At 41.7% G+C, this 288,358-nt stretch overlaps 4 protein-coding genes and 2 pseudogenes across 11 annotated transcripts; 5 read left to right on the top strand and 1 right to left on the bottom strand.

The window, feature by feature from the left end:
• The first annotated feature begins 8,543 nt into the window (after positions 1 to 8,543).
• Dnah12 (dynein, axonemal, heavy chain 12) lies at positions 8,544 to 163,276 on the top strand. 3 transcript variants are annotated; one of them, XR_015639291.1, is made up of 75 exons: positions 8,544 to 8,666; positions 9,080 to 9,156; positions 9,271 to 9,473; positions 12,782 to 12,863; positions 13,148 to 13,174; positions 13,998 to 14,187; positions 15,382 to 15,454; positions 16,170 to 16,328; positions 16,563 to 16,758; positions 18,536 to 18,724; positions 19,572 to 19,728; positions 20,886 to 20,977; positions 25,444 to 25,622; positions 26,605 to 26,740; positions 36,842 to 36,967; positions 37,960 to 38,094; positions 38,402 to 38,595; positions 38,929 to 39,172; positions 48,024 to 48,209; positions 49,931 to 50,131; positions 57,748 to 57,942; positions 59,521 to 59,642; positions 59,743 to 60,025; positions 63,261 to 63,380; positions 63,859 to 64,015; positions 64,384 to 64,556; positions 65,815 to 65,967; positions 66,207 to 66,446; positions 66,892 to 67,137; positions 67,410 to 67,529; positions 70,368 to 70,477; positions 72,870 to 73,053; positions 73,188 to 73,328; positions 76,943 to 77,026; positions 77,581 to 77,769; positions 81,807 to 81,926; positions 85,368 to 85,556; positions 87,985 to 88,136; positions 89,139 to 89,277; positions 89,903 to 90,069; positions 98,753 to 99,008; positions 100,568 to 100,867; positions 101,655 to 101,833; positions 102,286 to 102,478; positions 105,209 to 105,370; positions 108,965 to 109,159; positions 111,029 to 111,162; positions 112,016 to 112,178; positions 113,447 to 113,527; positions 115,294 to 115,474; positions 116,230 to 116,361; positions 119,078 to 119,167; positions 120,222 to 120,362; positions 123,909 to 124,150; positions 125,184 to 125,331; positions 125,641 to 125,786; positions 126,860 to 127,074; positions 127,950 to 128,142; positions 129,688 to 129,880; positions 132,445 to 132,617; positions 134,049 to 134,189; positions 138,054 to 138,212; positions 140,886 to 141,030; positions 144,162 to 144,312; positions 144,672 to 144,925; positions 145,129 to 145,269; positions 147,343 to 147,480; positions 148,858 to 149,091; positions 150,096 to 150,284; positions 152,259 to 152,362; positions 156,747 to 156,951; positions 158,474 to 158,611; positions 159,393 to 159,484; positions 160,729 to 160,796; positions 163,013 to 163,276. XR_015639291.1 is itself a non-coding variant. In XM_087587488.1 (75 exons), exons 3-75 carry the CDS (start codon positions 9,304 to 9,306, stop codon positions 163,201 to 163,203), a joined length of 11,883 nt encoding a protein of 3,960 aa, XP_087443614.1. In that variant the 5' UTR covers positions 8,544 to 8,666; positions 9,080 to 9,156; positions 9,271 to 9,303; the 3' UTR covers positions 163,204 to 163,276.
• Positions 92,693 to 95,744, top strand: Ppp1r26-ps1 (protein phosphatase 1, regulatory subunit 26, pseudogene 1; annotated as a pseudogene).
• Positions 163,277 to 166,246: 2,970 nt separating the features above from the next.
• Positions 166,247 to 195,576, top strand: Asb14 (ankyrin repeat and SOCS box-containing 14). Of its 5 annotated transcripts, XM_087589087.1 has the most exons (11): positions 166,252 to 166,304; positions 170,238 to 170,307; positions 172,084 to 172,280; positions 175,092 to 175,145; positions 175,471 to 175,604; positions 175,693 to 175,851; positions 178,234 to 178,479; positions 181,914 to 182,085; positions 182,443 to 182,986; positions 184,669 to 184,822; positions 185,481 to 186,454. In XM_087589087.1, exons 3-11 carry the CDS (start codon positions 172,138 to 172,140, stop codon positions 185,657 to 185,659), a joined length of 1,785 nt encoding a protein of 594 aa, XP_087445213.1. In that variant the 5' UTR covers positions 166,252 to 166,304; positions 170,238 to 170,307; positions 172,084 to 172,137; the 3' UTR covers positions 185,660 to 186,454.
• On the bottom strand, positions 189,139 to 237,353 carry Appl1 (adaptor protein, phosphotyrosine interacting with PH domain and leucine zipper 1). 2 transcript variants are annotated; one of them, XR_015639299.1, is made up of 22 exons: positions 237,183 to 237,353; positions 231,841 to 231,939; positions 226,667 to 226,726; positions 225,517 to 225,588; positions 223,441 to 223,528; positions 221,915 to 221,956; positions 220,947 to 221,005; positions 217,474 to 217,620; positions 216,012 to 216,094; positions 215,140 to 215,298; positions 213,750 to 213,942; positions 212,212 to 212,254; positions 210,749 to 210,805; positions 208,993 to 209,084; positions 207,945 to 208,127; positions 205,573 to 205,625; positions 197,593 to 197,767; positions 197,468 to 197,504; positions 196,758 to 196,904; positions 195,029 to 195,079; positions 194,360 to 194,449; positions 189,139 to 192,898 (listed from the first exon to the last, which is right to left on the bottom strand). XR_015639299.1 is itself a non-coding variant. In NM_001399084.1 (22 exons), exons 1-22 carry the CDS (start codon positions 237,234 to 237,236, stop codon positions 192,755 to 192,757), a joined length of 2,124 nt encoding a protein of 707 aa, NP_001386013.1. In that variant the 5' UTR covers positions 237,237 to 237,303; the 3' UTR covers positions 189,139 to 192,754. The 2 variants fall into 2 exon arrangements, 1 of the variants encoding a protein (NP_001386013.1); NM_001399084.1 differs by having other exon boundaries at positions 213,754 to 213,942; positions 237,183 to 237,303.
• On the top strand, positions 195,519 to 195,837 carry LOC148000352 (host cell factor C1 regulator 1 pseudogene; annotated as a pseudogene).
• A 24,923-nt stretch (positions 237,354 to 262,276) lies between the features above and the next one.
• Hesx1 (HESX homeobox 1) lies at positions 262,277 to 264,390 on the top strand. The gene is made up of 4 exons (NM_001109106.1): positions 262,277 to 262,791; positions 263,408 to 263,607; positions 263,877 to 263,978; positions 264,060 to 264,390. The coding sequence occupies exons 1-4, from the start codon at positions 262,635 to 262,637 to the stop codon at positions 264,156 to 264,158; spliced, it is 558 nt and encodes a 185-aa protein (NP_001102576.1). The 5' UTR covers positions 262,277 to 262,634; the 3' UTR covers positions 264,159 to 264,390.
• Positions 264,391 to 288,358: the final 23,968 nt, after the last annotated feature.

Raw genomic sequence — 288,358 nt, forward strand, 5'->3', positions numbered from 1 at the left:
GTTTTGTTTTCTGAGACAGGATTTCTCTAGGTAATCTTGGCTGTCCTGGAACTAGCTCTGTCAGAGATCTGCTTACCTCTGCAGTACTGTTCAGTGTTTTATCATAGCAATAAAAGGCAAACTAGGACAATGTCCAATGTCAGAGAAGCAAATCAGCTCTGTCTTGCTCTGTTCTTCAGTCTTGTTTTTCATTCATATCCTCCCTTTTTTCTGTCTACTAGGCTTTCCCAAAGACTAGAGGTTGGCTTGCTTCATGAGGTTTGTGTCTATGCCTCCTGAGAGATATAACTGTTTTAATCTGATTACATTTCTTTGCCTCTCATTTTTTTCATTCTACTGTTAGGCAAAAATGTCTCACCTTCCTTCCCTTGTCACTTCTATTTGTGTTCCCCTAATTATTCTCAATCTCTTAGTGCATCCCACTCACACCCACAATAATATATTACTGCACACACCCTTCTATCAGTTTCCCTTCTTACAGTGACTGGCAACTAAGACATGACTATTTTTCTGTACCGTCACTGTTTTCATACCATTCCTATTCCTTGAGAATGGTTATTTTGCAGACAGTATTCTCTACGGGGACGTACTGGTGATCAGCCTGGTCCCATGAACAAACATGCATCAGAGGAAAATGACATCAACTCTACTACCTACTCATTCTTGAATATTGCAGATATTTCCAATTAAAGAATAAGAAGGTTTTTAAAAAGTTCAACCTGGGGCTGGAGAGATGGCTCAGAGGTTAAGAGCACTGACTGTTCTTCCAGAGGTTCTGAGTTCAATTCCCAGCAACCACGTGGTGGCTTACAACCATCTTAATAGGATCCAATGCCCTTTTCTGGTGTGTCTAAAGACAGCAACAGTGTACTCATACATAAAATAAATAAGTAAATCTTTAAAAAAAAATTCAGCCTGGGCTAGCAAGATGCCTCAATGGGTAAAGGCACCTGTTTCCACAATTGAAGTGTGGAGCCGAATACGTAGGACCTGCGTGGTTAAAGGAGAGAACCAGTTCCTACAGGTTGTCCTCTGACCTACACACACACACACACACACACACACACACACACACACAGAGAGAGAGAGAGAGAGAGAGAGAGAGAGAGAGGGAGAGAGAGAGGGAGAGAGAGAGAGAGAGGGAGGGAGAGAGAGAGAGAGAGAGAGAGAGAGAGGCATAAGCTAAATAAGAAAATGTAAAATAAAAAAGTAACACCAGATATTCAGTTCCCATGAAAATAAAACCGAGAGGCAGCATGACTGCTCCACAAGTTACTAATCCTTAAATACTAGCTTCTAATTGCAATAAGTTTGATGAAATCGTAAAGAGCACAAAAGAATGATCCCAAGTATGCTCACAGAAATTAAAAAGGATGCACATTCGTGAAATGTGTTCCAAGACAACACACAGCTGGGTGAAATAAGGAAATCAATACATGATATAAAAATTGAACAAAGAGTTGAAAATACTGAAGCAAAATCAAACTGAAATACTGGAAACAAAAGCCCCAATACCTCAAGTGTCACCAACAGAAAGGATCATGGGAAGGAAATGTCAGAGCTTGGAGACAAGGAGAGGAATTGGAACATTCATACACTGACAAAGTATGAACATTTGAGATCTGTAAGACACTATGAAAAAACAAACAAATGAATTATGGGAATGAAAGAAGAATTTTATGCTAAAACAATAAAAAACATTTCAGTAAAAGCAGATTTCCCAAATCAAGGGAAGGATGCTCACCCATGTGCATAAGGCCTTTAGAACAGTTATGACCAGCAAAGAATCTCCCTCCATCATCTAGTTAAAATCCTAAATATAAACAAACTATTGAAAGCTATTAGAAAAACATGTAATTACAAATAAGAAAAAAAAATTTACAGAAATGTACAATGTACAAACTGAAGCCAAAGCTACATAGTGGTGAGACCTTGTCTGGAAGGAAACAGACATTTACAAAAATCTAAACTTCATATGGAAATACAAAGGGCCTACAACAGAAAAACTGATTTTCTTCATCAAAGAGCAAAGAAGTCTTTCATAAAAGAGCAAAGAAGACCAAAACTATGTGGTTCTAAGACTGTAATTGTTTTACTAAATCATAGTGATCGAGACAATGTTACATCACCCATAGTCAGGCATTCAAATCAAAGGAATACAACCGAGAGTCCAGAAACAAAACCCTACAGTTACATTATATCAAATGAGGGATTTTTGTTTTATTTTGAGATAGGATCTCGCCATATTGTACAAGCTGGCCTTGACCTCATAAATTCCAATTTCAGCCTTCTGAGTACCTGAAACCATAGACCTGTGTGCACTACCATCTCTGGATACTCGAGTGATTTTTTTAGAAATAAAGATGCCAATGCACATCAATGTCAAAAAGACAGTCTTTTTCAGCAAGTGATACTGGGGTGTTTGTATTTTCTTTTTTAAAAATAAGATTTATTTTACTTTATACATATGTTTTGCCTGCATGCATGTGTATATGCCATGTTTGTGCCTGGTGCCCAAGAAGTCTAAGAAGAGTCATTAGACTCCACGGAACTGTAGCTAAGGCTGGTTGTGAGCCACTATGTGGGTGCTGGGAATCCAATCTGTGTCTTCTGCAACAGCAACAAGTGGTCTAAACTGCTGTGCCATCCAGCCCTTGCATTTGCATATTCTTATGCAAAACATTAACTTGTAACCATGTAAAGATATAATGGAGTAAAACACAAAATTAGAAGAAAACAGAAACTCTTCATAGGAGTATCTACTTTTCATAAATGACCTCAAAATACACATTGGCTTTGTTGAGGTTAGACATGATTGCTCTTCAAGGACACCATTAAGGATAAGACAAAATACAGAGCAGGAATGATTATGTATATATTTGCAAAATATCTAATGTAAGGTTTGCATTTAGAATATACAAGGAACTCTTAAAACTCAGTGTTAAGAAGATAAATAGTGTGTGTGTGTGTGTGTGTGTGTGTGTGTGTGTGTGTGTGTGTGTGTGTGTGTGTATCTAGTTATCTCCTAGTCTGGTGAGATAGCTCAGCTGACAAAAAAGCTATGAAATCTTAACCTGAGTTTAATCCCTGGAACCCATGTAAAGGTAGAAGGAAAATATGATTCCTGAAGTTGTCCTTTGGCTCCAAAGGTTTGCTATGACATGTCACCCTCACCCCAGTCAGACACATGTATAATAATGATTAATTTACTTAAAGTTTTTCTTATGATATATTTTTATTCATGTTTTTTCTTCTCCTCCCCAACTCCCCACCCACCCAACTTCATGTTCTCTCTCTCTCCAAAATAAAAATTAATTAAAAAACTTAGTGAGACAAAAATATCAAAACGGAACAAAAAAACTCATGAAATTTGTTGGCCAGCTCCATGAGGCCTGCTCGGGAGTATAGTTGATATACCCAGTGATAATCAACTGAAAAAACTCGTTTTCCCTTTTCCAGTATGTATCAATTGCAAAGACCTTCTTCAGTAGAGGTGAGACTTTGTCCAGTTCTTCCTTTCAGTGCTAGGATTTTGTCTGGTTTAAACCTGCACAGAGCTTGTGCATGTGAGTTCAATCAGTACTGTTATGACAAATAGACACTATTTCCTTGGTACCATCTACTGCCTCTGACTCTTACAATCTTTCCGTCCCTTCTGAGTAGATCTCTGTAGTGGTTTGAATAGGAGCAGCCTCCATAGGCTCAAATAAAGTTGGATGCCTGATCATTAGAGAGTGGGGCTACCCGAAAGAGATGAGGAGGTGTCTTTTTCTTTTTTATATTACATCTCGACTGCAGTTTTTCTTCCCTATTCTCCTCCCAGCCCCTTTGCTCTCCTCCAGATCCACTCCTCTCTTTCCCTTCAGAATGAGCAGGCCTCCAGGGATGCCAACCAAACATGGCATAATTAGGTACGTACCTTTCTATCAAGGCATCCCTTGACAAGGCAGCCCAGTAGGAGGAAGAGTGTCCCACAAGCAAGCAAAAGAGTCAGAGACAGCTCCCGCGCCCACTGTTAGGAGTCCCATAAGAACACCGACCTACACAACCATAACATAAATGCAGAGAACCTAGGTCAGACCCATGCAGGCTCTCCAAGTCTCTGTCCAGTCTCTGTGAGCCCCTATGAGCCCTAGTTAGTTATTCTGTGGTCCATTTTCTCATGCTATCCTTGACTTGTTTGGCCCCTGCAATACTTCCTAGTGTTCTGCAGGCTTCCCAGAGCTCCACCTAATGTCTGACTGTGGGTCTCTGCATCTGCTTCTCAGATACTACCTCTTTATCAGATATATAATTGGTAAAGATTTTTTTTCTCCTTCTGTAGGATGCCATTTTGTACAAATCTGTCTTTGCTGTACAGAAGTCTTTTAGCTTCATGAAGATTCATTTATTAATTGTTGGTCTTAGCACCTATGTGAGTGGTATCCTTTCTTGCGCCAATGAGTTCAAACCCATCCCCTACTGTCTCTTATATCAGATCCAGGATATCTAATCTTATGTTGAGGCCCTAGATTGATTTGGAGTTGAGTTTTGTGTAAGTTTATAGATATGGATCTATTTCCTTTTTGTAAAAAATCTTTATTTTATGTATATGAGTACACTGTAGCTGTCTTCAGACACACCAGGTCCCATTACAGATGGTTGTGAGCCACCATGTGGTTTCTGGGAATTAAACTCAGGACATCTGGAAGAACAGTCAGTGCTCTTAACCGCTGAGCCATCTCTCCAGCCCCATCTATTTTCATTCTTCCATATTCAACTATCCAGTTTGAACAGCACCATTTGTTAAGGATGCTGTCTTTTCTGAAATATGTATTCTTGGCTTCTTTGTAAAAAAAACATAGATGTGTGGACTTATGCCTGGGCATTCAATTTGATTCCATTGATTAATGTATGTGCTTTTTATATTAATACCATGCTGTTCTACTATGGCTCTGTAATATAACGTGAAACCTGGCATGGTGATACCTATAGTAATTCTTTTATTATTCAGAATTTTGTTTTTGTTTTCTGTTTTTAGCAATCCTGAGTTTCTTGTGTGTCCATATGGAGTTGAAGATGGTATTTTAAAATTTCTTTTCAATTTCTGTAAAGAATTGTGCAGGAATTTTGATGAGTATTGTATTGATTTGTAGGTTGCTTTTGGTAAGATGGCCATTTTCACAAAACTAATGCTACCGATCCACAGCATCATTCTATGGCTTGGTCTCTCTTCTTCTTCTTCTTCTTCTTCTTCTTCTTCTTCTTCTTCTTCTTCTTCTTCTTCTTCTTCTTCTTCTTCTTCTTCTTCTTCTTCTTCTTCTTCTCCTCCTCCTCTTCCTCCTCCTCCTCCTCCTCCTCCTCCTCCTCCTTCTTCTTCTTCTTCCTTCTTCTTCCTTCTTCTTTCTCCTTCTTTCTCCTTCTTTCTTCTTCTTCTGTTTCCTGCTTCAATGTCCTAAAGGTTTTTGGTTTTTGTTTTATTTGATTTGGTTCATTTTTTTTTCAAGACATGGTTTCTCTGTTAAGCCATAACTGTCCTGAAACCCACTCTGTAGACCAGGTTGCCCTCAAATTCAGAGATCTGCCTGCCTCCCTGCCTCCCTGCCTCCCTGCCTCCCTGCCTCCCTGCCTCCCTGCCTCCCTGCCTCCCTGCCTCCCTGCCTCCCTGCTTTCCTGCCTCCCTGCCTCCCTGCCTCCCTGCCTCCCTGCCTCTCTGCCTCTCTGCCTCTCTGCCTCTCCACCTCTCTGCCTCTCCATACTGGGATAAAGACATACACCACCACGATTGGCTCCTATTGTTTTTATTAAACAAGTCTTTCACTTGCTTGATTAGAGTTTTTCTGAAGTTTGTTAGTTTGTTTGTTTGAGGCTATTATGAAAAGTATTGTTTCCTTAATTTCTTTCTTGGTATGTCTGTCATTTGTATATAGGAAGGCTATGATTTTTGTGTATTAATTTGCTATCCTGTTTCATTGATGAAAGTGTTTATTAGCTATAGAAGTTTCCTGGTATAGTCTTTATGGTCTTTTATATATAAAATCCTGTCACCTGCAAATGAAAACATTTTGACTTCTTTCTTTCCTGTCCCTGTCCCCTTGATCTCCCTCAGTTGTCTTCTTTCTCTAAGACTTCAAGTGGTATATTGAATAGGGGTGGAAAGGATGGGCATTCTTGTCTTGTTTTTTAAATTTTAATAAAATTGCTTTGCATTTCTCTTCATTTAGGATGATGTTGATGATGGCTTGCTTTAAATTGCCCTTATATGTTGAGGTATGTCCCTTGTATTTCTCGTCTGCCCACCATGAAGAGATGTTGGATTTTGTCAAAGGCCTTTTCTGCATGAAATGAGACAGTCATGTGACTTTTATCCTTCAGTTTGTTTATGTGGTGGTTTGTGTTCATTGATTTATGGATGTTGAACTATATCTGCATTTCTAGGATGAAGCCAACTTGACCATGGTGTATAATCTTTTTAACGTTATGGTGGTTTGAATGAGAATGGCTCCTATAGGCTAATAGATGTGAATCCTTGGTCACCAGAATGGCACTATTTGAAAAGATTAGGGAGTATGGCCTAGTTGGAGGTCACTGGCAGTAGGCTTTGAGGTTCCAAAAAGTACTTCCCAAGCTCAGATTCTCTTTCTTCCTGCCGCCTGTGGATCTGGATGTAGAGGTGTCAACTACTGCCTGCCCCTCTGCCCTCTGACAGAGCTAAACCTGTGAAATTGGTAAATGCTTTCCTTGATAAGAGTCACTGTGGTCATGGTCATGCTTCTTCATAGACAAATATTTTACTGAAACGTTTTACATCTATGTTCATAAGGAATATTGGTCTGTAATTCTCTTTTTGGGGGTGTCCTTGTGTGGTTTTGGATTAGGGTAATAGTGGCATTGACTCCATCACACACATCAAATAATTTTTTTCAGTTAAATGACCAAATTTGTTAACTGGCAAAGGGTTTGAATAGGTATTTAATAAAAAAAAACTTTTAAAAAGAGACTACTGATGGAGACAGGTTGTCCAAGGATGTTCTTCACAGATTAACGTCGGTTAATGATGATTTGATTTATATCTATAAAATCTCTTCACTGGATCACTAAATTAATTCGTGTTTGCCTTCCCTTTTGTCCTTGTGTTTTAGCCTAGTGAAAGTAGCATGAAAAGCCCTATCACATAAACATGCAAGTATTTTGTTTTATGCACACAGATACTTGGTTTAACATGCTACAGCGTTCTATAACGTTCATTCTCTTACTGAAGTCACACATATGGAGCACTTACTGTGTGCCGGACACGGGAGTACATGATGCTTCATCATTAAACAATATCTGAGATGGCGACTAGCACACAGAAGATACTCACATGTTGCTTAAAAAATCAATAAATTTACCATCTGGAAACTGAAAAAAAAATCAGCTTTAGAGGAGATATCTGCACTGGGCCTGAGAAGCACGCTCTGAACTAAATTGTGGTCTGCTATGCCTCCTTTCCTCCAAGGCTGGGGCAAGAAGGGTGTTTTTGAGAACAAACCCTGTTGCTTTGCTGTTCTGCCAGGGAGAGAAGAAAATTTAGCACTATAATCTCCAAAACCTTCAGTACCAAGCAGTTCCTCAGAGTGGACAACCTTGCAAATAGGAAAAATGAGCTAATCCTGACAAAATCACTGATGCAGATATACTCAGGGGAAAATCTGTAGGGACTTGGTGGGAGAAATAAGGCCCGGGAAGAAGGAAAGTGTTTAAACACTATTCCCCACTCTTGGCCTGGCCTTTGAAAATACCAACTTAAGATTGATAGTTCCAGCTATCCCTAGAACACCAGAGGAATGGATGTAGCGTGTGGCAAGACAAGGTGTTAAATGTGGCAGGTCATGTCTGATGAAACAAGCCAGACATGGATCTCATGGGTTCTCCTGGCAGGGGTTTTATTTGAACGCAAACACAGTGATAAAGTAGAAAAGACAATAGCTGAGTGGAGCAAAGGAGCCAGTGTGGGGAGAGCACAGGAGAGAGTGAGTACAGGAGTGACAGAAGGCTCAGAGTGAAACCATTAGGTATGCAAACAGACACAAAATATTCCACAATATTTTATTCGTCCCTCATAATCTTCTTGGACTATACATTGGTGTTTCAGGTTACAACATTCCTTCCTTAAACATAGATGCAAAGTTTGCATACCTTAACCTGTTTGATTTTTGGTAAGGACTTCCTGAAAGTGTCGTATAAACAAACAGCAAATATAAGAACAAGATAAATTGTATTGAGGCTTGGTTACAGTAGTTTCATAAAGTCACTTTGGGGACACTTGAAGACTATTCTTCATTGACAATGAATATTTATATAAATCTATATATTCTCCAATGGATCCAATTTTCTACTCATGCCTTTTCCTGTAATTTGAAAATCTTGATTTCCTGGACTCCTTTCAAGGTAAGGCAGTTAGTTAAACAGCAACAACAGCAACAAAAACCAACTTGGCCTCAATTCGCTTGAGTTAAAAACAGTGTAACTGTTTATCTTGAGTCTGTCTTAGTTCAGCAACGGCCTCTCCTAGCAACCTTCATCCAGCCCTTCTGGTAGGTCATACAGTTTCCATGGTGACTATGTTGTTTCTACTGGATTGCTGTAGCCCTTCAGGAGAGAAACTCTTGTCTGTCTCTGAGTGGCAAACGAGAAGAATCAGATAGGTACCAGTTCTCTGCATTTCTCTTCCTTTCCCTCTAAGATCTATGACTTGGGTGTCTGCAGAAAATCTCCAAACCCCGGGGGCATTTGGGGCAAGTGTAGTTGAAACCATAGTTACAGTGTTGAGTGTTTATGCTTGCCATTTGCTTTGCATTAACTATGACTATTTTTTTGTCAATTATCACTTTCTAGGATGTTAGACAGTCTGATTCAATAATGTTTTAAAAAATATTAATGATATTAAATACCAGCTTGGGGGAGGGGCAATTTTGTTGTATTTTTTTTTGTGGTTTGCGTCCAGGGGAAAACAACAAACCCAGGAGTTTAGAGTTGAAAGGCTGTTTAAAGCATGTCTAATTCAGTTCCTTAATTTCAGATTTTAAAAGCTAAATAATTTGGCTTCATTTCTTCATAGCAAGTGGCTAGCAGAGCTGTGTTTAGAATTCCTGCCCACTCCTCTCAACTGCCATTCTTTAACCACTACCGCACTTGGTAAGTAAATCTGAACAGCTGGGGTTTTAGTTACCGTACCGGTGTGTAACATACACCGGATATATTCAGGCTTAATTTCATACAATAATGGCTTTATAAACTTTCTCTTTGCAGAGTATAGAGTATTTAGATCCTTAGGAGACCAAGATGTCAGATCCTAACAAAACTGCCATTACAGCAGAAAAGGAAGCTTTGAACTTGAAGTTGCCCCCTATTGTTCATCCCCCCAAAAACATAGGTGTTGACACACCAAAACAAAGTGAGTTGCTAAATTACCGAAGATCTAAGGAACAGCAGAAGAAAATCAATCAATTAGTGTAAGTAGCATATTAGTAAGTAATTATTGCTTTGGCTTAATGATTAGTGTTCTAGACTCAAAACTTTAGAAGACGATAGAGGTGGTCCATGGGTAAAATAAGGATTAAAATTAAAATTAATTAGAAAAGCAATTGAGAATTAATCATAATGATAACCAGTTTTGTAGAGTGCCTGCTTATTCAGATAATGTTCCTATTACTTTATCAGTATTTCTCACAGCACCTTGATGAAATAAATACTATTATTAAACTATTTTTATATTTTTTTTATTTTAAAACCATTACATGTGTGTGTGTGCATGCGTGTGCGCGTGGCACCTGAGTTTATGTGTGTGTAGTATGTATATACAAGAGCCCAGGGAAGTCAGAAAAGGAACTAGAGTTGTGAGCTGCCATGTGGGTGCTGGAAGTCAGACTTAGGTCCGGAGCCATTTATCCAGCCTCAACCTATATTTTTTAAATGAGTGAATTAAGGAGCAGAGAAGTAGTTTTCTCACGCCCCTGAGGTTTAGACCCAAGTGGCCTGTTTCTGAAGTTCAAGTATCTTGTTATTGTGTCTACTATTATACTAGCAACTGTACTGATATTTGAAAACAAATCAGGAATTTCCCTTCTTGGTCAAACTCTCTTATAAGAGGTTTTACAAGTGAGTTAAGTTTTACTGTTACATTGTTGACGGTCATATTGTCAATTAAGCTTTGAAAGTTACGTTTTATAGTTAACAGGTCTAGAATCATATAACTTCTTGGATTTATATAATTATTATCCTATCATTCACTTACTCATATTTAAAGCTAAATTTATGAGGAATTTTAACTTATATTACTATATATGTTGATAGAGGTCCCATGTCCTCTTCATTCTTTTAAAAACTCTTTAATGTGTGTGTGTAGCTGTGTGTGTGTAGATGTGTGTGTGTGTGTGTGTGTATCTGCAAATGTACCTGTAAGTAGCTCAGGAGCCACTAACGGTTCCAAAGATACTGTATATTCCTCTGTTTAAAGATATGCTTTGTAATTAAGATTTAGTTTATGGATTACCATGTCTAGAAAGTGTTTGAATCCCTTCCACACATTGCTTTAATCCTTTCTACAAATTTATATCATTTCGTGTGGTGATACTAATTCCCTGATTACATTGTGTGCCTGTCACTAGGAAGAGCATAGAAAACAATAGTAAAAGACTGTGTTTTTAACAAGTTTGCTTGCCAACAGGATAAGACAGTAAACACATAAAAAACAAGTTATAGGAACTCCTTCTATCAGTGGTTCTCAACCCATGGGTCATGACCCCTTTGAGGATTGACTGACCCTTTCTCAGGGATCACCTAAGACCACCGGAAGACACAGATATTTAGATTACCACTCATAACAATAGCAAAATTACAGCTATGAAGTAGCTACAAGAATAATTTTGTGGTTAGGGGTCACCACTACATGAAATACTGTATTAAATCACTGCAGCATTAGGAAGGTTAGGGACCAGTGCTTTAGAGGATGAGTGCTTTTTAATTTTTTTTTTTGAGGCAGGATTTCTTTGTGTAGTCCTAGCTGTTCTGGTACTCACTGTATAGACCAGGCTGGCTTCAAACTCAGAGATTTGCCTGCCTCTGCCTCCCTAGTGCTGGGATTAAAGATGCACCACCTCTGCCTGGGAAGATGATGATGACCTTTGAAGAAACAAGATATAGAAAGCATGGTGTGGGGTACATGCCTGTAATCTCAATACTGAGAAAGCTAGGGCAGGAGGATTGTGAGTTCAGGCTAGCCTGGGTTGAAAATAGTGGGATCCTGTGTGAATAAGAAATAAATGATAAGATAACATAATAGAGCATTCTCCCAGAATCATGGCAGGAACAGCTGGTGGAGACAATATTTAATAAATAGATAACAAAGGAATGAGAAGAAACCTTCCACTTAAACAAACAGGAGAAAGTCAATCCAGGGACACGGATAGCAACCACCAAAGTCAGGAAACAGGAGCTGACAACTGTCAGTGTCAGGAAGGTACGGTAAGCCTGGGGAAGACTGTAGAAGGTGAAGAGGAAATGGAAGCAGGGCTTTATAGGCCATGATAAAGAACTCAAGATGTATTTTAGAGCAGTGGATGCCTTTAAAATATTCCAAATAAGCCAGGTACGGTGGTGCATACGTTAATCCTAGCACCTAAGGGGCAGAGGCAGGTGGATCTCTGTAACTTCAAGACCAATAGGTGTACACACCAAGTTCCAGATCAGCCAGGAACATAGTGAGAAGAGGGAAGGGGGCGGAGAAGGGGGAGGGGGAGGGGAGGAAGTGAGTGAATGAGTAAGAAAGGAAGGAGGAAGGGCAGCCAAATATTGTAAACAGAAACACGACAGGAAATTATTAGAGATATTTTAATAAGCAGCAAAAGGGGAAGGTGGTATTGCTTGCATGGATGACAAGACAGTTTTTGTTTTGTTTTGTTTTATGTTGTTTTCAAGACAAGAGTCTTTCAGATCTATACCACTTTGATTTGCTGCTTGATAAAATATACTGCCTCAAAGTTCCCAAAAGTTCCCAACCATAGGACCATATTAACAACGATGAAAGTAGAACTTCCATGTATTTCTTTCCAAAAAAAAAAAAAAAAAAAGGACTGGAGTTAAACGTGATTTATTTACCTACCACAACTTCAGTCATGCCACCAGCATTTGCGATGGCCTCTTGAGTATCTCTGGCGCTCTTCATGTGACTGTGGCTCACGTGACCCCAGTCTGTTTTCCTTGTCTCCTCAGTCTCGATGGCATGTCAGCTGAGAGAAGCTTTGTGACGTCTTCAAGAGATATTAATACAGGGCATAAGGAAAGCTTTCTCTGATTTGTTGACATTTGAACAGAGGATGGCTTAGTCTATCTCAGGGTTCATTTGTAAGCTATCTCTAAGTTATGAGTGAAAAGGTTTTCTTTTTCAGTATTACTTCTTTATGGTATTCTTAAATAATGTAAAATTTAAGATATCATTGGTAATAGCCGCTAGGATTTATTTCTCATAAAAAGTTGAGTCAGTGGCAGTCATAATGACTCATACCTGTAATCTCAACACCCTGGCAAGCTGAGACAGTAGGAGTGCCATGAATTGCAGACCTGCCTCAACTACACAGTGAGTTCAAGTGTGAAAATAAGTAAGTAAGTAAGTAAGTAAGTAAGTAAATAAATAAATAAATAAGGTAAAGTTCTCTTGAAGATTTCTCTGTTTAGTATTAATAGATGTCTAAAATGTTCGACTTATAGTATTTTAGTGATTAATGCTCATTTTATCATAAAAATTTCTAATTGTAAATTTCAGAATTTCTGCAGCTAAAAAAAGTCTAGATAAAACCCTGGATAAAAGAATCCCCCCGTTACCGGAGCCAGACTTCCCTCCAACGGTGAGTTCTCACCTGAAAGCCCTGTACAGTTTTATGCCTTATGGGAATCTCAATAGCAGTCTTTGTTTGGTTTGTTTTAGAGACAGGATTTCTCTGTGTAGACCAGACTGGCCTTGAACTCAGAGATTCTCTTGCCTCTGCCTCCCAAATGCTGGGATTAAAGGCATGTGCCATTACCACCCAGCTTTGAACTCACTTTTAAAAGAATGGGTATATTTAAGATTTTATTTGATTAAAATGTTTTAAACGTCCTCATTGTTTGCTTTTGTTTTTTGTTTTGACAGATGACCAGTGAAATTAAAAAAAAAGGAGTGAGTTGAATTTTTTTTTGTCTTGAAAATGTTCAAAATAATTACCACAAAGTATTCTTCTAAGACTACCTACCAAGTCTCCTCCTAGGGAAGATGTCTAAACAGATATATATTTCTCTATCCAAAGGAGCAAGCATGTTGCAGACAACAAATGAAATTTTAAAGAGTTGTATTTGTGATGCTATCCCTTATTTGAAGATAATGTGTATAAATATTTTAGTTCTTATTCCAATTCCAAACTATTGAAAAAATATTCAAAATAGCAGTTATAAAAGAAATGCATCTGCCTCATAGAATTGGTATAATAATTATCCTACTGTTGCTATAATGTTTATTTGCACCTAGCAAGTACTTACTGAGAGTTACTATGTATTAGCTATGTGCCAGGTGCTATGCACTGTGTCTTAGAGATACTGCATGAGTAACAGCACAGGCTGGGAAATGATTGGCAGACACAAGACAACATGTAAGAGTTATTTACTAGTAAAGGATCCAGGAGTAGGAAACTGTGAAGCAGTTTGCAGATGGGCTATACATTTTCTAAGTCCATTAAGATTTGAGTGGGGTAGAGGCTTGAAGACATAACCTCCTTGTGAACTGAGAATATTATGGAAGAACCTTTTTTTAGTAGTCAAGATTTTTTGTTTATTTTATCTAATTAAAAAACATTACATTTATTATTTACTGTGTGTATGTGTGTGAGAGAGACTTTTTGAATATTTTTTATTCTGAAAGAATGTTGTTTTAGAAAACAGAATTTAGGTGCTAGACTGAAATGCTAAGTCACTCTGACCATTTGGCTTGTTCTTTTAATGTTTGCAAGTTAAACTACATATTCATGAAGCAGTGTGTAGAGAGTAGCCCTATAGTACCGATTCAGCCACAGTGGCTGGACCACATGTTAATGCTGATACCTGAGCACCTAAAGGAAGGGAAAAAAAGAGAAGAACTGCTCGGAAGTCTCATAAATGAGGTGTCAATGGACTTTGAAAAAAGCATGAAGAGATATTTGGGTAAGTAACATTTGGCACACACCAAGCTTCTTTTACCGCTGCCCATGCGCACATCTGTAATACCAGCCCTTGAGAGCTAAAGTTGGGGGAAAAGAGTTGAAGGTCATCCTCAGCTGGACAGTGGGTTTGAGACCAGCCTGGGCTACATGAGATCTTGTCTCAGAAAAGCAAAATAACTCTGGCAGTGGAGGCACACACCTTTAACCCCAGAATTTGGAAAGCAGAAGCAGGCAGATTCTGAGTTCAAGGCTAGCCTTATCTACCCAGTGAGTTCCAGGACAGCCAAAGCTACACAGAGAAACCCTGTTTAGAAAATACTAAAAGCAAAACAAACAGAAACCAAATACAACAAAATAGTAGAAGTAAGTTGAATATTGAACAATACATATTTTAAATGCATGTGTTTCTTCAATATAATTTCTACCTACATTTTATTTTTGACATTACAATCTAAAGACTTTGTAATTTAAGGGTACCTTTTGTATTTATCAGCTAATATTTATTGCTATTTGATTTTTCACTTTGTCCCTATGGTTTGAGATATCCTATTTTTATAATTGTCAGAAAACATTAATGTATTTTAATCTTTGTAATTTTTATTGGAATGTTGTTGTTGCTTGTGAGACAGAGTATCACTTCTCAGCCATAATAATGCTTCAAAATAATGTATGCATTAAATTAGTTAAACTAAATTAAATATTTTAAGGTGAACCAGTTAACATCATCTATGTGCTGAAAATGCTTAAAAGTACTGTTAAGTATTTGTAAACAGTGTGTTTTTTTTTATCTTCATAATATTGTATAATAGTGCTCCAGTGTTTTCCTCCTAGCCAGCTGAAATTCTCTAACCTTTTACTAACATTTCTGCAACCCCCATCCCCCCCAATCCCTGGTAGCTATCTTAGAATGAATTTCTTAAATGGCCATGCCAATGATCTTTGAACAGATAGAATGAAAAGGACTGAGACCTAAGGAGTGTCTCTGTATTGGAAGCCACCTTCAAAGGAAGGCCAAAATAATGCTAAAAGCTTGCTTTTGTGCAAGAAAGGGAGTTTTCCCTCATATGTATTTTAATGTACAACAAACTCTACCTTACAATATCAAGTTAGAGACTTAGATTACAAAAACTAACTTAATTAGAGAATAGATCTTACAAGGATTTTCAGGACATATTAACACTTATGCGTATTTTAGTACAGAGTGTTCTTGTGAAACCTCCAGTTAAATGGCTTGAAGATGAATGGGGCCCTTTGCCTGAATCTCCTGAGTGAGTAAACTATTTTTAAAAATGGTATAACGTCTAGCTTTGGATACAATTTAAAAATCAACTGATCTTACATTCAAGTCTACAATCGTGAATTAAGGAAGATTAAGTAGATTAAGGAAGGCCAAGGAAATGGCTCAGTAGGTCAAGGATATTTAAAAAAAAAATCTCCAAAGACATTCTCCACATTCATCACCTAGTTCTGCTTACAGTAGTAGGAGGAGCTATGTGAAAAATACTTCAATGTAACCTAATATACATTGTGAGGTACCTTACACCTGTAATCCTATAGCTCAGATATGGAGGCAGGAGAATCAGGAGTTCAAAGCCAACCTCGGCTATGCAGGGACTTACATGAAACTTGATCTAATAATAATAATAAAGCAAGAAGCAAATCTAACTTACCTTTGAGTAATCTTTGATGTATGCTGGACAGATTTTTCCATAAACCTAAAATGTTCTTACTTTTGTATTTTGAGTAGCCGATCTAAAGCAAAGTAAAAGTTAAGCCATGAGTCTGTGTCAGCCACAAATTATCTCTCTCCTCTGAAGATAATGCGCAGTTTCAAAATTCAATCATGCTTGAAAGATTATGACACTTCCTTTCCCGACCATAATTGCTTATTCCAAGCCCCCAGTTTTTCCCTGTAACATTAATTTCACAACTCATGTGGTATGTTATTTCAATCATGTCTGATGTGGTGCTTTGCCTTTCCAGAGGACTAGATTATTCCAATCCTTGGCATTCTAACTTTGTGCAGGCAAGAAGTCAAATATTAGCTAATTTGCACATTGTTCATCCAACTATGAAACTATTACTGGAGCTTGGTTATACAACATTTTCTGACATAATTCTGCTGGACTTAACAGGAATTCGGTAAATTTTATATATATACACACACACATATATATATATATATATATTAGTTAAAGCTTAAAAGCTGAATGACTTTTTGTTTGGCATATTTTATTATACAATTTTAAAACTGTTTATACACCTCTAGGCCTTTCTTTATATTTGAGAACTTTAAAATTATATGTCATCTGATTCAACAACTGTATCGAGAGCAGTTTGTAATTTGTCTGAATTATTTTCTTTCGTTCACCGTAGAGATAGAGGCCCAATTGACTGCGAAGCACTGAGAAATGATCTGTCAATTCAAGCGAGAAAGGCAGAAGAGAGGATAATGAACACGTGGTATCCAAAGGTCATAAATCTCTTTACTAAGAAGGAGGCGCTAGAAGGCATCAAGCCTGAAAAAGTGGACTCCTTTTATAACTGTGTTTCAATACTTATGTCAAATCAGGTATATACGTGTTATACATGTATCTTGAATACTTAAAATTCGATGCTTTAAATAAAATCAATTTAAGCAGAGCGCTAAGCAGTTTTCTAAAAGTAGATTAAGGAAGGCCAAGGGAACGGCTCAGTAGGTCAAACAGCTGGGCACACAGCCACCCAGGGTCCATTCCATCTGCCTTCCTACTCAAGACGATGAGGAGACAGGAGAACTGCTCAGAAGCTTACACAGTCCGTGCCCCAACAGAATCGAGAGAGGCTCTGCCTCAGCAAGGTGAAGGACAAGATCTGACTCCCAAAAAAGTTGACTTCTGACCCGAGTACCATGGCACATACATATACCATGTCAAGTACACGACTATCTTCATATACATATCACACACAAATTGTTTGTTTGTTTGTTTAATGTGTATTGGTGTTTGCCTGCATGTGTGTAGGTTTTGGATCCTGGAGTTACAGGCAGCCGTGAGCTGCCATGTGGGTGCTGGGAATTGAACCTGGGTCCTCTGGAAGAGCAGGCAGTCTCTAGTTTTACAGCAATATGTTAACAAAAAGACTAGCCTAGTAAATACATTTTTGATTAAATTCTAAGAATTAATTCTTCACTGAACTCTCATGAAAGGGTTATTTCAAATTGTTTCTGGTCATCTTTAGTTAATAAGCATAAAAAGAACATTAATCTTGTACAGTTGCTTTATGGACCCCTTACATATCTAATACTTTAGACATACAACTCTAAAAAATTAGTTTTGAATGAAAACATTCCTTTCAGTGAAGAGCTCTAAAAGTTCACGTGTTCTTCTTGCTTCTGCCTTGCTTCTTCAATAGGGCACAGTACTTAATTGGCAGATCTGTCCAACACAGTAACGAGTAGTCATAGTTTCCTTTCCCCTGCCTCACTCTCCTGGGGACCATGGTTACTGGGTAAGAAAAGATGAAGCACACTTGGAAGGTTGTTCAGATCCATGCAAGTCCTCTGGGCTAACTATCCAACAATTGATTCTAAGTAACAATGCACTTTTCATACTTAGAAGCATTGTGCACATTTCTAAGTTTCCATGGCTCTGCCATGGATGTAGAAGGGTAGTGTGCTAGAAATCCAACTCTCCAGAAGGAAAAGTATCCCAGTCCTTCTGTTTACTGATTTCTGCCGTATAAACATTTTCATCATGTGGAATTTAAGTTTCTCAAAGTTTAGCAACACCTCGAAGTTGTGATTATTTGATAGTTGGCCCTTCTGACAGTAGGAGCTGTCTTTAGTATCAGGCCATTGCCCACTCTTGCCTTCATATGGAAGCCTTTCTAATCACCAGGCTTCTCCATACTGTTTGGTCTTTTGAAATGTTTTATGTGCCAGGGACAAACTTACTAATAAATGTGGAAATTCTACACAGCCAATTTTAGAGTGCTGATATTCTACTACAAAACTTTGGTTTGCAAATATTGTTCTATTTGCTGTTTATTTATTTTTATGTTTACTTTGATGTGGTTTGTCTTTTTAAAAGACAAGGTTTCTCTGAGTAGCTCTGGCTGTCCTGGAACTCGGTCTGTAGACCAGGCTGGCCTCCACACAAAGATCCATCTGCTTTTGCCTCCAGAGTGCTGGGATAGGCACGTGCTACCACTGCCTGACTTTTATTTACTGTTTAGACATTTATAAGAATGGTTATGACTCCAGGAGTAACAAAGTTTATAGAGTTCATGTAATTATACACAATAATTCACTTTAGATAAAGATTGAATTTAAACTTTCTGAAATAATGGTAACTTTTGATATCATGTAGCTAAAAGATCTCTTATGGAGAACTGTAGAAGAATTTGTAAGACTCTTTGATTCAAGATATATACTCAGGCTTCCAATATTCAAGATGGAATTGACATTTGATGACGATAAAATGGAATTTTATCCCACCTTTCAAGATTTGGAAGACGTTGTCTTGGGTTTGATAGAACGGATATCTGAAACTTTGCAGGTATCACTTCTGTCCTAACCCCTGTGTCCTTATGTTGCTATGTCAGTATTTGAATTGAATGTCACTGTACTCTGTATAAAGGTAAAATACCATGGCACTTTATTCCCCTCCCAGCTATTTTAATTTATAAATTTTTTTTCTTCAAAAACATGTTAATTGGAGATGTTTTTCTTCTTTTGACCTTTTCCTATTGCTCTGAACTAACACCTTTGCATGTGTCTTGGTACTAAATTGTGAACGGTTTAAAAGAAATCTAAGGCATGATGGCATATGCTCTTAATCTCAACACTTGGGTAGATTACTTGCAGAGGTAGGCAGATCTATGAAATTGAGACCAGTTTGGTCTACAAAGAGAATTCCCAGACAAACAGGGATACATAGAGAAACTCTGTCTCAAAAACAAATAAAAACAAAGCAATATCTGAGTCATATTTCTCCTTTCTAATGCTTTTTAAGTATTACCACACCTCGATACAGTTAATAAATACTTGTAAAATGATAGAAAACTAACTAAACCTAAGGTGTTTTTTTTTTTTTTTTTTTTTTTTTTTTTTGCGGTTGTTCTTTTGTTTGTGAGTTTTTACATTTTGAAACATGATGTCACTTTGTAGCCTAGACTGGCCTGGAGCTGTATGTGCTCCTATTTTAGCCTCTATAGACAATCTGCTGGAATTCAGACATGTATGAAGCTCAGCTCCAATTTAAGTTTTTATATTGTATTATAAGTTCTTAAATTATTATTTTCATTCAGTGGCTTTTTTCTTGGACCACAGAAATTTAAAGAAAATGTTATTGATCAGTTCAGTTAGATATTTATTACATTCATTTTTGGTTTTGTTTCTGTTAGACTGTCCAAACAGTGCCTTCTTGGCTGTCAGGAACTACAGCGCCTGTCAATCTTGATACAGAACTTCCAGAACATGTGATGTACTGGGCTCTCAGTACACTGAGGATAGCAGTACATCAGAACTTAGAAGGTGTAAGAGCACATTATAAAACATACGGTACATATGAACTATATTTTTTATCATTCTACGCTTTAGCTAGAATTTGGTCAGCTATCTGGGTTTCTGCTGCTGTTTTGAAAGAGCCAGAGATAGGCAGTAGCATGGATCAGACCTGAGAAACTTGAGTTTTATCATCTGGGCTGCAGGGTGACTACCAATGGAAGTAAGGTGATAGAGTTAAGAGTTAGGGACAAGAAGAGTTGTTGGAGTTATAAATTAGCTAAAGCAGGGTGACCCAAGTTAGTTTCTGAAAACAGTTTGAAAAGCCTGACGTTCAGTTTTACTGCACAAGTATATCTGATATCGGAATGGATAGTTGTCCTTTGACAGGCTCTTGACTAAAGTCTGCTATCTAACGTAATCTATTCCTCCAAATTATTTTCAAAGCTTCAAGGTTCGTACTACAGGGCTGGAGAGATGGCTGTTAAAGGGTAGGCTCACAACCAAAAATATAAGTATTGTACTACATTTAACAATTAAGATGTGTCTAGGCAGGGACTGGAGAGATAATTCAGCGGTTAAGAGCACTGGCTGCTCTTCCAGAGATCCTGATCAATTCCCAGCAATCACATGGTAACTCACAACCATCTGTAATGAGATCTGGTGCCCTCTTCTGGTGTGTCTGAAGACAGCAACAGTGTGCTCATACATAAATAAATACAATTTTTTAAAAAATGTGTCTAGGCAGACAGTTCTATTCTCTCTTTGCAATATACTGAATAAAATTGTCTTTTTAGCTTCAAAATGTATTTCACTTGGTTTGCCTCTTAAATCTTTAAAATTTTTTTATTAACTTTAAAAAAAAGATGTATTTATTTTATGAATGTCCACTGTAGCTGTCTTCAGACACACCAGAAGAGGGCATTGGACCCCATTACAGATGGTTGTGAGCCACCATGTGGTTGCTGGGTATTGAATTCACGACCTCTGGAAGAGCAGTCGGTGCTCTTAACCACTGAGCCATCTCTCCAGGCCTTTTATTAACTTTTTTAGGTTATCATACAAAGCAATGGCTATTAAATCTTTTTAACTTATTTCTTTAAATGTAGTAATCTACATATGTTCACAGTTGAGTAGGCTACTCTTTGATAATACAAAATGCATTTACTATATTAAAATGTTATTCATATTTTAATTGGAATATTAATTTTCAGTTACAAACTACAACTGGCTCCTTGATGGGACAGCAACAAAGATGATAGAGAGATTTCAGTCAGAAAACCATACTTTTGATGAATACACAGAAGTAAGTGGTAATTCTTTTTTTCATATTTGCTCATATTTTTAATTATAATTACAGCATTTGCCTCCTGCCCTTTCCTTTCTCCAGCCCCCCATCACATATCCCTCATTCCCTTTCAAATTCATGGCTGTCTTTTCTTTGTTAGTGTTAAATATATATGTATATTGATATATTTAGGCATATATGTAATATATAGGCATATATATATGTGTATATAACATATATTATATATGTAATATATATATCTAAATATATAAATACAATACTCTGACTCCATTTAATGTTGTTTGCTTGTATATAATTTTAGGACTGATAAATTGGTATTGGATAACCAATTAGGGGGTTTATCCTCTGGGAAGATTAATCCCCTTCTCTCAGCAGTCCTCAGTTGCCTGTTATTTCTTGACTGTGGGGCTCTGCTCTCCCTTGAGATTTTCCCTTTTCACATAAGCATATCTATTGGTGTTGTTCTTTTGTAGGCCTTGTTGTTGCAATTTCCTGGGTGTACCTTCCCTGTCACTTAGGAGACATAATCTCACAGCAGAGTTCCTGGTCCTCTGGCTCTACAATCTCTTCCACCTCTCTTTCACATCTGAGCCTCAGATGCAGTGTTTGTGTTATAAATGTATCCACCGAGGCTAGGCATCTCACAATTGTTCTCTGCACTTCAACCAATTAAGACCATTACAGACAACTGGTTTTTTAAAAATGCATTTTAATTAAAATATAATTACCTTATTCTCCCCTTCTCTTTCCTCCTTCTAGCCCCCTCGACATCCCCAAACCCCTTCCCCCACTCCACTGATTTCTTTTTGTTGTTTGTAGTATATGGTTCCGGGACTGAGCATGTTATCTTGGATAGCCAATAGGGGCTCAGTTCTAGTTTTCCCTCTCTCAGTAGAGCGTAAGAGCCACAATGCCATACAACATGCCTTGAGACTGTCTCTCCTAGAAGTCACCACAGAAGCAAGACCCAGCCAATCACAATGTGAATAGACATGCTAACTTGGATAGGATAGTTCTCAGAAGGATAATTCTGTTTATTTTTAATGAATACTTTTGGAATTTTATTTAATTAGGATATTTCTGCTCTAGGTATAAATGCTTCAAATAATGTAAATAGAATTTCTTTCTTTTTTTTTTTCTTTTCTTTTCTTTTCTTTTTTTTTTTTTAGGAGCTGGGGACCGAACCCAGGGCCTTGCGCTTGCTAGGCAAGCGCTCTACCACTGAGCTAAATCCCCAACCCGTAAATAGAATTTCTTATCCAAAGCATCATTTTATTAAGTTGATTTACCTCATAACTATTTTATTGTTAATTCAGTCATATATTAAGTTAATAAAATTTTATTAAAACATTTTAAGATAGGATGGATTTATCTATTATTTATAGAGAGAGTATGTGTGCATGTGGAAGTCAGAGAGTAGTTGGTAATAAACTTCAGGCTAATCTGAAACTCAGTGTGTGACCCAGGCTGGCCCGTGCTATATGCCTGACCCTCTTGTCCCTACTTCTCAAATGCAAGAAGCACAGGGACACAGTACCATGCCCAGCTGAGCTCTGATCTAAGCAGATGTTTATCTGGAGATAGAAGAGAACAGAGAAGAAACGAATGATGTTTGATTAAAAAGAGAGGCCATCAATTTGAAATGGAACAAGAAAGGATTTGTGGAAGGATTGGAGGGATGAAAGAAAAAAGGGGAAATGGTGTAATTAAAATTTCAAAAACTAAAGGAATTTTTTAGGAGACTGAAAGTTTCTTATATGTTAACAAATCAAAATTTAATATAATTAGTAATAGAAAGCAAGAGAAGCTACAGAAACCATATGTCTGTCTGATACAGTCTATGGAGGTCATTCTTTTTACCAAATTTCTTAAATTGTTTTAGTGAGTTCTTAATTTCTAAGGTCTCCAATTTTTTTTGTAATATTTATCTCTTACCTGAATTTCTAATCCACACTGATGATTTTCTCACCATTTGAATTGAGTTCTTTAGTTATTCATCAGTTTATTTGACAGTACTTTTTATTTGGGAATTTTAAAAAAAAGTTACCTGTTCTTAAGTCTTTCTCTTGCCTATAGTTTTCCCCTTCCCACCCCAAACAAAAATAATAAATGGAAAAAGGGACAGGGAAGTAACATGGGGCAATGTATGAGAAAGTCATGTAGGGGAGCACAATACTACAGATATAGAAGAGAACACGTTTAAGTCGACCTCGCATTCCTTTCTTGCCGACTGTAGAAGATAGGCATTGCCACACTTCGCCCGGCCTTGTCAAGTCCGCTCATGCAGACGCGGAGCTGACCGCAGGGTCTTGCTCTTCATCCTGATACTCTGTGTCGCGCTTACTAATGTGCATCTACCGAGCCACTTCTTTGTACCTGGGCGACTGTAAGATGTTGGCAAACAGGTAGTAAGTTCAAGAGCTGCCTGGGCTACAGACGGGTGCGGCTAAGAGAGACCCTGCCTCAAAAGAGAAAGTAGAAAGGTGGCTGATGGTAGACTGCCTGCTGGGCAACAAGCAACAACAGAAAAAAAGAAAACAGAGAGGGAAGGAAAAAGGAATATTCTTTTTACATTTGTGTGTGTGTGTGTGTGTGCGTGTGTGTGCGCGCGCGCGTGTGTGTGTGTGTGTGTGTGTGTGTGTGTGTGTGTGTGTGTGTTACTGTAGCATTTCTGTGGAAGTTAGTTCTATCTCTACCATGTGGTTTCTAGGGATCAATCTCAGGTCATCAGGTTTGGTGACAAGTGCCCACTGAGCCATCTCACTGACTTAGAAGAAAAAAGAAAATCTGAGTTTCCTTATTTATGTATTTGTTGTTCCACTTGTTATTTAAAAGTAAGTTATTTAATTTCCATGTATTTGTATAGTTTCCATAGTATTCTTTATAGATTTCTAGTTTTGTTGCATATTCTATATGATTCCAAGTTTTCAAAGTTGGTTGGGCTTTGCTGTGTGGTCTGTTCGTATGATTCATGCTATCACTATGAGAAGAAAGGGAAGGCATATGATCACACCGTTATACCCAGCCTTACATGCTAGGGATCACAGTCAGGTCCTCATGCTGGACAAGAAGCACTTTGACTGTTGAGTTGTCTCTCCAGCCTATCAGTCACTCTATTTTTAGATCATAGAATCTAACACATTAATTAATTAATGATTAATTACTGATCAATGAGGTCTTATGATAGCTGTATGGTAACTGGTTTTCTAGTTCTGTTGTGTTCTCTATGCCCCTCTCTGACAGTAAAGTGGTATTCTCATTTCAGATTCTGTGTTCCACAGGCTTTTTTAATGAGTTTCACTTTTCCTTCTATTTCCTTTATTTTCTTGAATACGTTCATGAACGTATGTATGTATAGTAGAGCACAGGGATATTGTCTGTATCATATAAGGGCTTTTCATCCCCTGCCCCAGCATCTTTGTGTTACATAAACCTAGAGTTGTTTAATTTTGTCTCATGACAACTTTACATGAACTACACTAAAGTGATGGTTTGTTTTATGGTCCCCCCCCCTTGTTAAATTAATCAGTGCTCACTATTCTCTGTTAACATTGGCACTATTTACTTTTGGGCTATTATTTTTCCAGCTAACAAAAAGCAGCAGGTATTCAAGACAATCGTTAAATCAGTTAATGCCCCCTGATCAATTAGACAATGAAAAGGTTAAATTCAATTCATCACATATTGCAAACTGTAGGAGAATAGGATAACTTTGAGATAAAAATGAAGGAAAATCTTTCCCAAATGAACAAAAGGAGCAGGCTGTTTGGCTGTGGGTGGAATAGGGATGACAAGGAGGGAAGGTGAGGGAGCATTGAGGTGGGCTGCGACTTTAAGTCAAAGACTGCTGAGAGTTTGCAAGCCTGTTTCTCTTGCACAAAAATGTAACATGTGTTGTCAATGTTTTATACTCCTTTGTTTCATTTTTGAAATTCATCCCAGTGTTTAAGTATTAGGAAGTTGATATAAATTCCAAGATCTCAGATCTTTGGCAATGCCTACTTTAGCACAAAACAAAATGTTTCTTATATTTCTTTTCCTAAAAATTAAATTAGAACTATCAGAGAGGTATTCAATAATGGCAAAACAAATATATGCAGCTATAAACATTGTTGTATAAGTTTGTTTCCAAACAGAAATGAGGTGACTCAGCATATTTTTTAATTGAGGAAACATTGCAAAATATGCAGATTTTAGGCTATAGCACACTTGGTATTTACTAGTAGATTGACTTTCACAAAAAACCAAGAATGTTTGGGCACTGGCTGTGAAGTTCATATGCCCAGAATCTTCAGGCCTTGGGTTTAGTCTTGGCACCAAGAGAAAAAAGTTTGTGTATCAAAAGGAATAGGAGTCATTTAGCAAGAATAATATATTACATGATTAAGTATTTCTTTATAATATAGTTCTATAAAATCACTAATTATAAAATTCTAACTTTTTTCTAAACACTTTTTTTAAAGTTTATAGAAAGATTTTTCAGTCTTGCTTCAGAAATAATGCTTTTGCCTCAGTGGGCTCATTATCCTATGGTTCGTTTGGACTGTGAAGACTTGAAGACAGGCTTGACAAATAAAGCAAAAGCCTTTGCAAACATTTTATTAAATGACATCGCTTCAAAACATAGAAAAGAAAATGAATCGTAAGTAAAAAAATTAATTACTGTATTCAGAATAACAGGGCCAAAGAAACATTTCACCAAAATTACTCTTGTTCAAAAACAAAAGATTAAACATATATGTGTATGTTTTCCAACCTACCTGGAGAGGTATTCATACTTCTCTACACAGTATCATAGAGTTTAGAATATTTAAACAAGAATTTGATCTTCTTATTTGCTACACTGTTTCATTTCACAGGGCCATGAACTATGCTACACTCATTCATTCATACATTCATTCTTGTATCACATATTTCAGCAGGATGGATTAATAGCTTCATTTTATAAATACAGAAACTGGATCTTGAAGGTTGGTCTAAACTCATGACTCGTAATGAACACCATGCTGTGATAAACACCATGGCCAAGAACAACTTTGGGGAGAAAAGGGTTTATATGGCTTACACACCCAGATCATAGTCCATCATTGAGAGAAGTCAGGACTCAAACTCAAGGCGACGCAGAAAAAGGCTACCTAAGAGGTCGACTTGTTCCCCTTGACCTGCTCAGGACTATTGGCCCAGCGGTGGCTCGATCCACAGTGGTCTGGGCTCTCCCACATCAATCAACTGCCCCAGGGCAGTGTGATGGAAGCGAGTCCTTTACTGAGGTCTCTCTCATTAGACCGCAGCTTGTGTCAAGTTGGCAAAACTCCACAACACTCTTGCAGTAGCTGAAGCAGGGTTATATTAGGACTGTTAGACTTACGTCTGCTACACTGCTTACCTTAGTCTTGGAGAGTTTAAAAGATCACTAGACTTTCATTTGAAAATATTAGCTTGATTTTTATTGATATGACCTATGGTGACCTCAGACAAGCTAAGCTCAAATATTATACGATGTCTTAATGAGCCAGCCAGTTGATTTCAGCATAGAGATTTCCTGTTTTGTAACAACATCACATATTTATTAAATATGCTACAGATTACTTACCATATTATAGTAAGTCAGAATGTTCTGTCAGTATTTGCAGTGAATTTGAAACAATTAAAGAGCATGCTCTACGAGTTCCTGAGACAACAGAAGAAATGATGGAACTAATTGCTTTCATAGAAAAAGCTCGAACCACAGGAATTCAGAACTTGGCTCAAAGGATCCAGGTAAAACAAACAAACAAACAAACAAACAAACAAACAAACCAAAAATGAAAACTGAGAAATGATCATGAGGTGAATTATGAGCACTGTCATCCCAGGTCAAAAAGCAGAACAACTCAGAAGACTTTCGTGAGTTCTTCTGGTCATGTCATTGCTCTTTCTTCTCTTCCCCTGTAGACTTCTATGTGATTTTCTCTGAAATGATGTGTTTGATGTTCTGTCTTTTCACCAATTATGTGCATATTCTTAAACAGAGTTAAGAAAACGTTTTTGACTATCTCCATCTAAAAGTAGTCTTAAAAAGTTGAACAAGACTGGGCTGGAGAGATGGCTCAGTGGTTAAGAGCACTGACTGCTCTTCCAGAGGTCCTGAGTTCAAATCCCAGCAACCACACAGAGGCTCACAACCATCTGTAATGAGATCTGATGCCCTCTTCTGGTGTGTCTGAAGACAGCTACAGTGTACTTATATAATAAATAAGTAGATTTAAAAAAGATTCTATATACATTTAAAATATTTAACTTTCATCCTGTTTGTATTTTTTTTAACTTATTCACTTTATACCCTACTCACTGCCCCCTCCTGGTCACCCTCTCCCACAGTCCTTTCCCCCACCCTAACCCTCCCCCTCCTCCCTCCCCTTCTTTTCTGAGAGGGTGGGGACCCACTCTGGGTGTCCCCCCACTTTAGGATGTTTTAAAACTGAGTAATTCCTACCCAGGGAAAGAAGAGAAGGAACACTACAGATGCCCGTCATCACAGCCCATCCTGTCAGTGTGTGAACACTGTCCTCATTTTGATTACCACTTTCTTACTCTTCTTTTTTTTTTTAATTTTTTTTTTATTAACTTGAGTATTTCTTATATACATTTCAAGTGTTATTCCCTTTCCCGGTTTCCGGGCAAACATCCCCCTCCCCCCTCCCTTTCCTTATGGGTGTTCCCCTCCCCACCCTCCCCCCATTGCTGCCCTCCCCCCATAGTCTAGTTCACTGGGGGTTCAGTCTTAGCAGGACCCAGGGCTTCCCCTTCCACTGGTGCTCTTACTAGGATATTCATTTCTACCTATGGGGTCAGAGTCCAGGGTCAGTCCATGTATAGTCTTTAGGTAGTGGCTTAGTCCCTGGAAGCTCTGGTTGCTTGACATTGTTGTACTTTTGGGGTCTCGAGCCCCTTCAAGCTCTTCCGGTTCTTTCTCTGATTCCTTCAATGGGGGCCTATTCTCAGTTCAGTGGTTTGCTGCTGGCATTCGCCTCTGTATTTGCTGTATTCTGGCTGTGTCTCTCAGGAGCGATCTACATCCGGTTCCTGTAGGCCTGCACTTCTTTGCTTCGTCCATCTTCTCTAATTGGGTGGCTGTATATGTATGGGTCATATGTGGGGCAGGCTCTGAATGGGTGTTCCTTCAGTCTCTGTTTTAATCTTTGCCTCTCCCTTCCCTGCCAAGGGTATTCTTTTTCCTCATTTAAAGAAGGAGTGAAGCATTCACATTTTGATCATCCGTCTTGAGTTTCGTTTGTTCTAGGGATCTAGGGTAATTCAAGCATTTGGGCTAATAGCCACTTATCAATGAGTGCATACCATGTATGTCTTTCTGTGAATGGGTTAGCTCACTCAGGATGATATTTTCCAGTTCCAACCATTTGCCTACGAATTTCATAAACTCGTTGTTTTTGATAGCTGAGTAATATTCCATTGTGTAGATGTACTACATTTTCTGAATCCATTCCTCTGTTGAAGGGCATCTGGGTTCTTTCCAGTTTCTGGCTATTATAAATAAGGCTGCGATGAACATAGTGGAGCACGTGTCTCTTTTGTATGTTGAGGAATCTTTTGGGTATATGCCCAAGAGAGGTATAGCTGGATCCTCAGGCAGTTCAATGTCCAATTTTCTGAGGAACCTCCAGACTGATTTCCAGAATGGTTGTACCAGTCTGCAATCCCACCAACAATGGAGGAGTGTTCCTCTTTCTCCACATCCTCGCCAGCATCTGCTGTCACCTGAGTTTTTGATCTTAGCCATTCTCACTGGTGTGAGGTGAAATCTCAGGGTTGTTTTGATTTGCATTTCCCTTATGACTAAAGATGTTGAACATTTCTTTAGGTGTTTCTCAGCCATTCGGCATTCCTCAGCTGTGAATTCTTTGTTTAGCTCTGAACCCCATTTTTTAATAGGGTTATTTGTTTCCCTGCGGTCTAGCTTCTTGAGTTCTTTGTATATTTTGGATATAAGGCCTCTATCTGTTGTAGGATTGGTAAAGATCTTTTCCCAATCTGTTGGTTGCCGTTTTGTCCTAACCACAGTGTCCTTTGCCTTACAGAAGCTTTGCAGTTTTATGAGATCCCATTTGTCGATTCTTGATCTTAGAGCGTAAGCCATTGGTGTTTTGTTCAGGAAATTTTTTCCAGTGCCCATGTGTTCCAGATGCTTCCCTAGTTTTTCTTCTATTAGTTTGAGTGTGTCTGGTTTGATGTGGAGGTCCTTGATCCACTTGGACTTACGCTTTGTACAGGGTGATAAGGATGGATCGATCTGCATTCTTCTACATGTTGCCCTCCAGTTGAACCAGCAACATTTGCTGAAAATGCTATCTTTTTTCCATTGGATGGTTTTGGCTCCTTTGTCAAAAATCAAGTGACCATAGGTGTGTGCGTTCATTTCTGGGTCTTCAATTCTATTCCATTGGTCTATCTGTCTGTCTCTGTACCAATACCATGCAGTTTTTATCACTATTGCTCTGTAATACTGCTTGATTTCAGGGATAGTGATTCCCCCTGACGTCCTTTTATTGTTGAGGATAGCTTTAGCTATCCTGGGTTTTTTGTTATTCCAGATGAATTTGCAAATTGTTCTGTCTAACTCTTTGAAGAATTGGATTGGTATTTTGATGGGGATTGCATTGAATCTGTAGATTGCTTTTGGTAAAATGGCCATTTTTACTATATTAATCCTGCCAATCCACGAGCATGGGAGATCTTTCCATCTTCTGAGGTCTTCTTCAATTTCTTTCCTCAGTGTCTTGAAGTTCTTATTGTACAGATCTTTTACTTGCTTGGTTAAAGTCACACCGAGGTACTTTATATTATTTGGGTCTATTATGAAGGGTGTCGTTTCCCTAATTTCTTTCTCGGCTTGTTTCTCTTTTGTATAGAGGAAGGCAACTGATTTATTTGAGTTAATTTTATACCCAGCCACTTTGCTGAAGTTGTTTATCAGCTTTAGTAGTTCTCTGGTGGAACTTTTGGGATCACTTAAATATACTATCATGTCATCTGCAAATAGTGATATTTTGACCTCTTCCTTTCCGATCTGTATCCCCTTGATCTCCTTTTGTTGTCTGATTGCTCTGGCTAGAACTTCAAGAACTATATTGAATAAGTAGGGAGAGAGTGGGCAGCCTTGTCTAGTCCCGGATTTTAGTGGGATTGCTTCAAGTTTCTCTCCATTTAGTTTAATGTTAGCAACTGGTTTGCTGTATATGGCTTTTACTATGTTTAGGTATGGGCCTTGAATTCCTATTCTTTCCAGGACTTTTATCATGAAGGGGTGTTGAATTTTGTCAAATGCTTTCTCAGCATCTAATGAAATGATCATGTGGTTCTGTTCTTTCAGTTTGTTTATATAATGGATCACGTTGATGGTTTTCCGTATATTAAACCATCCCTGCATGCCTGGGATGAAGCCTACTTGATCATGGTGGATGATTGTTTTGATGTGCTCTTGAATTCGGTTTGCCAGAATTTTATTGAGTATTTTTGCGTCGATATTCATAACGGAAATTGGTCTGAAGTTCTCTTTCTTTGTTGTGTCTTTGTGTGGTTTAGGTATAAGAGTAATTGTGGCTTCGTAGAAGGAATTCGGTAGTGCTCCATCTGTTTCAATTTTGTGGAATAGTTTGGATAATATTGGTATGAGGTCTTCTATGAAGGTTTGATAGAATTCTGCACTAAACCCGTCTGGACCTGGGCTCTTTTTGGTTGGGAGACCTTTAATGACTGCTTCTATTTCCTTAGGAGTTATGGGGTTGTTTAACTGGTTTATCTGTTCCTGATTTAACTTCGATACCTGGTATCTGTCTAGGAAATTGTCCATTTCCTGAAGATTTTCAAGTTTTGTTGAATATAGGTTTTTATAGTAAGATCTGATGATTTTTTGAATTTCCTCTGAATCTGTAGTTATGTCTCCCTTTTCATTTCTGATTTTGTTAATTTGGACGCACTCTCTGTGTCCTCTCGTTAGTCTGGCTAAGGGTTTATCTATCTTGTTGATTTTCTCAAAGAACCAACTTTTGGTTCTGTTGATTCTTTCTATGGTCCTTTTTGTTTCTACTTGGTTGATTTCAGCTCTGAGTTTGATTATTTCCTGCCTTCTACTCCTCCTGGGTGTATTTGCTTCTTTTTGTTCTAGAGCTTTTAGGTGTGCTGTCAAGCTGCTGACATATGCTCTTTCCTGTTTCTTTCTGCAGGCACTCAGCGCTATGAGTTTTCCTCTTAGCACAGCTTTCATTGTGTCCCATAAGTTTGGGTATGTTGTACCTTCATTTTCATTAAATTCTAAAAAGTTTTTAATTTCTTTCTTTATTTCTTCCTTGACCAGGTTATCATTGAGTAGAGCATTGTTCAATTTCCACGTATATGTGGGCATTCTTCCCTTATTGTTATTGAAGACCAGTTTTAGGCCGTGGTGGTCCGATAGCACGCATGAGATTATTTCTATCTTTCTGTACCTGTTGAGGCCCGTTTTTTGACCAATTATATGGTCAATTTTGGAGAAAGTGCCATGAGGAGCTGAGAAGAAGGTATATCCTTTTGCTTTAGGATAAAATGTTCTATAAATATCTGTTAAGTCCATTTGGCTCATGACTTCTCTTAGTCTGTCGACATCACTGTTTAATTTCTGTTTCCATGATCTGTCCATTGATGAGAGTGGGGTGTTGAAATCTCCCACTATTATTGTGTGAGGTGCAATGTGTGTTTTGAGCTTTAGTAAGGTTTCTTTTACGTATGTAGGTGCCCTTGTATTTGGGGCATAGATATTTAGGATTGAGAGTTCATCTTGGTGGATTTTTCCTTTGATGAATATGAAGTGTCCTTCCTTATCTTTTTTGATGACTTTTAGTTGGAAATTGATTTTATTTGATATTAGAATGGCTACTCCAGCTTGCTTCTTCTGACCATTTCCTTGGAAAGTTGTTTTCCAGCCTTTCACTCTGAGGTAGTGTCTGTCTTTGTCTCTGAGGTGTGTTTCCTGTAGGCAGCAGAATGCAGGGTCCTCGTTGCGTATCCAGTTTGTTAATCTATGTCTTTTTATTGGGGAGTTGAGGCCATTGATGTTGAGAGATATTAAGGAATAGTGATTATTGCTTCCTGTTATATTCATATTTGGATGTGAGGTTATGTTTGTGTGCTTTCATTCTCTTTGTTTTGTTGCCAAGACGATTAGTTTCTTGCTTCTTCTAGGGTATAGCTTGCCTCCTTATGTTGGGCTTTACCATTTATTATCCTTTGTAGTGCTGGATTTGTAGAAAGATATTGTGTAAATTTGGTTTTGTCATGGAATATCTTGGTTTCTCCATCAATGTTAATTGAGAGTTTTGCAGGATACAGTAACCTGGGCTGGTATTTGTGTTCTCTTAGGGTCTGTATGACATCAGTCCAGGATCTTCTGGCCTTCATAGTTTCTGGCGAGAAGTCTGGTGTGATTCTGATAGGTCTGCCTTTATATGTTACTTGACCTTTTTCCCTTACTGCTTTTAATATTCTTTCTTTATTTTGTTCGTTTGGTGTTTTGACTATTATGTGACGGGAGGTGTTTCTTTTCTGGTCCAATCTATTTGGAGTTCTGTAGGCTTCTTGTATGCCTATGGGTATCTCTTTTTTTAGGTTAGGGAAGTTTTCTTCTATGATTTTGTTGAAGATATATACTGGTCCTTTGAGCTGGGAGTCTTCACTCTCTTCTATACCTATTATCCTTAGGTTTGATCTTCTCATTGAGTCCTGGATTTCCTGTATGTTTTGGACCAGTAGCTTTTTCCGCTTTACATTATCCTTGACAGTTGAGTCAATGATCTCTATGGAATCTTCTGCTCCTGAGATTCTCTCTTCCATCTCTTGTATTCTGTTGGTGAAGCTTGTATCTACAGCTCCTTGTCTCTTCTTTTGGTTTTCTATATCCAGGGCTGTTTCCCTGTGTTCTTTCTTGATTGCTTCTATTTCCATCCTCAATTCCTTCAACTGTTTGATTGTGTTTTCCTGGAATTCTTTCAGGGATTTTTGTGTCTCCTCTCTATGGGCTTCTGCTTGTTTATTTATGTTTTCCTGGAATTCTTTCAGGCATTTTTGCGATTCCTCTCTGTAGGCTTCTACTTGTTCTCTAAGGGAGTTCTTCACGTCTTTCTTGAAGTCCTCCAGCATCATGATCAAAAATGATTTTGAAACTAGATCTTGCTTTTCTGGTGTGTTTGGATATTCCATGTTTGTTTTGATGGGAGAATTGGGCTCCGATGGTGACATGTAGTCTTGGTTTCTGTTGCTTGGGTTCCTGCGCTTGCCTCTCGCCATCAGATTATCTCTAGTGTTACTTTGTTCTGCTATTTCTGACAGTGGCTAGACTGTCCTATAAGCCTGTGTGTCAGGAGTGCTGTAGACCTGTTTTCCTCTCTTTCGGTCAGTTATGGGGACAGAGTGTTCTGCTTTCGGGCGTGTAGTTTTTCCTCTCTACAGGTCTTCAGCTGTTCCTGTGGGCCTGTGTCTTGAGTTCACCAGGCAGCTTTCTTGCAGCAGAAAATTTGGTCTTACCTGTGGTCCCGAGGCTCAGGTTTGCTCGTGGGGTGCTGCCCACGGGCTCTCTGCAGCGGCAGCAACCAGGAAGACCTGTGCCGCCCCTTCCGGGAGCTTCAGTGCACCAGGGTTCCAGATGGTCTTTGGCTTTTTCCTCTGGCGTCCGAGATGTGTGTGCAGGGAGCAGTCTCTTCTGGTTTCCCAGGCTTGTCTGCCTCTCTGAAGGTTTAGCTCTCCCTCCCACGGGATTTGGGTGCAGAGAACTGTTTATCCGGTCTGTTTCTTTCAGGTTCCGGCGGTGTCTCAGGCAGGGGTCCTGCCGCTCCTGGGCCCTCCCCCACGGGAGCCCAGAGGCCTTATACAGTTTCCTCTTGGGCCAGGGATGTGGGCAGGGGTGAGCAGTGTTGGTGGTCTCTTCCGCTCTGCAGCCTCAGGAGTGCCCACCTGACCAGGCGGTTGGGTCTCTCTCTCACCGGGTCTGGGAGCAGAGAGCTGCTGCGGGCCGGGTTTCTTACTCTTCTTTATAGCTTTGCCAACTAAGTGTGTATTTCTACTTCATGCAGTTTGCCTGGCTTTGATATCTATTAAAGGGCAGTCATTTTTTTTGTATGCCTTTGCCCATTACCAGTGTTAATATCAGTGAATGTCACCCCTTTCATCTTAATCTCCTTGAAACCTAGTCCTTTTCTGATATTACATCAGCGTGCAATAATTTAGCTTCTAAATCGACTGCACAAGCACAAGGACCTGAGCTTGATCCCCAACATCCACCTAAAAAGCTGGGCCTGGTGTTGCATGCTTGTGATGTGGGCAGGGGAGGAGCCTGAGCTTGCTGGGAAAGCTCACCCATTTCATCACTGAGCCCTGAGCCAGGGAGAGGCTCTCTGAAAAAACAAGGTGGGCAGGTGGGCACTCTAGAGGTAGAGGCAGGAGGATCTGTGTGAATTCACTGCCAGCCTTGTGTACATGGCGATTTCCCAGGACAGCCAGAGCTGTTGTGTCCATATTGCAAAAAACCCCAAAGGGACCACCAGGAACCACAACTCTGATGCAAGCCCATGAGAGTCTTTCTTCAAGCTTGCGAGCCTGGGCCAGGAACCTTCCTGATGATGGAACAGGATAGGAGAGCATCCCCAAGGTCTAGGGGAAGGGGGTTTATAAAGGGAAAAACCTCAAGCTGGGGTTTCCAAACCTTGGCGTTATATGGGAGGTTAAAGGAATGTTGGTCTTTCAGCTAATTGGTTTACAGTACCTGGTTAAACCACAAGGAGGGAGCCTACATCAGAAAGAGCCCCTTGACCTGGGAAAGACATAGGTTTCCTTAGCCCCCTCTGTTGTTATCAGCCAGCTGCAGCTGCTGTGTCTATTTTGCCACTGCCAGGGACATTTCATGATTTTTCTCAGACCTTAAAGGTTGGGGCCAGGCCACCCTAAGGGCAAGTTAACTTAGAATGGAGTCTTAAGAACAAAATGGAGTTTATTTTGCTACCTCAGTCCTTTCAGAGCTACACAGACAGAGCTTTGGTTGTTTCACAAAACCAAAGTCAATTAATAAATAATATAGACAGCTCCTAAGGAGTGATACCAGAGATTGACCTCTGGCCTCCACAGCACATGGACACACACACGTATGTATATCTGCAAACACAAAGGCATTTTTAAATTTTAATATTCTGGATGTTTGATTATTATTTGTTGTCATTAATGAGCATGCAGCAGAAAACATTTCTCTACATTGATCCTGGAGACTGCATTTGTGCATTTCTCTCAGTGTGTGGAGGAGACTGGAGAGGAGAGAGGGAGGAGTAAGAGACTGGAGAGGGAGAGGGAGGAGGAGGAGGAGGAGGAGACTGGAGAGTCTTGCTAATTGTATAGTGTAACCTAGGCATGCCTTGAACTTAACCATCTTCCTTTCTGAACACCCTAGTATACCACCAGACCCAACTTTTTAAAAATTACATTAAAACGAATGGGTTAATGAATCCATGTGCGAGTGTGCACATGGTAGGACCTGTGTGTGGAGGTCAGAGAACAGCCCAAGGGAGTCGGTCAGTTCTTACCCTTTGTGTGGTTCCTAGGGAGGTTGTCGTGCTTTTCCTACTAGACTATCTTACCATCCCCAACTTTTTAAGTGTTACAGCACTGTAGCACAGCATATGATTCAATGAGACCTATAGGGACCACGAGGAACCACAACTCCGATGCAAGCCCATGAGAGTCTTTCTTCAAGCCTAACATATCCTGCCTCTCCAGTTAGATCTATCTGCAGTACTGAGTGTTTCCCTTTGCCCTTCACACCACAGTGCTTTCTGGGCTACCGTCATTAAGTTAGACAGTCAAACAGATGATAAGGCTACTGGAGATGTCTGTCGTTATGCTAAATCGTCAAAAAGATAAGATTATGGAGATGCAGGATTTAAGACAAATGATGATAAAAGTGACATCAAAGATTAAAAAACAAATCAGAACAAGGATAGTTCAAGACATTTTAAAATAAAAAGTTTCGAAGGTTGCCAAACATTTGATTTCCCTTTAAAATCATGTACAAGGACGTCAGAGAGTTACCTTGATATCACGTCAACAGTGAGTGAGAAATAACTCTGCAGGTGGAAGTGTGTTTGTGGGGGAGGTGCATGTGGGTTTTGTGTGTGGAGGGCAGAAGTCAGCACTGGGCGTCTTCCTTCTCTCTCTCCAGCTCGATTGTTCGTTTGGTTAGGGTTTCTCTCACTGAATCTGGGGCTGGCTCACTCACTCAGTCTTTCTGGTGGGAAGTCCCTCAGATCGGCCTGCCTCCGCCTTCGACATGCTGGCATCACAGGCACACGCCACTCCACCTGATTACTGTTTAGCGTGGGGGGGGGGGCGAACCCAGGTCTTGTGCAGCAGGGTATTGCACGCTGAGCCATCTTTGTTTTGTGTTTTGTTTTTGAGACAGGGTTTCTCTGTGTATCCCTAGCTGTCCTGGAACTCACTTGGTAGACTAGACTGGCTTCGAACTTACAGAGATCTACCTGCCTCTGCCTCTACTTCCTGAGTGCTGGGATTAAAGGCGTGCTCCACCATGCCCTGCTAAAAAGGTCTAGCCCAGGCTGGCCTCAACCTCGTGGTCCTCCTGCCTCTGCCTCCTTCAGCAAATCCTGTGGGCGTGTGCCACTAGCACATTTAAAGTGCTTTAAAACTTACATTAAGTTGTAGGTGTGTGACTTGAAGCCAAATAAACATATGAAATAAACTGTTGAAATAGCCATGTGAGTTGGACAGTGGATAAAATACTAAATGTGAAAGAATATTAGAAATTGTTGGCTCTATTGTCTTCTTTTGTAGGAATCTAAACGCCAAATGGGTTACTTTTTAGATACTTTTCTATTGTCTCAAGAAGATTTAAATTTAAATGCAAGTGTCCTCTTGTGGCCTAGTAAAATTAACCCCGTCTTTGATGAGAATGATGAAGTAAGTCTATTTTAAGTGTAAAATTCGTGCTCTGGCATTTTTAGTATCATTCCCCTACTCCCTCCTTCTACTCTCTCTCTCTCTCTCTCTCTCTCTCTCTCTCTCTCTCTCTCCCCCCCTCCCGCCTCCCACTCTCCCCCTTCCCCCTCCCCCCTCCCCCCTCACTTCTGCTGTGGGGCCTGGGTATTGAACATTGAACTCAGGCTGTCAGACTTAGCCTCAGTCACCTTTACTGGCTGAGCCATCACACACTCTTTCCACATTCTGGCATTTTAAGTACCGTGAGGACGTTTCATTTTCATACCAACTTGCCACTGATTTTTAAGAACTTCATGTCAGAAGTCGATTCACTTATTCAAGTTCACAGAGATTGGAAGTAGAAGACTTAGGATTTTAGACCAGATTGAATGTAATTTAAAATCCCCAAAAGTAATCAGTGGCTTTATCCTGAATAAAATGGACAAAGTAGAGACCAAGTAGAACAATAACAAAGAGCACGGGACAAGCCTGCTTTTTCTTGTGTGACCCTGTAACTTTGGTGTCCCTCTCGACTTCCACAAAGCCCTTTTTCTTTGAAGAGAAAATAATAGCAACGTAGAAAGGGCACTTAACAGCTCTTGATATATGGCATGTGTATACTCAAAAAATGTTGACTTTTAATATTATACCAAATGATTACTATATATTATATAGTTGTGTTTTGAAAACTCTTGGAAAGTTTGTCACTGTGATTTTCTCTTTGCATTTTTTTTTTTTGGTTCTTTTTTTCGGAGCTGGGGACCGAACCCAGGGCCTTGAGCTTCCTAGGTAAGCGCTCTACCACTGAGCTAAATCCCCAGCCCCTTCTCTTTGCATTTTTATGTCAGTCATGGACAGACAATGATTCTGTCTCCATTTTTCTCTAAATTACTATAAAATGTTCGTGTTTTCCTTTGAAAATTCCTTTCTTTTTACTACATTATTTAACATCATTAAATTATCTTTTTAAAAAGCTCATTGAGAATTCTAAACGTACGAAAGAAAATGAACTAATAGCCAAGAGAGAGAAACTGATTTTGGAAATAGAAAAAGAGTCGCGCCGCATGGAGGAGTTCACAGAGTTTGCAGAACTGGACCGCATGCAACAGGTCAGACACATGTAGGGCTGGGACTGTGGCTGGCTATAGCTTAGTTAATATAGGCAGATTAACACTGGCTTCAAAATATAGAGCAAGCATGAATTTACCACGTCAAAAAAGGTTTACTCGGTACTTAAGCCTGATACTGTGTGACTTATTATCATCTAGCGTGAGTAATGGTATCTTACTCCTCATCATAGTGATGTTAATACTTAAAGTCATTGTATAAATAAAAGAACATACCTGATGAAGTATTATTCAATCTTGTTATAATATCATCTGGATATTTCTAGAATGAACATTTGTTTGCTTTTAGTATGTGGCAGATGTAAGACATCTACAGAAACGTATTCAGGATTCGGAAGAAGCTGTCCAGTTTATTAATAAAGAAGAGGAACTTTTCAAATGGGAATTGACAAAGTATCCTGAACTGGAAAAATTAAAAGTCACCATTGAACCCTACCAGAAGTTTTTCAATTTTGTTCTGAAGTGGCAGCGAACAGAAAAACGGTAATTTTTTGGTAACACAGTAAAAACAGTAAGCAAATGATATAAACAGTGTTCTTAATCGGTTTGCATTCTATGTAGCTGGTTCACAAAATTAGATGTAGGGTGAAGTTTGTATTTACCTGGATAGTGTTATTGCCTCCTTGTAATTGATGTTTCTACACAGGCCTTGTCACCGAATGATGCTGTTAAATCTATTTTTTACCATCAGCTCTAGTTGTGTGCCTCAGTTGTCTCTCTTACAGAAAAAAAAAAGAGGAATCTATGCAAAAGTTTCTTAATACTTCTGCACACTTAAAAAAATGTGAGTTTTAAATGACTCTCCTTTAAATTCAGGTGGATGGATGGAGGGTTTCTGGACCTTAACGGAGAAAGCATGGAAGCTGATATAGATGAGTTTTCCCGAGAAGTTTTTAAGACACTGAAGTTCTTCCAAACTAAGCAAAAGAAAGAATTACAAGAAAAAAGAAAGGCAGCAAGAAAGCGATCTTTGATGGAAGAGAAACCCGAAGAAGAACCAAAGGAGAGTCCTACAATTACAATGTGTGCTACAGTAATGGAGCAGATAAAGGTCTTTAAGGTATACGTGTGCTCAAATGGCACTTAAATATTACACATCTCTTCTCAGCAGTAAGTTGTATAGTATATAAAATATAAAATCCATCCTCTGATCTTAGGCTTTGTATATGTCATTAGTCCAGCTCCATGTAAAAAGGGTTTAATTAATAAATAGCCAGTCTTCTCCTCCGAGTGCCTGATGCAAGATGAGCTAGTCCTACCTCGTCATTCGTGGGGCTGTGGTGATTGGTTCAGGGATAAGCATGCAGCCCATACTGGGCTAATAGTATTCCTCCTTGGCATTTTTAAACTGCCTCTGTAAAAGGAGTCTCTCTCCCTCCCCCTCCCTCTCCTTCTCCCCCCTCTCTCCCCCTCTCCCTGTCCATCTCCTTTTCCCTCTCCCTCTCCCTCCCCGCTTCCTCCTCACTGTTATGGGGTCACTGCAACCCCAAGCCAGAATGCTCTAGAGCTTTTAAGCATGCAAATCACAAAAAGCCACAAACATCTTTGCCAAGTTACAGTTACATTTTCCACCTAGGAACATTGCTTTGTGGCACACTTATCTGTTCTCACTGGTTGGTGTGCTCAACTGAGGCAGGAGACTTGCCCAGCATCCATGTGTCAACTTGCCAACCTTGGGAACTTAAACTTTTCTTGACCCCTATTCAAAAATGGAAGATTTATTCAAATTGGTTCCAATTTGGTTCCTGCTTATATTTACAGGATTTTAAGGGTAAGCTGTGAGTTTCCTGTAGCTCTAAGATGGCAGTTTTGAGAGGATAACATTGATACCTAGAGAAAAAGGGGAACTATGGAGGTTGATAGGGTGGCACATGCCTTTCCTCCTAATACCTAGAGGCTGAGGTAGAGGGATTACAAGTTCCAGGCTAGCTGGGCCATCTAGTAAGATCTCAAAAAACCCAAAACAAAAGAAAGATGGACATTGAGATCTACATCATCAGTGCAGTTTGAAAATATTTTTTGCCTCAGTTTTGGGTCAAATTCCCACCTTTATTCTAGGCAGAAATATTCATGTGTATGCACATGTACATGCACATGTGTTTACTATGCGTTCGTGTATGGAGAAGCATGTTTATGTACAGCTATCCATCCTCGCACGTGTGTGTGGAGCCCAGAGAACAACTATAGCTGCCATTGCTCAGGTTCATCTTCCTGTGCATGCACATGCATGCCTACGTGTGCGTAGACGTCAGAGAACTGCACACAGTGAGTTTTCTCCTTCCTCCATGCAGGTCTTGGAACTGAACCCATGTCTTCCATTTTATCATGTAGCCCAACCTGGCTGGGAACTCATGTAACTCAGGCCGCCCTCAACTTCATGATCCTCCTACTTCTACCTCCAGCACTAGAACTGCAGGCACAGACCACCACACTAGCGTCACTTCCTTCTTTTATAAAGTGGGCTGTGCACCAGTGGTTCTACTGGAGATGACACGTGTGTAGCTAGCATGTCCAGGCTACAGGTCTGTGAAGTTCTGCCCTATCCACGTCATACTCTTCCAATGATTGAAGGAGTTGCCTCATTAAAAAAGTAGTAAACTACTTAAGGATTACTTTCAATCTTTGATACAGTTTATGGTCCAAAAATTAATATCTGCAAACTCTCCTCTCGTAGCTCTCGTCTCTGTTACTCAGATGGTCAGTGTTGGCACTTTCCACAATATTTTCAGACTTCTATTACAAATACAACTGTGAATATATTGTCTTACTTTCCGTAACATGTAGCATGTGTTAATGTGACCCCCTTATTTTGCTTAATTTACCCTGAATATCATGTTGTTAAAACTTACTATAAGACTGTTGATAACATCTATTTTTTTATGTAACATCTGCTTCTCCTCTGGGTTTTCTGTGCTTTACCTGTTCCCACAGTCCCTCCAGGACTGTGGAGTGAGCATAGAAGTATTCTCACAGGTCACATGAGAGAACAAAGGAGCTTGGTGCTTGCTGGGTAACACACTTTACACTTGCCATGATCATCTTTGGTGGCTTTGACCACTCTAGTGAGTATGAAGTGGAATCTCATGGTTTTGACTTGAATCTACCTGAAGGCTGAATATTTTCTCACAAGCTCATTGGCCATTTTCATGCCTTCCTTGGAGAAATGCCTTTTTAGATCTTTCTCCCTTTTTACTGAGACTAGCTCATTCTCTATGCCCCTGCTTAGCTTGTTCACTGTGTAGCACGGACTGGTCTCAAAATGGCAGTGCTGTGATTACAGGTATAAGCTCTTACTCCTACTCCTGGCTCCTGGCCCATGTTCTTCCTTTTCCCACCCCTTCATATCTTCTCCTTTAAAAAAAAAATCCAACTGGTGATGGCTGCTGGAATGTTATCTGATCTTGTTCACTCAATATTGAGCAGGCCTCGAACAGGCACCACATAGCTATGGCAATTCACGACAGTTACGTCATGTCTGGAAGACAGTATTTCACAGACTTCTTTTCACCCCTGGCTCTTATATTCTTAACACTTGCCTTTCTACGACATTACCGGAGCCCAAGCAGGCATGTGATATAGAGGTCTCATTTAGCTCTAGGTACTCAATAGGGACTTACTCTTAGCACTCTGGGAGTCTCTGCACGAACTGCTGCCCACCAAAGATAGAAGCTTCTTCGCCTAGATGAGAGCAGTACTAATCTACGAGTCTATGCATAGCTATTTAGAAGGCAGTCTGACCTGCATATTTAATGGAACGACAGTAGTGTGTTCCCCCACAAAGGCCCATGACCTCCTGAGCCATGGGCTTGTCACTACATTTACAGTACCAGGCATTGGTTGGTTCCCTTCTGTGAAGCATGCCTTCGATCCAGTCAGAAAGTAGTTGATTATCCCAATAACCTTCATGTCGCCATTGCACCTTAAGCACATCTTGCCTGGTAGGTCTGTATTGTAGCATGCAGGGTCCAGCACTAGGTGACCCCACCAATTTCTTCTCTTCCTCAGCAGCCTGCATAGTACTTTCCATCACTATGGAAGCTAGCCAGCATGGAGGAAATTTTCTGATCAGTTTCAACTTGATTATGTATCCTACAACCAAAATGCTTTGTGTCTTCAGCAGTAAGGTCTTATCGTGACACTGAAAATCGGCCTTCCACAATCTGCGAGGAATCATGTTGAAGTTATGGTGAGGGCTGCATTGAACTTGTAGATTGCTTTTGGCAGGATTGCCATTTTTACTGTATTATTCCCATCAGACAATGAGCACGGGAGATCGTTCCATTTCTAGATACCTCTTTCAATTTCTTTTTTGCATTTGTGTGAAATGTTCTGTAAATATCTGTTAGGTCCCCCCCTTTTTTTAACAACATCAGTTAGCTCTAGCAATTTCTCTGTTTAGATTTTGTCTGGGTAATCTCCTACTATCAGTGTGTGCAGGCCAACATGTGATTTAAACTGTAGAAGTGTTTCTTTAACAAACTTGGGTGCCCCTGTGTTTGAGGCATGGATGTTAAGAATTGAAATGTCGTCTTGGTAGATTTTTCCTCTGATGAGTTTGTAGGGTTCTTCCCTATTTCTTTGATTAGTTTTGGTTTTGGAGTCTATTTTGTTAGATATTAAAGTGGCTGTACCAGCTTGCTTCTTGGGTCCATTAGCTTTGAATATCTCTTTCTTACCCTTTTCCCTGAGGTAATGTCTATCTTTGATGTTGAAGTGTGTTTCTTGGATGCAGCATCAGAATGGATCCTGTTTTGCATTCATTCTGTTAGTCTGTACTCTCCTAGGGTTGGAGTTTTTCTCTTAGAAAAACTTCTGTATGGCTGCATCTGTAGGGAGATATTGTTCAAATTAGGCTATAGACTATCTCATTTTCTCCATCTATGGTGACTGAGAGTTTTGCAGGGTGTTTTGATCTAGCACCTTAGAGTTGCAGCATAGTTCATTGACTGGTGCTGAGAGGTATCAGCGAGCAGTGTTTGTTGATTCCTGTTGTTTTGTGTTTGTGTGTTTATGTGTATGTATATGTGTTTCCCTTCTTTTTTTTTTTTTTTTTTTGGTTCTTTTTTTCGGAGCTGGGGACCGAACCCAGGGCCTTGCGCTTCCTAGGTAAGCGCTCTACCACTGAGCTAAATCCCCAGCCCCGTGTTTCCCTTCTTTTGTGATATATTTGTGTGTGTGTGTGTGTGTGTGTGTGTGTGTGTGTGTGTGTGTGTGTGTGTGTTTGGGTGTGTTTTACCTCTTAGGTTGAAATTTTTCTTTTGCTGCCTCTTGTAGGGCTGGATTTATATATTTTTTTTCCTTCGGAGCTGGGGACCGAACCCAGGGCCTTGTGCTTCCTAGGCAAGCGCTCTACCACTGAGCTAAATCCCCAACCCAGGGCTGGATTTATAAATAGATATTGCTTAAAGTTTGTTTTATCATGGAGTTTTATTGTCTTCATCTACTGTGGCTGAACGTCTTGCTGGGTGGAGTAGTCTGGGCTGGCATTTGTAGCCTCTTAGAGGCTGAAGGACATCTGTCCAGCCCCTTCTGGCTTTTAGTCTTCATTGAGAAGACCTAATTCTAATGGGTCTACCACATCTGTATTTTCTTGTTCTCTTAATGTAGCTCTTCTCCATTCTGTCTACTTGCTATTTGGTTATTATGTGCCGAGGAGCAGGGCCTTTTTGATCTAGCAGTTTTGGTGCTCTGTATGCTTCTTGTACCTTGAGAGGCATCTCCTTCTTTAAGTTAGAACATTTTTTTTGTCTATGATTTTGTTGAAAATATTTTCTGTGCCTTTCACTGGTTTTCTTCTCTTTCCTCCATTTCTGTCATTCTTAGATTATGGTCTTTTCATAGTGTCCAGATTTTGTGGATGTTTTGTGACAGAATTTTTTTAAGTGACTTTGTTTTCTTTGACAAAGGTATCTATTTCTTCTATCATGTCTTCAATGCTTAGGATTCATTTTTCATCTCTCATGTTGTGTTGGTGAGGCTTGTCTTTAAGGGTCCTGTTTGAAATCCTAAATATCTTTCATGTCCAGATTTCCCTCAGTTTTTTTTTTTTTTTTTTTTTTGGAGCTGAGGACCAAACCTAGGGCCTTGTGCTAGGCAAGCGCTCTACCACTGAGCTAAATCCTCAACCCCACTTTTGGTTTTCTTTATCGATTCCATTTCCACTTTCAGGTCTTGAACTGTTTTGTTTATTTTCTTTTACCGTTTGTGTTTCATAGATTTCTTTAAGAGATTTATTCAGAATATTCTATCATAAAGGCTAATTTAAGTTCTCTATCTTCTGCTTCAATTATATTGCAATAATTGAAGCATACTGTGGTAAGGTTGCTGGGCTTTCCTGAAGACATATCGTCCTTGCTGTTATTGTGTTTTTATGCTTACATCTAGGCATCTGCACCTGGGAGAACTGTAATTCAAGGTGCTGATATCTGGTCTTGTCTTTGGTGGGTGAGTGTTTTGTTCCTTGGTTTCTTTTGCCCTCTCTATTTCTTAAGAAAGTGGGGTAGCTGTGTGTTGTCTGGTAGGAAAGTCACCTGGGATCCTAATAGGTTTGGGCACTGGGGATTGTGTGTAAAATGTGTTCCTAGGTTTTGGGAGCTAACACTTAGGAACGGTAAGCAGGCTAGGAGATCAGGGTCTGAGGATGTCCACAACAGAGAGGAAAGTAGGGTGTTCCACCAGGATCTCTTAAATTTCCTGGGAGTGGTGACAGAGAATGAGGAGGGGCCACAATAGGTAGTTTGCTACAAAGCTGGGATTGAGACGGGAGGCTTGGCTCTGGAGGAGAGGATGGAGAGCGAAGATCCATAGCTGGACCTGCTTTGCTGGCTCCCTTGCTTGGCTGGTTATTCGGATAACCAGCATTTTCCCAATCAGCTTGTGGATTTCTGCTAGAAAGGCAACTGGGGTTTGAGTGGGGATTATGGTAGTCTGAATAAGAATAGCCCCCATAGGTTCATATAGTAAAACAGTTGGTCCCCAGTTAGTGGAGCCCTTTGGGAAGGTTTAGGAGATACGGCCTTGTTGGAGGAGGTATGCCATGGGGGTAGGTTTTCAGGTTTCAGAACACTCCTGGGACTCCCCAAGCTCGCTCTCTGCTCCTGGTTGTGAATCAAGATGGGAACTCTTAGCTGTTCCTTCACTCTGCTGCCTCAGACTCTTAATTCTCTGAAACTGCACCTGAATTAAGTGTTTTTTTTTCACAGTAATAGGAAAGTAACTAACACAGATTAAATTTATAGACCAATTTGTGTAGTACTATCATTTAAGACCATTTATTCTTTTATGACTAGTTTTATTAATATTTGAGAATTTAGTTGTTCTGATTAGATTTGTTCACTGACATGTGTTTAGGAAGAAGGAAATGTCAGTTGAGGAGCCTCCATCAGACTGGCATGTAGGCATGATTGTGGGGGCATTACCTTGACAGATAATTGGTATAGGAGGGTCCTGACCACTGTAGGGGGCACCAACCTTGTAAGTAAGCCAACCTGTAGGTAAGCCTAGGCTGCAAAAGAAAGTAGCTGAGCAGGTCAAGAAGAACAAGCCAGCAAGCAGCATTTTCCCACGAGCTCTGCTTCAGTTCCCGCCTCTAGGCTCACGTCTTGGCTTCCCTCAATGATGGTCTATATCCTGTAAGCCAAACAAACTCTTTCCTCCCCGATATTTTTGGTCATTGGTTTATCATAAAGCAGAGAACGTATTAGAACATTCATACCTTGTATTTTGATTACATTCACCCCCAGATCCTTCCAGATCCATTCTTTCCCCTTCCATACCCATCCAACTTTGTGCCCTCATAGTGTGCAATTCGTGCTGCCCATATACTTTTGGGTGTGTGCCCATCCGATACAGCAAGATTGACCTACCAGGGGCTGTGACTTTAAAGAAAATTCTCTCTCTCTCTCTCTCTCTCTCTCTCTCTCCAATCATTTATAAACAATAGCTCCTAATCTAGAAATGAGGCTTCATGGTCACCATCTCATCCACGGGTGGGATTTTGTCTGACTTGGTCTTGCATGGATCTTGTGCATGCTATCACAGCTACTATGAGTTCATACATGCAACTACCTTCTTGTTATGTCCAGAAAACTGTGTTTCCTTACAGTCAACCACTATCTCTGGTTCTTGCGATCTTTCTACCTGCTCTTCTGTTATGACCTTGGAGCTTTGGGAAGATAGGGTGTGACAGTGATACCACATTTAGGGGTGATTACTCCAGTCTTCACCCTCTGCACCTTGTCCAGTTGTAGTCTCTGTGTTAATTATCATCTACGGCAAAAAGAAGCTTCTCTGATGAGGTTTGAGAGCGCCATTACTCTATGGATGTAAGTAACAGTAAAGCCTTAGGACTCAGTTTAATACTGTGCCCATTTTGCAGAGTAACAATAGTATGTTCTCTCCCCCAGGGCCTATGTCCTCTCTAGCCAGTACAAAGCATGGTTTCCATCTTGTACAGGGGGCATTATGTTCAGTCATAAAGTGGTTGACAACTCCCATAACATTTAAATGTTACTATTGCACAAGAGGGCTTATCTTGCCAGACTGGATTACTTTTGTCCTCTGGTAGCATACATTAGCATCTTCCAGAACTAGAAAAACTAGCCATTAGGTATGATTTATCCAGGCCAGTATCTTCTTGGTTTCTCCATGTTTGGTTACTCAAGTGTGTGATATCTGAATGGTAAATAAGAGCAACAGCAATGGCCTGTTGTGATGGTTTGAATATGCTTTGCCCAGGGAGTGGCATTATTAGGAGGTGTGATTTTGTTGGAGGAAGTGTGTTATTGTGGGTATGGGCTTTAAGACCCTCATCCTAGTTCCCTAGAAGCCAGTCTTCTCTTGGCTGCTTTTGGATGAAGTTGTAGAACTCTCAGTTCTTCTTGCCCCATGCCTGCCTGGATGCTGCTATGCCCCCTCCTTGATGATGATGATGGACTGAGTGAGCCTCTGAACCTGTAAGCCAGCCCAAATTAAATGTTGTCCTTATAAGTGTTGCCTTGGTCATGATGTCTGTTCACAGCAGTAAAACTCAAACTAAGACACCTGCAATATTTTTTTGGGGGGGTGTCTATGGTACTTTACTCCAACAGAGGTAACTCATTTCCTGGCTTTTCATGTTTTTTTTTAAAGATTTATTTATTTATTTGTTTACTTATTTACTTATTATCTGTACGTACACTGTAGCTGTCTTCAGACACACCAGAAGAGGACATCAGATATCATTACAGATGGCTATGAGCTACCATGTGGTTGCTGGGATTTGAACTCAGGAACTTGGTAGAGCAGTCAGTGCTCCTAACCACTGAGCCATCTCTCCAGCCCTGCTTTTCATGTTTTGACCTGTGGTGTTTAGTAGGGTCATTGTCACCCTGATATGGAGTAACTACATCTAATCTCTTTAAATATATCTCTGTATATATTTTAGAAAGCCCACACAGTGGTGTAGGTTTTTAGGTGACTTTCAAAAGGTCTGTAGTACTGATTATCCTTTCCTGATATCCCTCCTCTACTCTGTCCTTAACATGATTTATTCTTCCAGTATGTTAGCACCTTTCCAGTTATTTAGATCTCTATTTCTTTTAAAATTATATTTGTAATGTTTACTATGTAGTCCCCCCACATTTCTTAAATTTGTTATTAAATTCTTTATTTTTGTGATACTAAGTTTCATGGAATTTTTTTTCTTACAATTCTTACTTTGGTAATTTATTGATTTATCTTACATGCCTAACATTGCAGGTGAACTTTGTAATACTTTTGTTCTTTCTTCCTTCCCTCTAAAAATCTAGTTGATGCTTTGATTATGCTCAGGTAATTTGAAGAAATCCAATCTTGCTATTATGAAGGTTTGATTTATAGAACCAATCTGTGTGGAAGTCAAATGACGTTATTGTTTGTGCTTTCATTCCTAGGAATATATCCCTACAGTCTCCATCCTGTGCAACCCAGGAATGAGAGCTCGTCACTGGAAACAGATGTCAGAAATTGTGGGCTATGACTTGACTCCAGATTCTGGAACTACACTGAGAAAAGTTTTGAAATTAAACCTTACACCATATTTAGAAAGTTTTGAAGTTATAAGTGCTGGTGCGAGTAAGGTAAATGTGGAGAAAATGAAACACTTGATGGGTTTGTTCTCTGATAGTCATAGTTTTGTTTTGGTGTGATGTATATAGTACAGGATAGCAATGGGAAGATATAGGAAGTAGATGATGATTGAAGACCACCCTTTTGTGGCATAAACATGTGCTCGCCTCTCTGAAATGCAGACTAGAAACTGTTCCTTTGACATCTTCCTAATTCTGCCACATTCTGATACAGTGGGTGTGTATACAGTGGGCGGTTGATATTAGCATTGGTGTATAGTTATTCCATTTCCATTAAGAATCCTGGGTGGATGGATATGTATGTATTATACTGTGTGTGTGTGTGTGTGTGTGTGTGTGTGTGTGTGTGTGTTCCAACAAAATCAGTATGGCCTTCGAGAAGGTTCTTGAAATAAGCAGAAAACTTCAAGCTACAGGCTATCTGCTAAAGGCCGCTTCAGAGATAGTCCAATGAGTGTTTTATTCAGTTGTCCATTTCAACAGTTTTCATAGCAACCAAAATTAGGATTTTTTCTATTTTTAATTGAAAATAGAAAATTTTCATATAATATATTCTTATTATGGCTTCTCCTCCCACTCCCTCCCTACCTCCCCTCCATTAGAAATCAGACAGGCATCTAAAATATAATAAAATAAAGCGAAACCAAAGAAACCAGAATAGAACAAAACAGAAGGGCTGAAGAAAAGCACAAGAAACATATCAATGCAACAACTGGCTTGTTTACACACACACACACACACACACACACACACACACACACACACACACAGAGGAATCCCATAGAAATGCAAAACTAGGGGCTGGGGATTTGGCTCAGTGGCAGAGCGCTTGCCTAGGAAGCTCAAGGCCCTGGGTTCGGTCCCCAGCTCCGAAAAAAAGAACCCCCCCCCAAAAAAAAGAAATGCAAAACTAGAATCCATAGCATATAATATGCAAAATACCTCTAAGGTTTGCTGGACATCTGATGCTAGGCATGGTGCCTGCCCTTAAGAGCGGTTTACCCAGTGAGAGTCCACCGGAAAAAAACTGACTTCTCCTTCGTGAGCTACCCTTGTGATGCCTTCTGGGTTCCCCTCCCAGCACTGGAACTGCAACAGGTGACATCCCATGCATGGTTTCTGCACGCTAACACATTCTCTGTGAGTTCACATGTGCATTAGTCTTGCTGTGTTTGGAAGGTCTTGATTGATTCCTTTGTCCTCCAACCCCTCTGGCTTGTACGGTATTTCCACTTCCTCTTCCACAGGGTCCCCTGAGAGAGGAGGAATTTGATGGATACATTTCATTTAGGACCGAGTGTTCCACAGTCTCTCACTCTCTGCACATAGTCCAGGTGTAGGTCTTGGAGTTTGTTCTGACCTACTGCAGGAGGGAGCTTCTCTGATGGCAGCTGAGCAAGGCACTGGCCTACGTCATTTTATTGTCATATCCCTTCAGCAGAATAGCAGTGGCTGGTTCTATCCTAGGCCCATGGCCTCACAAAAGAACTTTTAAATCATTAGAAAAGACTCCCTCCTTGATATGATAGGACATATCATATCATAGGGAGATAGACATAGACAGTTATGGTATATGCGCAATGTTTACTGAGTTATCCAGAGGAAGTGAATAACATAAATAAGTTCCTTTTTACATCATCCCATGTCCCCACCCCACCCCACCCCACCCCCATTTTACTCATCCTACTCTTTTTTGCATTTCTCCCTTTCAGGAATTTTCCTTAGAGAGGGCCATGAATGCTATGATAGCAACTTGGGATGATATTTCTTTTCATATAAGTCTATATCGTGATACTGGAGTCTATATCCTTTCTTCAGTGGACGAGATTCAGGCAATTCTTGATGATCAGATTATAAAAACACAGACAATGAGAGGTTCACCTTTTATCAAACCATTTGAAAATGAAATCAAGGTATGTTAACTATGATAGATAGCTCCTAGTCATCTATAAAATCTGAATTCATACATGTTCTCATGTACATATTTTGTATGGCTTTTTAAAGTGTCTATTCAAGTGAACTTTGGTGTTTTATGTGGTCAGATGTAGACATACACATTTGGAGATTACCGTGCAATCGGAGGCTGAGGAGAGGGTGTGGTGGTAAGAGCACTTGCTTGATTCCCAGCATCCACAAGATTTGTTCCCCCCCCCCCCCCCCGGAGCTGAGGCCCAAACCCAGGGCCTTGCGCTTTCTAGGCAAGCGCTCTACCACTGAGCTAAAGCCCCAAACCCCACAAGATTGTTAATAACCATCTGTAACTGCAGTTTTAGAGGATCTGATGCCCTCTTCTGGCCCCAGTGGGTACTGTATGCACATGCTAAATAATAAAAGGCAAAACACCCACATGTATGAAAATTAAAAAATAAACAAGAAAACGGCATGCAATAGATTTGAGACATTAATATTTTTAAGAAGAAAATCACATTATACAAGATTTTTATTCAACGATTATAAATGTAACTTTTATTCTCCTGATGTAACTATTGTCTCTGAGGCTCACTGCCTCAGTCTGCTAACCTAGGCCTAGTCCTGGAAGATTCTAGCCTTCGTACAATCTTATCTAGACCTAGAACGTTTTCAGCCTCTGAGGCTTACTGCCCAATATGCTCACACTTTCTTAGCTCTTTCTGAACTCTGGCTGGCTGGTTCAACTCAGGTATTCTGGCTCAGATTCCTCTTCAAACTGACTGATTCAATCTGGCTTTGCTCTCAGCCTTTGACTGAATTGCTCTGCTTGATCTCAAACTAACTCCATCAATCTGTTCTAATCTTGTGATTCCTTCTGTGTTTACCTGTGTCTAGCTTGTTCTCTCCACAACTTGTCTCTGCAAAACTCTTCTGGTAAAACTGCCCCCTTGCTTGCTCTCTCTGTGCTTCTCTCTCTCTCTCTCTTCTCTCTCTCTCTCTCTCTCTCTCTCTCTCTCTCTCTTTCTCTCTTCTTTTCTTTTCTTTTCTTTTTTTTTTTTTTTTTTGGAGCTGGAGACCGAACCCAGGGCCTTGTGTTTGCTAGGCAAGCACTCTACCACTGAGCTAAATCCCCAACCCCTCTCTCTCTTTTTTAAAAAATTTATTAGATATATTTCTTTATTTACAGTTCAAAAGTTATTCCCCTTCCTGGCTACCTGTCCATAAGCCCCCATTCCTTCCCCTTCCCCTCCCCCTCCCCCATATGGGTATTCTGCCTATACATCCCCCTTATTGCCCCCCCATGTATTCCCCTGCACTGGGGGTCCAACCTTGGTAGGACCAAGGGCTTCCCCTTCCACTGGTGCTCCAACAAGGCTATTCTCTGCTACAAATTCAGTTGGAACCCTGTGTCAGTTCATGTATAGTTTTTTGGTAGTGGTTTAGTCCCTGGAAGCTCTGTTTGGTTGGCATTGTTGTTTTTATGGGGTTGCAAGCTCCTTCAACTCTTTCAATCCTTCCTGTAATTTCCCCCAAGGGGGTCCTATTCTCAGTTCAGTGGTTTGCTGCTAGCATTGACCTCTGTATTGGCCGTGCTCTGGATGTGTCTCTCAGGAGAGATCTATATCCGGCCCCTTTCCTCATGCATTTTCTAGCTTCATCAATCTTATCTAGTTTTGACGGCTGTATATATATGGGCCACATGTGGGTCAGGCTCTGAATGGCCATTCCTTGAGTCACTGCTCTAAACTTTGCTTCCATATCCCCTTCTATGGATATTTTCCCCCTTTTAAGAAGGAGTGGGAGCATCCGCATTTTTGGTCGTCCTTCTTCTTGAGCTTCCTGTGGTCTGTGGATTGCATCTTGGGTAATTTGAGCTTTTTGGCTAATATCCACTTATCAATGAGTGCATACCAGGTGTGCTTTTCTGTGATTGAGTAACCTCACTCAGGATGATATTTTCTAGTTCATTCCATTTGCCTATGAATTTCACGAAGTGATTGTTTTTGATAGCTGAGTAGTATTCCCTTGTGTAGATGTACCACATTTTTTAAAATCCATTCCTCTGTTGAAGGGCATCTGGGTTCTTTCCAGCTTCTGGCTATTATAAATAAGGCTGCTGTGAACATAGTGGAGCACGTGTCTTTGTTATATGTTAGAGCATCTTTTGGGTATATGCCCAGGAGTAGTATAGCTGGGTCCTCAGGTAGTTCAATGTCCAATTTTCTGAGGAACCTCCAGACTGATTTCCAGAGTGGTTGTACCAGTTTGCAATCCCACCAACAATGGAGGAGTGTTCCTCTTTCTCCACATCCTCACCAGCATCTGCTGTCGCCTGAGTTTTTGATCTTAGCCATTCTGACTGGTGTGAGGTGGAATCTCAGGGTTGTTTTGATTTGCATTTCCCTTATGACTAAAGATGTTGAACATTTCTTTAGGTGCTTCTCAGCCATTCGGCATTCCTCAGCTGTGAATTCTTTGTTTAGTTCTGAGCCCCATTTTTTAATAGGGTTATTTGTCTCCCTGCAGTCTAACTTCTTGAGTTCTTTGTATACTTTGGATATAAGGCCTCTATCTGTTGTAGGATTGGTAAAGATCTTTTCCCAATCTGTTGGTTGCTGTTTTGTCCTAACAACAGTGTCCTTTGCCTTACAGAAGCTTTGCAGTTTTGTGAGGTCCCATTTGTCAATTCTTGATCTTAGAACATAAGCCATTGGTGTTTTGTTCAGGAAAATTTCCCCAGTGCCCATGTGTATGAGACTGTTCCCCACTTTTTCTTCTATTAGTTTGAGTGTATCTGGTTTGATGTGGAGGTCCCTGATCCATTTGGACTTAAGCTTTGTACATGGTGATAAGCATGGATCAATTTGCATTCTTCTACATGCTGACCTCCAGTTGAACCGGCACCATTTGTTGAAAATGCTATCTTTCTTCCATTGGATGGTTTAGCTCTTTTGTCCAAAATCAAGTGACCATAGGTGTGTGGGTACGTTTCTGGGTCTTCAATTCTGTTCCACTGATCTATTTGCCTGTCTCTGTACCAATACCATACAGCTTTTTATGACTATTGCTCTATAATATTGCTTGAGTTCAGGGATAGTGATTCCCCCAGAAGTTCTTTTATTGTTGAGTATAGTTTTCGATATCCTGGGGTTTTTTGTTATTCCAAATGAATTTGCAAATTGCTCTTTCTATCTCTATGAAGAATTGAGTTGGAATTTTGATGGAATTGCATTGAATCTGTAGATTGCTTTTGGCAAAGTGGCCATCTTTACTATATTAATCCTGCCAACCCATGAGCATGGAAGGTCTTTCCATCTTCTGAGATCTTCCTCAATTTCTTTCTTCAGAGACTTGAAGTTCTTGTCATACAGACCTTTCACTTGCTTGGTTAAAGTCACACCAAGATATTTTATGTTATTTGGGACTATTGTGAAAGGTCTCATTGCCTTAATTTCTTTCTCAGCCTGTTTATCCTTTGAGTAGAGGAAAGCTACTGATTTATTTGAGTTAATTTTATACACTGACACTTTGCTGAAGTTGTTTATCAGGTTAAGTAGTTCTCTGGTGGAACTTTTGGGGTCGCTTAAGTATACTATCTTATCATCTGCAAATAGTGATATTTTGATTTCTTCCCTTCCAGTTTGTATCCCTTTGACCTTTCGCTGTCTGATTGCTCTGGCTAGGACTTCAAGTACTATATTGAATAAATAGGGAGAGAGTGGGTAGCCTTGTCTACTCCCTGATTTTAGTGGGATTGCTTCAAGTTTCTCTCCATTTAGTTTGATGATAGCTACTGGTTTGCTGTATATTGCTGCTCTCTTTTAAGTAGCCTCCCTTCCCTCTCTGTTTTTGTCAGAGTTGGTCACATCCTATTCTGTCAAATCTTTCTCTCATTTGTCACTTTGTCAGACACTCAATTAAGCATCACTTTTAAATATGGGTGCTTGCTTCTACAAACTAACTTTACCTTCATTATTTGGGATTAAAGGTATGTGCTAAGGCTGAGACACCACAACTAGAAACAGGTTTTTCCAGTAAACAACATAGTCTCAGGGTTCACAGTGTGATCATTTTTTCTTTTCTTTTATTGGGTATTTTCTTTATTTCCATTTCAAATGTTATCCCCTTTCCCCTCTGGAAATCCCCTATCCCATCCCCCCCACCCCAGCTCCTAGTGCTCCCCTCACCCAATAACCCACTCCCTCCTGCCTCCTCACCCTGGCATTCCCCTACTCTGGAGCATCAAGCCTTCACAGTACCAAGGGCCTCTCTTCCTGTTGACGGCCAACAAGGCCATCCTCTGTTGCGTATGCGGCTGGAACCACAGGTCCCTCTGTGTGCTCTTTGGTTGGTGTTTAGTTCCTGGGAGCTGTAGGAGGTCTAGTTGGTTGATGTTGTTGTTCTTCCTATACGGTTGCAAACCCCTTCAGCTCCTTCAATTCTTTCTCTAACTCTTCCATTGGAGACCCTGTTCTCAGTCCAATTGTTGGCTGTGAGCATCCGCCTCTGTATTTGTCAGGCTCTGGCAGGAGACAGCTATATCAGGCTCCTGTCAGCATGCACTTCTTGGCATCAGCAATATTGTCTGGGTTTGGTGTCTGCATGTGGGATGGATCCCCAGGTGGGGCAGTCTCTGGATGGCCTTTCCTTCAGTCCCTGCTCCAAACTTTGTCTCCATATTTCCTCCTCATTCTTTCCCTTCCCTTCCCTTCCCTTCCCTTCCCTTCCCTTCCCTTCCCTTCTTTCTCCTCTCCCTCGTCTCAAACTAGCCATGATTGATCTGCATCAGAGGCTGAGTATTGGAATTATAGCATGAGCCACCACACCTGGCTCTGTTTTCATGTCTCCTCTCACTCCTCTTCTTTCCTCATTCCTTACCTGTCTTCTTCCTGTAATAGGACCTCACACTTGTTAAGTGCACACTGTAGACTGACAAGCAGATTTTTATAGCAAATAGAATTTAAAAACTTAATTCTTAGGAATTTTTAAATATAGCTAATTTCTAATTTTAGAAAGCTCAGATCACATATTACACTGTATCATTGTAGTAAAGTTCTCTGGGTCACTGTTTAATTCTATTTGTGAAGGGGTTGGGGATTTAGCTCAGTGGTAGAGCGCTTGCCTAGCAAGTGCAAGGCCCTGGGTTCGGTCCCCAGCTCCGAAAAAAAAAAGAAAAAAAATTCTATTTGTGAACAACAAGCAGGAGGGTAATAAATGAATTACTGTTCACTTCAGAAAAAAAATAAATGATATCTCTTATTGTTGATATGGGTAACTATGGAAAAATACAAATTATGACAATACCTTCATAGTTTAATGAAGTCCAGTGCTTTTGCCCCTTAGCGAGTACAAAGCCAAAAAGTTCAACCAGGAGATAAAAGATTAAGAAAAAGTTTGAGATTCCACTTCAAACCAATCAGAATGGCTAAGATCAAAAACTCAGGTGACAGCAGATGCTGGCAAGGATATTGAGAAAGAGGAACACTCCTTCAGTGTTGGTGGGATTGCAGACTGGTACAACCACTCTGGAAATCAGTCTGGAGATTCCTCAGAAAATTGGACATAGTACTACCTGAAGACCCAGCTATACTACTCCTGGGCATATTACCCAAAAGATGCTCTAACATATAACAAAGACACGTGCTCCACTATGTTCATAGCAGTCTTCAGAAGCTGGAAAGATCTCAGATGCCTTTCAACAGAGGAATGGATACAGAAAATGTGGTACATTTACACAATGGAGTACTACTCAGCTATCGAAAACAATGACTTCATGAAATTCATAGGCAAATGGAATGAACTAGAAAAATAACATCCTGAGTGAGTGTAATTCTAATACGCTGTCTTTGATAAATGGATATTAGCCCAAATGCTCGAATTACCCTGGATGCACAGAACACATGAAATTCAAGAAGGATGACCAAAATGCGAAGGCTTCACTCCTTCTTTAAAAGGGGAACAAGAATACCCTTAGGAGAGGATAGAGAGGCAAAGTTTAGAACAGAGGCTGAAGGAATGGCCATTCCGAGCCTGCCCCACATGTGGCCCATGCATACACAACCACCAAACTAGATAAGATGGATGAAGCAAAGAAGTGCAGACCCACAGGAACCGGATCTAGATCGCTCCTGAGAGGCACAGCCAGAATACAGCAAATACATAGGCGAATGCCAGCAGCAAACCACTGAACTGAGAATAGGTCCCCCGTTGAAGGAATCAGAGAAAGAACTGGAAGAGCTTGAAGGGGCTCGAGACCCCATATGTACAACAATGCCAAGCAACCAGAGCTTCCAGGGACTAAGCCACTACCCAAAGACTATACATGGACTGATCCTGGGCTCCAACCTCATAGGTAGCAATGAATAGCCTAGTAAGAGCACCAGTGGAAGGGGAAGCCCTTGGTCCTGCCAAGGCTGGACCGCCAGTGAATGGGATTGCTGGGGGGGGGAGGGTGGTAATGGGGCTGATGGGGAGGGGAACAGCCATGTAGAAGGGGAGGGGTAGGGGTTAGGGGGATGTTGGCCTAGAAACCAGGAAAGGGAATAGCATTTGAAATGTAAATAAGAAACACCCAATTTAATAAAGATGGAACAAAAAGAAAAAAACAAAAGAAGTAAATATATGTATATATACTAAAGGCTAACCATTATCATTATATATGAACTGAATATATGAAAGAAAAAAATTAGACAATTAAAAAAAAAGAAAGTAAGGGTTGACACACATGTATGCATGTGTATGTGTGCATGTACATGTGAGTGCACAAGTGTGCATGTGTGTGTGTGATGACATTTATACTGAGGAGGTAAATGTCTCTAATGTGGTCAGGTAGGCAGATTCTTGTCCATGCACAATTAGACATTAGTTTTTAGCTGTTCCTAGCAAAGCTTGTAATCCTAGACTCAGGAACCTGAGGCAGGGAAATCAGCATGTATTCCAATCTAACCTAGGCTACCTAGAGAGTTAGAGGCTAGCCTGGAATGTGTGACAAAGTCTTATCTCAAAACAAACAAAAAGCAAGCAAGCAAACAAACAAACAAGCAAACAAACAAATATCATGCTTTGAAATACATTGAATATTCGAAGGTGGCGGAGAGAAATTCCTCTATACATCATTAAAAAAATTCTACACGACCTGGAAGAGGAGTTGGGTAACCTTGGCTGATTTTACCTCGTTCCTCAGTTTTATTTGAAACAAAGAACCAACCTGACAGGATGTTTGTAGTCAAAAGCTCTCTTCTCCAACTCAAGAACTGTGTCACCCCTGTAAGTTTCCACTAAGTAACTAACAATAATATAATAATATAATATCAGAGCTCTAACTGGGGGCTATATAAACTGAGGAAAAGAGAAACCACTGACTGTTTGATTCCAGTTTTGACTGATGTTTACTATGTTGGTCACCGGTTTAGTGGCTTCATATTTACTAACTCATTTAATCTGTAAGCAGACCTTCATGGTAGGCATTATTATATGTCTGAATAGATAAAAAAGCTAAGCAGGGGTAATTTGCTAAATTTTACTATTAAAACAATAGCGAGTTCTAAATACTTTCCCCCTGTAATTTATAGTTTCTCCCTTTCAACCTGGAATTGAGTACAGTGTGCTTTTTATTAAGGCCTGGGAAGACCGTCTGATTCGAATCCAGGAGACCATTGATGAGTGGTTGAAAGTGCAAGCTCAGTGGCTGTACTTAGAGCCCATCTTCTGTTCTGAGGACATCATGCAGCAGATGCCAGAGGAAGGGCGGCAGTTTCAGACAGTAGACAGACACTGGAAGGATATCATGAAGTTCTGTGCTAAAGATCCAAAGGTGAAGGGTTTGTTTTCTTTCTTATGACAGGTGAACCTTAAAGAAAGCATTTGACTTTCTTCTGATTATTAAAACACAACTCATGCATTGTATACAAATTGGAAAGACCATAAAATGTAAGCTCATAAATGTAAGTTTGAAAGTATCAAAATAATTTTATTTTTCACTTCATAAAAGTACTACTTGCAACACACACACACACACACACACACACACACACAGTGTAACTACTTTAGATGAACAGTTAACTGAATTGACTCCCACTATATTCAACCACCTCAGAAAGTAAACAGATACATAAAACAGTGAGATAAAGCAGAGGACGGAGGATGTGTGATCAGCACAAGTGACTGTGTTTGCTTGCAATTGTTAATCAGGGAATACAATTGAGACCTCGATTGGTCTCGGTTCCTGTGTGCCTTTCCTATTAAGAGTACCTTGTACAGGATTCTAATGTTGAAAACCAGTTTTTTTCCACGCATTTAGCATAAACCACAGCTATGCATCGACTTTTAAAATGCATTCAACTTAAGGAATAAGTTTTTTCAATGCTGAGAGAAAAGCTAAATGCATACTAGATTTATTGAGCGTTAATTAGAGAAATGTATGGATTTCAAGGAAATTTATCTTCCTTTTTTATTTAGGAGCTTGCACATGATGTCTTGTAGATTAGAGGTCAGCAGTCTTCTTCTGTGAATAGCAGTTAACACATTTCGTTAGGCTGTGTAAAGCATGCAGTCTATTTTTCAATCCTTTGTTCACCCATCATATAGTAAAACGCAGCCAGAACTAACAGTTAACGAATGGGTATGTTTCTATCATGACAAAATATTGCTCATAGACACTGGCAATGTTGTTACTTAGGCAGGGCCTCTAGCCCAAGTTGCTTCAAATTCTCTCCGTAGCTGAGATGACCTTGAACTTCTCATCCTCCCACATCTACCTGTGGAAGCCTGGGGTTGCAGCCGTGGGCCAGCACGCTCAGTTTACACATGGTGCTGGCAATAGAATCCTAGGCTTCACTCATGCTAGGCAAGCATGCTGCCCCTGAGCTGCTTCCCTAGTCCTCTTTTAATTTTTTAACCTTCTGAAAGTATAAAAAAACATTCTTGGTTTGAGGACTATACAGAAGCTATCAGACAGCTAGATTTTGTTGGTGAGATGTAGATTGCTAAAGCCTGCTGTCAATCAAGTTTAAAATTCACAGTTATAAAACCTAAAATAATGAATGAATAATCATAAAATATGCACATAACTAATAATAATATGCATAATAACTAATGTTATTGGATTATATGTATGATGTAGTGAATTTTGTAATTTTTATATTATAAAAGAATTTCAAAGCTGGATGTGGTTCCTATAATCCCGGCATTTGGGGGGCTAGAGCAAAAAGAGAATTACAAACCCATGGCCAGCCTGGGCTATAGTGAGACCTGTTTCAAAAAGGAAGGGGAGGGAATATTTCACTACTAATTTTATAAAGCTTCAAAAAAGTTAACATTTTCCATTTCCCATTAGTGTTTATGTCTTCTGTGAAGTACATAGGTATGTCTCATATGACTCTGTGTCTTTTAGGTTCTTGCTGCTACTTCTTTAACAGGCTTGTTGGAAAAACTACAGAATTGCAATGACCTTCTGGATAAAATCATGAAAGGACTGAATGCATACCTTGAGAAGAAGCGACTTTTCTTCCCTCGGTATGGTAGACGGTCAACTGTGCTATCACTGAACATGTCTGCTGCGTGATGAGTTGCCACTAAGGGTTTTTTTTTTTTTTATTCCCATATTCTTTTCTAGCTTTTTCTTTTTATCTAATGATGAAATGCTAGAGATTTTGTCAGAGACCAAAGATCCACTCAGAGTTCAGCCACACTTAAAAAAATGCTTTGAGGGCATCGCTAAGTTGGAGTTCCTGACTAATCTGGATATTAAAGCCATGTACAGCTCTGAGGGTGAACGAGTGGAGCTGATTTCAGTGATTTCCACGTCTGCAGCGAGGGGTGCCGTAGAGAAATGGCTCATTCAAGTAGAAGACCTAATGCTCAGAAGTATCCATGATGTGATTGCTGCATCTAGACTGGTACGCTTCCTAGGATTAAATGGATGATCTGTAGTCTACAGATGCTGCCATTTGTTCATTTGGTGAACATTATTTTCCTCTGTGTTTCTAACATTACAAGTAAGAATTGACGAGACAGTATACTTCATAACACATACAACAGTATGTTATAAAAGGAAAATGTATTAGCAGAGAGAAGTAAAGTATATCTGTTTAGAATGGGGGAGGGCAGGGATAGGCTTACAAAGGAAGTTAGCCCGAGTTTGAGATATGAAAGAAAAGAGAAAATAGCTTAATAAAGAGTAGACATATCGGTATCCCGTGTAAAGGCCCTAAACACAAAAATGGTTTCATGAGAAACCATCAGAAGACTTCTGTGTGCGGAACAGAAGAGTGAGTGTAACGGAGAATGAAGATCGAGGGAGGAAGGAAGGAAGATGCACAGGGGGTCATTTTGTTTACACATGAAGGTCAGGAGTGTTTCTGTCAGGAGAAAGCCATACTCTGGTTTATATTTTTATACCACTTGGACTATGGTATAAAGAACGGATTAGTAGACTATCAGAACAGGAAGACAAATTAGGAGAGCCTAGAAGATAGATGGTGCCGGCTGACACTAAACAAGTGGTGGAGGCATGGAGGGAATTAGACACTATTAGAGAAATCTACTTGTATCCAATTTTAACAGGTCTTAAATCGATTGTACAGTAAAAGGGGGAGGAGGTCTCAAGAATTACTTTAATATTTTTGACAGGAGTGTATAGGGGAGATTTATTCTGAGGGAATGCTGAGAAGTAGGTCTGTGGACGCTTGTGAAAGATCAGAATTTTATTTTATAAATGTCAAAACTGAAATGTACCAGACACATCAGCTCACAGCTACAGTGTCAGCACTGGAGAAGCTGAGGATGGTGTGCAGCTCAGAGTTAGAGGCCAACCTGCTTTCCACAGTTGCATTTCAGGCTACAAAGTAACTCTATCTCACAACAACACAAAGTAACTACAACACAACTACTACAAAGTAACTCTATCTCACAACAACACAAAGTAACTACAACACAACAACTACAAAGTAACTCTATCTCACAACAACACAAACAAACAAAACCACAGGACTGGCTGACCAGGTGATGGGTCTTGCTGGGGCCTGATGGTCTGACTTGTGTTCCTGAAATCCACAGGATGGAAAAGGGGAGCTGATTCCCATGTGTTGCCTATTGATCTTCACACCTGCACTTTGGCATTTATCCCCGCCCCCACCATAGTGAGTCAAACCCTTTCAAAACACAGCAAATAGAATCCTGCAGTGTTACTTACACATTTCTAGTAGGCAGACAGCCATGTGCTTTAATATTTGCTGATCAGACCCTCTCAAACATGGTGTTAAATAAATTATTCAGTCCATTGTTGCTTTTGAGGCTTAACGACTTAAAACTCTAAATGAGATGAACACTCATGAGATGAACATTACGAATTGAAGGAAATATAGCACCTGGATACTTTTATGTACCTCACTTAACGCTAATCAAAATATTCTAATCTTGAAATGCATGCATTACTTCGTTCTGCTTTTAACACCACAAAGGAGCAGTTGTGCCGTGGGAGTAGTTTTGAAAGCCCTTGCTACCTAATTCCAGGAAGTCACCGCAAGAGTGAGGCAGCTTTCTCTTAAAGGGCCCTGTGAAGCGTCTCTTTCAAAATTATCATTATTTTAATTATGTGTAGTATTTATGTGTCTCCGTGTGAGAGTATGTGCACATCAGTGCAAGTGCCCACGGAGGCCAGAGACATCACATCCCTTTGGACCTGGAGACGCTGCCAGGTGCGAACTGCCAGACATGGGTGCTGGGAACTGGACGCTGGTCATTTGGAGGAGTGTTTACACTTCGTAACCTCTCTAGCCCAGGGCTCATTTTCTTGACTGGCTCTTCTGCAGCATCATTGCTTTTTTACAATTGAATCTTATTTCTTCTCCTTTCTCTGTGATTCCAAACAAACTAAAAACATGTAGGAAAGCATCAACATTACCTACGATGGAATGCCTTCATTGGCAGAGAAGTGTACCAGCACACATCTGGCAATCACTACTTTTACTTATCGCTTACATTGCTTTGTTATTTGAATGTAGCTATAAGTATCTCAATAAGAAACATCTCATAAATAATATCTCTATATTATGTTTAATGTATTTTTAATGAATATTTTTCATTAGCATCACCTTGAAAATATATTCTATAAAGTTTTTTAATTTATAATTTGTATTTGCTGTCCCCACTTTGTTATCAAAGCAAGCTACTTTTAAACTATCAAATCTTCCTTCCAAAATACATTTAAAGCTTTGAAACATGAAAGTATTAGGAATAGAAAGAAGCATATTGGGGTTGGGGATTTAGCTCAGTGGTAGAGCGCTTGCCTAGCGAGCACAAGGCCCTGGGTTCGGTCCCCAGCTCCGAAAAAAAAAAAAAGCATATTTCAAATTCAAATGTACAGATTGTTACGGTGCATATCATTTAATAAGTGTAATTGTATATCCTGGTTACATGAGTTTTTGGAAAAGTTATAGATAAGTGACATAAACCTTCTACCTACTAGCCCAGTTTTTTTTTTTAACATACTATGTGGTCTTTGTCTTAGTTGCTATGTTGCTATGATAAAAATAACCTCATCTAAACGACTTAAGGAAGTGTCTATTTTAGCTCACAATTCAAGGTGTAGTCCATTGTGACAAGGGAGTCCAGACAGCAGGAGCCAAGAGCAGCTGCCACACTACAGCCATAGCAAGGAGGAAGAGAGTCATGAGTGCTTGCTAGTGATTAGCTTTCTTTCTGTATACACATCAGAGTCATCTGCCCAGTGAATAGTCCCACCCACAGCTAAGATGGGTTGTAATCAAGTTATACCCCATAGTTACACCAGAGGCCTGTCTCCCTGGTGATTCTAGTTGACAACATTAACCAGCAATTTTCCTTTTTAATTATAATTTGACATCAATATGTATTTTTGATTTGTTTTCAAGCCTTTGTACATTCATAAACTATACTTAAACATAAACCCATCTCATAACTTTCACCCTCTTTATGTATGACTTTTCAAATGGTTTAGTGAAACTTTATATGTTCTTTATAATAGAAATAATTTGTATTGTTCACCAAAAACTGGACAACTAACCCAGCAAAAGAATTTAAAATTTGTTAGATGTTTTCAGCTCCCCTTCCTCTTGTAACCTTTTAAAACAGAAATTTATTTTAATTATTCAGGCTTACCCAGAATCTGCAAGGAAAGACTGGGTCAGAGAGTGGCCTGGCCAGGTTGTTCTTTGTGTGTCTCAGATGTTCTGGACTTCTGAGACACAGGAAGTCATAAGTGGTGGAAACGAGGTAAAGTATCATTTGATTTAAAACAACAGCATTCTTTTTCTCGTTCCATATTTTTTCATTTTCTTGTCAGTAATCTGCAACTTCTATATGTAGCATTAACATTTTTGAAAGCTTGTTATTTTTTACTAGGCTTTCACAAATCCACTCTGTAACTCACTTATATTTTGAAGTAGACTGTGAAGTCAAAGTTATTCCATAAATAAGTATATGCATAAGATATATGTTCTAGGCATAACTGTGCGTGTGTGTGTGTGTATGTGTGTATGTGTGTGTGAGTGTGTGTGTTGTGTGTGTGTATGTGTGTATGTATGTGTGTGTATGTGTGTGTATGTGTGTGTGTTGTGTGTGTATGTATGTGTGTGTATGTGTGTGTTGTGTGTGTGAGTGTGTGTTGTGTGTGTGTGTATGTGTGAGTGTGGTGTGTGTGTGTGTGTGTGTGTGTGTGTGCAATGCCAATTAAACTGCTGCCATTTTGTAGGGGTTAAAGAAGTACTACAAGGAACTCCAGTATCAACTAAATGACATTGTGGAGCTGGTGAGAGGGAAGTTATCTAAGCAGACCAGGATCACTCTGGGGGCTTTGGTTACGATTGATGTCCACGCTAGAGATGTTGTCATGGACATGATTGATATGGGTAGGTGACCATTTCTTTAATATAAAATGTAAAGAATTGATAGTGACTAAGAAACCAAGACATGGGTTTTTTCTTAAGATTTTTTTTGAATACTCTTTGGTTTGCTTTCTTTTTGTTTTTCAAGGCAGGGTTTCTCTGTGTGGTCCTGGTTGTTCTGGAAGTAGCTATGTAGACTAGGCTTGGCTCAGACTCACAGGATAGCCTGTCTCTGATGCCTCTGATTGCTCAGATTAAAGGCAGTCACCACAATTTCTTGGTGAATGATCTTTTCCTTAATTTGAAAACAAATTATTTTAATACTTGCTGTTACAATAAAATATTACTTTTCAAATTATTTTCACTTGATAATTTTATTGCATTCTTTCTAGGTGTCTCACATGATACAGATTTCCAGTGGCTCGCTCAACTTCGTTATTACTGGGAATATGAGAACGCTCGAGTTCGTATTGTCAACTGCAATGTCAAATACGCTTATGAGTATCTTGGTAACTCACCACGACTTGTCATAACTCCTTTAACTGACAGATGTTACAGAACATTGGTATGCACTTATGTTACGTTGTTCACATGTTAAACATTAGTTTTTGGTACAGAAAATTTTCTTCTCCAAATTTAATATATGCTATCATTTGTTTAAAACATTTTTTTACAATTATTTATGTGTGCATGTGTGTGAGAGTGGGGTGCTGCCTGTACCCAGGTCATAGAACAACTTCCAGGAGTCTGTTCTCTCCTACCTTATGGGATCTGGGGAGTAAACTCAGCTTGTTAGGTTTGGTACCAAATGCCTTTACCTGCTTTGTCGTCTCTCCAGCCCCTCTTTTATTAACTTATCTTTAATAGCCAAATGCACTTATCCTTCCCTAACCATTTAGTGTGTGTGTGTGTGTGTGTGTGTGTGTGTGTGTGTGTGTTCTCTAAGGGAAGAAGCGACGGAACTTTTAACAAACCATCCATTGTTCATCTGAAATTTAAGTTTCCCTGTGCATTTTCATTGGCCGCATCTGCCAACCCAACCCAGGAACTGAGGCAGGTGTGAAGAAACAGCAGCTCCCTAAATGCCGAGTAGTTAAAGTGCAAAGGCGAGCTCTCTAGTAGCAGATGACATGAGGATTATTGTGCATGTGATTAGAGAAATGACTCACACACTGCTGAGGTAAAACTCTGACTAACAGGTTGGGGATTTAGCTCAGCGGTAGAGCGCTTGCCTAGCAAGCGCAAGGCCCTGGGTTCGGTCCCCAGCTCTGAAAAAAAGAAAAAAAAAAAAAAAAAAAACTCTGACTAACGAGGAAGGAGAATGCGTACCAACTATAGACAAAGTAGAAAGCCACGGCAGTGGTCAGAGAAACACAGAGCAGTCCTTTGAAGATGCAGAGAGTAGAGAACATACTGTAAAGGGCACAGCCACTGTGCCAGGCACTTACCCTCCTTGTGACTGGCCCTCAGGAGAGGGTCTTCCTTATCTTCTACCCAAACCTCCACATCTCCTTTCTGAAGAAAACTATCCGGAGTTAATTTTACTGCCTCAGAGCTAGTCTCTCTGTTTTTGAAGGGGGAACTAGTACATGTGAAGAATTACACAACAAAGAGATTCTGTTACATTTTACTAGCTGTAGGCCCTTTAAACTTTCTGTTTGTATAGTCATAAAATTCTATGTTAAAAAGATAACAATATAGTAACACCTGGCTTCCCCGAAGCTACAAATACAAATAACTTCATGTGGCCAATAGCTGTCTGGTTTGTTTACTTGTTTTAGCTAATCATGCATTCTTTTCACCCAAACTGTTTTCTTTTCCAGATAGGTGCCTTCTATTTAAACCTTGGAGGTGCTCCAGAAGGGCCAGCGGGCACAGGAAAAACGGAGACCACCAAGGACCTGGCGAAAGCCCTTGCTGTGCAGTGTGTCGTGTTCAACTGCTCCGACGGGCTGGACTATCTAGCGATGGGAAAGGTAATATCACATGTCACAGGCTTCCAGCTAGGTCTGCCGGGCACACTGAGCCAGTCCCCATGCCAATAGTCCTGGATTGTATTTTATGTGGTACTTGAGCTTTGATTTTAGTGGTGAAGATAATGAATATCCTTGGAGCCTTTTCCTCTTGGAGTCTTTTAAGCTTAATTTTAATTTTGAGTTATAAGGTCAAATGTCTTTAAAAAAAAAAATTCACCATCTGCCTCCTGTCTCCTTAGTTTTTTAAAGGCCTGGCTTCTTCAGGCGCCTGGGCTTGCTTTGATGAATTTAACCGCATTGAACTGGAAGTGCTGTCCGTGGTGGCACAGCAGATCCTTTGCATCCAGAGAGCTATTCAGCAGAAACTGGAAGTGTTTGTCTTTGAAGGGACAGAACTTAGGCTCAATCCAAACTGTTTTGTGGCCATCACCATGAATCCTGGCTATGCAGGACGTTCTGAATTGCCAGACAACCTCAAGGTGATGTTTTGGGAGTATAAGTTTGTTTGTTGGTCATTTCCTTCTTCCCTTTCCCATGTGGTATAAGTTAAGCTCCAAGCCCTGGTTTGTTTGGTGATGCAGGGGCTTGGACTCACACACACTAAGCAGCCCTCACAGTCTTGAGACAGTCTCACTAAATGGCCAAGGCTGGCACTGGACTTGTAATCCTCCTGTGTCCGTCTCTAGAGCAGCCATCATTCCACATTTGTGCTTCTGTGCCCAGCTTCCAAAAGTGGTTTTAGACGTCCCAAACTATCGAGTACACAAAAACAAATTTAACTACTGCTGAAAAAAATCCTTCCTAAGTAGATGTTGCATTTAGAGAATAAACTTGACTGTCCACCCCTTTGGATCCTGCTTCTGCTCAGCTTTAAAAATGGCCTCTTTTACATCAGTAATGTATTGCATTTATCATATGCCTCAGGTTCTTTTCAGAACAGTAGCTATGATGGTTCCAAACTACGCCCTCATCGCAGAAATCTCCCTTTACTCCTATGGGTTTCTAAACGCAAAGCCTCTGTCTGTGAAGATAGTGATGACCTACCGGCTGTGCTCCGAGCAGCTGTCCTCGCAGTTCCATTACGACTATGGGATGCGAGCAGTGAAAGCCGTGTTAGTGGCAGCTGGGAACCTAAAATTGAAATACCCCAATGAAAACGAGGACATACTGGTGAGTATTAACCACGTATGTGCACTGTGGCCACCTGGGTGGGAAGCTGACCCTAGTGAGATCACCCAAGAGCTGTGACAAGCAATTGAGAGGTGAGACTGAAATGGTAAGTTGGGTTGTCTAGTGTACTTTATGCTTTGTGTAACGGCCCTTGGCTCTGATAAGCAAGGTTTCTGATTGTGGGGATTCTAGGAGCGATGTAAAATCAACCGACTTTGGCTAAGTGTGTGTAAGTGCAGGCGATTAATTACATTGTCCTCTTGTGATTTTAGCTTCTTCGATCAATTAAAGATGTAAATGAACCAAAGTTTCTCTCACACGACATACCTTTATTTAATGGAATAACTAGTGATTTATTTCCTGGTATTAAGCTTCCTGAAGCTGACTACCAAGTAAGTGAACCCATGAGAATCATTTACTCCGTACAGAAATCCAACTGATAGTGTGATTATTTACCATCTGATATTAAGTTGGGGCCTCAGTCTGTGTGGATGGTTTTGGAGGGGACTTTGCAGTCATTCCTTATTTTTCAAAAACTTCTGGAAGAGTTTGATAAGCATTAATATTAGTTTTTAAAAGATTTAGCAAAACCCCTGTGATTATTATGACCACAGAAGTACACAAAATTTAAATCAAACTTGAAATGGGAAAAATTTTAAAGATACTTAGTATGCTTTTATTTTGAATCTGTTAAGATTTAGTTTGTAGCTTAATACATGGTCCATTTTGTAAGTTTCCATGTATGCCTAAGAATTTGTATTCTATTGCTACTTGGGAAGATTGTTGAGATCTATTAGTTTTACTTGGACTCAAGTGTAATTCAGTTTGTTTCTGAATCCAATTGATGTTTGGCTTGTCTGCTAAATAATGGAAGGAGAATGCTAGCACCCTTTACTATCGGTGTCTCGTAATCCACGCCTGCTGCAAACCTTAGTGTTTGCTGTGTATGACCAGCGGTGGCTGTACTTTTATAACTGCCTTGGCATTTTGTTTTGTTTTGTTTTTGAAAATCTATCCTCTTTGTCATTGTCGAACACTTTGTATGTTTTATTATTTTTTATTATTTTCTAATTTTTAAATATTTTTATAGTTTTCAGCTTATTTTGTCTTTTTGGCCTTTTACTATTTGTAAATATTTATTTACTATTTATAATAAGTGTTTTTATTTTCACAGCTTATCTTTCTCATCCACGTGGTTTCGCTCTGTGAGTGCCCTATAAGATGAAACACACAGCGAATACTTTGGTTTTGTGTTTGTTAATCATTCAGTCCTTTGATGCATTTTTATTGGACCGTGTAATCCATTTGCATTCAAAGCCATTAAAAATTACTTTTTGTATGTGCATGTGTGTGCACATGCGAACATGCATGCCACGGCTCTCACATGGAGATTGGAGAACAGCTTGCAGAAGTCAGTTCTCTTCCTCCAGCATGTGGCTCTCAGGGACTGAACTCAAGTTGTTAGGCTTGGTGGGTGTCAGGTGCCTTATCTGCTGAGTCAGACCCAAATCAATTATTGATATGTAAGGTGTAACTCACGTTATTTTCATTGTTTTCTTTGCAATTTGGTTTTTTTCCCTTGTTTTCTTTGTTGTTTGAAGGCGATAGATATACTTTTCCTGGGATTTGCATAAAACATATTTATAGCTTGCTCTTTAAAGTTGGTAGCAACCTTGCTTGGCAGCTAACATCCACATAGAAGCAGATGGGCACAGTACCATCGCTGTCTTTCCGCGTCTGGGATCCCTCCCTCAGGATGATTAGTTTCTAGTTCTATTTACCTATGAATTTCATGATCTCATTTTTTAAAAATACTCCACTGTGTAAATGTACCCCATTTTCTTTATCCATTCTTCTGTTGAGGGACATCTAAGTTGTTTCTGTTTCTAGCCATTATGAACAGAGCAGCAATAAACATGGTTGAGCAGATGTCTCTGTGATAGAACAAAGTATCCAGGTATATGCCCAAGAGTGGCATAGCTTGATCTTGGTTTCTTTTTCCTTGTGTTGTGTGCGATCCAGCTATATTATAGGTCCTTTCCTTCAACAGAAGGGAGGAGAGGTAGGTTGAGACAGGGTCTCACGGTGTATCCCTGGCTGGTTTGGATCTCACTATGTAGAGCAGACTGGCCTAAAACTCATAGATTTATATCTATGTGCTTTTGTTCATAAGTGCTGGGATTAAAAGTATGAACATTAAAGCGGCCATGCTAGCATGACATAACATGACATATCACATGCCATGACATGATATCACATAACATAGTTGTAGTTGTGTTTGCCCAGTATCTTGTGAGGGTTTTTATTGCTGTGATGAAACATCATGACCAAAATCAACTTGGGGAGGAAAGGATTTGTTTGTTTGTTTGTTTGTTTCAGACACGGTTTCTTTGTGTGGCCCTGGCTATCCTGGAACTCTGTAGACCAGGCTGATCCCAAACTCAGATCTACCTGCCTCTGTCTCTTGAGTTCTGGGATAAAAGGTATGCACCACCACATCCAACTGGAAAGGATTTCTTTAACCTACATTTAATATCAGAATTCACCATCAAAAGAAAGTCATGACCAAAAACTCAAGCAGGACAGGAACCTGAATGCGGGAGCTGATGCAGAGGCCATGCCTGCTGGAGCTGATGCAGAGGCCATGCCTGCTGCTTGCTGGCTTGCTCCCAACAGCTTGTTCAGCCTGCTTTCTTATAGAACCCAGGACCACTAGCCCAGGGGCAATACCACCTACAGTGGGCTGGGCCCTCTCATACCAATCACTAAGTAAGAGCATTCCCTTCAGGCTGGCCTGCAGCCTGGTCGTGTAGCGGCATTTTCTCAATTGAGCTTCCCTCCTCTCAGATGACTAGTTTGGGTTGAGTTGAGTTGACATGAAACCTGCCAAGACATTCAGGAAAGACTAACCCATTTCTGAACTTAAGTCCCATCAGAATGATTTGCAGCAATAGTGCCTGTGGCTTTTTAACTTTTACCGATATTTTAGCTTCTCTGCTTATTCATAGCTGCTATGGTGTGAGGGGTTATCTAGCATATTCTTTTGTTTCTGAACCAAAAACAGAATTTTGGCAAACACCATTAAAAATAATGGTTCTTATTTAAACAAATATCCAACGCGATGATCATTAATATTAAAAGCATTTCAGTTTTATTTATTCTTTTTAATTTGAAAAATTCTTCCTGTATGATAATAACACTTTATAGAAACACATTTTACTTTATTTCAGGAATTTTTGGAATGTGCATATGAAGCCTGCGAAACACAAAATCTTCAGCCTGTTAAATTTTTTCTTGAAAAAATTATTCAGACATATGAAATGATGATTGTTCGACATGGGTAAGAATATTGATTATCTGTCGTAGTTTAGTGTTGTTTTAAACTAAAGAACAAAAAGAAGCGATAAACTTTTTAGGAAGGCTAGGGAGCTGCTTCTCAGGAGCTTACAGCAAAAAACAAAGCAGCAGGAGAGGACATGCACACTTGTACTCCTACTTGTGAGCATCAAGGCAGGGGGTCCTGAATTCCAGGCCAGGATGGCCTGTATATGAAGATCCTGTCTCAGAAACTGAAGCAAACAGAGCTTACATTGTTAGGTAACAATTCTGAAATCCACTTGGGCACCTGATAGTCCCATTTTCAGATATGCTTTTACTGTGAAACTAATGCCGTATAAACTTTAGGACCTTGTCTTTATAGGGAACCATCCAAGCAGCTATAATATGTATATAACTTATTTTGTAAGGTGGATATGTAATTTTGTATTCATAACTATATGAATATTTTTTCTTAAAAGAACTCTTAAAATGTGTAAACTTGATGTTCTTTATAATATCATGGACCTGATTCTGCTTGATTTTTGTTTCCTGGAGGGTCTTTCTAATCAGCTGCTTTCCACAGGACTTGACTTAACATTTGGAAGGTCGTTCTTCCTATTTATGTCTTTTTCCTCAATATGCATATAGTAACAAGAAAGAAAAGTGTTATTTTTAGTGACTGAAGAATGATTCCAGCCATTTCCTGTTTTCTGAAAGTTGGGGGGTCTAATAATCACTGTTTTTGAAAAGTTAAAATAAAAACATTTGTATTATGCAAAATTGGAAACACATACTAAAAGGAGGGAATAGTAAACCAGTCCTTATACATCCCGGGTTGAGCACACATATGCGCTGTTAGCCCAGACTCAGGAGGTAGAAACCAGTCACCATCTTCCAAGAATTATAGTCAGCTTTTATATGTTTTATCCTCCATCTGCCCTAAGTACAGCTATACTTCTCTAAATCCTTGTGGTAACCTTAGCCCTACCGGCTTAGTCGACTCTACACCCCCGGCCAGTTTGCGTGGAGTCTTGTTTCCTCCCGAAATGGCTGTGGCAGCCCTCCTTACCTGCACTTCCCATTTCTACACTTAGGTTACCACAGTCGATCAACCGCGGTCTGAAAACACAAAGGGACAATTTCATGTTTGGAGAGAGAGCACTGTCATAAAATCCTCTCAAAGTATATTATTATAATTATTCCATTTTATGACCAGCTATCGCTAGTCTCTTACTATGTCCGATTTATAAATTAGCCTTCATCATAGTTTTGAATGTGCAAGAAAAGACATAGTAGTACATGCACTTCTATAGTGCTCATGGTTTGGGGTATCTACTGGCCAACTCCCAAAGGATGGGGGACTTCGATCCTGAGACCCATATTAATCCTTCACAGATTTTAATACTGTGATAAAATAGCCCTGTCCTTGATTTGATCCTTTATACCTTCTAGATTTTCACTGTTGGACGTTTTCTTGTTTGCCGGCGTAGATGAGGATCCTACAGGTTCCCTTCCTTCTCCTTCACGCCCACTTGCAGACAGACCTGTCCCTCATGGCCCCTGGGCTCCATCTTTACAGTTTCTTGTTAAAATGCAGATGTCTCTCCAGTGTGCCTAACAGCACTGTATTCACTACCCTTTCCCCTTCCCCAGCTAGATCATGTCTTCCAATTTACCTGAATGATTAGATTTATCAAACATTCTACCACTGCACAAAATGGTCAATCATTTGTCCTTTGGGAACAGTTAATTTGCCCTGGCTTCTAAGCCAATGCGTTATGTCTCAGTTTTCTTCCCTGATGTGCTAAGCGACACTGTTATTTACAATGCCAAGGCTGATCTGTCATTCGTTCTGTATGTCCATTCATAGGTTAGCAGGGCGAACTCTGTTTATCCTAGTCACAAAAAGTAGCCACATCTCAATCCCTCCAGTCCCCTTCTTGCCAGAGGGGAGACAGCTCTGTGGGTTCCCTTCCTGGCAATTATCTACCGTGAATGACCTTGGTTGGAATTAGACACCTGATGTTTCTATAGGAGTGGCAAAGAGGCCTGTGTGGCAGGAGGAGGTCTGGAAATCTATGGCAAAGAGCACTTGTAATCACCATAGCCATCAAAAGCTTTAGAAACAACTCTTCTCATGGCTTTTATTTTAAGAATATAGAGATAATAAAATTTTACTGTCATTTTGAGAGATTCTACTATATGCCATCTTTGAGGGTTATGAATGTGGAAAATTTAGTGTAGACTTGATCAGTTTAGAAGTTAGACATATTTTCATCATATCTGGGGAAACATTTTAGAAATTAAAAAAAAAATATATATGGGGATTACCACAGAGCGATGTTTTCTATGTGGATACAAATAATTTGGTTGGTCATATTTTTACCATCTGCCTGTATAATTCTCTCTCATAGTTTCATGTTGGTAGGAGAGCCTTTTGCTGCTAAGACAGAAGTGCTGCATATTCTGGCTGACACTTTAACTCTTATGAATGAACGCAACTATGGAGACGAAGAAAAGGTCATGTATAGGACTGTAAACCCCAAATCAATTACTATGGGCCAACTTTTTGGGCAGTTTGACCCAGTGTCTCATGAGGTAATCTACAAGCTAACCTTTTCTATAAACAGTGCATCTTAAAGCAAGTAGTTAGAAGTATTTCTATGTTTAAAAGAGGTAAATCCAATTTATTTTGTGAAGGAAGCCTTTCAGCTTTTCCTCTGTCTCCTCAGTGGACGGATGGTATCGTGGCAAACACGTTTAGAGAATTTGCCTTAGCGGAATCACCTGACCGGAAATGGGTTGTGTTCGATGGCCCCATTGATACTCTGTGGATAGAGAGCATGAATACAGTACTGGATGATAACAAAAAGGTAAATCGCTATTACTTAAAGCACAGCTTGTTCACATAAAACTAAGCCATTGTAAGATTAGATATTTAAACTAAAGTGTATAAAAACTGAATATGTTTATTAATTATCTTCTCAGCAAAGATTATGCCATAGTCTTCTGTTTTTCATGGAATACATGCGTGTTATATTAAAGCTACTGTGTTAACAAGGTAATTGTGCTAGTCCCTGTTCTATTGCTGGGAAGGGACAACAGGACCAAGGCAGCTCTTAGAAAAGAATGCATTTGATTGGGGTCTTGCTTACAGTTTCAGAGGGCTGGACCATTATCATTGTGACAGAGAGAGTGGAGGTGGGCAGGCACTGGAGCCATAGCTGAGAACTGCACAGTGATCCTTGAGGGGAGTGGGGAGGAGAGATACACTCTGTGCTTGACGTGGGGTTTTAAATCTCAAAGCCCACATCTAGTGACACACTTCCTCCAACAAGGCCACACTTAACCCTTTTAATCGTTTCAAATAGAGCCTGGTGACACAGTCATTCAAATATATGTAAGTGAGCATTGAAATATATGAGCGTATGGGAGCCATTCTTAATCAAACCACCATAGTAATCTACTAAAAGATTAAGTTGGGCTGGGGAGATTGCTTAGCTGTTAAGAACACTGGCAACTCTTTAGAGGACTGAGGACTCAGGATCAGTGTTCAATTTCCAGCACCCGCCTGATCTGCTGCTCACTCACTGTCACTGTGCACTGGGGTGACAGATGCTCATGTGACCATAAACCTCAGACACATGAAAAAGAGTAATTCAAGTTACTTCAACCCAATAATTTCAGATAGACGTTTATAGAAGTGAGAAGAACATAAAGTCTCATTTCTTTTTTTAAAAAAACATTAAATACTACTTTAGTGTTTATCTGTATAATTCTACCCTGGGACATGAGAGGTATACAAAAGAACTTGACAGTGGAAGTCTTATAATGGTTCTTTTAATTGAGAATAAGTGGACATAAAATTCCAGAACCTGAATGCTATGATTTTAGTGGATTTGAACATTTTCACAGCTGTTACCAAAATAAAGATGCGGAAAATTCTCTGCACCCAAAGGTTTCTCATGTACCTTACAAGTCAGTATATTTTCTAGAAGTCATCACTTAATAAGTAATAACTGGTTTTAGCGCATTTTGAAGTTCATGTTAGTGGACTCATTCTTTAGTTCTCTCCTGTTTTGATCTATGTACATAAGGTGTCTGTGCTGTTTTCTACTTTATTCCTTATTCTCTTTTATGTCTGTATTAGTATCTACTCTGTGATGTCTCCGTTTATTTCCGTACTTAGTTTGTAGCATTAAGGACTGAATCCTTGGGCAGATGTTTGAGCAAGAACTCTACCATTGGGCCATTTCCCCCACCCAAGATTTTTTAAATAAATACATGAAAAGACTATCTTACTAAATAGTGAGTTCATTTAATTAGTACCCAAATGTATGTTTAAACACTTTATCATTGTGGTCATAGTTGTCATTCAGTAGTATTGATCGCAGTGAGAGAGAAAAGTAAACAGACAGGTGTTGATGATTCAGAAAGGAGGCTTAATCCGCAGAATGAAATGTAAGAATTTAAACTCACACAGAAGGCTGCTCTCACATCAGATGCAGGGAGTGTCATCTGATACACAGTTTGGCTACACAGAGTTGGTGGTGACAAATAAAATACAGTCCTTGTACTGACTTGTGTTCATGAAGTGGTGAGCCTCAGTTCTTTTCAGAAGAAACGAAGCCATTTTAATTAGCCATGGTGAAAGCTGGGAAGTAGATCTGCTTAGCGGTGCTTCTCAAGCTGTGGGTTCAACTTGAGGCCCCTTTGGGGTCACTTATCAGAGATCCTGCCTATCAGAAATCTGTATTACATAGCATCATAACAGTAGCAACAAAATAACTTTATGGTTGAGGGCACCACAGCATGAGGTGCTGTGTTAGAGGACTGCAGCATTAGGAAGGCTGAGAGCTTCTGGCTTACTGAGCACAGAAGCATATGTAGGTAGCACTGAGGACCGGGTTAATTTAAAAGGCTAGAATCACTCCATTCTACCAAAGGCTGTCTTTGCTAAATATTCGCTACACACAAGCAGCCTGGGCATAGGTGGAGGAATGGTGTGATCCTGAAAATGCACCCAGACTCTAAAGCTAACGGCATGCGCATAGTAGAAGCACTGCGCGCACAGCAGAACTTACCGAAGGAAGGAAGTAAAAGCAGCTGTGAGAAGACATTCCTCAGCAAGATGAGGCAAGAGGGAGTGAGACCCAGAATCAGGATACATTAGGAGGAATGTATCCCTTCTCTAATAACAGGAAAGAAGGAGTATCTGATGTTAACGGGCAAGAGAACTGGATGGAGCTGTGGGCAGAGCTAAGATGCTTGAATCAAATCGTTCAGAACTACGTAGGGTTTTTTTCCCGCAGAGATAAATTTCCAGATATATGGAATGAATGTCTGGAGCAGAGTAAGTCAAAATAAGTGAAGACAGGATGGTTAGGACCATAAGATGCTATTCCTCTGAAACGCTTACCTCATGAACACTGGCCCAGTCTGAAATTGGGCCAGGAATGGAGTACTTTGGTGAGAAAATCCTCCAGGCCTAGCAGGCGGCAGCAAAAGCAAGGCTTGCCACGGTCGGCGTTTGATAGTGGCAGCGCAGCAGAGTGAGGGTGATGCTGGTGTGACTTCCTAACTCCAGAGCAAGTAGAACAGTGTTCACAGTGTCATCCGATACACATTTAAAAGTATTCTGGATTACTTCTCTCAAGTGGTACTTTCTACAATTCTGGAAACTCTGCACTGTTAAGGTAGACATCATTCAGTCACTTGTGGCTTGTCAACACATTTGCAGAATTGCTTAGTGTAGTTGAAGAACGGAACTTGGGGTAGGGAGATAGCTTCGAAGTAGGGTGCTGGCTGGTATGCATGAATAAGGCCCTTGCTTCATCTTGTGCAGCAAGGAAACAAAGGTGTTGGAAGAATGGAACTGTGTTTAATTTTACATTGGTAAGTTAAATCCGAATAGCCCTGTACAGCTAGCAGCTGTCGTATTATGCAATACAACTCTTTGCCACTCTATTTTATACCTAAAGAGCTGAATCCAGAAACGTTAGCTGCTTCATTGTTGGCATATGACTAAACAGAGTAAACACGAGTCTAGAATGAAGATTATAGGAGCAGAGAGGAAACAAGAGAGAAAGGGGGGTGGTTGAGACTTTGTAGTGAAATTAATTTGTTATAAGAATAGTCGATAATAATAGTCACTAATAGTATTAAATGTAATGATCTCTAAGCCAAGGAACTTGAGATAAGGTAGTTTTAATGATGATGATGATGATGATGATGATGATGATGATGCTGGAAAAGAAAAGAATTTGAGAGATAGGATGTAATTGGTAAATTCAAGTTTTGAACATATTTGATAGAACAGGAAATGTTTTAGATTAAAGAAGTTAAGGAGGCATCATAAACACAGGGCTAGACTAGGATTTTTTCTGGCTTCCATCCATTCATGCCTTTATATCTCAACACATCTTTTATCTGTAAACAAATCAATTCTATCTAAATTTTAAAATATTTGAAAAATATTTGCCTTTAGCTTTGCCTTATGAGCGGAGAAATCATTCAAATGTCCCCTCAAATGAGCCTCATCTTTGAAACAATGGACCTTTCACAGGCTTCGGTAAGTTCGTAATATATATATAATATTCAGTTTATAGTTTGTTTATTCATTTATTGAATCAAAGTATTTTATTTTGTGTCCTAAGACGGACTTAGCACTGGATAGACAGATGACTAGGATGGTGTATGTTTAAGGAGGAGGAGCACATGCTAATGAATAAATGAACACACAGTTACATGTAAGTGCCCTCAGAGCATGGGGCGGGGGCTGAGTATCCATGGGAGCCATGGCAACAGGAAGACATCAGAAGATGTTTTGCTGGACCTAGTTTTGCAGAAGACTCAAGACTTCTTCAGGGAGATTAGTTAGGATTGGTTATTTCAAATCATGATCGGAAGATGTCTAAACACGAATAGGTACAAGATGCCTAGGGACCTGACGAGAAATAGTTTTGTGTACTGGAAACACGTAGCGTGTTTTAGAGTATAAAAACAGGCACGTATAACCGACATCCTGAAAGGATGTGGAAGTATTCGCTATACTGGTCAGGGACCACTCATGGAAAAGCAATCCTTTTTGCAAATGGAAAAAGGAAATGTGTGCTTCTTCTGCAGCCAGCCACCGTGAGTCGCTGCGGCATGATTTATTTGGAGCCTTCACAGTTAGGATGGGAACCAATTGTGGCTTCATGGTTGAACTCACTGAAAGAGCCTCTAAATGAACTAGAACATCAGAATCTGCTGAAAGAACTTTTTAACTGGCTAGTGCAGCCTTCTCTAGAGTTTCGCAGGAAGAAATGCAAGGTAACAGCACAGTAATTCTCTGTCTGACTCTATTTTCTGAAGATTCTGTACTACTCAATTAAATTTACAGTCACAATGCTGGAATGAACAAAGTCAGTTTTTCTTTATCTTTGTTTTTTATGTATTTACTTATTTACTATTTGTTTGTTCATTTACTTTGGCCTTGAACCCACTATGTAACTGAGGAAGAACTTGACCTTCTGATCCTCCTGCCTCCACCTCCCAAACTCCAGGTCATAAGCATCTTCCTTACATACCCAGCCTTCTTTGCTTTTATAATGCTTAAATTACAAATATCTTAAAAGCTAAAATTTAGCTAGAATATTTGTATTAAATCATAGTTTCTAGACCTTTAAAAAATCCCAAATACTTCTATACATTTTTAATTATTTTATTTATTATATTTTTATTTCCAAATGTTGTTCCCTCCTCCCAGAATTTCCATTTCATCTACCTCCCCTTTGCCTCTGGGAGAATACTCCCCTCTGACCCCCTTCACACACACTCCCAGTATCCCCCTTCCCTGGGGCATCAAGCCTCTATAGGATTAGGTGTATCTTCTCCCACTGAGGACAGACAAGGCAGCCCTCCGCTACAGATGTGCCAGGCCACAGACCTGCCCATGTGTGCTCTTTGGTTGGTGGTTTAGTCTCTGGGAGCTCTCAGAGCTCCAGGTTAGTTGTACTGTTGTTCTTCCTATGGGGTTGCCATCCCCTTCAGCTCCTTCAGTCCTTCCCCCAAACTTTTCAGTAGGGATCCCTGACTTCAATCCAGTGGTTGGCTTTTGTAGTAAGATGTGGTAATTTTTTTTTTTATTTTCGTCAGTTTCTGTTATGTCTCCCTTTTCATTTCTGATTTTGTTAACTAGGATTCTGACTCTGTGCCCTTTAGTTTGGCTAAGGGTTTATCTATCTTGTTGGTTTTCTCAAAGAAACAGCTCTTAATTTTATTGATTCTTTGTAGTGTTCTCTTTGTTTCTAATTGGTTGCTTTCAGCCGAGTTTGGTTGTTTCCTACAGTCTACTCCTCCTGGGTGTGTTTGATTCTTTTTGTTCTAGAGGTCTCGGGTGTGCTGTTAAGTTGCTGTTGTAGGATCTCCCCAATGTTTCTATGCAGGCACTCAGTGCTATGAGTTTCCTCTCAGCACTGCTTTCATCGTGTCCCATAAGTTTGGGTATGCTGTGCCTTCATTTTCGTTAAATTCTAGAAAGTCTTTAATTTCTTTATTTCTTGTCTGACCAAGTTATCATTGAGTAGAGAATTGTTCAGCTTCCATAAGTATATTGGCTTTCTATTGCTTTTGTTTTTATTGAAGACCAGCCTTAGTCTGTAGTGATCTGATAGAATGCACAGGATAATTTCAATTTTCTTGTATCTGTTGATACAAGACTGATTATATGGTCAATTTTGGACAGGTACCATGAGGTTCTAAGAAGAAGATATATTCTTTTGTCTTAGGGTGAAATGTTCTGTAGATATTTGTTAAATACATTTGGTTCATAACTTCTGTTAGTTTCTCTACATCTCTGTTTAATTTCTGTTTCCATTATCTATCCATTGATGAGAGTGGGGTGTTGAAATCTCCTACTATTATTGTGTGAGGTTCGATGTGTGTTTTGACCTTTAGTAATGTTTCTTTTCTAAATGTGGGCGCCCCTGCATTTGGGGCATAGATGTTCAGAATTGAGAGTTCCTCTTGGTGGATTTTTTCTTTTATGAGTATGAAGTGTCCTTCCCCATCTCTTTTGATAACTTTTGGTTGAAAGTATTTTATTGGATATTAGAATATGGCTACTCCAGCTGGTTTCTTGGGGACCATTTGCTTGGTATCTTATCTTCTATGGCATCTTCTATGCCTGAGATTCTGTCTTCCACCTCACTTGTGTTCCTGGTTATGGCAGACCTCATGGGAGTCAGGTAGACTGTGGGGTAGGGAGCAGGCATGTGTATTTGGCGTATGTTCTGTTCTGGTGGAGGTATAGACCAGAAGGATGATCCTTCCTATATTTTATAAAATGTTTAGGTGCTAGAGAGATGCTCAGTGGTCAAGAATACACACTGCTCTTATAGAGGACCTACATTCAGTTCCCAGCAGCCATATTGAGTGGCTCACAACTGTTTATAACTCCAGCCCCAGGGGTTCTGATGCTCATCTACACTCAGATACTAGCAACACGTACTATAGCATACATAGATTTTAAAATATCTTAAACACATGTCTTTATACACTCACATGAATGTTTGGTATTTTACAAACTCTCTTTATGCTGTGCTATTTTATTAAGGCTTTCAAAACAAATTACTACAAATGTGGAGTCTTTTTTTTTTTTTTTTTTTTGGTTCTTTTTTTCGGAGCTGGGGACCGAACCCAGGGCCTTGCGCTTCCTAGGCAAGCGCTCTACCACTGAGCTAAATCCCCAACCCCAAATGTGGAGTCTTAAATAACAGAACCTTACTTTGTCGTGGTTCTGGAGATTAGAGACTGGCATCAAGGTGTTGGCAGAGCTGTGCTTCCTTGGAAATACTAAGAAAAAAGTCTTCTGGTGGCTCCAGTTCTGTGGCTCATGGCTACATAACTCCAATCCCTCCTTCCAGCTTCTCATGCCTTCTCTCTATGGCATTTCTCTGTGGCACTTGGGGTCTAGGATTTCCTACCAGTTGGATAGTACATAATGATGTCCTCATCTCCAGATTCTCAACCACATCTTCATAGATCTTTCATCATAAATTCTTGGTATTATAATATAGAAGAGTCTTGAAAGACCAGCATTCCGCAATAGTGAACACACTTAGCCAGATTTAAAATAATATACTGGATACAGAAAGATACTCAATAGCTTCTCATCTTAAAATATGGTTTTAAAAAGAGAAAAGCTATGGAATTTACCAAACTAGACAGTTAAGATTACAAAGATTATTTATGGTGACTTCATAGAGAAAATAAAAGTTCTTAGCAGTATTTCAGTTTTAAATCTCTAATACTATAGAAATAAATAATGCAAAATAACTCCATCTTTGCAGGTAACAGGTGAGGTGATGGATTCTCTTTTCACAGCTGTCAGGATTTCTATACGTGGCCAGTTCTAAAGTGCACGTGGTTTATTTTCTCCCTGGTGATGGTTTTATGTGTCTTTCCATTGTTCTCCAACCATCTCCTCACCTCAGCCTTTCCTGTAGAGTAGCCTCAGTTCTGACCTCATCCCCTGCCTGAATCGTCAGGAGAGCATTGCTCTGGTGCAGTCTACATCTTACAATGAGAGTGAAGACTAAGTGCTCACCCGTCCTGCTTATTCCCTACCTTACAGTCATCCTTTGGAGGTTTCTTTCTAAAATGAACGCACTGCAGCCCACATCTTCACCTGCCTTCACATCCTGCAGGATCTCCTGAGGAGTCTGTATCGACATATCCTGCCTTACACATCCCACCCAACTCTATTTACTTAACCCTTATTTACCTTGAACATTCAGTTCAGCTGCTGCTGCTTCTCTTTTCTCAGGTTCCCTGAAACTAATTTCTGGGCCTATTTCTATCCCAAGTGCTACAGCAACATATCTCTTCTGAGACCGGCTCCTTTATATAATTATCCCACTTAAGCTTTTCCTGTTTTGTCTTAGAGTCATTCCTTTTCAGGGACCGAGTCTCTTATGTCTACTTCTCCCAGCTTGCTCTATGACTAAGTATATGATTAGTCTTTCATCAATAGAATAAATAACTGAATGGATGGCTCTAAGAGGCTTCATTTCTGCTACTCTTAGAACATCATTTATTCTCTCGTATACCATGTTACCATTTGTCAGAGGACTGAGGATACGAATACATCATGTACAACTTTGTTATACACTAAACCAAACTCAAAATCTTTGAGAAATGTTTTTATTGTGCCCACAGTTTATTTTCTGTAAGTTTAGATGTCATTAAAAACATATCAATACTGTATATGTTCTTATTTATTTTTATTAAGTGAAATACTTTTGTTCATTTCTCCTCCAAGTAAGATGGAAAAACTTTAAAAACATTTCATTATTTTCCCTTTGCAGGAATTGATCCCTACAGGTAACATCAATGCGGTTGTGGCACTCACGCGCCTCATTGAAATCCTGCTCTGTACTGTGGTGGAAAATGATCCCAGTAGCAAGCACATCCGTGTCTGGATTATGGTTGGTTTTATATTTCAAGTAGTTTTAAACACAAAATAAAGTATGGTTATAGAAAATAATGTTTGTGTGCAGAAAGACCCAGAGCAGGTTCTGATGATCGCTAAAGAGCAGCTGAGGGCACTAGGTTGGCCCAGCTGGTATTCTGAGTCTAAAGAAAGTAAAGAATGCCAGAGTGGATCAAACTGTGCTATTCTTTACGAAATGCCGTATGGGGGCTGTCCTTGATGAGGTGGCACAGGATTAAACTCACTTGCTTTGGGGTAATTTATTTTTGTCTTAGTGCTAAGCAGAAATATAGGCAGCCTAGAAACTACCCATGAAAGACTGGGGGAAGATATCCAACCAGATAGGTGGATACCAGCAGACCCCATGGAGAATTCTTTAGGACACAGCAGCAGTAGTCTTTGTTAGTTAATGCCTGGAGTTCAAAGAAGACCAAAGACAATGGCAGTACTGCACAGAAGCTACCAAGGAGAGAGAAAAAATTGTTTTGCTTTAGTTCCACATCTTTTAAAAAATTAATTAATTAATTTACATACCAAACTCTGTCCTCCCTCCATCTCCCCCTCCCCCTCTTCTCTGAGACAGTGTGGCCCCCCTGAGTATCCCCCGAACCCGGTGCATCCTCTCCCACTGAGGCCAGACAAGGGAGCCCTGTTGGGGAATGGACACCTCAGTCGGGCTACAGCCTAAGAGAGAGCCCCTGCTCCAGTTGCTGGGAGGCCCACATGGATACTGAGTTGCAAATCAGGCCTCGTTCTATCCCTCGTGTGCTCTCTGGCTGGCGTCTCAGTCCCTGAGGGCTCCCAGGGTCCAGGTCAGCTGACTCTGTTGTCCTCCTGTGGGGTTTCCATCCCTTTCAGGGCTTCAGTTCCTTCGCCCAACTCTTCCATGAGAGCACACAGCCTCCATCCAGTGTTTGGCTGTGGGCGTCGGCGTCTGTCTCAGTCAGCTGCTGGGTAGAGCCTCTCAGAGGACAGCCATGCTAGCTCCTGTCTGCAAGCACAATGGGGTATCAGTAATCGTGTCGGGGTTAGTGCCTGCGCATGGGATGGGTTTCAGGCTGGGACAGTTACTGGTTTACCATTCCCTCAGTCTTGGCTCCATCTTGGTCCCTACATTTCCTTTAGACAGGACACATTTTGAATTGAAAGTTTTGTGGGGGGGGTATCCTTTTCCCTCCACTAGGGGGTCTTCCCTGGCTACAGGAGGTGGCCTCTCCAGGTTCCATGTCCCCACTGTTAGGCGTCTCGGCTGAGGTCATCCACATTGACTCCTGGGAGCCTCCCCCATCCCAGGTCTCTGGGACTTTCCCGAGATCCCTATCCCCCATGCCTGGCCCCTGGCAGCTTCAGATTTCAATTCATTCTCTTGGCCTTCCGGCCCTCGCTCCTGTCTTTCCCCATACCTGTTTCTACACCCCTCCCCTCTCCCACCAGTTCCCTTCCTTCCTCTGCCTCCTATGACTGTTTTGTCCCTCCCCCAAGGGTGATTCAAGCATCTTTGACTGGGTCTTCCTTCTTCTTGAACTACTTTGAGTCTGTGGGGTGTTTCATGGATATCCTGTACTTTATGGCTAATATCCACATATCAGTGAGTCCTTTAGGGTCTGGGTTACCTCACTCGGGATGATATTTTCTAGTTCCATTCATTTGCCTGCAAAATTTATTATGTCCTTGTTTTTAATAGTTGAATAGTATTCATGCGTAAATGAACCACATTTTCTGTATCCACTCTTCGGTTGAGAGATATCTAGGTTGTTTCCAGTTTCTGGCTATTACAAATAAGACTGCTATGAACATGGTGAGTGGAGCACACGTCTTTGTGGTATGGTGGAGCATCTTTTGAGTATATACCTAGGAGCAGTATAGCTGAGTCTTCAGGTAGAACTATTTCAAATTTTCTGAGAAACTGCCAGATACCAGTTTGCAATCCCACCAGCCATGGAAGAGTATTTCTCCTTTCCCCACATCTTTGCCAGCATCTGCTGTTGCTTGAGTTTTTGATCTTAGCCATTATGATTGGTATAAGGTGGAATCTTAGGGTTGTTTTGATTTGCATTTCCCTTATGACTAAGGACATTGAACATCCCTTTAAGTGTTTCTCAGCCATTTGAGATTCCTCTGTTGAGAATTCACTGTTTAATTCTGAACCCCATTTTTTAAATTGGGCCATTTGTTGAGTCTATCTTCTTGAGTTCTTTGTATATCTTGGATATTAGTCCTCTGCCAGATAAAGGGTTGGTGAAGATCCTTTCCCAATCTGCAGGCTGCCCCTTTGTCCTATTGACATTGTCTTTTGCCTTACAGAAGCTTTTCAGTTTCATGAGGTGCCATGTATCAGTTGTTGATCTTAGACCCTGAGCCATTGGTGTTTTGTTCAGGAAGTTGTTTCCTGTAGCGCGCGCACACACACACACACACACACACACACTTATATGCAAAAAGATAACTATAACTAAAATGTAATATGATTTTTTAACTCTAGAACTCTGTCTCAGACATTTCCTGTCCCCGACTTCCAGCCAAATCTAACCTCCTGCTTTCTGCCTGCCTTCTCTCCTTTCACCCTTCACCAATGTGTTATGTCAGGTTGGTTTATCCCTTTTCTCCTTATGTTTGGAGTTGTCTTTTTCAGAATTTTCTTTTCACATTCTTCTACATTATCATTGTTTGCTTTTATATAATTATTCCAGGAATAGTCTGTCTATATATAAATTTCTGTACCTCCAGAAAGTTTTTGTTCTCTTGATAAACCTGAACCCCCAACAATGGTTCAGAATCATTTTATGACTTATGTAGATGAATCCATGAATGAAAATTTGAGGATAATTTTTTAGCCAGATTTTTTTTAACATATACATTGAATACAAGGCAAAAGGGCTATTTTCCAGTCAAAGCAGTCCTCCAGCCACCCTCAAGGCAACTATTGTTAGAGCCTCGCATAGCCCTGTAATGACATTTTACATATATAGTCTTTCCTGTGTGTGTACTTTATATGTGCCAATTTATTATATTTACTAATTTGCACCTTACTTGCTGTGTATCTTGATTTTTCCATGTCAGCATGATAGCTACATCATTTTTTAGAGCTGTATATACATTATAGAGTGTGTGTAGCATACTCTAAGTAACCAGAATGCCTGTTGAAGAAATAGTAGTGTAACAAATATTTTATGCATACGTCATTGTCACTAGTAGAAATTTATTTGAGGATAAATTAAATAAATGTCCCTAGGCCATTTGTGTAGGCATTTAAGTTTTCTAGCACTATTGCCAAAGAAACAGTTCTTTATAAGACTTATCTATACTCAGTTCTATTTTTTTTTTGTCTCTGCATGACCTTGTCAAGTACTTTAAACAGGTCTTAATATATTAAATTTTAGCTGTTTCTCCTAAATGTTCTTTGAAAAGTAATTGCTATAATCTTTTCCACCAACAGGCCACCTTTGTATTCTCTTTGATTTGGTCAGTTGGAGCAAGTTGTGATACAGATGGTCGTCTTGCTTTTGATAATTTCCTACGGTCACTTGTAACAGGAAAAAATGACAAAGCCCCAATGCCAGTCTTCATCAATAAATGGGAATGCCCATTTGATGAAAAGGGCCTGGTCTACGACTACATGTATGAGGTATGACCTAAATATGTATTAAGATGAAATGTGAACCACGAAAGTCTGGGCCGACTTGCACAGCGCCAGCATGCACAGCGCCTGCATGCCCAGCATCTGGGATTTCATCAGAGGGTTAGGACTCTCATGGAGAGACGCTTAGTCCCGTCTCCTTACGTCTCCTTGTAGAACTCGTACTTGTATTTTATGATGCTGTGTGCAATTTTAGAGCACTTTTCCACTCCAAAAGAATTCATCAAAGCCTTCTTTCAAACAGAAAACATTTCACCTGTCATCTTACTCATGCAAATTAAATTTTACAAGCATAAGATTTAAGTAGAACCTCGGTTATAATCCTACCTAAATTAAAGAAATCTGGAGGCAGAACTCAAACCCAGCCAGCAGTGGAGAACTAACTCGTTCACCTGCAAACACAGAATTTTAAGAATTTGATCGGAAAGTTTGTCTTGATTAGTCCTAGTAGAAAGTCAGCGAAATAATCTCTAAACAGCAAATGTTTCAGTAGCACAAGCATGTTTTCTAAAAACTGAAAGTAAATATCAAAATCCAGTTTAAATAGGTAATTGCCACTGAGAAAGAGAAAGTGGAAGTGGAGAACTATTCGTTTTCTTAACGTATATTGTTTTGTTATTCGAGACTGAGTTTCTCTGTGTAGCCCTGGCTATCCTGGAGCTCACTTGGTAGACCAGGCTGGCCTTAAACTCAGAGATCTACCTGCATGCACCACACCTGGTATCATTTTCTTGAATTAATAAAACTTTTAACTCAAAAATACATGTTTCTAAAACTTTAGTATGACTCTAAAAGGTTTTTTTTTTTTTTAATGAGTTACTAGGCGGCCAATGAGAAGCCAATGAGTAAAACCACTTGGCACACAAGCTTGAATATCTGAGTTCTGCCCTGTGTGTCCCACAGAGGAAGTCCAGGATGGATTCCCCAGGACTGTCCTCGGATCTCCACATGCATGTCGTGGCGCCTGATAGAACACCAGAAATAAATCCTTAGCGCCGGCTATAACCCAGGAGCAGGTGCTAGACACCTACTGCTTTGCCAGGAATTAACTCTTATAATTTGATAGGTGACCTGGGAATCGACAGGGGGAAGAGAAGACTTTCAGGAGAGACAAATAACAGTTGAAGCTGTTACTGACATGCAGATAGCAGAAAAAACATGCAGATAGCAGCACATTCAGCCGGTAGTTCAAAAGAACCTCAAGACTTTCCTTGTTAATTTAGTCTGCTGATTATCTTAGCTGAACAGCAGCCTAGATCAAAGAAACAAAATGGCAAACAAACACAGAGTTCTCAAATGATGTTTTATTTTTACTTAGAGTGCTGTTCATTTAAAACTTCAAAAAACATGAAAGATACAAACCAAAATCTAGCAAGTTGTACTTGTTACACTAGGATGACTTTGAAATACTCAGTGTATGCAAAAGACCATATTAAAGGCATTTAGGGATGATTAGGTAGTAAGAGGATATAAATTCAGCCAGCCATTGTGGTGCATGCCTTTTGTCCCAGCACTCAGAAGACAGAGTCAGGTGGATCTCTGAGTTCAAGGCCAGCCTGGTCTACATAGCAGGGCTATCTCAAAACCTACAGGACACAAAATTAGGTTTGTTGAGTTTATGATAAACTGATATTTAAATTCTTTGAATTGTGATAGACTGATATTTATATTCTTTGAATTATCATTAAAATTGTATTAATTGAGTAGTAGATTCATGCTTATCTATTAATCTGCTTTGTGACTTAAGATATTACTTATATTTTATATGGCTTATGATACTTCATTATAAAGGAGGAAAACACTAACGTTTTTAATTTGAGGGTTCATTTACGATATTTTAAAGTTTTTATGTGTACTGGCGTTTTGCCTGACGAATGTGTACGTGCTGTGTGCGTGCCTGGTGTCTGCAGAAGTAAAGGGAGAGCAACAGATACCCTGGAAGTGGAGTTACAGTTGTGAGCCAACGGATGAGCTCTGAAAAATGAATCTGGGTCCTCTGGGAGAACAGCCAGAGGTCTTATCTGCTGAGCCATCTCTCCCTGATTTAGGATTTCTGATAAAACTTAACTTTTCAAAGCCACAGTAAGTCCCTTTTCCAGTGCTAATGATCCAGGAACATCGGCTCTGGTTATGAGTGTATGTCCTCTCCATGTTGTCTCAAGCTGCAGGTTTTTACTGAGCAGCTGCCTGTTGCCCATTTGGATCTATCCCTCTACAAACTACACGTTTTTTCCTTTCCCCATCTTTCAACTAAGTTAACTTTTCCTCGTCAATTGATAAAAACTCATTGTGTGCTATAGATGCCAAGTTTTATCTAAGGCTCAAGCTTTAGATAGCAAATGGTCTAAATGTTGGAAAGATTCTTTCAGATGTAACAAGTGTACAGTTACAGTATTCAAAACATATTCTCTTCTAGTTAAGAAACCGAGGTCGCTGGATCCATTGGAATGACTTAATTAAAAGTTCTGATATAGAAGACAGACGTACCAAGATTCAAGATATTATAGTCCCTACAATGGACACGATTAGATATACTTTCCTAATGGATTTGTGCATTTCCCATGCAAAGTAAGAAACTCTAAACATGAGTTCTAAATGTAACAGTGCCTTTCTAATAAAACGTCAGCCTGTTTTAGAGCAAACTTTGAAGTCATGGTCACCGAGTTTCAGGCAGCTGAGACAGTGTCTGGGAGCTAATTAACATGTTTTAAATGACATCTAGTGTTATTGGAGAACCTAGAATTCAGCTTTTTTTTTTTATTACTCCAAGATTTTAACAGAACGATAGTACATTGCCTCTTAAGTCACCCAAACTCACTTGCAGTGTTATTATTGAAAAGCTTTATACTTTTGGGTAGGACATGGCTCGGTCAGGAAAATCCTTATTTCATAAGCATGTGGAACCAAACTCCATATAAAAAACAGTGAGTTCAGGTTGGTATAAAGCCAGAAGCATGGTGCACACTTGTAATCACAGCCATAGCAAGACGGGAGACAGACAGGCATATGGGCCAGCTAGCTTCTTGTAGCTCCTAGACAAACTTCCAGGGAAGAACCCTGTCTCAAACAAAAGGAGGAAATGCCTAGGATATCACCAAAGATATCTCTGAGCTCCATACATGTTATGCCCGTGCCTACCTGCTCATCAATATACACTTACAGAGAAGGGTGCACAGACAGGAGCGTGCACACATGTGCACACGCACGCGCACACACACACACACATGCACACGCACCCACTCACACACACACACACGTGCACACACACACGCACACGCGCACACACACGCACCCACTCACACCACAAGTTTATATATTTTACATACGGGTTCAGTGCCTCCAGGCTAGGAGGGCAGTGGCCTCAGGCTTGCATGGCGAGTGCTTTTACCTGCTGAGCCATCTCCTTGGCCCTTCTTTTACTGGTCTCTCATGCACTGCTGTAAGCATGGGGAGTATTAGAAAGAAATGACTTGACTACTGTTTAAGGTTTTTAAAATATGTATTTGAGTTTCTTTCCATAAAAATGCTTTTCTACCATTTTGGACTATGTCACTTACTGTTTCCATAAAGGCCGCTGCTCTTTGTGGGTCCCACTGGCACAGGAAAGTCAGTGTACGTGAAGGATAAGCTAATGAATCACTTGGAAAAGGGAAAGTACTTTCCTTTCTATGTTAATTTCTCCGCACGGACCAGTGCCAATCAGGTTCAGGTGAGTATAAAGCCAGAAAATTGGGCTTATAGTTATTATACTTTATCTTATCTGATAAATATTAAAGCATTCAAAGCTCCACGTTAACCACGAAACTTTATAAATCTGTGAATCAAAAGATAACACTTTTATATTAGCACTTAATTAATATTTGTCACTTCCTTCTATACTCTTCTCTATGGCTTTTAGGAGCACTTGCTGCTCACAGGATTGGTCCAGCTCAATTTCTGTTGATTCCAGCCAATAGATTTGCCCTAACTACAAAGTCTTGCAAAGTTACAATACTGTAGAATTTTTTAAGTAAAGACTTTTGGTATTCAGTTTTACAATGGACAAGCAAGCTTTTTAAAAAAATATCTGGAATAATGCACACGCCCAAATCCTAGCACTTGGGAGGCACAACAATTCAAAGTGCAGAGAAGGGTTTCAACAGATGCCATCTAAAATGATGCTGGGTTTACAATTTAGTATCAAGTAAGAGTAACTCATAAGGAACACACACGTAACAATGCTTACTGACTCCATGCTGTGGACACTGTTCCGATATTGTCTTAGACAATGGAAACAACAGCAAGGCTGTCACACTGTCATACGTAACTATGCCTCTGTCTTTTTACATTTTTAGAACATTATTATGGCTAGATTGGACAAAAGGCGCAAGGGAGTATTTGGACCACCTATGGGAAAGAAGTGTGTAGTGTTCATAGATGATATGAATATGCCTTCACTGGAGAAATATGGAGCCCAACCTCCTATTGAGTTATTACGCCAGTTTTTTGACTGTGGACATTGGTAAATAATTTAAAGTTTTAATAAGCCATGCTAAAGTCATAGCTCATTCTGTACTTTAGTTTTTCAAAGCAAAATGATGTTTTCCAAGTTATTTACAGAAAGTGATTATTGGTCAGATTGTATATATAGAAAATGTGGAAGGATTTCTTCTACACTTGTGAAACTGCTTATAGCTGAGTCTCAGCTTCATAATACATCCTGGGAGAGTGCAGAGATTTTTCTCGTGTATCTTTTGCCCTCACAAATGCATTGCTCACCACCCTTCTCTGCAGATGGCAGGCGCCTCCCAGTTCCTAAGCATGAATCGATACTCCATTGTAAGTCGGAGTTCTTAGTATAGAGCTCGCTTTTTGTTTAATATGGTCTATGAATGTAGAAAATGTACGGTGACACTCATTCATAATTTTGATGCCATAATTTGGAGAATTCTCTACAGCTTTATGCTCTGCACTGTTTTCCACTTCCCCTGACACTCATAGGCCCCTGCAGCCAATGATCCTTATAGTGTTTCTACAGTTCAGCCTTCCCATAATATTACTGTGCTAGTGAACGTTTAGTTGCCCGAACAAATACCTGAGACAATCAACTTACAAAAGAAAGAGTTCATGTTGACTCACGAGTTTTACAAGTTTCACCTCACCCTGGCTGGCCTTCTTGTTCTGGGGCTTGTGGCAAGTCCATACATCATGGCAGGGAATTTGTGGAAACTAAATCTGCTTATCTTATAACTGGGAAGCACAACAGAAGAGACTGGGTTTCTGCGATCCTCTCCAAAGCCTGTCTCCAGTGACCTGAATACTTCCCACTGGTCCTCATCTCTCCAGTGTTCTGCTTCTCGGCTGGCTGTCAAGCTTTCCCTTTGTGGGTCTTTGGGGACCATTCCAGATCTAAATTGTAGTCACTACGTCATTGAAATCAGTTAATGTATGGCATTTCTAGACTGGTTTCTTTCACTTTGTAACACACATTTAAATTTCTTCCATGTCTTCTTGGTGTTGAGTTTCTGTCCCTTTGTGTACATGTTCCATACTGTGTTAGCCACTCTCCTGCTGAAGAACACCTTCAGATTGCTTTCAGATTTTGACAACTATTAATTCTAAAACTGCTATCAACAGTTGTATGAAAATTCATGTGGATATATTTCAAACTGCATAGGTAAATACCAACTACAAAAATAACTAGTGTAATTAGTGTCTTTTTCTTCTGTTGCTTTGATAAAATACTCTGCCAAAAGCAACAACAGAGAAGGAGCTAATTTTAGCTCTTCCAGGTCACAATTTACCATGATGGAGAGACACCGGGTGTGATGGTTTGTATATTGTATATTGTATATTCTTGGCCCCAGGGAGTGGCACTATTAAGAGGTGTGGCCTTGTTGGAGTAGAAATGGCCCTGCTGGAGTGGTGTCACTGTGGGTATGGGCTTTAAGACCCTCATCCTAGCTGCCTGGAAGCCAGTATTCTGCTAGCAGCCTTCAGATGAAGATGTAGAATTCTCAGCTTCTCCTGCACCAAGCCTGCCTGGATGCTGCTGTGCTCCCACCTTGATGATAATGAACTGAACCTCTGAACCTGTAAGCCAGCCCCAGTTAAATGCTGTCCTTATAAGAGTTGCCTTGGTCATGGTGTCTCTTCACAGTAGTAAAACCCAAACTAAGACACCAGGACATCAAAACTAATTATTCACAGTCTGTCTTAAGTCAGAAGAGAATGTAGGCATGCTACAGCTCAGCTTGCTATCTCTACCCTTATATAACTCAGGATCCCCAGCCTAGGAAATGGTACCGCTTACAGTGTACAAGTCTTCCAACCACAATACAATTAAGTTACTCTCCCATAGAGATTCTCAAAGGCCCAACTCCTAGGGAATTCTAGATTTTGATTGTTAAGACTAACCTTCACAGCTTGTTGCTCCCACAGTGCGCCTCTGGGCCCCTGAGTCCCCATGGGACTCCACTATGGCTGCGGGCACTGGATTAGAGAGGGCCAAGCACACTTATGTCTGTGCTTCCCCTCCTCCCCGATGCCGAGGTGGGAGGGGGGGATTGGGTTGGTGCTTGGGGCTGGTTGCTGTCATGGGAGAAGGTCACGACCCCCTGGAGGCACCTCACGTATTTGCCTGGCACATGTTGTGCCCTGTGTTCCTCAAGAGACAGTGGGCTCAGGTCTGGCCCAGAATGACAACTCCCAAGATTGACCAGGCAGTTGGACCAACAACCATTAAGACTGTCAGAGAAACCCAGCTCTGGGTCCATCGTTATAAGCTGTGAGCAGACAATTTGGTCTCACCATACAGTCCTACCTATCCAGGAACTCACTATGTATAGACCAGGCTGTCCTAGTGCTTGGATTAAAAGTGTGCACCACCATGTCCAGCCCTCACAGATTTTAAAAGCTGGTGGAAGATGTTTTGAAGTGCAAGTGAAACAGTGAAGACCTCATCCCTGAAGCCTTGCGGAACATCAGCCTGCACCTGAGACTTTCAACCTTGCAGGTGTTCTGCAATCTCTGGGAGGCAGAGGGCATCGAGGAAGCCTCGAAGAATTAAGAGCTATACCCGGCAGCTGGCTAGGAAAAGGCTGACTGATAAACCCTGCCTCTCAGCACCCAGCCTGCCTGCTCGGATGGTCCTCATGAACGCTGCTCCAGTGGTGGAGTTCCAATCCAGATAGGAGGCCTTTGGTCAGCCCAGGAGAGTCTGCTTTCCAGACTGCTTCTCAGAGTCTAAAAGAGAACACCTCCAGGGCTTCAGTGAGTGCAAGGGTACAGCATGCTGCAGAGAGACAAGGCTGCCCTGGGCGTGACCTATGAGCGTGTCACACAGAGAGGCCGACATGCAGAGAAGTCCCAGGACATCAGGCTGGCCCCCAAGCCTGCTGTGTGCAGAGAGCAGCCAGAGTTCCCTGCCTGTGGTCTTGTTGCAAACCGCGGCACCGTGGAGAAAGATGAAGCTGGGAGACATGGTCCCTTAGAGCTGGCTTCTGACAGTGATGACTCGGTGGACCGGGACATTGAGGAGGCTATCCAAGAGTACCTGAAGGCAAAGGGTGGGGCTTCTGAACCTGTGTCCCAGGGGGTCCCCTCTGTCCCAGAGCCTGCCCACAGCAGTGCCCTGCCCATCCCGTGTCCCTCACAGCTCACTCCTGGCTCAGGCAGTGTTCCTGTGGGAGCCAGTGAAGACCAGGGCTCCACCTCCCCAGCTAGCATGAGCAGCGAGGACTCCTTTGAACAGAGCATCCGAGTTGAAATAGAACAGTTTCTTCGTGAGAAAAGACAGCGTGAACTCCCGAAGTGCAGTGGGTCTGTGGATACAAAATCAGACCCAAATGAGAGCCCCGCCAGACTTAGAGGAAACCGAGAAGCCTCAGCCAGGGCAGCTCTGATAGGAACCGGTAAGGAGTTCATCTTCCGAAAACCTCCCGGGCTAACAAAGGTGAGCACACAGTCGAGAAACTCACAGCCTAAGCTCACCAAGGAGCCTGAGACGCCAGTGAGCACAAAGCTGGCCGCCCACAGACCAGAGGCTGCCCAGAGCAGGGGTGGGACGAAGAGAAGCGTGCCTGCCCGGCGCAGCAAGCGCATCAGGAGCTCAGCCCTCAGGAGCTCAGCCCCGGTGCACCAGGCATCGGACTCCAGCAGTGACGATGGCATTGAGGAGGCCATCCATCTGTACCAGCTAGAGAAAACCAGGAAGAAGGCCAGTGGGGACCAACCTCTGAGAGCCCAGCCCAAAGAGGAAAGCCCTGGTAGTACCCAGCCAAGTGCCTTACCTGAAGCCCACAGGAGACCCCCTAGCAAGAAAAAGCTAGCAGTTCCAAAGGTTATGGACACCACCCAGGGGGGCCTCAACCCTGATCCCCTCTCTAAGCTCCTAACAGATTCAAGAGCCTCCATACCTCCTAGACATACAGCTGCCAAGAGTGAAGCTATGCGCCAGGCCTCACACCTAGCACACACATCCATCGAACTGATGTGTACAGAAGCAATCCTGGACATCTCCAAGACCACCCTGTCAGCCCCCATGGAAGGCAGTGACAGGCCACCATCCAGGAACCTACTCTTCTGTCCCCAACCCACGCTTCCCCGCTCTGAAAGTGACAGCAGCAACTCTGACAGTGATGACAGCATTGAGCAGGAGATCCAGAGGTTTTTGGGCCTCAAGGCACAAGTAGGGAGTCCTCAGCCTGCTCAGGGTCCACTGTCCTCACTTGGCCCCATTGACTATCCTGGTGTCCCCAAGGCCCCTCTTGCTAAAACACCAGATCTCCTTCTGGGCTGCAAACAGAAATGGAGAGGTGGGGACAGCACTACAGTGACCAAGAAAATAAAGGAGGGTAGAGAAAGTGCCCAGGACGGTGGCCACATCCGGGGGAAGGTTCAGCCTGGCCATGATGGGTGGGAACCTGTCAGGCAGGGCAAAATCACAGAGACCCAAGGAGGAGAGGCTGAAGTCAAGGACCGGCCTGTTCCTTCCAGGACAGCTGGGCTCAGTGATATACACCTATCACAAGGCCACGGGCCCCTCAGGAAGGTCAGTGAGGAAGAGAGCTCCGAGGATAAGAACAGTTCTCAGGACAGTGACACGGACTCGGACATGGCCATCAAGGACTTGTTAAGATCTAAGCGGAAGTTTAAGAAGAGGTGCCGAGACCCACGGGCTTTGTGTAAGAAGGTCAGTTTTGGCAGCACAGAGACCCGGTGTGGGGAATGGGAGGACCACAGACAGCAGGCCCTACGAAGCTGTCTGCCCAAGTGCAGAGGGGACAACAAAGACAGCCCAGGGGCCGAGGATGCAAGCCCCACCTTTCTGCCAAGGAGGAAAAGTCCAGAACGGGGTCCTCCCTCTAAGGACACAGAAGCCAGTGGCCATCCTCCTTCAGCCTCCAGCCCCACATCCGAGGACAGCTCAGTGGACAGTGATGACAGCATTGAGCTGGAGATCAGGAAGTTTTTGGCAGAAAAGGCCAAGGAGTCTATACAAAACACAGAACCACAAGGGGGCCCTGCCAAGCCGGAGATGGCCTGTAGGAAAGAGCCAACTCTGGGGTTGCAGCGTGGAGTGCGCACACGGAGCCAAAAAGCCAGCGGCACCCCTCAGTTGTCCGAAGGAAGAAGAGGCCCAGAGAGAACTAAGACACCGGCAACCAGCCTCTTGAGCCAGACTGGGAGGGGCACCCTCCGTGCTGAGCAGGCCACTGCCCTGGGCCAATGCAAGAACACCAGCGGGAACGACTCTGCCAAAGCCTCTCCACTAAGCAGGAAAAGTGCTAACGTTCACAAAGACCATGGCCTATAGGGAGCCCAGACTGCAATAGCAGAAAGTGTGTTGGGTCAGGTGCCCAGCTGTGCCAAAACGGGTGCCGAGGTTGGAAATGCGTGCGGGTTTGGGGGAGGGCGCTTTCACCTGAACTGGCTGAGCCCAAAGGCTCAGGGGACCCTGAGACAGCAGGACAGGAGGAATTCTGGCTCTGAGGACAAAGTTCTAGACCTGAGATGTCAGCACAGTGTTGGCAGGGAACAGCAGGACCACGAGACCTTGGGTAGTGATGCCAGTGAATTCAGTGACACTTCCGTGGAGGATGGGGGCAGTGCCACGGTGAGCAGTAAAGGCCTCAGGTTGTAATAGGCATGTCATGGCTCTTGCCATAGCCATGGGAATCAGTGTCCATGTCCTGTCTGATATGTGTGCATGCATACCTCTGTGTGTGTGTGTGTGTGTGTGTGTGTGTGTGTGTGTGTGTGTGTGTGTGTAAGAAGGGAATCCTAAAGCAAGATTGGGTCTCTTCCATGCAGTCCCTCTGTATAAATATGGACACTAACCTCAAATGACATTTTTATTTAATGAATGTGTCCTGGTACATCATTTTCTGTAGGTTTTTTTTGTCAATTATTTTAAAAGTGTTGTAAGAAATACTTTTTGAAAATGTCGTTCAGTCTTGCAGCTACAATTCTGTGCTCTCAGTGCATGTATGGTAGATGAGTAAATACTTGTGAGATCCCTGTGAGAGTCAGAGACAGGGGCTGGCACTGTTAACCATTTCTAGTGCAAATTCAGGCCTGGAGATAGCAGCTATCCACCTTGGAAGTGCTAATGTGGTTGAGGTGTGTTGGGATACCACTGGGACAAGGGGTCCCTGGCCAGACGCTGTCTCTGAATGCTGTAGTCATGGCCTGTAATTAGAAAACACTCCAAAGCACAGCAATTAGCAAATGGCTAACCAACCACCCCTGTCTGTGTGGGAATCTGGCTACTGGCTCTGTAGCTCAGCTGAGCCCAGGTCATCTAGGATCCAGTTGCTGGGGATGCTAATGTCCATATAAACCCCTTCATATGAGAGCTACAGGCTGGCTTTTAATCATGGCTCTAAAAAGTGATTCCACATATTCATTTTGACTGTCCTATTCTTGATGTATGTATGTATGGGTGAGTAGTGAGGCCGTGAGATAGATGGCTTGCTCCCCAAACACCTTAGCCACCTGTGATGGTGAGTCCCAGCCCTGGAAACAGTAAGGACAAACCCCCCCTCCCGCCCCGCTCCTGCTGTATGTGACTCAAAGCCCAGTTGTATGTGACCACTGATAATACCAGCAGTCTGCATGGCTTTCTGCAACCCTGCTCCTACCCAGGAAAGAAGGGCTTGGCCAGTGCTGAGGCCAGGCTGCAGGCATCGGGGGTCCTGGGAGTCAGGCAGAGTGATACCACCTTGGCGCTGAGGTGCCTGTGGCAGCTGGAGGCTGGGGATGTGCTGGATCCCAGATGTGAGGATTACATCTGTGTTGTGATTATCTACCTGTCTTCCCCTGAGTTCTGTAACTCAGTATACCAGATTGCTATGTGTCTACTTTGTGGCTGAATTCTGTTGGAATTGTAACAAGGAAGTAAGTTTTCTACTTTACACACCTGGGTCTGAATTGTAAATCACTTCTTTGCCCAAATGCAGACACATATTTCCACCATCCTCCGTGTCTGCCATGTTGGAGCTTTGATGTGGTACAGCATCTGTGGGCCCATTGTGGTCCTATATGATCTGGATCTGTGCATGATAAAGCCGTGTGCATATTTGATCATGTGTTTCTGAGAGAAACAACTTTGTGTCATCCACGTTCCTACCTTAAATTTTTAGAGTGCTTTTAACCCTCGGGGGAAAAAAAATCTTATTCTTGTATATAGGACCCACCCAGTTTTGGTTTTTGTGTTTCTAATAAATAAACCAAGTACTATCCAAAATAAAAAGACTGGCCTTCATAAATTATTTTGGTAATATTATGTTTAGCTTTAAGATGAGTATGGTAAAACACATCTGTATTCCTAGCAGTTCAGGAGGCTGAAGCTGGAGGCCTACAAAGTAAAACCCAGTGTGTGTGTGTGTGTGTGTGTGTGTGTGTGTGTGTGTGTGTGTGTGTTCTATGCCTTATGTTCTTTACTGACTTTCACAAATAGAAGTCTTTATTTTAATGAAGACCTCTTTTTCAATTATTTCACAATTTCACAATTTGAGTTTTTGTTATCATAACTTAAAAACTTATTGTACCTAAATTTAGATTTTTCTCAAATGTTATTTGTAGCTATTCTTTTGCAGGTTCTTCTTTCTTCCACCCTTCTCCACCCCTCTTCTTTCACCCTTTCAACCCCTAACACTAGCTAGGTGAGAAAAAAGGGCAGAGGGGAAGAGGGGTGATGTCACCATTAGACTACTTCCTGCTGAATGGGAAAGTTTGATCTTCACCACTAGGATATCTAGTTTCTTGTTGTTGTTGTTGTTGTTGTTTCATCTTTGTTCACAACTACTTAAACTGCAGCCAACAGCCCACCAAAATATATATACCTTCAAAAGAGTCCCCAGAATCCCCAGCATCACACAATTGCAGAAACTATCTGCAGCTGGCAAAATCACGCCCCCGCTAGAGCACCAGGCCAATCATAGTCAGCTGCAGGAGACAGTGTGAATCAGCCCCATGCCCCACACCTGGGACTGAAACAAGCATGTTCTTCTATTTCTGTGTTTTTCAAAAAACAAAACAAAACAAAATTCTCGCTAGAGTTATCTTTTAAGATTTTGATGGTTTTGCACTTAATGTTGAGGTCTGTGATCCACTTTGAATTAAATACTGTAGAAGGTGTACAGAGTCAGTGTTTTATTTTCTACATGTGGATGTCCTAGCACTACCTGATGAAAAAACACCATTTTTTGGGCAAGACCTTTGAACCCAACTCCCCACTCCTCAGACCTTCGTATGAAAGCTTCAATATTAAAGATCTTGATGGCCTGTGGAAAATAGTCGACCTAATTTTGTCATTTTGATATCTAATTAGAACTTCTCTGAAGTTTTATTTCTCCGTAATGGAGCCCTCTCTCTCTCTGTAAAACATGAGCTGGCAATATTTCGATTATTATTAATCACTCTGAGGATGTAACCTAGGATGGTAAGATCAGGGCTTTACTATAACCAGTGTGGTGTATCATTCAAACTGAGACAGAGCTGAACAGACCAGGCTCACTTTAGGCAAAGCGGGACCGTCACCCCTAACGATAACCAGCTACAAGTACACCGTGGGAACACTCTGTGAGAGGACGGATGGAGCTGTGGCTTAAATGCTCTCTTCTATGGAACTAAAACTAGATTGAGTGTCTCAGGCTGCCATGTTTCTTTGTCTTCCCTTTCTTTCTCTGTGTGCTCTCTAGGTATGACCTTAAGGACACCACCAAAATCACACTGGTTGATATAGAGCTCATAGCTGCCATGGGGCCTCCAGGCGGCGGAAGGAATGCCGTCACCCCGCGTTTCATCCGACATTTCAACATCTGCACCATCAATTCCTTCAGCGACGAAACTATGGTCCGAATTTTCTCATCAATCATGATGTTCTACCTTAGGACTCATGATTTTTCTCCAGAGTACTTTGTACTCGGACACCAAATAGTTAGTGCGACTATGGAGGTGAGTAAGTAACACACACACACACACACACACACACACACACACACACACACGCTGTTCCCTTAGCCATCTGTGGTTTCCACTCAGAGAGCCTGGCAGCAAGAGCATGGATTTGGAAGCAGAGATTCTAACTGTCGTTGAGCCCTGGCTGCTGTCCCTAGGTGGATCTCCTTTTGGAGGCCCAATTTTTTAATCACTGAAAGGACATATAATTCATGGGTAAGGAATTTGCCCATAGCCAGTGCCTGCCACATCGTAAGCATTTCCTTGGTGGTTAGGTTACACTGTGGTATTTGTTATTGCATTTTCTCTTTCCTATCTATCTTCCTTCTTGCTCTTCATAATTTTAAAGAGAGAGGGGAGAGAGAGAGAGAAAGACCTTAAGCTTTTATACACATTACTTTTCCTCAGACCAACACATTGCCATGAAATATAAGAGCATGCAAGGATGGGAGTAAAGACCCTCACCCCCATGGTAGAGACCTCCTGATGTGCTCAGGTGTATTATCGGCCCTCACTCAGAAGCTAGAACAGCCTCATATCCAGTGACAGAAGGGAAAATGCACCCAAAGGAAATTTAGTGGCAACCTCACCAAACTTGGGAAGCTTGATAGCGAGGGGGTCTGGCTACAAGGAATATCTTTCAAGGACACGCCCACATGGGCCTCCAACTGGGCCACATCTTCTCATTTCTCTAACTTCCTGATGATGCCACTGTGCTGTGCGTCCATCATCAGATCAGAGCTCCCAGTATCTAAGCCTTCTTCTGCCATCCAAGCCTTTAAACATGACCACCATGGGTGGGGACATTTCAGACTCGAACCATGACTGGGTAGAAGAATTATTCTACCACAAGAAAGTGCTTTTATTTGTAAAATGTAATATTTCCGATATTGCTTGGAGTGAGTTGTTGGACCTTGGCCAGGTAGAAAAGATACTTTTTTTTTTTTCTCTCTTGTTGGAGCAGTGGAGAGACCTACCATAAGTAGATGTTGGGACAGGTGATAAATTATAAAACTCATCCAAATGAAAAATAATGTCATTCTTTTTCTCAGGACATATTTTGAAATTAATTAACCTTCTTTAAAAAGAGTATTAACTTTCTTACTTTGCAGCACTCAGGAAAAAATATACTTTGTTTCTATATTACACCAGTTAAGATAGGAGGAAGATGAGGAACCAGCCTGGCTAATGTTATTTGTAATTTAAAAGACATTATTTGGAGTGCTGTGGAATGAGCTACCTGGTTTTAATTTCTAGTGAATTTTAAGGTGCTTGCTAGCTTTCAGGTCATCTGTAGTGGAACAATTATAACAAATGGGGAGTAAAGTAAGATTGAACAGAATCCAAGTTAAGGGGCTATTAAGTTCACCCAACATCGCAGTACCTGGTTTACTGCTATAGAGCAAAATGAACATGTACACCGTGCTACGCTCAGTAGATACGTGGTCCCAAAGTGATAGAATCTAGTAGGATGGGTGAAATATTGTTTATACCACTTCGTCAGGGCTCTAATTATAAGCATTTTATTTTTGAGCTGCGCTTTTCTTCCTTCACAGATATATAAACAATCTATGGGAAATCTTTTGCCCACTCCTGCAAAATCTCACTATACTTTTAACCTGCGTGACTTCTCACGTGTCATCCGGGGCTGCTTACTCATTGATAAAGAGGCCATAGAGAGCAAACACACTATGATCCGCCTGTTTGTGCATGAGGTTCTCCGCGTGTTTTATGATCGTCTTATTAATGATGAAGATCGGAATTGGCTCTTCCTATTAATTAAGAATGTTATAAAAGACCACTTTAAGGAGTCACTTGAAAATGTCTTTAGTCATCTGAGGAGAGGGAACTCCTCCGTAAGTATGCTTAAAAATTAAAAACATGTCAGGTTAGAATAGAATTTCAGCCGCAGTTGTTGTAATTAATGAGCTTATCTTACAAAAACGCACGTGGCTTTTATTGAACATATTCTCTTACTTTTCTTATGAGCACCTGCTTATTTTGAGATTAGTCTGTAGAAGGAGAAAAAAAGTGATACAGAGGACGAAACCCTCTGTGGTAGGTAGTGATGAGATGGTGCTGAGCACATAGCATGGTTCCATTTCTCAGAGACTCTTCTTTTACAAAGAAAGTCAGAAAGATGAGTTTCCAGTCAACAGAAAAGGCGTCTGAGGACACTCAGCAATGGCTGCTCTTTTTTTTTTTTTTTACGGAGCTGGGGACCGAACCCAGGGCCTTGCGCTTCCTAGGTAAGCACTCTACCACTGAGCTAAATCCCCAGCCCCGCAGTGGCTGCTCTTGCAGAGGACCTGAGTTAAGAGTCCTACCACTCTCCTAGCTGCTCACAACCACCTGTAAGTCCAGCTCCAGGGGATCTGACGCCATCTTGTGGCCTCTTCAGGCATAGCACACACATGATAACACTTGTATACATACCAGCAAAGCACTCATAAAATAAAGATAAATCTTTTGATTTCCAGACGATAGCAAAAGCAATAAAACCTTCCTTTTTATTATACAAACCTATCATTTTATTTTCTATCTCAATGTTTAAAAGATTAGATAATAGTCAACTATGACATAAAATAAGTTTTTGTATATTTTCTCTTTAAATTTATTTTTTAATTAACTTCTATTCAACAGATAAATGAAGAAGACTTACGAAACCTCATGTTTGGGGATTATATGAACCCTGATCTAGAAGGAGATGATCGGGTTTATATTGAAATTCTGAATATTCACCAGTTTAATGAAGTTGTTGACCAGTGTTTAGATGAGTATAATCAAACTCACAAAAGAAGAATGAATCTTGTTGTGTTTAGGTACCTCTCTTTTACATTTATGTATGTGCTCAAAACTTTTATTTATAAATTTTCATGAAATATTTAAGACAAAACATACATATTACCATATAAAATATCAGTAATTTATTAGTTTCTTATTTCGGTCTGCCCTCTCCTTAGTTTGTAATACTAAAAAGAAACTCCCATGCTTTTAGACAGAGTATGGAGGTCAGAGGGCATCCTTGAGGTGCCTGTCCACATCTTTCCACTTGTTTACAGCAGGACCTCACTGCCACTGGGTAAGCCAGGCAAGGTGGCCCCATGAGCCTCTGGAGAACCAGATTTAAGCTGTTCGGTTTGCTGCACGGTCTACTCCCTCAGGAAGTTTTGTGTATCTATATACTGAACATGATGTTGTAAAATATGTATAATAAAGTGACAGGTCAATCTTCATGTGTTTGGCTATGGATAATAACCCTTACTCTTGGCAGGTATGTTCTGGAACATTTGTCAAGAATATGCCGCATCCTAAAGCAGTCTGGTGGCAACGCTTTGCTCATTGGGCTTGGAGGAAGCGGCCGGCAGTCTCTGACTAGTCTGGCTACATCTATGGCAAAAATGCAGATTTTCCAACCAGAAATTTCTAAGAGTTACGGCATGAATGAGTGGAGAGAGGATATTAAGGTAAAATTATGAAGATACCTCAGTGAAGAATGAAAATAGTGGATCCCTTGACTAGTAAAGGGGAGCTGCCCTGGGTAGCTATGTCTACTGAGTGCTTATGCTAATACTGACTACTGAGTGCTTATGCTAATACTGTCTAGTGAGTACTTATGCTAATACTGTCTACTGAGTGCTTATGCTAATACTGACTACTGAGTGCTTATGCTAATACTGACTACTGAGTGCTTATGCTAATACTGTCTAGTGAGTACTTGTGCTAATACTGTCTACTGAGTGCTTATGCTAATACTGTCTACTGAGTGCTTGTGCTAATACTGTCTAGTGAGTACTTATGCTAATACTGTCTAGTGAGTACTTGTGCTAATACTGTCTAGTGAGTACTTATGCTAATACTGTCTAGTGAGTACTTATGCTAATACTGTCTACTGAGTGCTTATGCTAATACTGACTACTGAGTGCTTATGCTAATACTGACTACTGAGTGCTTATGCTAATACTGTCTAGTGAGTACTTATGCTAATACTGTCTAGTGAGTACTTGTGCTAATACTGTCTAGTGAGTACTTATGCTAATACTGTCTACTGAGTGCTTATGCTAATACTGACTACTGAGTGCTTATGCTAATACTGACTACTGAGTGCTTATGCTAATACTGACTACTGAGTGCTTATGCTAATATTGACTACTGAGTGCTTATGCTAATACTGTCTACTGAGTGCTTGTGCTAATACTGTCTAGTGAGTACTTATGCTAATATTGACTACTGAGTGCTTATGCTAATACTGTCTACTGAGTGCTTGTGCTAATACTGCCTAGTGAGTACTTATCACAGTGGCCACTCACTCTGTCTTTATCCTCGTCTGAGAAGATATATTTCACCTGGCTATATGCTCTCCATAAGGTCTTGTACAGACAACCACAGCTGCTTTGAGTTCATGAGAGCAACAGCCCTATCTTATCCAAAAAACAGTATCTCACCAGCCATTGCCAACTTCCGGCTCTTGCCGTCTCTCTGCTCCCTTCTCTGTGCTGTGATGGTACCTGAGCCTAGGGAGAGGGGGGAGAAGGTTTCCTGTTTGCAGCCGAGCATTACACAGTCACTGACTCTCTGCAGCTTTACTAGTTGTGAGTCTGTGTTAATGAGCATCCACAACAGTAAGAAAATCCTCTAATGAGGGAAGAGAGCCGGACTAATCTGTGTGGGTAAAGGGTAAGTGTTTATTAGGAAGTTTAATGCTATCTTAGGTAGGGTTTCTATTGCTATGACGGGACACCATGGCCAAAAGCAAGCTGTAGAGGAAAGAGTTTATCTGGCTTACACTTCTATAGCATAGTCCATCATCAAAGGTCAGGACAGGAACTCGAACAGACAGGAACCCAGAGACAGGAGTTGATGAAGAGGCCATGAAGGGCTGCTGCTTATGGGCTTGCTTCTCCTGGTTTGCTCAGTCTGCAGACCAGGACCACCAGCCCAGGGTACTGCCACCTACAATAGACTAAGCCCTCCCACATCAACCACCAATTAAGAAATGCTCTACAGGTTTGCCACAGCGTGATCTTGTGGAGACATTTTCTTCATTGGGGTCCTCTCCTCTCAGATGACTTTGCTTGTGTCAAGTTGGCATAAAACTATCCAGCACAAACACTATATCCACTCAGCAAAAACAATACCTTTAGGTTGTTTTCCCTCAGGAGAAGTCACCTTCCCTAGCAAGGATTCTTGGCCAAGTTTACAGTGCCATGTATGAGATCCCTCGGGTAGATCAGGCCTTGAAATCAATCATAAAACGATTGGTTGTCCCCCTGCCTGCACCCCATAATATTCATTCCTTTGCAGCACTGGGCATTACTGTGAAGGCTATCTAGCAGGGGGAGGGGCGTCCAGTCATTACAAGGGCTGACCGTCAGGTCTGGCAAGTGTTAAAGAGCGTGGCAGCAGCCTGTGCTGCTGTTTTTTCCCCTTCATGCGTGTAGGAAATCGCTGTGAAGCCCATGCCTGACAACTCCAACGGAGGTAACTCATCCCAGTCACTGGGCTTTTTGTTTAATAACCTGAGGCTTCTGGGAAGAACAGTGTGGTGTCACTTAACTTTAACCCTGTATCTAACAATCTCCTGAAAAGTTGTTGAAATTTTAAGAGTCATTTTTAACAGACAGCAAATCAGCTCTATCATACTACTAAGCCCATATTTTTATTTCAGGAATTTTGCTTGCAATTGGCCAAAAACAAACAAACAAACAAAAATAGCTCAACTAACTTAAGAAATAAAGGAAGGTTTTGGTTTACAGGATTTAAACCAAAGCCATTCATTCATACAGTCATTTAACAGGATTCAATTTAAGAGCACAAATTAGAAGTTTTTCTACATTCCCTGGCAGTGTTCTCCATTTGTCTTCCTTCTCCAGCTGGTTCATTTCATGAGGCAACACAGTAGTACTTAGTACTACTCACTGGCCTTTGTAAGCACCCTTCTCTGTACAACAAGGACTGTATTTTAAGTCCATCTCAGTCCTCAAAGTAACAATTTGAATGAGTCCTTCTTGATCCCATGCCTTCTGAACTTGAGGGCACAGGGTAGTTTGGATTGCCCACCAGTGGGAGACATGGAGGTCTTAATCGACAGCCCCAGCAGAATCAAAGCACCCTTCCATCAAAGGGTGAAAAGAAGGGGGAAGCAAACCCAGCCCACGCCCACCGCATTCTTCTCATAACTACATTTTCTCTTTAAGTCCTTGTTGAGAAATGTTGGTGTGAAAGGCCAGAAGACCGTCTTCCTGATCACAGACACTCAGATTAAGGAGGAAGCTTTCCTAGAGGACATCGACAGTGTGCTCAACACTGGTGAAGTTCCTAACATTTTTGCAGCAGACGAGAAGCAAGAAGTGATGGAGGTGAGCGCCCTTGCGGGGTGGGAGGGTCGGGGGGTGGGGTCCCACTCTCCGCACAGGGGTTCCTTCATCATGAAAACCTTGTTCTGCTCTTCAGGATAAATATAACTCACACAACTACGCAACTAAACGTACCTCACATGTCTACAGGATGTTAATTTAATACATCATTTTGGTAAATTTTAAATTCTAGCACACCTGTGAGAAATTGATTTATAGTTATTACCTCCATAAAATAGCAATGGTTTTATGTAGCCAGGCTTTGGCTACTTTGTAGATTCTTCTATCTTCCACCCCCTGACACTAGATAGGGAAGGAAAAAGGATACCATGGAAAGGGAGTGATGTTAATTGTTAGACAACTTCCTACTGGTTAGGAGTGCCGAGTTCCTTGGGGCAAATTTGATCTTCACTGTTAGGATATCTAATTTCTTATTATTTCTTCTTTGCACATGAGTTCTTAACAAACCATGTCTAACAGCAACCACCACCACCACCACCACCACCACCACCATCACCACCACCACCACCACCACCACCACCACCACCACCATCACCACCACCACCATCACCACCACCACCACCACCACCACCACCATCACCACCACCACCACCACCACCACCACCACCACCATCACCACCACCACCACCACCATCACCACCACCACCATCACCACCACCACCACCATCACCACCACCACCATCACCACCACCACCACCACCACCACCACCACCACCACCACCAGCCATCCAACCACCACCAGCCATCCAACCACCACCAGCCATCCAACCACCACCAGCCATCCAACCACCACCACCACCACCACCACCACCACCACCACCACCACCAGCCATCCAACCACCCACCCTGTCTCTCCGGGCCCTAACATTTATGTACCCACTGAAAAGTCCCTAGAATTCCCAGTATCACACAATTGCAGAAACTATCTGGCAAAGTCACGCTCCTGCTAGAGCACCGGGCCAATCACAGTCAGCTGCTGTGGATAATCTGAAGCAGCTCCATGTCCTACACCTGGCACTAAAACCAAAACACATTCTTATATTTCTATATTTTTCAAAGAAACCAGAACTTTAAAATTGTTAGTACAGTTTTATGTGTATGGTGATATCTTGCCAAAAGGAACTTTCTCTGATCAAGGTCGAGAGCAGCCATGACTTAGGAAATGAGCATAAATATTTGGAAGGTAGTTTGACAACAGTTCCACTTAACAAAACAGCCGGCTTCCCCCTAGGGTGTACGGTTTCATGAGCCATGGCTTCTGACCGGGTTTAAGTACCAGGAGTGAATCCCTCCTGAGCAGCAGGCCTCAGATCCAATCAGAGAGTGACTGGTTACCCCCATATCAGCCATGCTGCTCTTAGACCAGCAGGCAGACCTGGCCTTCATATTTTTAAACTTAACACAAGGGACTTGGATTCTATGTATTCTTTCATTACTTTGGGTTTTTTCATTCATTTTATTTTGACGATCTTACCATAGCACATCTTGATAGTTGTGTTTTTGTTATTTCAGTATGTGTACAAAAGAACAGACTTTTCTTATGACATTGTACTTTGCTCATCTCCTTCCTTTTGCACCTTCTCTTCCCTGCCAGAATCTCTCCTTTCTACTTTAAGTTCTACATTTGAGAGAAAATTTTCAGTATTTGGCCTCGTTTCCTTTCCCTCTTACTGTCTTCTTATTCTCCTCCGCCTTTCTGTAGTCTCCTTTCTCCACATTTCTATTGTATATCATATATATCATATCTATTTATTATATATGTATAATATATACATGTATGTAAAATCTTGGTTTTGCTTATGAGAGAAAGCATGCATTCAATATTTGTCTTTCTGAGTTTGCTTTTAATTTCTGGTTTAAAAAGTTGTGTGAAACCCAGAATAAAGGTTATAAGGATGTTTTATGAGTTTAGTTAGTCCCTTACTGGTGGATATTGCAGTAGCTTCTATTTTTTCCTCTTGAATGTTGCATTTAGGCCTGGATATAATCTTGATGAATTTTTCTGATTAACTTTATCTGGTAAATTCTTGACAGATATTTGATTTTAAACTGTAAAATTATAGTGCAGGCAGAGATTTTTGTAAGCATAAATTGTATCAAAACCATCCCTTTGTTATAAAAAATAAATTTTTATCGGATATTTTTTATTTATATTTCAAATGTTATCCCTTTCCCAGTTTCCTGTCCATAAAACCTCTGTCCCATCCTCTTCCCCTTCTTCTATTAAGGCATTTCCCCCATAACCATCTACCCCTTCCCACCTCTGTACTCTGGCATTCCCCTACACTAGGGGGAAGGTTTCCAATATTGGCAGGACCAAGGGCTTCTCCTCCCATTGGTGCCCAACAAGGCCACCCTCTGCTACATATGCAGCTGGAGCCATGGGTCAGCTGATGTATAGTCTTTGGGTGGTGGTTTAGTCCCTGGGAACTCTGGTTGATTGGTATTGTTGTTCTTATGGGGTCGCAAACCCCTTCAGCTCCTTCAGTCCTTTCTCTGACTCCTCCAATGGGGACCCCATTCTCAGTTCAATGGTTGACTGTGTTGTAATACCCCTGAGGTGGTCTTAGCTCAGGTCACAACCCACAGAACACAGCTTGACGAACAGATCAATGCAATGGCGAGAGGTTTATTGATCCAGGTACGTGGGGTTGCTCATCCCAAACTCAAAAAGCATACAACTTTTATACTTTACAGAGGGCAGACCTCAGCAACAGGGCTAGTTGACTTATTCTCATTGGTGGAACACAGGACAAAGGATCTGGTCAGGTATTGGCTGCCCTGCTCAAGGGGCTGTTCTTGGCTTAGTCAGTCAATTTCCTCATCTAGCCCTGCACCTGGCCTTGGAAAATCACTGGGAAAGGGCTAAGTTGGAAAGTCCCTTGTTGGGGGGAGAGGGACTGGGTGGTTGTGCGGGGTCAGGATGAAATTTCGTGGTTATTTTCGGAATTTACCACAGGGAGCGGTATAGAGTTCTTCCGAGAACAGTTATTATTATTTTAGCTGATCTTAGCCTGGTCACTTTGACTCAATACCTTGATCACCAAAACTTTGTCATATCATTAGGCAACCTGACCACCAGATGTTAGTCTCTCAGAAAGGTCACAAGTTTATCATCTCACTGGGCATCCTGACGTCAGATGTATCTCTCAGAAAGGTCACAAGTTTATCATAGGCATCCTGACGTCAGATGTATCTCCCAGAACCTTGTTTTTACGGCTTTGTTTTTCACATCTGTGAAACTTTGCTTCTTAGCTGCTAGCATTCGCCTCTGTATTTGTCATGCTCTGGCAGAACCTCTCAGGAGACAGCTGTATCAGGCTCCTGTCAGCGTGCACTTCTTGGCATCAGCAATATTTTCTGGGTTTGGTGTCTGCATGTGGGATGGATCCCCAAGTGGGGCAGGCTCTGAATGGCCTTTCCATCAGTCTCTGCTCCAAACTTTGTCTCCATATCTCCTCCTATGAATATAAAGATAAAATTTTAATGATAGTTAATACAAAACTGATATATTAATACCTGATAGCTGATAATCTCCTTATAGTAAATCTGTTTATTTTGATTTCTCTTCTGTAGGGTGTCCGTCCAGTAGCTCAGGTGGGCAATAAACATGGTGAACTCAGTCCCTTAGCCCTGTTTGCCTTCTTTGTGAACCGTTGCAAAGATAATCTTCACGTCGTGGTGGCCTTCAGCCCTATAGGAGATGCCTTCCGAAATCGTCTGAGACAATTCCCATCCCTCATCAATTGTTGTACTATTGATTGGTTTCAGGTCTGTTTTATTTTGTTTTGTTTTGTAAGGAGGGAACAGAGTTGTTAATTCTAAGAATTTTATCAAAATTTTGTTTAAGCTTGACTAATATTCAGCAACTGGTTGGCTAATGATTCATTGCTAATTAGTCATTAGCAATGACTAATATTCATTGATCAGTTAGTATAATAATGGACTTGAAGGAGCTATAGTACGTACTTACTAGGAGCTGATAATGTATTTCCCAGGAAGAGTTCATAGTCTAGACTAGAAGACATGAAAGACAATAGGCTGGAAAAGGAAAAGGCATAATATTGATATGCAAAATATATACTAAGGAAGAAAGAGAGTTTATAAAGTAGAGAGATGAATCAGTTGCATAAAAAGATGGATGTGGAACCACCATAGGATAGTATTTGTGTGTGACTCTGTGTGTGTGTGTGTGTCTGTGTGTGTCTGTGTGTGTTTGTGTCTCTGTGTGTGTTTGTGTCTCTGTGTGTGTGTGTGTGTGTCTGTGTGTGTCTGTGTCTGTGTGTGTTGTAGAAGGACTATGAATGGGTTTGGACCCCATGATTATGGAGCCTTGCAGTTGTTAAGATCTTCAGTCCACAAACTGGGGCCTTGGAGAGTCAGTGGTACAGTTCTAGTATGAAGGCCGTGAAGCTCATGACCTTGAAGAGCTCAGGATCTGAGATCTTCTGAATTCCCAATAAAGCCAATGTTCCAGCCTGAGGGCAGTCAGAGAGGGTAAACTGCTCCTCATTTGGAAGAAGGGCAACATTTTTCTTTAGTTCAGGACTTCTGATTAAAAGAGGCCTGCTGACGTGAGGGTGGTGGGTTGTGCCTTTGGGAAGCTGAGGCAGAGGAGTGTAGCCAGAGCTACACAGAGAAACCCTATCCTGAAACCTCCAGAACCCCCAGAAGGAGGATCTTAAAATGTGCACTGCTCTAAAAGGAAAGAATTACAAGCATCTTGTTGAAGATGAGTGAAAGGAACTCTGAGAAACATTCTAAGGAAAGTAAAGAAGCATAAACTGTTTACTTAGATATTTGAATATTGGTGTCAAGTGTCGTTTTAGGCACTCCTCGCTCCCGGGGGTCTCATTCCTTCTGTCAAGGCTGGAACGGAAGCCAGCAACAGATAAATGAGTGAACGAAATGTGCGGTGTTAATTAGTAAGTTCCGAAGATGACTCTCGCAGCAGAGACAGGCTAATAACAGAAAGAAGGTTGTTCTAGAAAGAGCATTCTAGGAAGAACTTTATGATAGTTTGGGACATCAACATAAAGAAAGTGAGAAAGTGAAGCACATCAATGTCTCAGAGAAGATTGTTCTGGTCAGAGAAAACAGCAAGAAAATGGTCCAGGAGCAAGATCACAATTGGCATAGTTCAGGACAAAGCAGGAGAAAGCACCACTGAGGCAGGAAGGATGGGCAAAAAGAACTTTTGGTGGAAAAATACCCAGAAACGCCAGCTTTGTGTGTTATGATAGGGATTGTGAGGCACTGCCAGGGACAGAAATCCAAATTAAAAAGGGGTTCCCTTTTCCTCATATGGGAGAAAGGGCTCGTGGGTACTGAGCAGACAGACAGCATCGTCTACAGCAAACATGCTAAATCGAGATACCTAATGGACAGCCATGCAGAGGGGCGGAGAAGGGGGTAATTATGTCCTTAATATGCAGCCCATCATGAGTCCTCACCGTGCGTGCTTGTTTTCATTTTAATGTATAAAAAATCTAAACATCAGGCCCTCAGTCTGCTTGATTCTGTTTCCTCATAAAAGTTTCAACTTTGTAACCCTAAACTCTTCCCCTATGTGATGTCACAACTTACACGCTTGCACTGAGGCTGCTTCAGCTATAATCCATTTTTCCTTCCTCTTTCCAGCCGTGGCCTGAAGATGCCCTGGAACGTGTAGCTGTGAGTTTCCTAGAAACCGTGGAGCTCACTGAGGTGGAGCGGCACGAGATAGTCCCGATCTGTAAACACTTTCACACTTCCATTATGAATCTTTCAGAAAGGTTAATAATGATGATATTTTAAACTATGCAAATTCCTTGTATTTTAAATGCCTTGTATTTCCCACATAAGCCCAATGTTTTGATGTTATTTCTTTGTCTTCTAATTTTACCGGCTACTTAATTAATTTAAACCCTCAGCTAGCTAACAAGAGAAAGGAAGAATTTATTATGAAGATCCAAGAGTGCCTCACGAAGACCTGGAAAATGAGCAGCAAAGTTAGACTCTGATAAAAACACACAACTGTTTTCTGATCTGCATCGCTGTGTGTGTTGTTCAAACTATCGATCTTTTACCCTTGTACCACAGAGTCATGAACTTGACTTGTTAGGTTGTCCGTATAGAGTCAGTTATCCAGCATACTTGGCTTGGACAGTGGAGACAAGCAGTGTGCTGAGGTCTGCATACTTGGATATCCCTGTATGTCCCTCCACATAGACGACATACTGTAACATGTATGTAACACACCATATAACTCATTTTTGTCCCATCTGCAGTCTCCTTTCCTGAGGCTTGCCTACCTCATACAATAGCTCGAGTGTCTTACAAGGCTAGAGCCTCCTAGCATATGACACATAGAAAAATGAAGACTGTATCTTTGTTTGCTGTAGCTCACCTTTCATAGGCACTCTTGATTTGTGCTTTTTCAACACATCACTATTGTCTGATATTTTTCAGATAAAAACTTTGGATATGGTTGCATGTCGATATCTAGAGTTCCATGAAGTTAAATCCTTAGCATGTTCTACATAACCCTTGAGCTTTATTCCTAATTGCCTATCTTCAGTGCTTGCTGAGTTAACACCATTGTGAAATCCATTGTTAATGCTGTGGTCTACTGCCTGACTCCTTCAGGTTCTTAGAAGAGCTGGGACGACATAACTATGTTACTGCTACTTCTTACCTTGAACTGATTGGCTCATTTCGGCAGCTTTTAACCAAGAAGCGGCAGTCTGTCATGGAAGCAAAACAGCGCTATGTGAACGGACTTGACCAGTTAGCTTTCGCCGAGTCTCAGGTAAAGCCCATGAGCTGTTCAAAATAATAAAATGTTCTGAGCGGGGGTCGGGGAGGGGTGGTGGCTGCACACGCCTCTAATCCTAGCACTCAGGAGGCAGAGGCAGGCAGATCTCAGTGTATTTTAGGCCAGCCTGGTCGACAGAGTGAGTTCTAGGACAGCCAGAACTACACAGAGAGACCCTGTCTCCAAAAACCAAAACCAAAACCAAACAAACAAAAAAGAAAAAATTAAAAAGAAGAAATGTAAGAAATGTAAGAGCAGCGTTGGCTGACGGTGTGTTACGTACACGGCCTGTGTCCCGTATATCACACGCACTGTTTCAGTTACTCTTTTAGCAACTACACGAGGTGTTCATCATCCATGTCCTCACTTTACAGATGAGTAAATGACCAACGAAATGATACTGCTGGGTTGTACCTCCACAGGGAAGGCTCAACAGCCCAACCTCATGTCAGTATTTTATGCAACAAGCATTAGAGACAATCTGTAAGCAAGTCCTCGGTCTGTCATTCATCATTATGTGAATGACATTTTGTTGGCTGGTTTGACAGAGATGTTTTAGAAAGTATGTTTAAGGTAACATAAAGAATTCTGCCGGGGTTGGGGATTTAGCTCAGTGGTAGAGCGCTTGCCTAGGAAGCGCAAGGCCCTGGGTTCGGTCCCCAGCTCCGAAAAAAAGATCCAAAAAAAAAAAAAAAAAAAAGAATTCTGCCATGGTGGGGTTACAGATGCTCCAGAAAAAAAATATAAGGAGGAGAGTCACTAAATTATTTGGATTATAAAATCAACCAACACATTCTTTTTACAGAAACTCTTTAAGGTGGCCCAAACCACAAACTCTCAACTTGTCATTTAAGAGTACAATAAATACATTTTAACAGATGTTAAATATAAAATGGACTTTTTTCTAGCGAGTTCAATGCTATTAATAGTTACTAGTGGTTTTGTTACTATTGTTGTTGTTGTTACTATTGTTGTTGTACACTGTAGAATAATTGGATTGCCTGTGTGTTTCTTCCATGGCCACTACCTTTTCCCAGTGCCTTGTTAAATACCTAAAGATTCAAAGCCTTTTGTGACAACCAAATATGCTCTCATGATACTGTTAACCATGCGAAGAACTGGGAAGATTAAGATTTTTCATGTCCAGAATTTTACGATGCATTTAACTTTCTGATTTCTATATCCACTATTCCAGAAGGTTAAAAGCCTAACGACAAACTGTCTGCGTAGGTTAAAACCCTAACGACAAATTGTCTGTGTAGGTTGGCGAAATGAAACTGGAGCTGGTTGAGTTACAGCCCAAACTGGAGGCAGCGAAAGTTGAAAATGCACGTATGATGCAGGTAGGGTATCAGTGTTTTCTTGATTCATGGGACAATCAAATACTGTAAAACTAGTTTTGAAAGTAACTCTTAACATTTTGTCACTGGAACCTAAATAGTTTATGCTATTCTATCGACTGGGAGTCTCACTGATTCTGCATGTTTGTCCCTTTTAAAGGGTGGCGTGAAACCCATTTCCAAATAAGGTGACTTGTATTTATGTTTCCTCTTGTTTTATTCTAGAACTGGCCTTTTGTTTTAAAACATTTTCTTAGTTCTTTCAGCATTTCACACACTGTATTTTAGTCATCTTTAATCTCCTCCCAGGTCTACTCCCCATTCTATACCCACCCAACTTTGGGCCTTCATTTTTTAACCCGTTGATTCCCATTAGTGTTACATATATACTCCTAAATACTAGAGAATGTTAGATCTGCCAGAGGCTGTGCCATTAGAGAAAGCAATTCCCTCTCTTCCAACAGCGATCACTTTCTAATAGCTCTTCGGCTAGGGATGGTTGTTGTGTGGGCTTCCCCGGGGCCCACTGCATACTGGCCTAGTTGTTGGGTTCACATACTCAGCTCTCCTGTTTCCTTGCAGTCATCTGCTGCCTCTGCCTCTTAAAGCCTCTCTACTCCCTCCTCTATCATGATCCCAAACCCTGTGAGGAGAAGGATGTGACCTAGAAGCTTTCTGGATGAGATTTGAGAGCTACATTAATCTTTGGTTATAACAAGGAATTGTTAGGACTCAGCAGAATAATGGTTCTCGCCTACAACCAACCCATGTGGTTCTTGGTCCACAAAACAGTGTCAAGTATGGGTTGCATCTTGAGATTGAGGCCTTAAATCTTATTAGAAGGTATTTCATTACCCCTATTCCATCTATTCCACCATTGCACCAGTGAGGATTTCTGGCCAGGCAGGTCTCTATGGCAGCCGGCCCAGTTCACAGCTGGGTAAGACTGATAATTACTTTTCTCCTCTGGTACCGTGCATAGCATCAGCACTATGGCAGCTAGCCAGTTGGGGTCAAGCTTCCAAGTTAAAGGCCACCTTGATTTCTCCATGATCTAGGTCTTCTCCAGTGTGTGATGTCTTCAATGACACTGTCTTATCATTTAGTTCTGGAGGGTCACCCAGAGCAATGGTCATGGCCTATTATATTTAGGTGTCTATGGAAACTTACTGGCCAGCAAGTCCTATAGATAGAGGTAACACATTTCTGACACTGGGCTCTTTGTAGTGTCTAGTAGGACATTGTTAAGAATAATTCCACTCAAGTTCCCTATGTATGTAGATATCTGAGGAGGCTTTTGCAGCAAAAATTTTCTTTCTCAGAAAGTCTTCAGTGTTAGTTGTTCTCCCTTGAATCTCTTCCTCTAATCCCATGTAACCCTTCCTGCCACATCACTCCCCTTTCCCATTTACATCACTGCGTTCGGTCTTCCCTCCTTTGAAACCTGTTCCTGCTCTGCCTCCTTATTAATTTTCTGATCCTGTGGTTATTCTGAGACAAACACATCTAAGAGTCAAAGCCACCATCCACAACTAAACGGGAAGATTTGACGTTTGTTTCTCTGGGTCTGGACTGCCACTCAGAATGACTGTGTCCAGCTCTAGTCATTTGCCTTCAAGTTTCATAACAATTTTCTTAACAAACCTTTCTAATATGCACCATCGCACGTTGAATTCCCTAACATTCAAGTAGTCTTTTGTCTCTAGGCATGAAGAAACAATGGGTTACTTGAAATTTTGTTTCCATTTTCCCACATTTCTTTTCTTCAGATAATTGAGATAGAATCTGCACAAGTAGAAGCAAAAAGAAAGATTGTGAAGTTGGATGAAGAAATAGCCAGCGGGAAGGCTGAGGAAGCCCAGGCTCTGAAAAACGAGTGTGAGAGTGACCTGGCGGAGGCCATTCCAGCCTTGGAAGCAGCGCTGTCTGCACTAGACACCCTTAAGGAAAGTGTTGGCTTTGCCCTGGGGTTTCATCAAGAAAAGGAAACAATGTGAAGTCTTTGATTGATCTGACACACTGTATTGTGGTGGTCTATGTCATTTAGTTGTCAAGTTAAATGAAGCTTGCATCTAACAGGTCTTCTTTGATACAATGCTATATTTACACATTTGTTTTTCCTATGTCAGGTATAATTTTCATTCAGAATACTTTAGTGGGATTGGAATGAATGGTCTTTGTGAATCCAAAGACGTTCTGCCCGTGGGCCAGAGGGAAGGAATGGATAGAACTGGAAACAGTCATTCTGAGTGGCGATCCAAACCCAGAAGAACAAACATCATATCTTCTCCCTCAGTTGTGGATGTTAGTTTCAAATCTTTAGATATTGTTATCTCTTAGAATAACCTAGAATGTCAGGAAATTAATAAGGAGATAACATGTAATCTTTGTAAGGACTTAGGAGCCCTCAAACATTTGAGAACTATTAAGCTTGCTCAGTGATCAGTTCTTTGTTGCTAATTCTCTTTTATAACCAAAAAATACTCATTTTTTTTCATTATTTCCCCAAATAACCTTTCTTGTTTTGAGATCACATCTCACCATGTGGCCCAGGCTAGCCACAGCTCATAATCACCCTTTCCATCATCTCCTGTGTGCTGAGACTAATGAATAACCCCACGCCTGGCCCTGACATTACTTTTTTACATTCTCATTATTTAAAGATAAACTATTGTGTAAGGATGTCTTGTTGTCTTTTACTATAGCCAGCCGATATTACAATTGTAAAATCAATGAAGAATCCTCCAGCTGGGGTTAAACTAGTCATGGCTGCTGTCTGCGTCATGAAAGATATAAAGCCAGAAAAGATTTCAGATCCTTCAGGAACTGGAGGCAAGGTAAGGACTGATTCGAACCACATCCACAATGCACAGATCCTGTTTGCAGCGACTGTAATCAAATTAAATACCAACAGCCTATAATCCAGGGAAAAAGTACTTACTGTTCTCCAGGTGGAGGGGACTCAGAGGTAACCGCAGAGCAGGGTCTGCATCTGTTCTAGTAACTATAGTGCCAGCCAGGTATCTTCAGTTCCAGTTGCTTCTGGTTTCCCCTGCTGTGGTGCTGTGTGTTCTGAGGCCTGTGCTCTGTAGCTAAGATTTTTAAGAATGTGTGACATACAACATACTGATGTGGTTTTTGAGAATCGAAGTAAAAGAAAAGAAAGAAACAAACAAACAAATCACCACACAGTGCGTGTCACCACGTCTGGTGATCCCAGCTCTCTAGAGGGGAGGCAAAAGGATCAAGGTCATCATTCAAGGGCAGCCTGTGCAGAACCTGTCTCAGAAAAAGGGGCCGGGGAAGGAGGGTGTTGTGTCTGACCTAATTCTAACACATGAGAGGCTGGGGCAGGAAAGCTGAAGTGAGCTCCAGGCCTGTTTGGGTTCTATGTTGAGTTGAGAGACAGCCTGAGCACAGGGTGAGTCTGTCTGTAAAACAATAACATAAGAGCAAAGGGCTCTGGATCCCAACATCCACGTTCTTAACCCTTGGCCCCAGTGACCACGTGACCTCTAGATGAATTGTCTTCACCTCTGGGTGACTCTATTCAAAAGATCATCAAAGCATCCAGGTCACAAAGCCAGAGGATCTTGGCTAAGGAACATCAAGTTCTTCTGTGGAAAGCCCCACAAACAGCAAACACACAATAAACGTGGCCTGCGTTGCCAATGTAACTCAAGGCATGCGTCCCTCAGAAGGCAGGCGTTCTACACTGAATTCACAGATACTTTCTTTCCACCTGGGCTTGGATTCCTAAATTAATTTTTAAATTATATTTTCCATTAAGATAACATATAAGTAGACATTGTCTAGTCATTCAAATTTGCACAGACACTAAATAAACTTAATAAAACTAAACAAAAAAAACAATCTTTTAAAAAATTAAAGTAATAAAAAATTTTAAATGTTATTTCTTTTTTTTTTTTAAATATTTATTTTATTTATTATATATGAGTACACTCTAGCTGTCTTCAGATACACCAGAAGAGGGCATCAGATCTCTTTACAGATGGTTGTGAGCCACCATGTGGTTGCTGGGAATTGAACTCATGACCTCTGGAAGAGCAGTCGGGTGCTCTTAACCGCTGAGCCATCTCTCCAGCCCTATTTTTTATTCTTCTTTTGTATATTATTGGATCCTGATTACAGTTTCCCCTCCTTTCTCTTCTCATAGTAACCCCCATCACCTCCCCTCTTCCCCAAATTCACTATTCCTCTGTTTCCTTTCAGAAAAGTGCAGGCAAAAGAGTCAGAGACACACTGGCTCCCACTGTTAGGAGTCCCACAAAAACACCAAGCTACACGACCATAACACAGATGCACAGGGCCTAGGTCAGACATACAGGCTGTCTGAGTATTGCTTCATTCTCTGTGAGCTCCTGTGAGCCCTGCTTAGTTGATTCTGTGGGTCATTCTCTTGTGGTGTCCTTGACCTTTCTGGTTCCTACAATCCTTCCTCCCCATTTTTCACAAGATTTCCCAAGCTCTCCCTAATGTTTGACATCCGTTCTTCGACTGGATGAAGCCTCTTTTGATGATGATTATACTAGGCTTTGGTCTACAAGTATAGTAGACTATTGTTAGGAATCACTTTTATTTAGTTGTTTGTTTATCTATTTATTTATTGGTTCAGTCATGTGGTTCTAGTCTAGGTCTCTGGCTGCTATTCAGTCTCTGGGTCCTAGTCATCCAGGTAGTGTCAGGTGTGGCCCGCTCATGAGGCGTGGATTTCAAGTCATACCAGTCATTGGCTGGCCACTCCCACAGAGTCTGGGCCACCTTTACCTTAGCACATCTTGCAAGAAGGGCAAATTATAGGTTGAAGGTTTTTAAAAGACTGAAGTGATAAAATGTATTTTCTTACATGAAACTGTTATCATAATGGCCACAGTAACTGCTTTTTTTAATTGTCAAAAGAAATAATCACCTCTATTTTCACTGATTAAAATTTTAATATGTCTATTCATGTTTAAAATACTTCATATTTTATTTACTTAACATTCTCAAGGAGAGGAGTCTCTTCTCCTCTCCTCTCCCCTCCTCTCCTCTCCTCTCCTCTCCCCTCTCCCCTCTCCCCTCCCCTCCCCTCCTCCTCTCCTCTCTTCTCCCCTCCCCTCTCCTCCCCTCCTCCTCTCCTCTCTTCTCCCCTCCCCTCCCCTCCCCTCCCCTCCCCTCCTCCTCTCCTCTCTTCTCCCCTCCCCTCCCCTCCCCTCTCCTCTCCCCTCTCCCCTCCCCTCCCCTCCCCTCTCCTCTCCTCTCCTCTCCTCTCCTCTCCTCTCCTCTCCTCTCCTCTCCTCGACAGCATTTCACATATCTCCCTGACTGGCCTGGAACACTGTAAGTTACCCAGGCTAACTTTGAACTCACAGAGATCTGTCCACCTCCTCTAGTTAGCATGCTGGAACTACAGGCATGTGTCACCACATCTGGCAGGAAATGAGTCTTTGTTTTCAGAAAGAAGTTAAGATTTTTAAGATATAAACATTTTTTTCTGACTAATGTGCACTTTTAATTCTACAGCTAATACTTTTCCCTAAATTTCATTTGTAGATATTTGATTACTGGGGACCTAGCAAAAAACTCCTGGGAGATATGAATTTTCTCCGAGATTTGAGGGAGTATGACAAGGAGAACATTCCAGTGAGTGATGTGGGATTTTCTTCTCTAAGTGTGATGTTGTCACAATATGGAAGGTCATTTACTAACAGCTATAATGCAAAAATAAAAACTTGCTTTCAGATGAGACTTAATAAATTGCTATTTTGGTGTACTGTTGACTTGAAAAAGTTCTCTAAATATCTTTGTGTAATAGTTTCTTTTCGGGCTGGAGAGATGGCTCAGCCATTAAAGGCTAGGCTCACAACCAAAAATAGTTTCTTTTCTAGGAAATATTATTCATATTTACATAAAATAAGAAGGTATCAGATTTTTCATGTGAATTGCTACTTATTAACATGTAATTGTTTGTATTCTATTTTCAAACAGTCTATCAATCCACGGAGTCTTTTTTAACATTTATGGTTTTTATCAGGGATATTTGTTTCTTCTATAATTATAATTTTGCCTTATTAAATAAATATTTATTTACTTTACATCCTCTCCTCCAAGTCCTTCCCTCCCCCAGCACCCCCCCCCTCCATTCCTCAGCCGTTTCTCTTTGGAAAAGGGCTGGCCTCCCATGGCTATCAACCGAACATGGCAAATCATGTTGCAGTAAGACTAGGCACCGCCTTTCCTATTCAGGCTAGAGGAGGCAGCCCGGCAGGGGGAAGGGGTCGCAAAGGCAGGCAACAGGGTTAGACGCAGCCCCTGCTCCTGCTGGCATGAGTTCCACATGAAGACCAAGCTGCACAACTGTAACATGTGTGCAGAGGGCCTAGGTCTGTCCCGTGCAGACTGTCTAGCTGGTGTTTCTGTCTCTGGGAGCCCCTGTGAGCCCAGGTCAGTTGATTCTGTAGGGTTTCCTGTGGTGTATTTAACATCTCTGCCTCCGACAATGCTTCTTCCCCCTATTCCTTTGGATTTCCCGAGCTGTTTCCATCAGCTGCTGGGGTGAGCACAGGGTTTGAACTCAGATTATCAAGCTTGCTGTCTTTATCCAATAAATCATCTCAACTTCTGCAAATTACATATGACTTTCTTATGATTATATGATGCATGCTATGGTTTTAAAGTCTAAATCTTTGTTATATAGGTGGCTGTTATGCAGAAGATTCGTAGCGAATATTTGACGAACCCTGAATTTGATCCCCCTAAGGTCGCTAAAGCCTCTTCTGCTGCTGAGGGTCTGTGCAAGTGGATCATGGCTATGGAAGTGTATGACAGAGTTGCAAAGGTATTTTTAGGATTAGCGTATCCATTTCTTACTAAAATATTCTCAGAAATAAAACCGTATTCCTTAAATTTCTAAATTTATTTTGTATTAGTTCTTTCAGAATTTCATACAGTGAGACTTGACTGTTTTCACTTCTCCCCAGTCCCTCCCAGATCCACCCCACTTCCCTGCCCACTCATCCAACTTTGTGCCTTGAATTTTAATCCCACCAAGTCTAATCTGGACTTGGTGCCCCTACATTCTTACATGTGGTCTTCTACTGGAGAGTGGTTAGTGAGTCATGGCAACACTCTTAAAGAGAACTGACAGTCTGCCCCCACCCCCAAACCCCAACCCCAACCCCCAACCCCGACTCCCAGTAGCTCCTCAGCTCCTGGGGTTTCCTTTCCACCTCCCCTGTCCTTTCTGGGTATTGCTTGAGTTTGAGTGGGCCTATGCATGCTGCCACAGGGCTGTGAGTGCATAGATGCAGCCGCCCTGCTGTGTCCAGAGGGCACTGTCTGCTTGTACTCGCTCACCCTCTTTGGCTCTTAGAATGTTTCTACTCCCTCTTCTGCCTAGATCCCTGAGCTTTGGGGGCAGGTACAGTCAGTATATATGACTATTTAGGGCAAGAAACTCTGCAGGGTCTTATTCTCTGTACCACGGCCATTCGTGAATCTGCTAATCACCGTCTACTGTGACTAGAAGCTTCCCAGCTGAAGGCTGAGAGATGCAGTACTCCATGAATATGTTAATAAGTCATTAGGAGTCAGTTTAATACTCTGTTCATTTAGCAGACTATAGTAGTAGGTTCTTCCTAATACCTAGGATCTGTCTAGCCACAAGAGAGAGAGAGAGAGAGAGAGAGAGAGAGAGAGAGAGAGAGAGTGTGTGTGTGTGTGTGTGTGTGTGTGTGTGTAAGCTTTTACAGTAGTAAGGTTCCTATATGATTTTTTTTAAGTCTTTAGAGTTAATTATCACTTTTTTTTTTTAGATCCAATTGATAAGATATAATTACCCACCTTAACATACAAAGCCCGGTACCATCCATCCCTTAGGAACATTAATAACAACCTGTAAATACACAGAGCAGAATCTTAACATCACCTGCCATGGCTTCTCACCTTCTCCTCTGTCTCTCTCCTTTCTCCTAATTATCACTTCTTGTATTCCTTCTTCATTAATCCCCTGTAACCTCTCTACATCCCTGCTTTGAAAGCCCTACCCTACCTCACCAATTTCTAGACCCCCGTGGGTATTCCAAATGAATCATACAGGTCTGAAAATTCAAAGCTAACCTCCACAAATGAGGGAAAACAAGTGACCTTTATTTTTCTGTGTCTGGGTTACCTTCCTCAGAATGATTGTGTCCAGCTCCATACATTTACCTGTGAATTAAATAACTTCATTTTTCCTAAAAGCCAAATACTATTCCACTGTGTAAATAACACCACAGTTTCCTCGTCGACTCATCAACTGATGGGCATCTAGGCCGTGTCTATTTCCTTGCTATTGTGAGTGGCACAGCAGTGAGTCTGGTGAGGACCAGGCATCTCCACAGTAAGCTTTGGGGACGTCTAAGCGTGGTGTGGCTGGGCCGTGTGGGAGAGCCATTTTTAGGTTTTTGAAGAACCTTCCCACTGACTTCCTTATCAGATATACCAGATTTCACTGCCATCTTATCTATTCTGACTTGAGTAAGACAAAAAAAATCTCAAAGTAATTTTAATTTACGTTTCCTTGGTGGCTAGGGATGTTGAACATTTTTTTAAATGTTGTTCAGGATTGTTTTTCATCTTTGGAGAATGTCTTTCATTCCGTGCCCTATGTTGTAATTGGAGTGTTTGGTTTCTTGGTGTTTAGGGCTTTCCCTTCTTTGTATAGTCTAGATACTCACCCTCTAGCGGACATATTGCTGGTCAGGATTTTCCCCATTCTGTGGGCTGCTTCTTTGCTCAAGTGATGGTGTCCTTAGCTTTTTAGTTTTAGGAGGTCCCATTTATTAATTCTTGGTGTTAATATCTGTGTGATCAGGGTTTGTCCCAAAAGCCCTTTCCTGCCCCAGTGAGATCATGTGTGTGCTCTCCTCTGTTTTCTACCCAGCTCAGGGCAGCAGATCCTGTGTAACAGTCCTTGGCCCATTTGGAGTTGTGTGGGATGAGAGATACGGACCGAGTGACATTCTTCCACATGTGCTCTCCAATTCGACCAGCATCATTTGTTGAAAATTCTGTCTTTTCTCCCATGTGTATTTTTGGCCTCTTTGTCAAAAACCAAATGACAAGTGTCCCGGCTGTGTTGGGGTGTCACTGTAGGACAACTTTGACAGAGTATTGGTTGAAAGGAGTATAACCAAAACTGCAACCAAAGGGTAGCCTCGTGCTCCAGAATAATCTCAAGAAAAAGCACTCCAGGCAACAGTACTGGGAGGTCGGGCATGAAACGAGAGGGTGGGGAAATCCGGTCAGTTAGCCTGGAAGTTGGAGGCAATGCTCTCCTAAAATAAGGAGGTGTTAAAGTAGCTCTAGCTGACAATTTGGAGATGGTGACACTCTTGGAAGTATGCAGACTAAAACCACTGTTGAAATAGCATCCCGTGGAAGAACTATTCTGCTAACATTCTCAAGTAATTCATCATTTAAACAATTCCCATGCCTCCCTTTTATAAAGACTGGTGACACCTTAAGTAATAGCATCCATTGTCTCTGAAAGTTAGTTTTGATGTACCACCATAAACATTTGCGAATGAAAGAATACGGGGCTGGAGAGATGGCTCAGCGGTTAAGACCACTGACTGCTCTTCCAGAGGTCCTGAGTTCAATTCCCAGCAACCACATGGTGGCTCAGAACCCTCTGTAATGGGATCTGATGCCCCCTTCTGGTGTGTCTGAAGGCAGTGACAGTGTACTCACATACATAAAATGAATGAATAAATCTTTACAAAATAGATAAATGAAAAACAAAAGCAAAAAAACTAAGTGGCTCTAGAATGGGTATGTCATATGTGTTCTATTCCATTGACCAGTGGGTCTGATTGCAGGGCAGTCTCACAGTGCTTTACTACCACAGCTCTGTAAGTATAACCTGAAGTGTGGAATGGTGACTTTTGATGGGGATCGCAGTAAGTCCTTAGATTGCTTTGCTTTGGATAGCCATTTCACAATAGTTATCCTACCAATCCATGAGCACCTGAACTCCCTGACCAGTCAGGACTAGAGAACAAGAGCCTGTCTCAAAAGAACAAGTGAAATAAAACAAAAGGCAGAAACGGAACCACAGGGCTTTACCCCTCCTTTTCAGTTGAACGGCAACCTCTCATTAATTGAAAACACTTTGCTACATATTGTGACATTTTTACTCTACATTAAACTATACTATTCCAGAATAATTTATTTTGTATACCATAGTCGAGAAATCCAAATGATTTGTCTGTTATATGAATTATGTAGGTGTTTTTGCTTAAGATTTGAGTGCTTATCATGTGTAATTTATTGTTAAACCTCATGTCTGACCATAGCATCTTTTACACAGAACACAAAACATCTGTGTATTGTCCCCTAACAGGTGGTTGCTCCAAAGAAAGCTCGCTTAGCGGAGGCCCAGAAGTCCTTGGCAGAGACAATGGAACTTTTGAATCAGAAGAGGGGTGAACTGGCCCAAGTAGAGCATCATTTGGAAAACTTACAGAAGACTTTTCAAGAGAAGACGGAGGAAAAGGCAGCTCTGGAGGATCAGGTGGAGCTGTGCGCTAAGAAGCTAGAACGAGCCACCAAGCTAATTGGAGGGCTAGGCGGAGAAAAGTCAAGGTACAGCCGCTTCTTGAGGGCCGGAGGACAACAGGCTTGAGCATGTGACTGTCCTCACCTGCTTGTCACAGCTGCATCTGGTTTTACAGTGGCTGATTGGGAATCTGAGGCCTTCTGTAAAGCACATGGCTGGGATTCTCCAAAGGAGCAAGACTAGTGTTGAGGATAGAGTTGATAACGTGTTTTCAAAACGGAAAACAAAAGGAGGGAGAAGAGGAGAAAAAGAGAGTGCAGTGTTTACGGTCTTTTATTCAAAGTGCTATTGGCATTCTTGCCCAGTTTTCTACATATTTTTAAACTGGATTGCACAGCCAGCTATCTCATTATTGATCATGTTTATTCCAGGAATTGCATGATGTAGTAGTTTAGTCCAGGTAAGATGATTTTGTAATAATTTCTATTGTCATGGCTTTTTTTTTTTCTGCAGAATCTAAACTTTGTAACTTAATATGTATCAAATAGTCTTGCTGCAAAATAGCATTTCTGGAATAAATTTACAATGTTTCCGGTTCTTATTATCTAGAAGTACTGAAACAAACACTAGCACAAAATCATCCTAGAGAAGATTTTGAAGTAAAAACGCTGGGGTTGTGGTTGTTAGAAAGGCAGAATACTACTGGACAAGCTACTGCCCTAAGACTGAAGTGTAGACATTCATATACCGCAGAGTAGCAGATCTAAAGGGATCTGATCTACTCATTTTACACATAGGCCTAACATGGCATAGCCTCTTCTTATAGGATTTAGACAAGAAGGCCCGTGCACTTTCTTTTTCTATTGTTTTGATTTTATGTATATGACTGTTGGCCCGCATGTATGTCTGTGCACCACTTACATGCCTGGTGCCTGTGGAGACCTAAGGAGGATGCTGGATCCCTGAACTTTACAGAGAGTTGCAAGCCACCACGTGGGTGCTGCAAACTGAACCCCAGTCCTTTAGAAGAGCAGTCGGTGCTCTTAACGATGAAGCCATCCCTCCAGCTGGCCCTTCCCATACAGTCATCTGCTGTTTCACCATTGGTTTGTTACACAGATGGTCTCAAGCTGCAAATGACCTTCAAGCAACATATGAAAACCTAACTGGTGACGTCTTGGTGTCAGCAGGAGTCATAGCTTACCTTGGTGCTTTCACTTCTGGATTTCGACAAGAATGTACGGAAGATTGGAGCAAGCTGTGCAAGGTATGTGGTTTACAGGTAGTAAGATTTGATTTAGAACATTAAAAAAAACATTCAAAGTGTATGTTGGAAAATATGGCAGCGATGAGAACATCAAAAGAAAACACACTGAACAATGGGAAGTCCTTTTGTCTCTCTCTCTGTCCCCAGCCTCCATCCCTCCACTTCTTCTTTGACTTGTAAAATACTCCCAAAGTCTAACATAAAATGCAGTTTTATTTCTGAAATATGTCATGACAATGAAATATGTATTTTAACTTAAGGATTGTTTCAATTAATAAGATGAAAAAAATGGACTTTTATTTCTTACAGGAGAAAAAATTCCCGTGTTCAGAGGAGTTCTCATTGAGTAAAACCTTGGGGGATCCAGTCAAAATTAGAGCTTGGAATATTGCTGGGCTACCAACAGACACGTTCTCCATAGACAATGGTGTGATCGTTAACAATTCTAGGCGGTGGTAAGGAACATAGAGTCTCCTCCTGTTTCATTTGGAACTATTCAAGCATATATAAAAGCTGAAAGACTGACAAGAAATACCAGTGTAATGGCCTCCCCTACATTCTGCAGTTAGTATTGTGTCCGATTTGCTGCTTAATCACCGATCCAGCTACTTCTCTGCTAACCCATCTTTCTTTTCTTTTCTTTCCTTTTCTTTTCTTCCCTTCCCTTCCCTTTCCTTTCCTTTCCTTTCCTTTCCTTTCCTTTTCTTTTCTTTTCTTTTCTTTTCTTTTCTTTTCTTTTCTTTTCTTTTCTTTTCTTTTCCCGGAGCTGGGGACCGAATCCAGGGCCTTGTGCTTGCTAGGCAAGCGCTCTACCACTGAGCTAAATCCCCAACCCCCCAACTCATCTTTCTAAGCATGCTTATGGATGAGGGGCAGACATGCACTTCCCCCTTAGCTGTTTCAGTATGCATATTGTTGACTAAAGATCGACTTTAGTTTATGTATTTTTAAGGTAAAAATGTGAGCTGAGTTTCCTCATTTGGAAGAATAAAATTCTTTTTTATTTTTTAAATTAAATTATTCCTTTGACAGTTTCCTGTGGGTATATAAAGTGTTCTGGTCAGATTCATCCTTTTACCCTCTCGTGGCCTCCTCCCACCACTGCTAGCCCCACCCCCTACTTCCTCCCACCATCCCTAGCCCCACCCCCTACTTCCTCCCATCAAGTTCCCACTGTACTTTCATGTCTTTTGTTTTTGCTCTGTGGAACAATTTTTTTTTAACTTTTTGTTTTAATTTAAAGTTCTAATTTTTGAGACTTGCATGCATGAATACTGTATTTATACAATTTCTATCCTCACTCTCCCCTCACCCCCCAACTCCTCCAGTGGTAACCTCCCTTCATAACATAAATATATATATATATATATATATATATTCATTCCTAGGACCTTTAAAAGATAAATCTTTATGTAAAATACTTTGTATTTGTAACAACTGATGACTGAACATTCACTTAAATTGCATATCTTTTAGAGAAATTGCAGCATTTATGTGTCCCTCTTGGAATTTCCCTGTTAATTTCCAGGCCTTTAATGATCGACCCCCAGGGTCAAGCAAATAAGTGGATCAAAAACTCTGAGAAAGATAATCAGCTCAGTGTTATTAAGTTATCAGACTCAGACTATATGAGAACCTTGGAAAACTGCATTCAGTTGGGAACTCCAGTTCTCCTGGAAAATGTTGGTGAAGATTTGGATCCCTCCTTGGAGCCTTTGTTACTCAGACAAACTTTTAAACAAGGTAGAAACTGAAAGATGGTTGGATTATCTTGAAGTATGAAAGAAAAATAAATTTAATAATGATGATAATAACTTAGAATTGGCATGTCATTGTTATGTATGGGAAGAAATCTGAAGCCAGCTTTCAGAACTGAACCTTAATCCAGCATCCTCAGATAAGGACTTTGCTTGGTCTTCTTTGCCTTATTGACCACTCCCTGAATTTTATTTAGCTCTGTTGAGAGTGTGAGACAGTTGAAGCCAATCTGAAATCCCCTTGTCTTATAATCACTGATCTCAGAAAGTTCACTAATTATGAATAATAACAGGAATGCAGGCCAGAGTTGAATCTAGGTAAACCTTACCCACATGTGTGTTCCTGCTGATGAACATTGATCTCTGTCAAGCTCTGCCACTTTGGTGAGCTTTAATCACATACAAAGTTTGGAAATCTGATAGAAAAAATTCAAAAGCTATCTTCTTTGTTGTTGCTGTTTTAGTTTGGTTTTTCAAGACAGGGTTTCTCTGTGACGTCTTGGCTGTCCTGGAGCTCACTCTGTAGATCAGGCTGGATTGGAACTCAGAGATCTTCCTACTTCCGCCTCCCCCAAGTGCTGGGATTAAAGGTCTGTGCCACCACTGCCAGACTCAAAAAGTACCTTGATTCTAAAGTTCCATGACCACTTGACACAGTGTCCTATGTTTCAACAGAGTGCGTTCTATTGAATGTACTTGCACATTTGCCTCTGCAGAAGTGGTTTTTGTCACAGCGGGTTTTCTATCTCAAATTACTTAAGACTCTTTGCTTATAACTTAGGTAAGGCTTAGAAGTGCACAGGAAGAGAGACTAAGTAACTTTGGTTCACTTGTTATCTATTTTGTTTTTCTGGAATATAGGTGGTATTGACTGCATCAGACTTGGTGAAGTCATTATTGAATATTCTTTTGATTTTAAATTTTATATCACCACAAAACTGAGAAATCCACACTACATGCCAGAACTGGCTACAAAAGTGTCTTTGCTCAATTTCATGATAACTCCGGAAGGGCTGGAAGATCAGCTACTAGGCATTGTTGTTGCCAAGGAGAGGTTTGTATTTTTCAGATGCTTCATGTGGGTTAGAGTATCTGCAGGCCAGTCATACTTTTGTTTGGGGACTATTTTGAAATGACTAAAAATTTTATATCTTGTTATTATACATTAGACAATTATGTAGTCATTAAAAATAGCCATTCAGTAATAACCTTTAAGCCAAGTCTTGTTACTTCGGTCTTTTATTATGGGTAATGAGATTCACAGTACATGCCATAACTTCTGTCAAACTGAGCTAGGAACTTTGTCCACAGTAACACAGGCCCTGGGTAAAATCAGAAGCATATTCAGAGACTTCTATACAGAATGTTAACTTTAGAAACTTCTCAGGAGAGGGTATGAAGATAGGAGATAAAACTACATATGTGCTATAAATAAGGTTGTATTAAAAAATGATGGGTGAATCTGTGTTCAAGATGAAAAAAGAAAGGATTCAGATGAAATATACCTGAATATTATCAGTTATTTTACCTAACATATAAGAGCATAGGTAATTTTTATGGTTTTATTGGTTTGTTTTGTATTTTTCCATTACTAACATACACTGTTTTACAAATGAGAAAAAAATAACAAAACCCAGAAAAGCTACAAGAAAGAAATGCTTCTGGAAGAAAATAATTGATTTGAGTTGAATATTAATATGACTTTATTAAGTGGTCTGTTAAGTGAAATCAAATTAAAAGGTTATAAAAGTAACTTTATTACTTCCAAGATTTAAAAATAAGCCAGACCTATGTTACAGTACTCTCTATAGCAAATGGTGTTACTCTGACGTTTTACCCCATTTTTGCTCACTGATGCTCAACGTCAATTTTGCTTTTCACTTAAAAAGCCAGTCAGACCAGTCTTCCTTCTGGTGGCTGTTACTTTAGAAGAGTAATTGGTGACAAAGCCTGTGAATTGATAAGAAACCTCCTACTTGGAGTCCTTTATTTTCCAATATATAACCAGCAATACCACAAGAATAATCCAACACGTCCTTAGAGTTGCTGTCGCATTTTAAGTATACAAATGAATTTTCTTTGCTTAAGCTTCTCAAATCAATATTTGTATGAGCCTTTTCATTATCTATTGCTGTGATTGAATATGTTGACGAAAAAGAAGTTGTGGGAGAAAGGGTTTATTTTAGCCCACAGTTCCCATTTTTAGTCCTTAGCAGGGAAGTCCCAGCAGCAGGAGCAAGCATGGGAGAACGGGTCACGTGACGCCTGCTATGGGAAGAGAGCAATAGATATATGTGTACCAGCCCTCAGCTCCCTCTCTCCTTGTCACAGTTCAGGGGCCCATCCATAAAGTGGTAGCCAGCCTGGTCTAGATAATCCCTCACTAAGAATCCCTTCCCAGGCAAGTTTAGATTATATCACGTTAACCATTAAAACTCACCATCACAGGCTGTAACTATTTCCACCTTACTGGAGTAAAATTGATTCATTTTCTTTACATCTATATAATAGGTCAAATATTCACAAAATGTCATACATAATATTTAGGTAGAAGTTAGATTAAAGGCCACATATTTACAGTAAATGTATCTTTTTTTAGACCAGAGTTAGAGGAGGAGCGAAATGCTCTCATTCTTCAGTCCGCAGCTAACAAGAAGCAGCTCAAAGACATCGAGACAAGGATTTTAGAAACACTGTCATGTTCTGAAGGGAACATTCTGGAAGATGAAAGTGCGATAAAAGTCTTAGACTCTGCCAAAATGATGTCTAATGAGATCACGAAGAAACAGCAGGTGAAAATAAAGACTCCTAGAAATGTTTGGATCCTAGCATCTGAGTTTGTCTCTAGTCCCTGAGGAAACGCTGCAGTAGGCTTTCAAGAACAGCAAAACCAATGTTAAACTCAGAAGACAATTGTCTTACCTTTGAATTTCTCTACGTCTAGTTCAGTCTATACATTATCTATACACGGAAGAAGCGAAATGACTTGACTGGCTAGAAGGCAGCACAGTCAGGATTGCTTAGTTGACCCTTCATCTAGAAACTGCGCTTTGAAAGTTGTCTTACCCCAGTTAGTGTTTGGATTCTGAGGTGTGTGGAGATTAAGTCCTGAGTGCCTGAGCACCGAGTGGTTCTTGGGACCACTAGGGGATGTTCTGACACCAGCTTGTCATCTGTGTGTTTATTGGAGAAGGTGGGACGGGAGGGAGAGAGAGAGGGGAGAGAGGGAAGAGGAGAGAGGGGAAGGGGGAAGAGAACAGACATAAGTGCCAGATGGTCTACAGCCAATGATACATTCCAAATTCATCCAACAGGCGAGCACTATTTTTATAGCACATCTCTTCCCCACCCCCCTGAACACTTATTTATGAGATGAGACATGAAGCAAAGGCCAGCAGTGCATATGTGGAAGTCAGGGGCCAACTTCTGAGCACTGGCTCCCTCCTTCCACCCTACTGAAGCCAAATCTTTCTTGCTTTCTGCTGCTGCATCCTGACATAAATGTTAAGCTGAGGGGAGCGGGAAGGGTTAGGGGGATGTTGGCCTGGAAACCGGGAAAGGGAATAACAATTGAAATGTAAATAAGAAATACTCAAGTTAATAAAGATAAAAAAATGCATTCATAAGATAAGGCTGTAAGCAAGCCTTTAGGACGTTTTCTTAATTAGTGGTTGATGGGAGATGGCCCAGCCCATTATTGGTTAGTGCAATCCCTTGACTGGTCCAGGATTTTATAAGAAAGCAGACCAAGCAAGCCATGTGCAACAAGCCAGTAAGCAGCATTCTGCTATGGCTTTTGCATTAGTTCCTGTCTCCAGGTTCCTGCTCTGTTTTGAGTTCCTGTTTTGACTTCCTTCAGTGATGAATAGTGATATAGAAGCATAACCCAAATAAACCCTTTCCTGGAAAAAAAAAATGTTAAGCTGACTCTCCTGTCTCTGCCTCCCATTTTGCCATAGACGTTCTAGACTTACAGCTGGCAGCCACCTCAGCTGCCTTTTTGCATGTGCTCTGGAGAGGGAATCTAGGTTGCAAGAAGTGCTTTTACTACTGATCCGTTCACTTTTTTTTTTTCTCTTTCCTTTAAAAATATTTTTTGATGATTTTAATTTTTTAAGTTTTGTTTTTATTTTCGTAAGTGTACGAGTGTTCTGTCTGCATATCTATCTGTCCACTGCATGCATGCCTCGTGTTTTTCTGGGGCAAGAAGTAAGTAGGAGATGCCCTAGAACTGGAGTTAGATGGTTTTGGACTGCTGTCTAGGTGCTGGAAACTGGAATAGGGTCTCTGCAAGAGCAGCCAGTGCTCACAACCACCGAGCCACCCCTCCAGCCCCTATCACTCTATCCTTATATCTAAAGAAACCAAAGCAGAGGCTGCATCCGTCACTCAGCATCTCCAGCTCCACTCCGGGACAAGAATTTTAAGAGATTCAGTTTTGTAATAATGCGTTGGTGAAGATTCTCTCTGTCCGATGTCATCCCCCCCCCCATTTTTGACATTTTTAAAGAACCAAAGAAGACAGTGTCTTAGAGAAATACTCTATAGCAGCCCATACCCGAGAGCGTGTCTAAGATACTCTCCGGTATCTGTCTTCCCAATTCCTGTTCATCAGAGCAGAGGAAACGCTGGTAAACTTCCCATTGTGCCCTCAAAAAAATGATCCTGAGAGAGGAGAAACACCCCTGGTTACTTTCCCTTACTGTGGTGAAACTGCCTCAAACCAACACGGGAAGAGAAGGGTCTATTTGGTTTGCAGGTTGCAGTCCAAGAGCATGGTGCCCTACCCTTCATAGCTTGCTCAGCTTGGTTTCTTATACAACACAGGAGCACTTGCCCACGTGTGGCCTCGCTGAAAAGAAAGAGGCTGGTGGAGGAAGGAAGGAAAGGTGGGCCAAGGTTTAAGTAGGAGTAGTACGGTTTCCACAAAACACTATTAATTCTCAGTTGCTGCTGACTTTGTTTCCTTCTTACAGACAGGGCTGAAGTTCAGAACTTTCAGGTCATTTGCGATTATTTTATCCACAAAGAACAGACCTCTATCCAGGCTAGCTAAAATAACAAAAATTACATTTTTATTTCACCATTTAATGAAGATTCCAAGAGAGGAGTGTAAGATCTGTCTTTCTTCCTTCCCTCTTTCCTACCTCTCAGTTTCCTCGGCCTTCATTTTCCTTTTTTTTTTTCCCCCTAGCTTTTAGCTAGAAACCCCTCTCCTGTAGAATGTACTTGAATTAAGTTCTTATAATTTGTCATTGCGTTAAGGGCTTTTCAAATGTGTGTAAAATTCATTGTAAGAAAAGCTCACAATGGAGACCATCCCTGTTCATTCACCTTGGCTCTTCTCTGCTGCCAGGTTGCAGAAAAAACAGAGCTCAAAATAGCAGAGTCTCGAGAAGGCTACAGACCCATCGCCAAACACTCGTCAGTGTTATTCTTCAGCATTGCAGACCTGGCCAACATCGATCCTATGTACCAGTACTCCCTCACCTGGTTTGTGAACCTGTACATCAACTCCATTCACGACAGGTGAGCAGACCCCCAGCTTCCTCCAGTCTCCCCAGGTTGGATTCTTCACTATCCTTCCCACTAGAAAAAGTAATTATTGTCTCTAGTTAGTGCTCTAGAGTTCCCATGGTAGATCACTGAGGGAAACAAGGAAAAACAGAACAAAGGAAAGACAACTAAAGTTTCCCCTGTAAAAAGTTGTTTCACATACCTAAAATTTATGCATGGAGGGATGGTCTCACTATGTAGTCCTGGATGACCTAGTACTTGCTATTAGCCCAGGCTAGGCTCAGACTTGAGGCAATCTTTCTGTCTCTGTGCCACCATACCTGGCTCTTCTTTCTGTCTTTTAAACACTCCAATGATGCTCAAGACTTCTTTGTGCTGACATTCTGATGTCTTTCTCCAGCTCTAAGGTGTCTAAAAGGCTGTGCCACATTTATAGTCATTCCCTAGAGATTTTCACTTTAATGGGTTAATAAATGTATTAGTCACTCTCCTTGTTGTTAGGACGAAACACCTGGGAAAATCAACCTAAGAAAGGAAGTTTGTGTCGTTTCACTTAGATGGTCCATCGAGGAGAAGGCATGGTGTAAGGGTGTGAGGTGGGTAGTCACATTATGTCCATAGTGGAGGAAGCCAGAGATGGACGCCGGTGCTCAGTTCTTCCTCCTCTAGCCACGGACTGATGCCACCATTTCAGTTAACCTAATCTAAAAACCCTCACAGATATTCTTAAACCATGATTCTGAGTCAATCAAGTTAACCAGCAAGTGTAACTGTCACAATGAGTGTATACACATTTTGACATCACTCAATTTCCATTTTGCCTGATACCAGCCACAAGACTTTAGAAAAGTCAGTTACCCTTTCTGTAATTGCCTCGGTATCCATCTTTATAAAAGCAAAAATTATAATTCTCTGGTAATTCTGAAAATTAAGTGAGATGTTTTCAAAGTGTTGAGAACAATGCCTTGCATTTAGTAACTTCTGTCCTTGGTAAGGAATATTAAAATGTGACTTGAACCCACATGTGTACCATGAGAAATCTCTTTTTGTGTCAGTTCCTGGTAGAGTAATGATGGAGGAAGGTCAGGCTGAGGGATTTAAATGTCATTTACATATTTCATGATGACTTGGAGGAATTAGAACAGTTAGAAATTACTCACATGGGGTTGGGGATTTAGCTCAGTGGTAGAGCGCTTGCCTAGGAAGCGCAAGGCCCTGGGTTCGGTCCCCAGCTCCGAAAAAAAGAACCAAAAAAAAAAAAAAAAAGAAAGAAAAAGAAAGAAATTACTCACATGTGGCAAGTTTTACATTTGTATGTGAGTGATTGCAAATGCTTCTAGTGATGAAAACTTGAATAAAATTAGAACAGTTATAGGTTAATCTAGGTCACTTTACTTTCCCTATTCTTGTTTAATAACATATTTTTCTGATTTGACCTTTTAGCAACAGATCCAAAATTTTGGAAAAACGCCTGCGCTATCTAAATGACCACTTCACATACAACTTATATTGTAACATATGCCGATCTCTGTTCGAGAAAGACAAGCTGCTGTTCTCCTTTTTATTATGTGCTAATCTTCTCCTGTAAGTGACTTGTGTTCCCTTATTAACTTCATTGTTTTTACTTATTCACTTTACATTCTGCACACTGCCCCCCTCCCACACACCCCCTACCACGACCCTTCCCCCATCTCCCCTTCCCCTTCTCCTCTGAGCTGGTCCCCAACCCCAGGTATCTCTCTAACCCTGGCACTTCAAGTCTTTGAGAGGCTAGATGCTTCCTCTCCCACTGAGGCCAGACAAGGCAGCCCAGCTAGAAGAACATATTCCACAGACAGGCAACAGCTTTTGGGATAGCCCCGGCTCCAGTTGTTCAGGACCCACCTGAAGACAAGCTGCACATCTGCTACATATGTGCCGGGAGGCCTAGGTCCAGCCTATGTATGTTCTTTGGTTGATAGTTCAAACTCTGAAAGCCCCAAGGGTCCAGGTTGACTTTGATGGTCTGAAGGGTTTTTTTTTCCTCATCATTCAAAGTTTTTATTACATTTGTGTGTGTGTGTGTGTGTGTGTGTGTGTGTTCTTTCTCTCCTTCTATCACTTGAGACCTAGAGATCTCTCTCAGGTCACTGGGCTAGGCAGCAAGTGTCTTTTTCCACTGAACCATCTTGTTGGTCCATCAACATAACTTTAAAAAGATTCATCTGGGAACCTATTGTTTGCATTGTTTTTTTTTTTTTTTTGTGGTGTTCCATTGTAAGAATACATTAAGGTTTTGGTGGACATTTGAGCTGTTCTCAGTTTGGCACTATTATAAATAACAGCACCACAAACACTGCTGTATGAAGGCCTTGGGGCTCTCATGTACACACTTCTTTTTTGAAGTGAGCTAGAAAGAAACTTGCAAGATGTTCCCATTTATATCCCATTAACAGTGCAAGCTCCTATTGTTGTAGGTCTGCACCAAAAGTGCGTATCACCCAAAATACTCTTTTTAATACTCATCCTAAGTAGATGGCCTTGAACCTTCAACCTTTCTGCTTCAGTCTCCCAAGTGCTGAATTATGGGTATGTGTCATCTATTGTCATTTTCAAAATACATATTAGTATGTGACAAGCATTGTTCCTTGTTGTTTAAGCTTCCATCTCTGTGATGATTAATGATGTCAAGTCATATACATACACACACAACACAACACACACATACACAACACACATATGCACACAGCACACACACATACACATACACACACAACACACACATACACATACACATACACACACAACACAACACACACATACACAACACACATATGCACACAACACACACACATACACATACACACACAACACAGCACACATATACACACAACACAACACACACATACACAACACAACATATGCACACAACACACACACATACACATACACAACACAGCACACATACACACACAGTACACACACATATACAACACAACACACGCATACACACACACAACACATACATATACACATAGCACAACACACACATACACAAACACACACATATACACACACAAACACAACACATACACACACACACATAGGGTTTGGGTTTTTTTTTTTGTTTTTTTGGTTTTTTTGAAATTTATTTGTATCACTTTCCTTTGTTTCTGTTGGGATTTTGTTGTTGTCTAATTGACTTCCATGGTTCTTCATATAATCTAGATCCAAGCCCACTAACCATGTGTCATTATCATTCAGTATCTAGAATGCTTTTCATTCTCTTAATTCTCTTATTAACACGAATTCTTTTTTTTTTGTGCCAATTTAAATAGTTTTATTATTCCATGTTACTTGTTTTGGGTCCCTGTGGAACAATGCTATACCCTCTACTTTGACTTAATCGACCTCTTCAATGGTGGGGCCTGAAGAAGCACCACCAGATGGAGGAGCTCCTCCACCAGGGAAGCCACCAGGCATTCCTCCAGGCTTGCCACCAGCACTCTGGTACAGCTTGGTGATGATAGGGTTGCAGACCTTCTCCAGTTCTTTCTGCTGATGCTCAAATTCTTCCTTCTCCGCAGTCTGGTTCTTATCCAGCCAGCTGATGATTTCATTGCACTTGTCAAGAATCTTCTGTTTGTCTTCATCATTGATCTTGCCTTGAAGTTTCTCATCCTCAACAGTTGCTTTCATGTTGAAAGCATAAGACTCCAGCGAGTTCTTAGAGGAAACCTTATCTCTCTGCTTCTCATCCTCAGCTTTGTACTTCTCAGCTTCTTGGACCATGCGCTCAATATCCTCCTTACTCAAGCGGCCCTTGTCATTGGTGATGGTGATCTTGTTCTCCTTTCCTGTGCTCTTATCTACAGCAGAAACATTGAGGATGCCATTGGCATCAATGTCAAAAGTAACCTCAATCTGAGGAACCCCACGGGGTGCTGGAGGTATGCCTGTGAGCTCAAACTTCCCAAGCAGGTTGTTGTCCTTGGTCATGGCCCTTTCACCTTCATACACCTGGATGAGTACACCTGGCTGGTTGTCAGAGTAGGTGGTGAAAGTCTGGGTCTGCTTGGTGGGAATGGTGGTATTGTGCTTGATGAGGACAGTCATGACTCCACCAGCAGTTTCAATCCCAAGGGAAAGAGGAGTGACATCCAAGAGCAGCAAATCCTGAACATTCTCAGACTTGTCTCCAGATAGAATGGCTGCCTGGACAGCTGCACCATAGGCAACAGCTTCATCGGGGTTAATGCTCTTATTCAGCTCTTTTCCATTGAAGAAGTCTTGCAGAAGTTTCTGGATCTTGGGGATTCTGGTAGAACCACCCACCAGGACAATATCATGGATCTGTGACTTGTCTAGTTTGGCATCACGAAGGGCCTTCTCTACAGGGTCCAGTGTGCCACGGAACAGGTCAGCATTCAACTCCTCAAATCGAGCACGGGTAATGGAGGTGTAGAAGTCAATTCCCTCATAGAGAGATAACACGAATTCTTAATTTTAACATTACCTGGTTTATAGTCTTTGGTTACTGAAGATCTTTGCCGTCAGTCAACTATTATAAAAAAAATCATAATTACCTTTAAACTTCATTATTTTCCCTTTACATTTAGGTCTAAGCCAGGGGCAAAAGATCTGTGGGCAGGACCTATGTAGACGCCATGCTTTACCTTAGTCCACATGGTGCTACCCATTAAAGTCAGGTGTTCCTCTGCCTTTAGATGCTGCTGCTTTCCTCTAGCAAGTTCTACCATCCTTTCCTCGTTCTGCACACTCAGTGTTTGATGATGGTGTGTCATGGGGAATTTCTCCTCTGGTCCTGTCTACTTGGCCTTCTGTATGCTTCTTGTAACCTCCTTGTTAGATTGGGGAGTTTTCCTTTTATGTGTTAATAATGTATTTCTCTGCTTTAACCTGCTTTTCATGTCATTCTTCCTTCCTATTAGTCACAGGCTTGGGTTTTTTCACACTGTCCCATGTTTCCTAGATGTTTTGTGCCTCAATTTCTTTAGATTTGACATTTTCTTTGGCTGAGCTATCCTCCCTCTACCTTGCCTACAAGGCCTGAGATCCTCTCTTCTGTGTCTTGTGCTCTGGTGAGCCATTCCTCTTGGTTTTGACATCCTAAAATTCCCACTTCCAGTTTAATTTCACTTGGGTTGGTATGTAGTCTTGGTTGGATGTTGATTCTGTTCCATGGTTGCTGCTGCCTTCTCTGGGTCCTAGCCAAGCACAGTGTCTACTATGAGGTGTGGGGGTAGGGTGAGGAGGGGCTCCCGCAGGCAGGCTGCTGTAGGACTAAGAGTAGCAGAGGGTCAGAACTAGTGAAAACCTACTGAGTCCCAACCCAGTGTGGCCACTGAGGGCCCCGGCAGAAAGCATTTCTGAGGCTGACACAGGAATGAAGACAGTGTCCCATGTGAACATCAGCAGTTTACAACAGCTTATTGTTTGGGAACACAGGGCCAAGAAAGAGATTGAATACCAGGAACTGATGTTTCTTCTAACTGGAGGAGTAAGTCTTAAGAGTGCTGAAAAGAATCCTGATCCAAACTGGCTACAGGATAAAAGCTGGGAGGAGATCTGTCGAGCAAGTGAACTCCCAGTCTTCCATGGACTCAGGTAAACCGTGTGCATTTGGTGACTTAACTGTCTGTGTCTGGCCAGTACCAAATGAATGGTCCTCTGAGGGGGGAGTGAGGATGGTTACGGGAAAGAAAGGAAGGAAGACTCCAAGACAAGGGTTGGAAATCTGGAGGGCTGCCCAGTCAGTGCTGCTGCAGCCCTGAGTTTAATTCTCTTAGGCTTTACATTGTCTTGAAAAACAAAGCCACACAAAGCTAGCAAACAATTTACTAAAGTGTACCCGAGACATCCCTTCCCATCCCAAAGCCTCTGTTCCTTCCGCAAGGTCAATAGAATCTTCAGCCCCTCGTCCTGAGCCTCAGGCGTGCACCCTCTAGTCGTTCCATGCCTCTGACCTGCCTTGGCTCTGCCTGGCAGGCAGACACTTCTCTTCTCTCTCTCTCTCTCTCTCTCTCTCTCTCTCTCTCTCTCTCTCTCTCTCTCTCTGCTTCAGAGAATCAGCAAAATGGCTCCCAACACTTAGCTTTGAATGGTGACTTAAAAATTTGTATTCTAAAAGTTTTCCGTGATTCTATCTGGTTTACTGGCTATAGTAGAAAGACGGGCTCCTCACATAATGTAACACTTCACACACAAAGCCATGGTCTCCTGCAGCTTTGTCATCCCAATATACCAATGAAAGAGAGAGCTGACCGACCGTGTGGCCACACTGGAAAGAGAAACAAAGGGGTCCAGTAGCTCCCCTCCCAAGTCATTATTCAGAGCACTGATACGGGATCTAGGTCTACAGGGGAAGACTTGGGACAAGATGTGTGTGTAATTAATTAGTCCCAGTGACACTGGGCCGGTGAAGACCCAGTCACCTGGTCAGAAGGAAGGGTTTTTGAGTGTGACAGAGCATCCTAGCCTCAGGTGGGCTTTAACCCAAGAGCTAGGGTAAATAAGCTCACAGACTTCTCCAGAGTCAGTGGTTCCAGGTTCTTGTCTTGTAAACTTGAAAAATGGAATTCCTTAGTCCCAGAAGGGGCCTTAGAAGTTTTAGGAGAGACCATAGTGGGGATCTTAACAGAAAGAAGGCAGGGTTCCTGAACAGCAGGAGCAGACCCCCAGGGAACAGGCTGCTGTTGACTGATAGCCCAGGAGGATTTTATCCGGCTTGTAGAAGAAATGATGGTGAGACAGCGAGAGATTAGCTGGTCAGTCCACTCAGCCTCAATGTCTCCAGATGCCTCACAGTTTCCCAGCAACAGTGTGCACTTAGGAAAAAGAAGATAAGAAACCAAAGCAGGAAGAAAGCCCACCCTACTTTTCCTGGCCTCTAGCCAGAGCAGAGCCAACACTGTTTCCAGCTTCTGACTGTACACAGAAACCAAGGTCCGTGTCCTACACTACCTGACCAATCCCTGTCTCCTGTTGTCACTGCGGGTCCAGGTGTGTCTTCCCAACCATTGCTCCAGTCCTGCAACGTGGTCCAAAGAAATCTTCATGAGGGTTTTTGGGAGACGAACGAGTACGTCAGTTTCGGCGTGCAGCCTGGCCCTCATGGGTAATTGCCTTCATCTGGGAGGCAGGAGTCCACCCTCACACAGAAGGGGACTGCAGGTTTAGAACTATAACTCACCTCTTGGTTTCTAGAGCGGCAACACTTCTCAGACCTGTAATGGTCTCACTGCTGCAGGAAGTTCACACCCAGTTCAGTTAAACCCCGAATGACTGTCTGTTTTCAGTCGCTTTACCCTTTTTTATACATATGTGAGTACACTGTCGCTGTCAGACACACCAGAAGAGGGCATCGGATCCCTCCGCGGATGGCTGTGAGCCACCATGTTGTGGCTGGGAATTTATCTCAGGACCTCTGGAAGGGCAGTCAGTGCTCTTAACCACTGAGCCATCTCTCCAGCTCCCCTTTTATGGTTTTTAATCCCAAGTTAGCAGTAAAGTTCCTCACCATCTGTGAAGGCCAGGACAATAGAGCACGGACATCCAAGTGCTCCAGTGACACCCAGAACACAATGCATTCCAAGTTGATGAAGCAGAGGTGCTGATGTACACGTGTGATGAACATAGAAATCTTTAGGTAACTGTCATCTCCTTGGAGTCTCTTCTTTGAGGAAAGCTGGTCGGGGGTGATGTCTGCCAGTGTGAGGTTAAACTGGTCACTTGCCAGTTCAGATGGACCTGGGATCTGACTCTGGGCCTTTCTAACTCAGCACAGGGGCTAGTCACTGATGACAATGAAAATCAAAAACAAAACCGCTCTGGTTATTTTATTTCTCTGCTCCTCTCTCTCCATTTCTTCAAACCTGATGCTCTTCTTTTGTGGGGATATTATAATGCTTATATCCAGAGAGCAGGAAAAAGTGGCAGTCCTTTTCAGGACTGAACCAATCCTGTGGTGCCTCTGACTTCATTCAGCCGAATCTGTCAGCCCTGGGGCCAGCGACCTGCAGAGGCCATCGGAGACCCAGACCCTAACTCTCAACATCTGTGTTGTCTGATCCAAGGGTTCCGGCTTCTGTTCCCTCATCCTCTCCTCCTCCCCCGGAAGATTGTGTTTGTCTGTTCCTAGATAGTCATTCTCCGCCTCCCTCAAAACAACTCCTGTAGCCTGGTGGTTTTAACATGGGCCCCTGCTGCCTTATTCCTTCCCTTGCTCAATCATCTCAAAATGTTTCTCAGTGGAACACAGCCCTCTTTTATTCCTACTAGGGAGCATTTTTGTAATCACATACGTGAGTGGGAGGATATTTACAACAGTAAAGAGCCGCACAATATGAAACTTCCAGAATCAATGGACAAGACGCTGAACGAGCTGCAGAAAATAATAATTCTTCGCTGTCTAAGGCCTGATAAGGTAGAAAACAGATTTGAAATCCAGACACAATGCAGTTTATGACGTCCCAGTCCTAGACACAGTAGTTCTGTGCTGCGTAATGATACTGTAGTCTATGGTGGGCCTCTTAACCGAAAAATAGTGAAACTGGACTCTTCCTCTGTTACTGGTACTGAAAATCTAGACAGAAATAAGCAAAGGGAAGTGTATTTTTCTTTTTCTTTTCTTTTTTCCTTCTTTCTTTATTTTTTACTGTTTTAGCCAGAGTTGAAAGAATACGGGGTAAAAACTCATGTTTTTGGGTCTTGCTTATAGAAAATGTGATTTCAGCACTAGGGAGTCAGGAGAAACCACTATGTGTTCCAGGCTAGCCTGGGCTACAGAGTGAGACCTTGCTTCAAAAATCCTAAATAAAAAGAGAAATGTTATAAAATTTAAATGCAGAAAGCATATAGAATTAGGATAGAAAAGGAAATATCTTTATATGCTGTACAATGTCTACATAAGCTAAGTGCTAGAGTGTTTGTCTTTTAATGCTGTGCAATGTCTATGTAAGCTAAGTGCTAAGATATTCAAAAGTTGTGTAAACTCATAAAGCTAACAAGTAAACTAAGGGCAATTTCTTCTTGAAGAACAAAAAACTCTGCTGAACTGACCCAGTAAGACTCTTCTGGCCACACCCATTTGTGCTTAGCTGATTGGCTCTCTGGTGGGCACTGGCGTTAGTCCCACATCATAGAACTTACCCCCTAGAACACTCAATACTTGCTTATTTGTTAGGGTCTCTCCTAGCAAGGGAACTAGTGACACTGGGAGCCCACAGCTTGTTCTCCTGGATATCTCCAAGACTTAAAGTGCTGCATGGCAGGTATCATATGGTCAGTCAACTTCTACAAACTGGGTTGAACAAAGTTGAATTAAAACATGTGTCATGTAGGAATTTCCAAAAGCACAGAACCCATAGGGTAGAGAGAAACTGGTTGAATTTAAGGAGGGGATCAAGCTGGCAGCTCAGCAGGGGTCCTGGGAGAACTAAGATACAGGGAGGCACTGACCATGCTGCTTGGATACACGGGGCGTCTGAGAAGATCTCTGTCCCCGTGCCTTTTTGTCCTCTAATCTATCTCATTGGTTGGATGAGACCTACCCATGTTACACTATAGTGGGAAGCTAGCTTTATTTAATCTACAGATTTAAATCTTAATCTTGCTAAATGTCCTAGTAACAAAGAGTGGACTACTATCTGACCAATGCTGGGGTATTATGGCCCTAAAAGAAGTCATTTGCTTGTTTATGCAGCAGCATGAGAAGCAAAATAATAGATCTAAGTATGGTTATAATTTATATTTTATCATAATAACTATTAGTGTAAAATAACCCACTCTAACAAAGACACCGAAATACAACTGCTTAGAGATCAACTTCTCTCTCTACAGCCCAGGACAAATGGAAAGGCCCCTTAATGTACTTGCTTGTATTTAGCTCCCTCCTTTTTTTCTTCCTTCCTTCCTTCCTTCCTATTTATTTTATGCACATGAGCATGTTGCCTGCATGTATGATGTGTTAGTTGCACTGTGTGCATGCCTGGTGTATGATGTGTGACTTACACTGTGTGCATGCCTGCATGTATGATGTGTAACTTACACTGTGTGCATGCCTGCATGTATGATGTGTAATTTGCACTGTGTGCATACCTGGTGTATGATGTGTAACTTGCACTGTGTGCATGCCTGGTGTATGATGTGTAACTTACACTGTGTGCATGCCTGGTGTATGATGTGTAATTTGCACTGTGTGCATGCCTGGTGTATGATGTGTAATTTGCACTGTGTGCATGCCTGCATGTATGATGTGTAATTTGCACTGTGTGCATGCCTGCATGTATGATGTGTAATTTGCACTGTGTGCATGCCTGGTGCCCATGGAGGTCACAAGAGGGCATTGGATGCTTTGGAACTGGAGTTGCAGGTGGTTGTGAGCCACCATGTATGTGCTGGGAACCAAACCCAGGAGACTGCAAAGGTGAAAAGTCCTGTTAACTGCTAAGCCAGTCCTCTGCCTCTACTTGTTCTTATTTGAGACTGTTTGCTCTGGAACCGCAGCAGGTCCCTGCCTCTGGGGCTACCCTGCTAGGCTTACTTTGTTTTCAAGATCATCTAGAAATTCAGGTATTTTTGCTCATCTAGAAAAGCCTCTTTGTCAGCAAGATTGAAGCTTCCTCATGTACACTACATCTGTGAGAAGAAGGCATTGAAGCAAACATCCTTATAAAACTATGGTCCGGCAATAATATATGTAATTTTTACCTGTGGGCTAATGAGATGACTCAGTAATGCAAGGCATTTGCTGCCAAACCCAGTGCTCTTGAGTTGGATTTCTAGGACTCACCCGGTGGAAGGAGAGAGCTAGTTTCCACAAGTTATCCTCCAACCTACACAATACATATACAACAACACATAAATATATAAAATAAAATAAACAATAGTAGTAATTTATACTTGTGTCTTTCTACCTAAAACAGTCATATGTGACATTAGCCAGAAGAAATGCTGAGAAATACATGGGGCACTATTACCTAAAGGACACAAAAATGACTGAGAGTTTTCAGTTTTTGCCATATTAAATGAAAAGATCTTATTTTTTAAGGGTTTTTAAAAAATATTTTACATATGTATGTGAAAGAGAGTGTGTTCTGTGTGTGTGTGTGTGTGTGTGTGTGTGTGTGTGTGTGTGTGTGTGTTTGCCTGTAGAAACCAGAAGAGGGTGCTGGCTCCCCAGGAGCTAGAGTTACAGATGGCTGTGAACTGACAGATGTCGATGCTAGAAAAGAACTCAGGTCCTCTGGAAGACAAGCCAGCACTCTTCACTGTGGGCCATCTCTCCAGTCCTGAGACGTGTCTTCCTATGTTTGAGATTTACTAGTGTTTCTTTCTCTGTAAACAGGTTCTCGCCTTTGTCCACTGTCCTTTAGAATGTCTTCCTCGTCCTGTCAATCTACAGATTATTTCTTTTCACATCAGGGAAATTAGTGCTCTTATGGTACATTGCAAGCCTTTGGCAATTATGCTTGAATTTTAATATTTTGAGTTTTTCAATAAATCTTTGCTATGCAGCAAAACATTCTCAAAAGACCATGTCTTCTCTATTCCCAGATAACCCCAGCTATAACAAATTATGTGACTGACAAACTAGGGAAAAAATTTGTAGAGCCTCCACCATTTGACTTGACAAAGAGTTATTTGGATTCAAATTGCACCATCCCTTTAATTTTTGTGCTGTCTCCTGGAGCAGATCCAATGGCCAGTAAGTATATGTACTATAATTAACACACACGCGCACACACACACACACACACACAAACACACATGCAAGCACTCACACACACAAATACACACACATAAATACACATGCACACACACATACACACACACAGAGTTTAGTCTCTGTGTATGTTTTGCATGCGACTGTATAAATGCACCGTGTGTATGCAGCATATATTCTAGTCTTTGACATAACTAAAATACTTTGTTCAATATACATTGTTACGTGACTGTAAATTCATCAGCAAGTGTGGTGTTCAGGTAAAGGTAGGCAGAAAGTTTCAGGAACTATAAGCCAGAACAGAGGAAGAAGAAGTCGTCATCTATTTTTGCCCTTTGCAGGCCTGCTGAAATTTGCAAATGATAAATCTATGTCTGGAAATAAATTTCAAGCGATTTCACTGGGACAAGGGCAAGGACCAGTAGCAACAAAAATGATTACAGCAGCAATAGAAGAAGGAACTTGGGTTTGTCTACAAAACTGTCATCTTGCTGTCTCCTGGATGCCCACATTGGAAAAAATCTGTGAAGATTTTTCACCTGAAATCTGCAATCCAACCTTTAGGCTTTGGCTCACAAGCTATCCATCTCCAAAAGTATGTTTAATTCCTGTGACGAGGTCCAGTTCCTTTGTTTAGCTGTCTGTTATACTGTATTTCTCAATTAAGTTTTAAACTCTTAACCGTAGAGACTTGCATATATTCCGCAACCTGTACTTATTTTTTAATGCACTGGTGTGTGCATTTTTATGGCTCCAGACGGTTGTCTTGCATAATACTCTCCATTTGTTTTGTCATAGTTCCCAGTAACAATTCTACAGAACGGAGTGAAGATGACCAATGAGCCTCCCACTGGCCTCCGGCTGAATCTCCTTCAATCATATCTCTCTGATCCAATTTCTGATCCTGAGTTTTTCAATGGATGCCCCGGCAAAGAACTGGTAATGTGCAGCCTTCAACACTCTCCAGTTTTGTTCTTATAGTAGTTAAATATGTTGATATAAGGTTTTTATTTAGTATGTTTTCTAAACTGGGTGTGTTTCCTAGTGCAGTAGAAATTGTTTCTACCTGATTCATCATTTTATCCCCAATGGTCTACCTTCTGCTTATGACATAGTCAATACTGAAATAAATAATTTTTGAGTGAATATAGTTTAGTTTATAAACTAAAGGCCAAAAGAGTTTTAAATTACATCAACCACAAAAACCCACTCCTAATGAATCAAAGCAGAAAAGAAACAGCTAACTGAAGAGACAGCCTAGAGAGTGGGAAAAACCTTTGCTAACTACGTAGCTGACAGAATGAATCTAGAACATACAAACAGCTTAAAAACCTCAACAAGAAATTCAACAACTCAGTCAATCAATGATCTAATGGACAAAGGGTGTAATGCGAACATTCAATAAAGATGAAAACATGCACAACCTCACTAGTTATCAGAGACACGTAAGTTAAAACTACATTAGGGGTTCCTCTGACCCAAGTTAGAATGGCAGCCATTTAGAAAACAAACAAAAGGCTGGGGAACAACTGAGTCGCCCACACAGGGTGTCTCACAACCACCCGTACTGCCATGTGCAGGGGATCCAATGGACTCTTCCAGTCTTCATGGGCACTGCACATACAGGGGAGCAGACACGTACATTATACATAAGTCTTTTTTTTTTAAGAAAAATGTTTTTTAAGGAAATAAAAGTAGCTCTACCATACAACACATGTGGATCTTTCTTCAAAGGGCTCCACGTCAACACATCACAGAGACAGCTGCACACATGTTTACTGCAACACTGCTCAATAGATAAGTTGTGGAGCTGCAGTGCACAGACACAGTGGGCTTTTCAGCCATAACGAAGAGTGAGGTTGTGTCACTTGCAGAAAAATGGATAGACAATGTATAAACATACTAAGTAAACTAAGCCAGATCAAAATTTTTCTGTAATTTGGTCTCCTCTATTTTATAAAATAAATTGTGTATGTGTATGACATCAAAGTAGAAGCAAAGATATCTAGGGAAATAAAAGGGAATAAAACAGGCTGGGGAGGATCATGGGAAGCAGAAGTGGGGGGTCTGAGGGAAATATGCTCAGTGGACAATGTACTATTCATGAAGTCCTATTCATACCCCGTAAACATCACGTGCCCTCCTCGGGTCTTGCCTCAGTATGTGTCTTGTCTCGGCACAAGTCTGTCTCAGCTGACATCACTCTGTCCATCAGCCCGAGTCTGTGGAAGCAGCAAGAAACTATACCACACCATAGGAAGTTTTGGTGTGTTTCTCTCTATGGAGTCCCAACAAATGCAGCTCAGCCATGCAGTGTAAGGCGGACCAGTACATGCATGTCACTAGTAGTCACACCTGTGTCCACTTTAACGAAACGTTCCTTCACATGTTTGCCCCAGCAAAACACCATTCAACTGACTTTCCAAAGAACCCTTAGGTTTCTGTTTCAAATGCTTGCAATCTACTGTGTGGGTTCTAAAGAGATGGTGATCATGCCACAGAGCGCTGGTTCAGGAGGCATGTACTTGGCATCCATAATGAATACTGGAAGACAGCGTGAATAGCTCAACTAATGCTTTCACCAAGGCTCTCTGAAAGGAAAGAAGCAACACTGGGAACTGCACATTGGAGTTTAGTCACATTCTCTTCACTAGTCATTCTTTTGCACTTATAGTCTGAAGCACATGCCCACAAATCTACAAGATAATACTGACTGCTGGGATTAAAGACAGCTGTGAATATCAGGTACCATTAACCAACACATTTAGAAAATATTAATTATCTGTATTTTAGTAGCATTTACTATTATAATTTGCTTAGTGTTAGATATTTGAATTAAGCATAAGACGAATGCTTTTATAGAAAGTATGTCTTTAGATACATGCCTTTTTAAAATAGAAGTCTGAAAGGACATCTGACTATAGACCCTGGTAATGAAAAGGTCATCTATTTTTCTAGTTTTACTGATGGAAATCTAATCAGATTTTTCTCTTGTACAATTTTTGCATTAAGGCATGGGAGAAATTGCTTTTTGGAGTTTGCTTTTTTCACGCCCTTGTTCAAGAGAGAAAGAAATTCGGTCCTCTAGGCTGGAATATTCCATATGGATTTAATGAGTCTGACCTACGCATCAGTATCCGGCAGCTGCAGGTAAGATAAGACAGAGCAGCACTTTTGAAGATCACTGCTTAACAGCCCCTGGCCACAGTTAACGGTATTTATGCCGAACATTATAATAAAGATTATTTTACAGAAATTATTAATACTTAGCTGAAGATGTAGCTCAGTAGTAGAATGCTTGCCTAATATACATGAGGCCCCAAGTTTGGTCCCCAGTACTGAGAGGGGGAAAAAAAGAGTTAAAAATAAATTGTTAGTATTTTATCAAATCTTTTAAAAATAACGAATGAGAAACCTTCCTGAACTAAGTCCTGCACTGTGAGAATCCATACAGCTGCTGAAATCCCCACTTTCAAACTGTAATGTAGGCTGAATGGCAGAAACCTGTGTTTGCAAATCGCAATACATGCCGAAAGACCTTGATTTCAACACTGATTTTGAAACTAGCAGTCAATGCAGAGAATATTTTACTTAAAATATTTGCCACCCAACCTGTAAGCAACCAACTAAGAACTGGACGTCTGCCAGGCCGCAGAGAGCGTTTCCCGTGGTCAATCTCCCCAGCACCAACACTGAAGTCCACAGGCATCAGCTAGATCCACCTTCACACCTTTAGGGGTGGAGACTGGGAGAGACTCGTCTAAACCACCCTCATCTGGTCATTCTATCAGGGGCCTCTCTCCAAAGAACCAGAACTCACAGCTGAGTGAGTAACCAACAGGAAAGTGTCTCCATTTCCTGCATATGGTACAAATTTAACATTCTGTTCTCTTGGGGAGACCCAAACAAACATTCATATGTCCTTCCCTAAAGGGAAAACATTTTCACATATTACAAAATTCTTTCCCTCAAAGAATAATCTTCTGTCTTTCTCAGTCCTCTCTCAAATCTCTTCACAATTCTCTTCCCCTGCAAACATGGGAATCTTAAACAAGACTTATTTTAACTGGGCTCAACCATTTATTCTATAATTCAGAGACAGGCAACACTCTCTCAGCCAGTAACATAGCATTGCAGCACGCACACACGCGCGTGCGCACGCGCGCACACACACACACACGTGCACATATGCACATACATTAACATACACCAGGAATGGTGGTCACTCCTGCCATCTCAGCAAATAAATGTCTGAAACAGGTCTATTAGCATGAGTCTGAGGCCAGCCTGGCCTCATAGCATACGAGTAAATAAATAGCAATAGATTTATATATCAGAAAAAATGGGGAATGGAGAAAAAGTATTTCCAAATCAAATACTGAATACCAGACATTCCCTAGCTCCCATAATAATTCTTCACCCCCCCTTTCTGCATAGGTGGGAAAAGAAAAGAAGACTGCCATTTTCACATTGAAATGAAGTGAAAGGATTTAATTTTTTCTTTTCTCACTTCTATCTTTGCTTCAGTTGTTTATAAACGAATATGACACAATCCCATTCGAAGCTATCTCTTACCTGACTGGGGAGTGTAACTATGGAGGGAGAGTGACAGATGACTGGGACCGGCGCCTCCTATTAACCATGCTGGCTGACTTTTACAACTCATTAATCATTGAAAACCCTCACTACAAGTTCTCTCCCAGTGGAAACTACTTTGCGCCTCCCAAAGGCACTTATGATGAGTACATTGAATTCATTAAGGTAAATTGTGTCCAGAAGCTTGGATAAGACAGGTGTGTGTGTGTGTGTGTGTGTGAGAGAGAGAGAGAGAGAGAGAGAGAGAGAGAGAGAGAGAGAGAGAGAGAGAGAGAGAGGAGGGAGGAGGGGAAGAGAAAAAGAGAGGGAAGGAGAAAGAGAAGGGGGAGAGGAGGGAGGAGGAGAGGTAGGGAGATGGAGAGAGATGGAGGGGGAAAGGGGGAAGGGGGAGAGGAGGGGGAGAGATTTAAGTGAATGGTGAGTAGTACCCTGTAATGTACAAGTTTAGGCAAGCAAGATTTTAATGACCTTTCAGACTCATTTTTTGTTCGTATAATTACTGGACATCAGGAAATCTAAAACTTGTGGTACTTGATGCATAGTTGACTCTTAACCCCTTATTGTTTGTATATCTGCCATATGAATTAATGCTTCAGTAGGAAAAGAAAAAAGGACCTGCTTCCCTCTGTCCTTGTGGCATTATCTGGATGAATGGCAGCTTAATGGGAGAAAAAAATCACATAATTTGTATTAATTTAATATTTGATGTATACAGGAGCTTTAGTGAAAGATTGAGAACCTAAAGAAGCAGTTTACTTGGCATTTATAAAGCCATTTAAATACACAGCGACTATAGAGAACTGAATACACAAAGGGGAAACCCTGGCTCCTACAAGGTGCTAAACAATGAGAAAGGGATTTCGACATTTGCAGGGGACGGGCGGGGGGGGGGGGGGGGGGACGATGAATAATGTTACCTCAGTGAAGTCTGCAGACTCTTTCTGTCTCCAGTAAGAAGAAAATCCCTCCTCCTCTTGGCACAGCACAAGGGGAAACTTACACCGTGTTGTTAGGCAGATTAGGGCAGGATGAAGACTCTAAACCCGTTCATATTAAATAACCTTTAGCTCAAAGTGACTGTTCCGCTAAGGCAGTGTTAACACTGCCTTACACAGTGACACACCCTGATCCCACTGAGTATGTGATGCGTGCTTCATGTCTTCCCTTAGAAACTTCCGTTTACTCAGGAACCCGAGATATTTGGATTACATGAAAATGTTGATATCTCCAAAGATCTTCAGCAAACGAAACTCCTTTTTGAGTCCTTGCTCCTCACCCAGGGTGGCGTCAAGCAGACAGGCTCCTCGGGAAGCACTGACCAGATCCTGTTAGAAATTACTGAGGATATCCTCACACAGGTAATGCTTGGCTTAAATGCAGCGCACGTGCTGTGATGGAAATGTGGTCTGTCCTGGGAGTGATTAGCAAGTTCTTTACTTGCCAAACACTAGTTCCAAATCTGCTAGGTGGTGGGAATAATTTCAGTTGTTGTAAGGGCTTTTCTTTTTGAGAACTTAATTTTTTTTTTGAGAAATTAATTTAAAATAGTTTGTAAAATGCCTACTACATAGCCAAGTGCTTAGTAACTACAGTTGTGGATGAACTAATGTACGTACGGTGTATTTCCATTTCTAAATAAAAGATTTTTTAGAAATAGAATGTTCTGAACCTGCTGGTTCAAGGAGCATCCGGTTTTTATCTATATCTCGGGAGGGGAGGTGGAAGGCACAAGGAGGTGATGTCAGTGCTCGGCCAGCATCTACATCCCACGGGACAGCCCAGTGCACTCAGCCTTCTGGGTACTGCAGAGAGGTGCTGTGTTGTCACCTCTACTCTGTCTCAAGTCAATAGAGTGCCTGAGGGAAAGTCCAGCAGATGATAACCCTCACAGCCATCTTTATAGTTCCCTTGTGATGTAAACACTGGATATACGGCCATACATATCTGGCCCCTAGTCCACTTGCCTCCAGACTCCATGGGCTGTACCACCACAGGATTCCCTCAGTAATCCTGGCTATGGTCACTAAAGTAGGAAGGGGCATGGCTCTACTTGCCACCCTGCGGGAAGACAACAGTCAGTCAGAGCCTCCACACTGCTGACTCTGCAATCTGCCTCTGTGGGGAAAGGCTGTTGACTTCACAAGTGCTCTCTCCAATAAGAACCGTTACCCCCGTTGAAGGAATCACAGAAAGGACTGGAAGAGCTTGAAGGGGCTCGAGACCCCATATGAACAACAATGCCAAGCAACCAGAGCTTCCAGGGACTAAGCCACTACCCACAGACTATACATGGACTGACCCTGGGCTCCAACTGCATAGGTAGCAATGAATAGCCTAGTAAGGGTACCAGTGGAAGGGGAAGCCCTTGCTCCTGCCAAGACTGAACCCCCAGTGAACAGGATTGTTGGGGGGAGGGCGGCAATGGGGGGAGGATGGGGAGGGTAACACCCAAAGAGAAGGGGAGAGGGGGGTTAGGGGGATGTTGGCCTGAAAACCGGGAAAGGGAATAACAATTGAAATGTAAATAAGAAATACCCAATTTGGGCTGGAGAGATGGCTCAGTGGTTAAGAGCACCGACTGCTCTTCCAGAGGTCCTGAGTTCAATTCCCAGCAACCACATGGTGGCTCACAACCATCCGTAATGGGATCTGATGTCCCCTTCTGGTGTGTCTGAAGACAGCTACAGTGTACTCATATACAAAATAAATAAATAAATCTTTAAAAAAAAATACCCAATTTAATAAAGATGGAGAAAAAAAAAGAGCCCTAAGAAGGACCCAGCAGGAGATTTATGACTTGTTTGGGGTAAGGGAAGTAGGCTGAGTCAAAGTCTTTAATACCAAGAGTGGCCTATAACTCTGGGACAAGAAAGGCATCTTGACTCTCAGTTCAACCATTCCCAGGCTGGGAAGCTCCCTGGCTGCTTGAGGAGCATGAACTCCAATGTCTCAGGACTTGTCAACATTCCACAAGCCTTGTCATCTTGTCACCTGAGTGTCCATGAACTGAAACCCCTTACTTTCTCCCTGTGCTCTAGAGCATTTTTACACTTACAGGATTGGCTATTGGATAGGAGGGTAAGTTAACCAGTGATAATTGGTTATAAGTAAATATAAAACTGTTATAAAATTGTGAATAAATTTTATCAGTGGGGAACAAGACTTAGTTTTAAAAAAGAAACGGTACAGCCTCTTAGAAATATAATGTCTTCATCTGTAAAGTGGGAATTACAATGCTTACCTATGTGTTAGCTATTATTGACCTTAGAGTGGAATGAAACCTATTGTCTGCTCTGAGAGCAACCCGTGATTTTCAGCATCTGTTCTTTCAGCTCCCAAACGATTTTGACATTGAAGCAGCACTAAGGAGTTATCCTGTGAGGTACGAAGAGAGCATGAATACTGTGTTAGTGCAAGAAATGGAACGCTTCAACAAGTAAGTAAATCCCCAGGAATTCAGAGAGCAACCAACCAAAACTGATAAAATGACAAGCTGGTATTGAATTTAAAAATCTTTTTAAAAGTATTAAAATCCTCCTTTTTTGTCTTTTTTGTTTCTGTTTTTGTTTTTTGTTTTTTTCTTAAATACCATACCCTTGGGCCCCAGGAGAATTTGGGGGTGAGGAATGTTTCAGGACAGAGTCTCTGTATAGTCCTGGCTGTCCTAGAGTTTGCTCTGTAGACCAGACTGGCCTGAAACTCAGAGAGATCTGCCTGCCTCAGCCTCCCAAGTACTGGGATCAAAGGTGTGTGCCTCCACTGCCAGGCAAGGAATTCCTTTATCATGTAAAAATGGTGATGACAAAGAGATCCAATGACTGGAAATAGTCTTTAGTCACGTGACTTCCCATCTGTTACTGTCCTCCCTCTTCCCAAAGTAAAGATGGGGTTGGAGAGATGGCTCAGCAGTTATGAGCGTTATGAGCACTTGCTGCTTTTCCAGCAGACTGAATTCTGTTCCCAGCAGCCTCATCAGACAGCTCACAACTACCTGTAGCTCCAGTTCCACAGTTTCCAACTCCCTCCTACGGCCTCCATGCAACAGTACCCATACACAGATACCAAACATGCACATAATTAAAAAGAGAAATTAAAAAAAAAAAAAACAAGAGAGTGAACTTGAGCTGGGTCTCTGTGTCCTTTCTGCCAGTTTCTGACACTGGCATGTGCTTTCTTTCTCTTTTTTAAGAGCTGTGGCCCAGATTAGCCATCAATTAGCCATTAGACCTCATTTATTTGTTGTTTGGTTGGTTTTTGAGACAGCATAGCCCAAGTTGACTTCAAACTTGCTATTAGCTCCCACTGGCCTTGAACTCCTAAATCTTCTGCCTCCACCTCTGAAGGTCCTGAAGTACAGGTGTGTGGTCCTATGCTTGGCTCCCTTTTCTTACTGAAGTGGATTAGGTATACCATGCTAAATAAATTATTTGTTCTGACTTCTATTGATTTTTTTTTTTTTGTAATTCAATATTGGATCGAGAAATAGAAAGTTGTTTTGTTGTGAGTTTTCTGTAATATTTCTATGTTTATCTTGTTTTCTGGACTTGTTGATATTATAAGGCTCAAAGTGAGTCTTAACTACCGGGAGACCTCCCCCCCACCCCCCAAGTGAGACACGAGAATGAAGTTTGATGCAAATGCAAGAGGTTTATTTTCCAGCGCGTTGGGGACAACCTTCAATCAGCCCCTTGTGGCAAGTGACTAGAAGGCGACCCCGAATGGCCATAACAAGCAGTTTTTATACTTTTTAGAGGTACAGGTTGCATCAGCAAGGTTACAGTTTAAACTTATTAGCTAAGCACATTGACCCTTGAATCTACTGGCTAGCAAGCATATGACATGTATTAGAACTCTTACCTGGGACCAGAGGGTCAAGTGACCATCAATACATTCTGTGCTTCTTCAAAAATGTCCTGTCCCTGCTCTTCCTGAGAATTGTGGGTGGAGAATGGATCTTGGCCGGGCCTTGGCCTGAGGCGGGAAGCTGGTGCTTGGCCTAATCTTGACCTGAGGCGGTGGGTGTAAAACTGGCAAAAGCCCCTAGCATCCCCATAACCTACCTACTTTCTACCAGGTTAATAGCTCTTACACTTAGTAAGAACCAGGGCCCTTCAATATATTAAGGTAAAGTAATTAAAATACCACGCTGCTCCACTTAACCCTGGAATCTTTTAGGGCATGGAGTCCGTTTCCTTGCCTCTTTGTTAGACTGGATCCTAAGACCTCACGGATGCTAGCCAGATGTACTCCCACTGAGCTACAATTCCAAGCATAATTTAGCATTTCTTATATAAATATAATAATTATATATACATAATCTCTCAGCTCATCAAGCTTCCTTATCCACTAAGGTATATTAATGGTGATTTCAACTGTTGAGCCTGAGTAGAAAGCAGAGTTTGAAAATGTACAAATCAATATGTGCTTTATGCTTCAATGCAGGGTTTCCATTTTCAGCCATTATATAATACTTGTTTGGTTTTTGTGAAACAAGGCCTTGCTCTATAGCACAGACTGTCTTTGACCTCACTGTATAGCCTCAAACACAAATCCTGTCTAAGTGGTTCATGCATGGAGAGCACAGTGTATGTTGTCATATCCTGTTTGCTTACCCTTTTCAGCTGTCTCTATGTTACCACGTTACCTGTGACATCATTTACCCTTATTACCTCGTTACCTGTGACATCATTTACCCTTATTACCTCGTTACCTGTGACATCATTTACCCTTATTACCACGTTACCTGTGACATCATTCACCTTTATTTTTCCTTGGGTGATTCTTTGCTTGTGTCCATTGTGTCCTCCCAAATGTCCAGAAATCCAAAGAAACCCGTAGGGGAGTTCAAATATGACATCTCACAGCCGTAGGGAGAATAGTCCTAGAGTTCACGCGACTTAGGAAGAGTCACAGTATTTAATGTAGCTACAGGCAGAAGCAAGGCTGGGACGGCCTGAACTCAGTGTACCTTATACAGTGGTTGAAACAGAAACAACATTAAGCATGGCGCAGAAGAGAGAGCGCAGAAAACAGAAGGTAAGCTTTTACAGTCGACTGGCGACCTGCTGCCAGTGACACACAGTGGAGGACCTGCAGCTGGGGACTGGTGGGCATAGTGCGAACCTAACTCAAAACACAGCAAGACTTAACCCCAGGCTGGAGCCATGCTGGGGCTGTGGTGCAGCGGGGGAAACTAGGCGGGCATAGTGCGAAACTAACTCAAAACACAGCAAGACTTAACCCCAGGCTGGAGCCATGCTGGGGCTGTGGTTCTACTGTAGGCTACAAGCCTACCATGCGTACGGCCCTGAGTGCAGTCACCAACACCACAAACAAACCAACAACCAGAGACGATAAAACGACTGAAAGAAAACACAGAGGGAAATTGTAGGACTCTAGTCTGGATGGTGATGTGATTTTTTTTCTTTTTCTTTAAGATCTGATGCCACCCTACCCCACCCCACCGCCCCAGGGTGGGTGGCAAAGATAGACAAATAAAATTGTCTGAAAATACAAAAGTTCTCTATATCAAAGGAAGCAATCAAATGGTGGGAGATATAAAACATATCTAAAGAATCCATGCAACTTACAGAAATCAGGCAAGCATTGTGATTGATCAACAGGCAAGCATCTTGAACATTGTCACGCAATATCTAAAGGCCATCAGCAGCACCTTTTAGAGATGCAAGTAAACAAATGCCATCCCTCGCTCCCACAAGGACAGCAGTTACTTGAAAACAGCATGGCGTGTCCTCAAAAAAATATTAGCATACCACCCAGCTGTCTCGGTTTCTAGTATTCACTGTGTCAAAGCGAGGTCCGACTCCCACTGCAGCATCCTTCCCAACTATCGTGTTATAGAATCAACCCGCCCCCAGCAGAAACTCCCACACCAGTATTTATTCCTAAGAAGAAAGGAATTCTTTCATCCGTGACAGCAGTGATAGAACTGAAGGACACTTGCTGAGTGAAACAAGCCAGACCCAGAAAGACAGACAGTGCACACTCTCATTTTTACGGGAACTAATTACGGGAACTAATCGTATATGAGCAAAGAGTACAAGGTGGTTATCTGCAGCTGGGAGATGGGAGGATGGAGGATAGGGGTCTGGGTGTGCAAAAGCTCAGCCACACAGAAGGGAAAAGCTTGGGCTGTCACGCCTAGTACACATAGTAATTTTGCACGTGTTTCATTTCAATTCCAAAGAGCTGTAAGTTTCCAATGTTCTCATGACAATATTTGCAGTAACATGTTAGTGAGTTTAATATAAATTTCCAATTATATTGAAAATTGTAATACCACCTTGCATTCCATAAACATACAATTACAAGTTATCAATATATAATTTTTAGAGTTATTTAGGTCCTGGGAAATAATAGCCAGAAGTTAATTTGATATTATTTGATACTAACATATAATAATAATAATAATAATAATAATAATAATAATAATAATAATGGCACGACTGGTATTAGTCTATATTTTAAAGTGGTTTACCACTTATGGTGGTGCATGCCTCTAATCCTAGCACTCAGGAGGCAGAGGCAGGGGGATCACTGTGAGTTCAAGGTCAGTCTGGTCTACGTAGCCAATTCCAAATCATCCAGGACTGCATAGTAAGACCCTGTCTCAAAAAAAGTATGTAATAGCTGAAAAATACTTCTTCAAATGGCACCTACAGTTACCTCCCCACCTACCGAGTGCACACAGCCATGCTTTGGGAAACACACCCGTAAAGCATGTCTCCTGCTGTCTCTTCTTTGGCAGATTGTACATTGTTCTATCAAATCTGTTGATGATGAAGTTCCTTTCATTGCAGTTTAATTATAACTATCCGTAATACTCTGCGGGACCTCAAAAAGGCGATTAAAGGTGTAGTTGTGATGGACTCTGCATTGGAAGCACTTTCTGGCAGCTTGCTTATTGGAAAGGTTCCAGAAATGTGGGCACAGCGATCGTACCCAAGTCTGAAGCCCCTTGGAAGTTACATCACAGATTTCCTGACCCGGCTGAAGTTTCTAGAGGTAAAGTATTAGGTAGATAGGTGACAAGTAGATAAGTAGATGATAGATGGATGGATGAACAGATAGATCATTTTATACGTAAAATATACACTATTTCAAATGAAAACTATATATCAAATGTTGCCCCAAATGACCACGTAGCACAATATGGACTTAGCACTGTTGACCAGGGGTCATCTCAATGTCCCCAGGTGGAATGGACCATGATTGATAACTCCTGGTTATGTAACCAAGTATACGAAGATTATAAGATGCACGCACTTTGAAGCAGAAAATGGACATTTACTTTACTCAAACTCAAGTGACATCTATATTTATGAAAGCTCTTAGTCTGTGATTCCCAGACACTACTGTTTACCTTGTGACTTTATACAAAATTGTCCTTTGTCTAAAAATGAAAGCCTTTTCTTCTACTTTATCTCAAAATTGGAGAAATCCTTTGAATCTACCTTCCTAGGCCTTCCCCAGCATGTGCACATGCATATGCATGTACATGTGCACACGTGTGTGAGCACATACACAGGGATGTTCAGGGCACAGGAAAGTATAAGGTAAGAAACTGGTTTTCTTCCTTGCCCCCTCTGCTTCCTCATTTCATAGTCTATGTTTACACGAAGGTACAATATGGGGAGAGCTAGAGGCATACTTTGAGAGTAGGGTGCTCCCCAAAAGTCGTACCAAGTGCTGCCATACCTTTGGCTTACCCTCTGTCATCTGCCACCATGAAAATGGCCAGATGTCAGTCACATGTCCCACTCCAGTTGGTCGGCAGAGTTCTACCACTAGGAAAGTTGGACTGGACGTACAGCAGGGCTGAGGAAGGGCGGCAGTGTCTTCCCAGAGACAGAGAGACACAGTGCTCATTCCGTACAGGCAGGACCACCATATAGTCCTGGCTAATTAGAGAAAAGAATTCCTGAAAGTAAAGGGCACACCTAAAAATATTCTCTGGGGCCGCATCATAGAGGATCTTGAATAGGACACCAGGATGTTTGGTTTTACTTTGATGGGCTGCTGACAAGATGACAAATCTGGCCCACGCCATGTAGGCAGACGAGTTTCAGGGACATTGTTGAGATATTAAGTAGACAGGAGCAAGAGAAATGTGCACACTGGCACAGAAAGAAGACCGAGAGCCCTAATCCTGAGGGGCAGTGCACCCGCAGACACGGGGACACCAGGGCTCCCAATCTGGAATAGCACAGGTTAAAGCTTCAGCTGATGGGTAAAATTTCTAAAGATGGTGGCTCTTTACTGGGCCAAACAACACAATGAATACTCACAATCACGTCTTCTCTTTTGTAGGAGATTTGAATCCTTCAAATTAAAGTTACTCAAATTAATGCTGGAACCACTTTGAATTTCCAAGAAGAATAACTAGAAGAAAACAAGGGGGGAAGAGAACATTTGATGTCAGGGAAAGTCTTGTAATGAAAGTAGGGGCAGCCTAGATGAAAGCAGGAATTGTGTGTAGCGGCACTTTTGCAAACATAGCCGTAATGCATTTTGTTTTTCTTTACAGGATTGGTTCACTATGGGGAAACCCAATGTGTTTTGGATCTCTGGTTTCTTTTTCACCCAAGCCTTTTTAACTGGAGCTATGCAGAATTATGCCAGAAAATACACCATCCCTATTGATTTGCTAGGCTACGAATTTGAGGTACAAAAGGTCACTTCTTTAACTAAACAGTTAAAGTGATATTAAATCAGTCATATATTTGAGCAAGAAGAATAAGCAAAATGTACATGTTAAAGCCAAATATAATCAAATTAAATTACTTTTTATTCTTCGTGTTTTATAAAGTATGTAAATTTTGTCTTGCTGTATCTAGAACTTTCATAATCTCAATATTTGATACAAATAATTCAGTATTGTTCTTATGTTGACAAAAATTAATGTGGGGTACAATAAAACCTGATAAAATGCTTCAAAATAACTGTACACGGCTGGGTAGATAGCTCAGCTAGTAAGATGCTTGCCACAGAAATCTGAGCACATGGCTTCTGCCACCAGAACCCATGTAAAAACACTGGGCAGTGACATGCGTTTGTAATCCCAGCCCTAGAGAGGCGGGTAGCTGGATCCCTGAGGCTCACAGGCCAGCCAACCAAGATGGATGTCTCCTCAAGAATGACACCCAAAGGATGACCTCTGGCCTCCAGACACGGATGCACACCCAGGCTCTTGCACCTGCATGTGCACACCAATGCACGCCCTTGTATGCACACTGCACACACACACACACCAACAGCTATACAGTATTATATATTCCTATAGATTATGGATAAAAACATCTCATAGTCTAACAGGTTTTATTTCTATGTATCCTGACTGTTCCACCAGGGTTTTCTTGTGACATGAAGGTATGTAGTGAACAATATTAATAGCTATTAATTGTTATTAATAGTGTGGTTATTAATAGTAGTGTTAACCTCTTCAGGTGATTCCTTCCGATAACGCCACCAATCCACCTGAAGACGGCGTTTATATTCATGGACTGTATCTTGATGGCGCACGCTGGAACAGGACCAGGTTAGTGCTGTGAATGAGGGGCTCTCTGCCACCGCAGATGACACACCCTCTCCTGCCTGCCACCGCAGATGACAGACCCTCTCCTGCCTGCCACCGCAGATGACACACCCTCTCCTGCCTTCTTGAACCCAAAGGAACTCTTCTGTAAGAAGTAACAGATCCTCGGAATCCTTACACAACGTCATTGTTCAGGCTGGGACAGTTGATGAGTGACTGTATTAGGTCCTAACAACTTTAGCTAATGTTCCAGTCGTCTCCTGCTTCTACTTGATGACAGCTCCCTTACGTCCTGTACTGTGTGGGACTGAACCAATTTGAAACAAATGACAGATTAATGAAGTTCCCATTTATGGAAAGGAAATCTGTTTACATCTGATTGTGGGGGGGGCAGGGGAGGGGGAGAGAAAGAGAGGGGCGGTTGCCGTTTTGTTTTGAGAAACATAAGAGCAAACCACTGAGCTTTTCTTGGTTTAGAAGAAGTAGGAATAAAAAGGCAGAACGTTTTTTTTTTCCTTAGAACCCTGGTCCTTAACAATTCATTTATCCAAACAGTCTATTTTCGAAGACAGGGTTGGACTTTGCTCCCAAGTCTTAAAAGATGGAGGCAGGAAGATTTGCCAGTGAGGGAGCAATACAGGAATTCTATAGAGATAATTCCAAGGCAGAGTAATGAAGAGGCCCATCCACTTCAGGGCCTCCATAGGTTTGTGACCACATCATAATGCAAAATGTATCCAGTCCAACTTCAAAAGTCCCTGTAGTCTGTCACAGTCCTACGCTGTTGAGGAGTCTACAGTTCCGAGGCTCTTCTGAGACTCATGGCTATCTGTGTACCTACCTGTAAAGTCAAAGGCAGATCCCTTCCTTCCAATGTACACAGGGTATTCATTGCTATTCCAAGGTAGGGAAGGGATGTGACGAGGGATGACTGAGCAAAGCAGGGGCCAAAACAACTGGGCAGATTCCAAATTCAAACCCCATTCCCAGATAACCGCTCATTTCTGTCTCCTTTCTGATCTCTGTCTCGCTATGTCTATCTCTCTCTTTGTCTGTCTGCCTCTCTCTCTCTCTCTCTCTCTCTCTCTCTCTCTCTCTCTCTCTCTCTCTCTCTCTCTGTCTGTCTGTCTAATCTTCCCCCTATCTCTGGTCCTCTCATATAATGAAGGCCAGTGTCCTGCTAGCACTCTGTTCTAATGAGCAGACCTCAGCAGTAACTAACGTTGTCCATCTATTTCTCTTTTCAGTGGACTGCTGGCTGAACAACATCCCAAACTTCTGTTTGACCTGATGCCCATCATATGGATAAAACCAAGTAAATATGTAACAAGTACATTTGTTTTACAGAGAGTAATGGTGGATAGTCATTGTTCCCCTTGTTTTTCTCAAACCTTTTAGGGTTTAATTCAGTTTTTGATTTATAAAAGATGGACTGTCTGTGCTGTACATATTTTGCGGCATTTCTATTGTTTTGGGAACAGCACTCTGCTTCTTTATGCTCTTGGCTTTAAGGGCTGGAGAATGGCTCAGCAGCTAAGAGTGCTTGCCATTTTCCCAGAGTTCAGTTCCCTCACCCACAGCTGACAGCCTGTAACTCTCAGCTCCAGGGACCTGAGATTCTCTTCCAGCCTGCTGGTAGCTCTAGCCGAGGTGATGTGACAGGCATGTTCTACACACACTGTGTAGGCACAAGTTCACACCTGGCACCCATACACATAGACACACACGCATAAGACGTGAATTAAAAAATAACCATCATTTTGAGATAGCCTTGTGTACTCTATTAGGTTGGCTCCACCTCTTTTTTTTTTTTCTTTTTTTCGGAGCTGGGGACGGAACCCAGGGCCTTGCGCTTCCTAGGCAAGCGCTCTACCACTGAGCCAAATCCCCAGCCCCTTGGCTTCACCTCTTAAGAGAGGCTTTCACATCATCCTCATCTTCCCTTATTCATTCCTTCCTTCCTTCCTTTTTTTTTTTTTTTTTTAAATTGTTTGGCTGTTTTGTTGGTTTGGTTGGGTTTTTTGAGAGAGGGTTTCTCTGTGTGGCTCTGACTGCCCTAGAACTCAGAGATCATCCTACCTCTGCCTCCCAAGTGCTGGGGTTAAAGGCCCATCATTGTTTTTCTTTTCTTTTCTTTTCTTTTTTTTTTCTTTCTTTCTTTTTTTTTTTTTTTTTTTGGTTCTTTTTTTCGGAGCTGGGGACCGAACCCAGGGCCTTGCGCTTCCTAGGTAAGCGCTCTACCGCTGAGCTAAATCCCCAGCCCCCATCATTGTTTTTCTAAAAGTGAACTAATGACAATAATAATGAGGCTCATTCACTTTTAGTTTTAGCTTTTTGAAATGATGTGATCAGACCTAGCGCCTCTCACGTACGAGGCCAGTGCTCCACCACTAACGCAGATACACCCTTATTTCTAAATAACAGTGGTAAACATATCCACAACCTACCTACGCTCACCACCCAACCTATGAAATGTCTTTCCTATTAATGGGATTCAACCATGACAAGTGGGGCTCCAACTTAGAAAGGCTCCTAATGCCTTAGATCTGGCTTCTAGGAGTGGTCCACAGGGTGTGCTGTGAGTTTACAGAGTTGGTATATTCTCCTTGTCAGCGAGCCGCTGCTTCTAATTGACAAGGCATAACGCTGGCGAGTAGACTGGCTTCACACCTGCATGGACACTGGACTTCTTGGCATTTGCTTCATTTGTAAATCAAGATGTCCAGTGCAGTTCTAAAGAGTCCTATTAGAGTTCAAAGTCGTTTCTCCCTCAATCTCTTCTACCACACACTATATTTGACTTCTTCTTCTCCAACTTGTCCCCTTTCCCTTCCCTCCATATCCTCTCTACAGGTTTTTCATGCCTGTTAAGAGATCAAAACTGTTTTTCTAAGATTCGTTTTTATGTAGCTGGAGAGATGGCTCAGCAGTTAAGAGCACTCCCTGCCCTTCCAGAGGACTCGAATAGTCTCCCCGCACCCATGTTGGGTGGCTGACAACTGCCCGTAACTCCAGTTCCAGTGGACCCAGTGTCCTCTTCGGGACTCTGTGGGAAACTGAACTTACGTTCACGTGCTCCCATCCCCACACAAAACGCACACATATACCCACAATTATCTTAAAGTTTTATTTTTTAAGTTATGTGCTTGTCTTTGTGTACCTGTGAAGCCAGGAAAGGGCGTCAGATCTCCTAGGTCTGGAATTACAGAAAGTTGTGAGCTGCCAGATGTAGGTGCTGGGAGCTGAACTGGGGGCTCTAGGACAGCAGTCAGTGTCTTAACCACTGGGCCACCTCTCCGATCCCATAAGAGGACAAAACTTTACAGTCAGCTCCTGGTTTCTAGGCCTAGACTCATGTCCCATATGAAAGTGCTTGCCTTGATATAACAACTGTTTATATTTAAATTTAAATCTTCCAAACATCACACTCAAGATCTTGGACATTCTATTACAAGGTAAAGAGGATTATTTTAGAAACGGTTGTTTCCTCTTTCTTTAATGAGAATGTTTGTCTCTTTCTCATTTTTCAAGATGTAAAGACTGAGATTGTGAAGACAGATGCCTACGTCTGTCCCCTCTACAAGACAAGCGAACGTAAAGGAACTCTTTCCACGACAGGACACTCGACCAACTTTGTCATTGCAATGCTATTGAGGACAGAACTGCCTGCTCAACACTGGATCAAGCGCGGGGTGGCTCTGCTCTGTCAGTTGGATAACTAAGTCAAGCGAGTTTAGAAAGTGTCTGATCATTTTTTTAATTTTTCACCTACTTAAAAAAAAATCCCCAAACTGAGTATTGTGGTGTCTTCTTTGAACTTGTCTTTGCTGTGTTCAGTCTGGCCCCCTCATCCCTAGCTAGAAAAGTTCCATAACCAGATCCCCTTGTGAGTTTAGCTGGATGCCTTCAGAGAGATGTGGAACCAAGTGTTACATTGAGACATACAAAAGTCTTTATAGATTTCATTTAGTTCCTTAAAGCTTGATAAAACATAGGAAAACTTGGCATCAGGTGGGTGTAATTGAGCTTATGTTAGCGGGCATGTCCCTCACGAGGGCTGACCTGTCCAGCTCCAGTCATTGCACACATCCTCTCAGCTACCTGAAGTCACTATGCACGGACACTCGGACACTCAGAAGCATGGCGAGGAAAATACTAAGACAAAGAGCCAAAACCTGTTTCTCATACTTCTAAGATACTATTCTAATTTCTCAAAGTATCCTTGTGAGTAACAAGGAAGTGAAGGGACATGGCAAAGCAGACTGGTGGTTAGTGCAGTTCCCATGGCTACAGTGACTTCATTCCTCTTGGCAGTTCACTTTTTTATTGGAACTGTCAAGTGTTTTACATTTTTTTTCCATTTTGTTTTATTACTAGTAGTAGTATTAGTATGTGGAGAGAAAGGGTAGAGAGAGGGAGGGAGGGATGGAGGGAGGGAGGGATGGAGGGAGGGAAGGAGGGAAGGGGGGAGGGAGGGGGGAGGGAGGGAGGGAGGGAAGGGGAGGGTGTGCATGCCACAGTGTGTGCAGTGCGTGTGTGTGCGCGCGTGCGTGTGTGTGTGTGTGTGTGTGTGTGTGTGTGTGTGTGTGTGTGTCAGAGCTGATACTCTGCTTCCTCTTCCTCCTGGGGACTGGGACTCAGGTCATCAAGTTTGCACACCAAGCACCTTTCCCCTCTGAGCCAGCTTGGTGACTCCATCTCTCCTATGTTGTTGCTAATACTTGATGTTCTTACCACTTATTGTGCACTGATAATACTAACACACACGGAGAATTCATAAATATCCCAACAAAAAGATTTAGTCAAAATCGTTTCATGTTGCAGGGCGAGGGAGATCACTCAGTTGGTAAAGGGCTTGTCATTCAGGCGTGAGAACCTGAGTTCAGCCCCCTGAACCCGTATACAGACTCTAGATTGGGAGCTGGAGAGAGAAGGCTCAGCAGTAAGACATGACTGCTTTTGCAGAAGACCAGAGATTAGTTCCCAGCACCCACATCTGGTGGCACACAACTGCCTGTAACTCCAGCTCCAAGGGATCGAATACCCCCTCGTGCTTCTGTGGGCAGCTCACTCATTTGCAGAAGCCCACACGGAGATGACCAAATACACACATAATTTAAAACATTTTTTTTTCAAGTTTTTAAAAGCATGACTGAAGTGACCCGCACTTTGCAACTGCAGGGCTGGGAAAGTGCAGAGGAACAGACTCGTGGGACTCACTGGCCAGCCTGTATAGTCAGCAAGCCCTAGGTCTCAGGGAACAAGGCGGAGGGAGGCTGGAAACGTGCCTCAGTGGGTAACAGTGTTTTCTGTCCGGCAGAGAAACTAACTGGGTTCAGTTCTCAGTGCTCACGTCAGGGGCTCACAAAAACCTGGTACTCCCTGGAGTTCTAGGGCATCCATTGTGGGTCCTTAATGGCCCAGAATTAAAGGAGGAAGAGTTGAGGAAAGCTTCAACCAGGACGCCTCAAATGAGGACAGCAGTGGTTGGCTCCCTTTTCCAACCTGACGCCAGAAAGCCGGCTCCACAACCATTAACCCTAGTAAGAATGTATTACTCCAATAGTTTTCGGGTCTCACTCCTTGTTTGACCTTAAAAGGTTTTTAACCCCTTAGATTCCCCCTGAGTATGCAGATGAGAAGTATCTCCCAACACCTCTGCCTTGGCCAATTGTACAGGGCCCCACAGACCCTGGCCACCTCCTCGGGGGCATAAATCCTCCCCACCCCCGATAAACAAACCAGTCTGTGAAGCTGGCCCAGAGCGTGCGTGTTCTTTTCCGAGCACTACTACCAAGGCCTGTATTGCACCCACCCAGCCTAACTAAGCTTCTGTCCTACTGGCTACCCCAAGGGGGAGAAGTGGACTGAGCGGCCATGCATCACCCTCTTCTGGCCTCCAAGGGCACCTACATACACATGGTACACACATACATGCAGGCGTATACACATAAAATAACCTTTTAAAAGGTGGGTGGCTTCCGAGGAATAACACTTCAAGGTCTATGTCTGGCCTCCACACACTGTGCATGCATGTGTGCAATGCCTACACACACACACACACACACACACACACACACACACACACACACACACACTTTTAAAAGCAAGTTCTGTTGTATTGTGGTTCCCTCCTTAGGGTTCAGAAGTTGCTTAAGGCTGCAGTTCTACAGCTCGGAATACGTAGGGTACAGATGCACCATGAATATGTGGCCCAGTTAATTGTTTTAATGGCATTGGGATTTAACCTTGGTTCTCATGCACGCGGGGCAAGCACTCTGCCATTGACAACACAGCCCCAGCGCACTTTTATTTTGAGGAAGGGTCTCACTAAGTTACCCAAGCTAACCATGAACTCACCCTGTAGCCCAGACAGGCCTTGAACCGGAATTCTGCCAACCTTGGCTTTTCTAGTAGCTGGGGTTACAGGCCAGTGCTTTTAAGGTTGGCCGATAAGTCACTTTTGATAATGCCATCAGAGCAAAATTGTTGGTTTCTCTTAATTAAGAAATTCTGTTTTCCAGTGGCTATGTGCCTAAGTCTTAAGAACATGGATTCAGTTTCGTGGGCAACACCCAGCAAATACTTTGTATTTCCCAAAGAGGGTAAAAGCTCTTAAACCTGACGAATCCAGCAAAGCAGAAAAGATATCACGTTTCCAAACAGCACAGCCCACATGTGAAAAGCAAGGCGAACACGCCAGACTGTCTTATGACCAAGTATTTATAGCAAAGCTATTTATAATGGTCCCCAGAGGGGAGAGGCGATCCAGAGACACCTGCAACATGGGAACTTCAGAGCAGCTGTAAAGGATATAAAAAAGGTAAAATTTAGTCTTTGGAACCTATTCTCTATCAAGAGAGTAACGTACTTTATAAATCATTTAGATCTTGCCTAATACACTGCTGTTTTTAACTGCTGCCGCTCCTACTCTTTGTAGTATATTTCCCATAGCACGGTCACTTTCAGTGTTTACTAGATCGATGCTGTGTTTTTAGCACAACATTTACTGTGCATAGGAAAGACCATGTGTTGGGTGCTATAACCATTGAGAAAAACTCACCAGCTGTGTCTAAAATCAATAATAAACGTTTTTTTTTTACTTTTTTATTGGATATTTTACATTTAAATGTTATTCTCTTTCACAGTTTCCTGTCCATAAGCCCCCATCCTCTCCCCTCCCCTCTTCAACCACTCACCCATTCCCACCCCATCCCCTGACAATCTCTTACACAGGGGGTTCAACCTTGGCAGGACCAAGGTCTTCTCCTCTCATGGGTACCCAACAAGGCCATCCTCTGCTACGTATGCAGTTGGAGCCATGGGTCTGTCCATGTGTACTCTTTGGACAGTGGTTTAGTCCCTGGGAGTTCTGGCTGGTTGGCATTGTTGTTCTTATGGGGTCGCAAACCACTTCAGCTCCTTCAATCCTTTCTCTAATTTCTCCAATAGGGGTCCCATTCTCAGTTCAATGGTTTGCTGCTAGCATTCACCTCTGTATTTGAAATGTTCTGACTGGGTCTCAGAAGACATCTATATCAGGTTCCTGTCAGCATGCATTTCTTAGCTTCATTAATCTTATCTAGTTTTGATAGCTGTATATATATGGGCCACATGTGGGGCAGACTCTGAATGGCCGTTCCTTCAGTCTCTGCTCTAAACTTTGCTTCCGTATTCCCTCCTATGGATATTTTTCCCCTTTTAAGAAGGAGTGGGAGCATCTGCATTTTGGTCATCCTTCTTGAGCTTCATGTGGTCCGTGGATTGCATCTTGGGTAATTCAAGCTTTTAGGCTAATATCCACTTATCAGTGAGTGCATACCAAGTGTGTTTTTTCTGTGTTTGGGTTACTTCACTCAGGATGATATTTTCTAGTTCAATCCATTTGCCTATGAATTTCATAAAGTCATCGTTTTTGATAGCTGAGTAGTACTCCATTGTGTAGATTTACCAGATTTTCTGTATCCATTCCTCTGTTGAAGGGCATCTGGGGGTCTTTCCACCTTCTGGCTATTATAAATAAGGCTGCTATGAACATAGTGGAGCGTGTGTCTTTCTTGTATGTTGGGGCATCTTTTGGGTATATGCTCAGGAGTTGTATAGTTGGGTCCTCAGGTAGTAGAATGTCCAATTTTCTGAGGAACCTCCAGACTGATTTCCAGAGTGGTTGTACCAGTTTCCAATCCCACCAACAATGGAGGAGTGTTCCTCTTTCTCCACATCTTTACCAGCATCTGCTGTCACCTGAGTTTTTTTTTTTTTTTTTTATCTTAGCCATTCTGACTGGTGTGAGGTGGAATCTCAGGGTTGTTTTGATTTGCATTTCCCTGATGACTAAGGACTTTGAACATTTCTTTAGGTGTTTCTCAGCCATTCAGTATTCCTCAGCTGAGAATTCTTTGCTTAGCTCTGAAGCACACTTTTAATGGGGTTATTTGGCTCTCTGGAGTTAACTTCTTGAGTTCTTTGTGTATTTTGGATATTAACCCTCTATCAGATGTAGGATTGGAAAAAATATTTTCCCAATCTGTTGGTTGCCATTTTGTCCTAATGATAGTGTCCTTTACCTTACAGAAGCTTTGCAGTTTTACGAGGTCCCATTTGCCGATTCTTGATCTTAGAGCATGAGCCATTGGTGTGTCAACAAAACCAGGAGTTGGTTCTTTGAGAAAATCAACAAGATAGATAAACCCTTAGCCAGACTAACGAGAGGACACAGAGAGTGTGTCCAAATTAACAAAATCAGAAATGAAAAGGGAGACGTAACAACAGGAAATTCAAAAAGTCATCAGATCCTACTACAAAAGCCTATATTCAATGAAACTGGAAAATCTGGAGGAAATGGACAATTTTCTAGACAGATACCAGGTACCAAAGTAAAATCAGGAACAGAAAACCATCTAAACAACTCCATAACTCCTAAAGAAATAGAAGTAGTTATCAAGTCTCCCAACCAAAAAGAGCCCAGAACCAGATGGGTTCAGTACAGAATTCTATCAGATCTTCATAGAAGACCTCATACCAATACTGTCAAAACTATTCCACAAAATAGAAACAGACGGAGCACTACCAAATTCCTTCTATGAAACCACAATTACTCTTACCTAAACCACACAAAGACCCAACAAAGAAAAGAACTTCAGACCAATTTCCCTTATGAATATCTACGCAAAAATACACAATAAAATTGTTGCAAACCAAATTCAAGAACACATCAAAATGGTCAACCATCATGATCAAGTAGGCTTCATCCCAGGGATGCAGGGATGGTTTAATATACGGAAAACCAGCAATATAAACCACTATATAAGCAAACTCAAAGATTAAAAACCACATGATCATTTCATTAGATGCTGAGAAAGCATTTGACAAAATTCAACACCCCTTCATGATAAAAGTCCTGGAAAGATCAGGAATTCAAGCCCATGTAAAAGCCATATACAGCAAACCAGTAGCCAACATCAAACTAAATGGAGAGAAAGTTGAAGCAATCCCACTAAAATCAGGGACTAGACAAGCTGCCCACACTCTCCCTACCTAGTCAAGATAGTACTCAAATTCCTAGCCAGAGCAATCAGACAACGAAAGGAGGTCAAAGGGATACAAATTGGAAAGGAAGAAGTCAAAATATCACTATTTGCAGATGATATGTTAGTATATTTAAGTGATCGCAAAAGTTCCACCAGAGAACTCCTAAGCCTGATAAACAACCTCAGCAAAGTGGCTGGGTATAAAATTAACTCAAACAAATCAGTAGCCTTCTTCTACTCAAAGGATAAACAGGCTGAGAAAGAAATTAGGGAAACAACACCCTTCACAATAGTCACAAATAATAAACACTTTCAACGTTGCAAAAATGACATGGGCTTCTTTTCTTAATCCCTTTAAAAGTTCCATTTAATTATTTACAAATAGGGAGTTTTCTGTTTGTTATTTTACATTATTTACACACTGCTTTACGTTTTGAAGTTAGCAGGCAAATGGATTTTAGTATAGCATTTTCATATGTGCATGCTCTAATACTCTGTCCCCTGTTCTCTGGGTGAGCCCCTTCCTTCCCTATATAGTTCTCCTTTTGACGTTCATATTCTATGTCCCTTCGCTCTCTTCTCTCCCCTCCTTCTTTTAAGACCATTTCCTCTGTGCTCCCCTTTCTACGTTTATGTAGCCTATGTGTGTGTGCATGTGTGTATGCATGTGTGTATGTGTATTCACATGTGTGTGTTGTGCACGTGTGTGTGTGTGTGTGCGCATGTGCACTTGTATGAAGGGAGGAGGCTGATGTGGGGTGTATACTGTATTGTGCTCCACTTTATTTTAAATTTCCTTCATTCTTTGCATTTTTTTTTTTTTTTGGTTCTTTTTTTCGGAGCTGGGGACCGAACCCAGGGCCTTGCGCTTCCTAGGCAAGCGCTCTGCCACTGAGCTAAATCCCCAACCCCATTCTTTGCATTTTTAATAGGTGCATATAACCATAAATGGTTGTCTATCTCCCCCCCCCGCAACATGTTCCCTTCCCAGCCTCATGCCAAGTCCGGTTGGCACTGCCCATATGTGTGAGTGTTTGGGGCAGGGTGAGGCTGTCCACTGGAGCACGGGAATCCTATCAGTAGTGACATCTTTAATAAAATGACTTCTACTCCCCTAGAAAATGTCAGCTGCAATCATTCTGCAGTGAGGGATGGGACCCAGACACCATCTGTTGCACCTCTGATGGAGTCTGGTGGGTTGTTTGATCCTGTGCCGTCTCCTGCAGGTTTCTACAGCTGCTGTGAATCCCTGCGTGTGGCACTGTGAAAGCTAGCCAGCGAGGACGAATTTTACTGGTTGGTTTGCGATTGGTTTTTGGTTTGGTTTGGTTTTTTACTGCAGGGAGAGTCTTGTCTTGGGGGCCTTGTCCACAGTCAATGGCAACAGCCTGTGTTCTTTTGGAGACCACAGAAAGCTACCTCACCTGATGTTTGGATACCAGGTCCCTCACTGAACCCTGTTCTCACCAATTGTCTAGACTGGCTGACTAGAAAGTTCCAGGAGTCTGGCCATCTCTAGCCATGAGCCCTGGATGCCAGGGTTAGAGATGTCCGCTTCTGCACATGGCTATTATGTGGGTGCTGGGATCCAAACTTAGGTCTGCGTTTGTGTACTAACTGGGCCCTATCCCCAGACTCACAAACCAGTTTTAACTTGTGTTTACCCAGTGGCTGAGGAAATTGATAGTAACTGACCATTTTCGTTTGGTTAATTTTTGGCTTGTAAATATTTTCATTTATTCTTTAAAATTTTCATCAAGCCATCTTGATATCCACCTACCACCACTTCAGTCCCTCCTTGGACCTCCCGCTCTGTGTCCTTTCCCAGAAACTTCATTTACTGCTACCCAAACCCGCCAGATACCATCAGTCCTGCCCATCTATGTCCATGGGTATGGGCCCATCCCCTGTAGCAGGAACAACCTACCAGAATCGACATTTCTAAAAGAGTAATTTCCTCCACTAGATGCAGGAGCTCACAGGGCCTCTCCTGCGCCTGTGCTGGCATTTAGACTGGTTTCATTTTATGTAGATCCTGTGCTAGAACCATAGCTGCTATGCATTGATGTGTGCAACAACCATACCGTGTCCAAAAGTCGCCCTTACACCACTCCTCCTCAAATGCCTGCCCTTATATCCTCTCTGCCCCTTTTTCCTCAATGTTCCTTAAAGGGGACTGTGGACATAGGACCCGCCCATACCTGAGCACTCACAGTCAAGTGGGCAAAGGACCCGCCCATTCCTGAGCACTCACAGTCACGTGGACACAGGACCCGCCCATAACTGAGCACTCACAGTCACCTACACCCGTCACTTAAACCATTTGTTAAGTCTCCGTATTAACTGCCACTAGTTGCAAACAGGAGCTCCTGTAGCCAAGATTAGAGCAGCAGACTGCTCTAATAACAAACGTACTGAGAAAGCAGCTTGACAGCACATCCATTTAAAACAGCAGGGGGGCCCCTCCAAGGACCTATGATCTATGTCCTCAAGCAGGATGACCAAAACGACGGCACCAAGCATGAACTCCTTCCTGTGTGCGAGCGTCATAGCCAGTCAGCAAGCGATTTGTTCTTGCACCCCTGAGAGCATCTTCCTTAACATGCTGTCGTAGGGATGTAGCCTCCAGCGCTGGATGAGGCTCTGATGTTTTTCCTCCTCTAGAAGCCTGCATAGCACCTTCTGCACTATGTAACCAGGGTTCTGGCCATTTTAAATTCTCTTTGAGAACTGTCTGTACACGTCATTGGCCACTAATTATCTAGATCATTTGAGGGGTTGGGTATTTAATTTTTGCAGTTCTTTATATATTTTAGACATTAATCTCTGGAATATCATTGGCAATGATTTATGACCTAAGTCTAATATAAAAGGAAGATTTTCTCGAATAAGCTTTAAATGAATGTCTATTTACAGAAACTTCTAATGTATACTGATTCTATGGCAATCCAGAAAACTCTTATAATCATGGAGAATTTTTAAATGTATCTTTTGTTTTAAAAAAAATGTATTTTATGCAGTCATCAATCCTATCAAGTTTCCATTCTTCTAAATGTCACCTATATTTTGAAGCGTTGAAAAAGACTTTTCACGACTGGAAAGAGTTTAATTCCTCCTGACCTGAAAATGAAGCTGTCCAAGCGTCCCATGGATCAGCAGAGCAGTGACGAGGATGCAGACACTGACTTTGACACCCAGATCATCATCCAGCAAAGTTTGCTGGATGCGTACAAGCCAGAACTAACTGGACGAACTCCGGAAGATGAGAGGTAATGTCTGTCTCTCGGGCAGTGAGCGTTCCGCAGTATTCAGCAGCTGAGAGGACTGGTGACCTTAATGCTAATGTGACAAGAGCAGAAGGGAAAGTTGGACAGAAGACAGGGAATTGTTCTTTTGCTTTTTCAGTAGTGATTGGAACTGACCCCAAGGCCACATGAGTGCGAGGAATGCACTGTACCACTGAGCTACACTTCCTAGAGAATAACTGTAACTTAACAGGTAGAAAACATGATGCCCAAATGCACAGGAAAAAAAAAAAAACTTGGAGAAAATTAAGAATTTTTAAGAGGTCTGGAGAGATGGCTCAGCAGTCAAGAGCACTGGCTGTTCCCCTAGAGGTCCTGAGTTCAGCTCCCAGCAACCACATGGCGGCTCACAACCATCTGTACTGGGATGTGATGCCCTCTTCTGGTGCGTAGGCATCCGTGCCGGCAGAATACTGTATAGATAATAAAGAGCTGCTGGAAGGTACAATCTGGATGAGAAGACGGTCACTGAAACCAGGAGGATGGAATGAACCCAATCTCTGTAGGGCCAAGGAGGACCATATCACGACCGTCCCGTGGAGTCTAAGTTACACATGAATCTAAGTGAGACAGACACGTAGACCATCTTCTGTGTGAGGTGGCCAAGGGGGGCCCAGTCTTCATCTCCTCAAATCCAGAGGATGCATGGTAACCTCAGAAAAGACTTATGCCTGGTGGGTGGATTAGAGTAGAAATGGCCAGTAGGTCTCTAAATGGTGTAGGAGCCTCTGTCACCTGGGTCTGGACAGTTCACAGTCACAGCCACTTGCATGCACTCTAATCACCCACATTGACCCGTGAGGGTGAAACCATTTTTTTTTCCACCTGGGCAGACAAGCCCAGTTTGGTTGGCATGGCAACCTCTATTTACCTGCCCAGTGCCACAGGATGTTTTCTAACCTCAAATGATCTTATAGTTACATATGGAAATGACGGGTTACATGGAAGCTTTAGGATTTTTAAAGATTTACTTTGTATTTTGGATGTCTGTGCCTGGTGTGGAGTTTTGTTTGTGAGTGCAGATGGCTTCCACAGGCATCAGATGGTCCTGGAGCTGACTTATGGGTAAGGGTGAACGCCCATTGTGGGTGCTGGGAACCAAACCCTGGTTCTCTGCGAGAGCAGTACATGCTCTTGGCCGTTGAGCCATATCTCCAGGTATCCTACTGTGTTTTCTAAATGTGGCAAGCCTGTGGTGTGCTCACAATATGCCATGTATTGTGTAACCCTTAACTCACTTAAACATTAAGTCTCATTACTTCCCTATGGGGAGGTGCACAAGAATAACTTACTCAAGCTCACTCAACTGATGAAAGTCCAGGCAATCTGACACCAATTCTGTGCTTTTTTTTTCCCCACACTGTTCCTATACATTGCTGTTCACTTTAAGGTGATGATTAAAAAAATACATAAATGCTTAAGGTTTTACAAAGAAATCAGACTTATTAGGTTGTCTTGTCCTGTGATTATGATTTTAAAATGCACCAAGTAATTGATTTTGAATTAATAATTTTAGCCCAAAAAGTGTAAGATATTTTGCGTAAGTACAGCATAAAAATGTTTCACAGAAGTTGAAATTGTAGTCATTACACAAATTTCATTATTAAACTTCAAAATTTGTATGATACCTAGGAAAGATTGCTGGTTAGGTCAGGCACTTGTTGGTAAAGGAAGTCACCAGATGCTGACCTCTGGTGCATGAGTATTCATGCAAACATGTAAACACACACACATACACACACACACACACACACACACACACACACACACACACACACAAAGGAGAATCCAGAACCAAAACTGTAAGGTAACAGATTTGTGCTCCCGTAAACCAGTAAGAGTGCAGTAGTTTTTTACAGAGCATATGGACACTAACACAGCACCAAGCCCATTAACACAGTCTTAAATATTAAAGAGAATCAACTGACCACATTGTGAACAAGACACAGTGTCTAAGAAAATTCATTCCCTTCGACCGAAATTCATTGAGTAATCTGAGAAAATAATAATCTAGGACTCATATATTGAATTCAGACAGTAGTGCATGCCTGCGGTCCCTGCAGAGGCAGAAATGAGGCGGGAAAATGAAGCAGCACTGGGCTACACAGTGAGAACCCTATCTCAATATTAAAAATTTCATATACAAAGCTTTAATGTTTAGGTATTTTCATAAAAATATAACTTAAACTATCACTGTTTCCTGAGGGAGAATTACAACTATGGGGACATTTTAAAGTTCACACTCTGGCTATGCATTCTTTTTAGCAGTATTTTTTTTTAAATCATAGAGTAGCTATCAGTTTTTCCATGTTGTACAATGATATTTCAATCTCAGACGGATTTGAGTCAGCAACATTTATTGAATATACTAGGCTCCCATGAAGAATTGTTTCCTTGCCTCCCAAAAGCTGTATCTAACAAGGCACGGCAGGCGTGGAGAGGCAGTTTCCCTAAAAAGTGTGGAGGAACAACATACTACATTTTATAAATAGAATATCTCTCTTCCACCCCACGTGCTCATGCACAATCGCGTGTGTGTACGTGGTCATGTGAGCGTGCGCACAAAATGTGTGCACTGGAGATCAAACCCAAGGTGTTGTGCATGCTAGCCTAGCACTCTAACGCTAAGCTGCTCGCCCACCTTTTAGCGAGTGCTCTTTTAGGCCTCCTTGGTTGCCTCGGACTGGACCGCCACCCGAGCGCCTGCTGCTACCTTGGGTTCCCATCAGAACATCAGATTTAAAATTGCCTTTTTTTTTTTTTTAACCTGTGCAGATCCCAGTCTTTTTCAAGTGAGGACTATAAGAAGATAGTTGAAGCAATCGAGACAGTTAAGTACTCTTCCTATCCCCGTCCCAGTTTGTAGTGAGGTACGGTAGTGATGGCATTTCCTTCCAAAACGTGGAAAGCAGCCTGGGCTTATCAAAGAATGGCAGCGTTCCTGCCTACACAGAGCTAGGGGTGCTCCTGGGCCTGGGCAGTGAGGAATGCTGGGTACAGAGCTTCAGTGCTTGCCCTGTGACGTTGAAACTTGCCTTCCGTTTAAGACGGTGCTTGGATTCTGCTCTTTCTCACTGGCTTTGGCTGTAGACTTCAGAAGCGGTGCGGGCTCCTGTGCGTGCCAAATGTGAATCTGTTTGTTTTCCTCGTTACTAGGTAAGGAAGACGCATTGGCAAGCTTTGCCAAGTACCATCCCGCCTTTGATGAAGCCAACGGGAGTGGCTGGCTTCCTCTGCACAAGGCGGCAGTGCAGTTAAACAAGAACATCTTAGAAATAACCCTGAATGGTAAATTCCTCTTCAGCCCTCGGGATGCTTCTGGGGAAGAAGTTTATTTGTGCACCTTAACCTGTGTGGTGTGGTGAATTTATTTCAGCTTCCAAACCCAGTGTGTGGGAACAAACCACCCGTAACGGCGAAACACCACTGTTTTTGGCTGTCAGCAGTAGCCTCTTGGAAAACGCCCATTTTCTCCTTCTCAATGGCTGCGATCCAAATGCTAAGAATTTTGAAGGCAATTCTCCTCTTCTTACAGGTACATGCGCACATTGACCAGGACTCTTGGTCCCTTCCACGCCCACATGCTTTTTATTGTGACACTGACAATTCGGCTCCCACTGATCAGACACAGAAACCCTCTCTCTGGCTTGTAAATGGCTGGATGTGGTGACTTCCACTTACAATCAAGTATTCTTGACTCTGAAGCCAGTCCGGCTCACAGAGTGAGTCAAAAGCATTTTGAAGACATGTCCCAAGGAGAAAAATTTAAGACAGAAAAATCCTCCGAGTAAGAACAAAGATAGCTGGGAAAGGTAGGGAAATCTAATCTGGTCCTTTAACCTGGCACAGTACAGCGCTGCCCATTGTCTCACCCGGCTCCGAGTCACGGAGCCCAAGAGCCTCTTCTGAGAAGGCTGTGTACAGCTACAGAGCGGTACCCCACAGGATGTTCAAGAACTAGGGGTCAGTGCCACCCTCTTGAAACCTCGGGTGCCTGTGTGATAACAGCGTGTGTAAACGTCACATGTTAAAAACAAGCACATGGTTGGGGATTTAGCTCAGTGGTAGAGCGCTTGCCTAGGAAGCGCAAGGCCCTGGGTTCGGTCCCCAGCTCCGGGAAAAAAAAAAAAAAAAAAAGAACCAAAAAAAAAAAAAAAAAAAACAAGCACACGTTAGACTCCGAAGACGCTCAGCGATGGTGGGAAGCTGGTTTCCTCTCTGGAGCACAGCCTTCTGTTCACTCACCCTGACTGGTGCTGCGCACGTCCTGGGCTGCACCCTGCTTGTTGGTTTCGGTTGTTGCTAACTGCATCGCCGTTTTAATCCCAAAGAACCTCATGGAATATCCTGTACTCCACACTTTGGAAACCAGGTTCAAACCCCCACTTCCTGTGAGCTCAGCCATCCTCCTTTGCATATTTAAATTACATCGAAGTCCTCCATCCGTTTGCCGACATGGGCTCTGTTGCTGTTAAGTTTTCCTTCTCAGCAGCTACCAGTGTCTTAAGACTCAGGGCTCTCGTTTAGACTCTCATTGAAAATATACAGTTCACTTTTATAAAAGATGGTTTAGAGAAACGATTCCAAAAATAGAATTAACATGGAAATAACACTTGTCACCGCTTCTCCATGTCACCGGTGAAGGAGCAACTTCACAGCAATGTCAAGTTTAGGTTCGCCCTGGTGCCCTGTCCTTCTGAAGCCTCTTGAGGCATTTCGCATGCATTTCTTTTCCTTTTTTAAAAATATTTTTACATGTATGTACTCATGTGTGGGTGGGGATGTTGGGGGTGCACGTGCCATGGCACACGTGGGAGGTCATATGACAGCTTGAGGAAATTGGTTCTCTCCTCCTGCCATGGGTAGCCTGGGGTGGAATGTAGCTTGGCAGGCATGGCGGCAAGTGCCCGGGGCTGCCTCACTCTTTTCTTTCATTCTTAGAAGAAAATAAGAAAAGGTTAGCATAGATTATTTACGAATAACACTGGGCGTCCCTGTAACCCTGTAACGTTCCTGCACCGTGAAAGGCTTTATACTGTGTGTGAATCTTTAGGCGGTGACACAGGCTTACTTTGTACATAAGTATGCCATCTTATGACTTTTTCACATCTATCTAATGTCCTTCTGTCCTGTTCACTCCCCCTTACCCTCTCCTGCCCCACTCTTCCAACCCCCTCCCTCTTTTCAGATACCCCACTTCCCGTCCTTGTTTTTGATGATCCATGAATTTGATTAGGGTTGCTTAAGAACCATAGGTGAGAGGGTGTTTGCAGGAGCATGGACAAGCTATTAGTGGTCTAGCACTGAAGTGTGATTTCCTAACCTCCAGTGCCCATTAACTGCCTAAGGATCCTGGGGGCGGAGCTTGTGAGCCTCTCCTCTGAGCTCCTATTCTCTAGAGAAAATAAGATAATAACTTGAACTTTGTCTCAACCATGTAAACACCCAGTAGACATAGCTACTCACAGGTTTTTGTTTTTGTTTTTGTTTTCCAGAGCTGAGGACCAAACCCAGGGCCTTGCACTTACTAGGCAAGCACTCTACCACTGAGCTAAATCCCCAACCCCTGCTCACAGCTTTCAAAAACCAAACATCCCACTGACATAAAAGTGCTAACATCACTTTGTATCTGTGTCATTTAAAATGTGCTTCCTAAACACAGAATGCCGGAGCATGGGGGAGAGGCAGGCCAGGTAACGGGCAGTAGTGGCGCATGCCTTATACCAGAACTTGGGAGGCAGAGGCAGACAGATCTCTGTGAGTTCAAAGCCAGCCTGGTCTAGAGTCCAGGACAAGCATCACTATTATGCAGAGAGACCATGTCTCAAACACCCAAAAACCAGAAAGAAGCTAAAGGGCACCAGTGAATGTGACATTTCCCTCACACTGTCATAACGCCCACTTCACAATCTCCTAGCTGTTCTGAAAGACTCCTACGACATGGCCACCTTGCTGATCAATCACGGAGCGAATGTCAATCTTCGGTGTGCCAATGAGAGGACAGCTCTCCATGAAGCTGCCAAGCTAGGCAGACAGGACATGGTGAAGCTGATGCTGAGCTCTGGAGCAAACCCAGATGCACGGAGCTCCTACGGATTCACACCTCTTGCCCTCGCTGCTCAAGGCGGACACACTGAAACCATGCAACTACTACTGCAGAAAGGCAAGGCTTACCCGACGGTTATTACAGGGTACTGAGATCCAAGGGTGGAGCCTCTCTCTCTCTCTCTCTCTCTCTCTCTCTCTCTCTCTCTCTCTCTTCCTGTGTGTGTGTGTGTATGTGTGTGTGTGTGCATGTGTGTGTGCGTATGTGTGTGTGTGTGTGTGTGTGTGTGTGTGCATGTATCTTGCCTGCAGGTTTGTCCATTCACCATGTGCATGTGAAGTCCACAGAGGCCAGAAAAATGAGTCAGATGCCCTGGAACTGGAGTTAAAACAGTTGTGAGCTGTCATGTGGGTGCTGGGAAGAGAAGCCAGGTCCCTGGAAGAGTAGCCAGTGCTCTTAATAACCACTGAGCCATCTCTCCAGACCCCCTGGAGTTCCTCGTGATGGGGTATTTCAAAATAATAGAAGGTAACATTTTATTCAGGCCAATGTTTGGCAAAATTGTGTGTGAATGTTGGTAATTAAAAAGCCTGAACTCATCATAGAGACTGAAATTCTTGTGACACAATCTTACTAAAATTGAGACTGCAGATGACTTTTGCCCAATACTCCCTCATCTACTAAGAAAACTTTAAATTCTTGTGTTGCTTCTCCTTCCCTACAAAAATCTCTGCAACAATCCATGTTCTTTCCCTTCCCTCTCCCTCTCACCCCCCTCTTTTGTCTCAGCCACATAAACACCCAGTAGACAGTAGCTGCTCACAGCTTACGAAAACCAAATCTCCCATTGCTAACTTGCTAAGATTATAGCACATTCCTCCTGATGTCTTTGAATTGAGCGCTCACCCTCTGCTGGAGTATAGCCAAACTCCAAGGGAAGGGAAGCACAATTCATGCTTCCTGAGTACTTTGTATCCAGCAGGCAGTTAGGTGTCTGCAGTGCTACATGCAGTCCCTTAAACATGTGAGTCCTTTAACCCTTCCTGAGCTTGAAGAATCAGGACAAAGATTGTACCAGCTGAGCATTTCTTCCAACACCCCCTCTCCCTTACGGCAGCACTGTGTTACAAGATGACCACTCTAGACTGATTTAACTAGCGTGGATACTTAACCCAGATAATGTATAGATCACTGAAATCATCATTAACATACCCACTGACACAGTGTATCTGTAGCTTTTAACTACCCTATACCCAGATTTAAGGAAAACTCAACAGTGTAATTTTCTTCTTCTTTCTCTTTGTGTCCTGAAGTTTTGTTTTTTAGTAATATGTAGTCCAGGTTTGCAATACCTGACAGTCCCCTGTTACAGGCCAGCCCTGTACTTTGTACACTTACTTCTTTTCTATACAGGAAGCAGATCTCCAACTAATGTCATTGAGCTTTGGCGTGATGCCTGACGGGTGATCTAAGAGACGTCTGAAGTTGTTCACTAGGAAACCAGAAAGTAGACAGGAGCTCCATCGTCTTTGAGGAAAGGGGCCTTGTCTGTCTCCGTGTCCCTGTGTCTGTCTCTCTTGTGCTTTTGGGGGTTTAAACCAAAGTCTTCTGTATTCTAGGCAAGAACTCTAATAAACTACATCCCTAGCCAATGAGTTACCCTTTGCTTAGGGTCACCGACGTAAATACAGATATGGAGGGAAGGCAAACTTAAACCCTGTACCCTTCAGATAAACTAGCATTTGCTGGGTGGGTGCCCATTTGCCAGTGAGCCAGGATTCGAAGCCATATCTGACTCTAAATCACACTGTTTTGCTACCTGGTATGGCCACAGCAGTTACGTGGCCCTCACCTTTAATCCCAGTACTCTGGAGGCATCGGCAGGCAGATCTCTGAGTTCAAGGCCAGGCTTGTCTACACAGTTAGTTACGATAGCCAGGACTGTTACACAGAAAAACCCTGTCTCAGAAAACAAAAACAAAACAACAAAAAGAGAGTAAGCTTGGGTCTGGAAAAATGCACACACGTCTTAATTGTCTTTCTTGTTTATTAGCTGAAAATCTGAGCTGCTTCACCTTTAAGTGAGGCTATTAGAACCTACTTCTGAGTTTGGTTGTAAAGTTTGGAAGTCCTTTCTTTTTGTTTATCTTTGATTTTGAGACAGGGTCTCTGTACCTCTTGCTGTCCAGGAGCCTGCCATGTAGACCAGGTTGACCTCAAACCCAGATCTGCTTGTCTCTGCCCCTCAATGCCTGGCTAAGATTTTTTTTTTTTTTTTTAGTTACGTGTCTATCTGTATTCCATGAGTGCGTAAGTGTCAAAGAAAGCTAGAAAGATAGCACTGAACCCCCACAACTGGTTGTGAGCCGCCCAACCTGGGCACTGGAAAGTGAATTCTGGTCTTCTGAAATAGCAGCAAGCACTTCTAACCACTGAGCTATCTCTCCAGTCCAGTTTAGGAATTTTTACACAGATAAAGGGACCAGGACATAGTGAACATTAAAATCTGCTTATTAGATTACCTAGTGCACCCTAGGAGTGAGGGTCTTGTGCAGCCCTTGTGACAAGGAGTCTGTTCTATACTAAAGGCACACCCTTCCACTGGAGTTGTAAAGCTCTTCAGAACGTGCTCAGCTTCACCGCGACTTCTAACAGCTTCCTTTTCTTCACCCCCAGATCCGCCTCCCAGTCCTGCCCTAGATCTAGAGGACACTGACCCTCCAACTGACAGTCAAGGTGCACTGATCCTTGTAGCTATCAAAGTTAGGGGCTGGAGAGACGGATCGACAGTTATGAGCAATTGTTGCTCTTCTGGAGGGCCAGGATTTGGTTCCTAGTCACAACCATCAGTAACTCCAGTTCCAAGGGATTCGATGCCCTCTTCAGACCTCTGTGGGCACCATACATGTATGGGATGCACATACATGTAGAGGAAACACTTATGGGTAAATAAAAAACAATTAGCATGTGTTATATTAAAGCACTAAGAGTCAAAGATGCTATAAAATATGTGCTCCCTTTTCTCATGTTACCTATATAAACTAGTTAGGGAAGAAAGGCAGGGGATAAAAGTAGTTCTAAATAACGGTTCTGTTGGCTTTCAGAGGAGTTTAATATCGCTTGGCCCTTGGAACTCCATTAGGAATACTTGGTAAAAGCTAGCTTCCTTTCTAGGCTGTCCTGTAAAAGCCACCCTAACCAGTAACACCCTTGCATGGAGAGTGGCTCTAGTAAGCAACTATATTTGCCATGTCTCCTAATGGTATTTTGATGAAAGGGGCGATTTTTAACTTTAAGTTATTCGAGACTGTTCATAGTAGAAGACCCTAATTCCTCCTAGTTAAAGTTGAGGACTGGTTGAGTTACTGATGGTTGTGAACCACCATGTGGTTACTGGGAACCAAACCCTGTTCCTCTGGAAGAACAACCACTGCTCTCAACTGCTGAGGCCTCTCCCAGCCCTAACCTCTTTCCAGCAGAAGGAGTGGTGCATTAGGATTGCTTGAGGGATGCAGTGAAAAGAATCTGCCTGATGAGGCTTCTTCTTTCAGGAGCTGACGTTCACAGTCAGGCCTCTGACTCCTCCTCCGTTCTACTCGAAGCTGTTAGAGGAGGGGATCCTGACTCTGTGAGTCTCTTGCTAGAGTATGGAGCTGATGCCAACATCCCTAAAAGTTCAGGCCACCTGCCCATCCACGTGGCAGCTGACAAAGGCCACTTCTTGTAAGTTCGATTCTGTAATTGTAAATAACAGGAAATCATCAAAATAACTAGTTGCTCTTTTTGTTTTTTTGTTTTTGTTTTTGTTTAAAAAAAAAAAAAGACCTGCTTGGGAAATATGGAAAGTATTGGGTCTCAGATGTCTGAGCTAATTCAGTTTTTAACCTAAAGAGTTAAAAATTTAGTTCTACTAAATTTTACTTGGCATCTGAGTTTATTGATGAAGGAACTCCCACTTTCATTAGGGGTCTCAAATACTGCCGGATTAACAGATAGCATGCAGTGTAGGGATAACAGTATCATAAACGGGGTAGCTCTGCACTGTAACAACCTAACGTGTATTTTGAAATCCTTTCTCAGAGCTCTAAAGGTATTGGTCCCAGTCACAGACATAGCAGCCATCAAGAGGAGTGGAATCAGCCCGCTTCACTGTGCAGCAGCTGGGGCGCACCCCCAATGCCTGGACCTTCTCATTCGGGCTGGATTTGATGTGAATTTCATGCTGGATCAGAGAGTCCGTAAACATTATGACGATCAAAGGAAGTCAGCCTTGTATTTTGCTGTTTCAAATGGTGACCTCTCTTCAGTTAAGCTGCTTCTGAGTGCTGGGGCTCTACCCAATCAAGACCCAGTCAACTGCCTACAGATAGCTCTCAGGATGGGCAACTATGAGCTCATAAACCTATTACTGAGGCATGGGGCCAACGTCAACTACTTCTGCCGAGTTAACCCTCTGCATTTCCCATCAGCACTGCAATACACATTGAAAGATGAAGTCATGCTCAGGATGCTGTTGAACTATGGCTATGACACTGAGCGATGCTTTGACTGTCCTCACGGGGAAAGGGTTCATCGTTGTTGTACTTTTGAAGGCTGGACATCTACCGTTATTAAAGATACTATGGTAAGCCCACAGTACTGGTGGTACTCCCTAAACATTTATTATCTTCTAGCCTCAGAACTGTAACAATAAACACGATGTGCTCGTGGAAAAGCTCGTGCTTGGAAGATTCTGATACCATAAAATAACTAAACCTAACAGTGGGAAGATGTAATACAGAAACAACTTGGAGGAGAAAATGACTTCAGTCATAACTGAGAATGTTTCACAAGTTCAACCTAAGAGCCAGGCTTTAAGGAATGGATACAGTCTTGCATTCTGGCTACTTTCTCTTTGACTGATTTATTTAGCTAAAATGCTTCTAAGTTCCCTATACCTGTGATCACTGGGTCTCTTTGGTTATCTCTTTTAGCGCTCAGATCTGATCACCCATTTCCTCTGGCCACCCTTCTAATGTGCAGAGACCCCCCCAGCAGTCTCTTCACTTTGCCCTACCTCCTCGGCCGGCCGTCTTCCTCAGCCCCGGCTCTGCCCAGGGCCTCTTAATGACTTCTTCCTCTCCAGCTCTCATTCCAAGTGTCCTTTCCCAGAGACCCCTCCCTGGCCACCTTAAGTACTTCCCTCTCAATCATTCTTAGTGTGGAGATCAGTTCTTTTATAGCATTTATGTAGAATTATCACTTTAATTCTTTTGCCACCTCACAGATATATGAGCATCAGCTCTGATTCACTTGCTTCTAGGCTTTTAGGTCTGTGCTTAGCACGTAATGGATGTTTTACACATACCTGAATTTATATTACCAAAATTTGAAAACAGGATGCTGAATGGGAGACTCTGAAACAGTTAAATGGAGTGAAAGGTTTTATTTTACATGATCGGGGCAGAAGTTTGTGCACTAACTTGGCATTTAAACATACACCATCTGGTATCATTTTCTAAACAGTTCAATTCTCATTTGGGCATTTTGTCTAAGGGCACAAGACAGAAATTGTCATATTGTTCAAGCATCAGGATCAGATCTAGGTTATAAATAATAGAAAATGCAAAAAGAAAATACAAAAGCTTTAATAAAGTGGCATCTGGGCAAGGAGGCACACATGTGGTCCCAGCTGCTCAGGAGCCATTACTTGAGGCCAGCCTGAATGACACAGTAAGACTCTATCTCAAAAAGCAAAGACAGGGTTAGCAAGATGGCTCCCCGAGTTAGGGTATTTGACACTAAGGTATTTGACACTGTGTTTGATCCCTGGAACCACAATGGAAGGAGATAACCAACCCTGTAACATTGTCCTCTGACTTCGAAACATGCCAGCACATGAACACACATGCACGCACGCACATAAACAAACGTTTTTACAAAGATAAAGTGCTTCATTCTCTTCTCCTATAGAACCAGAAGTGATCTTCCAAGCAGACAGTGTCGCCACTTCATGTTCAACGGGAGAAACACTCCCACATTCCAGAAGCCGGCCTGGGTCTTGCTTTTCTTTGAGTCTCTGGGTAGCTGCTCAGACTCCCCTCACATCGATGCCTAAGCCAAAAGGCCACAGCCAGGCAAGGCAGTCTTGGCAAGGCAAGCCACAGACATGCAGATCAATCTGCCACTCACTGCCTCTGTGAGGTTCTGAGGCCACACTGAGATCAGGTGAAAGAGCTTAGCTCAGGGCAGTTTACACTCATCTCCCTGCTCAACCACAGTGCTCAGGGCTGATTTTCATTTGCTTTCTGCTTGTTTTCCTCACAGTTTTGTGAAGTCATAACTTTGTCATGGCTACAGCACCTCTCAGGAAAAGTCGTTCGTGTGATGCTTGATTATGTTGACCAAGTTCAAATCTGTTCAAAATTGAAAGCCGTGCTCGAAAAACAAAAGCTCTGGCCAGAAATACATGTTATCTTGAGTGAGTATCGTTCTTAGAGAAAATTCTTACCAAAACACTAATTGTGTTTTTATTTTATTTTTAGAACTTTTCTGATTAGATGGTTGACCTAAAAGAGAATAGAAAAACATTATTCCTTTAAAATGGTACTATTCATAACCACAATTAATGTGTGCTTATCATTACTACTCCCCAGCAAATGACATCTAATGACTTTGTAGGTAGGTAATACATTTTTCCCCCGATCGACTTAACCTATGGCTATGAAACAGTTTACACCCAGGAACTGTAAGCTAGAAACAGCAAGAGCAGGGGGAAGCTCAGTTCTAACCCGGCAGTGTATCAAAGGATGCACTTCCACATGGATTTGTTCACATTAAATTAAGATCAAATTAAGACTTTCTTATATCTTGTTTCTCCTGGGGTGACCTTTGAGCTTTAACCAATCCCAAGATTGATATGTAACTACTTGAAGGATCTGAGTCTCACAAGCCAGACTCACAATGGATGTAGCTCTGAAACTGTCTATGTAAGAGACCGTGATGAGGACTGAAGAGCCGTTTCCTACAGATAGGGATGCCAAATATAAACCTTGTTAACACAGATATCGAGTACATTTGCCAACTAAACCCTCAGGTCAGCAAAAACTGAGCTATCTTTTTTTTTTTTTTTTTTTTAGCAAACCCCCGTTCTCTACAACACTTATGCCGCCTCAAGATCCGGAAGTGCATGGGACGGTTACGTCTGCGCTGCCCGGTCTTCATGTCGTTTCTTCCGCTGCCCAATCTCTTAAAAGCTTACGTCCTTTACAAGGAGTATGACCTTTACGGGCAAGGAAGCTCTACAGGCACACGGTAAACTGGGCTCTGCTGGACGGAGAGGTAAAAGCTGCAACATCCTTCTTAACAATTCGCTTGTTGGCAATGACTTTTTCTTTTCTTCACTCAGTAATTAAAGTCTCAGAGTAGACGACGTTGTTTCAAAAGCTGTTCTATGTAGGATACCTCCCTGTGACCTGTTGGTCAGAGGTTTCAGAAACCTTTCAAATAATACATTATCTGAACTGTTATTGAACACAAATAATCATTGTTCTTGGGGGCTGGAGGGATGGCTCAGGGGTTAAGAGTACTGGCCGCTCTTCCAGAGGTCCTGAGTTCAATTCCCAGCAATCACATGGTGGCTCACAGCCATCTGTAATGGAATCCAATGCCCTCTTCTGGTGTGTCTGAACACAGTGACAATGTACTCACATACATGAAATAAATAATATTTAAAAGAAAATCATTGTTCTTGAGTGCACACCATAGCCCAGTGAGGCACTACTGCTGAGGATATCACACATTCTGGTCGAAGGACACAGAGATCAAGAAAGGAGCTGGAAGTCTCCCAGCTGGCTAGCTTTCCTAGTTGTGGAAGTTGTTTTACAGTCATCTGGGAGTGGCTGGGACTCCTCACTGCCTTACCCAGTTGGGGCCTCCGCATGCTACAGTAACTCACTACCAGGCAAAATGTGCCCGACTGTGATGGGCTAATCAACTACACTCTGCTTGGATCTGAGACTACATGGAGGAACTCCTGTCTGGTACTTGGACCCTGCTTGTGGTGGAGGTAGGAGTGTTGAGCCCCAGGCTGCAAAGGTCCTGAGTCCTAGGAGGGAGCTCTTCCTGATGCTTTGCTGAATGAACACATGATACTGCCTTTTAAATGTTATACTCATGAGTTATCTCGGCCTTGGACAGACTTGTTTCACTATTAGTGGTGTCAATTAAGGCAGGGACTGCTAACTGGTGCAACTGCGAGAATAAGGAACTGGTAAGTGCTCGGCCTCAAGCAGAACATTCAGAATCTCCCACTCCAAGGCTCAGAGCACATAACAGAAGGAGCAGAAAAACTGCTAAGAGCCAGAGGACGGGGCCATGAAAACTACACGGCATGGTCATCATGGTCTCATGAACTACAAACACTGTGGCTGACTGCACGAGACTGGGCTACCAACATCCACCCCACCACAGCACCAGCCTAACCACCCAGTGAACTGGACAGATGGGTAGATAGGTAAGAGGACGTACTGCAGGGAAAGAAAGGGTTTGGCAGGAATAGAAGGGGGTGGGGATGGGGTAAATATAATCAAAATAGATCCACGTCAACAATAAATTTTAAAAATTTTAAAGGAGCTCTGAAGCCAGGCATAGTGGCCCATAATCCCAGCTTGTGGGAAACAAGGCAGAAAGATCAAGAGTTCAAGGTCACCCATGGCTACATGGGAATCCAAGGAAGCTTTGGCTGTATGAGACAGTCTCAAACAAATAAGTGGCTTTGAACACAGCTTCTCAACAAGTGGCTAAAACTGTAAGGCAACTAAAATTCAAAACCAAAACTCATCCAAGTACAGCAGCACATGCCTAGAATCCAACTATTTAAGAGGTAAGGAGGGAGGACTTCAAATCAAGGCTACAGCTTGAGAGCTAATACAAATTCCAAGTAACTGAAACACACACGGTCCTAATAGCGTGCTGCTCTTATAGTAAGTGTATAAATGCAATTTCTTTGTGCTAAAACAAATGTCACTCCGACCACTTTCTTCTTCATTAGGCAGCTCTGCTGGCCTGGAACTCAGATCTACCTGCCTCCGCCTCCTGACGGCCTGTAATCTTAGAGAGTATGTCTGAGATTCAACAGAGTAAAATAGCCCCATCACATGTACAATCCCAGCGCCAACTTAACTCCTGCCACCATTTCTTCATGGCCAAGCACACAGGCAGGGTATTAAGAACTCTGAATTGAAATTTTATCACTGATAGGAAAAATGCTAGCCATCTTTCTGGAAACTCCTGGTTAGTTCTCCACTTACCAGTTAATGTGATCCCTAGCAAAGGAGTTTAAATGTTTTCAAATCAATGAACTTATGTGTTTTACACCCAACACAGGCTTGTACTCAACAGGGAGGCTCACTACTCACAGAAGATGCCAGCCTTAAGTTTTCATTTCTATACTGTATTACATGTCTATACATTGTTATTCTTTTACTAGTGTATTTAAGTAAAAGATACTTAAGTTTTTTACTCAATATATACAGGCTGGTACAAAAAGTTGAGGAATATAGGTGCTGGTTAGGCCACATCTACATCTTGTTCAAACAGCACAGAAGGGTAGCACCCCCCATTTTGCCACAGCCCAGTCAGCCAGCACACTGGCGCTCTCATAGCACACTGGCGCTCTCATAGCACACGTCTTAATACTTTTAGCGTCAGTATAGTCCATCTTGGTACAAGTCTTTGATTTCCAATAAAGGGACCCATGGCCACATTAGCTACTTGAGTAAACACAGACTTTTTTACACTAACATTTGTGCAATACTAGTAAACTTGAAGACTTGTTTAGGTCATACATGCACTTAAGTAAATTATAAAATTCTAGTTAAGTTCATCCACTCTCTTGACCTACAAGTATATATACATTTTTGTAAAACTCAAATTAATATACAAATTCTAAGTTCTTGTTTAGTTCTGTAATAAACTACACAAAGCACATGTAATAAACCCATGAGGGTTTTTTTTCTTTTCTTTTTTTTTTTTTTTTTTTTTTCGGAGCTGGGGACCGAACCCAGGGCCTTGCGCTTGCTAGGCAAGCGCTCTACCATTGAGCTAAATCCCCAACCCCAAACCCTTGAGTATTAAACCTAAGGTCCAAGCTACTGAAGCTAGAGCAAACAATAACCTTTTTTCCTTTTTTTAAAAAAGGTTTATTATATATGAGCACACTGTAGCTGTCTTCAGACACACCAGAAGAGGGCATCAGATCCCATTACAGATGGTTGTGAGCCACCATGAGGTTGCTGGGAATTGAACTGAGGACCTCTGGAAGAGCAGTCGGTGCTCTTAACCACTGAGCCATCTCTCCCACCCAATAACCTGCCTTCTTAACTAGGGAATTTCTTCAAGTAGGATAACTGCATAAAGCACAGATCATAAGTAAGTTAGTGGAGTAATTATTAAAGTCTTTTCCTTTGCTATAAAAACCAACAAACTTTTCTTGATACGTGTCTCCCCTTTGGCCTGTTGTGGAATTGCAATGGGGTCAGAATGTGCTACAAAAGGTTAGCATTTTTAATTCTCGGTATGCCTGTGTCATGTGAGCACAGTGGCCATCAGTGTTAGGAGGGAAGGGTCCACTGACTGCAGCTGTAGGCAACTGTGAGCCATCTGCTGTGGGAGCTGGAACTGAGCTCAGGCCTCTGGAAGAGGAGTACATTGAGCTATCGCTGCAGCCCTAGACCGAAACATCTGAACTTACTTGGAGAAAACTTCAGAGTAACTATCAAATATTTCATACAAAAATACTGTAAAAATCATGGACTTTTATTATACATTTAAAAAATCCAACAACATATTTCTTGAAGCCTTGTCAGTAAATACCTATTTTGACAAATGAAAAAATAAGTCCTCTGCTCCACAAGCTACACCATGATCACAAATCCAATTTTAGAGATGCTGAATGATTTTTAATTGTACACTGCACAGTTGGTTAATATCAGTGATATCAATTTACTTACATTACAAAAATCACAAAACATACAAAGCAGTCTTACACATAAATTATCATTTAATCCCCAGTGTTCATGTAACTGAAGTTGTTTACTTACAAGTATAGCCAGAGACTACAGTTCAGTGTAGACAGTGGTCTCTCCTTGCTGCCTTTGACTTGGCAGAGGCAAGCGGATATCTGATCTAGACCAACCTGGTCTATATAAAGTTCCAGGGTACCCAGGGCTACCCAGAGAAAACCTATCTCAGAAAGAATCCTCTTTCGTAGGTGTCTCAATCCTCCTTCAGATAAGATGGTGCTCACCAGCGACACACCATCTCAGCAAGGAGTAGCATTCAATTCTAGAGCAAATCAGAGGGTTATTCAGATAGTAGAAGTGCAGAAAGATCCAACGGGACTCCAAAATCCAAAATTAAGAAAATTCCCCAGGGACCACCTTCTCCTCCTGCGCCTGTAATGCACTCTCCTCCTGGGAAGACGGCTGTAACCAACCAGCAGCAGTGGAAACCCCTCCTTGTATTTCCAAGTGCAAGAATCTAAGGGTGCATGTGCCAGTCCAGGAGACGGGTGGCTGCTGCAAGAGGGCTTCAGACGGTCCACAGAAGTGAAGACATGGCCCAAGTCAGCCGAGCCTGACTGAAGTGCTAGACACTGCTGATCGGAAGGCTAGAGATGCAGGAAAATGCAAGCCCAAGTAGAAAGAAAGATGGCTCAAAATGAAAAGAAAGAAACATGGACAGAAACTTAGAGCAGTGGCCCAGAAAGTCAGAGAAAGGAGAGCTGGGATAAAAAAAAATTTTCAGTATGATTCTAGTTTCAAATCTTTATGTTATTAATGTAGAATAAAAATCTCAGAAATTAAACAAATTTGCTAAAAACAAAATTAAAAGTTTGCTTTGTATATACACTGGTGTGTTTAAATATTTTAAAGTGTGATCTAAATGCTCAGACTTTTATTAAAAGCAAATATTTTTTTTCATTTCATCTCATTCCTATGTCAGAAGACCAAGTAATTATTAAATAATGGCCAAAACAAGATTTCCTCAGGGATCCAACGACTCTGATCAAATGGATGGTTTCCATCTCTAGCAAGTTTATAACAAGTCTCTCGCAAGGACATAGAAGTGATTTCTATTGAGTTTAGGACCACAGTTAAGCAAATACTGTCAATATAGGTAACAGAATGCAGAATATAATTAGTAGGCTAAATTTCTTTTTTTTTTTTAAAGCAATTTTGTTAATTTCTAAAAGCTGGGAGAGACTGTGGAGGAGAGTGTAACAGAAGATCTGCACTAACATTTAGGAAGAAGTTCACAGGACGCCTTCTTCAAGCAGGAGAGCTGACTAAAGCTGAGAAGCAGAATTCCACAGTTGAATGGTGATGGACAGAAGTCAGATCATCTGAAACTGTCTGGTCCTTGCAGGATGTGTCCTGGGCATTGGAACCCATATCCATCTGACTCCTGGGCATAAACGTGACTGGGGGAATTCCTATGAAACACGACTTAAAAAGAATTAGAAAATTTTACCTCTGGCCTAAATTCCTATCCAAATAGCAGTCTTTTATTGCCACGCAAAGCACCAACCAACACTCTGAAGTCAGCAGGACATCTATCAAGAAAAGACTTCCTGAAACTGCAAACTAGGGCTGGGGGTGTGGCTCTGTGGTAGTTTAGTGAGACCCTAGGTTTGATCCCTATCACTGACAAAATCATCAAAAACAAAACAAAACCAATCTCAAAAAAAGTCTTAAAATCAAGACTTGCCACCACTAATCAAATTCTAACCACAGCCGTTTATAGTTTAACAAGAAGGAAATACTACTATGAAAGCATTCCCTTTAGTAAGCCCAAAACAGACTTTTAGTCAAATGCACTCTATAAATTGATACTTATTAACTGCATGTTTGGGTAACATAAGACTTTAAAGAGTATTAAATAACCAGTCCCATTTGGCACATGGATAAAAAGAATGTCGTGATCCTAGATATACTGTTATCGTGTTCCTACAGAAAACAGTGGACGTACAGAGTGTGAAACTGAGCTATATGCTGAAAACTACAACAGAAACCATTTCTAATTCAGAACAAAGAAAACTACTTGTGAAATTAGTGGTTAACCTCTTGAAAATCTATAAATGTATGACTGTAAAATATTAATCAATATATTTAACTTGTATACATATGTATATATACACCTTTTCATGTAGAACGCATGAAAATAAAATCTATAAACACAGTTTAAAATCTAAGAAATCTTGACAGAAGACAGACTGGAGGGACATGTCAACCTCGGTAGCAAGCTAACTCCTTCCTTGGTCCTATATTATATGAGGTGTTCCATTCCTTTTCAGTCTTTCATGGAATTAGATCTTTTACTCATTTGAAAAGTAAAAGTATTTACAATAATTAGTGCAAATTATTCTCCACTCATAAATTAGTTATTTGCCTTTGTGGTATAAAGTGGCAATTCAATACATTATCAAAATGTGGGATTATGAAAATACTGGGATTATCAGTCTAAAATTTAAAAGATTATGTTTTCTAAACTAAACTGCACATTTTATTTAAGCAGTAAACATAATTGTTATAGAACATCTTTTGAAATGTCACTTATTAAAAATTATTTCACAATACAGAAAATACAATGTATCAGTCTACAACACTCCCTTTACATGTCAATTGTAGTATAAAATGTTTGAACAACGACAACAATCTCAATAAATTCTTAGTCTCAGCCTAACCCTTACTGCTCTGCAGCAGTGAGTCAAGCCCCAACCTGAGAGCGGAGATGACGGTAACAAACACCAAGGACGGCACCAACACCAACAGACATGTGAGGGCTCTCCTCCTGCCATGATCTAGTACATTAGAGAAACAGAGCAAGCCACAAACCATCCTGTCAACAGCACCATCTGCCGTCCTAATGATTTTATACAAATGCTATTGCACTCGATATTGTTAGAACATTTGCAAACTTGCAGAGTTCTCCACAAAAAGGATTTGAAGCTCATTCAGTTGAACACTCCCTCACTACCAATAAAACATTCCTAATGAAAGGGAGAAAGTACACACATAAACGTCAGAATCTGAAGAAAAATGATTTCTTATGGAGACAACCAATTACAGTGTAAAATAAAATGTTCACAATTTAAAGGAAAAATATCTTGAGCAAGTGTAATTCCTCAGTAATCTACTACAGGAAATTAAGCGGGTCTTGTTTAGGAAGCAGAGTTGGAGGATGATGCATAGCATTTTATTTTTAAGGGGAAATGCTCAATATAACCTGTTATCAAGTTCAGTCTTTTTAAATGAAGCCGGAACACGCAAATATAAAGTGTAATCTCTTCCTTGATCTTTAGCATGGATGCGACACATTCCAGGGAAAGGGGAAATCAAAAACAACAAGTTCACGCTTCCGACTCTCTTTTTTTTCCTTCTTCTCCCAAATCACTCTCCTCTGATTGGCTACTGCTAAGAACAAGCTGGCCCTCGCTACCAGACTGGCTTGGTCTACTGGAGGCAGCTATCAGCCGACTCTGTTCTTCCAAGTCCTGGTGGAAAGACAAAAAAGAAACTAATGTAACTGTCAGCAGGCACATGAAACCTATGCAGCTCCCTGCCGGGCTTTGCTTGCTTGAGAGCTACTCTAACCCTGTCACACGCATTAATTCTGATAACCTAATGAAAAGAAAGACTATACTCAACAAATGAGACACCAGCATCAATCTTGGCGCCATGTGAATGATGCCAAAAAGCAAAACATGCAAAAAAAAAAAGCTTTTTTTAACCCCCCCCCCCCCGCCCTTCTTTTGGCTAATAACCAAGTTCTGATTGTCTTCTCTCATACACTGTGTAAGAAGTAATCTCAGTCCAAGTGTCATGGTCATTCTGGACCCACTCCCCACTCCCCTGCAGATTTTCTCTACTCTTGCCCTGTTTATCTTGCTAAATCGAGTGTTACTTCCCTCAGTTAAGCTGCACTTCTGTGCTGTCCTGGCCATTTTCTCCTCTCAGCCCTAGAGCCAGCTCTCTCCCAGTTAGTTCCTAGTGCTCTCTTCACACACACACTCCCCAGTTACCTTCTCTCTCCTTTCCTACCATTGATGCCACCCCCTCGATAGGCTCCTATAATCTCATGGATCACCTCACCAAGGTCTGCCTCTGAACACTATATACTTCTAATTACTCTTCTGTAGGTTTGAGCCTTAATACCAAAACTCCTTTAAAAGTGTGTTGTAAATGAATGGAGGAAGGCCTGAGGGACTGCACTGTTGACATGAGCATGGCCTTTTCAAGGACTACAGTGTCTCAAACCCATGGGGAGTGGCAAAGCCACTGGTCTGTGTGCAGATGCTGAGAGTGCATGCAGAAACTAGTAACTGCAGCTTCCCACTCCTCCTCCCACTACAGGAACGACTGCAACTGAAACTGCTCCCTACACACACCTACTGAGACTGCCTACCCCACCTCCAGGGCTGTACAGAAGGAAATCTGAGTTTGGGGGTCGCTGTGTACTAGCAGTTGGGCGCCTCCATCAGAAAGAGAACATCCAAGCTTCTCTGTGAGTGCTGTCTGTCTTCAGCATCTAGTCTTTCTTCATTTCCTGTCGCCCCAGTCAGGTTTCCAGAACCAACCTGTGCTGAATGCTGTGTGCATGCACATGTTTATGTGTATGTATGTATGCATGTGCATGTGTACACATAATCATCACACTCTTGCTAATACCTAATAACTATTTCTCCTTCCCACAGACAATGACATCTACTTAAAGTCTCTCAAAAGACCTTCTTATGCAGACAGAACCCTACTTGGTATATGAGAATCCTGGTTTGTTGCTTTAAGAGCAAGTTATAGGATAGGCCACAGTGGCTTCTACACAATTTGGATGTCAGCTCTTTCCTGCTATGCAATGAATCAACAAGCAGAAATGGACTTCCATTTGGAAATTAAAATCTGAAAGTCACTGCTCAATTAGCCATCATCAATCCCACATGAAGGGACTACATACATACCTTCTCGATCTCTTTCTGTTTGCTGAGTTCTTTCTGTTGTTTCTCTTTTACTCTCTCTATTTCCTTTTGTTTTTCTGATGCCCTACGATCCTAAAAGGGGAGGAGGTAAATAAAACAAATATGATAAATAGTAACTTTAAATTTTACACATTTCAATTAATGAGTTTTGTAACTTTTCAGTACTTTTACTAGGCATACCATTTTCATTCTACAACACACATTAGTCCAGATTTTTTTTTGTTTGGTTGAGGCTTGTTTGTTTTTTTGTTTTTGTTTTGGTTTGGTTTTTTCGAGACAGGTCTCTCTGTATAGCCCTGGCTGTCCTGGAACTCGCTCTGTAGACAAGACTGCCCTTGAACACAGAGATCCACCTGCCTCTGCCTCCCAAGTGCTGGGATTACAGGTGTACACACTGCCTGGCTCCAGATTCTCAGTGCTATGCAAGCAATAGCACCTACTTAAATCTTCTTTACAAAACAATTTTATTCACTGCTATTATGAAAGCTTTTTTTTTCTTTTTCTTTTTTTCAGAGCTGGAAACCGAACCCAGGGCCTTGCACTTGCTAGGCAAGCGCTCTACCACTGAGCTAAATCCTCAACCCCATGAAAGCTTTTATTACAGTGCTTTAGCGTAGACATTCTTGGAAATTAAGTGGCTTTGATTCTTACCAGTTCAGCATGCAAAGCTATCTGTTTTGCCAATCCAACAGAATCACAAATCTAAAAGGAGGAAAAGTAAAACCTTTATATTTAACTAAATACTTTTATATACACTACAAATTTTAAATACCCAAATGGATAACATAACTAGTTTTATAAGACAATATACTGTTTCAAATAAGAATTAGTTTAATATTTCAACCCCAAAGAATCTCAGCATGTTTCTTTCAGAATCGATGACCTTGTACTGCTGCTGGCTTTTCTCCCTACCATGTGTCCACGCTACTTCTCATTATAGCAGACTCACTACTGACAGAGATCACCAGAGCACTACTGGTCAAAAGTAACTGTAGCAGGCCCAGGCCCAGCTGACAGACCTGCTATCTACAGCACAATCCCTACACTTAAGGCTAAGGGAAAATCATTTAGTTGACCCTCTTTCTGCAGGACCCCAAACCATAATATTGATCCCGCAACATAGTAACCCACAGGCCACCACATGGGTGACTCCCGGCGCAGACCTCAGTGCCTCAGGGCACTTAATTTAGCCACCCACTTCTCCCCACTCAGCCTACATAATGACGACCCCTCCTACTGCAATCTCCTACCTTTCCCCAAGCCCTGCCACCACTCAAGAGCCCTTTCCCAGAACTGCTTCTCTGGTGCTATCATCCTGGAAGTTTGATCTCTGAGGCCCTCAAGGCTGCTTAGGATGGGGGTTACACTCAGTCCCTACAACCCTACATCTCCCTGGAGACATCATGGAGGTCTGAGTGCTGATGGCCAGTGTCCCTCCCCACCTTGCTCCCGACAACAAAGACCAGCAACCCCCAGAGGGATGAGGTCCTTCTGCAAACCAGGTGTACCTGGCCACCAGAACCTTCCTCTGACAGATGATATACTAAGCTCAATGGGAGGAAAAGCATGGGAAAAGGAAAAGTATCACCCCATTAGTGAATAAAGACTTGTAAGTGGTTTTAAAAAGGAGAAAGTTGAAAAGACTGTAAGAGAGCCAGGAGACCAGAACACCTGCGGGTAGACAGTGCCTGCTAGACGTAAGAAAGCTGTATCTATGAAACGTCAACAGTGCAATTGCCTAAACAAGACCTGAAAATTGCTAACAACTGACATGCCAATGGAAATCTCACAAGGCCCTACCCACAGATGAAGAGCTACAGGAAAAAGACTGTTTTGTCCAGAGACAAGCCCTGGTAGGTTATCCAGTGCTAAGTGGTCAGACCTAAACATATGAACATAAGAGGAACACTAAATGGACCAGGTAAGTTGCACTCACGCACCAATAATGATAATAATCATGAATTCTTGAGAAAGGACAGACACAGGAGAAGTTGGAAAGGGGAGAGGAGAGGAAATGATGCAAATACATTTTCATTTATGAAGTTAGCAAAAACACAAAAACTTAAAAACATGATTTCTGAAATAGTAGGTCATGCAGAAAATGAAGGATTTAGGTAATGACACTGGTATGAATTACTGACACCTAAAAATGACTACGGGAATGTATCATTCCCAAGTTAATGATGCAAGCCCAAATCAGCTGTCCATAATCTACAGCACCTGACAGGCTCCACCGCCAGCTCAGCTCTCCCCGCAGAAGCATGCTCTCATCAAGCGCTCAGCTAGATGAGGCATTAACTGAGAGCTATCCCAGGAATGTGAGGTTCAAACCAAGGCTCTCATAGTACTTTATAAAATGAACAGTCTGAAAACCAGGTACCTTTTCCCCCTCATTGTTGGACTCAAATATATAGCAGACTGATGACAGATTACTCTCACTTCTTCCGCCTGAGGTCCGGAGAACAAATCCAAAAAGCCGTTTATTTTCCTGGTGCGTAGCATACAGAACTACATATGGTAATGGAAACTGCCACAAAAACACCATAAATATGAGATCTTCCACATCATTTTAACATTCATATGATAAACTCTCATGATAGATATTAAAACTATCACACAAGAATTTTAAAGACAAATTTTCAATAGAAAAATCTAGGGACAAATGCCACATTTGGTTTGGAATTTACTAAAAAGAGGTTATTAAATACTGAGTTTTTCAATAACATAATACCAATATAAATTTAACTACAAAAAAGTGATCTATTCAATAAATGATTAAATACATACAAATGCACCTACAAAGAAAAATAGACTTATAAAATAAACAAATTATGTTCATGTTTTGATCACTGCTGATAATTTCTTTGGTGCATAAACTCTCTAGAGATAAAAACATCTCGAGGGTTAACACCAAAACATGTTGACGCTTTATAAGAGCTCAGTAACTTTCTGGAACTTGCCATATGTAACTACAGCCTAAGGACCAATCTTACTGATACTGTCATACCTGGATACATAGGACTACATTATTATCAAACTATAAAATGTATATATGAACAAATGATAAAGCTTTAATCACATAGAACTCACTGTGAGCCTTGTAACTTGGGTCTGTGGATCAATTAACCTATAATTAAAGATTTGGAAAACTTTAATTAGGCTAAACTAAAAAATTACTTTTCCTATAACTTTGTTTGGAGAGAGTTACTACTTACTTCAGACAGTCACAAGTGACTAATAAATGTGATTCTGTCATACGGAAGATGTTGTGGATGGCCCGAGCAGCTAAGATCTGACGCATTGTTTCATAGACAACATCTGGATGGTCATCTGACTTTACCTCCATAGAACCAAGGAATCGGACAATAAACAACTGATGAAGAATAGAGTCTGTAACAGAACATGGCACACGATGAGAGATGCTCTTTTCAGTCTTTGCAGCACAGGTCGGCCGTAACTCCCAATGCTCCTGCTTTAGTGTCCCAGATGCTCCCACTACAGCAGGCATCGTTCTGCCTCAGGATTTATGTATTTTTCAACCCCACCCCCTGTCATTTCCCAAACCTAAAAAAGGAAAGTTTCCTCTGAAAAATAAACCTAAAAAGGAAATTTAGAAATAATCCTTACTCCAGTGTTCAAGTTATTAGAAAATTAAGGTCTCAGTTTTAAGTAGCAAAATGTTATGTTACAGTGACATGGTTTATGGTGGTTTGAATGAAAATGGCCCCCATAGGTTCAGTGGCACTGTTGGAGGTGTGGCCTTGTTGGAAGAAGTAGGGGTGTAGCCCCAGAGGTGACAGAACCTCAAGCCAGATCCAGTGGCTCATTCTCTCTTCCTGCTGCTTGACAATCCAGATGTAGAACTCTGAGCTCTTTCTCCAGCACTATGTCTGCCTGCACGTCTCCATGCCTCTTGCCATGATAATGAACTAAACCTCTAAACTTTAAGTTAGTCCCAGTTAAATGTTTTCCTTTATAAGAGTTGGGGAAGAGGGGAGGGGAAGAAGGGAAAGGGAAGGGGGGAAGGAGAAAAAGAAAAGAAAACTAGCTGCTGGGGCTGGGAACAACGGCTCAGTGTGTTGTGTGCTAAGTATTTCCTGCATAAGCACGTGGACCTGAGGTTAAGATCCCGGCAGCTACATAAAAGCTGGCTGGAAGAGCAGGTGAGATAGTGGGTGTCTGTAACCCGGGGCTTAGGGGCATAACACAAAGACAGAATTGCTGGCCAGCAAACTCCAGATTCACTGAGGGGCTATGTCTCAAAAAACAGGTGAAGATAGAGGAAGATACCCAGTGTGTACACACACACAGAGGAGTATATGCACACCTCATATACATGCACACATACACAATACACCCAAAAGCAACAAGAAAAACAACTACTGGCTGGGTATGGTGGCACACACCTGTGATCCTAGTACTTGGGAAAAAGGGGGAAAGATTAGAATTCAAGGTCATCCTTGGTTACATAGTGAATTTGAAGGAAGCCTAGTTATTTGAGAACTACCTTGAAAGAAAAAAGGATGAAGGAAGAAAAAGAGAAATAGAAAATTGTACAGACCCTTCCACATACTCTCCCCACACCCAACCCACCTGGGTCCCATGTCAAGTGGCCTTAATCTAGGCACACCCATGTGAGCCTCCACCAACCTCTAGGACCCTACCAACACCTGCCCTGTTTATTCCCAACCTATAAGCCCTTCCTACACAATCTCTAACCTCTCCACCTAGCAGCATCTACCTCACATTCCAGGCTTAGACTACGACACATCTGTGCACCAGCCCAGTCCACTTTACCTACCTGACTTCCTTCTATATAAGCCATCTCTTACTTCTAGGGCTAACAGCCTGTACTTCCTTTCTTGTGTCCCAACATACTCTGTCCACAACTGGCATAAACTTAAGAAATCCATGTGCCCAGATCTTACTGCAAAATATTCAAACAATATGAAAAAAAAAATCAAGCCAGTATTTCCTCTCCAAAACCTACCAGTGCTATAGAAATGTCTGCCAAGGTGAACCCCAAGACACAGAATTTAAAAGATCATAAACTTCAAATAATTTAAACACTTTAAGACAGAAGAAACAGCTCAATGAAATTGAGAAATAACTTGAGAAGAACAAACACCTGAGGATACCAAGAGAAGGTAAACAAAGTTGGTGGAAATTATGAAGAAAATCCAGGACTTAAGAACAGAATTCAATCAAGAGAATCACTGTAGAGTAAGTACTCAGATGAAATGAGAATGAATCTGAAAAGCCCAGTAAACCAACTAGAGACTTAAGAGAAAACCTTACAAGTAAAACGCAAAAAATAGAATATTAGGTTTTGAAGATAAAGTAAGAGAATTTAGACCAAATAATCAAGAAATATGAAAAAAATTAAAAACACAACAAACAGGGAAATGAGGGCACACAGAATACCAACTGGACCAGACCAGAAAAGAAAACCCCATCGTATATTGTCTTGGTGCTTATACTGCTGCAACAAACATCATAACCAAAATGTTTCCCCTACCCCTTCAGGAAAGAAAGGGTTTATTTAGCTTACAACTTCCAAATTGCTGTTCGTCACCAAAACAAGTCAGGACAGGAAGGAACTCAAAAGGTAGATCTTGGAATAGGAGGTGATGCAGAGGCCATGGGGGATATTGCCTATTGCTTGCTTCGCATGGGTAGCTCAGCCTGCTTTCTTAATAGCATCCACGAACACCAGCCCAGGAATGGGACTGCCCACAATGCCCACAATGGGCTGGGTCTCATGGAGGCAATTCCTCAACTGAGCATAATGGTAAGCACAACTGAGGTAATGATAAAACGTGTGTGTGTGTGTGTGTGTGTGTGTGTGTGTGTGTGTGTGTGTAGATAGGTATGTATTTAGAGTTATGCTAAAATCTAGAGAAGCAAAGGTAATTCTCATAGATGCTTTAAGTCTTTGGGCCCTGATTAGAGATAGTTTACACCCTAGACATGAAAGAATGGGTTTGAGAAAAGCAGTCCTCCCACATATCTGGGGATGCTTTGGCCAAAGAGAAGGAAAATGAATGTAGGCTGTTTCAGAACTGTCTTGGGGACAGGAGGAGATCGGGAGAAGTACTGCCTCCTCTCTGGCTCCTACTGGAGGAATGCTTAGTTCTGGTTCTGGGTCTCTTAGGTAGGATATATGGGTCCCTTTGGTGGGACATCATCTAGTTCTCTTCCCTTTCTGTCTACTGTCTGTCCTTGGCATGTTTATCTGTCCACGTTTGTCAAAACTGACTGTTTTATGTAAGTCTGTGTTTCGTTTTGTTGTTTGTTGCTCTGTGTTTCATGTTCAAAAGAAAAAATGGTTACAACTTTACCTGCTGATCATTCAACTCTTGATTTAGTTTTAACTGAAAAAGCAGTCTCGACTGGCCTTTACAGCCCTGCACCTGTAGCCAGGAGTCAAGCTCAGCTGCAGAAGCCTTGCCAGGAGCTGACTGTGTGCACAAGCTGCTCTTAAGGAGCCAGCTGCTGCTTCTTGGCTTCTATGGTAAGGGAGCTGATGGCTATTTTTCCTCGAAAAAATCTCTGTGTTTGTGATTATTGTATTCAGCAGGTGACAATACATTACAAGGTGTAATATCAAGGTGCTCCTCCCTTGACATTACAGGTAGAAAAAGTAAGAATTTTGTTTGGTCTAAATAAGTAAATGTGTGCAGCCACTTCATGTTTGTTTCTGACTGGTTGTAAATGTATAAATATGCTCTCTAAGTTTTGGTTATAGATTATTGGCTTTTAAGTTATTGAGTATGATTAAAAATCTCTGTAACATTGGTAACAGAAAGTTGGCTTAAAACTGGTAACTCAGGGTTGGAGTCATTCAGAACACATGGCATGAGCTTACCCCAGGCAAACAGGTCTCTAAAGAGATCCCTAAATTAGGATAACATTTTATGTCATCCTTATCCTAGAAACCAGACTTATAAAAAAACAGGATCTAGGGCAGTGTCTCTTTGGTGAGGGATTGGAGGCTGCACTGCTGTGAGTTCATGTGCCGAAACTGGCAGCCAAACCTTGTAACATGGGGGTGATGCACTTGGTATGGATTTTGGAGAGACTGGATTGTTTGTTGGAGGTTGAGTTTTGCTTTCCAAAGTTATACTTGTGCTCTGCTGTTTCAAGGGAAACTTGAAGACTATGGTTGAACTGCCAGTGCTCCATTGGCTGCTGTTTGCAGTTCGATCACAGGCTCGGGATTTTAATTCACACATATATTGTAATTAAAAGGAGTGATCGGGCAGGTGGAGGCTGTTGCAGGTTTTGCAAAAGGTTAATGAAACTAGAACTCGTGGGAGCATTACAGCCTGGCTTGCTTACTCCAACTGCCAATCCAGAAAATGCATATAGAATTATTATGGATTTGGAGCACTGTTTTTATGTACTGTTTCTTTGCATCCTGGTGACTGTGGGAGGTTTGCATTTGGTGTGCCTGCTTGTAATGTGGCAGAGCACATGAAGCAATATCACTGCTAAGTTTTGTCTAAGGAATGGCTAAAGCCCTACATTATGTAAGAAGTTTGTCACTGCTTCATACGAGTTAGGACTTTGAATCCTTCAGTGTATGTTATTATATGGAATGGTATGTTATTAGCTGAGCCCTCTGGAAGAGTTTTAACTACAAGCCTTTGCTCTTTTAACACCCTATTATGAAGCTGTTGCTGTGTTAATACAGAATTGTAGGACAGAATTCCCAAAGTATTTTGGGAAAAAACCTGATAAAATATTTATACCTTATACCAAATAGCAATTAAATTGGTTATTGCAGAATACTGATATTTGGCCTAAAGACACAAATTGTTACAATTTGCCTCTGTACATGCTTTTGCATTTCCTGTAAATTTGCCCGTGCAGCCCATAGAAAATGCATTTACTGTATTTACAGACAGCTCATCTAATGGGAAGGCAGCACATGGAACTGGATCACATGTTCATTCTCTTGAGGTTCCCCTTGCTTCAGAACTACATGCTGTAGTTGCTGTTTTTGAAATGCTGAAAAAAAAAATCAAGCTTTTAATTTGTATACTTACTGAGAGCCATTATATAGCCCATGGTTCACAATTGCTTAAAACTGTTCCTTTTCTAGATACTGCTAATTCTCAAATTTTGCAATTACTTATGCAAATACAACTCATCTTAAGAGAACATACTATTCTCTTATAGGGCAATTGAGAGCTCACATTGGACTGTCCAGACCCCTTAGTGAGGGCAATGCCAGCAGATTTGTGTACCAGGCAGATTATAGGCCTTACCCAGGAACAATTAGTCAAACCATCTCATTCTTTACATCATCAAAATAATAATAGCTTGAGACAACAATTTGGTATTTCTAGAGAATGTGCACATCAAATTATAAAGACTTGTCCTCAATGTCCTCAATTAATGAAGTTATATTTGTAGTGGATAAAATTGGCATAGGATCTGGACTTCGAACAAGTAGTAGAGCATGTGTTAAGGCTCCTAATCTTTTATTAATTGGTCATGTTAAAATTACTTTTGTTTCTTCCTCAGTATTTAATGTAAGTTGTATTGATTGTACACTTCTAATTTTGTTAATGTATTGAAATCTGATATGCCTGTTATGGTGGTTTATCAATCAGTTTTTGTTTTATTGCCTGTATTACAGGACCTTGGTATTCTGAAAAAGGCTTGCAAACACTGGAAGAAGTGAGGAGTAAGAGTGTAGTGGGCTTGATCATTGCTGGTATAGCAGCTTTAATTGCATTAATAGCTAGCACCACTGCTTCTGCAATTGCTTTGACACAGGAAGTTAGGACAGCTATTTCTGTTAATCATTTAGCAAAACATGTTCCTGAGTATTCAAGAGGATTTAGATAGGCATTTGGATTTTTGGGTTGATGTTCTTAATGATACTATTCAAGTTATTGGAGGTTCAGAGTTTAAGAGTAAGAAGTCATCTCCAGTGTCATGCTAAATATTAATGTATTTGTTTACTTCTAAAATTTACAATGACAGTCACTATAATTGGGGAAAAGTTCAAATACACTTCCAGGGTACTTGGCATGATTCTAACACCTCTCTAGATGTTTTGACTTTGCATACTGAGTTAATGAATTCAAAGAATGCTGCTCTGCTGAGCTTTGATTACTGATAAAATTATTCATGGCCTGAGGTCAGTATTCCCATCTTGGTCAAGCTTCGAGGATAGATTAAATAGCTTGATCACGCTAGCCCTTCTTGTCCTAGGAATACTTTTATTGCTGCCCATTGTGATAAAGCCTGCCTTTAACAACAGCAGCATGTTGGCCAGCAAAATACATGGCTTGAAACTAAAAATGGACCCCCATACAGAGTTATTAATTTAACAGGTTGGCAGCCAAGAATGGTTAAGTTCTGGACAGAACCTTAACAACCAAAAATGAACAGCATTGCTCTTGATAATGCATAGCCCATGACAGGTATTGTCAGAACAACCTAAGACAGGCACAGTCTTGTTTATTAAATTAAAAAGGGGGTGAAGTGGAGAGTTTTGAGGGGCTTTTAGACACTTGGCAGGAATCTGACATTGGGCCAGGACAAAGGAAATAGGTCCAGATTAAGAACATTTACATTTCAGTTAAAGCAAACCTCAGAGCAGGTTCAGTGGAGGCATATGTGGCTTTCCTTTTGTCTTGGTCATCCTGACTAACCCTAGAAAGGTGTTTATAGGATTTTGTTTTTTGCCTTACTTGTTCCTTGACCCAGACCTGATCTATTTATTTTGCATGTACTTAAAGTGGTATAAAAGCAGACTGAAAAATAAAAAACCTTTTTCACCCTCAAAGCTGACTGGGGTCATGCTACAGTGTTGTCTAATTGTTGTTTGTTTGTTTGTTGTTCTCTTTTTAATCCTTGCTCCTGCCCTGGAGAACCTGTTGACTGACTGAGCTGACTTGGTCATTGAGTGAAGAGACCCAGACCCAAAAAGACAAACATTACATTTTCTCACATCTGGCACTCCTACCTCCTAATGTTCATGGGTGAGCATATATAACTACAGAAACAAGGAAATCAAAAAGGGATCATTGGTGAAAAGATAGGGGACTAATTAATAGATAGCATCAGGGAAATGGGAATAAAGGAGGGGGGTCTAGTCACAGAGGCAGGAGATATGGAAGGAGGAGGGCAAAATATGGATGTCTGAAAATGTCATAAGGAACATACTATTAACATAGCTAACAAAACAACAGCCACAGCTCGATAAGACTGCTAAGTCTAAGCATAAATACACATACAAAGTTTACATAAAAATTTTCCATTTGGGCTGACAATGCTCCCTCCAAGAGCCAAAGACCATCTAACAAAAAAAACCAACAAGCATGAAAGGCCCTCTTTCAAGTTGTTGTTCAGAATTGTCAAAAGACTAAAACAGTACATGCCATTGCCTTTGGTTGCCCCTGAGAGGTGGAAGGTAAGTCCCCTATTGCTGAAGACACCAACTTTAAATGTTCGGCCCAGAGACTCCTGGGCTGAACTGCCTCTTCCCTGAGAATTAGCTTTTATGGTACCAGAAGACACCACACAACCTTCCAAAATGTACCAACAGTTCATCCCAGCTTTGATGCCTATGAACCACAAGCACTACCAGCATGGCACGATAATCCTCATGTACAACAGCAGACATACATCTTGGTAGTAACAGTTCTCTAATTGGACTTAAAACCCACTCAACCAGAGGGAAAGCACTCCAAGTAATGGAAACCTAGCCACTGCCAAGAGTTAGTTAAGTCAAGGATCTTGGGGTTGGAAGATAAAAAAAACACAAACTTTTTTTCAAAAAAGCTTAAGAGATAGATTATGTACTAACAATTTGACAATGAGGCCAAATGTCTATGACACTGTAATCTCGTATGAGTTACGTCACAAGTTGGATTAAGTTCTGGTTGCCTTAACAATATTATGAGAGGGCTGGAGAGATGGCTTAGCAGTTAAGAACACTGACTGTGTTCAATTCCCAGCAACCACATGGTGGCTCACAACCATCTGTAATGGGATCCAATGCCCTCTTCTGGTGTGTCTGAAGAGAGCAACAGTGTACTCACATACATAAATACTATAAGTAAAGATTCTGAAGTAAAACATCAAAACTGGGCACAGCAGCAGAACAAATGCAAATGACACACTTCAAATCTTACTACTGATCACTCTAGGATGAACATTGCAGTCTGTTCTACCTTCAGTTTCTGATTTTGTGCTTCCTCCAGATTCTCCAAATGGATTTGTACGCCTAAAGTTTAGGGAAAAAAATGAATAAATGTCACCAAAAGCCACATGCAAGAGAACAAAATTAAAGACTGAGTCATAAAACTTTACATGTTTACAAAGAAAAGCTCTAGAATGTCTCACTCTGCTAATGAACAAAAAGATAGTTTCACTCTCATACTGAGTAGGAGGCCAAACCCAGTGTCTACACTAACTGATGTATCTACCACAGTCCTTTGTTGCTGTGTTTTATTTATTAGGTATAAATTTAACTGCACACAACAAATCCACAGAAAGGAAGACCAATGTGGCGACAATATTGGAGTCTTCAGAAAATGCCAGGAATTTTCTAGAACTATAAAATCCCAAGTCTGGATTTTACAAATTACAGGTTAACTATAAAGATCTGAACACTGTCTAGTTCGAAACATGTATTTCTTTTTCTCCATGAACTGTATTTCCTGGGTCTCTATATAAGTATTACAGGTACAGATAATAGTACTGTAATAGATAACAGATAAGTACTGGCTTGCCTATGATGCACACAAAGCCTGGGTTTGATCCCCAGCACCACAAAGTGAGAGAAAACTAAACTCTATTTCTCAAGGTTTCAGTACCAACGCAAGAAGAAAAGTAAACCAAAGATAAAGCTACTTCCCCATTCCTGTTCTTTACTTGTTGCACAACCACAATGAGGTGGGGGTGGGGGTCAATTCAAAGGAAGCCTTATAAGAAGCAGGCTAAAATAATAATGGCATTAAGAAAACAGGGCAGGGGTTAAGGACATGGTTCAGTCAACCTTAGTTCAACCCCCCCCCCCAAAACCTACGTAAAAAAGCCAAGCAACCAAAAATAGTGGTACATGGCTTTAATCCCAGCACCAGGGAGGCAGAGTCAGATGGAACTCTGAATTAGACTACAGAGTGATGGCTAGGGCTACACAGAGAATCACTGTCATAAAATCTCCCAACACACACACACGCCAAGCAAGGTTGCACGTGCAATCTCAGCTCTGGGAAGGCAGAAATGGATAAACTGGAGCTCATTGGATATCCAGCCTACTTGGAAGCTCCAGGGCAGTGAGAGATTCTTTATCAAAAAGTTAGCTAGCTAATAACACCACCTGAATTGTCCTGACCTCCACAAACATGCACATATACACACACACACACAAAAGATTGATCTTTTCTTTAAAACAGATTCATTTACTCTTACTGTATGTGCATAGTAAGTACCCACAGGCATTAATATGCACTATTTATGTGTCCGGTGCCTGCAGAGAAAAATGGCCTCAGATCCCTAGAGTTGGAATTATGGATGGCTGTGAGCTACCATGTGATGTGGGTGCTGGGAAGTAGACCCGGATCCTCTGCTAAAACAGCAAGTGCTCTTAACTGCCAAGCTATTTCTTCAGCCCAGTACTGATTTCATTCATATCAGCTTGGCATATTATATCAAATACTATGCATACATAATATATTTACACGAGTTTTCATAATTCTATGTCATATCCAAATTTAATGTATTAAGTGCCCAACCTCCATAATAAATGATTTGCCATAGTTTCATTTCTTTATGTTTATGTGTGTTACTGTGCACCATATGCATTTAGGAACTTGTGGAGGCCAGACGATGGTTTTAGATCCCCTGGAACCAGAGTTAGAAGCAGCTGTGACCTGCTACACGTGGGCACTGTGGACTGAACCTGACTCTGCAGAACAGTGAGCACTTCCAACTTCCGAGCCATTTCTCCACCCAGTCCCCTAAAGTAAGATTAAGTCTGACAGGACTTCATCATCAACAATAGCAGCAGCAGCAAGAAAGGATCTCGGAGTTCAAACCAGACTTGAATTTGCTAGATAGCCAAAAAAATCTTGAAGCTTTTGACTCTCCTACTCTCAACTCCCAAGTAACTGTAGTTGCAGGCATAAGGTAACCATGCCCAGGTTTTAAGTGGCGCTAGAGATTGAACCCAAGGTTTCATATGCACACTAGGCAAGCACTCTACCAACTGAGCTACAGCCCCAACCCCTTGTTCCGACACAGAATTTTTAAAATAGTGTCACAACCTAAAGATAAAATTACCACTTCTGCAATTGACAGGGCAAATGCCCAAGCAATAGGCTTGATAAGCAATTCAAAATTAAATTTTTTGATATCTGATTATCCTAACACCTTTAACAGAAAAAGAAGACCAACAGAAAAACCTGTATAGTTCTACCCTAACTATGAAAATGTTAGGCAATTATGCAAAAGAGAGCATAGTTGATAGAGAAATGTATCATAGATGGGTCCACAAATCTTATAGACCATAGCACATTGGCTTTCTGACATCATTACTCACCTGCCTCCTTGACCAAAGGCTTTTGCCTGGCCAGGCTGATCTTCACACACAGGAGAAATTATATCAAACTGTATTGGTGTATCTGGAGCAACAAGAGAATCTAGAGAGAGGGCAGCCAAATTTGTAGACTCTGATCCCAAGGATCCTGAACTGCTGGTTCGTGCTGTTGGTGGTCGAGATTGTCTAACCACAAAAAAAAAAGAAAAAAAAAAAACAACAAGGCACTGAATTTAGTTTTTTCTTTCAAACGTTCAATGCTTAGCAGACTACAAGAAAAGAGTATTTTAAGTCAATGAGAGTATAAATCAAACTCCAATAAAAAACATTACCTTTCTGTAATCCTTACACTCAGGAAGTGGAGGCAATGGATCACAAGTTCTGGGCTGGCCTGGTCTATAAAACAAGACCCTGATTCAAAGAGTAAAGACTTAATCACAAATCAGCTAGCTAAAGGATTCCTTTCTTTCCAATTAAAAAAACATAAACTGAGACTAGGGAGATGACTTAGCTGGTAAAGTGCCTGTTGTCAAAGCAGGAGAACCTATTTACAAAAATTTTTGGGGAGATGGGGTTTTCAATACAGTTTTACTGTGTAGCCCTTACTGTCTTACAACTCTGTAGACCAGGCTGGCCTCAAACTCACTTGCATCTGCCTCCCAAATGCTGGGATTAAAAGCGTATGCCACCAACGCTCAGTGAGAACCTGGGTTTTAATCGTCAATACTCATAAATAAATAATAATTTTAAAAGGGGGGGAAAGCTGCCCCATGGCAGCATGCATCTGCAACCACAGTACAGGGGTACAGAGACAGCCAGATTCCAGGGACTCACTGGCCAGTCAGCCTACCAAATCAATGAGCTCCAGGTTTGTGATTCTGTCTTAAAAATAAAATTCTCCATCATATCAACCTCTGGCCTGTGCCCTTATTAGTAAATTTATTTGAAAACACACTTTTGTTATTCAGAAATGATTTACTACTTATCTAAGTAGTACTGTTATAATCAGAGAGTTCGCTAACACTTTAAATAATCCCACATACTAACTCACCCTCCTGGACGCAGGCTCTCGTGTCTCTGCTGGAAAGATGGGGAAGGAGTGACAGCTTCTAGAGCAGACTGATTCACTCGTGCAGCGGTTTCCTATTTTGGTTTATTTTTTTAAAAAAAGAGTTAGTATTAATAATGTAAGAAACTAAATGTTTGATGTAACTCTTAAAACTGTTAGTAAGCTCTTGAGTTGTGCTTAAAATATAAACTAAAGCTACTGAGTGAGGTATTTCCATTCTCTTGCCTTACTAGTAAGGCACATTAATTTCAAACATTGTGAACTTCCTGTAATTCAAGATAATTCTAATTCCTGTAATTCTAATTTCTTTCTACTAACATGACAGGAATATATTCTTTTTCTATTAATTTTTAACTACCAGTTACTTTGGATTAAGGTTTGTACGGCTGTCACCTAGTACACTGCCTAGTCATTCAAAATATTTTATAGAACAAAAATATTTAGTAGACCAATCATTTAAATATAAAAGAACTCTTCTAGAATATAACTATTAATTTATAACATTATTATAAATATACTTGATGGTATTGCATTTTAACAAAAATAGAATTCCTTTTTCCCTAAATAAAAGTCTTTTAAAACCTGGAAGTCATCTTTATCATTTTCTTCTTTACCTTTTACTCAGTTGGTTACTAACTAGTCTAGAGCCGCCTATCAAATCCCCCATTACAACAACAGTAACTTAAGCTAGGATGATGGCACATGCCATTAATCTGGGTTGGGGGCAATAAAGACAGGCAGATCCAAGAAACCCTGTCTTGGAGGCTTGGGGGGAGCTTAGGACTAAGACTTTCAACTGAAATTATAAATCCCTACCTGGCTCTGAGAAACACCTGAGCTTACAGCATGGCCAACCCATATCTTAACAGGAGTCTAGACAGATCCTGTCTAGGACCAAATCCTTTCCCAACTTGGATACAAAATAGACTCAGTTCATTCTCTCACTCCATTCTTACAGCTACTGGTTCCCTCAGATTGTACCTGAGCTCGAACTGTAGCTATGGCTAAGTGTACAAGCAGAGGTTCACTCTGTTTGAAACCCTTGCTACTCAAAAGAGTAATGTGCAGACTGAGAGCTCAGGGTGCATTATTACAGATGCACCAAAATCACAGCGCTTTTGAATACGATCTCCACGTGACCTCAGTGCACACTCTAATTGTCTATTTTGTACCAAAAACTTTCATTTACACTGCTAGTTCCATCCACATGTCACTTCCTTGTCGGAGCTTTAGTTTCACTGTATTGTCTGCAGTGTCTCCTTTTTTCCTTAAGCAAATCTTAGCACAGGATTCCATCATCTCTACAGAATTTTCTCTAAAACAAAGTCCTCACTAATCCTAACATTCTCAAAATGTAAGCCTATAAGTAATCACCATGTATTTTTTTAACCATGTGCTTCTAATCACGTTATACATAAAATATCACACAGCTTCCACTTTGACTTACCAGTAACTCCTAGAGGAGGCCATGCAGTCTTTCCTACATTTTTACCTACTCTACAACACTCAACATGAAGGTAATTGTCTATACCAGCTGAGTAACTGATCTCAATACGTTTTGAAGTAACAGCTCTGTGATGACAATACACCATGGTACATCGCAGCTACCCAAACAGAATCATATGCATTCTGTAATTGAAGTTACAGAACTTGAGAAATGAATCAATTAATATTAAGCCACATAAACCACAAAATTATTTCATTTTGATAGTCCTGGATAACAAAACAAAAATATTACCTCTGGATTTTCACTCAAATATATTTGTTTAGATATGTTGTTTATTGTACAGATCCACTGAAAATGGAAAGAAATAAGCATTATTATTGTTTTTTTTCAATGGAGCCTCTCTATTAGGAAAGGCTATTAAATATTAAATTGAAACAGAATTTCCATTAGAAGCACCATATAATTTTCATAAGAAAACATCTTGAGAATGGGGCTATAACTCAGTGGGAGAGCACATACTTTTTGACGTTTTAACAAAACATGTGAGGTCCCTGGATTCAATCCCCAGCACCACAACCAAAACAAAAACAAGAGACCCACTATAAACATATGCATGTAAGAGACCTTCAGATTGAATTATTTTTAAATAAATGTATTTATGCAATAAAATAAAAAGTAATCATGTTAAATCATAACTTAATAGCATATATTTATCATTTTATATTATTTCCTCCATTAATTCCCACCAAACATGGTAATCTGAACTCAGTTACCACAATACCTATGTAAAAAATTAAAATACAAATTCTTTCTGGGGAATGTACCTTATATATCTTCCTTTTTCAAAATAGGGATTACTAGTGCACATCTTCTATTTCACTGTTATAGATTACACCTTTGGATTACAGTGCCTGACAGGTCTTGTAAAGTTAGTTCTCTGTTGGTAAACCATGCAGAGAGCAGAGACAGCTGTGTTCTCAAAACCAAAACTACTCTTTCCCATGGGAAACAAATACATGTAAGTCTCTAAGACTTTCCAATTCTGTCTTTTATCAATAAAACTGTAATACCAAATAAAATGAAGATTATTTCTGAAAACCATTTTGAAAGTTTCAATCTGGATAGCACCTTACCCTCCACATGTAGATAACAGAAGACTGGAGCCAAAACTGAAAGGCTTGTGAGTAAGAACAGAGACTCCCAAACCTCTGTTTTTCTGTCTTTCATTTCCAAGTGCTCTAAGCCTGCAATGCTTCCTCTTGTACCACATCTGCTGCCCCTGTGTTCTAGCTGCAGTAAGTAGCTCCCAAAACAGTGCTCTGCCTGCCAGCAGGTGACACTGGAAGGTTACCAAGTAACACTTTACGACAGCACAGAAATGGTGTCTATGATTCCTCCAGCTATAAAATGGTGTCTATGATTCCTCCAGCTATAAAAGTCTGTTAGAAAACTAAGAATGCTGCTTGAGAACAGAGGACTTAAAAAGTCATTTTTAATTAACTAGGGTTTTCCCAAACTTTAATGTATAAATGTATAATGTATAAATACATTAATACGATTTGTTCTCAGAAAAAAAAACACAAAATAAAATTAATTTTAAATGTTGCTGAAGAAAATAACTTTATTACTAGCACTCAGGAGTCAGAAGCAGGTAGATTTCCAGCCTGGTCTACAGAGTGAGTTCCACAACAGCCAAGGCTACACAGAGACACCCTGTCTCAAAAAAACAAATTAATTTTATAAGAAACTTTTACCTCTTCATGGTCTTTTTTACTCTCTGCTTGCAAAATTGAAGATCTAGGAAGAAAAAAATGAAAAGTTTTAGCCTCAACCTTAAAATTAAATTAAAAACACAAGTGACATAATTACTTTAGGGAAAGAAGACCAGCAGCAGCAGCAGGACGTAGGCTTATGATTCCAAGTGGCTATCCACAGCCCAACATGCAAAACCAAAGGGCAAGGCCAACTCTCAAAAGACAGAACACAAAAGAAGAAAGCACTTCAACCTACTGCATTTCTATTGCTGATCTAACCAAGAATGTTAACTTCATTATTAATAATTTCTTCCTTAATAGGTTTAAATAAAAATTCTAACCTATGAACCATTACAGAAATGTCGCATTTTAAGAGAAATTTTCAATTTTACTAACTTTCTATCTTATCAGGAAAAACGGGAAACCATGCCAACCATTAGCAAAAACTAAAAATACAAAGATGTAAATAATGTAGTAACATGTTAGCAATTTACTAATTCTGCTAACAGAAAACAGGAACTCTAATGTACAGCATTGACATTCACTGTCTGTCTAGAAGGACTAGGAACACAACCGTGTAGCTAAGATAAGTGAGCAAAGCTATCTTTTATGAAGAAGATAATCTTAATGTACATATATATGATGGAGGAAAAATGACTTTCAGAGAATCCAAGAGTTTCTTCTAAAAAGTAAATAAGGAAGTTGAAAGGTCAAAATCAACCTCAGCTAACTTAAATATCTAGCATTAGGAAAATGTTTAAACTATGTTGTATGGTTTTTAAAAAATTAGAATGCAGTCATTATGAATGACTTTTTGAAAAAATATTTTATTATATGTATGTGAGTTTCTGTTTACCACACGAGTGCAGGTGCCCTTGGAGGACAGAAAAGGGTGTCAGATGGCCTGGAGCTGGACCTGCAGGGAGTTCTGATCCACTGGAGGTGGGTATTCGGAACCAAGCCTGTATGCTCTGTAAGAGTAGCACCTGTTCTTAACTGTTGAACTATTTCTCCAGCCCTATAAAATGTTTTTTTAAATGGATGCAGATCTAATTTATGTATATAAAATATCCTTCGATAATTCAAGAAAATGTACTTAGACCAGGAATGGTAACACACGGTGCTAAACTACTTTGGAGGCTAAGGTAAAAGAATGACAAATTGAAGGCCATTACACAAAGTTTGTGGCTGTAGCTCAATGACAAAGACTTGCCTACCCCAGCTCCGAAAAAAAGACCCCCCAAAAAAAAAAAGACTTGCCTAGATTGCTCAAGGACATGGGTTCAAGGGGAAGCAGTGAGGGAATGGGAAGGGGAAAGGAAGGAAAATGTACTCAGGATAAAAGCTAGAAGGAAACAAAATGCTATAAAGAAAATTATTGGTTTTTTTCCATTCTCCTATTTATATTTATGCTTTTAAAAATAACTGTATTAAAAAGCAAATTATCTTAATTCACAGTAGTTCTAAATGTCTATATGAAACAAAAAGGAATTACTCCGCATTTTAAAATGCATATCTTATTAGCAGCAGAAAAATACTAACTTTTTTCCATCAAAAGAAGTGATCTGAAAACAGTATCGTCTGTCTTCGCAGTCCACAGCCATCACTGAACAGTTGTCTATGTCCATGGCTAGGCCTCCTGCCACATCTCCACGGGCTTGACTCATTAAGTTTCCACCCTGCGTGAAGTAAAACTGTCTATCCCAGGTAGATGACACCAAGCCTGTTTTACTAAAGAAAGTAATTGATAATTTCAGTAACAACATCTAAACAATCCCTTGTCATTAGTAGACATAAGAAATAGTGTGTGAAAACAAAACTTGCAAAACGGCACCAGGATGTCAAGAAGATGTCACTTTTTCTTATTCTAAAATGATTTTGGGCATGTTGACTCACTGGTGTGAATGTTTATAGTTTCAAAAACAAGGCTAGAATTCATTTAAGTTTCAACTGTTACAATGATACATCAAAAATCCAAGTTACACTCAGTACGCAAGGGAAGAAATTCAATTTTATTTCTTGAGTTAATCTATTTCACCATCATATCAAGTGAAGGCCAGGGATTTAAGTCAATGAGACAGTGTGTGCCCAGGATGCTCAAAGGTCTGAGTTCCAACCCAGCACTGAGAATTGGTGAGAATAAAGAGGAGAAGGGGAAGCTTGGCACATTTTCAAATGAAAACTCAATGTTTACTTGATATAATCACATATATAAGTATTAATATTTAGTAACATGATATGATAGGCTTATTTAGACATAAATCAGTTTCATCCCTTTTATAAATTCAAATAATTCAATAAACATGAAGGTAGGATTTTTTTTTTCGGAGCTGGGGACCGAACCCAGGGCCTTGCACTTGCTAGGCAAGTGATCTACCACTGAGCTAAATCCCCAACCCTGAAGGTAGGATTTTTAAAGTTTTCATGTATCTCCATGTGTCAATAAGCTTATATAAATCACCACTAAAATGTTTCAACCTTGAGTTCCCAAGATGTCATAGTGCTTAAAGGCATTTCCTGTCAAGCCTGGTGATTGGATTTCTATCCCAAACACCCACATGATGGGAAGGGAGGGTCAACTTCAGCAAGGTGTCCATGTATCTCCACTCCTAAACTGTGCTATGGCATGTATACACACAAAATAAAAATGGACGGACACACACACACACACACACACACACACACACACACACACACACAAATAAAATGGATTTTTTTAAAAAGTGTCAACCTTTAGTAAAACCAAAACAATCTAGCAAACAGTACTAATTATACATTATATTGATTTGCTATTACAACGTGTAATATGAAAATAACAGGGGTTGGGGATTTAGCTCAGTGGTAGAGTGCTTGCCTAGGAAGTGCAAGGCCCTGGGTTCAGTCCCCAGCTCCTAAAAAAAAAAAAGAAAATAACAATAGTTCTCTTACTTCCTAGCATTTAGGTATCCAGCCTTTCGGGTTAAATTTCGATTGACGGGAAACTTGGTGGGATCTGGGTCAGGCAGATATAAAGGGTCACTGGCTACTTCCAAGTCTTCTATTGTCTGTTGCATGGTCTCCACATCCCCATCCATTTCCCTTCGCACACTGTTACAGAGAACAGATTAGTTACCATTAGTCACATCTAACAAATCATGCCTTATCAATCCTATGTGCCCACAGAGTTAATTTTTTAAAGAAGCAACCGTAGGATGGTTAAAGTAACAAAATAATTTTAAACATTTTTAAGGTATTTTGGGAACGATATCAAATTTGAACAGTAATAAAGTAACCAGATACCCAACTGTAGATTACTTGTCAAACTTCTCTGTGGTATAGCACTGACCTGTGTTTAAGCACTGCAAAAAACAAAATGAAAAATCCTAAATCTCTTCTCTCCCTTGCCTCAGACTAACAGCAGTGCTCCCACACAGCACAGGTAACTGGAACTGACCTCTCTCTAAACACTAGAGCCTAGAAAAGAGGATTGACTTAGTAATTTTCCAAGCAAGGTTGACAAATGAAATTTTTAAAAAAAATGTACTCATGGACCATCACTGTTAGGTCTTTATATCACTCAGACATAAAAGCTACTTTCTATCATTAAAGCTGTCATCAAATTCCACAGTGGGGTGAAAGCCAGAGCCTACATTCTAGGGAAAAGAGAGTAGAAATTTCCTAATTTAGCAATAAAGCTGAGAAACACACTCCATGGCAGGAAAACTAACCCTCAGGAAATTAAGTTCTAAATATTTATGGCATTTAGTTATTAACTTACTGACATAATTTCATTTTCATTTTAGTGAAGACAAAATACTTACTTCTGTACACTTGTTCCAATGTTAGCTAAAAATTCTTCCAATTGTCCATTGAGATTTTCAGAACCCATCTTAAAGAAACTTATCTGAGGTGGGAGAGGAACAGAAGGTTGTAAAACATAATCATACACACAAAAAATATTTAGAGAAAAATCACACCAACAATTCCTAGGGTAGAATTACACAGAAATGACAGTGGGTTGTTTGATCTGTAAAATAACAGGTTGAGGTTTACAATGTCTACAGACACAGAGTCGCTAAGGAAACCAGGATTCAATCCTACTATATATCCTTTCACATTTAGGCCGTCTGCTGTTGTATTTGACATTAAGTCTCACTTGTAATCCAGGGTGACCTCAAATATTTCCCTAACCTCAGACTACCATGACTAGTTTTTTACAAAAAAAGAAAAAAAAAAAAGGTACTCTTATGCTTAAAAGGATATTCAAATTTCTTGGTTTTTAAAGAACTAATATATTCCCCAAAACTCAATTTTCTAGCCTCTTTCCTAATGTATACTTTGTTGGGCATTTGAATATTTTATGCACATGGATGTTTTGCATGTGTGTATGTCTGTTCATCATGTATGTGACACATGCCCTTAGAGGTCAGATCCCCCACCATGTAGACACTGGAAATTGAATGTGGGTCCTCTAGAAAAGCAATCGGTGCTCTTACACATCTCTCCATCCCTTCAACTACTATTTCTGACTCAGGAAGTATGTGAGGAACATGGGACAGATGCAAACCTACTCATTCTTTATCCGTTTGTTTGTTTGTTTGTTTGTTTGTTTGTTTTTCCAAATGGTTTCTCTGTGTAGCCCTGGCTATTCTAGAACTAACTCTCTTTGTAGACCAGGCTGGCCTTGAATTCAAGAGATCCTCTGCCTCCCAAGTGCTGGGATTAAAGCTGTCCACCACCATGTCCGATTCAAACTTGTTCATTCTTTCTCAGGTTTCTAATGAAAAAAAGCTCCAGTTATTAATTCCTCTAGCTTTCTGCTCTCTGTCTCCAACTGAGGTGGGAAAAGTCTTACTACAATGTACTTCCATTTATTTAAAACATTTTATATCTTCATTTGCAAGAAAAAACATTCGCCCAATCTTCTTAAAATAAGACACTCATGACAGTCTTTAAAATTACTTTTTAAAACCACAATACAGGGGCTGGAGGGATGGCGCAGTGGTTAAGAGCACCGACTGCTCTTCCAGAGGTCCTGAGTTCAATTCCCAGCAACCACATGGTGGCTCATAACCATCTGTAATGGATCCAATTCTCTCTTCTGGTGTGTCTAAAGACAGTGACAGTGTACTCACATAAAATAAGTAAATAAATCTTTAAAAAAAATAAAGTAAAACCACAATACAAAACTGTTGACAACAGTTTATTATAGCCCTATAGTTAATACAAAAATCAAACTTAATACAAGGCTTTTAGGACAGATATAATCCAAAACATATTTACCTGAGCCTGCATGTATCCAAGCAGAGGTTCTAACAAAGCTATTTTCTTCTTGTACTGAAGAGTATTTAGTGCACAAAAATAATGCATCATGGTCTGGTGTTGCTTTTTCCTGGAAGTATACACATCCTCTGTTACTTCATACTTTACCTTTGAATGAAAAGAATAAAATATTATTTAATTTTGAATTATCTCCAGTAGAGTGGAGAAGAGTCTTTCAAGGAAAATGGAGAATCAATAATTACTGAACATAGCCTTCCTGTTTTCTACTCGATTGGAAACCCATTAACATACCAGGTCAAGTCATTTTTCTGTATACCAACCATATCACTTACAAAACACATATCTGCATGCAACTATAAATGTAGGCATCTGCACTAACAGGACAGAGTCACCATATGGGTTACTATTTAGCCAGCGATGTCTGATCTGAATCAGCTCACAGCACAAATTCTCCCCTCCTGGTTTTCTCCTTACCACTCTTTTTCTCTACCTGCTTATTTTTCTTGACTCACACTTAAAATACATATGCTCCCAAGTTATTTCACCCAAACGACTTTTCTTTGAGCATTTATAGAGCCTACTATGTATTAGGTAGGCTCTTTTCCTTCTCTACTTGGAATACCTATCAAGTTTCGACATTATCAGTGCACACTGGCCTGGTGGTGTGAATCTGTACCTCCTCTCTGGCAGTCCCTGTCCCAAGTGCCAGAGAAAGGAAGGCTGGGTTCTTTTGTATATAAGAATGAGTGTTTATGTACACTGAGAATGCATAGACTGAAAATAGCTTCTTCCTTACAGCAGCTGTCCTTCCTTATTGTTCTTTCCTCTCTCTAGGAAATGTCAATGTGGATCTCACCTCCTACTATAGGACTTCTCTCTTCCAAAGCAGGGCTAGGAAGTGAGTCTCAGTGCTTGCCTACCATTAACAAGGTCCTAGTGAGAGATAAAGAACAAGTCTCCAAAGCATTCTTTTATAACAATCTTCTTTGTGACTGTGCAAGGAAGTCTCATATCCCACTGGTATCACTCTAGCACTCTCCCTTTCATGCTGTTATTATTGCTTTGGTTATACAACATAACTAACTGCATGGCACTATTTACCTACCTAGAATCCTTCCCTGACTATTCACTTCCTTTAACAAAATTTCAAGGTGGTAAATGCAGCAATCTGGCTCCAAACTATTCCTTGTTAGGTTTTGACAAATGGGATTGTTGGTCTGTTTTAAGATAGTGTCTCATTCTGTACCCAAGTTAACCTTGAACTCCAGGGTGGCCTCAAAGTTTCAGGGATCCCTTGCCTCCCAAGAGCTAGGATCACAGGTGAGAGCCATACCACCCAGCCCCCAACGACTTTGTCAACCTCTCCCCAAACCCATCCTGAGAACTGAGAGGTGATCACCTCCTGTTGTCAAGTAATGATAGAACTCAGTGAAAACTGCTGCTCTGCATTCACTGCCTAATTTCACCATCACGACTGCTGCTCTGTGGGTCCCTCTTCTGCACAGAGAAGAAAGGCATGGAACCAAGTAACTAGTGCATGGCTTCAAATAAAGGAAGAGCAGGCCTCAGATACGTCCCCCAAATCTCACTCCATAGCCAGTACTCTAAACCTTCACAGTGTTCAAACTCCAGAGCATGCCTCTACAGAGAGACCGTTTTGGTTTGGGGGATTTTTGCTGTTCAGTTTGGGGCTTTTTTAACAAAAAGTCCTTTTCAATCCCCAAAGTGTTGTCTACTTAACTACATTGCACATGCAACCTCCTCAGGCTCGATCTGTACTGTCTAGAAAAATCTTTATTAGTGCATCTAAGTCATGTCACTGCAGTCTCTTCCTCCTTGTACTCCGGAACGCATTCACACTAAGCGTGCAATGAATAGGAGAGCCGGAGTGGTCCCTACTCACACTGTTCCCTGAGGAACTCAGCATACTGCCTGATAAATAGATGCTCAGTAATTTTTCTAATTCAAAAAAACATTAATTCTTTTTAAAATACTTGGAATAGCCAAAAGCAATATAAATATACCAAATTTTATAACCTAGACCTTTAAGTACCTCTCTAAGGCAAAATGACTACTATAAATCTCAAATTGTGTACGTTTATTGGTTAACTTGGGAACTAGAATTAGAAATGGAAAGCAGGGCTGGAGAGATGGCTCAGCGGTAAAGAGCACTGCCTGCTCTTCCAGAGGTCCTGAGTTCAATTCCTAGCAACCACATGGTGGCTCACAACCATCTGTAATGGGTTCTGATGCCCTCTTCTGGTGAGTCTGAAGACAGCTACAGTGTACTCATAGACATTAAATAAATAAATAATTCTTTAAAAAAAAAAGAAGAAATGGAAAGCAGCTTAGAGGAGTGATCACTCACTGTGTGAGAATCATTTCCTTTGTTGCCACAGCGGCTCCTACACAGTAGATCCTACTGAGCTGTCCACTTCCGTAAGTAGTCACTGTGTCTCTACCAGCAGCTGTGACTACGGCTGCAAATACCAAGTCCTGAAGAGGTCACCGCATTTGCAAGCATTGGTATAAGCTGTAACTCAGGACTTCAATCACCCAGAACTTGTAAATATTCTCTTCTTTGATCTTTAAATGCATTCATCCTCAAATATTATGTAGTACTTCTGGGTTTCATTCTTTGAAAAAATATCAAGATATAAACGTTCCCTTTAAATAGAGAAAGCCTTATACCAGAATTTCATTGAGTTCCATGTGTGACATTAACTGAAATATGTATGTGACTTACTTTCACTTGTTTTATTCAAGATTTTTAATGAATTTCCAGCATAGAGTGTTACCATGAATACCTATTTAAACACTCATATTCACACTTCCATACAACTAAATACAAAACTGAACTTTATCTCCTTTTCTATCTGAGATTATAATTGCAGCATTCGTCCTCCCTTTCCTCCCTAAACCTCCAATAAGCCTGTCCTGTTCACTTCACTGTATGTATTTACTGTAGCATCAAAATACAAAACAAAAACCAGTTTTATATATTGGGAACCAGTCATCCTTTTAAAATAGTTATGTTTAATTATACTATCAACTATTGGCAGAAGAGAAGCATTTTGTTTAAAGAGACCAATTACCAGAAATGATTTGAACATCTAGGAAAAATTATGAGAGTAATACCATGACAATGGTTTGTTGGCTCTATTTTTCAATAGGAAAAACTAAATAACCTAATAAAATGGTCGTCACCTTTGATATTGACAGAGTGCATGTAGGCTAGAGCAGTAACGGCTCAGCAGTTAAGAGCACTCACAGCTTTCCCAGGGGATCCAGGTTCAATCCTAGCACCTACATAAGTTGGCTCACAATCATCTATAACTCCAGGTCCAAGGGATCTGACTCTCTCTCCTTGCTTTTTCTGGTAAATATACACAGTACACAGATATACATGCAGGCAAAACACCTATCCATACTAAAAATACTTATAAAATGTTCTTAAGAGTATATAAACATACCTTGTCATTTTCTCTCTTTTTTGACAACCGGCTGTACCTATTAATTGCGGCATCATGATCTGGAAAACAGAAATGAGTGTTAGCAGTACAGTAGTACTTGGCAAGACTACACCTATCCTAGAGCTAGGTAAGAATTCTCTGCCACACGATCACTATGTTCAAACTTCCCCCAGAGCCTACTTTCCCTTGATTCTGTGACTATGTATAAACTGATGGAAAACACTAACTTCCAAAGAAACTAGAATCTATTAAAAGTGCCTGCTCATCTCTGGAGGGAAGTGGAGGGGTGGTGGGTCTGGGAGAGAGGAGCAGTGGCAGAAGAACTGGGAGTTAAGAGGAGGGAAGGCTACAGTAGGGATGTATTGTATGAGAGAATAAATAAAAAGAGAAGTGGAAATTTTTTCTTTTTGGTTTTTTGAAACAGGGTTTCTCTGTCCTGGAACTCACTCTGTAGACCAGGTTGGCTTTGAACTTTTAGAGATGCACCTGCCTCTGTCTCCCATGTTCTGGGTTTAAAGGAGAAAAAATATTTTTAATTAAAAATCGGAAAACTCAAAAATAGAAGGAAAAAAAGGGCTGAGGTTAAGGATTTATCTCAGCATCTCAGTGTGAAGTACCTGTCTGGCATGTACAAGGCCCTACTTTCAAGACCTAGCACAGAAAAAATGAGAGAAAAAGAAAAGGAAAGAAAAAAAGGAACCCGGAATATTTAGAAAATAAGTAAAATATTTTATAACTTCTTTAGGTATTACAAAGATAGTAAATTATAAGACTAATATAACATTTAATGTAATAAAACAATTTTATTAAAAGTATATCCAAAGTATTAACACTGATTTACATAATGTTATCTTAACCATTTAATTGAGCTAATTTTTAGAAATTATTACAAAAACACAGCCACGATGTATACTGATAAGAAGATCAATAAAAGAAATTCATGTCATGTATAAAGATCTAAGACTTACCATTACTAGCAATCTGAAATACCTCTTTTAGTGTCAATATTTCTGAAAAAGTTCAAAAATAATTTCAGTTTAGCATATTTATGAAATTAATTAATCACAACTTAAATCACAACTTAAACTCAAGCAAGAATTCCTATTACTGTGTTTGAGGTGAAAAAGGTTACTGTTTCAGCTAGTCTACATTCAAAATAATTAGCAATGCACCACCAGAAAATCTACTTATAACAATTATGAGGCAAAACAAATATTAAAATGCACTTTAAATGCTAAGATATGTGAATACTGACATTAGAATCTAACATATTAATTCATTTTACATATGACTAGTAATATCAAATACTGTGTAAGAGTGTGCCATGCAGTCAGTCTCCGTAGATTGTGAATTCTTGTTCTATCTTGAAGCTAGACATTCTTAAAGACCATTGCAGTTATTAGCTCCTCCTTTAAAAGGCATTTGCTTTAATTTAAGAACTTTACCACTCACTGATATGCTTCACTTTTTTTCTATCTGCTTTGAGTTTATAAATTATAAAAAGAACCAGATCTATAAAACAGTCATCTGCTCACTTACTAACCTTAAGGAACAAATGTACCTAACAACTAGTACATGTACTAACTAGTGCGGGTGTCGGATGCGCCGTGCCCAGTTCCCCAGCCTACCCAGCCTCTGTGGACATGAGCCTCTGCTCTGCCTCCATCATCTCCAGCCTTCTTTGTTCTCTCACTGTACTCTCACAACCTCTTAGTGAGAATCCACTCTATGCCCAGCTCTGAGAACAAAAGGGCGTGTCTCTTCAGCCTTAGAATCCACTGGCTTCTTTTGCTCATGTACTCAGGTCCGACCTCTTTCCACCCATGTTTTAGCTCCATCTTATCTACTACATTCATCTCTTGCCTTGCTTCACCACATCCAGCAACGCATTTCTTTCTTTCTTTTAAGATTTACATATTTTATGTATATAAGGACACCATCACTGTCTTCAGACAGACCACAAGAGGGCATCAGATCCCATTACAGAGGGTTGTGAGCCACCATGTGGTTGCTGGGATTTGAACTCAGGACTTCTGGAAGAGCAGTCAGTGCTCTTAATGACTGAGTCATCTCTCCAGCCCTGGATTTTATATTATTCTCAAAACACGTGATATTTTTCTACAGCTTATACCTTTGTGCATTCTATTTTCCCTAACAGAACAACTGCTTTCTCTTAATTTATTTCCCTGCATTGTTCAATGCTCTTGTCATGTCTTTGGTGAAGCCTTTCTGACCACTTCCTCTGAGCCCCCATAGCACCTCACTCTCTATGAAAAACTGTCACAGTGTGAACTCATCTCCGTTTAGAGGAAAGGACATTATTATTTGTTAGGAACTAATTCAGTATCTATCAAGCATTTCTGTAAGTGTTTAGTACCTGCTTAAAGTAAAAGTATGTCGTGGTCAGAACTGGTTTACTAAGAAATAAAATGGACTGCACTAGCACCGATCTTCTGACAGCTGAGGAAAACAAACATAAGGTTGGCTTCAATACCTTTCAGATCTCTTTCTTTAAACTGGGAAATGGGGAACATCATGGCATCAGCGAGTTGAGTTGAAAGAACTGCATGACAAGAACTAAGCTAGTAAAAGAAAGACCAAAAAGACCAAATAACTAAACGATGGCACAAGTGATAAATGTCTAGACATAACTACTTACTAATGTTATAGACATTAGAATCTAGTCTTTTAAAAGGCTAGATATATATAGCCTTTGTTATATCTTCATGGAGACTCAAAACTATATAGTATAATACAAAGTATTATATGGTTAAAAAAAATTTTGTTTTTGGTTTTGTGAGACAGGGTCTTTCTACATAAGTGCTAGTAGTCCCAGGACTAGCTATGTAGACCAGGCTGGCTCCAATCTCAGAAGCCTTTGCCTTCCAAGTGCTTGGAATTAAAGGTGTGTTCCATCATACCCAGACTAATACTTTTAAAATATAACTCAGAATGATCTTTTATTTGACAACAATTTCTTAGATATAACACCAAAAGCACAAACAGCAAAATTAAATATAAAATGGTCTCTATTAAAATAAAACTGTGCAGCAGAAGATACTATAGAGAGAGATGACAAACAGAATGAGAAAGCTTTTGCCAACACCGCCATCACAGAAGAACCCTGCATTGAGGCAGTGAACTCTTACAATTTAATAACAACAAATAGCCCAACTTAAGAGTGGGCAAAGGAGGGGTTGGGGATTTAGCTCAGAGGTAGAGCGCTTGCCTAGGAAGCACAAGGCCCTGGGTTCGGTCCCCAGCTCCGAAAAAAAGAACCAAAAAAAAAAAAAAAAGAGTGGGCAAAGGATTTGAACAAACACTCCCTCAAAGACTACAAATGGTTGACAATTACATGAAAAAAGTTCAATGTAGTATTAATTATCCAAAAACCGCAAGTCAAAATGAAAATGAAATACCACTTCACTCCCACCAAATGGTTATCATTTTTAAAATGAAAATACTTGGTAGCAAAGATAAAGAAAAAAACAGAACTCTCCTACACGGTTCACAGGCCACACACAAAAAATCTGGTGATTTCTCAAAAAGTTGAACATAAAATTACTATAAAACCAAGCAATCCCACTTCTGAGTACATACCAGGAAAGAACTGAAAACCAATGTTTAAAGGATTAGACTTTTATGTTGATATATACATATATGAATACATCATAACTAAAAGGTAAAAACAACAGAATGCCCACAAGTTGATAAGCAAAATGAACATAATGAAATTTTATTCAACAACAAAACTGGCACAGATAAACTCATATTCAAAATGAAAGAAGACACACCTTGAAATCCACAAATTACATAGGTTAATTTATATGAAATATCCACAACAGGCAAATTTAGAGACAGAAAGCAAAATGCAATCATTGCCATGAACCTGGAAAAACTCCAGGGTAAGTGACAGATAAAAGGGAAAAAGACTTCTAAGATGATAAAAATGCTCTTGGCCTAAATAAACACTGTGCATGTTTAATCCTTTTAAAAGCTAGAAAACATTCCATTTCCTATAAGCATTTGGGGTTTTTTTTGTTTGTTTTTTTTCCGGAGCTGGGGACCGAACCCAGGGCCTTGCGCTTCCTAGGCAAGCGCTCTACCACTGAGCTAAATCCCCAACCCTAGCATTTGTTTTTTTTGAAGTGAAGGGGTCAGACCCCCTTATTCACACGCTAGTCAAGTCCTCTACCACTAAGCTCCCTCCCTAACCCAGCACCATTACTAACACTGATTGCCTATGATAATACTCTGCTAAAGTGAGCTATTATGATATTAGAAAAAGTGGGGCTAGTATAGCTCAGTGGTAGAGGACTTATCTAGCTCATTCGAGGTCCCAGGTTGAACCCCATGTATGACAAAGGTATGTATATGAGAATAAACTCACACATGCACATACGCACACATACACACACATACATGCATAACACATCCACATAAATATACACACACTCACATGTACACAATAAATAAAATGCAATAAAAAGCTTTAGAGTTTCCAGTAGAAAGCTGAATAACTTGCGTAATTTAGTTAAAAAACACCTACTCAAGCAAGATCAAAGCTTACCTCATCTATGACCTTGGAAAACTGCTGCAAAGTAGAGCTCATAACTTCATCATCACCCCCCAGAGGAAAACGCTAACGAGAGAGAAATATAGACCAGATCAACGCTCAATGCTATTTTTTTAATAACCCAAATCTTCTAAATAACTTTAGAGATTTGTAAATTTTTTAGCATTCTCCAAAAATATCCTTTTAATAAAATAATCTTCATAATTAATACACTGTTTAAAATAACTGTTAAGTGATCAACTAACATCAATCATATACTGGAATGTTTTCAGTAGAAGAAGTTTGAAGATTTGGCTTTCAAAGCTCAGGGTCCTCCCAACAACTAACAGTGTAAGTTGAACAAAACTCAGTGTCTTTGTGAGTCAAAAGGAAAAATCTGCCAGGTGGTGAGGCGCCCGCCTTTAATCCCGGCACTCAGGAGTCAGAGGCAGGTGGGATCTCTGAATTTGATCTTAGTCTGGTCTACAGAGTGAGTTCCAGAACACCCAGGACTACATAGAGAAACCTTGTCTCAAAACATATATGTATGTATGTATGTATGTATGTATGTATGTATGTATGTATATTTACAAAAAGAGAAATATAGAAAAGCAGACAACCTTTAAGTCACTAACAAGGACTTCGTGAAATTTCAGTGGCGTATTTTATAAACTCAAGCAGTGCCAAAGCAGGAGGACCCTGAGCTTGAGAATAGCCTGGACTACGTGGTGAGATCCTTGCTTGGAAACACTAACATAAAAGCATCTGGATGAAAGTGTGTCCACACGTGTACTGTATGGCTACCATGTGAAAGTGTGTCCACACGTGTACTGTATGGCTACCATGTGAAAGTGTGTCCACACGTGTACTGTATGGCTACCATGTGAAAGTGTGTCCACACGTGTACTGTATGGCTACCATGTGAAAGTGTGTCCACACGTGTACTGTATGGCTACCATGTAAAACTGTGTCCACACGTGTACTGTATGGCTACCATGTGAAAGTATGTCCACACGTGTACTGTATGGCTACCATGCTGAATCATGTTTAAAGTGTGTCTACACGTGTACTGTATGGCTACCATGCTGAATCACGTTTAAAGTGTGTCCACACGTGTACTGTATGGCTACCATGCTGAATCATGTTTAAAACCTTGCAGCCTTACCTGCTTCTCATATTCTTTCAAAAGTTTCGAAGTCAGGTGAGTTGCTGCACTTAATTCATTCTAAGGAAAAAGAACAGGATTTGATCAAATGAGCACAATATTACAGACTGGGAAAATAGTTTATTTGATAATATCTAAGCCACCTTCATTTATTATTACTTCATACTATACACATTTTTTTTTATTCTCAGCAATGGAAAAGGAACTACCATTAAAAGTGTTTCAAAAGAAAATGCAAACAAAAGAGAGGCACTGTCAAAAAAACTAAGCAATGTTCCAGGTATTATTTTTTAAGACATGGATTCACATAGTTCAGGCTAGCCTCAAGCTTGCTATGTAGCTGAGGATAGCCTCAAACTCCTGATCTTCCTACTTGTATCTCTCAACTGCTGAGATTGCAGGCATATACCACCATATCCAGCCTCAGATATGTGCTTTTTACCTGACTTTTGTTTTGAGGGTCTCTGCTAGTGAAAGCTAATATTAAATATATTTTAAGCTAGAAGTAAACTGTACAAAATGTCAACAAAATTTGTAGTCTATATGAATGATTGAGTATTCTTCAATCTAGAAAACACGAGCATTCAGTAACATCACAATGTGTTTAACAGAGGACATAACAAAGCAACAAAGCCAGATGAAAGGTATTTTGATTAATTCAGGGTTTTTAGCCAGTCACGATATAATAATACTTCACTTATTAACTGAACATCTTGGCCAGAATAAAGCCTTGCAAAACTTATCACAATGGAAGGAAAAAACAACCATCATAACAATAGTTAGGAATAGAAGAAAACAAAATTGATACACTTAACTAATTCCAAATAAAGTACATCAATAGAACACAGGCTGCTGTTAAAGCTGGTAAGTTATACAGACATAGGCTCAAACCTTTTATCTATTCTGCAAGAAAAATTAATCATAGCCTTCTACTAACTAGAGGCTATGATTTCAAATCCTTTACTCAAACAACAAACAGGGGTTCCTTAAAGTTAAAAGCATGATTAAGGAAAATACAACAATATGGGGTCTTCAGTCAACTCACTATCAGTGAGTTCCAATAAGTAAGTTCTTGGGCTGGAGAGATGACTCAGCGGTTGAAGCAATTACTGACTGCTCTTCCAGGGGTCCTGAGTTGAATTCTCACAACCATCTGTAATGGGATCCCATGCCCTCTTCTGGTGTGTCTGAAGATTTATTTATTTTTTTTTTTTATTTATTTATAAGAGTACACTGCACTCTCTGCTCCCAAACCCCGTGGGAGAGAGACCTGGTCAGGTGGGCACTCCTGAGGCTGCAGAGCGGAGGAGACCACCAACACTGCCCACCCCTGCCCACATCCCTGGCCCAAGAGGCAACTGTATAAGGCCTCTGGGTTCCCGTAGGGGAGGGCCCAGGAGCGGCAGGACCCCTGCGCCTGAGACACCGCCGGAACCTGAAGGAAACAGACCGGATAAACAGTTCTCTGCACCCAAATCCCGTGGGAGGGAGAGCTAAACCTTCAGAGAGGCAGACACGCTTGGGAAACTAGAAGAGACTGCACTCTGCACACATCCAGACGCCAGAGGAAAACACCAAACGCCATCTGGAACCCTGGTGCACGGAGGCTCCCGGAAAGAGCGGCGCAGATCTTCCCAGCAGATCTTCCCAGTTGCTGCCGCCACGGAGAGGACTTAGGCAGTACCCCACAAGCAAACTTGAGCCTTGGAACCACAGGTAGGACCAACTTTTCCCCTGCAAGAAACCTGCCTGGTGAACTCAAGACACAGGCCCACAGGAACAACTGAAGACCTGTAGAGAGGAAAAACTACATGCCCGAAAGCAGAACACTCTGTCCCCATAACTGGCTGAAAGAAAACAGGAAAACAGGTCTACAGCACTCCTGACACACAGGCTTATAGGACAGTCTAGCCACTGTCAGAAATAGCAGAACAAAGTAACACTAGAGATAATCTGATGACGAGAGGCAAGCGCAGGAACCCAAGCAACAGAAACCAAGACTACATGGCATCATCGGAGCCCAATTCTCCCACCAAAATAAACATGGAATATCCAAACACACCAGAAAAGCAAGATCTAGTTTCAAAATCGTATTTGATCATGATGCTGGAGGACTTCAAGAAAGATGTGGAGAACTCCCTTAGAGAACAAGTAGAAGCCTACAGAGAGGAATCGAAAAAATGCCTGAAAGAATTCCAGGAAAACATAAACAAGTAGAAACCCATAGAGAGGAGACACAAAAATCCCTGAAAGAATTCCAGGAAAACACAATCAAACAGTTGAAGGAATTAAAAATGGAAATAGAAGCAATCAAGAAAGAACACATGGAAACAACCCTGGACATAGAAAATCAAAAGAAAAGACAAGGAGCTGTAGATACAAGCTTCACCAACAGAATACAAGAGATGGAAGAGAGAATCTCGGGAGCAGAAGATTCCATAGAAATCATTGACTCAACTGTCAAAGATAATGTAAAGCAGAAGAAGCTACTGGTCCAAAACATACAGGAAATCCAGGACTCAATGAGAAGATCAAACCTAAGGATAATAGGTATAGAAGAGAGTGAAGACTCCCAGCTCAAAGGACCAGTAAATATCTTCAACAAAATCATAGAAGAAAACTTCCCTAACCTAAAAATAGAGATACCCATAGGCATACAAGAACTCCAAATAGATTGGACCAGAAAAGAAACACCTCCCGTCACATAATAGTCAAAACACCAAACGCACAAAATAAAGAAAGAATATTAAAAGCAGTAAGGGAAAAAGGTCAAGTAACATATAAAGGCAGACCTATCAGAATCACACCAGACTTTTCACCAGAAACTATGAAGGCCAGAAGATCCTGGACAGATGTCATACAGACCCTAAGAGAACACAAATGCCAGCCCAGGTTACTGTATCCTGCAAAACTCTCAATTAACATAGATGGAGAAACCAAGATATTCCATGACAAAACCAAATTTACACAATATCTTTCTACAAATCCAGCACTACAAAGGATAATAAAGGGTAAAGCCCAACATAAGGAGGCAAGCTGTACCCTAGAAGAAGCAAGAAACTAATCATCTTGGCAACAAAACAAAGAGAAGAAAAGCACACAAACATAACCTCACATCCAAATATGAATATAACAGGAAGCAATAATCACTATTCCTTAATATCTCTCAACATCAATGGCCTCAACTCCCCAATAAAAAGACATAGATTAACAAACTGGATACGCAATGAGGACCCTGCATTCTGCTGCCTACAGGAAACACACCTCAGAGACAAAGACAGACACTACCTCAGAGTGAAAGGCTGGAAAACAACTTTCCAAGGAAATGGTCAGAAGAAGCAAGCTGGAGTAGCCATTCTAATATCAAATAAAATCAATTTTCAATTAAAAGTCATCAAAAAAGATAAGGAAGGACACTTCATATTCATCAAAGGAAAAATCCACCAAGATGAACTCTCAATCCTCATCTTCGGTTTGTTTATATACAAGTGTGCAATTTCTAGGCTTGAAAGTAAAATGATGCTATCTGGTGCTGGATAGAGGAGCCTTATTTTTTATTATGGCAGCTTGCTATTTTTGTAACATGGTGATTTGGTTGAACACAATAAAGTACAGTAGTAACTGATCTCCCCTTCTTCCTGGATGAGTGAGGAGATGATTAAATGTTGATGTCAGCATCCTTGAGAATATTCAGATGAGCTTCTGCTTCTGTTGAAAAGGATGCTGTGTTTCATTGTGGTCCGAAGCTTTGAAGCACTACTTGGCATCTCCTTCCTTGGAGGTCTCACTGTTTAAACATAACAGATTTGATAGCTTGTTTCTAAGGTGAGGTCCAGCTTGTCTCCACTAGGTCATCTTCATGTGAATCCGGTGGTTATACGGTTTTGTTTTAGGGATATTTCATTTTTTTAATAACGGTTTTAGCTGACATTCATGGAGAGAATGAATCCTTAGAAGTGTGCCACTAGGGAAAGGAAATCCTGTCTAGAGTATGTTTCTTTACAAAGCTGTGTCACACCATCCTTTGGGCCCTCTGCTGGAAAAGTAGAATCAAGTCTCAAATAATGCCTTTTAAATTGTATCCTCTAGTATTATAGATGTAGGACAGTACTGTATCATACCTCTGTGGATGTAAAATAGCTTGTACCTGCTTTATGATACGTAGTAGTAACCGTGCTTTATCAGAGCTGTTTTTAATGATGTTGCTCAGAATGTTTTCTTTCCAGATGATGATTGAGAAGCTAATTTTAAAAAAAAAAATGGTGCCAGGTACCACAAGAGTAACAGAACTGTGCTGTTTTCTCGGGTTTTGTTTTTTTACTTTTTTTTTTTTTTTTTTTTTAATGGAGTGTGCTGGATGTCTCTACAGTTTTGTTCAGATGACTGCAGAACCTGGAAAAGCTGTTGCTGCTGTTGATGCATAACACACTGCTATTATTGGTCTTTTTATATAAATATAAATATATATACAGATATATAATTTGAATTTTTGGAAACTTTAGCTGTGCTGTCAACTTTGGAAAAAAGTATCCCCGTTTACTGTGTTGAGTTGGCACTGTACAAAAATTAACAGCCATATTGGTCTAGAAATGTTGAACTTAAGTTTTTTCCATTTGTACAGGGGTAACGCACTGTATTAAATATGTAAGGTCTTATCTACGTGGGTTTGATTACAAAAACTAATAAAGTATTCTCTAAATTTAAAAAAAAAAAAAAAAAAAAGAGTACACTGCAGATGTCTTCAGACACACCAGAAGAGGGCATCAGATCCCTTTACAGATGGTTGTGAGAATTCAACTCAGGACCACTGGAAGAGCAGTCAGTCATTGCTCCTAACTGCTGAGCCCTCTCTCCAGGCCCTTCTGGTGTGTCTAAAAAACAGCTACAGTGTACTCATAGACATTGATAATGATAATAATAATAATAATAATAATAATAATAATAATAATAATAAAGCTCTCACTATGTTTGAAGAGATGGGACAGATGCACCAATATTGTCCCTCTTTAGTACAAATCTAACTGAAATGTAAGTTCTGTTATAAACTTGTATTTATTCATCCTTTCAACAGACACTACTCTGCCTAAGAACAAGTGAAGTTTGTAGCAGTAAGTCTGTCCTCATGTGCTGAGATTCTCTTTTAAGCAGTATTGTGTTAGCCTTTAGTTCTTTACCTGTGCATCATAAATCCGATGCATAGCTTGATACAATTGGTTCATATAATTAGAAATAGCAGTAGCATCTTCTTCAAATACGCCCAGTAAAGACCTTGTCTGTAAAAAAAAAAGTTTACATAAATCAGTATATAAATCAACTGGTAAAACATTTTTTCTAAAAGCAGTAAAATACTAGAACTCTAGTAATTCTGACTTTTCATCTATTTAAACTCTTTTAATAGTAATATCAAGAAGTCAAAGGATTTATTCTGCTTCATTTTATTAATAAAAGATGGTAGCACACACCCTTCATCCCAGCACTCGGGTCTGTGAGTTTGGGGTTAGCCTGGTCTACAAGTGAGCTCTAGGATAACCAGGACTACACAGAAACACTGCCTCAAAAGACAAGGCAAAACAAAACAAACAACGAAGTAGCAATACAAGCAGGAAGAACAAAGGTGTGCTGCAGTCCTGCAATTAAACCTAAAAACAGGAGCAACGCATGGAGGCCATATTTAAAAAAAGAAAAAAAAAAAAAAAAGGAACAATTAAAGCTCAAAATCCAAAGGATGACACTTTCTCCCCCAACCCCAATACACACATATAGTTTGGGTCATACAAACATACACATATAGATAGGGTCAAGCTGGCCTCAAACTCACGGTGATCCTTCTGCTTCAGCCTCTGAGGTGCTAAGACTACAGATGTAGTAAGCTAAGGCAGGCTTTATGTTCTTATCCACTAACTTCTCACATTCAAAGGAGTAACTTAAGCAGTAAGCTGTGTGGAGTATGGCACAAGACCTTCTGTGACATGAGGTCCACAGTCTCCATACTCTCCTTCTCAAGACTTTCTTTCCCTCTCAGCATCCTGCCTCCGCCTCTTAGTAGCCAGATGTAACAAACTCTTCTTAGCTCTCCTGTTCTATTCCCTGTCTAGGTGTGGTGGTGCATGCTGCTAATCCCAGCACGCACGAGACATCTAGAGGCAGGTGGACTTCTGGGTTCGAAGCCAGTCTAGTCTACAAAGCAAGTTCCAGGACAGCCAAGGATAAAGAGAACCCCGCCTCAAAAAAAACATCAGTAATAATAATATTTAATTAAATATTAATAAGATTGACTGATAATTAATTAACAAGATTCACTATGATGCCTATTTTCAAGACAACACAAACAAGGCACATCCTAGTAGAAGCTTACATTTTTTTTCTCCTTCAGATCTTTTGCCAGGACTGGTGTGTTTGGGGTATATCACTTTAAATACCCTTAAGTTAGAGTAGTTAGATTTGGACTGTGCAACCTTTACTGTGGAAAAAAAACCTTAAAAGCGAGAGCCAGATATGGGGGGGCTCTAGCTGAGACTCCTAGCAGCTGGGGATATGGAGACTACAGGTAGGTGGGACTTGCAGTAGAGGAAGGGGGACACCAACCCACCCACAAAACCTCTGACCCAAAATACACAAAAAGATGTTCAGGATAAAGATGGAGCAGAGATGAGGGAATGGCCGGCCGGCCACTGACTGCCTAACTTGAGGCCCGTCCCTTGAGGGTGAGACAACCCCTGACACTATTAATGACACACTGCTATGTTTGCAGACAGGAGCTTAGCATGGCTGTTTCTTGACCAAACACTTCGTGGAGCTCAGGGAATCTTGTGGAGGAGTGAGGGATCGGATTGAGGGAGTCAGTGAAGTCAAAGACTCCGCAAGAAGATCGACAGAGTCAACCAACCTGGGCCCATTTGGGGGCTCACAGAGAATGAACCACCAACCAAAGAGCATTCCGGGACTGGACCTAGGTCCCCTACATTTGTAGCAGATGTGCAGCTTGGCCTTCACGTGGGACCCCTAGCAACTGAAACCAGGCTGTCTCTGACTCTGTTGCCTGCCTTTGGAGCACCTTCCCCAGCTGGACTGCTTTGTCAGGCCTCAGAGAGAGATGATGTGCTTAGTCCTGCTGGGACTTGATGTGCCAGGGCAGGTTGGTACCCATGGGGCACCTCCCCTCTCTGGTAATTGGGAGGAGGGAGTATTGGTTTGTGAGGGAGACTCTGGAAGGAGAACGAAGGGGACCTGCAATCAGGATGCAAAGTGAATAAATGAATGAATGAATGAACAACGAAAGGACCAGAGAGCCAGGCAGTGGTGGTCCACACCTTTAATCCCAGCATTGGAGGTAGAGAGATCTCCAAGTTCTAGACCACCCTCATCTACAAAGAGTTCCAGGACAGCCAGGGATACACAGAGAAACCCTGTCCCCAACAAACAAACAAGCAAGCCATCAATATAGCTGAATTCAAGCCCCAACAATAAAATACAAATCTTAAAAAGGTAAGTATAATTCAGGATTTTCCAAGTCTTATACAAGCTCTAACTTTTTTACTCACCAAGTTAACAGGCCACTTTGTTGGGACTGGAAGAGCTACAGCACTAGCAATCCTGTCTACTTAACTACTAGACCAGGGTTCTACCACTGACTTACATCCTCAGTCCAGTGGCTCCCCTTTGATTAGGATTGAAAGATCTAATTTTTTTTTTTAAAGTACATTAGGAGCTTGAGAGTTTTCATATTCTTGGTTATTCTGGTTGGATTATTTTCTTGATAAACTGAAACAAGAATATACATTCAAAGCATTAATTGTAGCCCTATTTGTTGGAAAAACTCCCCAAGTCCAACACTGGGAGCTGGAGATGCTGGAGTTGGGAACAGTTGCAACTACTCTGGCAGCTGAGGCAGGCAGATTTCTCAAGCTATCCTGAGCAACACAAGATTTTCCTCTCAAAACAAAGATCTTTTTTAAAGACGTGAAAGTAAAAGGACTAGCTGGGAGAGGAAGGGGGAACAAGGAAGGGAGGCAAATATAATAAATATGAAAATGTCATAATGACTCATTATTAATATGTGCTAATAAAAACATTTTTAAAAGATAAGTCTGTTAACTCACGTAAGGAAATATACAGTCTAGGAATTTTAACTTAAGAACACTATGAAGACATTTAAGCTATAAAGCACCCATGTAAAAAGCTGGTTACAGTAGCAGGTACATGTAATCCCAATGCCAGGAAGGCAAACAGATCCTTGGGGCTTATTGCCCAACCAGCCTAGCCAACACGATCCCATGAGAGACCCAGGTCTCAAAGGGAGATACTATCTCAAAAAAAAAAAAAAAAAAAAAAAAAAAAAACAAGCTAGGCTGAGGCTGAGGAGGAACTACACTTGAGGTCATCCGCTAGCCTCTACACGTGTGCATATGCAAGAGTACTTGCACACACATAAACACATACTAATAGGGCTGGGCAGATGGCTCAGTAGATTAAGGGTTTTGCAAGCTTGAAGACCAGAGTCCTGATTCCCTAGAACCCTTGTAAAAACTAGGCAGGTATGGAGATCACATGTACTCTCAGTACTTCTAAGACAAAGACAGGATACCTGGGGCCAGTTGACTAGACTAGCTGAATTTGCAAACCCTCAGGGTTCTGAGGAAGACAGTGTGTCGGTAAATAATCAGAAACCAATCAAGGAAGCTACACCAATTTTGGGTCTCCATGCACATAAGCACATATACACAGAGATGCAAATACACACATACATGTGTAACACACATATACACAAAAATTAAGTAAATAAAAGCAAAATTGAGGATTTATCTTAGTAGTACAGCATTTGCCTAGCAAGTGCAAGGTCCTGGATCCAGTCTCCAGTATCAAACAAACCACTGTTTAAATTAAAAAACAGGGGCTGGGGTGATAAATCAGTGGTTAAAATATTGACTGTTCTTCTAGAGAACCAGGCTCAATTTTCAGCACTGATGGCTCACAACCATCAGTAACTCCAGTAAAAAGGGATTCAACGCCCTCTTCTGATCTCTGTTAAACACATGCAAATAGAACACCTACAAACCTAAAAACAAATTTTAAATTAAAAGACAACAATTACAACTGAAAGTAATTATGGCTCAAGCTTGCAGTAAGTACTCAGGGAGACAGAGGCAGGGAGAAGCTCATGTTTGAGGCTAGTCTGAGCTACACAGAATGAAGACTGATTCAAGCTGTAAACTACTTACACTGAAAATTCAGGGCTGTCTCTACATCAAAAGTCATAGATAGGGCACTGTGTAACCCATTCTCTTTATAGTCTTTATTGAGCTATAAAAAGTCAGCTGGGAAAAATTAGTTCAGACAGCGTACTGAGTCTTAATTCTTAAAAAGGAAAACGATAAAATTCTGACCAATACAACCACAAAATTGCAGCAGATCATCTGAAATAAATATATCTTAAGACTTTACACTGAGAAAATCACTAAGCACAATTTAAACTACGAGATAACCCAAAACGTGGCTTCTCTTTTTCACAGTCTGATAAGAATCCCTTCAAGCAACTGGCCTATAAAGATAGCCTTCAGAGAAAAGAATAAATCAATTCTACAATCTGAGCGCAATTTCAACTTGGAAATCAAAAGTGGCACAAAATCCACGGCAAAAGTGCCATCCAGGAAAACAAACGCTAGCCCTTTTCTTTTCCTTTTTCTTTTTGGTTGGAGGGGCGCATATTAAACTACAAATGCATATGAAGTATGTATTTCTCAGCAAGTAATATTTTAAAAAATCTACCAGCAACATTGTTTTATATCTCTCGCTATATATAAAGGTTGGCATAAGGATGAAGTTTACACAAGTTAGAGGCCCCAACACCCTTTAAAACACAATTGATCTCATTCAGTACAGAAAAAGAAATACAAATTGTCTTCAGCCAGAGCAAGCACACCAGCATCATCTCTAACACACAAAAACGGGGCTTTCATTTTGACGAATTTATTCGGGCCAAATCTGCTACCCAAAGCCTCAGCCTCCTCGAAGCAGCGTAGGCGCCTTCCGTCACCCGCGGTGCACAGCTCAAGTGACAGTCACCAGCCTGAGACTCGGGCACCGATACAAGACGGGAAGCAAGGAGCGCACTCCTGCGTCCACCCGGCGTTGCACACTCCTGCTCGCAGCCCCTTCCTAAGAAAACTAGCCACTGCGGTCCCCCGAATGCCGGGCCTCCTTTGAAAACGCCACGACCAGGACTTATCTCACATCCTATCATCGCGATAAAAACAGCACCTCCCGTGAAATGCAGAGGAGACTCGGCGCGGACTCAAGCGCCAGGCCCCACCAGAGACAGCGGCGGCCGCCGGGTCTCCGCCCCGCCCGTGGCCCAGCCGCGCGAGCACGCGCGGGCCTCTAGCCCGACCCGGGAATGTAGGGCGCGGCCCCGGCAGACAGCGACCCAGAACGGCGGCGTCCACCTGGGCCGCGGGCACCTGAGGCTCCAAGCCCGCGCTAGGCCGCGCGCTGTCCTCAGCCGCCGCCCGCGCCTCACCTGCGGACTGTCCTCCAGGGTCTCTTCAATGGGCAGCTTGTCGATCCCCGGCATCGTGGCGAAGGCTGGGCGGCGGCAGGACACTCGGCAGCCGCCCACAGCTCCGCGCACGGCCCCGCCTGTAGCAGCTGACCCGGTCCGCCCTCTCGCAGGCGCCGCCGCCCCAGCCCCGAGCTCAGCGGCCGCCGCGCGGGAAATCCCGCCCCCCTATGCCCAGCAGCCCCGCCTCCAGCGCACCATTGGATCGCTGCGACGCCGGTCACTGCTACCGGGCTGGCCGGGAATTCCTCCCCGACCGCGGGCTCTCCACTGACCAGTGGTCGCGCGGACCGTGCTGTGTGCGAGCGTCTACCTCCATCGTCGGGCGCGCGTATTTGAGCACGTAGTCTGAATCACGCCGGCGCACCGCTAACCTGAGCCTGGACTGACTACGGCTCGAGGGGACCTGCACCGTATTTCATCAGCAGCCATAGAAAAACCCCTACGCCTGGCGCCATAACCTTCCCAAACCTGCTCGAAGTTTTCAGTCTTAACTCCTGTCAAGTGGTGCTTACATACAAATCTGTGAAATCAGCAATTGTGTCATTAACAGGCTTTACCTTAATTTGTAGTAGTAGTAGTAAACCGTTTTGTTTTTTTTTTCCTGGACACCCGGCTATCAGCATCAGTTTAAAACCCTTGATTTTGTTGACAGTTCATTAGTTCTTACCTGGCCTTGAAGTTTGACAGTGCTGAAAATACGATCACCCTATTTCTTGTAGATCACAAAGGAAAACTTTTTTCTAAATGAAAATTTAAAAGATACAGTTACTGGAGGACTTACCTCCATTGTTAAAACGCTTCTCTCACAAACCGACTGGCATTTCTGTTTCACCAAAAAGTTATGGAAGAGACTCAAATAGCTTCTATGGTTTCCTTGACTGTAGAGTGAAATTCACACACAGTTGGAGATTTGGCCTGTTTTGTTTTGTTGTGTTTTATGGATTCAGCCTTGAAGGACCCTTTTCTCCTGCTTCACACTTTTTTTTTTTATTTTTCTGTAGTGTTTATCGATACACAGGGGGAAAATGACAAAAATCACTAACATTCCCCCCTCCAAAAAAAAATCTCCCCATTAATTCACCAGTCCGTTCCACTATCATTCAAAAAGTATGATATGCTGAGAGAGGGGTATTAGCCTCCTGGCTCTCCAGCTGCTCTGAACCAAATCCAGACCCTGGAGCAAATCCAAATATGGTAATAAAGATGAGGCTGCATGTTTGAGATTAAAGTTACCCGATTTTCCCCCATGATCTCTTGAAAGATTAAAAACTATGTTTCAGGAGTGTTATGATAGACTTCAATTATATAGTTCCACAGAACTATCTTCAGTGATATGATCCTTTTATGAGAACTTGCCCCTTAAATTCTCTATCAAACAGGCACCCTCCTGAAGAGATCCTTAGTTTTGAGGAAAGATAGTTTAGAGCCAATTCTTCCATTGTATGGGTATTTTATTCTTGATATTTCTTTCTTACTTAGCTACCATGAGCACAATGCACCTGGCTGTAAAGAGACAAAACTTTCAAGTAAGGTGTGTTGACACATGTCCATGTTCCCAGTATTCTCTGCATTCAGGAGACAGAGAGTCAAGGATCCTTGCAAGGTGAAAGCCTGGTCTAGAAGACCAGCCAGGACTACACAGTGAGACCTGGACTACATCGAGACCCCATGCCAGAGAAAGATGAAAGGGGTTGGGGATGGGGGGAAAAGAGAAAGAAAGCTTTCAAGATGCGTGACCTTCTTGACTAACCTGTGATTTGTAAACGGAAAGAAAAAGGAGCACGAAGATAACGGATAATAATTAGGAATGATAATTATCAAAGAACAAGAAACACACTGGTGGTGGTATAATGAGGAGGTCAAACCAAAAGGGAGGAGGAGGAGGAAGAGAGAGAGAGAGAGAGAGAGAGAGGAGGGAAGAGAGAGCATCTGAATTATCTGGATGTGATAATATCTAAATAATTTTTTTTGTTGTTAGCCTTTCTGAGCTGTTCTACAGAGTGGTCTCAAGATGCTTTTATCCTAAAAGGGCGAGAAATCCTCACCGAGCCTAGCTGGTTATAAAATTAAAAACAGATTGTTGATGAGTTACATTAGGAAATGTAATTAGAGGTGGCTCAGCAGTTAAAAGCACTGGCTGCTCTTCCAGAGGTCATGAGTTCAATTCCCAGCAACCACATGGTGGCTCACAACCATCTGTAATGGGATCTGATGCCCTCTTCTGGCGCATGCAATTTAAAAAAAAAAAAAAAAAAAAAAAGACATAGTTTAATCAGATTTCAAAATTATAAAACTAGAAAGACTTAAAAGTGCCCATAACTTTAATTCTCTGTATACCTGTTCATCCAAACATTTCACTTATTATTTTAAAACAGCTCTAAGGCTGAAGATTTTGTATTTTCTTTTGATAACCAAAAAGTTAGTTCTTTGTTCAGTTTTGTGGGGGGGGGGGGGGAGGGAGGAGTTGTTTTATTTTTTAAGAAAGTCTCTCGTAGCCCAGGCTGGCTTTAAACTTGCTAGATAACAAAGGATGAACTTGGACTTCTGATGCCTGGCCTCCATCTTCTGAGTGCTGAGGCAGCAAGATGGCCAGCATGCCTGCTTTCCTGAGGTGCTGGAGATGAAGCTCGGAACTTCATGCATGCTAGGAAACTTGAGGCAGCTGGTAATTTTTATGGAAAGCAAATCGGGATTAAGCAGCACCCATCAAAGAATTCTTAGAGATACTTTACACATGTAATTTATTGAGACGTTTCACACATGCAATTTACAACAAAAAGAAATACAATCCCATTAATAGACTTGTTAATTACTAGTCTTCTGAAGTTGTATTCGGTCTTCTTATAATTAGGTTTTTACATGATAGTCCTGAAAGTGCTGGTCTGCAGTTTATAATAGGGAAGAATTTAACAACTCAAATGGTGCTGGGGCTCTACTTTTAAAAATTAATCCCCCTAGGGACTGAAGAGATGTCTCAGGAGTTAAGATCACAGGCTGCTCTTCCAGAGGACCTGGGTTCAATTCCCAGCACCCACATGGTGGCTCACAACCATCTGTAACTATTTCCAGGGGCTCCAACACCCTCCTTTTGCCTCCATGGACACTGCAAGCATACGATACACAGACATGCATTCAGGCACACACATACACATGAAATAATAAACTAAAAAACAATTATTTAAACCAGGTGTGTAGTCCACACTTAGGAAGCAGAGGAGGGTAGGTATCTGTGAGTTCAAGGACAGTCTGGTCTACAAAGCAAGTTCCAGAACAGCCAAGGCTATTACACAGAGAAATGCTGTCTCGAAAAAAAAAAACAAATAAGGGGCTGGGGATTTAGCTCAGTGGTAGAGCGCTTACCTAGGAAGCGCAAGGCCCTGGGTTCAGTCCCCAGCTCCGAAAAAAAAGAACCAAAATAAAAAAGAAAGAAAAAAACAAATAACAACAACAAAATATATCCCTCTAGGTCAGTGGTTTCCAAATGTAAGCACAGCACATATAAAAACCATCTGAAAGGTTGTTAGCAGACAAATTCCTAACCCTGACAGAAACTGCTGCTATGGGTACAGAGCAAACCTGAAAACCTATATGGGAAAACCTCTGTCAAAGACGAGACAGAGCATGAGCTCTTCTTCCCCAAATAACTTTGTGGTTTAGAAATTATTCAGCCAGTACCAGGGTTATAACTCCATGACAGAGTGTGTCTCTAGCATATGCAAAGCCTTGGTTTCAGTCACCAGCCCAACATTTAAAAAACACGAATACAGACAGAAGAGTAATTCCCAATGGCCAGAATGGTGAAAGGAGCCTCAATTCTGGGATCATCTTGAAAACCAGGAAACTGTCTATGCACAGATAGCCTCTCAAAGACTCCTCCATCTGAACTTTGAAGGGATTAATGAGCCTTTTAGAAGTATAATGTGGGGCTGGAGAGATGGCTCAGCGGTTAAGAGCACCAACTGCTCTTCCAGAGGTCCTGAGTTCAATCCCCAGCAACCACATGGTGGCTCACAACCATCTGTAATGGGATCTGATGCCTTCCTCTGGTGTGTCTGAATTTACAGTGTACTCATATACATAAAACAAATAAATATGTCTTTAAAAAAGGAAGTATAATGTATAAGCTGTGGTGCACACCTGTAATTCCAGTGCTACACACACATGCTCACAAAATCCTTTTTGAGTGTCATAGTAGTGGGACTTACAGATTGTTCCTTAGCTGCAGAAAAGGCTGAAGATGTAGCTTAGTGAGTATGTGCTTGCCTAGCATGCATGAAGTCCTGAGCTTCATCTCTGGTACCACAGAAAATAAGACATTGTGCTCCTCCACCCGCCCACTCCTTTCTCTCTGGAGGCTGTTGGTCAACCTGAAGGGAGAAAGGAGGCAGAGTCAGAGACCAGGGTTCAGATGACCATGAATTCCTGCAGAATGACCTCCAGAAACCACTGCAGCAAGATGAGTCTACATTACTGTTTCGGGGGATGAGGTATGTAAGGGCTTTTTCAGGAGTATAGGCGGACAGAACTAATCATGTCATGTCATGTCATGCCATGTCATGGAGCAAGCAGGAAGGCCTAATTAGATATACTACAGCACCTAATAACAATGCGGGCCAGAAGCCAGAGAGGGACGTGTGTGGTAAGTTATGTCACCTTGAAGAGACCTCTGTACAAGGTCACTTTTCAGACAAGGCCAAACAAGGCCAGCCACCTGTATTCCGAGACACTCTCCAGACAAAGACAGGCAGAGACAGGGAAGCTCATTTTGTGACAAGCTCAGAAAGCCATCCGGGCCTGGGGGACTGCTACCTTAATAGCAAGGTTCCCCAACAAGGCACGGTGGCAGATCCTTAACACACAGCTGAGCTGAACACGCCAAGTTCAAGAACTGGATATATGAATTGGAAACTCGGAAGCTCAAATCATGCCACCTGGTTTAAAAAAACACAACTGCCTTTCAAGAAAAAGAGTATGAATTCATTTCTTTGTTCAGACCAGGAATTTTGCCTTGCATTTCTCATAGGGAGGGCAGGAGAGAGCCTGGATTATGAGCTTTTGGTTAGGTGTGATGGAGCCCACCTACCTATTTTGAAATCCTGTCTCCAGCACTTAGTAGTTCTGTGACTTGAGCTGAGTAACTTCCCTGTGTCTTTGCTCTGCTGTCTGAGAAATGAGGCTTTATAAAGAGAGCTACACTGTAGAATTGCTAAAAGAACCAATGAGCTTCAAGTAGTACCTAGCATAATAAACAATCAGTAAAAAGAAAGATACCTGTCCTCTTCAATATCTACTGCTCAGTATTAAGATGCTTTGTTTACACTGAAGCTTGAATTTTCTACACTTTTCCTTTATCCTATCTAAAGAAACCATGTGTTCTGAATCAGATGACTGTGCTCATTATCTTAGGGACTTCCAATACCATTTTAAACAAAACAACTATTGCATTTCTTCTAGGCTCCGCCCCCACAGTTACCTGGCAACAGCCAGGTGTGCCTGACTCAGAATAAAAGGGGCTGCACGTCCTCTCCTCTCTCTCTTGCTCCTTTGCTCTCTTACCTCTTCCCCCTCTGTCCCTTCTCTCCTCATCCTCCCCAACACCCCCCATCTATCCATGTGCTCATATCCAGCCTCTCCCTCTCTCTCTCTCTCTCTCTCTCTCTCTCTCTGCCTTTCTCTAACTCTACTCCCTCAATTCCCCTCCCCATGCCCTAAATAAACTCTGTTCTATACTATACCTCATGTGGCTGGTACCTGGGGGGGGTGGGGCGGGAGGGGATGCCTCGACATGGGCCCACAGAGACACCCTCTCCCCCCAATACCGCACCTCTACCAAACACATATCCCTGGCTTCTTTTTCTTTTTATAAAACACAGCAATCATTAATGCTTTATTGCTGTAACTTAGAAGCTTCTGTGGCCAAAACTAAGATTTGAAAATAAATAAGGTATTTAGCCTGTTTTCCTTCCTTTGGTTGTTTTTTTGGGTCTTTCTTTTTTTTTTTTTCTTTCTCCTCCCACCCCCACCCCACCCCCTGCCCAGGGGCTCACACAGCCCAGGTTGACCTCAAGTTCCCTTTGTAGCCCAGGTTAACCTTGACTTCTAATCCTTTTACCTCTACGTGGAGAAAGCTGAGATTACAGAAGTACACCACCCCCACCCTTGGTTTTCTTAGTCTGCCTTAGTCTGTTTTCTCCTGGTACAACTCAGTGCCTTGGATTAATCTGTAAAGAAGGAAGACTTATTTGGTTCGTGGAAGACTAAGATGTTCAACACTGCCCAGCCATGTCCGAGAGGTCCTCCTTGCCTGCCACTTGAGGTTCCCACGGCAGCCGAGGATTCATGGTGAGGCAGAACATCCTAGCTCATGTCTCTAGTCCCCATTTTATAAAGCCAGAGTCCGTTAGATTTGTGTCTTACCTTTAGGGTCTCATTGAATCTATCAGAATCACATCATCAAATACCATAGTTAGGTAATTTTTTTTTTCTCTCCTCGCCTTTCCCTTGTCATCCTCCTCCTCTCCCTCCTCCTCCCCCTCCTCCCCTTCCTTCTCCTCCTCTTCTTTCCCACTTCCAAGTCTATGTGTGTTTTTTATGTGTATTCATGGGATGGGATGTCTGCCCTTGCTTATAAAAGCCCATATGGAGGCCAAAGGTCCAATCAGTATGTGTCTCTTGGTCTCCACCATACTTTTGAGATGACGTCTCTCACTTGCTATTTTGGCTTGTCTAGCTGGCAAGCAAATCTAGAATCTGGTTTTCCCCCACCCCACCGACATGGTTACAAACGTAAAGTACCAAGTCCATCTTTTGTGTGTGTGCCAGCTATCCAAAGTCAGGTCCTCTCGCTTGCAGAGCAGGTACTTTACCTGCTGAGCTGACACCAGCCCTTCCCCTTCCTTAATACCTCACAACGAGGATTAAATTGCAACAGGAGTTTTGGTGAGAATGTTCAAACTACAGCATTTGTATTTCGATATTCTAGAGAAAGGCTGTACCACAAGCAAAGCTGCAATGACTATCTGATGTTTTTCTTTGTTTGTTTTTAGGAGAGGTTTTGGAATTACCTCAAAGTTAAAAAAAAAAGATGCATGGCCCAGAGTGGGAGAATTCACCAGCTGCAACACTCAGGAGATCAGACCCTGCACCTCGCCCTGGCAATGCTGGCCTGGTTGCCCAAGTTTCAGGTAATCCAGTCCCGAAAACATGAGAGCAGACCTGGCATTGGATGGGCCAGCCACAGCAGGGCAGGAGAGCTCCTCTAGGTGGTGTGGGTGCAAGAGAGCTGGCAGGCTGACCAGCTCAGATACCTCTCAGGCCCAGATCTAGAGCTTTGAATTGACCAACACCAGCATCTACCTCATTGATAAACTGCTGGAGTACCTGAAGGGGCCTACAGATTCAAAATGACAGGATCTCCAGGACACAGGGTAACAACAGAATATCCGAGAAGAGTCCCAGTGAGGTTCCAGTATTGATAGTGTAACAGAAGTCAGAGAGTCCTGAAAACAGACCAATGACTCACTGCAATGAACATTTACAAGCAAAGAAATCTGTACAAAAGGTTATGCTGTGGAACACACTGTGACACACTACAGCTCCCACAATGGGATTTTCCCCCTCTACTGGGGAGGGGAGGTTGCAAGAGAGGAGGGCTGGTACCAGGGCAGGAGGAGATGAGTGGGATTTGGGGGCATAATGTAAAATTCACAAAGAACGGATACAAAGTTTAGAAAAAGAGTCCTGACCTTTATGATGCTTTTTACAGCATTTTTTATGATACTTTTTCCAGCATCAGAGCTCTGGAAGACTGGGTGAAAGGGGAAGAAGTTACTATTAGAAAAGTCAATGTATCCTGTGAGTGTTTCACAGCCGTGAATGTCTTAATTCACAAAACACTAAGCGAGGCTTAAAAACAAAACAGGGTAACTGAGAATTGACTAAAGTACAACTTTCATCACGCAGTTAGTGCAAGTCGGTCTCAGAGTTAATGAACACACCCTTGCCTAAGCACTAGGTGGTGGTGTTTAGTTTGGGAATTCAAACTACCTTAGGGAATGGCTGTCTGCATTCAACAAATATTTGTTCCATAATTAACAATCTCTGCCCTGGTGGAACTATTTAGAAGGTTATAAGGTGTGATGACAAGAAAGACTGTTTTTTTAAAAAAAAAAGATACTTAGTATCTATTATGTTAGAAACTGCAGTGAGAACGGAGCAGGAGAGTGGAATGGGAGGCACTCTCAATGTTAAATAGGATTGTTAAAGTACCCTTCATTGAGAAGGTGACATCAGACCAGAAACATGAAATCACAAGAGTGAGCCATGGGGACACCTGAGAAAAGAACATCCCAACGGGAGACCATGAGCACCGAAGCCAAAGCTCTGAGGCGGGAGTGGCTTGGCCTGACTCGGGAATAGCGCACAGGTCAAGGAAACTGGAGAACATCAAGGCGGGCAGGCTGAGAGACAGGTAGGAAGAGGAAGGAGTCTCGATCATGTAAAATCCTGGGACAGTGTGATGACTTCAGCAGCATATACCTTGATTTCAAAACAAACCCACTTCAGTAGAAGTTGTAACCTGAAAGAAATGAGTGAAACAAGAAATCAAATTGGAGAAATCGATATTGTTTTAAATAAACTTAATAGTTTATGGGCTATACTTATCTAAAGGAAAATTTTATTTTAGTGGCTTAGCCAAAAACAGACAAAGTGGGTGACTTAAAAATGGAGGACAATGGTTTGATCTGAGGATGGGCCCATAATACTTCTTCCCTTCCTGCATAATTCAGTCCAAAGCCAATACATGGGGCCCAGATAAAGTAGGAATCTGTGTAGAATTTTTTAATTAATTTATTTATTTTATATATGTGAGTACACTAGCTGTCTTCAGACACACCAGAAGAGGGCATCGGATCCCATGACAGATGGTTGTGAGCCACCATGTGGTTGCTGGGATTTGAACTCAGGACCTCGGGAAGAGCAGTCGGTGCTCTTAACCGCTGAGCCATCTCTCCAGCCCAAATCCGTGTAGAATTAAGCAGGATGTTTGAGTCCAATTATGACAAGGAGGGTATTCCCACATACCCCTTTTCAGAACAGAGATGGCCTGGGCAGGATATGAGTGCCGAAGTGGGACGAGAGAGGAATGTACATGAGAAAGCAATTTTCCAGTCCGTACACTGAAAAAAAAAGAGAAGGGCTTTTTGTGGGAGCAGGCGCCTGACACAGAATGTCAAAACCCAAGATGGAATGAGAATATCCACAGAAGAAAGTAGCCCGGCACGGGATATCGGAGCCCTAAGCCTCAACAGGAGCTAAGAGAGCTCCCACAGAGAGAGTGGCGGCAGGTCCACACGGAGAAGGGCTTGTACCTGCCCGAGCACCTTGTGCTAGCCCAGGCTATTGGTATTCACGTGAGTTAAGGAAAGTGTCCATTCAGCGAGGCTACCCAGGACATCGGATCCTAACTCAAGTGAGGGAGGAAGGCATCTCACACCAGCGGGGGTAGGGTGGGAGGTGGGACGGGGGTGGGGTGCTGCGGGGCGCGGGAGGGGTGGGGGACAGGGGGCTATATGCATAGAAAAAATGAATAAATACAAATACACCGGACGTCAGGATTTTCACAGTCAGAGAAGATGATGGTGACGGTGAGAAGGAGAGAAGTTGGAACAAACTCTGTAGGGCTGGATTTAAAACAGAGTTTCCATGTAAACATAGAGGTCCCAGTGAGTGTATAGAAATAGATACAGGTATCCCCACATATATATCTTACACATAGTATGGGTCTTGCCTCTACCATAGAATGCTTGGGAACACAATCAATGCACCATACAGATCTTGACTTCCCATTAGTTTGTAATTGATCAATAAAGATGCCAGAGGCCGGGGTTGGGGATTTAGCTCAGTGGTAGAGCGCTTGCCTAGGAAGCGCAAGGCCCTGGGTTCGGTCCCCAGCTCCGGAAAAAAAAGAACCAAAAAAAAAAAAAAGATGCCAGAGGCCAATGGCTGGGCAAAGGGAGATGGTGTGGGACCATCTTAGATTTATGTGGGCTAGAACATGGGAGGAAGGAGAGAAGAATCTCCAGGTTTCAGGGGGAGACCGATCAGATTGAGCTGCAGAAGGAGAATCATCCGAAATGTAGGTGAGAAGGAATGCGGTCCCCGGAAGGGCTGCCCAGAAGCGTCTTTGGGCAGCAAAGGTGAGGGGGCCGCCCAGAAGGAACATGGCAGCAAAGATTGATCATAGAGTTAGAGGGTGTTAAGTCAGGAGTTCCGGGGGGAAACCTATGATAGTTGGATGGAGGATTTGAACAGCCAGCCTTTGAGCTAGCCAAGGCGTTTCGAAAATTAGCTAATGTGTGTTTGTCTTTCATTCTTGGATCCAAAGAGTGCTTGGGTGGGTGACTGGAGGCGCTCCACCCATCGGGAGCACAAAGCAGTATAGCTAATCTCACCAATACACAGGAGGGTAAGGGCAGCCTGGGCTACATAGTGAGACTGCGTCAGAAAAGCTGAGTGGTGGAGCTCTTGTCTAGTACAGAGCCTGAGGTTCAATCTCTAATACAAACCATAAAGCATCCCCCCTACGAAACACTCTATTGTTTAAAAAGATAATCAGTGACTTTACAGTGAAGACGCCTGGGGGACATCATTTGTTTTCTTTTTTAATTCTTCGAGAACTTAACACAGTCTATTTTAATCATATTCTTCCTGTCTCCCAACTCCTGCAAGTTCTAGCCCCACCCCTTCCCTACCAACTCCATGTCTAACTCCTTCTTTATGAAGCCCATTAAGTCCCACCTGTACTGCCAATATGCTCGGAGATGTGTGACCTTCTGCTTGAGTATGGCCAACCTGCCGGAGGCCACATCCTTAAAGAGAACTGACTTCCGGGGTTGGGGATTTAGCTCAGTGGTAGAGCGCTTGACTAGCAAGCGCAAGACTCTGGGTTCAGTCCCCAGCTCCGGAAAGAGAGAGAGAGAGAGAGAGAGAGAGAGAGAGAGAGAGAGAGAGAGAGAGAGAGAGAGAGAGAGAGAGAAAGAGAGAGAGAGAGAACTGACTTCCCTCCCCCAGCAGCTGTTGGCGGCTGCCAATAGCTTTTCCGCTAGGGATGGATCTTCATGCCCCCTCCCCCCTCCATGCTGGGATTTTAGCAGACGCCATCTTAAACCCTCGGCATTTAGTGCCCCCACTAATAGGAAATATGAAAAGAACACGTTATTGCTTCTGTTTTGGTCCTACCAAGTATCCGTCCTAACCCTAATCACGAGAAGACATCAGATGGTCTGAACAAAAGGGCTCTCTAGAAAGTAGCTGCAATTTCCTACGTGCGTGTGGAGGAAGGGTGAGGCTCTTGCTGATCAAATGAGACTTCAACACACACTTGAATTCAGTGCCGCACTCTGATCGGATCTATTATTTGTGAACGGCAGTTGATGAAACCTGCATGGGGTTTGATAATTACACGTCCGTGGCGTGTCGGTGTTGATTTCCGGCCTTTGATGTCTGTGTTGTGGTGGGAGAGGAACGTCTCTTCAGGAAAAACAGTCAACTACTCGGTGAAGTATCATGGTGGCAACTGCCCTCGTGTGGTTGAGGAGGAAAAGGGGTTTTTTGAAACTTATCCTTAAATTTTAGATTGCTTCAAAAATTAATTAGAAAACATGCATAGTTGTGATCATGAATAGAACGATGGATATATTTTAAACAGTTGTTTTTTTCTTAAGATGTTCCCACTCTTAAAGGTATTAGTCAGGCTGGAGAGATGGCTCAGTGGTTAGGAGCACTGACTGCTCTTCCAGAGGTCATGAATTCAATTCCCAGCAACCACATGGTGGCTCACAACCATCTGTAATGAGATCTGATGCCCTCTTCTGGTGTGTCTGAAGACAGCGACAGTGTACTTATATATAATAAATAAGTAAATCTTTTTTTAAAAAAGATGTTAGTCGGGCTGGGGATTTAGCTCAGTGGTAGAGCGCTTACCTAGGAAGCGCAAGGCCCTGGGTTCGGTCCCCAGCTCCGAAAAAAAGAACCAAAAAAAAAAAGATGTTAGTCATAAACAGAAGTCCTGACTCTAGAAGACATTGCTAGTTCTGGAAAGAGTGAGTCCTCTGAACACTCAAAGTAAAATATTCCAAAGATTCTTCCTGTTCTTCCCTTCCTACACTCTCAGTGTAACTGTCTTGTATCTTTTATATTTGGAGATTTCACTTGCTTTTAATTTATGTGTGTGAGTGTCTGCCTGCCACATGCAGTCAGTGCCAGTGGAGATCAGAAGAGGGCGTCCGAGTCTGCGGACCTGGAGTTACTGCAGGTGGTTGTTAAGCCACTACAACAACCACTACTTCTCTGGAAAAGCGGCCAGTGCTCCTCACCTCTAAGTCATGTCTCCAGCCCCTCAAACAGAATCTGTTTTGAATGGAGATCTATATACCACTCAAAATTCAGGTAGTGGACAGGTGAGATGGGTCCGGGAGAAAAGGTGGCGACTGGGAAAAGGTTGCGTCCTGGGAGCCAAGAGTGAATGGAAAGAACTGTATCTCAGGAATTGTTCGTTGATCTGACATCCACACACATATGCTGTGGCACACATGCAAGCACATATCTAGAATATAATTTTAAGGTAATAATCCTTCCTTTGTCCAAACTCCCTTATTAATAGTGCCATCAACCCACCTGGCTATCCAAGAGAGAAATATGAAAATTACATTAACTTCCTTCTTCTCACTCTTTTATACACAATATGCTCATCACACATGTGTACACACAAGCACATGTACACACATACACATGCACACATGCACACGCAGAAGCACAGATGCACAGGCACTCACACACAGGAACATATGCACAGTCACATTCTGCCACACACACATGCATGTGCGTGCACATACAAGCACATGTACACACACACACACATGCACACATACACACATACACATACCTCCACATGCAGAAGCACAGATGCACAGGCACTCACATAAAGGAACATATGCACAGTCACACACATACATGAGCATGCACACACAAGCACATGTACACATACACATGCACACACATACAGGAGCACAGATGCACAGGTCACATTCTATCACAGACACAGGAACATATGCACAGTCACATTCGAACACACACACACACACACACATGTGTATGCACACACAAGCACATACACACACACTCTTTATCCCTGCTTGGGCTTAGGTTTTGCTGCTTGTTTCTTTTTTTTTTGGTTCTTTTTTTCGGAGCTGGGGACCGAACCCAGGGCCTTGCGCTTCCTAGGTAAGCGCTCTACCACTGAGCTAAATCCCCAACCCCTTGCTGCTTGTTTCTAATGTTTTTAGAAAATATCTCTGCTTCAAACAAACAAACAAATAAACCTCTGAGAAACCTTCTAAACATGATCAGTAACAGTAACAAATACTACCAATTTTTTCCTGGTGCCAACTGTACCAAGGGTTTTGCAGAGAATTTTTTTTTTGCATTTAATTTTTATTTAAGTACACAATTATCTTCTCATTGTAGAAGAAAGTGGGAAGTTCCCTATGCAAAGTCATAACACTGAAACTAGATGGAGCTCTAATCTAACATCAGGGTTGGCCTCTTTTTTTTTAATATTTATTTATTATATATACAGCATTCCGCCTGCCTGCGTGTATGCCTGAAGGCCAGAAGAGGGCACCAGATCCCATTACAGGTGGTTGTGAGCTACCATGTGAGTTGTTGGGACCTGAACTCAGGACCTCTGGAAGAACAGCCAGTGCTTTTAACCTCTGAGCCATCTCTCCAGCCCAGGGTTGGGCTGTTGACCCACCTTCAATCCTGTTTAATTTTACCACAGCATACTGGATTCTTTTCTATTCCTATACTCTCTTGTGTATATATCTTTATTTCCTCATGCTGTATTTATGTATACAATATAAACATAAAATATACAAAAAATACAAAAATCGTGGGGCCAATAATCCACATTAGAGTCTCTACTCATTGGAGGAAATAAGCCTACGTGTCATCGCTGTGACCCAGTGCTTACCAGTACTTTGAACATTTGCTTCAATTATTTCTTCCTCAGTTTTCTTTTTGTCTTCCTGAAGTATCCTGTTGTTGCTGCTGCTGCTGCTGCTGCTGCTGCTGCTGCTGCTGCTGCTGCTGTCGTTTTTGTTTTCAGACAGGGTCTCTTCGATGTACTCCTGACTGTCCTAGAACTTGCTGTGTAGACCACACTGGCCTGGAGCTCACAGAGATCCTCTAGCCTTTGCCTCCTGAGTTCTGGGATTAAAGACATGCACCACCACCAGGCCTGACCTTCCTGAAGTACCTCAAAGCAAAACCCAAACGCTCTAAAAATGTTACCCATAAATACTTAGTAGGATATATTTTAAAAAAGCACGTGTGCATTGCCCATGTATGTGCTGTGTTTGCGCGGGTATGCTTGTGTGACAAATGTTTTACCCATCTGAGCCGTCTCCCCATCCCCTAAAAGAGCTTTTAAATATCTAAACATAAACATATTATCATACCTAATAAACTAATATGAATTACTATCCTCTTAATCATGGCTTCCTTTTGAGATCTGTCTATATAACCCTGTGGCCTCAAGTTCTTGGTCATCTCTCTGCTTCCTCCTACCACAGTGCTAGAATTGCAGGCATATGCCACTGTGCCTGGCTTAATCATGAGTTTCTTGAAGATAGATATAATTTTGTCTTTATGCTCTGAGTGCCTCGCACAACCCCTAACACGGAGTTTAACGAATATTTGTTGGGATTCAGAGGTTTGCTTTTAAGTTGTTTAAAGCCACATAACATTTATCTCACAGAGACAATGCAGGAGTAACTATCAGGTTAGGTTAACTAACAACTCCAACTTAATCTACTCTGATTAAATTAAGTAACATCGAATGTGCCTGCGCCCCCTGGAGCCAAAATTCCTAAGCTGGTTGATCTTTAGAGTCTGAAGAAACCCGAGTCTAATTTAGTTGAGCCCCGAGATTTCTTGTCCCTAGTGTCAGTTGGGGTAGGACATAGCAAGATCTGCATTGGTCATTGGTAAAGACTTCACAGAAGGAAAACTAGAGGCATCTGCCAAAAACAATCTCCTCTTCAGAGGCATATTTCCACGGAAGCTGCTCTGCAGATGTATTAAGACGTATATACTGGGTTGGGGATTTAGCTCAGTGGTAGAGCGCTTGCCTAGCAAGCACAAGGCCCTGGGTTCGGTCCCCAGCTCCGAGAAAAAAAAAAAAAAAGAGAACCAAAAAAAAAGACGTATATACAACCTGTATGGCTAGCATCACACGTACAGTTCAGTAGGTACAGATTCACCTTGTCAGTATGGTACCCAATGGCTACTGAAAACAGCAGTCGGACTCATATAGGCTTAAACGGGGGTAGAGCAGCCATAGCACAAAAAAGCTCATGTACAAAGTCAATGTGGATGAAAACACATGGATATGGGGACATCTTCCTATTTCTATCAGGACATTTAAAAAGTCAGGGGCTGGGGGTTACAAGTAGCAGAATACTTGTGTAGCATTAGCAGCCAGTAGGAGTGGGGTGAAGAAAATTGTCCTATCTTACTTTTTGCACCACGCTGTAAAATGAATCTTTTTTCAAAGTAAAGTTTGTACGTGGTTTGGATTATTTATGTATGGATAATTTTTAAAATCCAAATCCATGTGATTTGGATTATTTTATGTCAAGTTTCTATCTATAATCCAAGAGAAGAAAGGGGGGGTAGACAGGGAGGGAGGGAGGGAAGAAGAGAGAGAGGAATGAAACTATCCAGCCAGGCAAATTCAAGCACTGGAAGGCAAGTGGATCACTACAAAGAAGTCAGTCTCCACCGTGAGTTCCAGGCCCCAGGACTAGGTTATATAATAAGACCATGTCAAAGAAAAAAAATAAGAAAATGAAAAATATCAAACTTTACTTTTGAGTTTTGAGAAAAGTAATGGCTGGGCAGGCTAGAAGTAAAATAAAGGCACTAAGTACCAGGCGCAATGACTTGGCTTGGGTTCCCGGGATCTGCACGGTAAAGGAGAGAACCAACTATTGCAAATTACCCTGTCGCCACCATCGGTGTGGGCAGGCAAACCTGTACACACACAATATATAAATATACGTGTAGACAAAGAAACCCAAAGACTAAGATATTTTGTCAGTATTAGAAGTAAGTTGAACTTATTCTAAAGATCATTTAGTATCTTTTTGTATGATAGGCACCATGCTGATTACATGGAGAAATAAAGGTAAGAAACAGGGCCCAATTTTCTGGAGATGGTAATCACTGAAAAAGATACATTGTATCTCCAATACCAAAAAGTGGTAGACCAGAGCCCTGGCAACGGCAAGATGTCAAAGGCAGGAATTGCTCAGCAGATTCTGCAGATTGAGACTCCATTTCATGTCTTATTAAGTTCTGGTTCCAGAGTGCTCTAAGACCACATTGTTGTTGTGCGTGTATGTACCATGCATGGGGTGTGTGTGGTGTGTGTGTGTGTGTAGATCTGGGAAACTGTCTCCTTCTTTACTGAGATACCAGAGGTCAAATGGGCTTCCAGGCTTGATCGGTTAGCACCTTTACTCACTGAGCCCCCTCACTAGCCCCACAAAGCCCTTTAATGCTTGAGCTGCCCTGTGTTAATACATAAACCTTGGAGGTTGGTGAAACTGCCCTACCGCATTAGAGCAGTTGTAAAGTGCTCACCCACAGTATTTAACTCGCCTGTCGACTTTATAGATGTTATCCTCTTGTTAGCCCCATCCATCTAACCGCCTGTCTCTTTATTCACTAGCTCAGCTAAAATTTACTGAATGTATACTTTGAATTATTCTAGGAGACACAAACCATAAAAACTAAACCTTTATTGATTGATTAATCAATGCCATGCATTGCATCCGCAACCTTGAACATTTTAACATTTTAAAATACTGATACGAGAAGGACAAGCCTGGCATGCTAGTACTATGAAGGAGACTCAGCATTATTTGAATGTTAAAATGTGATTTCTAGGGGTTGGGGATTTAGCTCAGTGGTAGAGCGCTTGCCTAGGAAGCGCAAGGCCCTGGGTTCGGTCCCCAGCTCCGGAAAAAAAGAACCAAAAAAAAAAAAAATGTGATTTCTAAGGCAAAAGTTTATTGGCTCTGGTGGTACAGCTTAGCAATGCATACATGCTTAGAGTGTTCAAGGTTGCAGATTCAACACATGACACTACCACCCACTTACTGGATCAAGAAGCAGCAACAAGTGTTGGAGAGATGGCTCAGTGTTTCAAAGCACTTGCTGCCCTTCCTGAGGACATTAATTTCCGTTCTCAGCACCCATGTACCAGTTCACAATTGCCTGTAACTCCAAGTTCCAAGCTCCCTCTCCTTTAAACACTACTCCCGATGATTCACCACCTCCCACTACCTTCTCTAGAGTGTGGACAGACAGACAGAATAGGAAGAGCTCATGCTTCTGATAGCTGGCCTTAACTTTTACACACAATGCTTCTGCTCCTATTCACAAGATAAGCGAAAAGTCCAAAGACCACATGAATGTATAGTGTGTGGTCTAGGAGATGTAGTTATTAACCCTTGAGGCTTCTGTTGCAGCTGAGGACATATAAATGGATTTGCAGAGAAGTAGTGGTCTCTGTAGAGGGCGAAGATCTCATTACGTCTGCTGGTTATTTCTGCTGGTGGGTGGCCTCAGGCATTTGGTAATCTTCAATTATGAGTTTATACTTTCTTGCTTTTTAGTTCTCTGTGTGTGTGTGTGTGTGTGTGTGTGTGTGTGTGTGTGAGAGAGAGAGAGAGAGAGAGAGAGAGAGAGAGAGAGAGAGAGAGAGAGAGAAGGTAGGGTTCAATGTAGTCTTGGCTGTCCTGGAACTCACTCAGTAGACCAGACTGGTCTTGAACTCAGAGATCTGCCTTCCCTGTGCTGAGATTAAAAGCATGTCCACCGCCACCCAGCCCTAAACTCTTAGAAAGCTAAATTTAGAGTTACTTTCCTCCAGAAATGGTTTGGTCTATTTTTTTGACAGAGATCAAGAGGTTGATCGTCCTGGCCTAACATGTTGTCTTCTGTTCAACTCCTTACCTACTGCTGGACTACTGAAAGCCCTTACTTTCAGTGGTGCTGAAGATACTTGCCCTTGGAGGTGACCCCACATTTACCATCAGTGCTCCCAGTTGGGGACTTCAGTGCTCTGTCGTTGGATCTGGACTTTGGCTTTATTTAATGAACAAATGAAGTGCCCTTAACTCTTTTGAGCTCCCAGCAACGCACTTAAGGTAGGTTTTGCTTAGATCTAGTGGTTTCTTAGAAAAGGGATCTTTCAAGGAGTGTGGCCCAGACATCAATAAATCAGATACATTCCATTCACTTTAAGCCTGGGTTTCAAGCTTGCCAAACACACTTTCTCATTAAGGAACTTAATGGACACTTCTCTGTCTTCGTCTTAACCCCTTAACCACCGTGACACAGGCAAACAGCACCTTGAAAGCAGGGTTTGAAGAGAACAGACAAAAGTCCTAAAGTAAGAAGAGATGGGCGGCAAACAATACGCATAAACGACCTGCTTTGGCTGAGGGCTGTGACTGGAAACGGGAGCGGGCAAGAGGCCTACTCTGGGGAGAAGATCGTGGTTTAAAGAAGAGGTGGGGGAAAGCTCCTCGCTGAACAGGTGACACCGGAGCAGATGCTAAAAGGAGGAAGTGGTCGGGAGCAACAAGCATTTCAGATATCGATAAAAACACGTGCGGAGGTCTAAAGCCGGGTTTGTGCTTCGAGCATTCACGAAGCGGAGGCGCCTGCTGTGTGTGGCTATAAAGTGACCGGAGAAGACTTAGAAGCAGTACGTAAAGAAAGCCTCAAGGCTACTCTAGAGACCTAACACTTACTGAGAGGGACAAAGCACTTCCTGCAGAGTGACAATATGAAGTTACCGACGTGTCTTCAACGATTTTTCTAGCTGCTGGTTGGAGAGAAACCCACAGGGGATCCAGAACGGAAGCAGACTCTGCTATGGGTGCCATTGCCTGCATCCTGTCCTTGGCTCTGTTCTCTCTCTTGTCTCTATTCTTTCTTTTAAAAGTCTCTTCAAACGTTCGTCATTGCTTCTTGCAGAGTTGCTTTGGTTCAGTAGCACCATCTTTTTTTTTTTTTTTTTTTAAGATTTATTTATTTATTATATATAAGTACACTGTAGCTGTCTTCAGATACACCAGAAGAGGGCATCAGATCTCTTTACAGATGATTGTGAGCCACCATGTGGTTGCTGGGAATTGAACTCATGACCTCTGGAAGAGCAGTCGGGCGCTCTTAACCGCTGAGCCATCTCTCCAGCCCCAGTAGCACCATCTTTGATGAGGCTCAAATAAGTTTTTAATTCCAGCACTTGGAAAGCAGAGGCAGGCAGATCTCTATGAGTCTGAGACTTGGCTGGTCCACATAGTAAATTACAAGAGAGCCAGGGCTACATACAGAGACGCCGTGACAGTAGTAGTGGTGATGGTGGTGGTGGTGGTGGTGGTAGTAGTGTAGTAGTAGTAGTAGTAGTAGTAGTAGTAGTAGTAGTAGTAGTAGTAGTAGTAGTAGTAGTAGAGTGGGCAGCCTAGTCCAGTCTGAGTCCTTTCTTGTAACTACCTCAAGTTTCTGGGTGATCACAGATGAATCTGTGACTTTTGAGACAACACCATTTCTGGTAATTACAAGCCTTGAGCTCCTGCCCTGAGCTCACCCATAGGTCTGCATCCAATAACTACTTTGTTTCCAAACTGGAGCTCTTTGTTTCTTCCTAATTTCCCCAGCTTCTTTCTCAACCTCCAGTAATGGATACTGTTTAAAAAAAAAAAAAAAGGCTAAAGAAACGATATTAAAAGCAGCAAGAGAAAAAGGTCAGGGGCTGGGGAGATAGCCCAGTGGTAAAGAGCACTGACTTGCTCTTCCTGAGTTCAAATCCCAGCAACCACATGGTGGTTCACAATCATTTGTAATAAGATCTGATGCCCTCTTCTGGTGTGTCTGAAGACAGCTACAGTGTATATAATAAATAAGTAAATCTTGAGAGAGAGAGAGAGAGAGAGAGAGAGAGAGGAAGATGGAGTCACTTATAAAGTAAGGCCCATTAAAGTATAAACTCAGTGGTTATTGGACAAAAACCTTTATTTCTCTTTCTTTTCTTTTTCTTTTTTCTTTCTTTTTGTTGTTGTTGTTTTGTCTTTGGGGGCCTTGTGGGGATTTATTGGGGTTTTTTGTTTGTTTTTTGTTTTTTTGACAGGGTTCTCTGTGTATAGCCCTGGCTGTCCTAGAACTCAATCTACAGACCTGGCTGGCCTGGAACTCATAAAGATCCACCTGCCTCTGCTTCCTAAGTGCTGGGATTAAAGGCATGTGCCAACACCCACCTTAATAGAAACTTTGAAACCTGGCATATTCTATATTCTGAAAGAAAACAATTGTCAACTTGGCAAGAAACTATAGACTAAAATTGAAGACGAAATTTTAAAAAAATACCATGAAAAAAAACAAATTTATTTTAAAAATGAATTTGTGACCACTAAGCCATCTTCACAGAGGACACTAGAAGGAATGTTTTGGTTAGAAGAAAAGGATGAGGGGTTGGGGATTTAGCTCAGTGGTAGAGCGCTTGCCTAGCAAGCACAAGGCCCTGGGTTCGGTCCCCAGCTCCAAAAAAAAAAAGAAAAAAGAAAAAAGAAAAAAAGGATGACTATATTAAAGATATTACAGGGAATAAATAATTCCAGAACAGTTCCACAAAGGAGGCCACCACAGACAGACAAAATGACCGTAATTTTCACACATTGATAACTAACAACTCTTAGGATTAGTTTCTCAATTCTCCAATGAAAAGATCTGGACTAGCAGGTTGGATTATAAGACAGGATCTGTCTTTTGGCTACCTCTAAGAAAGACTTATCATCAACGATAGGCACAACCTTAAAATAAACGGAATTCCAAGCAAAAGGAACCAAGACACGAGGAACTGTAACTGTTCTAATATCCAGCAAAATAGATCCCAAGCCAAAACTATAAGAGGGTTAGTTACCTTGTCCCCCCCCCCCCCCACACACACACACCCGGAGCTGAGGACCAAACCCAGGGCCTTGCGCTTGCTAGGCAAGCGCTCTACCAATGAGCTAAATCCCCAACTCCAAGAAAGAGGGTCATTTTATACTCTAAAAGAGTAATTCACCCAGAGGATATTATAATTTAAATGTATACACGCTAAAGATGCACCCAACTTCATAAAAGAAATACTGTTGGATCTAAAATCAAAGATTAATCCCAACACAGCGATATTGGGTGCCTTCAACACACCTCCTTCAGCAATAGACAGGTGATCTGAGTAATACTAAACAAAGGAACATTGGAGTTAAACCAGTTTGACCTAGTTAGCAACTACAGAACATCCACTCATAACTCACAGCATCATAAATCAAATGGACCTGACCAGCATTTGCAGAATATATTCCACCCATTAAAGGACACACATTCATCTCACTAGCCCAAGGAACTTTCTCCAAAATTGACCATATACTAGGACACAAACCAAGTCTCAACAAAGACAAGAAATTGAAATAACATTGAGCATTTGCGCTGGCCAGTTTCACATCAACTTGACACGAGCTAGAGTTATTTGGAAAGAAGGAACCTCAACTGGAAATTGAGATTTTTCTATTGGCCTATGGACCAGCCTATGGGTATATTTTCTTGTTTGGTGACTGATGTGGGAGGGCCCAGCTCACTGTGGGCACTGCCACATCTGGGTAGGTAATCTTCCGTGCTATAAAAACATTGGTTGAGAAAGCCACCAGAGCAAATCTGTAAGCAGCACTCTTCTGTGGCATCTGGATCAATTCCAACCGGCAGGTTCCCGCCATGAGTTCCTGCCTCGACTCCCCTGGATGATAGATTACAAGCTATAAGTCCTCTCTAAGTCGATTTTTGGTCATGGTGTCTTATCACAACAGTAGAAGCCCTAACCAAGATGGCATTCTATCTGATCATAACAGAATAAGCTGGATATCAACCACAATAGAAAACACACAAACAATACACTGTCAGGCACAACTAAATAGCCTTAGAGAGGAGAGAACACAAATTAGTATGCAAAGTATAGAAGAATTGGAGGGAAAGGAATAGAAAACAGATCGAATTAAAAAACAAATTCCTGTTTGAATATTAAACAGTTTTTAACCTTTCATTCATTTTGTATCTTGAGACAATATCTTGCTCTGTAGCCCTGACTTCTGTTGAACTCATGATCCCTGCCTCTGTGCTGGAACCATTAACATGTGAAAGGACCCCCAGCCAGAAACATTCTTTATCCTCCTCTTCTTCTTCCTCCTCCTCCTCCTCCTCCTCATCATCATCACTTATTCATTTTACTTCCCACTCACTGCCCTTCTCCAGGTTACCCCTTCCCACAGTCCTTTCCCCCTCCTTCTCCCCTTCTCCTCTGAGCAGGTAGGGCTCCCCCTGGGCATCCCCCCGCCTGGCAAGCCAAGTCTCTGTGGGGCTAGGCACATCCTCTCCCACTGAGGCCAGACAAGCATCCCAGCTAGAAGAACATATATATAACAGCTTGTGGGATAGCCCCCGCTCCAGTTGTTTGGAACTCACATGAAGACCAAGCTACACGTCTGCTATATGTGTACAGGGAGGCCTAGGTCCAGCCTGTGTATGCTCTTTGGTGGGTGGTTCAGACTCTGAGAGCACCAAGGGTCCAGGTTGGTTGACTCTATTAGTCTTTCTGTGGAGTTCCTATCCCCTTTGGGACCCACAATCCTCCCTCCTATTCTATAAGAGCCCATAAGCTCCATCCACTGTTTGGTTGTTGGTGTCTGTATTTGTCTATGTCAGGGGTTGAATGGAGCCTCTCAGAGGACAGACATGCTAGGAATCTGTAAGCATAACAGAGTATCATTAATAGTGGTGCTTGCCCATGGGATGGGCCTCAAGTTGGGTCAGTTAGGGTCGACCATTCCCTCAGTCTTTGCTCCATCCCCCTTCCCTGCATTTTTGGCAGACAGGATACATTTTAGGTCAAAAGTTTTGTGGGTGGATTGGTGCCTCTATGGTTCCACTGGGGTTCCAAGCTACATTCCACAGACCCAAAGAAGCTAAACAAGAAGGAGTGAACGCCCAAGCAAGGATGCTTGACTCTCGCTTACAGGGGGAATACAAAAGTCACAAGAGGCAGACAGAGGGAGGGAACTGGAAGGGAGAGGGGATGGAGAAGGGAATGGGGAAGTTCAGGATCAGGGAGGGATAGGAGAGATGGCCTTGAGAATGAACTGAAATCTGCAACTGACAGCGGTGGAGTTGGGGGGCATCTCCAGGATGATACAATGATCTGGGATAAGGGAGGCATCCAAGAATTAATAGGGATGGCCTTAGCTGTGACTCACAGCACTGTGGATATGGAACTTGAAGAGGCCACCTCCTGTAGCCAGGCAGGAATGCCAGAAACATTCTTAATGCCCCCTTTCCTTCACTTTCACATCCAGCCAATGAGCCATTTCTTCCTAAATTGCTAGGTATGGTTGTTCTCACTTGTGGTGACTAGTGTACTAGCGAGGCCGAGGACCAGCCTGGGCTACATGGCAGGACTCTATAAAGGATTGGGAGTCCCACTAGAGACACAGCTCAGCATTGAAAAGTCCTTATTGTTTTTGCAGAGGATCCAAGTTAAAGTCCCAGTACCTACATGGCAGCCCACAACTACCTGTAAATCTAGTTTCTAGGGGATCCAATGCCCTCTTAGGACCTCCACAGCCATCATCTACACACATAGTGCACATGCATAATTCAGGCACACACGTATACATATGCAATAAGTGTATCTATTTTTTAAATTGTTTAAGAAAAAGATTAAAAGATCGTACATGTAAAAATTCCCACCAATGTCAGTGGCTTTAACTAGTTGTTTTTCCTGCTTAGAAAATATCAGGCCAAGGCTGGGCATGGTGGTACACCCAGTACTAGGAAGGCATGCGGATCTTCGAGGCCAGCTCTGGTCTACAAAGGGAGTTTCAGGACAGACACAGAGAAATATTGTCTCAAAAACAAAAACAAGCAAACAAACAGAAACAAAACCAAAAATGAGAAAGAGAGACAGAGACAGAGACAGAGAGACAGAGAGAAGAGAGACAGAGAGAGAGAGAGAGAGAGAGAGAGAGAGAGAGAGAGAGAGAGGGAGAAAAGAGAGACTATCAGGCCAGTTGGCATTTGACTGAGCTTTGCTGGACTCAGCTGATTTAACTGTAGCCTATAAAATGGGTTAAAGCCTGACTGGCATGTCTGTTCTAGGGCTTAGGCTGAAGGCTGAAGGGTAGGAGCTATCACAGGGATGATGTCATGGCGTTATCAGAAAGCAAGGCAGACCAATCATGCTGATATATTTTGAGCTGTTGCTTACATTCCTTCCTCTGGTCAAAGCAAGTCACACAGATAAGCCCTAATTTCAGTGTTCGGCAGGCAGAGAGAGACAGATCTGTCAGTTCAAGGCCAGCCTGGTCTATAGAGTTAGTTCCATAACTGTATAATGAGACTTTGTCTCAAAAGAAAAAAAAAGGATATTTAGCTATGTTCTTTGAAATAACTTATAGAAATAAATTATTCTCCGTAGTATATGAACCTCATGTAAGCTTGTGTCTCATTTAAAAGAAAGAATGAAAGAAAGGAGTTAGCCCATTAATTATTTCAAATACGTGGTGCAACTGTTCCTATGAATTAATCCAAGGCACTTGGAAGACAATTACACTCTGTGTTAATAACATTACCAGGCTTTTCCAGTGTGCTGCACTCCAAAGAGTGCGGTGTTTTCATTGACAACATCCCCCATTACACATGCATATGGAAAACAGGCATTTTCATCAGAATTACTGTAATAGCATTAAGAGATTATTATTTTTCCCAGTTTCCTTGGAAGAACATTCACTAAATCAGATTATTTATTACTTGACTGCTCTTCTATCCGTCCTGTACATTTAGGTAACTAGAATCCTTGAAAATACAAACTTTCCGAATAAAAATACGATTTTATACATTAATGGTCTCAAATAAAAGAGGAGTGCCGTGTTTGTGCATCACTTCTTTCAAGAAAGTTAAGTCTGTGTTCTGCTTAGGAGAGATAACACTTTTTGTCCCTGTAGGTGGCCCCCTGGTGTAGCCATTAGTTGCTAATTACTTGCAAACAAATAAACAATTAACTCCTTAAGCTGCTGGCTGGGCAAGTGTTCATTGACTTGCTAAAACTTTCTAAAACGGGATTTTAATTAGTGACGTTGGAAACCCGGCCCCCTAGCCAGCGAAGCTACAAGGTGAACTGCTGGAAGATCCCGGCTTTGCACACGTGGGGCAGGAGCCCTCCAGCTCTGTACGACCCAGAAGAGGATGTCTCCCAGCCTTCGGGAAGTTGCTCAGCTCCGGGAAAGCAAACCCTCACCCTGCTCCTTCTCAATCGAGAGCATTTTAGGACTGGACCAGAAAAAAGATTGCGCAACGTCAGTAAGACCCCACAGACCCTGGACAGACACCTGCGGCGACTCAGGTATGCCGCAGTTTAACTTCTAAATTCGTTTGCCTTTTTCGTTTGTTCTTTATTTCACACCGTATAGGGTTATAAGCCGCGTTCTCGCTCTGTTCTGTAAATATAAAAGGCCTCCCACAGGGTCGTAAGGGAATGCCTGCTGTAGGTGGCTCACCCCCAGAGAGAAAGAGCATTTGCTTCAGAAGATCCTCTGTGTACACGTGCCATGTCAGGCGTTCTAAATCTCTCTTGACTGAAAAATGAATGGTAGAGTCCAAAATGTTCTCTATCACAAAGGCAGCATCTCTCTCTCTCTCTCTCTCTCTCTCTCTCTCTCTCTCTCTCTCTGCCTCTGTCTCTCTGTGCATGTCTCTTGTCTCTGCGTGTGTCTGCCTAGTCTCCCTCCCTTTCCTCTCTTTCTGCCTCTCTCCCTCCCTTTTCTCCTTTGTTGCTGTTGTTGTTGTTGTTGTTGATGATGATGATGATGATGATGATGATGATGATGGGGGAGGCAATTCTTTTGTGAAATCATGAGGAATTCCCTAGGAAAATTCAAAATAAGTTACTGAAATGACTTTTTTCCAGAACGCTGTGGGTCACAGGTAATCTAAGCCAGATCTTATCCTTCTGATTTTAGAGAAAGACGGTAACCCACGTCTACATGCCCCAGGTCTTCCCAGTGAGATTTCATTTCCTTGTCCAGTGGATCACCCAATGCCTGAAGAAAGGGCTCCCAAATATGAAAATTACTTTTCAGCCTCAGAAACACACTCTTTGAAAAGAGAGTTGAGTTGGTACAGAGGACGAAGGCCAAGAACCGCTTTTACACAGAACCAGGTGGGAAGATTTTTCAGCCTATAGTGACAACACAAATGTTCTAACCAATACCCTAGTGGAGATGCCAGTTCTCTGGGGTCCCAGGGTAGGAGTAGCATTAACAAAGGGGTGGACTCACAGTTTAACAGTTTCTGGGTTATCAATTTTTTAAAAAAATGCATTTAGATTAACTGCCCAAATTTAAGTGCATTTTTATCTGCATGAATGGAAGCCCAATTTTGGTGACATATGGAGTATTGTCACTTTAAAGAATTCCTTTTCTATTCTAGGTCGAAGTACTAGAAAATGTCTTCAGAATGAACTGCTATCCTGGCATTGATATCAGAGAGGACCTAGCTCAAAAGCTGAATTTAGAGGAGGACAGAATCCAGGTAGGGTTCAAACACAGTTGTACCCATTGATGATAACGTAGTGATGTGGCTGAGAACTGTTTTGTTTTCCCCTGATTCTAGATTTGGTTCCAAAACCGTCGAGCAAAGCTGAAAAGGTCCCGGAGAGAATCACAGTTTCTAATGGCAAAAAAGCCCTTCAATCCAGATCTTCTGAAATAGGTAGAAAATTATACATGTGGGCTTCTCTTCCAGTTGTAGAATGCAAGAAATCTATGGAAATACCACGTACTTAAAATGTTATGGTTTCTCTCCTGTGCCTAATCCGGATATTGTCATTCTTTGTGAAAATATTGCAAATAATTATGATTCTAGCACAGTACATGTTATAACTGGACATTTTTTAGTTATAATGAAAACCCCTTTCCTATATATTTTTAATAAACATTTTCAGAAATCACAGGTATTTTAATATACTTTCTTCTTTGAAACTTTCACAGATATATACAATCTACTTTAATTATATTTAACTCTTCTTCCCCTAACACTTCCCAGATTCACCCCATTCTCCCTCCCAACTCCAACAATCACTATTTTCAAGTGAGTAAAGTTAATCTAATAAGTTACTATGTGTGTTAAAATCAGTGAGCTCATAACTAAATGATTCCATAGGCTGGTTACAACTTACAAAGTATTTTTAAAATGTAATAATAATAATAATTTTTTAAACACAACTATACATACCTATATTACACAATGAGTTATTTGGGAATATTCTGTTTATTTTCTGGTCATTCACTTGAACAAATCTATAGCATACCAATTTCAAGTTTTTTTTTCTTTTAAAGTCATTATGGCAAAGTACAGACATAGAACCGTCAACTCTCAGATTCCCATCACTGTATCGTACTGCCAAAAAGAATTGAGCAGCAGAGCTGGTGTGATGGCTCAGAAAGTAAAGGTGATTGCTGCCAAGCCCGGTGATCCAGGTTCTATCAACTTCCCAGATCCCACAGGACACTGAAAAACTGTCCTCTGATCTCCACATGAGCGTCATGAACATGCATGCATGCATGTGTGCACGCACACACACACACACACACACACACATGCACACACACACGCACACATGCATATACACACAAATAAATAAGGGTATCTAACATTTTTTAAATGAATAAATTTGTAAATAAACACACTTTCCAAATAGCTTTCAGATTCATTTCGTATGACCTTTTTGTGTTGTTTTAAGTGAGAGTGGTCATTGTCTAGTTTCTGTTTTGAGTTTAATGATTCCGATCAACTATATACTTCAGTACCATGCTAGTGTCTTTTGCGTGTGCTTATATACATATATAAGTATTAAATAAGTATAGATATACATATATACATGCACAAATACATATGTAATATATGTATATCTATACTTATCTAATACTTATATGTAAGTATTATATATATTACGTAGACTTATTGCTAATATTAATACTTATTATCATATATAAATATAGTATATATGCCTATTATGTATAAGTTGTATATGTAAGTATAAGTTATATATATAATTTATATAAGTATACAAGTATAAATATTATACATACCTATATCAAAGTATATTATATATAAGTATAAGTGCTATATATTTATACATACATATGTATAGCAAAAACATGTATATATGTATAGTTATGTATATAACTATATACTTCAGTACCATGCTGCAGTCCTCTTGCGTGTGCTCTGACACAGCTACTGGAAATAACCAGGGTGCTTTCTACGGGACAAACCATACCTGCCCCATGAGATGGAACAAGAACTATGCAGCAGGAAGGGAATCCTGAAAATGAAAGCAGACAGCAATGGCAGACCCCCAGGCATTCATTTTCTAGTTAGTAGAAAACTCTAACTGGGTAGGTTTAGTTTGGTTTTGCAAGGCTACTTTGAATGCTCTCTCTGTTCGAGGGCCGCCAGATCCCACTTTCCTCTGCCTGTATTGAATTTTGCCTTCTCTTTTCTATCTCTCAATCCTCTGTGCATCCTATTCCCTGTGAGCAGCAAAGGGAAGGTTTCATTGGATTATAAATCCATTACACAGTTTCTGGGGCATTTGTTTATTTATTAATTGAATAACAGCTTGACTCAGAACTTTGTGAAATTATTGGCTGCCAGCACACTGGGGGCAGAGAGCTCAGTCCGCAATATACTCCTCATTCTTTTGCACTAGTGCCCAGACAGGGAAGGATCTCGGAGAAAGGGAGAGGTGAGCAGAGCTGTCTGTCACTAGGAAGGCCTGGGGGTCAAAGTGCTTCTTAGCAAGACTGGGCCACTCCTGCCAGAGTAATGGGTTACTACCATGAGTAAATGGTTGGAGCAGTCCTTGTGAAGCACGCCAGCCAACATTTCTCCACTGGCAGCTTTCTTTGCTCCCCTGGGCTCCTATGAACATGTTGGGTTTGATGGCTGGAAGCTAACAGAGCAGGAGGAGGGAACAGCATGTCATGGGACATGAATAAGTTTTTCTTTTATTTAGCAGTACTGCTAAGGTAGAAGCCCCCTCGAGTCTTAGCCTTCAGAGAGAACCACCATTAAATACAGATCTTAGAGATCATGAGCGAGTTGGCTTTTGGTTGGTTGGGCTACTGTTTGTTCAATTATGACCATAATCTGCATATCTTGCAGTGTCACCGTTACTGTTCTCTCTCCTTCATGTCTGCTTAGTTTACGGAACGTCAAGTCTTGAACAAAATAAGAAACTACTCTTGAGTATCAATATTTGAACACTTTAGAAGTTGTGTTTTTCATACATTTTGACTTTAGACCCAAACTACAGTTTATAATTGCACCAAACTCATAGAGAGGCCAAGGGGGTCTGTAAAAAAAAATTTCACAATCTAAAAGAAAATGAAACAGCTTCACAAACATTAACCAATGATTAACGACCTTTAAAAAGAAAGCATAGGGGCTGGAGAGATGGCTCAGTGGTTAAGAGCACCCGACTACTCTTCCAGAGGTCCTGAGTTCAATTCCCAGCAACCACATGGTGGCTCACAACCATCTGTAAAGAGATCCGATGCCCTCTTCTGGTGTGTCTGCAGACAGCTACAGTGTACTTATATATAATAAATAAATAAATCTTAAAAAAAAAAAAGAAAGAAAGCATAAAGGCTGGTGTGCCTGCAAGTCCGACGAGATAAAAAGCAGATTCGGTACTGTCCTCCCCCTGCATGTCCCCGCGCAATGCTATGTGTACAAGTGACTCCCAGGCCCTAAGTCTCAGAAAGGCTTACAACTAAATCACATAGAACTGATGGGACTGTGCTTTTGTAGCAGAAATAACAACACAGTAGCACAGTAATTACAAATGCATGGTGATGGAATGAGCACTGGGCTCAGTAGCAGAGCACTCACCTAGCATGTGTATGACCCTGAGCTTGATACCAAGCACGACAGGAAAAGCTACATTGTAGTTGAAGTAAATAATCTGCTGGGTGGTGGTGGCGCATGCCTTTAATCCCAGCACTATGGAGGAAGAGGAAGGAGGAGGTTGGGATCCTGGTCTATAGAAAGGTCCAAGACAGCCAAGAAATACACAAAAACTATGTATCAAAAAGAAAGAAACAAAGAAACAAAGAAAGATAGAAAGAAAGAGAAAGAAAAAATGAATAAAAATAAAAATAAATGTATACATAAAACCATTTGATTTTAAATATTAGTAATAATATCAGTTTCCTTATGATTCTTATGAAACAAATTCATACTGTATGAGAATACTCAAGAAGCAGGATAAAACACAAGGTCGGCACTGCTTCCCTTAAGACCATTCAGAAACCTGAAAGGTAGTGGCTGATTTTGTTACTGAAAACGAGTCAGTAATACTTTTGGAATTAAAATTGCTAAAATCTGTAAAGAATGCAATAACATTCAGCGGGGAAACTGGAAGTTAACTTTGAGGAGGGGGAAAACAAGCGAAATGCAAAGCTAGGGTAGAATTCTCTTTCCCTTGAGAGCCAGGCCCTAATCCACAGCTTAACTCCGTGGCCGGTAATTCCAGGCCTTTGTCTCCAGTAAAGCTCGGGACAAGGTGAACAGTAGTAGCAAATCAAGCTAATGCAACCAGGCTAATACCTGCAGCGTCTCTATTATCTAGCCTCCACCCAAACGAAGTTATTTGGTCTCCTGTAATGGCATTTGTCCCGCCTAAAGCCAGCCAGACAAAGCCCGTCGGGAAAGGGTTCTGGTGGGAACAATGGTTGTGTGTGCTGGTGGTCAGCGTTGGGGTTAATCAGTGTTAATAGCAGCTTTCTTCGCTTGCATTATCACACATCACACAAACGCCACAAACCCCCCACTCCCAAACCAAGCACACAGCGCCAACCAGGAACTCGGGAACAAGGAGGGTGAGCTAGTCCACGTGTGTGATGTGAAATTCAACTCACGGAGATAATCAGGAACTTGCCGTCTCGGTTCTCCCAGTCCCAAACTAGACAAAACTTGGCTTAGCCTAGTATTAATTTTCTGTCTCCTTTTGCACCCACACAGGGCAGTGTCGGCAACTCCTGGCGTCATGGAGACACCCAACCCTGTGAGGGTCACCCCCTTTCCAGTTTCTTCTCTTATTTTCTCAGTCTCTCCCTTCAAAGCTTGGCAGGCCTGCTGGTGTCAGTGAACTTTAACTGAAATGAGTCCCACAAATGAACCCCTCACAAAGGAACTCTGCAAACTCCAACAGTTTATGCTATCTTCAGCCTGCTGTAAAAGCCCTAACATTTTGGAACCAAACCACCTCCGTCCCTCTGCTCTCTAATCTCCTAGGGTGACTGGGGGTTCCATCTGCTTTAACTGACATTTACAAGATAATTTCAGTAAATTAAAATGACAATGCCGGTTATGTCCTCTTTGCTACATCAGAAACTAACAAACAGGGACTGGATGGGACCAGAGAGAGAGCTCAGTTGGTTAAGTACCTGCTGCAGCAAATGTAGGAACCAATACAGAGCGGGGACCTGTCTGTTGCTGGTTGGGGTTTGGATAGGGGCTGAAACCGGAGAGACTTGAAGCTTGCTGGCCAGCCAGCCTAGCTGAATCGGTGACCTCCAGGTTTGGCGAGAAAACCTGTTTCAAAACTAAGGTGAAAGGGCCGGCGATTTGGCTCACCGGATAGAAGTACCTACCACCAAAACAGACGACCCGAGTTTGATCCTGGAGAAAGACATGGTAGGAGAGAACCTTGCTCATACAAGTTGTCCTCTGACCTCCGCGCAAACACCATGGCGTGAGCGCACGGGTTGCGCGCATGCTGGCCTGTGTGAACCCACACACACTCAGTAAAGAGCATAGAATAGTAAAGGAATAGAATTATGGGGATCTCTTGCCTCCACACACCATCTGCACGCAACACTACAACACACGAGTACACTAAGCTAGCAGATAGTCATGGCTGAGCCTGGCTCCTTCTGCCAAATCCCTGCCGAGCCACCGATGTGGAAGCCAGTTTTCAGCCTCTTTTAGGAGCTCCAAAAGCAGCACTGCAGCGGCTCTATTGAACGGGGGAATCTCATGGTGATGTGTACTAGCTTGTGTGTGGTAAAGTTGTGGTGACCATACGTTTCTCTTTACTTCTGAATGCTTTCCTTGTAATTTTACGGCCGCTCCAGTTCCAAGAATTCAAACGTGAAACCTAATCCCAGTGTGATAACATTCAATGGGGGAGCCTTTGGGAAGTGCATAAACAGCGAGGGAAGCCTGGTAAACAGAATCTGCACCCCATACACACACACCACCCCCAGACCTCCTCCTGTTCCCCTACCCTCCCTACCAGGATACAAAGCAAAACCCAACCTTAAGGAATAAACCACATGTATCTTTACAGATGTAACTAGACAGTGTTCAGCCAGATATCCTGACGCCATAAATGATGTAGTCAAGTTAACATGTGAAATTTGCTATCATAGTACACTAAAAACTGCTATCTTGTATACATGCAAATATTGGATTTGTGATATATAAATTCTATCTCAAAAAAAAATTTTTTAACAATTTTGGGGATTGCACACAGGGCTTCAGGAAGACCAGCCAAGCATTCTACTCCCAAGCTACATCCTTAGCTCTTCCTCTTATTATTTTTAACACAGAAAAAAACAAAACAAAACAAGAACTTGGCACGCTAGGTGGTGGTGGTACTCACCTTTAACCCCAGTACTCGGGAGGCAGAGACAAGCAGATCTCTGAGTTCAAGGCCTACCTGGTCTACAGCCTGAGTTCCAGGACAGCCAGGGCCACACAGAGAAACTCTGTCTCAGAAAAACAAGCCAAACCAAAATAAAACAAAAGGCTTGGTATATGCGAGCATGGATTACAGAGAAGGATTGGGCAGCATCTGGATGAGCAGTGCCTCTGAGAGAGAAAGGGTGGCAAGGAAGGCAGAGGTGGTCTTAGGGACTGCAGTAGGGAGAAAGGAACAAGGGCCAGATACAGACTAGGAATGGGAGTGGTGCTGGTTTTTCTTGTTCTCATGCCTGCACTGTGGGGATGTTCTGGAGGCATAAGTTGACTTCATACTTTCGAATGAGTTAAGGAAAAGAAAAGCTTTTTATATTGTTGTGGTGGTTTGAATATGCTTGGCCCATAGGAAGTGGCACTACTGAGATGTGTGGTCTTGTGGAGGAAGTGTGTCACTGGGGGCGTGGGGCCTTGAGGTCCTATGCAAGCTCCTCCAGTGTGGAGAGTGTTTCTCCTATTTGCCCTAGGATCAAGATGAGGAACTCTCAGCTCTTCCAGAACCATGTCTGCCTGCACACTGCCATGTTTCCTGCCATGATGATAAAGGACTGAATCTCTGAAACTGTAAGCCAGCCCCAATTAAATGTTTGCCTTTATAAGAGTTGTCTTGGTCATGGTGTCTCTTCACAGCAGTGGAAACCCAAACTAGGACAATTGTCCTTGCAACATTTAGGCTCAACAGCTGCAAAAGGTGTTTCATTAAGTCTCACACACACAGATTAATGAGGAGTGTCTTGCTCTAAAGACTAAACAGCATGAGGCCGGAATGGTTTTCCAGCACAATATGACAGGTGTTTAGTGAATCTGTAAGGTAGTCAATGAGAACTGGAGCCAAACATCCAATAGAACCTAGGGTCAATCTCCAGTACTGCGAAACATCTCCCCCACCATAAAATTGGGTGGGGGTAACGGTAGGGAAAGAGGTAGAAAATTATTGAATAGCACTAGGCCATTGTGCTCAAAGAAAACATTTTATATATGTGTGTTATTTAGGTCCATGGTATCTTGTTCTGTCTTGTTTGTGAGAAATGTGAAGTCAGTTTTTGCTACTTTTCCTCTGGCGATTGCCCAACAATTTGTTATGCTTGTCACAATTATTAGTTGAGGGCTCTTAGGTCTACTTGCAACTTTTGTTGCAAATTCAATAGAGTTTCAAAACAAAAAGACTCTTCAACCTGAATGTTTTCAATCTTCCTGTTAAAGGAATCCTAAGAGAAATGAGAAAAGCAAACCCGGGCTGGTGCCTCTTAGTCAGTGAAGGACTTGCTGCTCATACACGAGGACCTGAGGGTCTCTCTCTCTCTCTCTCTCTCTCTCTCTCTCTCTCTCTCTCTCTCTCTCTCTCTCTCTCACACACACACACACACACACACACACACACACACACACACACCATATATACATATATATGGTAGGTAGATTGTCTGATCTCAAGACTGGACAAAATAGTAAGAAGACTCTTTCTCACCGGTCATCATACTCCACAGACAAAGCCAGAGATACAGTGATGTAGATCTGTAAGCCTGGCACTCCTAAGGAGAGACCCAAGGCAGAAACAGGAAAACCAGCTGTGTGCTCACGACTGGGCTAACCTGGAATGCCCAGAGTGGCAGAAACAAAGAGAAATAGTCTCTTAACAAGTAGAAGGAGGGGTTGGGGATTTAGCTCAATGGTAGAGCACTTGCCTAGCAAGCGCAAGGCCCTGGGTTCGGTCCCCAGCTCCGGAAAAAAGAAAAAAAAACAAGTAGAAGGAGAGAATGGATTCCCTGAGACTCATCCATCAAGCAGTATGTGTGCTATGGGAAGAAAGTACCAACACACACACACACACACACACACACACACACACACACAGAGAGACAGAGAGAGAGAGACACACAGAGAGAGAGAGAGAGACAGAGAGAGAGAGAGACAGAGAGAGAGAATAAATTTTTTAGAAGAAAAAGCAAAAGCTACAGTGTTTCAGGCCTTTAAACGAATACATTTGAAAATCTTGGGGGGAGGATTGCCTTTTAACCACCCTCCCCCAAAGGGGGCTGGAGAGATGGCTCAGAGGTTTAGAGCACTGACTATTCTTCCAGAGCTCCTGAGTTCAATCCCCAGCAACTCACTATCTCATAATGAGATCTGGTGCCCTCTTCTGGCCTGCAGACATACATGGGCAGTACACTGCCCATAATAAATAAATAAATCTTAAAAAACAAAAACAACTGAGCTAGGGGCCTGGCTCAAGGGTTAGGATGACATGCTGCTCTTCCGGAGGGACCCTGAGTTGAACTCCCAGGACCTACACGGCAGTTCATATGTGTCTGTAACAGCAATTCCAGGGGATCTGAGGCCCCTTTCTGATCCCTAAAGAAACTAGGCATGCACGTGGTGTACATCAGTACACATGAAATAAAAATAAATAGTTTTGAAAAACTCCAGGTTTACAGGTTGGAGATGTGCCTCAGAGGTTAAGAGCACTGGCTGCTCTCCCAGAGGACCCTGGTTCAATCCCCAGCACATACATGGAAGTTCACAGCTGTCCATAACTCCAGTTCCAGAGATCCGACACCCTCATACGGACATACATGCAGGCAAAACACCGATGCACACAAAATAAAAATAAATAATTTTTAAAAATTTCATGTTTACAAAGTTTCTTTTCTTTGGAGCTAGCTGGGTTGTGTTGTCTTGTCTTGTTTTGTTGTTATTGTTTGAGACTTGATCTAACTTTCTAACCCTGGCTGGACTAGAACTACACCAGGCTTAGAAGTAGAAAATTTGAATCCCTAATTCTTATAGAAGAAACAGAATTTTACTTAAATAAACACCTATTTCACATGAAAACACCAGCTACATGGGAATTCCTTAAATCTCAATTTTATTTGTTTATTTTATTTTATCTCATGTATATGAGTACACTGTAGCTGCTCAGACGCACCAGAAGAGGGCATCATTACAGTTGGTTGTGAGCCACCATGTGGTTGCTGGGAATTGAACTCAGGACCTCTGGAAGAGCAGCCAGTGCTCTCAACCACTCTCTCTCCAGCCCTAAACCTCCAGTTTCAAAGGTTTAAGTTCTACCAAACACACCAAAACTTGCTCTAGAATGTTGAAAGAGAAGGCACACTTCTAAATTATTATATTGCTATTATATAGCAAGAAAAGCAAAGAAAATCTTATCCATTATAACTGAACAGCACTGATGCAAAAATACCAAAGAGAATATTAGCTAACGGAACCCAACACCATTATAACAGAACAGCACAGAATAGGCTTATTCTAGAAACGTAAGATTGGCTCAGTGCTAGGAAATGTATTAATACAGTACAGCATCTTAGTACACTTAAAGGGAGAACTTGTGTGCTTATATCCACTGATCCTCGTCAATATAGAATAAAGTCAACCTAATTAAGACTAAAGCTGGGCCGGGCAGTGCTTGATGCATTCCTTTAATCCCAGCACTCAGGAGGCAGAGGCAAGCAGATCTCTGAGTTCTAGGTCAGCCTGGTCTACTACAGAGTGAGTTCTGGAACAGATAGGGTTACCCAGAGAAAACCTGTCTCAAAAAAAAAAAAACCAAAACCAAAACCAACAAAACAAAACAAAAAGCAAACAAACAAACAAACAAAAAAGCAGTGACTTGTGCAGAATAGAACACCACCAAATACAGTTGTTACATCTACAATACAAAAGCAGAGTACACCTTCCATTGTGTGTGCTGGGGTTGAGGGTACTGGTATCAAATCTGGGGTCTTATGTAACTTAGGAAAATGCTTTCTACCGCTGAACAACACTTCTCTCCCACCCTACTCATGTATAGCATCTGAAGTGCTTGCATTCTGGGTAGTAAAAGCTAACAGACCGATAAGAACCGAAACACTACACATTCTGCCAGAATGGAATCAAACCTACAGTGAAAAGGTTAACTCAGTAAGTTTCAAGTATTCAAGCCCTGCACATTCCAAAGAAACTGGCCCTTGAAGGCTTGTTAGGAGAGAGATAACTTCTGAGCCCTTGCAACATTCTGCCTGATAAGAGGACTTTTGTATTCCCAGTATCGATCATGGTAGATAAGACCTGTAAACCAAGTACTGTAAGGTGATGTCATAGAGCACACTGTGGCAGGGTCATCTGTAGAGGGGCTGAACCTGAGCAAGTCAGGTCCCCGTCCAGCAACCCTAATAAACCCTGGGTTCCAGGACTCTGGTGAGCTCCCCCCATTGACAGTTTGCGTCTTGCTACCCATTGCTGGAAGACTCAGGCACTGTCTGTACAGCCTTTGTGGAATAGATTATCTCAAAGCTTTTCTGATTTCTTCTTTTTTTGTTTCTGATTTCTTTTAGATTCTGCCCTATATACTTTTTCCCCCCCTTTTCTTTTTTTAGGAGCTGGGGACTGAACCCAGGGCCTTGCGCTTGCTAGGCAAGCGCTCTACCACTGAGCTAAATCCCCAACCCCTGCCCTATAAACTTTTTTTTTTTTTTTGGTTCTTTTTTTCGGAGCTGGGGACCGAACCCAGGGCCTTGCGCTTCCTAGGTAAGCGCTCTACCACTGAGCTAAATCCCCAGCCCATAAACTTTTAATCTTTGCTGATTTCTTCTCTTTTTAGATGAGATCTCACATATTCTAGTCTGACCTTGAACTTGCTAAGTATCCGAGGATGACTTTGAACTTCTGATCCTTAGTGTTATGATTGCAGATAGGATTCTGTTTTTGTATAGTGCTAAAAATCAAACCTAGTGCTTGGTGCTTCCTAGGCAAGTCCTTCTCCCAACTGAGCCACATCCTCAGTCCTCACCTTTGGTGATTTCACTCTGGTTTGGTTTTGGTTTTGGTTTTTGGATTTTGTTGTTGTTTGTTTGTGGTAGAAAGTCTAATTATGAGAATACCAGGAGAAATAATCAAACTAATTCACTGGCTCTGAGAACGGTCTTAGAGACTCCAACTTCTCTGAAACACTCAACTGAGATCAGTAACAGAAAGATAATCTAGAAAGTTCTCCCAGATACTCGGGAAGTAACCTCTGAATGACCTACATGGGTCAAAGAAGAAGCCTCAAAAGAAGCTAGAAAATACTTCAAACTCCTTAAAAGTGAAAATAAAATACATCCAAATTTATGAGAGCCAACCACAGAATACTTAAGAGAATAATGCTCCAGGCTAATAACATTTTTATTAAGAGTTTACCTTAAGAAAATTGCCCTTAAGAGGACAGAGACTATATATAGCTCAGTGGCTGAGTGCTTGTCTGAGGATGTGCAAGATCCTGGGCTCAATCTCCAGCACTGCCAAAACCAACACAAATTCAAGGGGCAATATAGGCAGAATAGTCACTTGCTGGGCATGGTGGTGCATGACTTTGATCACAGATACAGATGTAGGTGGATTTCTGTGATTTGAAGCCAGTCTTGTCAATACAGTGAGTTCCAGGACAAGCAATGCAGCATAGTGAGGTCCTGTCTCAAATGAAGACAAAAAGAAACTGAAAAGGGCAAGGTGGTGGTGGTGCACATCTTTAATCCCCGCACTTGGGATGCAGAGGCAGGCACATTTCTGAGTTCGAGGACAGCCTGGTCTACAGAGTGAGCTCCAGAGTTACATGGAACCTGTCTCAAAAAGAGAAAGAAGGAAGGAGAGAAGGAAGGAAGGAAGGAAGTAAGGAAGGAAGGAAGGAAGGAAAAAAGCATACGTTCAGAAATAGCAGCAAGACAGTAATAAAGACCAGCAAGTACTAGAGAAAAGGAACCAACTCGACCTCAGATTCTTTGATAAATTATAAATAAAATGTATAAGACTGTAGTCCTGAAACAATAGTTTTAGATCTTTGAAAGAGGAAACCCCAGGCACTCAGAGTAACCCCAGGCACTCAGAGTATCCCCTGGCACATCCTATGTAGTGTTGTAAAAGAGAAGGCTAAGGTGTGGGTGAGTGCATGCCTGCTGCTTGCTGGGAGAGCTCTACAGAGATGCTTCAGAAAATCCACGTGGTGAGGCTAATACTAACCCGATACAAAGTTAGAAGTTAGACAAAAGGTAGAGGCAAAAGGATCGGAACTGAAGGTCAACCTCAGCTAGGCAGGGAGTTCAAGAGTAGCCTGGGTTACATGAGAACTTTTCTTTAAAAATAAATAAATAGCCGGGTGATGGTGGCATGTGCCGCCCTTAATCCCCGCACTTGGGGGGCAGAGGCAGGTGGATCTCTGAGTTCAAGGCCAGCCTGGTCTATAGAACGAGTTCCGGGGTAGCCAGGGCCATGGAGAAAAACCCTGTCCTGAAAGCAAAGTAGTAGTGAATGAATAAGCAGGTAGCTTAGTGTAGAGCACACATGTAGCATGTCTGGGGCCCTGGGTCTCTAGCTCAGGGGAGTAATAAAACATAAAAGACAAATGACCCTCTTCAGGGGAATGCCTAAGAAGTCTGATTCTACAAAGCATACCAAGAATCTACCAAACACTACAAAGGACTAAGGAAGGATGGTGAGTAACCCGGGGGATCGACTATGTCTAGACACTAGAAATTCAGGATGGTCAGGATGTCAATCATCCCAAAAACGATGTGAAATGTAGCACAATTCCCATCAAAACTCCCGAAGAACTTTCTGTATCAAAGGGCTGTTTACAAAACAGGAGGAAGGCTAGAGAGACGGCTCAGTGGCTAAGAGCATTGGCTGTTCTTCCAGAGGACCCAGGTTCAAGTCCCAGCACCCACAGGGTTGCTCACACCTGTCTGTAACTCCAGTTCCAGGGGATCTGACCCCCTCTCACAGACATGCATGCAGGCAAAACACCAATGCACATAAAATAAAAATAAATAAATAAAACAAAAACGAAAATGAAGTGTCACCCAAGCCTTACAACTTTCACTCAAAACATTTAGCTGGCAAAACTGTGGGGAAGCTGCACTCTCATACATGGATAGTGGCATACAAACTGCTAAACACGCATGAAGAGAAATCTAAAGACATTGAGCAAAATGGCACTTGTTCAGCTTTTGATTTGGCAGTACAACTTCTGGCAGATTTCTTCTAAAAACATATTTCTACTGAACAGAAATCTTATGCAGGGCTGGGTGTGGCCAAGTGCTTGTCTGGCATACATGAGGACCTAGTTTCAATTCCCAATACCCATGCACACAAAACTCCTTATGTATAAGAGTGTTCACTGGGGCATAACTTTTAAAAGCAATCTGATGTTCAAGCGCAGCATGATTGAGTGATTCTAGAACACCCCCATGGTAGGACATTACATAACTGACAGTGGGTGGTCTCCGGGGTGACCACTCGGTGTTTTTGTTTGTTTGTACTCACTCTATAGACCAGGCTGGCCTTGAACTCACAGAGATCTGCTTGACTCTGCCTCCTGAGTGTAAATGCATGTGCCACCACCACCCCAGCAGGGTGTATCCTGTTCTACAGAACAAAGAAGAGTGCAAAAGAGTGCATGTTTAAAGTGTGGGAAGGACAAGCAAGAAAGGAAGGCATAGATATATCTGGTTATGATTTAAAGATACACAAAAGCACAAAGCAGGAAATGAGACTGGTTGCCTTGAGGGAGTTGAGATTGATGTAGGGAACAGGAGCCTGGGGACAGGGGAGAGGAGAGAGGAGAGAGCTTTCCTGCACATACCAATGATACAAACTGTGACGACTCTCAGACTCTGTATCAGTGTTTCAAACTTAAAGGTGAGGATAAAAGAAAAAACATCTCTTTCCCCCCCACAAGATTTTATTTATTTTATTTATCTGAGTGCTCTATCTATGTATACACCTGCATGCCAGAAGAGGGCATCGAGTCCTTCATAGATGGTTGTGAGCCACCATGTGGTTGCTGGGAAGGAACTAAAGACCTCTGGAAGAACAGCCAATGCTCTGAAGCACTGAGCCATTTCTCCAGCCCTGAAAAAAAAAAAGAAAAAGAAAAAGAAATAGAATTCATTTCTTAAGTGTAAATAAGACCAAAGACAATGAAGTTCAGATTAATTCAAATGCATTGTGTGGAAAAGCAGCACAGGGAACTTTAGGGTGCTGTTTTGCCTATAGAAACTCAGATTAAAGATAAAGAAGTAGGAACTGGAGCACTGACAGCAGTCAAGAGCACTGGGATGGAAAGATGGCTGCTCTTGCAGAGAATCCAGGTTCATTTCCCAGCACTCACATGGAGCCTTACAACTCTGGCTCCAGGGCATCCAACACTCTATTCTAGTCTCCATATAACACACATGCACACACACACACACACACACACACACACACACACACACACACACACACACACAAATGCTTTCAAACTCTTTTCAAGATTAAGAACTGTAAGTGCTGAGAACGTAGCCCTAGCGTCGGATCACTTACCTAAAATGTTGGTGGACCCTCGGTTTGATGCCCTACTCAATGTATATGCATACTAAACACTATGTCTAGTTAGTAAGCTCGATTTCCGAGTTGGCCATGCTCAAACTGTCCTGTGCATTACAGGTTTGCGCAGGTCGATGAGACATTGAGGAGACTGTGTGCTGGTTTCTCACGGGTGTGGCAGTACGGGAAAGGCAGGCTAGTGTGAACCATTGGACGGCTCGGACGGGATGAGAGCCGTGCTGTACTCTAGAACAGCACATGAGGGTGGCCGACAGTGGGCCCGTACTTGGACTAGCATTCGTAGAAGCCTCGTGCTCTGTGTCTCTGTGTCTGCCTGTCTACAGTCCAACCTTGGCACAGACTCTCACGTAAATCTTGCAGTGCTGTGGACAGAAGCCAGGGCCTTGCACATGCTAGGCAGAGTTCCACCGCTGAACTGCATTCCAAGCTGGGCCTTTCTCTTAAATTACAAAGAGGATCATCTGCCAAAAGGCACCTTCTATTTCAAGACTTGGAACAATAGCAAAGAAACCATCTAAGGCCAGTGGATGAGTCAGATGTTTCCCTGAGGCGGGGGAAGAAACAAGCTGAATCTTTGTGGTGCATTAGGAGATCCATAGGCTCACACTGGAAGGCTGCTTGGAAGGTCTAAGCTCTCTCTGGATCCGAGCTCAAGGGAGCACTGTTTTTGTTATCTTAGGCCTCCTTTGCTGGTGGACATCTCTAGCATGCCTGGCTCTAAGGGTGGACTAGTCTTTCTTTTTTTTTTTTTTTTTTCTTTTTCTTTTTTTCAGAGCTGGGGACCGAACCCAGGGCCTTGCACTTGCTAGGCAAGCGCTCTACCACTGAGCTAAATCCCCAACCCCTGGACTAGTCTTAATCCAGGGAGACGGGCCACCTTACCAGCAGCCTCTGGAACCACAGGAATTGGGGCAGGATTTTCAAAAGGAAGCAGAAAGAAGGAAGGCTGCGCGCGCACAGAGAAAGAACGAGACCCAGTGCTTGTCCTTGCTGCAGACTCCCTAAAGTCCTGATTTCTGGTTAAGCTTCCCAGGCGGGGATACATTTTCAAACAATATCGAATAAGCCTAGCCAAACAGACCACTTTGATCTGTGAGCACCTCCTCTGGGGATGGCCAGCCCTTATACAACTGGCTAGACCTGAACACACTTTCTGGTGTCATGTACCCCCATGGACTATGTTACACAGGAACTGATACAAAAAGAGACTGTCACTTAAAAATCCCAAAGACCTTCAAAGTGGTCCCCTATGGGTCAGTCTGTCCTCAGTGGGCCTTCCCAGCACACGTTCTCAGGCAGTAAGTCGCTGAGACAAGTGTCTGAGTCTACTCGCTATAGAACTCTTTCTGGTTCAGTCTTCAAGCCTGTCCTTAAAAGAGGGGATAATTAATTCATATGCTGTGTGTTTAACTTAGTATTAATAGCTAATATCTCCCACCTAATTGTGACCATTGTCAGTCTGTGTACCAGAGGCTATCCACGGAGACCTCTGGCTAGCCCAGTGGGAGGGTTCAAGCGAAGGGGAAAACGCACAAACCAGGAGGGGGTATGGCCTCTGCTTCCACTGCTGCTGCCGCCATTGTTGCTGCTCTGGTGCCACTGCTCCTGCAGCTGCTGTTGCTGTGAGATGCTGCACTGGCTATGCTGGGCCGAGCTGAACTGGTGGAGGGCTGTCTAGCCTGAGGGGGGTGCTGGAGACTTCTGGTGGTAAAAGCTTCAGGACAGCATTCTCTTTGCAGGCAGTGTTACGGCTCTTGTGACAGATGCTCTCAGACGACAGATGGAGTAATTCTCACACACACCCTATTCCTGACATCAGGGCTCTGGATATGCAGTTTGGGGTCTTATATACAGTCCGCAGGTGCTTCCTATTGGCTTGGCCTGAGATGCTTCAGCTACATGGAGAGGGACTTGTGGGCGCTGCCCCTCCATGACTGACGGCCATAATTTTCCCTATGGGAGAGCTGTGGCTATGTGACTGAGGCCTGCCCAGCCAAACTGGTGAACTCCAGGTTTAGTGAACAACCCTGTCTCAAAAGTAAACTGGAAGGTGTTGTGACCCACTCCTATAATGAGAATCAGGAGTTCAAGATCTACCTCAGCTGTAAAACAAGTTCAAGGCCAGGTTAGAATACAGAGGCCCTATGGAGAACAATTGATGAAGACCCTCACGTAGACTTCTGGCTTCCACACACGCGTAAGTACACACACACACGCACGCACGCACGCACGCACGCACGCACGCACGCACGCACGCATGCACGCATGTGCGGCTCTTCTGAAGCGTGAGGCTGCTCCTGTATCTGCGGTAAGAGCTGTGCGAGCAAAGCGAACAACCAAGTCACTTGAGACAGGAAAGTGATCCAGGAATAATCAGCCAGTAAGGAAAAGGCAAAAGAGCAGGAGCCTAGGAAAACGGCAGGTCCTCCTGTGGGATAAGTAAACGAGGTTTCTGTCGAAACTACGGAAAGTCTTATGCTGGGAAAAATAAATCTGATTTTCCATCAAAAAGAAAGAAAGAAAAAATGCTCTGGGCTAAAGAAATAGCTCTGCAGTTAAGTGCAGTAAAGGTCCTCTTCTCTTCCAGAGGACCTGAGTTTGGTTCCCAGAAAAGATGGCTACCAACCATCTCTAGCTCCGTACCCAAGGAAGCTCTCTCCCTCCCTCTTCTGGCCTCATTGGGTACTGCATGTATGTGGTGCACAGATGTCCGCAAAACACCCAAGCACTTACAACAAAAAATAAGTAAATGTTTATAAAAAGGAGGGAGAGGAGGAAGGGAAGAAGGGAGGAAAGAACCCCTCTGAGCCAGGTGTGGTGGTGCATGCTTGTAAGCCAGGTGCTCAGGGCATGGCGGAGGACGGGGGTCAGTGAGGATTTCAGACATTAGATCAGTTAGTCGATGGCCCTGTTCCCATTTTCTTTTCTTTCCATTCCTTTCCTTGTCTTGTCTTGGGTTTGTTTGTTTGTTTTTGGGTTTTTTTTTGTTTGTTTTCTAAATCCGGGTGTATATCCCTGGCTGTCCTGGAACTTGCTCTATAGACCAGGGTAGCCTCTAATTTACAGAGATCCCCCTGCCTCTGCCTCCAGAATGCTGGGATTAAAGGCACGCGCCACCATTACCTAGCCTTGCTCGTTTTCTTTTGTTCCAGTTAATAGAGCCCTTCCCTCCTCTGCCTTTCTTCATAGTGAACTTTCTATTGGGAAAATAATACATTCTCGTATTCAAAACTGTGAAACATAAGGAAACTAAGACAGCAGGCACTAACCAGCAACCCACGATCCTGGGAGAGTCACTGCTCGCCACGCACGCCCATGTACTTCGCACAAGAAGCCCCTTGTCACACATGCACTTTTATAATGTGCTATACTGTTGGTGCATATGCGTGCGCTGAGTGTGTATGCTCATGTTTGTACGGATGTGTGTATGTAGGTGCATGTGTGTGTGTGTGACAGAAGCCAGAGGTTGACAGCCAGGGTCTTCAGAAATTGCCTCCCACCTTCCTGTTGAGAACATGGAGTTCATCGCTCAGGTCAGGGTGGCTGGTCAGTTAGCTTTGGGGTTCTACCTGTCTTTGCCCCTAACTCAGCACTGCATTTCCATACACATGCTACAACTCCTAGCTGTCGCCAGGGAGGCCCTAACTGGAGGCCCTCACACTTGTGCAGCAGTCACTTTACCCCCTGAGCCGTTTCCTCAGCCCCTGCAATGTGCTTTTTTTTTCTCATATAAAACATCACCAGCAGTGGTCAGGCGATAGGCAGAGGTGTGTGGGAACAAAACACTCTCACACACAAATAGGATAAACAGCATTTTTAAAATGTTAGTGTTATAGGCAAGGCAGAGGGCTACAAGAAGTTGGCACGGTGCTTGTCTGGTACACGGGTGGCCCTGGGTTCAATCTCTAGCACAGCATAAGCTAGGAGTGGTGGCACCAGCCTAGAATCTTAGTATTTAGGAGGTCGAGGCAGGAAGATCAGAAGTTCAAGGTCCTCCTCAGCTACATAGAGATTTCAAGACTGGGCTACATGAGACTGTGTTGCAAAGAGGTCAATATTACTATTAATCCTTGGGGTGCATGAGCTGTCCCACAAACCACACAAACACTGATCTCCATCAGACAGGAATGGTTTATTCAATGCACATCATAATACTGATCTATTAGGGTTATAGATCAGAATTATCTCAGGCTACAATGATGAGCATCTTTCTCTGTCAGCTTATTAAGAAAAAAAAAAAAAAACAAAAAACTACATTGAGCTCATAGGCAGGTACAGGAAGTGCTGCCCAGTGGTCAGCTCTGACTCAACCCATTTTAGACATAACAGTTCATATTGACCTTTAACTTGATGAGCCCTACATAAAGCTTTGTGGTTATTTCTTAAGATTAAGAAACCTCAGGGCTGGGTTGGGGATTTAGCTCAGTGGTAGAGCGCTTGCGTAGGAAGCGCGAGGCCCTGGGTTCAGTCCCCAGCTCCGAAAAAAAGAACCAAAAAAAAAAAAAAAAAAAAAAAAGATAGACTAAATATTTAGGGCTGGAGAGATGGCTCAGTGGTTAAGAGCACTGACTGTTCTTCCCGAGGTCCTGAGTTCAAATCCCAGCAACCACATGGTGGCTCACAACCATCTGTAATGAGAACTGATGCCCTCTTCTGGTGTGTCTGAAGGCAGCTACAGTGTACTCATATATAAGAAATAAATAAAAAAAAAAAAAAAAAAAAAAAAAGAAACCTCAGGGCTGGAGAGATGGCTCAGTGGTTAAGAGCACTGACTGCTCTTCCTGAGGTCCTGAGTTCAATTCCCAGCAACTACATGGTGGCTCACAACCATCTGTAATGAGATCTGATGTCCTCTTCTGGTATATCTGAGGACAGCTACAGTGTACTCACATACATAAAATAAATAAATCCTTTAAAAACAGAAATCTAATAGTAAACAATAACAAAACATAAAACGCCACAGAAAGGTCATCATTTCAGACCTACACGCATCCAGCACTGAATGAAGAAAAACATAATTTCCCTCGCCAAAATTTCCTTACCATTCATACCTGTTTCCTAAGTCACAGAGAGACTTTTAAAGGCTACAGCCTTGGAGTCTGTAAAGTTACAAAAGACAAGTAATTTCTTTTTTTAAGATTTATTTATTTTGGGCTGGAGAGATGGCTCAGAGGTTAAGAGCACCGACTGCTCTTCCAGAGATCCTGAGTTCAATTCCCAGCAACCACATGGTGGCTCACAACCATCTATGAATAAAATAAATAAATCTTTAGAAAAAGGATGTATTTATTTTATGCATACAAGTACACTGTAGCTGACTTCAGACACAACAGAAGAGGGCATCGGATCTCATTACAGATACAGATGGTTGTGAGCCACCAAGTGGTTGCTGGGAATTGAACTCAGGACCTCTGGAAGAGCAGTCAGTGCTCTTAACCTCTGAGCCATATCCCCAGCCCGACAAGTAATTTTTTTTTTTTTTAGATTTATTTAATGTATATGAGTACTGTAGCTGTCTTCAGACACCAGAATAGGGCATCGCATCCCATTACAGATGGTTGTGAGCCACCATGTGGTTGCTGGGAATTGAACTCAGGACCTCTGGAAGAGCAGTCAGTGCTCTTAACCGCTGAGCCACCTCTCCAGCCCGACAAGTAATTTTCTTAAAAGTCAAGGGAAGGCCTAAGAGATTTAAAAATTAAAATACCAGAAAACACACTCCAAACAGAGGCGCTAAAACCAAGTGCAGGAATTTCCTCTGGTGGGGGGTGGGGGAATTCGCCTGAGCTAAGTAAAAGGCAAAGAGCTGTGGCAGGGAATGCATCCTGGCGGGGAATGGCTCCCACATGAGCCCTCTAGATGTCTCAGGGTTTGCCAGGAATCTTCCCAGACCCAAAACATTGGGTTCCATTGATGGCTGGCTCCGCTCGCTGTCTTACTACAATCTTAAGTTTTCTTTCTTTTATGTCATAAGAGGCCGAGGCTCTTTGGTTTGTTTTTCACTAGCGGATAAGAAGTTTGTTAGTTATCTTTAGTGATATGGTTACCTAATCAGCTTGGCAATGATCTCTTTCTCCTTTTAGTCCTGAAGTTTGGGGACAAAGCAAAGCTGAGGTCCCCAAACCCCTGAGGTCTGTTCTCCATCAGCTGCTCTCAAGCAGAACGTACTGTGACTCCGAAAGCAGAAAGGGAAGCAGGCCCTGTGTGTCGGGGAAGCAGGGTTTTCAAGGGGCAGCGATGGACTGTGGGTGGTAGGTAGAGGGCGTTTCGTCGGGCAGCTTTACTCACGACGGCTTGGTTTCATTAGCGGACGGACAACATAGCAACCACGCGCACTTCAGAGTCTTACATTTTATGCTAGGGAAAGGCTGTTTGCCATCGTCCTCGTCACACTGCCTCCCGGAAGCAGACGAATTAGCCTCCCCACGGTGTGTTTTCAGCTGTCTCTGTTGATAGAGTTTCAAACCCTGGACAAGTGGCTGTGGTACCTGTTTAACACATCAAAGTGGACCTGGCCTCCAGGTTTTCTCAGAGTTCCTCAGTGCCAACCTGTCTTGGTAGAGTATGGCTGGCACTTCCGGCCCTCTACCCTGAACTCTCCAGCTCAGGGGCCAACCTGCCCTTCCCATAGCTTCTTCCATATAAAATCCAGACATTTGGCTACCTGCCCCTTTTCAGATCTTTGGCCTCTGGGCTGCTGGACTTGGATCCCCTCTCTCCCATCCTGTCCCCTCTCCCACATGGTTGAGGCAGGGTCGGGACCACTCTGGACTCTCCCAGTCATACCTGCCTCTGACTGTGCTCTCCCATACATCTACAGGAAACTTTCTCCTCCGCCATTCCTAGAAGCAGTCACGGCCTTTCCTTTCCTTTTCCTTTCTTTCATTCAGATATCAAGGTTGTTTCTCTCGTTTTTCACACTAATAGAAATATTGCTACCGCACAGCCCTGATATCTGTTACCCCTCACCCTGATTTGTGTGTTGAGCCCCTAATTGCCAGGGTGACAAGAGCGGGCCTTTGGGATTCCTTTGAGGTTTCTGAGAGTAGAAAGAGAGTAGAGAGTGGAGTAAGTGGGATTACTGTTCTCATAAAGGAGACTGGAGGGTGGGTGTGGCTCTGTGATAAAGGGTGTATTTAGCATATGCTTAAGGGAGGCTAAAACATTGCCAAGGATGGGTTAGGACCATTGTGGTAACTGGCTGTTTGTGGCAGTGGTGGGATCTGGGTTGGGTGTTTCTAGCTTCTTGGCCTCTTAGCTAAAGAATTGAAAACAAGGGCTCACATAGATCTGCAAAAGAAGTGAGATAATTTTATTTGGAGCAAAGAGATAAAACAGACCAAGGAGATATACACTATCAAGATGGACCTAAAGCCCCTGGAGCAGGAGTATCCAGGGCCTGGGTTATTGTTCTGGTCTCCTTTTAGGTGGTTTAAGGGAGTGAGGGGTGACTTCTTTTTTTTTTTTTTTTTTTTTTCTTTAGGCACTAGAAACTGTATTTTATCCACCTCCCTGTGTTAACATTCTAAACAGTATATAAACATAGAACAAATTAATCTGTTTGTGACCCAGGCTTGTGATAGGAACTATCAATTATACTGTAGTGACAGGCCTTTCCCTATTTGTTTTTCCAGCCCCTTTCTGTCTCTGTCACTTGTCCTTTCTTGGTTAATCTGTCCTAACCCTTGTGAAATAGGAACCAAAAGTACCAACTCAGTATTAGGAGGTTTAAGAGACGGCCCAACAGTAAAAAGGCCAAGCTCTCAGGAGCCTTCAAACTCCAGTGGTTCCTTCCCCCATGGTAGAGCTCCTTCTCGGGTCGAGGGGTGACTTCTAAGCGCTCTCTATTTTTTTTTCTTTTTTTTGGAGCTGGGGACCGAACCCAGGGCTTTGCGCTTGCTAGGCAAGCGCTCTACCACTGAGCTAAATCCCCAACCCCTGGGCGTTCTCTATTTTAGTTGATAGTCTAGGTTGTGTACTCATTTTTCTACTATGCCTGTCCCGTCCCTTAATACCTCTGATTGCAACCACACACACGCCCACTTATGCATGGACAGAAGATAATAAATAGGGGATTCTCTCTACTATAAAACACAGCTTTGCTCACCAGGTCAGGCCAGCTTAGCCCTCACGTTCTTTTTTTTTTTTTTTTTAAGATTTATTTTATTCATATGATCACACTGTTGCTGTCTTCAGACACACCAGAAGAGGGCATCGGATCCCATTACAGATGGTTGTGAGCCACCATGTGGTTGCTGGGAGTTGAACTCAGTACCTCAGGGAGAGCAGTCAGTGCTCTTAACCACTGAGTTATCTCTCCAACCCCCTTATGTTATTTGGATATATTAGGAATGTACTTGGACAGAAGCTGCCTTACTCTGTTCTAAGTGGCAAGGGAACTCAAACGCTGTCCAGAGACGGGAGTAAGTGTATCTCTAACACAGATGGGATGTCGAGGGGCTTCTGAAGACGCTGAGTGTTTGCAGAGGGGTGTATGTGCCTGTTACACACGGGGAAGGAACTAGGCTGCCAAGTGCATTGTTACAAGGGAGGTGGAGTATTCTGTATGCACAATCTCAAAGCGAGTGGGGGCTCCAGGGTACTGAAGCATTTCTGACACCTGCCTAACTCAGTTTTGTTTCTCCTCAGAGAAACACTGGGGAGCCACTAAGCAATTCTGGAACTATCTCAGGTACAGACTAGCCTGCGTCCAACTAGTACACAGAAACCATATAATTTAAGCAGGAAAAAAAAATAAGGAACTAATGACTATAATAAGAAATAAGAGAAAGGGGGGACTGGTAAGTTCAAAATAGAGGGAACACTATATAGAGTATATAATCAAAAGACATTGCATGAAATTCTCAAAGAAAAAGATTAAAAAAATTTGTAAAGAAAGTTGTGGCACACAGCTGTAAGCCCTACAGTTAGGAAAATAAAGCAGGAAGACATTCCACCTCACACCAATAAGAATGGCTAAGATCAAAAACTCAGGTGACAGCAGATGCTGGCGAGGATGTGGAGAAAGAGGAACACTCCTCCATTGTTGATGGGATTGCAAGCTGGTACAACCACTCTGGAAATCAGTCTGGAGGTTCCTCAGAAAATTGGACATAGTACTACCCAAGAACCCAGCTATACCTCTCCTGGGCATATACCCAAAAGATGCTCCAACATATAACAAAGACACACGCTCCACTATGTTCATAGCAACCTTATTTATAATAGCCAGAAGCTGGAAAGAACCTAGATGCCCTTCAACAGAGAAATGGATACAGAAAATGTGGTACATTTCACAATGGAGTACTACTCAGATATTAAAAACAATGGCTTTATGAAATTCATAGGCAAATGGAATGAAGTAGAAAATATCATCCTGAGTGAGGTAACCCAGTCACAAAATAACACACATGGTATGCACTCACTGATAAGTGGATATTAGGCAAAGAGCTTGTAACACCCACGACACAACTCACAGACCACATGAAGCTCAAGAGGAAGGAAGACCAAAGAGTGGACACTTCAGTCCTACTCAGAAGGGGCAACAAAATAGTCAAGGGAAATAGAGGGTGGGAGGGACTTGGGAGGAAGAGAGGAAGGGGAGGGGAAAAAGAGGGGAGGAATCAGGTATGGGAGGAGATGAGGAGATGTACAGAGGGTCGGGAAGTTGAACAGAGCTGTGTAGCACTAGGGGTAGCAATGAGAAAATCCCAGATGACAGGAAAGCAAGAGCTTCCCAGGACCCCATGGGGATGACATTAGTTGAAATACCCCACAAATGGGAG

This window comes from Rattus norvegicus, chromosome 16 (assembly GCF_021556685.1).
Source record: "Rattus norvegicus strain SHRSP/BbbUtx chromosome 16, alternate assembly SHRSP_T2T, whole genome shotgun sequence".
NCBI lineage: Eukaryota > Metazoa > Chordata > Mammalia > Rodentia > Muridae > Rattus > Rattus norvegicus.

What these genes read in the sequence shown, in the direction of transcription:
- Hesx1 (NM_001109106.1), top strand. Translation starts at nt 262,635, where the DNA reads ATGTCTCCCAGCCTTCGGGAAGTTGCTCAGCTCCGGGAAAGCAAACCC. An exon ending in CCGCTTTTACACAGAACCAG is followed by an intron (nt 263,608 to 263,876) that starts GTGGGAAGATTT and finishes TTTCTATTCTAG; the next exon opens with GTCGAAGTACTAGAAAATGT. An exon ending in TAGAGGAGGACAGAATCCAG is followed by an intron (nt 263,979 to 264,059) that starts GTAGGGTTCAAA and finishes CCCTGATTCTAG; the next exon opens with ATTTGGTTCCAAAACCGTCG.
- Dnah12 (XM_087587488.1), top strand. Translation starts at nt 9,304, where the DNA reads ATGTCAGATCCTAACAAAACTGCCATTACAGCAGAAAAGGAAGCTTTG. An exon ending in CATAGAAAAGAAAATGAATC is followed by an intron (nt 25,623 to 26,604) that starts GTAAGTAAAAAA and finishes ATGTTCTGTCAG; the next exon opens with TATTTGCAGTGAATTTGAAA. An exon ending in GAAATGGAACGCTTCAACAA is followed by an intron (nt 152,363 to 156,746) that starts GTAAGTAAATCC and finishes CTTTCATTGCAG; the next exon opens with TTTAATTATAACTATCCGTA.
- Asb14 (XM_087589087.1), top strand. Translation starts at nt 172,138, where the DNA reads ATGAAGCTGTCCAAGCGTCCCATGGATCAGCAGAGCAGTGACGAGGAT. An exon ending in CCGTTATTAAAGATACTATG is followed by an intron (nt 182,987 to 184,668) that starts GTAAGCCCACAG and finishes TTTTCCTCACAG; the next exon opens with TTTTGTGAAGTCATAACTTT. An exon ending in AGAAATACATGTTATCTTGA is followed by an intron (nt 184,823 to 185,480) that starts GTGAGTATCGTT and finishes TTTTTTTTTTAG; the next exon opens with CAAACCCCCGTTCTCTACAA.
- Appl1 (NM_001399084.1), bottom strand. Translation starts at nt 237,236, where the DNA reads ATGCCGGGGATCGACAAGCTGCCCATTGAAGAGACCCTGGAGGACAGT. An exon ending in GAGAGCCTGCGTCCAGGAGG is followed by an intron (nt 208,128 to 208,992) that starts GTGAGTTAGTAT and finishes TTTTGTGGTTAG; the next exon opens with ACAATCTCGACCACCAACAG. An exon ending in GTCACTTGTGACTGTCTGAA is followed by an intron (nt 197,505 to 197,592) that starts GTAAGTAGTAAC and finishes CTTTAATTATAG; the next exon opens with GTTAATTGATCCACAGACCC.